Below are 280390 nucleotides of genomic sequence, written 5' to 3'. Positions count from 1 at the left end.
ACAATGACGTACCCTGGCTCCGTGGCGCCCTCGGATGGATCGGTGAGCTGGTCGTGATGTTGATCGAGTCGTCGTGGCCCTGAAGAGTAGATGAATGTGAGGCAGCTGAGAAGCCGAATCTGGAGACGACAACATGGAATCCGGTGCAGCATGGATCCAAAAGGCGACATGTAGGCCGAAATATGATGACGACACCTAAGTCGGAATACCACAGCGGCTCGCAGGCCGGGACTCGGCACACAGACCGGATAATACCAATAACGTAACTCACAATCATAATAGCGATACGAAGGGTGAAACAAAGCGGCTCGATCGCCGTAACACAGCACATAGGGCAGAACATAGATCACGGAGGTAGAGTGCAATAGTCGTAGCCTGAAGGTTGGATCAGCAATGGCTTGAGCGCCGAAACCATACGTTGACATGGATCGAATGCCGAATCAGCGTCCGAAGTGTATGACAGCGCAGATCGAGGGCTGAACAGGCGCCGTGAACATCGCAGCGACCTACAAAGGTCGTGGGTCGACCGGTGGCTGTCGCTGGAGGTGGCATTGAAGGGCGGTAACGACCAGTAGAGGTGGCGGCAGTGGTTGCTAGACTCGGCGGCAGCCGCTGGAAGCGGCGCTAAGGATGGTGGCGGCTGGCGAGGGCGACAACGCTCACAGAGGCAGCGATATCTGCTGGACCAACACTGGGAACATTAGTAATGGCGGTGAGGGCGAGAAGATGTGCTATCGATGACGGAGCTCGTAGACGGCGATCGCGAGGAGAAAAGAGCTATTGTGGCAGAGAGCCCTCGTGCATGAGGGCGAGGGGCTGTTGGCAGTGAGCGTGATCGGCGCCGGAGGCGGCGAAGGTAACATCCGCATGCGCCTCTACCGTGGTGGCCAGGTGCAAGGAAGCCAACGCCGGAGGAGGCTTCCAACGAGAGGAGAAGCGGTCTGTGTGCCGCCAATGAGAGGGGATGCGGCGAGGTGGCCCCAGCCTGCGTTGTTGCGTTGGCGGCGGTAGTAAACCCCACTTCCTCCTCCCAGTGGCGGCGCTAGTGTGAAGAGGCCGGAGGAAAGGAGGTAGAGGAGAAGAGGTGGGGAGCAGTTGGCGGCTAACGTCGGCGAGGAGCGTGAGAGGAAGAAAGCCCTCTTCTTGGCGGCAGGACAAAACACGAACCAAATCCCTCCCCTCAACCCGTGAACATTGCCTCTTCTCATAATCCCTAAACACTCTTCACGTGAAATGACTAAAAGGTCCCTCTTCTTCTCCCTAATTACCTTTGGGCTCAGGGACATATCCGCATCAAATAAATTAAAAGAGGTTAACAGATTTGCTTGGTTACAACTTAAGTGGTTGTTAATTCAAGGTAAGTAAACGCACTAAAAAGTCTCATTCTTAGAAGATGGAGAAGCCTCTTACACTCATTGAAAGATCAGACAATTGCTAGAAAATGATTACAAGAGTTGTTCTATATTTTTTTATGTCCAGGGGTATTTTTATAATCCCTGAAAAATCTTATCCGCAGGTTGAAGGCGCCTTCCATAGGACTGGAAGGCACCTCCTTTGGCAACGGCTAAAATAGTCTCAAAGATGGATTCATGTGATGAATCAATGGATTTAGTGTAATCCGAATTTGACTCATTGAGTTAGACTCAAAGAGATCCAATTGTTGAATTGAGTCGAGTTGCTTGAGAATCAATGGGTTGGACTCATTGGGTGAACTTGAGTTCACCAAGAAAGTTGAATGGTCAAAATTGAACCATTGGATTGAATGGTTAATTTTGAACCATTAGATTAGAAGATGAAAGGGTGAAGACTCTTGGTATACCATGGGATGGTTATAAATATCATTTTAGATGATATTTTTCTAGAGTTTTTTTTCATGCGTGGGACCCTTGGCATTCTTCTTCTTCCTCCTTCCCCTTCTTGGTCGAAATCACCATTGTGGTTGCTAGCACAACCTTGTGATTTCTTCTCCATCTTGCTTTGTCTGTGAGACAAGCAAAGACAAGGCTTGTTCGTGTGGATACCGTAGAGGCACGGACGCTTGAATGCGCTGAGATCTGCATCTAAAGAAAGGTTGCTGTCGGGATTGCGAAGGGCACGCAACAAAGGTATAATCCTATCATGTAGCTTAGTATAGATTATTTTTAGAAAATGTTTCTTCCCTTCGTATGGATCTGCTGGATAAGAGGATCTAATTAATTTCCGCTATGCTTTCGCATGTTTAGCACGCTAAATCCCAACATCGGTTGTGTTCAACATATCTGTTTCTTGTAATACAGAGAGTAAAATTTTCAACATATCAGAAGCTAAGGTGGTAAAGGCTATAAAAGTAAAGTGCTGCCAAGTTCTTGAATTTGGATCAGACTTCATCACAATGAGACTTGTTTCCGTACATTGTTATTATAAAATACCACATCACAACATACTTGTTCAAAATCAAATCAACTTCAAATTTTGTTGTTACCCCAATTACAATCTCTACATCACAAACCCACTAAAAGATTTATCAAGCTTTCAAACAGCAGACAACTCAATTTTCTTGCAATATTTTTTATCTCGCTCCTGGAGCAAAGAACGATGGTGGTTCGACTTCAAAAGCGACACTTATTGTATCAGTCTGGCTTCCTCCAGTTGTAAAGCCCTCAGAATAAGCACATTCTAATTCCAAACTCTCATTCAGTTCCTTCACAACACGAGCCATAGTTGGCCTCTGACGATGGTCTAGCTCTGTGCATCGCAATGCAAGATCAACAGCCTTCCAAATGGAATTTATGTCGTGGCCCATTCTCAGATTTCTATCGATAATGTTCTCAATGTCCTCTTTGGCAAGCCTTTGGCGTACCCATTGAACTAAACTGATAGCATTAGAATTCATAGCTCGCACCACAGGAGGTCGGCCTGTAACCAACTCAAGGATAATCACTCCAAAGCTATAGACATCACTCTTCTCGCTGATTTGGTTCGACGAAGAGTACCTGAGTATAATTAAGAGAGTTAGCATAGTCACCTTAGCTTCCATCTGGGGTTATGTATATAAATAGGTCAAAAGAACATGAAAAAGGCTAGAGCAGGAACCTTACTCTGGATCAATATAGCCAGGTGTACCAACCACTGCAGATGCATTAGGTATATGAGTATGATTGTCCATGTTGAAAGACTTTGACAGTCCAAAGTCTGCTACTTTGGCTACTAGACTTTCACTCAACAGGATATTTGAACTCTTCACATCTCTATGGATGAGTGGTGGGTTGCATGCAGTGTGTAAATACTCCAATCCTGCGTATTGTATTGTTAAACTCACTATTTTGGGATCCCGAGGATCACAAAAGGCCTAATGAGTTGATATATAGGGATGGATAGACTAACAAACCTTGTGCGGCTCCAATTGCAATGTTAAGACGTCGTGCCCAACTGTAAGTAGCTTCACTGTGAAATTTACCTATCAAAGGCAATTAGATCAAGCATTAAACTAACAATTGAAACATGGGCATATTTTAGTACTGTAACCCCCAAATAGTTGGGAACGACATGGCTTGATGATGGTGATAACATCAAGCCAACACTTGTTTTATTATATCCCCTAAATAGTTGGTACTAGCATGGCTTGATAAAGACACCGATGAAGATAAAAATTATTCATGTCCAAATGGTAAAATCAGACATTGGATATCAACATTTTACTTGACAAAGTGCAACATTGGAAAAATGAAATATGTCGACCACAAATCAGATGAAATGTGCGATTCAAACCTGTAAGATGATCTTGTAGGGTTCCTTGTGGCATGTACTCATAGACAAGTGCCAACTTATCCCCCTCCATGCAGTAACCAAGCAAAGAAACAAGATTCTTGTGATGAATCCTTGTCAAGTTTTGAATCTGTTACAGAACCACATGGTAATTGGAAATTAAGGGAAGGGATACTAACTCTCTGAGGGTCCAGAAATAGGCAATAGAATAGAAGAAGAAAAATCCATATTACATATGGAGAGGAAGTTAAACGTAAGATCCATATGCAAACATTACAACAAATTACAAACTTTATAAAGCACATTCTTGTCTGATATTAAGAACTCAACTACTAAATATAGAACTAATTAAGTAGAGTTGGACTAATACCTCAGCACGAAACTCTTTCATGCCTTGTGAAGATGATTGAGATAGCATCTTGACAGCAATTTGAACATCGTTTTTCAAGTACCCATGGAAGACGGGACCAAATCCGCCTTTGCCAAGCTGCTTTTTAAAGTAATTAGTTACTCTCTCCAACTCCTTGTACGTAAACACACGATTCTCAATTGGCAAAGGACTTTCTTGAGCATTATTTTCTATCATCGGTTGTGCAACATTCTGCTCTGAGTAGGTAGTCATACTTGTTCCTTTCAAGCACAAAATATTATGTTGCTAACAATCATCCATTACGTCAAAGCTAAAAACTAAATGTCATAAATCCAGAAACACTTACCTCGTTTTTTTATCACTGTCCATACTATGAATATGGCCACAATAAGTAGAACCACAGAAACAACACATACAACCGCAATAATAGCAACACTTGAATGCTTCTTCTTTTCTCCTCCACATGAAGTTCCCCCAGGACAAAGATTTGGATTGCTTCCATGACTAAGCATCATTTTTTATTAGTATAATTTTTTCCAGAATAGTTGAGAACAAATCATGGTAACAAAATACAGTATGGACAAGATACCTTCACAAGATAAGAACTATATATGGTAAAGGATGCTAACAATAGAAACCTCATATTCATTCTAGTCCTCTAAAAGAATTCAAAAGAAGAGCTAAACTTTAGACAAACATTTTAACTCTATTATTTCTAAACTCTTTCAATAAATATCAAGATTATGCTGCTATAGATTCATATGTTGATATGTACTTTGAAAATTATCAACAAACCTATTATGCTACACCAGGATAAGGCGGAGTGACTATGCAATGTATTAGTTAGTTGTTATGTGCTTCCACAATTCATTTCAGGTTGTGATAGTTACAACCTTTATCGGCTCATTCCTTAAACTAATTAATAATTAAAACAAATGATTCCTTTACAAATACTAGGAGAAAACATTACAAATGTCCCAGAATATATAGAAATAAACCTGAACACTAGATTTTGTTTTTGAAGAAGGGAACTCGGGATTGTTCCAGTAAGATTGTTACCCGTCAAATTTCTGCAAGATATGAAAATTCAAAAGTTATACATTGTTTACTAATCATAAAATTTTATTATCAACAACTCATACAGGATTTGGAGTGATGACAATGCTCCTAAAGCATCAGGTATTGATCCCGTTAGGTTGTTGTAAGATAAGTCCCTTCCATAAAAAGTCAAGAAGGAATTACAATATATCACAATGAAAGATAAAAACAACAAACATAACTTGTATGAAGGATGCATTGTTAGAGCAAACCAATCAAATACATAAGATTAAACCATAACTCAAAACTTTTGGTAAAATGGTTGATCTTAAATATTCCAGTAATGGGAAATATGTTCCTTAACTTATATATGAAAATTATTTATCACTATCCCAAAGTAAAATCTAAATGGCTGAGAGAGTTTAAGTATAAAAGATAAAACTCTGCTGCAGAACTTCCTGAACAGTGGCCTAATAGAGAGTTTTCTCAGTTTGGAAAGTTTTGTTATGTACATTTCAACCATGGTTTTATAAGATGAACATAAAACTGATTGGTATCGACCCTCTGAGATGCAATTACTTAGACCATCACAAGTCACTATTGATGTAATTAAGTTAAGGGTTACTAATTTGTGAATTTTATTAACCTACTAGTTGTCATTTGCCCAACTTAGTATTTGAAGAAATCTTCAACCGAACACTTATAATCAACAGAATATAAATCAAACTGTTAAATCAATAAAATCTAATGGATTCTTAATATTTTTAGATGGGTTATCATTCATCTTCAAAACTTGCAACAATGCCATAATACTTACAGGTACTTGATTGCTGCAAACATGGCAAACGAGGAGGATATAGAACCGGACAATGCACTCGAAGATAAATTTCTGCAGAAAATCCTCAAACACACACAGTTTTTATTTCACGATAATATTGCACTTAGTTAATTGTTTTTTAAATTAAAACTCACATTGATATGATCCTTGCTGGATTTGTTCCGTAGCTACAATTCACTCCATCCCATGGGTATTGTTGGGGAACACATGGGTCACCTATCCAACTTCTCTTGACCCGATATAGTTCCTTGATGGCATTGATGGCATCCGCTGAGGTCCAAAATGATCAAATACCAAAGCAACGTTACCCTTGTTTAACAGAATAATCAGACAAGAAGTTTCAAACAGCTAAAGTTGTTTTGAGCATATGTCATTCTCAAAGACGTCAAGAAATAAAGTTTAGATGTTTACTGGAAAAAGCTCGGATCTCATCTCTTTTTTTGGTGCTCGATGAGATTGTGAAATCTTATTTAACAAAGGATCGAAGTATACTTAATAAAAAACCTTAACTACCAGGGAGATTTTTTCTGTTGTTATTGTTTGTAAAGTAAGATGCAAATGGGAAAGTACCAAACCAATCATCTCTTCAAATGTATCTAACTCAAAATATAAGATAATTTTTCCTTAAAAAAGCAATACTTAGTAGCGGAAAGATCGATCGACCACCTTTCCAAAAATGCGCTACACACGCACAAAAAGAAAAAACAGAGCATCAAAGTGCAATATGAAACAGGAGCATGGACGCACAATGAATTATAAAGTGCATGTATAATTAATTAATTATAGGTACCATCGTCGGTGTTTGTCACGAGCGGATTGAATTGCATCGCTGTGAAAACCTCTTCCGCGTTGAGGATCGGAGGAAGGTTGGACAGGCCTGAGGAGTTGATAGCCCAGTGGTATTCCTCACTTGGGACATTGGGACCGGTGTTGTAAATGCAGTCTGGTGTAAGGTAGGATGGAGTGTAGTTGGAGTACCAGATGCCGGCGTTGAGATAAATGTTCAACGTCCTCGCGGTGTTGGGCGTGAACTCTGTGAAAAAGAAGTTGACGTACACGCTGTCGCCGGTAAGGCCGAAGAAGGAGTGGTCCCACCAGAACTCCATGACAGTACTGGAGTCGTCGGAAGGAGTGGCAGCGCTCTGCATGACGATGGACGGCGGCTGGAAATGATCATTGGTGCTGCTTTCGATGGATTCAGCGGTGGTGATCTCGGTAAAGGCATCGGAATCCGTCCATGGTTTCCAAAGCCGGTCGTAGGGATCATCCGGGTACCTGGTCCAACTCACAAGCCAGAGTGTTACATGCACCGTTGCCATAACAGAGTAACAGAATTATCACCTAAGACGTATTCATTAAGTTAGACAACACATTTTCGTGTTATTGACTAAAAATTATACCTAAGATATTGTCATTACTATTATTAAATTTTATATTTCCTTTTTCTTTCTGTGTTCGCTTTACATTTCTTTGGTTTTAATAACCATATGATTTATATTCCGATTTGATTGAGTATATATAGACGAGTTTTAAAATTAAAATTTTAATAATAACTTCCAAGGTCACGATCTAGACTAACTAGTTGACAAACCCAAACTAAAATATTAAATAAATAATAAAAGCTTGTTACTAAAATTCTCCAATTTATTTTTTATTTGTTGGAAGATGCTCGCAACTTTTCTTTTTTTTTTGTCAACTGGCTGTTTTAAAGCAGCCAGTTGACAAATGAAAAGCAAATGGTTGGCAAGTTTGATTAAAATTTTGGATATATAAAACAATAAAATTTCTGTTTTGGTGAAACAAGGAACCGCTTAACAATTAACTAAGTAGTCTCATATCTCACCTTACGGATGCAGAATTCAGTGGAGGTCCGATGTTAAGACGCATGTTAGTGATTAGAAATTGCGTGGCGCTGACAGCCGGATACATGACGTCAGGAAGCGGCCGGAACTCGAGCACCGAGATGAACGGCGTTCCCGATCCCGTGTTCACCAAACAAACCGAAACAGAGTCGGCCATCGCCACCGCGAGAACCTCGTACCGGAAATAGCTACTCGGATCCGTGATGCTCACCGTCTGCCAGAAATTAGCATCGAAGTAGAGATCGAACTGCAGGGGCTTCACGGTGCTGGCTCTGTTCAGGCCGTCGTAGTTCCCGTACTTGAAGGTGCCCCTAAGCAAGTACTTGCTGGACTTAATCACCGGCTTCAGGGCGTAGCAGCTCCGGGTAGCGTTGGGGAAGCTCCGAAGGGTTGTCAGTTGCGAGGACCAGCTGTACTCGAAGGCGACTTGGGAGTTCACGCCGTCGTCGGTGAATGGGTAGTCGGTAACATACGGTATGCCGGTGGTGTCGTCGGTGTAGTTCGTCGAGCTTCCGCAGTCAATGCTGATGAATCCTGTTGATGAATTGAAAACATTGATCAACAAAGTTTCACTAGATTCAATGATAATATTGGCGAGATCATGAAGATGGAGCATCACCTTGAGTTGAAGTCTGGCTACGAACTTTTGCGACGGCGATGATCTCGAGCAGAAGGAAGAGCCAGAAAAGCATTTTGGATGAGTAGAAGAGGAAGAAGATGCGTGCATTGCTGATACCCATAGCAAGCATCTGCTTTCGGCTTTCGGATTTTGACTTTCGGAAGAAGAAGAAGAAGACGACTAAATTTTAGGTCAATGGGTAGTTGCAAGCATGAAGCATGTACATGACGAATACTAATATTAAATTTAATTTCTAATATTAAATTTAAAAATACTCTTTCGTTCTCGTCTTGTAAAGGGAAATATTATTTGAATTACAAATTTACTGTGACCATATTTGTAAATTTTTAATCTCAATGGATATGAATTACCACTATTTGATTATTTTATTTTGAATAATTTACTATATAATTTATTTTGTCGAGTAATTGACTAACATGGCCGTGGTAGCTTCGTTCGGGAGCTATGAGTTAGGGTTGCAAATAATGTAGGGGTATTTACGCCTCAATACCTCTATAAGAGTAGGGTTATATAAATACATATGATGTAACCCTAATTAAACATGCTAATGTAAAAAACTTATGTCATTGCTTCCGTGGAATAGGTTCATCGTCGAACCACGTTAAATCTTTACTTTCTTTTTTCTCTTCCTCTCGTTTTTCTTTTTCGATCTCTTCACTATTGTTGCTACGATCACAACAACTGATATTAGAACACATGTCACCTTGTCTGGGATTTCATCTGCGAAATTTGACCTGCAAAGTTCTATGGAAATGGTAATTTTCTTAAAGGCGCTAGGTGAAAGGAAATTAAAAGGGATAGAGAAGACAATCTTTTCATAACTATGGGTGAAGGTTGTGCCAATGATCAGACTTTGTCTAACTGATAATGTGATGTATTATGTTATGGATAAGGAATCAACGGTGATAATTTGACAGAAACTGAAAAGTCGATATATGTTCAAATCATTGACAAACAATATCTATCTTAAGCAGAAGTTATTTGAGCTTAAGATGTTAAAGGGTACACATCTGAGTCAATATATCAATGTATTCAATTAAATCATAAGTGATTTGAAATGGATTGATATAAAAATCAAAAAAGAAAATAAGACATTCATATTGTTGAATTCTCTATTATCATCTCTTACGAATGAAAATTTATTTACAATTTTGATGTGGAGAAGGAAACTCTCAAATTAGAGGCTGCCACAAATATTCTGTTGAGGTTTTATTAGTGAAAGAAACCTAGTGATGAGATTTCTCAAGATGAAGGGCTCGTGGTGAGAGGTAACGAAGAACATGGCAGAAGCAAGTCTCAGTATGAGTTGGGTAATAATAGAACCAGATCTAAATTGAGAAAGAAGAACGAGATCACGTGTTATAAGTGCAAGATAAAGGGTCATATCAAATGAGATTGTTCAGAAAAAAAGACAGTGAATGCAGAGAATAAAGATGATTCATCAAAATCTACAAATACAGTGGAAGAGGAAAATACAGATAGTGGCGATGGTAATATGTTTCCTGTCTTGTTTAGTTCAGAGCATGTAATACCTCGGTTCTGAAATTCTGGTTAAGTATGGCTTAAAAGGTTAGATGGTATTATCCATATCACTAAGATGCACCTTCCTTTTCGAAAGCTCAAACTTAAGAACTCCAAAGTTAAATGTGCTTGGCTTAGAGAAATCTGAGGATGGTTGACCTCCTGAGAAGTTTTCCAGGACGCGTGGAGTGAGGACAAAGCACACTGAAAGGACCTCCGGTGGTCTGTGGAGCTAGTCGTCAACCCGATAGGCAATTCTGGTGGCGTTCCCGGTTCGGTCTGGGTAGAGCCCACCCGAGTCGGGGCGTTACAGAGCAATTGACAGATTCTTGGATTCTAGATTCAGTATGTTCCTATCACATTTATTATGTATAGTTAGATTGTAATGGCTGTAGTTATAAATTTATAAGTGGAGTAATGAAAGTGAGTAAAAGTTCACATGAGTGAGCGTGAGATGATAAAACTTCACAATAGAAATTTATTGAAACGTGTCAAGACATGAAAACTCAATTTCTAATTATTATGTTCTTTAAAAATAAAATTGAGTGTAGTTCAAGATAATTACATACAAGACAGAGAATTCTTAATTATGTTTATATAGATCTCTAGAGCATAGTATCACATGGACGATATATTTATGCAATGGTTCAAACTTTTTTATTAAATTTTTTTTAATTTTACAAACCTCTGAGATGCTCTTAGCCATGGTAGAATCTTCTTCCACTCATATAGGTTTCTTTATTGGCCCACTAGTTCCTTTCGCACTTAATTTATTTTTTATCATCAATATTGAAATTGACGTGCACCATTTCTTTTAGCTTTTAGCTTCTTCATCTATGTTCAACATATTAAGTACTTGTAATATATATATATATATATATATATAATAGTGCTCTGCTACGGACCATTCGTCACGCGTCCATGCATGATAGTGGTTTAGGTGCCTGGATTCAGTGTTTTTTTATTATTATTTTGTTTTGGGGTATATTATATATATTTAAGATTCAAGATTTTTGATTTTATAGGAGTTGGGTTATAATTCAATAAGATTTTCTCTCTATGGTTCAAGTTTCCCTCTTGAATTATAATATTCAAAATTAAAAATTTTAGATACCCACTGCGTATATTATATGTATTTAGGATTTAAAATTTTAGGATTTAGGAGTTGGACTATAATGAGTTTAAGCTAATAAGATTTTTCCTCTAGAGTTCAGACTTCGGTTATAGTATTCAAGATTAAAAATTTTAATACTCACGGGGTATAATGTTCTTTGAGGAGATGTAAATTTTTTTTTAAAAAAATAGGCACCTAGATTCAATAGAGACACTTACATTGTTGTGGATCCAGACGTCTGGACTAAATCCAAGTGCCTGGATCATTGCAGCGCGCACAGGTGTGTGACATCTCGTCCGTAGCATAGCATTACTATATAATATGTTGCGGACGAGATGTCACACACTTGTGCACGCTACAATGATCCAGGTACTTGGATTTAGTCCAAGCACCTGGATCCACAGCAACATATATATATAAAGATATAAATCCACAAAAATCTTTCAAAATAATTAAAAATCCAACATTAAATACACCCCCTTAGAGTCCATATAAAAGTCATGTTTAACTGTACAAAGGAGAATCCTTTGTTATTATATAAAATTTCCTTTCTTTAGAAAAACTTAGAAGACGATGTTTCTTTTTTTTTTTTTTTGCTTTTTTCTCAATTTCCACTTCTCATTAGCCCGCACGCTAATTGCTATCTTGCCTAGAACCAATTACATCGCACACCCCGTGAACACCTAAAATAATTTTTCATTTGATTTTTTTTACTTAACACTATAACTCAACTCATGAACCCTAAAAATAAAACCCTAAATAGCTTAACCTCAAGCTTAAGAAAACAAAAAAAAAAAAAATGCTATCTCAATCGTGCAGCATGAGTGTGCAACATGGGTACACAACATAAAATCACCATGTGTATGTGTATATATAATGCTGCTTATTGCGTGCTGCGCGACGCTGCATACTCCCCGACTCGGGACGCCTAAAAGCGACTTAGGCGCCCCCGAGTCATTCCGAGCACCTCGAGGTAGGGATGCACAATGAAAGATATGTGTGCACACAAGGATGTTACCCTGCACTTGAGAGGACACAACCCACGTGGACACCTATGGGGCCCTCACCACGTGGGTTGTGCCCTCTCAGGCGCTCATCGAGGGTGTGCACCCTGAGACAGTCAATGATTAAGGCTTCCACGTGGGCCCTTCTGTTGGTTGCTATGAGTTAGGGTTGCAAATAATGTAGGGGTATTTACGCCTCAATACCTCTATAAGACTAGGGTTATATAAATACATATGATGTAACCCTAATTAAACATGCTAGTGGAAAAAACTTATGTCATTGCTTCCGTGGAATAGGCTCATTGTTGAACCACGTTAAATCTTTACTTTCTTTTTTCTCTTCCTCTTGTTTTTCTTTTTCGATCTCTTCACCATTGTTGCTACGATCACAACAATTGATATTAGAACACATGCCATCTTGTCTGGGATTTCATCTGCGAATTTTGACTTGCAAAGTTCTATGGAAATGGTAATTTTCATAAAGGCGCTAGGTGAAAAGAAATTAAAAGGGATAGAGAAGACAATCTTTTCATAACTATGGGTGAAGGTTGTGTCAATGATCAGACTTTGTCTAACTGATAATGTGATGTATTATGTTATGGATAAGGAATCAACGGTGATAATTTGACAGAAACTGAAAAGCCGGTATATGTCCAAATCATTGACAAACAATATCTATCTTAATAAGCAGAAGTTATTTGAGCTTAATATGTCAAAGGATACACATCCGAGTCAATATATCAATGTATTCAATTAGATCGTAAGTGATTTGAAATGGATTGATATAAAGATCGAAAAAGAAAATAAGACATTGATATTGTTGAATTCTCTATCATCATCTCTTACGAATGAAAATTTATTTACAATTTTGATGTGAAGAAGGAAACTCTCAAATTAAAGGCTGCCACAAGTATTCTGTTGAGGTTTTATTAGTGAAAGAAACCTAGTGATGAGATTTCTCAAGATGAAGGGCTCGTGGTGAGAGGTAACGAAGAACATGGCAAAAGCAAGTCTTAGTATGAGTTGGGTAATAATAGAACCAGATCTAAATTGAGAAAGAAGAACGAGTTCACGTGTTATAAGTGCAGGATAAAGGGTCATATCAAGCGAGATTGTTCAGAAAAAAAGACAGTCAATGCAGAGAATAAAGATGATTCATCAAAATATACAAATACAGTGGAAGAGGAAAATTCAGATAGTGGTGATGGTAATATGTTTCCTGTCTTATTTAGTTCAGAGCATGTAATACCTCGGTTCTGAGATTCTGGTTAAGTATGGCTTAAAAGGTTAGATGGTACTATCCATATCACCAAGATGCACCTTCCTTTTCGGAAGCTCAAACTTGAGAACTCCAAAGTTAAACGTGCTTGACTTAGAGAAATCTGAGGATGAGTGACCTTCTGGGATATTTTCCAGGACGCGTGGAGTAAGGACAAAGCACGCTGAAAGGACCTCCGGTGGTCTGTGGAGCTAGTCGTCAACCCGATGGGCAATTCTGGTGGTGTTCCCGGTTCGATCAGGGTGGAGCCCACCCGAGTCGAGGCGTTACAGATCAATTAACAGATTCTTGGATTCTAGATTCAGTATGTTCCTATCACATTTATTATGTGTTGTTAGATTGTAATGGTTGTAGTTATAAATTTATAAGTGGAGTAATGAAAGTGAGTAAAAGTTCACATAAGTGAGCGTGAGATGATAAAACTTCACAATAGAAATTTATTGAAACATGTCAAGACATGCAAACTCAATTTCTAATTATTGTCTTCTTTAAAAATAAAATTGAGTGTAGTTCAAGATAATTACACACAAGACAGAGAATTCTTAATTATGTTTATATAGATCTCTGGAGCATAGTATCACATGGACGATATATTTATACAATGGTTCAAACTTTTTTATTAAATTTTTTTAATTTTACAAACCTCTGAGATGCTCTTAGCCATGGTAGAATCTTCTTCCACTCATATAGGTTTCTTTATTGGCCCACTAGTTCCTTTCACACTTAATTTATTTTTTTTCATCAATATTGAAATTGACGTGCACCATTTCTTTTAGCTTTTAGCTTCTTCGTCTATGTTCAACGTATCAAGTACTTGTAATATAGAGAATAAAGTTTTCTAATTATATATATATATATATATATATATATATATATATATATATATATATATATATATATATATATATATATATATATATATATATATATATATATATATATATATATATATATATATATATATATATAGTGCTCATGTTGACTGATGTCGACTGCATGATAATGGTTTAGGTGCCTGGATTTAGTATTTTTTATTATTATTTTATTTTGGGGTATATTATATATATTTAAGATTCAAGATTTATGATTTTATAGGAGTTGGGTTATAATTCAATAAGATTTTCTCTCTACGGTTCAAGTTTCCCTCTTGAATTATAATATTCAAAATTAAAAATTTTAGATACCCACTGTGTATATTATATGTATTTAGGGTTTAAAATTTTAGGATTTAGGAGTTGAACTATAATGAGTTTAAGCTACTAAGATTTTTCCTCTAGAGTTCAGGCTTCGGTTATAATGTTCAAGATTAAAAATTTTAATACTCACGGGGTATAATGTTCTTTGAGGAGATGTAATTTTTTTTAAAAAAAAATAGGCACCTAGATTCAATCGAGACACTTACATTACTGTGGATCCAGACATCTGGAATAAATCCAAGTGTCTGGATCATTGCAGCGCGCACGGGTGTGTGACATCTCGTCCGCAACATAGCATGACTATATAATATGTTGCGGACGAGATGTCACACACTTGTGCACGCTACAATGATCCAGGTACTTGGATTTAGTCCAAGCACCTGGATCCACAGCAACATATATATATATAAAGATATAAATCCACAAAAGTCTTTCAAAGTAATTAAAAGTCCAACATTAAATGCACCCCCTTAGAGTCCATATAAAAGTCATGTTTAACTGTACAAAGGAGAATCCTTTGTTATTATATAAAATTTCCTTTCTTTAGGAAAACTTAGAAGACGATGTTTCTTTCCAATTATATCGCACACCCCGTGAGCACCTAAAATAATTTTTCATTTGATTTTTTTTACTTAATACTATAACTCAACTCATGAACCCTAAAAATAAAACCCTAAATAGCTTAACCTCAAGCGTAAGAAAACAAAAAAAAAAATGCTCATCTCAATCGTGCAGCATGAGTGCGCAACATGAGTACACAACATAAAATCACCGTGTGTATGTGTATATATAATGCTGCTTATTGCGTGCTGCGCGACGCTGCACACTCCCCGACTCGGGATGCCTAAAAGTGACTCAGGCGCCCCCGAGTCATTCCGAGCAGCTCGAGTTAGGGATGCACAATGAAAGATACGTGTGCACACAAGGATGTTACCCTGCACTTGAGAGGACACAACCCATGTGGACACCTATGGGGCCCTCACCACATGGGTTGTGCCCTCTCAGGTGCTCATCGAGGGTGTGCACCCTGAGCCCCATGCGACAGTCAATGATTAAGGCTTCCACGTGGGCCCTTCTGTTGGTTGCTACTCGGAAAACCTAATGGTTCCACTGTACAAAAATTTTGTACAAAGGTCTAAACCTTTTCCTAGCTACCATGTGTTCTTATATATTAAACTTGGATCGTCTGCGGAACTTAACACGTTTGATCCAAAGTTTAATCTATTTGTTCTTTTAGGTTTTGACTTGGATCTCCTGCGGAACTTAACACGTTTGATCCAAATCACCTAGGTTATTAATTCCATTAAATATTAGTTTCCAAAATTGGTTCTCAGTACTGACGTGGCGAGGCACATGACCTTCTTGGATATGGGAGCAATCACCACCGACTAGACAAAACCTTTTAAGGAAAGCTAACATTTAATTTCCTAGGTTAACCGAAAGGAACAATCAAATCACAAGGAAAAGAAAAAAAAAATAAAGAACACAACATCGAAAACAAATTCGAAATACTAGAATCGCATGCCTCTTGTATTTGGTATTTATTTCCAAAAATAACTAGTATGATGCGGAAAGGAAAAATACTAGTTATACCTTTTAGAAAACCCTCTTGATCTTCTACCGTATTCCTCTTCTAATCCCGGACATTGTGTGGGCAACGATCTTTCGAGACGAGAACCACCAAACCATCTTATTCTTCTTTCCTTCAAGCTTCGGCCAAGCAACACTTTCAAAGGAAGAAGATCCTTTTCCACCAACCAAGCTCCAAGGGATGCAAGTTTTCTCTCCTTCTTCTCCAAGCTAAGATCCGGCCACCACTTGATCTCCAAGAGAAAAGAAGGTTTTGGCCACAAAGATGGAGAGAAGAGAAAGGGAAGGGCCGGCCACACCAAGGAAGAAAAGAGAGAGAAAAATAATAGAGTTGTTCACCATGAAGGCACCTCTACCCCTCTTTTTTAATCCTTGGTCTTGACAAATAAGGAAATTTTAATAAAAACTTCCTAAATTCTTTTGCCATGAAAAGGAAATTTTATTTTAATTAAAAAATAATTTTCTTCTCATTAAAATAATGGCCGGCCACTAATCTACAAAACAAGGAAAGTTTTAATTAACACAAGAATTAAAACTTCCTAATTTGTCTCCAGAAATTTATAAAAATTTCTCTAATAATTTTTCCCTTCATGGTGGATTATAAAAAGGAATTTTTATAAATTAAAATCTCTCTTTTAAACATGTGGATGATTTACTAAAAAAAAAATTTACCAAAATTTAAATCATCCTTTTAAAACATGTCTTCACAAAAAGAAATATTTTAATTAAAACTCTTTTCCTTTTAATTCCATGTGATCAGGTTGACACATCAACATTGGCAAAGCTTCTCACATTGACTTAATTGGCAAGCAAAAACGTGAATTGCTAAAGCTTCTCACGTTGATTTAATTGAACGTGAATTGCTAAATCTTCTCACATTGATTTAATTGGCAAGCAAAACGTTCATAAGCTTCCCGTGAGTTGTCGTTCTGTTCACGTTGATTTCAACAATGGGAAGCAACACCAACAACATGAACTAGAAGATAGGCTTGGATGGATATAATTCTCTATATACAACAGGTTATGATAGGGACTGAGAGGAGGAATTGGTTTTGGTCTCCCGATGAAATTAAGTTTTCCGTGTTCGCCCCGAACACACAACTTAATTCCATCAATAATAATTCATTCCACTAAAGAACTATTATTGAACTACCGCACCAATCCCAAATTACATTTTTGGGCTCCTTCTTATTATGAGTGTGTTAGTCTCCCTGTGTTTAAGATGTCGAATGTCCACTAATTAAGTGAGTTACTGACAACTCATTTAATTAATATCTTAGTCCAAGATTAGTACCACTCAACTTCATCGTCATGTCGGACTAAGTCCACCTGCAGGGTTTAACATGACAATCCTTATGAGCTCCTCTTGGAGACATTGTCAACCTAGATTACTAGGACACAGTTTCCTTCTATAATCAACAACACACACTATAAGTGATATCATTTCCCAACTTATCGGACTTATTGATTTATCGAACTAAATCTCACCCATTGATAAATTAAAGAAATAAATATCAAATATATGTGCTTATTATTATATTAAGATTAAGATCACACACTTCCATAATAACTGAGGTCTTTGTTCCTTTATAAAGTCAGTATAAAAGAAATGACCTCAAATGGTCCTACTCAATACACTCTAATATACTAGTGTAATTATATAGTTAAGATAAACTAATACCTAATTACACTACGACCTTCCTATGGTTTGTTCCTTTCCATCTTGACCGTGAGCTACTGTTTATAATTTATAAGGTACTGATAACATGATCCTATGTATGTGACACCACACACCATGTTATCTACAATATAAATTAATTAAACAACTATATTTATCATAAATGTAGACATTTGACCAATGTAATTCTTATTTCTAGATAAATATTTATACCAAAAGTTAGACTTTTAGTATACATCCTAACACCTTCGAGCGCACACCGATCAACCCTTATACATATACACACACAAGGTGATCTACTATTCGCCTCGTATATGCCCCAGCCTGCGCAACAGAGACACGCTTCTCTCATGACTGTGTTCGGTCACCGATTCCATGTGGACGAGTAGAATGGTGAGCATATTATATACATAATTCGTCATTTTATTTCCACTAGAATAAAATTAAACCACTCCCTAGTGCAAGGACATCAAAAACACTGATGTTTATGTACGTTTTTCAGATTACTGATTTCAGTACAATGCTTTTATAGCTTTTCTTAATTCTATAAAATACACTGAGGACAACGAATACTAGTCCCACAAAATAGCCTTCATATTTCTCACTCGTGTAACACGATTATGGCATGCATGCACCAATGCTTTCTTTACATATTTTTTGCTTTAGGAGGATGCAATGTACGAAACGGTGAAGCATAATCTTAGGAAAGTTATAGTTGCGATGCTCATCCATTTCAATTTCAGGTATTAACTAGAATCAAGAGAAAGATATATTGATTGTATAGAGTCCGATAGGGCAAATCGTAGCAAAGAGGAAGGCAAATCTAAAGCAGAGAGGGTGCCACAATGGAACATAGCATCGACAAAGAATGGTAAGATTTTAAAGAATATCAAATACAAAAATGATTTTACGGGAAGCCAAGATCTTTCATAAAGATTATGAAATTCTTATGAAGGATACCAGTGAGATGACACCAAGACAACTTTATTTACATGAAAAAATGGTGAAAAAAATTAAACAGAGACATGGTCTGGTGTGAATAAATTTATGTTTATTTTTATATATTATTATAATTTATATCTTTTTATTTGATGCACTGTAATATTTATGTATTTTTTTAATTATTAATGTTATTTCATGTTAGCAATTTATAAATTTAAATTTTATAAAAATTTAATGGTGTATAATGTAAAATATAAAGGAGAAATGAGAATTATATATAATGAAAAGTGTGGGACCATGAAGGAGTTATTGAGAGATTTTTTTGATAGTGGAAAGAGGAGTGAGGTTTTTAACTTTTGATGTGGCGCAGACGTGGCAATGAAGGAGCTCTCAATGAGTTCTATAACCACTGTGGATGCTCTAACTCCACCATTCTGCATGTACCGCTTGCTTCTCCCCAGCCCATGAGCATTAGGGGTGATCGCGGATCGGGTTGGTTCGGTTATTAGGATAAAAAATTATCTGGCCCTACTAGATCAGATAATACAATATCAGGACCTACATCCGGTCCTATATCCGGCGGTTATTATGTATCAGATATCCAACGGATTGTCAGTTATTTGGATATTTGATCCTATATCCAATGAAATATAAAATATAAATATAAAACAAAAAAAAATATCTTAAAATGACAATAGACATTATTCATTATACGTTGTAGCAGCTTATCGCCAATAGCTATTACAACGTGTAGCAGCTTATCGACAGTAACTACTACAACGTGTAACAACTTATCGACAGCAGTTGCTACAAGTAGGGGTGATCGCGGATCGGGTTGGTTCGGTTATTGGGATAAAAAACTATCCGGCCCTACTAGATCGGATAATGCAATATCAGGATCCTACATTCGACACTATATCCGGCGGATTTTTTTTTCGGTTCGGTTCGGGTCGGTATAAGCAGATTGGTCGATTTGACGGATTGACTGCTCACCCCTAATGAGCACCGTAGCACCACCAAACCGTTGCTCATTCCCACCCGTTCCTCGGGCCGCTAGGGTGCCGGTTCCACCTTTTGCCAATTCCCACCCGTTCCTCCATTCACCGAATGGGATAGCTTGTGGTTATAGCCAAAGAGATGATGTTTGTGATCCATGGTCGGAAAAACAGCTATTGACGAGCCTCAGCACAAAATCTGTGAGCTCCAAAAAAAATTGAGATGAAGAGAGTCTCCTCTCTATTAACCGTCTTTGGACTTGGCTGCCTCTTCTTGATTGCCTTCTCGCTACCAGAGTTAGACCCCTCTATCATCCTCCTCCCAATGGTCATGTTTGATCTTGCTTCACAATGAGATTACTAGGTTGGTTTGGCCGGCCTTGCTCCACCAAGACAGCCCAACCTCCATCTTGCTATCTCTGCCGTGGAGTGGAGTGTCGCCAGAGCAGGGTTCCTTTACCACCAGTAGCCCACCTCCACTTGCCCAGAGGTGGGGATGTTGCCCCAGAAGTGGGGATGTTGCCACGGGGGTGGTGGTCCTCCCCCACTGTAGCTGGATTTTGGGGAATAATCCACTGGTCAGAGATGTAAAGAAGAGAGAGGAAACCTACTTTTCTCTCGAGAGGTTCTAGAGAGAAGGTCTAGAATCGGAGGATACAAATATATATATAAACCTGCGTAAGTCATTGTGGACCTATCGTGCAAACCTTTATTAACAGGGGTTTCTCCTCCTTTTTTTTTTTTTTTTTTTTTTTTTTTACGAGTATGTCATTTAGAATTTAGGGGTTAGATTATAGTATTAAGTACAAAAAAAAATCAAATTAAAAAAAAATTAAGTGCACTCAAAAAAATTGATTTTAATTTTTTTACGCTTAATACTATAACACAAACCCTAAATCCTAAAGACAAAATTTTATTGACATAACCGAGAGCTTAAAAAATAATGTTTCGACAACTATGAGAGACGCTCACAGTTGCCGCTCACGCCTGTCACTCAGGTAAAAACCCTATGTATGTGTGTGTGTATTAGTGTATATGGGAATGATATAGTGTCCACCTCCCGTGCCTGACTCTCATATTCAACTGAGAGGTGGGGCATCCGGAAATGATCCGAGCCCCCGGATGTATGTGAGAGCTACGGATGGAGTTGTGCATGAGAGTGGTGCAGTATATTATTTCCTTATATATATAGAGGGATAGTTTTGATATGTCGCTCACATTACTTAGAGGTTTTATAATTTTTTTTATTATTTTTGATAATCTTGTAATTTTAGGATTTTTTTTTTTTAGTATTTAGGATATTTTTGGTCTTTAGGATATCTTTTGGTAATATTTATTTTTTATTTTTTATTTTAGTATTTTAAGTCTATTTAGAAATTTTAATATTTATTTTTTTCTATTAGGATCTATTTCCTTTCTTTACTATATGATTTGAGAGCTAAATATTATAAATTTTTTTCTTTTTTTATTTTAAGATTTAGAGTCATATAAAAGTCATATTTAACTGTACAAAGGAGAATCCTCTGTTATTATATAAAATTTCCTTTTCTTTAAAAAAAACTTAGAAGACAAATTTTATTTTTTTTTTGCTTTCTCCTCAATTTCCATTTCTCTTTAGTCCGTATGATAATCACTATCTTGTTTGGAGTCAATTACACCGCAGACCCCGTGAGCACCTAAAATATTTTTTTGTTTGATTTTTTTTATTTAATACTATAACTCAACTCCTAAACCCTAAAAATAAAACCCTAAATAGCTTAACCTCAAGCTTAAGAAAACAAAAAAAAAATGCTCATCTCAATTGCGCAGCTTGAGTGCACAACGTGGGTACGCAACATAAAATCACCGTGTGTATGTGTATATATAATGCTGCTTATTGCGTGCTACGTGACACTGCGCACTCCCCGATTCGGGACGCCTAAAAGCGACTCGGGCGCCCCGAGTCACTTCCGAGCACCTCAAGTTAGAGATGCACAATGAAAGATACACACACAAGGATATTACCCTGCACCTGAGAGGACACAACCCACGTGGACACCTGTGGGGCCCTCACCACGTGGGTTGTACCCTCTCAGGCGCACACCGAGATGCACACCAAGGGTGTGCACCCTGAGCCCCATCCGCCAGTTAATGATTAAGGCTTCCACGTGGACCCTTCGAGCGCACAACGATCAACTCCTATACATATACACACACAGGGTGATCTACTATTCGCCTCGTATATGCCCTAGCTTACGCGACAGAGACACACTTCTCTCATGGTTGCTGATGCAGTGATAAAGAGGGGCCCCATCCTGCGGAGGATAGCTGTCACAGTGGAGGTCAAAGTCAAGGCGGTCAACACTCAGATATCATCGATCGGTCGGATGATCAGGTCAACGCGGAGATATCATCTGCTGGTCAGGCGATTATGCCCCGACCGGGGGGAGAAGGGCCCCCCCCCCCCCCCCCACCACCACCTTTGACACTGGGAGGTGTCAAATGACCGACGTTTAATGGAGTATTGGACGTCGGACGGAGGAAGAAACAGTGTACAGAAGCCGGGCCGAGCAGCTACCCCGGTCGGCCAGGCAGCAGGACTCCACGGGCAGAGTGGAACTTCGGCCGAGCGGACATGACACAAGCATAGTGAAATTCTGGCCGAGCGGACATGACACAAGCATAGTGAAATTCAGGCCGAGCGGACGTGACACAAGCACAGTGGAGTTCCGGCTGAGCGGACGCGACACAGACACAATGGAGTTCTGGCCGAGCAGACTGGACATAGGAACAGCGAAGTTCCGATCGAGCGGCCAACCCACTCGGCCTAGTAGTATACTCTCTCTATTATCCATCGACATCCTTTTGGGAGGTAGTGTCGCTGACACCGGGCATGGACAACCAGAAGATCGTACGGCGGAAGCTTCCACTGTCACTTCAGAGATATACTCGGCATGTTAAAGTACTGTGTCAGAGACACTTTGCTGACAAGTCTTTTCAGGAAAAACTTCGAGAACCATGCTCGCCTTGGGGAGCGTGTACGTGCGCTATAGGAACTCTATATAAAAGGGATTCAAGTACACAATACGCGATAGACACTGTTTTCGCTATTGTTCATTCTTGTTGCTCCGCCTTCTATTTCATCGTCGATGACTGATTTGAGCGTCAGACGGCCAATACCGGAGACCCCTTCCCTGATTCAGCACTGATGTAATCGATGTTACAGGTCGGAGTGGAATATATATATATATAGACACACACAAGATGATCTACTATTCGCCTCGTATATGCCCGGCCCGGCGTGCACGATAGAGACACGCTTCTCTCGTGTCTGCGTCCGATCACCGATGCCATGTGGACGAAAAGAATGGTGAGCATATATATATATATATAATTCATCATTTTATTTCCACTAGAATAAAATTAAACCACTCCCTAGTGCAAGGAGATCATAAACACTGATGTTTATGTACGTTTTTCAGATTACTGATTTCAGTACAATGCTTTTATAGCTTTTCTTAATTCTATAAAATACAATGAGGACAACAAATAATACTAGTTCCACAAAATAGCCTTCATATTTCTCACTCGTGTGTCTACACGATTATGGCATGCACCAATCTTTTCTTTTACATAATTTTTGCTTTAGGAGGATCCAGTGTTCGAAACGGTGAAGCATAAGCTTAGGAAAGTTACAGTTGCGATGGTCATCAATTTCAATTTCAGGTATTAACTAGAATCAAGAGAAAGATATATTGATTGTATATAGTGATCTAGTTTTTGATTCTGATGGTTATGGAGCACAGACTAGCTAGCATTAAAGTCAAGGTCGTGGAAAAAGTAGTTCTCGATCAAAATTTATGTAAGATAGCATTTAAGCAATCACAAGGTGGTAAAAAGACTTTAAAAGTAAAGTGTTGGCCAAGATTTTGAGTTTGGAACTGGCTTCATCAAAACGGGACTTGTTTCCATGCATTATTCTCGTATCATTTTAAAATGCACAGCATGTATGGTCTGAATCACACCAACAACTTTAGTTGCTGCCCCAATTACAATCTGTACATCACAAACCCACTAGACGCTGTTCGACTTAAGGTTGAGCAAGCATTCAAACAACACACAGTTGGATAAACAGATAAAAGAAGATTGAGCAAGCATTCAAACAACACACAGTTGGATAAACGGATAAACTAATAGAGTAATTTTTTTGCTTTTTTTTGCCATACTTTTACCTTGCTACTGGAGGAATAAACTGTGGTGGCTCGACTCGCAAAGCACCACTCGTCGTGCCAGTCTGCTTTCTTCTAGCTGTAATGCCTTTAGAATAGGCACACTCTAATTCCAAGCTCTCATTCAGTTCCTTCACGACATGAGCCATAGTTGGCCTTTGATGGTGGTTTAGCTCTGTGCATCGCATTGCTAGATCAACAGCCTTCCAAATGGAATTTATGTCGTACCCCATTCTCAGATTTCTATCGACAATGTTCTCAATGTCTCCTCCGGCAAGCCTTTGGAATACCCATTCAACTAAATTAATAATATCTTTCATAGATCGCACCACAGGAAGTTGGCCTGTAACTAACTCAAGGATAATCACTCCGAAGCCATAGACATCACTCTTATCACTGAGTCGGTGGGAAGAATAGTACCTGAGTAAGAGTCGTTAGCATCGCCAATTTAATTCCAGCTGAGCTATGATAAATAAGTGTATAAAAAGAAACTGAAAAAGAGAAGAGCAAGAACCTTACTCTGGATCAAGATAGCCAGGTGTACCAACCACTGCAGATACATTGGATATATGAGTACGGTTATCCATGTCAAAAGATTTTGACAGTCCAAAGTCTGCTACTTTGGCCTCTAGACTCGCACTCAACAGGATATTTGAACTCTTCACATCTCTATGGATGAGGGGTGGGTCACATGCACTGTGTAAATACTCCAATCCTGCGTTTGGAATCAAGAGGATGACAAAAGGCCCAATGGGTGCGTAGAGATGGATAGACTAACAAACCTTGTGCAGCTCCAATTGTAATCTTAAGACGTTGTGCCCAACTGTCAGTAACATCACTATGAATTTTACCTATGAAAGACAATCAGATCAAACATTAAACTTGGCAATTGAAACAGGGGCACGTTTGTGTAATGTAACCCCAACTAGTTGGCACCAACATGGCTTGATGATGGTGATAACATTAGGCCATGTAAAAGTAAAGAAACAAAAAAAGTAAAGAAACCAAGAAGGAAAGAGGTTGACTACAAATCGTTTCAGATTCAAGATTCAAAGTAAGTCAGATGAAATGTGCGATTCGAACCTGTAAGATGATCTTGTAGGGTTCCTTGTGGCATGTATTCATAGACAAGTGCTAGATCATCCCCCTCCATGCAGTAGCCAATTAAAGGAACAAGATTCTTGTGATGAATCCTCGTCAAGTTTTCAACCTGTTACAGTACCACAGTGTAAGGAAATTAAAGGAAAGGATACTAACTCTTCAGGACCCAGACATAGACAATAAAATAGAAAAAAAGATCCATGTTACATATGGAGGGGAAGATAAGGATACTGACACACACAATTATTCTTCACAATAGAACAGCACTGATAATAAGAAGTCAACTATTGTAGAACTAACTAGAGTTGAAGTAATACCTCAGCATGAAACTCTTTCTTGCCTTGAGAAGATGACTGAGATAGCATCTTGACAGCAACTTGAACATTGTTTTGTAAGTTCCCATGGAAGACAGGACCAAATCCGCCTTTGCCAAGCTGCTTTCTAAAGTTATTAGTCATTATCTCCAACTCCTTGTATGTAAACACACGATTCTCAATTGGCAAACAATTTTCTTGAGCATTATTTTCTTTCATTGGTTGTACAACATTCTGCTCTGGGTAGGTAGTTCTACTCGATCCTTTCAAGCACAAAACATTATGTCGCTAACAATTATCCATTACATCGAAACTAAAAGAAAATGTCATCGATGAAGAAGCAAAATTCACCTAAGAAACACTTACCCCGTTTTTTTATCACTGACCATACTATGAATGTGACCACAATAAGTAGAACCATAGAAGCAGCACATATAATCACAATAATAGCAACACCTGAATGCTTCTTCTTCGTCTCTCCTCCACATGAAGTCCCCCCCGGACAAAGATTTGGATTGCCTCCGTAACTAAGCATCAGTTTTTTATTAGCATAATTTTTTACAGAATAGTAACAAGATGTAGTATGGATAAGATACAAATAGGAGTCGTTTATATAATCAATCTTGAGTATATTTAGTTCACCTTCACACGTTAAGAACTTCTAGTGTAAACGATGCTAAGAATGGAAACCTCATACTAATTCTAATCCTCCAAAAGAATTTAAAGGAAAGCTAAACTTTAGACGAGCATTTTTTAGTTCTCTTTTATTTCTAAACTCTTTCCATATGTATCTAGACTCTGCTGCTATAGATTCATATATTGATATGCATTTTGAAAATTGTCAACAATCCCATTATACTACTCAAGGCTAGGGCAGAACGACAAAGCAATGTATTAATTAGTTGCTCATGCAATTCCACAGTTCATTTCAGGTTGTGATAGTTTGAACCTTTATCAACTCATTCCTTAGACTTACAATACAAACAAATGATTCCTTTACAACTAAGATCAAAACAGTTTAAATACTAGAAGAAAGCATTGCAGATGTCACAGAAACCTGAACGTCAGATTTTGTTTTTGAAAAAGGGAACTCGGAATTGTTCCAGTAAGATTGTTGCCTGTCAAATTTCTGCAAGAAGTGAAAATTCAACAGTTAAACAAAGTTCACCGATCATAAAATTTTACTATCGACAACTCATACAATATTTGCAGAGATGGCAATGCTCCTAAAGCATCAGGTATTGGTCCTGTTAGATTGTTGTAAGACAAGTCTCTGAAATGGAAAGTCAACCAGCAATTAAAATCACAATGAAAGATAAATTAATAATAATAAAAATAAAAAAGCATATATTCTAAAAGGGTATATATTCGGTTTAATCTAAAAAGTTTCAGATAAACCACAATACTTACAGGCACTTGATTGCTGCAAACATGGCAAACGAGGTGGATAAAGAACCGGCCAATGCACTTGAAGATAAATTTCTGCAGAAAATCCTCAATCACTCACAGTTTTTATTTCACAATATTGTTCTTAATTAATTAAATATATTTTAAATTAGAACTCACATTGATGTGATCCTTGCTGGATTTGTTCCGTAGCTACAATTCAATCCATCCCATGGGTACTGTTGGGGAACGCATGGATCACCTATCCAACTTCTCTTTACCAGATATAGTTCCTTGATGGCATTGATGACATATGCTGAAGTCCAAAGTGATAAAATACCAAAACGCCCAATTATACTACAGGGAATTAATAACGTTACCTTTCTCTAACAAAATGTTCAGAAAAAAAGTTTCAAAAAGCTAAAGTAGTTTTGAGCATATGAATTATGAAATACAAAAAGGTGAAGTATCAGAGAAGATACACATACTGTTTGTTCTCTCCTACCTTAATATGTTTTGTCTGTTTTCAGTCTCCAACATGAACATTAAGGTTCACATGATACAATATAATGTTTTTTTTTTCTATCTCTCACGTAAAGAAATAAGAGGTTTAGAAGTTTATTGTTAAATGCTCGGATTTTTGTTATTCTCGTTATTTTTTGTAAAGTAAGAAGAGAATAGGAAAACTAACAAACCAATCATATATCTCTTTAAATGCATCAAACTCAGGAATCATATATATATTATACCATCGTCGGAGTCTGTCACGAGCGGATTGACTTGAATCGCTGTGTAAACCTCCTCGGCGTTGATGATCGGAGGAAGGTTGGACAGGCCCGAGGAGTTGAAAACCCAGTTGTATTCCTCACTTGGGGCATTGGGCCCGGTGTGGTGAGTATAGTACGGTGAAAGGTAGGGTGGAGTGCAGTTGGAGTACCATAAGCCGTCGTTGAGATAAATGTTAAACGACCTCGTAACGTTGGGCATGAGCTCGGAGAAAAAGAAGTTGACGTACTCGTTTCTGACGCCAAGGCCGAAGTAGTAAGAGTACCACGAGAACTCCATGACAGTGGAGTTGTAGGAAAGTATGCCGGCGCTCTGCATGACGATGGACGGCGGCTGGAAATAATCATCGGTGCTGCTGACGATGGAAACATCGGTGGTGATCTCGGTTAAGGCATCGTCGGGAGCCGTCCATGGTTTCCAAAGCCTGTCATAGGGATCCTGCGGGTACCTGCTCCATATGAAGAGTAGCTAGTGTGACATGCACCATTGTCTTAACAATTTTAATTGAATTATATTATCATTAATTTAGAAAACACATTTTCAGTGGTGTTGTCTTCAAATAATACCTAAGATATTACTATTATATATATTTATATTTCCCTTTTCATTTCTCAGTTCGCTTTACATTTCTTGAGTCTTAATAACCACTCCCAAATATGAATGGATTAACATAAAATTTGTTTTAAAAAAAAATTCAAAGACAGTGCATATGTGCAATTTATCTCAGAATTGGATTATTATGTACATTTTGACCAAAGTATATTATTATTTTTTTAACAAAAAAGATAATTGTAAGAGTGCTAAGCATCCAGATATTTTTGCCCGAGTTATGTTATTTTTCCCCCCCAAAAAAAATTATTATAGGTGGTCGAGCATTTAAAATTTTCAAGGTCATCTATACTAGTTGACCAACACAAATTAAAATTATTGAACAAATAAAGAAATAATAAAAGCTTGTTACTGAAATCTCTCCCCATTTATTTTTATTTGATTCGAAGATGCCCCCAATTTATTTTTTATTTATCAACAGGCTGTTTTCAGTGTCATCTGAAAGCTGACGGTTAACTAATGAAAGCAAAAGGTTGGCAAGTTTGATTCATTAAAAATAAGGACAAAGCCAAATAAACACCCCTATGTTTTTTTTAGAATTATTTAAGGAATGTCCGATTTGATGTTTTTTACAAAAGCATCCTACTCATTAGTAATTTATATATAATTATCCAACTACCTTCTAATATATTATTTTCATCTTGTTTATATTTTCCATTTCTAAATTCTGAATGGAGGTCGTTGTAGAATAAGTTATAGCAACTAAGAGTTCACAACTTCTATAACATATATTTTAAAAATATTTACATTGTATTACTTATAATTTCGTAGCTACTACAATACGAATTCAATTTTGTTCACCTATTAATCACTATAGCAATTACGATTTCATAGCTACTATAAATTACAATTATATTTTCCTCACTGCTACATATGACAGTTACGATTTCGTAAGTGTTACGGCGTAGATTTGATATGTTTATCTAACAATCATATTGTGCAAATTATAAAATCATATCGTAGTTGTTATCACATATAGAGTAGTTACAATTTCTTAACTATATACTTAACATATCCTCTGTTTCAATATTTAGATAGGAAATATAATTAAAAGATAATAATGAGAATAGTGTACTGGAAGGTAATTGATTAATTGTATACGAGATGGTGTGGGATGGGATACTTTATGAAAAATTAAAATATTTGATGATTTGGAAAAAAAAAAAAACATTCCCTTTATTTTTGCCTTTAAAATAAACTTTGACGACTAACAACCACGGATTTTTAACCTTTCGGATTATATATAACAATAATATTTATGTTTTGGTGCAGCAAGGATTTCATATATGTATCTCACCTTACGTACGCAGAATCTGATGAAGGTCCGATGTTAAGCCGCAGGCAAGTGATTAGATATTGAGTCGTGTTGACAGCCGGATACATGACGTCAGGAAGCGGCCGGAACTCGAGCATCGAGATGAACGGCGTTCCCGTTCCCGTGTTCACCAAACAAACCGAAACAGACTCGGCCGTCGCCACCGCAAGCACCTCGTACCAGACAGTATAACTCGGATCCGTGATGTACACCGTCTGCCAGAAATTTGCATCGAAGTAGAGATCGAACTGCAGGGGATTCTCGGTGTTGACTCTGTTCTGGCCGTCGTAGTTCCCATACATGAAGGTGCCCCTAAGCAAGTACTTCCCGGACTTAATCACCGGCTTCAGGGCGTAGCAGCTCCGGATGGCGTTGGGAAAGCTCCGAAGGGTTGTCATTTGTTCCCCCAGCGGGGACGAGCCGTAGCCGGCGGCGACGTGAAAGTTGACGCCGTCGTCGGTGAACAGGTCGTCGGTAACGTACGGTATGCCTGTGGTGGCGTCGGTGTAGTTCGTGGAGCTGCCGCAGTCGATACTGATGAAGCCTACCGATGGATTATTGAAAACATTAATCAACAAAGTTTCACGGGATTCATTGATAATATTGGCGAGATTGATCAGAAGATGGAGCATCACACACCTTGAGTTGAAGGCTGGCTATGAACTTTTGCGATGGCGATGATCTCGAGCAGAAGGAAGAGCCAGAAAAGCATTTTGGGTGAGTAGAAGAGGAAGAAGATGCGTGCATTGCTACCCATAGAATGCATCTGCGCTTTCTGCTTTCTGCTTTCGGTTGAAGAAGAAGAAGACTAAATTTATGTCAATTTGTAGCTGCGAGCATGTACATGATGACGTGATCTTTAAATTATAAATATTGTCAATAAATATTTATACTTTCTAATAATATTTCAAAATACTCTTTCGCTCTCTTATTGTTTGGGGAAAACTTATCATATTTGACTTTATAATATTATAATCATAAATTACGGAGACCATGTTTATAAATTTTTAATCTCTATGATATGAATTACCACTAATTGATTATTTTGTTTTGAATAGTTGGCTATATAATCTCTTTTGATGAGTAATTGACTAATCTCAAATCTCACCTTAGGAATGCGTGTGTTATTGATTGGATACAACATGGTGGAAGATGGATAATCGCCTTGAGTGAACTTTGACAACGACAAACTCTAGCAGAAGAAAGAGCCTAAGAAATATGGTCATCCATGAGTCCAAGCTACCCATTGCTTCCTCGAATTCAACCAGTCTTCTATTTGTGCTTTTGGTGTAGTGGAGGAAGAAAAAGATTGATAATCACAATAAGCTAATTGTATTAAATGAAGTCCTTAAAATGACATATCATGTCACTGAGTAATTCTCACTTGGACTAAAGTACTAGAATCATGTATAATGTCACTGAGTAATTCTCACTTGGACTAAAGAACTAGAATCATTGGACGTTTAAAAGCAGAGCAGTAAAAACAGAGGCGAGAATATCATCAAAGAGGAGCTTGAACAGAACTCCAATTAAGAAATCTCCCAATCCATTGTCGTCGGATTTAACTAAGAATGTTTGAAACTGGCGGCGATGGGAATGACAACCACCAGGACAAGTATCAGGAGGAAGATGATGGCGATGCAGAGCCACTTGCGACTGCTCCTCTGGTACTCCTTAGCGCACTTGAGCTCCTTGGTGCCGTCCTTCACGTAGTGGGCGGCATTGGCGACGTGGTGCTCGATGTCGTCCATCTGTTCCCCCTGCGCCTCCACCATCACTGCCATGTCCAGGAACACCTGATGCAGCTCCAGCAGGCTCCGCTCCACTTCCTTCGCTGCATCGTGACGGTCCTGAATCTCCTGCACTGCTGCGGCAACCGTCCCCCGCCCCTGCTCCAGAACCGCCTTCCTCATCATCCCCTCGCTCTCCCCGGCGGCGATGATCCGCTCGATCACCTCCTCAGACGCTGCTTCTCCCGTTAGCGTGAAGTACCGCCTCTCCACCGTCTCCCGATACTCCGCCATCATTCTCTGCCGCAGCGCCTGGAACTCCATCATCATCTCCTTGAGCTTCTTCCGCAGGCCGTTGGTGACGGCGGTGCGGGTCCGGTCCACCGGCGTGCCCTCCCGGCAGCCGGACAGCCGCCGGTTAACGGCGTTGGAGCGATCCATGGACTCTAGGCGACAGCGGATGGCGCGAGCCGTCTTGAGCACCTGGACGATGTCGCCGTTGATCCGGTCGCGGAGGCGGAGGAGGGCCTCCGGCTTGTGGGTCGACTTGCTCTCCTCGTTGGCGGCCTGGAGACGCTCAAGGAGCTGGCGGATGGACGCCATCTCTTCCTTCACAACCTCCGCCTCCTCGAAGAATTGGTAGAGGTGGCCATCGGCTCCGGCGGCCGCCATCTCGATGGAGGCTTCGCCCTCGCTGCCGCCGGATTCGAGATCCTTGAGGACCTCCTTCTTGAGATCGGCATAGCTGTAGAAGGATTTAGTGATGAGGTTGTTCATCTTTCTTTCCTCTTCGTTTGCTTCTGAATCTCCCGTTGTTTTCCGATGTAAAGAGAGGCGAGGACGCCAACGCCCAACGGTCATGAGATTAAGACACAGGAGGAGCCCCCTTCCCCAACGGCTACAAATTTCAAATTGTGATCATCTTCCGAACCGTTGATTATGACCATGTTAAAATTAAATTAAAAATAAATAAAAACTGAATATTTTGACAGTTTTTTATAAATTACTTTTGAACTTATAAATCGAATTTAATTTTAAAATTTTAAATATAAATTATTTTAAACTTATAAATTAACGTCAGCACTGTATTATAGGAATAATCTAATAATTATAGGAAAAAGATACTTTATGATGCGATGATGATGAAGGGCCTCATCCTGCTGCCACGATGGGGTTCAAGGAGATCAAAATCAAGGCGGTCAATGCGTAGATGACATTGGCCGGTCGGGTGAAGTATGTCTCGACCGGGAAGAAGGCTCCGACCCGCTGTCGCTTTCGACACGGGAAGCAATTAAACAATCGACGCTCAAGGGAGATAATGTGCAGAAGTCAAGCCAAGCAGCTATCCCGCTCGACTAGACAGCAGAGATCGATGGGTGCAAAGTTCAACTTTAGCCGAGTGGCTATCTCGCTCGACCTAGCGACAGGTTTCGGCCGAGTGGCTACTCCGCTCGGCCAAACAACAGGGATCGATGAGTGCAGAGTTCAACTTCAGCTGAGCGGCTATCCCGCTCGGCCTAGCGACAAGTTTCGCCCGAGCAGCTACCCTGCTCGGTCTGACAACAGGCCTAGACAATAACAGAGTGGGTCTTCGGCCGAGCAGACACATTGAGGAACAATGAGGTTCTGGTCGACCAGACGGGGCATCAGGGCAGTGGAAGGACGGCCGAGCGGCCAACCCACTCGGTCCAGCAGTACACTTCTGATGATATCCAGTGATATCCTTTTGGGAGTTGGTGCCGCCGACACCGGGTATGGCTACTAGAAGATTATACGGCGGAAGCTTCCACTGTCACTTCAGATATATGCTCGCCCTGTTAAGGTATTGTATCAAGGATACTTTACTAATAAGTCTTTTCAGAGAAAGCTTTGAGAAGCGTGCTTGTCTTGGGAAACGTGCATGCACGCTACTAGAGTTCTATATAAAGGGGATCCAAGCATCAGCGAAGGTACGCGATATTCACTGTTTTTGCTACAATCTTCTTGTTGCTCCGCTTTCCACTTCATCGTCAGTGATTGATTTGACCGTCCGAGGGCCAACGTCAGGGACCCCTTCCCTGACTCGACATAGACGTAGCCTGTGTTGCAGGTCCACGCAGAGTCCACAGGAGGTCAGCGTGAGCGCCACATCCCCAGCTGCTTGTTCGACTTTTGGACAGGATCATATTTGACGTTGTCTGTGGGAATTGAACCCACGACCACGTGATTATGTCCGAAAGTCGAAGAGACGGAAAGCTGGGGATGTGGTGCAGGTAAGCACTGTCATATAAAAAGGGAGGTCCTCTCCCTTGCGCAGGTACGCTCTCTCTCACATTCGCACCTATCTTCTACTTTTCTTTCTCCTTTGTACACTGTTCTTCTGGGGAAAAGTACCTGACTTGAGTGTCGGAGGGCCTACTCCGGGGATTTTTTCCCTAGTTTCTGACTTCTAACGTTCCGTGTGTTTGTCTGAGTGTGCGCAGAGTTCAAGTACCACTGGTTTAATCTGTTGGTGCGGTTAGCACTAACGGTCTAACTCATGTTTTGATGAATGACAAATGTGGTTAAGTTAGGTTTGTCGTGATCTAACACTCTGACCGAGTGTGCAGACGAAGTTCAGACAGGTCGACGGACTGACCGGATGTCTGGCACGAAGTCCAAGCGGGTCGACGGGCTGATCGGACGCTTGGCGAGAAGTCCGGCTAGGTCGATGGGCTGACTGGATAGCTGGCGAGAAGTCCAAGCGGGTCGACGGGCTAACCGGATGCTTGGCGAGAAGTCCAGCTAGGTCGACGGGCTGACCGGATAGCTGGCGAGAAGTCCAGATGGGTCGAAGGGCTGACCGAACGTTTGACAGGTAAGTGAGGTAAGTCACTGGAGGGGAGTGACTGCGAGGACACGTTCCCGGTAAGGGAACATTAGGCGTCGATCCGGCTTAGATCCATTTCGAATATCTAAGTCGAGATCGTGACTAGATTCCGGTCTCGAAAAGACGGAATCTAAGTCATACTCTGTTTTGCTAATTCATACTCAATTTGCTTATCTATAAAACTGTGCTTTGCAGGGTATATTTGCCTCGGACTAACCTTTTCTTGCAGGAGAAGGACTTTCTGGAGAAGAGGGGTCCGGGCGCCCGGAGGCGAATTTTATCCAAGCCGAGTCGTCGCCACGTGTATTTCGCTGATTAGACTTGCCACGTCGCACCAGGGCGCCCGGAAGGGATCCAGGCGCCCGGAGCAGCATATAAAAGAAGCCCCAGGGGTGGAGCTTTATAATCAAGTCATAACTCTTAGATTGCTTGCTCTGCTGCTCTGCGCTCCAATGACGCTAACGAAGCTCCGACAACGCGCTCTTGTCCTTGTAGTTTTTCGTCTGTCGGTATAGCTTTGATTTACTGTTTATTAGCATTTCTTGTACTGCCTTTGTAATTATCATTTCGAATTGCTAGTAAATTGCCCAACGAAAGTACTCACGGAGTACGGGCCTTCGAGTAGGAGTCGTCACAGGCTCCGAACGAAGTAAAAACACCGTGTTCATTTGTTTATTATTTTTTTATTCCGCTGCGCTTAACTTTTTTCAACGATGTTTTTTGAATCGATATTCACCCCCCTATCGACGTTTCACAATCCAACATAGTCATTGTCATCTGTCAACATCACGTGAGGGTCTATTCTTATAGGTATATGCTAGAACAATGTCTCAATCACCCCTCTATCAACACCAATAATAATTGGTCCGGTCTTTATCTGACTCGTATTCTAGACTGGATCAGATACTTTATGTTGTTTTTTTCTCTTGCTTCTGCCTTTATTTTTTTTTTTTCTCCTCTTAGCACAGAGCATCCCCGACATTATAGCAATATAGCAGTCTTTGTAACTCAATTGCAAGAAAGTCAGATCAGCACAATAACACAAATCTATATAGTCAAATGGTTTTCTTTATATATATCTATAGTTAACAACTGATCTTTGTGGATCCAACATTGCAACTCCACATCTATAGTTACCACCTGTTCTGCTCTTAGCACAGAACAGCCCCGCAGTTAATGACAGATATATCTATCTATCCAATGATGAATGACGCAAACATTAATCAACCATTTTTGGAAGTAATTGCACATCTATATCCACATCAAATACTGTCTCTCTGCATGCTAACACGGAAAGGAACCGAACCCAGCCAATTCCAGATGAGTTGGGTCCAATGACAGCATCACATGCACCAACCATCTTTCAAGCCAATCCTTTTTTATTACATGCAATCCTCTCTCTCGTTGTCTTCTTACCTTTGTTCTTGCCTTCAGGGCGTAGCACAGACGGTGGACACATAATATCTTTGACATAATGATCAGGGGCCGATTCTCAGGAACTGACGACTTGGAGTTTATCTCGCCATGCGCCTATGACCTGTGTACCTGCATGAACCTCCCTCCATATCCATGGAGCCGACACTAGAGGGACCGCTAAGGTAACGGATCTACCTCTTCTTATCTTTCTTCTTTCCATGCTAAAACAATCTAATTGATTAAATCAACACTAGTGAACTGCCTCCATCCATTCTGAGTGCCATCAATTACGTTAATCATGCATGCCCCTTTTGTGTTGGCCAGAGCTTGCTAATTGATTGGTGTTTCGATCATGAAATCTCATCTTCGCATGCAAGCCTTTGTTAATTCCAGTATGCGAGAGTTCAACTCAGACGTAGCTTTGCACATATCAAACTCTAGATTGGTGCCTGATGAAGACGATCGACTATTGAGTTCTCGAATTTGCAAATTAATGAATAATTCTTTTAGTGTGACGGGTATAATTAAGGTTAACAAGATGGAAGCATTGATAATTTTCTCGAGAATGTTACTAGTTAAATTATATATGCCATTATTGTAAATGAGAAATTAAGTTTAAGATAATAACCAAAAATTCTAAAATATAAATCTACAAGGATAAAAGTAAAATTAATCCAATTATTTATTATATATATAAAAAATTCCTCCGCTGACTAGGGAAACAAAATCCAATTTGAGATTCGATTCCTTTGGTAAAATATTTTGTTAGAACGACCAATTCAATATTTAAAGTTTCAGTCTTTTTTAGAAATATATTTTTGATTGTTTCAATAATTTTTTTTTAACTTTTTCAGTCTTTTATTTTTTCTCGTATTGCAAAATTTATGACCTATGTCAAATTATAAATGCTCATATGATATTCCTTGGTAAATATTGCACGGTAATAATTTGATGCTTAATTGGGCGACACTTTCCTTCAAATTGGACATTGTCTAGACAGAATGTGCTTTCCTTTTCAACCCTTCAAATTGGACGCTCCTAAAATGTATAATTGTTTATCCTTTATAATAATGGAATTGACTAAGCCAATTAAATCAAAACCATATAAATTATTATTTTTTAATAAATTGAACCGACCTTACTTTCTTATGATAATCAAACAGGTTGAATTGATAAAAAGATAATTAATTCTATCAAAAATCTAAATAATCAAATTTTTAGACCGCCGATCCATTCAATTATTAGTCGGGTGATCTATCGAGCAGTCAATCAACTCCTCTTCGAGTCGTGAATCAAAAATTAAGAATTTTAATACTCGACTAATATGTTCATTTAAATTGATTTAATCGAATTTGGACTTTTAAAATGAAACTAAATCAATTAAATGATTTTTTAATTATATATAGCACTCATTCATATATTTGAATATTATATTATTTTTAAAAATTATCTGAGTTATATTTAAATTTAAAATTTAATAAAATAATATCATATTATTAGATATGTACAATATTACTAGTTAAATTATGGCAGTGTCATTATTGTAAAGAGCTATGATAGGCTCAAGTAGAAATGATAGACACATATCTAATAATATTATATTATTTTTAAAAAATATCTATGAGTTATATTTAAATTTAAAATTTAAAAAAATAATATCATTTTATTAGATATGTACAATATTACTAGTTAAATTATGGCAATGTCATTATTGTAAATGAGAAATGGACATTAAGATAATTTTGGTGCCCAAAAATTCTAAAATATAAATATACAAGAAAAAAACTAAAATTAATCCAATTATTTGTTAATGCATAGAAAAAAAACACAAAATTCTTCCGTTGACTTGGAAAAAAAAAATCCAACTGGAGATTCTATTCCTCCGGTCCAATTGAACAAGCTGCCGTAAATATCTTGTTCATGAGGAGTTTTGTTTTGTTTTTTTTTTATTTTTTGAATGTTTCAATGGTTTATAGGAATAATTAAATAGATTTTTGACTTTTTCTGCGTACGCCACTTTAAAAAGTAAAGTTCTCTCAATCATTTTTTGATTTCATATTATAAAAGCTAAACCTAAGATTGCATTTTGTGAGTTCGGTGTTCAAATTCAAGAGGGAAAAAACTAGAATTTGATCCATTAAAAATCCTTCGGGGGAATGAGGAAGGTGTTGATAAGGACCGCGGTGATTTGCGCGACGGCGGCGGCGGCCGTCGCCGTGACGGCGTTCGTGGTGCGGCGCCGGAGGCGGATCAACGGGCGATGGGCTCGCGCCGGCGCGGTGTTGAAGGAGCTCGAGGAGCAGTGCGCCACGCCCAGCGAAAAGGTGAAGGAGGTGGCCGACGCGATGACGAAGGAGATGCACGCTGGCCTCGAGTCCGAGGACGGGAGCATGCTCAAGATGCTCATTAGCTTTGTCGACAGACTCCCCACGGGGTACGATCTATCCTTCCTCCGAAATGAAAATTTTCCCCTTTTTTTTCCCGCTGCGATTGATTCATCGTAGATCTAACATGATGGCATCATGGGCTCTTCGATTGCCACCTTGACAGGGATGAGAGAGGATTGTTCTACGCCTTGGACCTTGGAGGCACCAACTTCCGCGTACTGCGCGTACAATTAGGGGGGAAGGAAGGGCGTGTTGTGAATCAACAGTGTGAGGAGGTATCAATCCCTCAGGATCTGATGGTTGGTGGTTCAGATGTAAGTCGACTGATTGTTCTCTTCTTTCTTCCTCAAGGATATCATGTTTCTTGTTCCAATCTGATTCTGTTGGTTGTTCTTGGCTTTGTTATGTTTCTAGGAACTGTTTGATTTCATTGCTTCAGCTTTAGCGAATTTTGTTGCTTCTGAAGATGAGGATTTTCACCTTCCCAATGGCAAACAGAGAGAACTTGGTTTTACCTTCTCGTTTCCAGTTAAGCAAACCTCAATTGCTTCCGGCACTCTTATTAAGTGGACAAAGGGTTTCAATGTAAATGGAACGGTGGGTTCTGCTTCCCTTCTATTTAGCTAAATTATACTTCATTTTTTAGTTTTGTATTATTTGTTAGTTGGTCAAAGTATGAGGAATAGGTTGTGTTGATTTCAACTGTTGTTGAGATAAAATGATGTGATAACAAGAACAGTTTTTGGAAGATATATATAATTTTACAAAAAAAAAAAGAATAAATTCAATAGGAATTTTCATTCCATAGTTTGAGAAGATGAAAACTTTGGAAGGGGAATTGTAAGTCCCACCAAAAAGGGTTGATTTATTAACCATATACATGGGAAAGATTACTTGTAGTTCCTTCTGTTTGTATTTAGTCCTAATTGAAATATTACTTATCCTTAAAATATATGCAGTTCACAAATAGTTTGCTAGTCTGTACATTTAGGTCCTTAATAATTGCCCTTCAAATCGTTTTTCCTTCACTAAAAGTACAAGTTACAAGTTATGACGAATTCTACCATTTACATTCTGCTTTAATATGGAAATGCATTCATTTATTTTTGAAAAACAAAGTTCATTAAATATATATCTTGTGAATCAAACTTAATTAAAAGATAAATTGTCTAATAGGAAAAATGAATCTAATCAACATTATTGTAGCACCTCATCTACGACGTGCCTCAATTTATTTATTTATTATTATTATTTTTTTGCTTTATATAACAGTCACATGTTGTGATGTTTATCTATTGAATTCAAGTGCATGGATCATCGCATTAGACCAAAGCATAGGTTGTGAAAACGATTGATCTCCTTTAATCATCCTGTCCAGGCTATCCTTGTTCTGTCTAACCTGCTAGCCCTGCAAAAAAAGATGAGAAATAAATTAATGCTCATACTGTGTCACAAGTTATGTGGTTGAGATTGGTTGCCTAATACAAGTCGTATCCATCAGTCTTGAAGATCTAACAAGATATCCCAAGTCATATAGATGATTGAAATCTCATATAAATTTGAATTCACCTTTTGCATGGGCCGGCACTAGGGGGGCCGCTAAGGTAGCGGATCTACCTTTTTTTTGAATTCACCTTTTGCATACTCTATCAAAAGATTGAGGTGTCAGTTTGCATTTACATTAAGCATTTTGTATGGTAAAGAAATCATAGTCGAATATTGGCAAAGAGATTACTTTGTACAGTTTTTGATCAGGTAGTTTCATCATGAGCCTAAAACATCAGTATAGATGTTACAATTGCTATGATACTCCATTTTGAATATTTATTTGGTCATTATGCGTTTTAATTCAGTTCTGTTTGTGAAGGCAGGTTGGTAAGGATGTTGTGGGTGAACTGACTAGGGCCCTGCAAAGACAGGGTATTGATATGCAAGTTACAGCATTGGTTAGTTCCATTCTATTTTCAATCATATCTGTTTTGTCATGATTTATATATATATATGAAAATCAAGCACACATTTAACTTTTTGATATAGGTTAATGATACAGTTGGAACCCTTGCTGGTGGCATCTATGATGATAATGATGTTGTTGCTGCTATTATACTTGGCACTGGTACAAATGCAGCATATGTGGAGCGTGCTGATGCAATTAAGAAGTGGCAAGGTCCACTTCCTAACTCTGGAGAAATGGTAAGACTGTGAAATTGAGCATGACTTAAACAGGAGTGATTCTGAAATGAAAGTCATGTGAATCTAATGCCAATGCAGTTTTTCACTCGCATCAAGATTCTCATGGATTATATCATGTTACATAGGAAAAACTTTACAAGTTAGATAATTTCTTACGGCAATTTACTTGTACATTAGGTTATTAACATGGAGTGGGGAAACTTTCGCTCCTCATATCTGCCAACAACAGATTATGATCACGCACTCGATGCTGAAAGTTTGAACCCTGGTCAACAGGTCATTACTGCATTTATTTCCAACAGTCTATTTATCTTTTCCTGGTTTATGTGATTTGTTAATTTAGAGATTTTTCTAGTGATTAACAGATCTATGAGAAGCTAATTTCTGGAATGTATCTGGGTGAAATAGTCCGAAGAGTTCTATTGAGATTGGCTGTAGAAGCTGCCTTATTCGGAGACAATGTTCCTCCACAACTTGAAGTTCCCTTTGTGCTACAGTATGTTATTCATGGTCATTCTTAGGATGCTAGGATGCAGCAATTACTAGTTTCTTTTGATGCCAAATATTTTTTTCTATCAAATACGCATTTCATGTTTCATTTTTTCATTTACACTTCTTTTCTTAATGTGTATGGGTATTAACCCTTTCAAATGCTTTCCATTTTGACAATTTATTATGCTCTTGACTATCATATTATTGTTGTGCTTCCTCGAAAATACTTTTTGGCATGATGCCTAAGCACAAAGAATTTGTAATGTTAATGTTGCTGCAAAGGTATTTCTAATAGAATAGTCCGCTTAGCAAATCTATGAGATTGAAACACATAGTACATTAGGGTAACAAGCACTATTAGTGGAGACTACATTATCTCTTTGATATCGGCAACAACAACCAAGTCTTATCCCACTAGGTGGAGTTGACTTGGTCATGTGGGGCGCCCAGGTCAACGTATGACCTTTTGCCATCAACTAGGTGGGGTCGGCTTTCATTTAACAGTTGCCATAGTTTATCTCTTAGATATCAAATTACACTTAATAATTTGATGGGCAAAAATTAAAAGGGAGCCTCTTATTTTCATTACTGTTAAAAGGTACCTCATATTGAAATAAATAAATAAAAGAACACTCCACCCTAACTTTTTCTCCTTAATTATACTCTTTATCAGACCAGTCCTGCAGTTTATCCAAAACTGTGGGAAAATGAGTAATTTGGAAAGAAAACTTAGGATGAGGCGTGCTTTTGATATATTTTCTTTTAACGTTGGGCGCCCTTTAATGATAATGAAAATAAGGAGAGCTCTTCTGTTTTGTTTTGTTTTTCCTATTTTGTTGCTTAACTTGCTGCATGCGCTCTATTTCCTTCTTAATTCGATTGCATAAACTTACAAGGCAAAGGTACATTTTATCATAATTTTAGCCAACTAGAATGTTAGCTATAAATCTCATATAGTATACATGTTTAAATTTATACTTATGTAATTGACATGATTCATGTTGTAGAGAAGACAATTCTTAGTTCCAATAATTACACAGTTTCAACCTTTTCTTTCTCACGGTTGAAATTTTATGTTCCTGCCAATAAATTTCCACATTTATCATTAGATATTCCTTTTACAATATGATGCTTCCAGTTTCCTGTTGATTCATTGTGCTTGGCTACTGAATACATGGAATGTTTCAAAGAAGCTAATTTACGTGATAGTTCATTACTGAGTTGCCATTTGTTTGTTAGTTGCATTGATTTAATTCTACTATTATTTGCAGTAATCACACATTCTAAGATTTCAGTTGCATTTGCCTATCTTTTGTGTGTTTTTTTTTGTCAAAAGCATAATCACTGTATTTTTTTATAAAAATTTTACAGGACACCAGTCATGTCAGCAATGCATCATGATACTTCAGCTGATCTCAAAGTTGTTGGCGCCAAAATGCAGGATTTCTTGGGGGTCTGGATACATTCCTATCTACCAAACCATTTCAATTTCCAGTGATGCACCATTCGTGCGCACTACTTGTCTCTAACTACTACATTCCTCTTCTCCTTTTTCAGATCTCCAACTCCTCCTTCAAAGCAAGGAAAGTGGTCGTCCAAGTGTGCGATATTGTGGCTAAGCGTGGGGCTCGTCTCGCTGCTGCGGGAATCATTGGCATTCTGAAAAAGCTCGGACGCGACCGCGCCAACATGAAGAGGACTGTGATTGCCATGGACGGCGGGCTATATGAACACTACACTATATTTAGAGAAAGCTTGCTCGCCACACTGAAAGAAGTTCTTGGAGAAGAGGCCTCAGCTTCAGTGCTGGTTATTATGGCCAATGATGGATCAGGCATCGGAGCTTCTCTTCTTGCAGCTTCTCATTCTCAGTATCTTGAAGATTAAAGATACATCCCTAAGCTGCTCTTCTTGCAGCATCTGATTCTTAGTATCTTAAAACTTAAAAAATCGATCTCTAATCCAAAACCTATTTAGATTTTGCCATTTTGACAATTTTGATAGTTATTATGGGTGGTTTTAATTTAACACCACAGTGGGGCAATCGAAGAGTTTATCTTGATAATGTATTGATGGCTTAAAGCAGGATCAAGAAGACTACTGATCCACTTAGTTCTTTTGTTCTTTGTTTCAAGAATTGATGAATTAAATAAGATTGATGGTGGCAGCCATCAAGACTACTGATCCACTTATTGATGAACTATTTAAAAGCGGCTGTGCCAGATCTTGACAAATTTTTTTTTTTCAATTATGTGACTGAGAACGAAAAGGTAATCTGTTTCTTGTTTTGAAACTTAAAAATTAGCTGCTTTTTATTAAAAATGAACTACAAGTTTAACAAAATTGAAACCCCAGATTTCCTTTGAATCAAATATTAAAAAAAAAAACATGTCCGTGTAAAAAATTATCAGGAATAAGGAAAGGATAACCGTTCTTTATGATTTTAACTTTATTAAAGCTATAGAATATAAAAAAGACAAAATCAATGCGGAGAAAACGTTCACATTAGTCAATGTGCTTCCCCAAAACGCACGAAGGAACACGTTGGCGAGGGCAATTGCATGGCTTTCTCTTCTGTGGCAACTGACACCGCACGTCGTGTTATGGAATTGAATTATTGGAGTCGCCTGTTCCCACAATAATCTGTCTTCCTAACCAATTCAATTTACGACAACATAGGGATCGATACCATGTCACCATCGCCCTATGAATTGGCACAGTTAGTTCATACCAGAGTATTATTGTCAATAGATTTGGATCAATTATCAACGAATACGAAATGATTTGCTAAGGGACAGTTGAAATGATGATTTTATCTTTTTGTTACCGATACCATGTCACCATCCTCTCAGCTGCCGATGTCTAATAGCTTAACCAGGCAACTACGCTCCACAAGTCTCAACATCTTTATGGACAAAAAATAAAAATTGCGTTGTGTGGCTCGTCCTTCCCCATCGCTCCAAATCAATATTAAAATTCAACATGATTCTGCTCTATCGTTGATTTCTTTAATTATTCAAACGTTGGACCACTTCAAATGACAGACGGATGACAAAATTTCTGAGATTAATCGATCAATGTGGTTTTGTATTCTTTGGATTTGGAATTAGATTTCACTTGTGTAAATAACTTTGTGCTAGTGCAGATTGACGACGGCACCGCCGGTCTATAAGATTAGAGGAGGAGGAGGATGAAAAGGACTCTTCGTTCATTAAAAGGGTATGTTCGTGAACAAATGTGCCCAGTTATGGTCAGTCGACTTACGACCCTTACCAAACTCAGCCCAAAGGAGGAAAGAAAAAAAAACCCACTCGGTGCTGTTCACACGCTCCGCGATCCGACAGTGGCAGCCCCCTGTCTTGCACGTGCAATTTGGATGACTTGATTAGGCTCGTTTATAATTAACTATTGTTTAATTTTATGAGAAATGATTTTATAGTTAATTTGATGAGTCTTGCACGTGCAATTTGGATGACTTCATTAGGCTCGTTTAGAATTAACTATTGTTTAATTTTATGAGAAATGATGTGCTCAAGGAAAATGAACAACGGAATTTTTGTCCTAAAATTTTCATGACTTCTCCTTCTCCTCCACTTGCATGATTTCTCCCTTCTCTTCCACCCACATCCGTAACATATGCATTAATAGTTCTTGTTCCATAACAATTTTACAATCTAAATTCAAACAAAAAAGTTATTGACAAACATAAATAAATAATAGTACAAAGAAATGTTTAAGAACATCATTAGAAGAAAAAACTGAAATGAAAATATAAAAAGGAACATACGTAAATAAATAATTCAATATGTTTCTTTTGTTATTATGAATACACAACTTACAAAATAGCAAGGAACAAATAGGACGTATTATTGATGCTAGAATTGTGAAGAAACAACAAAACATCAATTAAGGTACCCCTCTAAGTAGGATAATGAATCATGAAATTTAATTAAAATACAGGAGAAGATAGAGTGAGTGAATCCACTTCCTATACATTGGAAACTCTTTGCATAGGAAGAAATCTTAAAGGTGCTTAATAGATTCTACTATGCATATCCATCTATGTTGGTTCATAAAAAATAGACAAGAAAGTTCATGAATTGTTCAATCATCACCCTGACATTTAACTAAAATATAAGAGAAGATACAATGAGTTACCAGAATGAAAAGGGCAGGAGGAAGACTGACACTGCTAGGAGTAGCTTCACTGGTGAATGTTGGGTGGTGGAGCTTCATTGGCGGAGGAGCTTTACTGCCAGGAGTAGCTTGGAGCTTCGCTGGTGGAGGAGCTTCGCTTCCAGGAGTATCTTCGCTGGTGGAGGAGCTTTAGGGCTTAGGCCGTGGAGGACGAGCTTCGTAGCTTTGCTAGGGTGGCGTCTTAGGGTTTGGTTGGCAATCGTCGTGGGTGGAGGGGGAGGGAGAAGCGGCGAGAGTGGAGGAGAAGGGAGAGGCAACGATTTTAAGTTAGTTTCGTGGGCGATTCTCACGACCGTGGGTGGAGGAGAAGGGAGAAGTCGAGCAGTGTCGCAGATGTGGGTGGAGGAGAAGGGAGAAGTTGTGTCGCAGGTGGAGGAGAAGGAGAAGACGCGGGGATTTTAGGGCAAAAGCTTCGCTGTTCATTTCATTTCTCTTTTTTTATTTTCTTTTTCCCATGTAGGAAATACTGAGTCATTCCTTGAGCATTTCGTGCTCTATATTCCTTAGCATATCATTTCTCCATTTCTCTTTTATATACTTGGTTAATTAAATGAATCATCGAGAATCTAGCCAGTCTTTTTGAGGGTTCTTTCCCGGAAGAGAAGGCATTGCCAACATTTTGAGGATGATAAAATAGTAATTTACGGAAACACTAGCTTTTAAAGAGAAAAGAAGGTCAAAAATAGTAATTCTAATAATTTAGGAAAAATACCTTTAACTAGATATATTTTTCTATCCAACGATATTTTATCTTTCTATATTTAAAAAATAACATTTAGCTCATCTTTCATCAAAGTTAAATTTAAAAAAAATAATTAAGTCATTATCTTTTTGATAATTTTTTAATAATCATATGAGGAGAAAAAACATATTCAATTTATTGATAATTTACATCGACTCTTTATTAATATCTAAATTAATTTCAGACAATTCAAGTTCAAATTGATATTTTCAACATATGTATATTTGTTGATTTACTATTTAAATTCAATAAATTATGTGTAACCTCCAATAATATATAAAGATTAATACTTAATTCTTCGACTGTGCCAGCTTTCGAATACAATGGATAATAATTATTTTCTTTACTTCCTCTTAATTTAAAAATTTTAGATACGTCCTGTTCACGATTATATAAGGTTCTGTGAAAATAGCTGAAGGTATAATTTTTTTTTACGTGAAAGTAATTTTTTTTTGTCTTCTTCAAGCTCTTTTGCTTTCTCATGTATGTATGCGAATCTTATATCTTAGTTCATCATTGACTTGACCGTCAAAGAAGGTAACACCGACAACGACAATCCTCAGTTGACAAGCTTTGCTTTCCATAACATCAAGAGATGACACATAACAAACTTTCAAGACCCTTGGCGGCTGGCTAGAGGGGGAGATGAATAGCCCCTGCACAAATTAAATAAAACAAATACCTTTTTCAAACTTATAACTTAGAATAAAACACTTGCATAGACAAAATAAGAAATAAATTGGAAAGACAGAGATACAGAGAATTTTATTTGATTACAACCGAGGAGATTATTAATCCAATGAATAAAGTCGCGCTAATTTCTCTTTCAGACGGAGATGTCTCTTTACAGCAATAAAGCACAAAAAGACGAAGCTAAAACAGACAAAGAAGCATGTACAAGTGTTGCTTGAATAATTCTTGTTGTTATTAGCTTCTGGGAGCAGGGCTGCTTATATAGCCCTGCTCAGGGCGCCTAGAGGGGGATAAAACCTTATCCTCGATGCACCGGTCAAAGGTCACATCGATCTTGATAAAACTTGGATTCCGGACGCCCCGAAAGGTGAAAGTCAACATTTTGTTGACTTTCACTCTGGGCCTCCAGCTTCAGCTCCGTTTGCTTCGGTCCGGGTCTTCCGCTCCGGTTTCGCTCGCTTGGGTGATTTCGACCATCTGAAATAGGACTCACCCGAACCCAACTTCCGGCCTTCTCAAGCAAGCTTCCACTCCGGCTTCTCGTCCCTCGGAAAGCTGCGCGCCTCCTTCTCGTCCGCCCGCGTACTCCTCCGCAGCACCTCATCCCTCAAACGCACTGAGCCCGTCGGCTCTCTCCCGTGTTGTCCTTCTCGCTAGCTGTGTCTTTTACTCGACGCTCGTGCTCATAAGTTCCTATACACTTAGACACAAGGTTAAACATAATAATACATAACTTAATTTATTTGATCACATCAAAATTACTTTGAGATACCAATATAAATCAACATCAACCACATATCTAAGCGAGTGATGGAGAATACAATCACCGAATGCTTTTATTTATTTTTTACTCTTTTTTGAATATTTTACTTTCTATGTACATCATCTAATTAATCAATATTTAAAGAGCCGATTCCTTATATATAATTATTTTCCATATTAATTTAATATGTTTTTTCTCTTAATATTATAAAAATATATCAAAAAGACAAGGATAAAATTGTATTTTACAAATTTTTTATTTTTGGTGAAAGAAGGCTAAGTGTTATTTTTTAAGTAAGAGGGGAAATGCTAATGGATAGAAAATACATGCGTTAACTGTATTTTTTCTAATAATTTATTTATTTTTGTTAAAATCAAAATTGATATTGTCGATCGAATAAAACAATACATCGGAATTCAGTAGTGGAATCGAACACAAACTGAAATTCAAATGTTACGAACTAAAATCACGAGTCAAAATTATAGTCGAACTAAATTTGAATTTCTTATTTTAAAAATCCATTCACGTTGTTGTTTTTTTATTAGATAATTAAAAAAGCGTTGGTTGTGTCATGCGCAACGACGGGCGGAGAGTCCAAAGTCACGTGCGCCCCAACCATCAGCCAGTGTACGGATTAATGCAAATAAATACTATTTTTTTTCTTTCCAAATTAACTCGTATTATAATTCATGTTTATATTTTTTTTTCTTTCCTGTTATTTTATTAATTAAAGAGTTTGTGAAAAATTAAATTTAATTTTTTGAAAAACAAAAGAAAATTAAAAAAAAATTTGGCAACTATGGACGGTCAAAAGTCAAGATTTGGTAGATTCTCAATATTGTAAGAGATCCAGGGCAAAAGCAATCGTGCAGGTCGCCGCACGCAATTACACCAAGCGGTCCTGCGATTGCAGTCCCACCTTCCCCGATTGCTTCCGTTGCGTTGTTTCCACGTAGGAGCTTAGGCTGATCCGCGGGCACATCTTACAGTTGTTAAAAGTTGCCGCATCGATGAATCCTCCTCTCACTCCCCTTCTCACAATCGGTTTCACAGGTCGCCCTTGCCCATCGAGGAAGAGAAGACGCGAAAGGCTTCGGCGTTCGATCTCCCACCTCTCCCTCCTCTCCTCGTCGCCATGCTTTCGTTGGATCGGGCTTGCTTTCTGGTAATCAATCTCTTCTCCTGCCGTTTTCTGGTTCCGTTCAATTTTTTTTTTTTTTAATGCCCCTCGACATTCTTCCTTGTTTCGTGATTGTGATGCTTTTGCATATGCCGAATAAAGATTGGTTTTTTTTTTTACCCTTTTCTTCCTGCGATATGCGAGAATGGTTTTGATTGGTTTTGTTTTCTCAGCGATGCGACGAGTTGCTAGGCCCACTTCGGGCGCGCAGACAGCGGGTGGCTCTACCGTTTCCGGCGACGGTGCGGTGTCAGGCGAGGAGCGGAGGGGAGCTGAACGGGAGGAGAATCGCAGTGGACAACACAATCAAGAAGGTCGAGCCGAACTCTGTCGAACCTGTCGAAGACATAGAGCACCATGATGGCTACAGGGACGAACAGTTCATGATGCCGTGGACAGTCTCCGTCGCCAGGTTTGTGCTCGGATCGGATAGTTGGGTTTCTCGAGATTGTTGTGTGTGTGTGTTTTTTTTTCTTGATCTTGTTGGAGTTTTACTTTTTGCTAGTTTGGGGCATTTAGATTATATCGAATACGAGGGTTAAAACCTTTCCATGCTGCTTTGTCAAAAGCAATCTTGAATGCTCCAGCTGGTTATTTTTCTGTGTTTGTATTTTACTTTCATTAATTTCTTTACTTGTTTTGTATATTTTTTGTTTTATCTGGTTACATATTGGCGGTTTCCTGGTGTTTTATTTTTAAGATACTATCGAATAACTTCATTACTGCCTTTTATGTTTCCATCTTTAAGACCATTTGGGCGATCCTTTCTCTTCTCGTCTGTATTTACTCATCCGAATTGCGTCCTGGAGATTGTTAGTATATTAATGTATTCTATTTGATTGCTTAATAATGTGTTTCATCGTTGCCAAGTTTGAAAATTTCCTTATAAAGTATTCGTGTGCCTTTGTTGGACTTGATCGAAAATTATTTCTAGCAAGTTGTCATCGAGGAGAAAGTATGGTTTTTACAAATATTAGATTCTCACCCGATAAATTGATAAATAGTCAAAGTTTATGTTTCCTTACGTGAAAGATACAACTATAATATAGATATTTAACATTAACTATTGAAGACCTAAAAAGTTTTAATATTTTCACTTGGGATTGGTTACATTTTAGACATGCATGAATAGTGGTCATGCTGACATATAAAATGGAAATCTTTAATTTTATTGTTTGGTGTATTAAACTAGATGTATAAGTGCAGGCCAAGACAAATCTGTATTTGTATTCCCTGGGTTTGATTATGTCAATTCCCATAAGGGGATAAGCAGGCCATTTAGGTGTCATGGTTCAGTCTCCATTATTAAGAAAGTTGACCTCCCACCATTTATTGTGTGGGCTGTCGTTTCTTCTGTTGCTGAGAGTATGCCCTCCTTTTATTGCTAGGACCAGGTATTGGGATGTCATCTTCACAGAGTTGCCATAGCCGATGTGCTTTTATTAATTGGTTTTATTATTTTATAATTATGAAATAATTTTTATTTTGGGGACTCCATGATCCACTGACTATTCATGTATTTACCCTTTCATTTTGACATAGATTTTTTTTTTAAAATCAATCTCAAGTCTGATGGAAGTTTTTCTGTGGAGTTTCCTCTTACTGATGCTTAATTGTGTATATATCTTTTAGAAAATTAAGGGCCATCATATCATACAATTTATCACTGCTGGTTCCACATGTGGTGCAAATTAGTTTTTGGGTATGCCATAAGGGAATAACAACCATTATCAAGAAGATAGCAAAATGCAATCATATTTTATCAATCAATGGAAATGTTTTATAATAGTTTGTTGATATGGCCTTGGTTTAAATCTCTAATTTAAACTAAACTAGGCTAATTGATTTACACAGAATAAATCAAAATTAATTTAGAGAACCAAAATTGAATTAAAAACTTCATGCAGTTTTGATTATTGGTTATTAATCAAATACTTTATTTTTTAAATTTAAACCAGAAACCATGTTAAATCAAAATTAATTAAATTGAAATAGAGATTTTAAAATTCGTAACCCTTTCTTTTTTTTCTTGCATAGTGGTTACACATTGTTGCGGAATCCACAATATAACAAAGGTCTTGCATTCAATGAGAAAGAAAGAGATGCCCACTATTTGCGAGGTCTCTTGCCTCCAACATGTGTTTCACAAGAGCTTCAGGTTTGTATGTATTTAGAATTACCTAAGAAGAAGTAAAACAATTCTGTTTCCTACTATCCCCTATTATGAGTTGGAAATTTGCATCCTTTTTCTTGCAGGAGAAAAAGATCATGCACAATCTTCGTCAATACCAGGTACCCTTGCAACGTTATATGGCCATGATGGATCTTCAGGTACCTAAGATAACTGGCATTTAATCTTTATTAGTAATTGGTTCGAATTATTTCCAACCTCATTTGGTGTACGTATGATTTAATCTTCAGGAGCTAAATGAGAAGCTCTTTTACAAACTCCTCATTGACCATGTGGAAGAATTGCTTCCAATTGTTTATACACCTACTGTTGGCGAGGCATGCCAGAAGTACGGTTCTATCTTTAGGCATCCTCAAGGCCTCTATATCAGTTTGAATGAGAAGTAAGTTATTATGTTGCTTCACTTGCTTCCTAATCCAATTACTGAAATTTATGGAATAAATTGAGTTTTTAGAGGAAGGATTCTTGAGGTGCTGAGAAACTGGCCTGAAAGGAATATTCAAGTTATTGTGGTCACAGATGGTGAGCGCATCTTGGGTCTTGGGGATCTTGGCTGCCAGGTAATATTATAGTCAGATTTATTGTCATTCCTGACATGCAAACCATTATGTTGGGATCTTTTTCTATGGATTTTCAACTTGTTAAATTGCAATTTTCTAGGGCATGGGAATTCCTGTGGGCAAACTTGCTTTATATACTGCGCTTGGTGGAGTCCATCCATCTGCTGTGAGTTGTATTTAGCTTTTTATTTTTGTATGATTCTTGTCATACAAATTTTTTTCACATGCTAGTTTCTGTGGAACGTTGTAGCTTTTTTGTTCTTAAAATAAATTGATAATTTGCAGTGTTTGCCTGTCACTATTGACGTGGGGACCAACAACGAACAGTTACTTAATGATGAATTTTATATTGGGTTGAGGCGAAGAAGAGCTACTGGCCAAGTATTGTCTGGAAGCATATGTTTGATTTATCCTAATTCATGTAAACTTCTGTCTGATTAGTTTTCTCCTTGTATTTAGGAATACACAGAGTTACTAGTGGAATTCATGAATGCTGTGAAACAGAGATATGGAGAAAAAGTACTAATTCAGGTCAGTGACTGACTGGATAAGTTTTTGTGGTTGCAGATCTCAAATTGTTGTGTTATTTTTCAGTTCGAAGACTTTGCCAACCATAATGCATTTGAACTCCTTGCCAAATATCGTAAAACACATCTTGTCTTCAATGATGATATACAGGTAATTGATTTTAGCTATACTATTTTAGACTTCAGGATCTTCCTTTATAGTTCTTTGAAATTGTTGAACTTGATTCACTCACATTAAACTATCTCCACTGTTTACAAACCATTCAATATGCTTATTCTCATTTCAGGGCACAGCTTCTGTTGTTCTTGCTGGACTTTTTGGCGCTTTAAAAATAGTTGGTGGAACATTGGCAGAGCACAGTTTCTTATTCCTTGGTGCTGGGGAGGTTTTACTCCTAATCTCAATTGGTTGATTTGGTCTATTGAATGTGTTTGACTTTCATTTTGTTGACTTGTGTATTTGCCTGTAAACATCTTAGTTTCCCATTCTAGGAGTATGAATTCCTATTCACTTATGCTTCGTCCTTGTATTTCATATTACAAAGCTCGTGACGCAAATAATTATATGAGAAATAGATATAGGAAGATCATGTCTATTAGGATTTTATTTATTAGGTGGGCTTCTGCTTTTTTAAAGAGAGGGTAGAAGATGATTTTTCCAATGTTGCGGTTTAGATTGAAATGTACTTCTGTTTGCCATAATTTCTGCTAGGCTACTTAGTGTTTGAGTGTTCATGTTGCATGTTTTGTGACTTTAATTATGCACTGTGCAGGTACATGTTTCTAGAGTATATTAACTGAACTTATCTCAGTTAAATATTTGTTCTGTTTATATTATCAATACTTGTTTGAATCGTTTCCTTATTCTGATTATCAATACAGGCTGGTACTGGTATTGCAGAACTCATAGCTCTTGAAATGTCAAAGCAGGTTTCGAACTTAGTCATTTTTTATGTGCATGAACAACGTTTTGGATGTTCTGATGATTTTATGTAGTGGTTCATTTGGTTGTGGATTTCTTATGGCTGTTGTAGACAAAAGCTCCATTGGAAGAGACTCGCAAGAAGATATGGATGGTCGATTCTAAGGTAAGGAAGAGAATCTTGGACCTTGGTTATACTTATTGCAAGCATACAACTTTAAATCGTTTTACTTTGTTCATTGTTTGCATTGTGATACCCTTTCCAGGGCTTAATTGTGAGTTCACGCAAGGATTCCCTTCAACACTTTAAGCAACCTTGGGCGCATGATCATGAGCCTGTCAATAATCTTTTAGATGCTATCAAGGTATTGCAGCCTCATGTGTCATTCTGGTTTCTTGCAGGTGGTTTCATGTGCTAAATGCCTATCATACACTCGTATATTTTTTTCTCACTATGTGTGACTCTTAAGCTATATCATTGTTGATGACTAGAATGCTTTCTTCAACTCAGGTTTACTCATTTAAAGTGGTTTCTCCAGTGGTCACGTTTCCATTTAGTTGTGAAATTATAACACTAATACTTTATCTTATTTTTGCTGTCTGAAGTTTGTACCAATTCAAGCGGACCTCCTCCTTGTAAATTTGCCTCCATTAGTTTCCGAGTATTCCTTCATTTGTTCCTGTTCAATTTCTTAGGCTATCAAGCCCACTGTTCTTATTGGGTCATCTGGAGTGGGAAAAACTTTCACAAAGGAAGTAGTTGAAGCGATGGCTACTTTTAATGAGGTTAGCTTCTACACCCAGACCTCTACTAAATCCTTACAGGAATGCATTCCGTTTCTGTTTACAATTTACATATGTTCAGAGAGTATTAGATTCAATCCACTAGTTCCCTTGTATCGATTACAGAAACCCATAATTTTGGCTCTATCCAACCCTACCTCTCAGTCAGAATGCAGTGCAGAAGAGGCATATACGTGGAGTAAGGTAAGCTTCCTCCAACTTTTTGCTGCAACAGTTGCATAATTCGTATTCATGATTTACTATGGTAGTTAACTTTTGTTACTGAAGACTTTGGCTTTCATTCACAGGGTCGAGCAATATTTGCTAGTGGGAGTCCATTTGATCCAATTGAATATGATGGAAAAGTTCTTGTGCCAGGACAGGTTTAAAATTTGTTCTCAACATAAACAACTTATTTCAATATGAAAATTTCTATTTGTTACAAACTAACCTTCGGTGCTTCCCACATTCTTCTAGTCAAATAATGCCTACATCTTCCCGGGATTTGGCCTTGGGTTGGTGATCTCCGGAGCAACCCGTGTGCATGACGACATGCTGCTTGCAGCCTGTAAGTTCACAAGTTGAATCAACCACTACTATATTCCTATTTTTGTCTATGAATATTTCAAAGTTGTTCCATACACCATAAACCCCACCCCACCGGGAACATGTTTAATCAACTTTGAGTTTCACTTTTCCATGTATTCCACAAAACTAAGGAAAGTAGTAAAATTGTGGTAACTTTTGTTGGACAGCGGAAGCTTTAGCTCAGCAGGTGACGCAGGAGAACTTGGACAAAGGAATGGTCTACCCACCATTCTCAAACATTAGGAAGATATCTGCACATATTGCTGCGAATGTTGCAGCAAAAGCATATGAACTTGGTGAGTTTCTTCTCCATCTCTTTATTCCGAATGCATAATGAATCTACCTTAAACTGGGCTAATTGTCCTTCAAGGATTGGCGAGTCGGTACCCACATCCCAAGGACCTGGTGAAGTACGCAGAGAGCCTCATGTACAACCCTGTTTACCACCAGTATAGATAATCAGACAACAGCCAGCGCTTCGTGCATATTAGCAGTCTAATAGTAGTCAGTTGCATAGTGCTCTGTGGGGGCGGTGTTTTATCAATACATTCGTTAACTTGGAGTTAAACTTGCGTTTTTTTTTTTTTGACAACAGAATTTATTTATGATGGTAAGGCCTTTTGAGTGTTTTACTTTGTTGTTTGATGACTCGATGTCGGTACTTTTGGGACAAATGAGATGCCCTACTTAAGTGGTTTTTTATAATATTTTTTATGCTCCTATTTTCTGACCCACAATTCACTTTTGGTGCTGTTTTCGTTCTTGAGCGTCAAACATGGTTCATCCTTTCAAATACACTCAAAATACAACATCAGAACACAAACAAATAAAATCACAATTCGAGGAGGATCAAGAGACCAAGAAGCAGTAGAGGATTGCCAGGATTGCTGCCACCATGACTTGTTCCATGAGCGTGACAGTCTTTCCCCCCTGTGATGCTCTACCGCCCCCGCCGTTCACGCAGTGAAATGCCATGGAAATGCATTCTCCATCGTCTCCTTGAGCCAAAACAGGCTTCCCAACGACATGTTTGTACATCCCACGACTACAAGCCTACACGGAAAATCAATCAGTTAATGGCAACGATATTGGCGATTCGCCTTCTCCGACGGTGGAATAATCACCTGAAGTTGATCGCCGACGGTGACGATGAGAGCGGCCGAGTGACCCGGACGAAATCGGTACCAACCCCTCTTGGAGTAGACATGGAACTCGGAAGCCCCTCCCGCGAGATGCAGACTCAAACAGCTCGAGCAGCTCCAGCTCCTAACCAGCATTCTCAGCAACTCATGCTTGATTATTCCGGCGTTATGCCTTCCGCTCGGAGCATGCTTCCGGAGGCAAATCAATGAGCCTTCTGCGCCCTCGTTTCTGAGTTTCAGCAGCTGGGCATTGTTCTTATTTGTATCGTCATCCAATAGAGCATCTTCGATTTTGCCCGCGATCTTCTCAATTTCTCTCAACAACTCTTGCAATTTATCTCTGGGAAAGAAATGAAGTGAATTGGTTGTTTAATTTTGATGTTTATGGATAAAGTAAGAAGATTGATGATTACTGCAGGTCATTAAAGCTGCGCGGCAAAGTTTCTGTCCCACACCACCAGAAGAACTCTTCGTCTTCCCCTACCTCCTCCGCTTCGAAACCCCAACTCCTCTCCGGCAACTTCGCCACCTTCGTCTTCTCCTTCTCCTCGAGCGGCATCCGGAACGTCGCCGCCGCGGCCCCTCCGACCGCCGCGATCAGCCCCGGCGGGATACCGTGGTTCGCAAGCCGGAAACAGCCGAAGGCCGCGGCGGCGGACTTGAGCAGATCCGCCTCGGATCGGCCGGCATCCGGCGATATCAGCGTCCGGAAGTCGATCTCCGCCGGGTCCCATAGCGTGGCTTCCTGGGGGAAGATGCGGTGCGGGAGGTTGAGTTTGGGGACGCGGAGGAACTGAGCGAGGAACCCGGCGAGCTCCTCGCCGTCGCCCGGCGCGTGAGCGTGCGCCCCGGCGACGGGTGACGGCGGCGGCGCACGGAACTCTGGCGGAGGAAGCATGGCGTCTGGGGCAGGGGGAGACGCATGGAGGGGACGAATGAGAGCTACAGAGGGATAAAGAAGCGGGAAAAGGAAAAGCGAAAGGGAGCGGGAGCGGGAGCGATGATGATGGCATGCCTTCCGGAATCGATCTGGCCTTTTGCTTTTCTCTTCCTCCACAATTCTTTTTGCATTTTAATTATACTCATGATTAGACAGACAACAATCAGCAAAATGCACATCAAATTCGATTAATTTTAATTAACGTCGAGAAAAGCGACTTATTAATCTATCTTCTACGGGGTCCTTCAGTTAGGAATTAGCGATTATTTCACAAATCTTAACTACTGCTTGATTCTAGCTAAGTTAAAAGATCGCTAGATGAGCTCGAAACATATGCGTACGCTTCATCACTGTATCTGCGCTTGCTTGTGATCGAGATCCAAACTCGGGCCACAGCCGATGACGCTCACAAGCTCGTTGGACACCATCGCTTCAGTGTTCGTCCTGCGTTCGGAGCTCTTCCTCGCGATGTCCCTCAGGGCCACTGCCAGGGAGAGCTTGGGGTTGAGTCTGACTGTCCTGTTGAACTTGATGCAGTGTGACATGTGCGACTCCAGCGCTTGTTCCTCGGTGTTATATTTGGCTCGCTTCATCTGCTCCTTGACGGCATCGGAGCAGAGGCCGCAGATCCACTTGCCGTGAAATTGCTCCTTGATCCGACGGATGTAGGTGGGCGTGCAATCCTCCGACATCCCGCAGCACTCGCATCTCACGCTCTCAGCAACTCCGTCAAGATCGCAGTTGCTCATCTTCTCGTTCGAGTGCTCATGGACCTCGTCAATGGTCGTCTTACTGGCGATGATCATCTTGTTCATTCCGACGCCGGGCGATGGTCGTTGAAGTGGTCGATTTGGCACCTGGCTTATTTATGTAAATGCTAGATAATAATAGAAAGAGTAAATATGATATAAAATAATAATAATAATTCTAAAACTTAAAAATATTATCTTTTCCTGTTGATTTGATTTTAATTATAATACTAAATATAACAAATCTTGATTGATTGAAATCAATTTAAGATTGTTATCCATATTACTTCCTTTGTTGTCCTTAAATTATCTATAGTCGATTTCATCATCTCTGTTAAGCTGAATTTAACTATGAACTAGCATCTAAATGGAGATGATATTCTTTTTCTTCTCTACCTTTTATGATGTGCACACAAACACTAACATTCGCATACATATACGAACTCAATGAGGAGATCATATATGAATGATAGTTACCTTGCAGAGCAAGAGGCTTGAATCTTGGTCTCCTGCAGAAGAAGAAAGTTTAGAGCACGAAGCCATGAAACCTCTTTTGTTCAGTAACTATCTCCAAGGTCCAAGGAGCTGGCTCGTATGGTGACATCGAATCGATCCCTCCTTAATTTATGGATGCCGAAAAGGCGGTGAAAAGTTCAGTAATTGATGCCACTACACAGGGGGGAAGAACCTTCCAATTTATTGGGATGTCATGCTGCACAAAAGCTGATTAAAGTAGCAATATAAAAGATGGATCGACGTACGTAACTGCAATTGGTGGCCAAGGTTGCCATAGAGCCCACATATCCCAGGATGTGAGGATTAAGAAACAGGGTGACAGTTGCAACCGACGGACGTGTAAGCCTGCAAGCCAAAACCTTGGAGATCTTTATACAGTGGAAAAATGATTTATCATGTAAAAAGCTGCTAGGAATGTTAAAGATCTGTCGAAATCAGCACTCGTGACCACCTCACGAGCTTCTACAACCCCAAATTAAGTCATTTGCGCTAGTATTTATTAAATATCAGTAGACGTACTATGAATTAAGGAGAAAAGGTGATAAAAAATGCAGACTCGGCTAGTTTATCCATATAGATACTCACACTCTTCCTACTTCATTGGAGATTTCAATCAAACAACTGATTCTAGCTCTTATTTACATATAACCAATTGTCTAATATTGAAAGGTATCGTCTCTGATATTAGCTATATGTAGCTATTATGATATATATCTGAACCTACATTACTTGATTTGCCCTTTTATATTATGATGGGTGAACTTGTTCTTCTAACGTGTCAGCTAGCTTCGATAGCATGAGGTTTAAAAGTCATTACTAAGTCTTGGATTCAAGGAGGATGTGTTTTTTTGTTCTTCTTCTTGTTGTTGTCGTCCAATCACAGCCTGAAATTGTAGCTATTTTATGAAGTCGGCAATTCTTGATAATAAGGTGTCGTCGGATTAAGAGCTTGAATCCAAATGTTGAACGTCTAGTCTTAGTGAAAATGGACAGCTAGCCTTCTAATTTTCAGGGTGATATTTGTTGGTTTGCTTATGGCATTGTATTTTGAATACGAGAATCATAGTGCGAATAAACCATTTATAATTGGATTGAAGTCTGTATATAAAAGTTCCGGATACTTATATTTGTTTGAAATGAAAAAATATTGATCCTCTCCAATAGTCTAGGTTACGAAAGTTGGGAATATGGCGCTCTGGTTGATCGTATTTTGACTCCTCGTGACCCTGCAATCACAACAGCATCAGTGTCGAGTCAGGGAAGGGGTCTCCGGCGATAACCTTCCGACTCTCAAGTCAGTCACCGGCGGTGTGTGGAAGCAAAATAGCGAACAGTAGCAGCAACAGTAGATTATGGCATACTTCCACTGAAGCTTGGACCCCCTTTACATAGGGCTCCTGTAGCACGAGTGCACACTTCCAAGGCGTGCACGCTTCCTGAAGTTTTCCCTGAAAAATGTATCAGTAAAGTGTCGATGATATAATATCTTAACGAGCTGATCGCATATCTCTGAAGTGATAGTGGAAGTTTCTGCCGTATGAACTTCTGTTTGAACCGATCGCCGACCATGCCGCTTGTCAACGGCGCATGCTCCTAAAAAGATAATATCCAACTAGCGGTGTTTTTTACTGGGCTGAGCGGGATAGCTGCTTGAAGGCCAACCGCTCGGCTTGGGTTCTTACTTTCTGCTCGAATGAGTATATTATCTGGCTGAGCGGGAAGACCGCTCGACCGACGCTCCCGCTGTCCTGGTCCATGAGTCATTATCTGGATGAGCGGAAAAGTCGCTCGGCCGCTCGTCTATTTCTGTATAGATCGGTCGTACATCCGCCCCGTTCTCATAGTTCTATATATATAAGACCGAGCGGGGAAGTCGCTCGGCGTGCCCTTGCAGATAGTCTTTCTTGAGTGTCGGAAGTTCGAAACCTCGCCGAGCTATTATGATGTCAGTTCGGGTCTTCATTATCCCGATTGAACGAGCATGCTCCCCGATCGACCAGTGGTATAGGGGCGTTTGATCGCCTTAACTCTGATCTCCATCATGACAGTGGGATGAAGCCTCCCCTTATCACCACATCAAATATATATAGGATAAATAAGTTTAGGCATTATTTATTTTCAGGAATAAAAATAATAGATAATTTATAAATTAATTTATTTTAAAAAATATCAAAATTTAAACTCTAATTGTGCTGAAACTCCGAACGGCATCTATCGTCTATCAGCCAGTCGCCAAATCCTGCACAATCCGTACACCAATCTAGACCTGTACAATGCTCCAACCTCTCAATCTCAACCGTATGTACAAACGGGACTTGGACTGAATTGAATCCGACGGGCATAACATCTGCGGAGGTATATAACGAGATTTCGGGCCGGTCGACGAATTGAATCCCAAACGCTGAAGAAGTCATCGTTGGGGTCTCCAGTCTCCTCCTGCCTCCCATCGTCTGCTCCCCTGCTTGATCCAGCCGTCAATGGCGGATCCCTCCGAAGCTAAAGGGGAAGGATCCCTGCGGAAGGCCTTCGGGGGTGTTCTCGGAGTATTCATTCTCCTCCTGATTGGAACCCTAGCCTTCTCGATCCGCCTCTTCTCGGTAAGTCTTCATTCTCATTGATCGATGACCTCCAATCTAGATCTGAAGCGAAGAACACAATACTGGACTGGAGACATGCAGTTGAATAGTTGATTTTGAGATAATAGCGGGTGATGATTCAGTGTTGCATTTGGTTGTTGTTTAAATTCATCTTCTAGGTCATCAAGTATGAGAGTGTGATTCACGAGTTCGATCCGTACTTCAATTACAGAGTCACTCAGGTTTGATTCTTTTCAAATTTTTTTTTTTTTAACTCTTACATCTCCTCTTGCTCCCAGTATTTTGTTTAAACGGGATGATGATAGAACTCCTCTTAAATAATCTTAACGGATTTGTCTTTTGTTTTTATGTTTCTTTTAACATTCTCTTTAGTGTCACAGTTCTAAATGAGACTACTTATAAGATTAAAATTATCCAGTAATAGTTCTACTATTGGCCTATTTGAAGGTTGAATTTTATGACTATTAGAATTGATCTATACTTCCCCCATACACTTTCTGAAATCTTACTCGTTACATTTTAAGAAAAAGGATACATTATCATGCCCAGGCACTGGACGACAAGATTTCATTGACCATTATATCTGCAAACTTGGGACGTGTTGGAGTTCATACACTCAGCACGCCACCTTTTCTAGTCAATTGTCTCACATTCTGTCTCTGAGAATATGCATCTTATACTGTCTTCATATGAACTATTTTCAGTTTCTCACAAAGAATGGAATTTACGACTTTTGGAATTGGTTTGATGATCGAACCTGGTACTATCTAGAGAACATGTCGACTTATTGCAAGAACTCCGATCTTGATATTGTCTTTGAACTCACGTTGTTAGTGATCCTTGGCAGGTATCCCCTTGGTCGTGTAATAGGTGGAACTGTTTACCCTGGTTTAACACTAACAGCTGGTTCCATATGGTGGTATGTTTGTTGGATATTGTTAATCATGAAAAAGCTATAATTCATTGGAATGCTATTTAAGTAATAGGTGCATTTCTTGTTTCACGACTTCAGGCTGTTGAATAACTTGAACATTCCTCTATCAGTGGAGACTGTCTGTGTATTCACAGCTCCTATTTTCTCAGCTAATGCAGCATGGGCTACATATCTTCTCACAAAGGCACCCCCCTCTCATCAATTTGTTTGTTCTTACTTTTCATATTGATATTTGTAAAGATTTTGATAGTTACTTGTTTTCCTATTCTTCTGATGAGAATTGCAGGAAGTCAAGGGAACTGGAGCTGGTTTAACTGCAGCAGCCCTATTGGCAATGGTAATCATGTTCTTACTGTGCTCTTGTTGGTTAGTTGTAACCAACCGTATTTTGTGAAAGAATGCACAACTTTAACCATGTCTTCTTATATTCTTTTTGAATTAAATATGATTATGTTTTATGTAATACTGCTAGAATTCTTCATCTCCTAGGTGGCATTTTAGTAAGATCATTTGCATATATGCAAGAAAATATTAAATTTTCTTCCTAGTTAGGTTTTAGAAGGGCAATTTCTTGCTTATGCTGCATTTTCACATTTAGTATAGTCTTTTAATCTCAGAAAAAGATTATATCTTTCTCCTCTCTGTGCAGGTCCCCTCATATATTTCACGATCTGTGGCTGGAAGCTATGACAATGAAGCTGTTGCAATATTTGCCCTAATTTTCACTTTTTATCTTTATATCAAGGTACAGATCTAGTTGTACTCTATACTGAGATTCATGCTCCTCTTGTAAAAAAAAAAAAAAAAGAGAGAGAGAGAGAGAGAGAGAGAGAACTGAATAGCTCAATTAGCCCATTCTATGCCAAATTTTCTTTATGGTTTTTAACATTTTCTCAACTATTCTGATATCAAGAAATTTATGCAGACACTGAATACTGGATCCCTCTTTTATGCCACCTTGAATGCTCTATCGTACTTCTACATGGTAAAACACACACTTACATTTATTCATTGACTCACCTTCTAAATAGAGTATATAATAGTTTGATGTGTTTTAAAGGTGTGCTCTTGGGGAGGCTATACGTTCATTATTAACCTTATTCCAATGCACGTCCTTCTCTGCATTGTAACTGGCCGTTACTCATCACGTTTGTACATTGCCTATGCTCCTCTTGTAAGTATTTGCAGTTAACATGAAATTGTTTGCTTAGCTGTCGTCTAATTCTAATACATCAATTGTTTTTTTTAAGAAGAGGTGATATTTTTGTAATACAAAACTACTATACTTTACAGGTTGTTCTAGGAACACTATTAGCTTCCTTGGTGCCTGTGGTTGGTTTCAATGCAGTGATGACGTCTGAGCACTTTGCTTCATTTTTGGTTTGTAGCTCAGTGCCATATCTACTTTACATAAACCTCTCATTTTATTCTATTTTTATATGCTTTATGGATGTACCAGCATGTGAGTAGCAAAACTTTGTTAGTTCATTGATTCATCGTACATGATACATGGCTGATGTTAACTTCATTAAAAATTGCACTATTAGTACTTATAGTTACAGTTAGACCTTCTACCACTTTAGTGTTTACATGACATTTCTGTAATCTTATTAGGTCAAATGCCAAGAGGTAAGGAGAAGTTGTATATTTCATTTTGAACCACGGATATTTTTATACATTTTAAATGTTAATACTTCCAAGATGAATTTTGTTAGAATCCAATATGATACATTTTTGTGGTACTATGATAGAAGAGCTTATAGTGCCTCTGTTTTTCTCAGCAACATTAAATATGTAGTTTCTAGAATCCAATATGTTTTTATGTTGATTTGGCCTCTAATCTGCAGGTTTTCATCATTCTTCATGTCGTTGCTTTAGTTTATTACATCAAGGGAATATTATCTCCTAAGATGTTTAAAGTGGCTATGACACTTGTTGTTACAATTGGCATGTAAGCTTACATTATTCTTATGGCAGTTTATAATTCTTGTATTATAAATTTGTTATCATGTAACTATTTCTTCTATGTTTCTTCCCCCTTCAGTGCTGTTTGCTCTGCAGTTTTAGCTATTCTCATAGCATTGGTTGCCTCTAGCCCAACAAAAGGTTGGAGTGGACGTAGCTTGAGTCTTCTTGATCCGTAAGCTTCTGAGTTAATGATAAACATTAGTGACATTTCAATTATTACCAACATTTGGCGAATATGTAAATAGTTGGCATTCATTGCTTGCTTATTGTTTTTAATGTAATTGTTAAGATCATTTTTACAAGGAAATTTACTGAGAATGCATTAGTAATCTTTCAGTTACATCATCATACATTTGTATAAAATATGTAAAAATATTTGCCATTTGTGATATAGTTCTAAAAGTATGAGTCATAATAAAAGTTAGCAATGGCCAGTGGCTTTCTTGGCCTAACTCATGAGAAATTTGATGGAGGAACAACCCTCAAGTAAGGTCCATTTAGCATCCTGTAAAGCTGGCGGTCAACACACTGTACCAATATTTTCTGATACTCAACAGAACTTACATCTTATATTACATGCCACATGTTATGTCAATCATGTGCGTTACTGAGCAATGAATAAGATGTACAATCTGTCTGTTGGTTCACTACATACTAATATTAAAGAATTCTGCATCAAGCAAAATAATCATTGGAATTTAAACAAAAAATTTATCTTGATCCTCCTTTCCTCGTGAACAGAACTTATGCGAGCAAGTACATACCGATCATTGCTAGTGTTAGCGAACATCAGCCACCAACATGGCCTTCTTATTTCATGGACATCAATGTGTTGGCTTTCTTGGTTCCAGCTGGCATTGTTGTAAGTTGTTTTTTTCTCTATAATTTGGTTTTTTTAGTTTCAACTTATGTATTATTGTCTTGTTTTGAAATGTGTGATCATTCATTTTAATTCATTTAAGTTTTTTCATTTTACATTTTGGTGGTCTGACTGGAAAAATATTTTGTACTGCATTTAATCCATGTTCTTCATTCTATTTCTTCCATTACATGAGTTGTATACTTGAAATTCTCTGTTTGAAACTTTTAAATTACAATAGTTATATACAGAAATTTCATTTGTTCAATTGATTCATGTGATGAGATCCTGCTATATCAGTCAGTTGTCATAAACTATATCTTAGAGCAATCAGACCAATCAAGTTAACGAACCATCCCGAATATACTGCCCTCATTTTTATGGGCTAGGTAGAGCCTACTAGTTTTATCTAGCTATCAATTGCAACTATAATTAATCTAATTATATATTTTTTACTCTCAGTAATTTCTACTTTGCTTTTCTTGTTTAATTTGTATTTATTTTTCTGGACACTTTATCTCTTAACATAAAGATCAGGATCTTTCTAAAAAAAATTATGCATTCTTGTAACAGTCTATTAATTTTGCTGAATGAAACTACCATTTTTTCAATGATTTCCAGGCATGCTTTTTACCTCTCTCTGATGCAAGCTCATTTGTGATTTTGTATATAGCAACCTCGGTATATTTTTCTGGAGTTATGGTAAGTGGCACAATTTCTCCTAGTTAATGTTGCTTGTTACTCGTAGAACTGTCACCTTTCTCATTGCCTTCAATGATTTCATCAGGTACGTCTTATGCTTGTTTTGGCTCCTGCTGCATGCATTATGTCTGGCATTGCTCTCTCAGAAGCCTTTGATGCCTTCACACGGTCTATCAAATTTCAACTTCCTAAATTATTTGAAGCTTCGCCTTCTGATGTATGTCAATGAATTTGTCACTTGTTCTTCTCAAAAATTGAAAGTGTGATTTTTTTTTTTGTCAATTGTCCTTTTTTGATATCTATAATTATGATATGAATTCAAGGCAGGGGATACTAACCGTGGCACTCAAGATGAACCAACAAAGGTTGATAACAACACTCCAACAGAAAAAACTGAAACTACTGCAAAGGAAAGACCATCAGAGAAGCATAGGAAGAAAGAAAAAAAAAAATTGGAGAAAGGTAAAGAAATTAAGGAGAAAGGAAAAGAAAACACTGATAAGGTGTCGAATAAACCTTTAAATGCTAAGAAACTTCTGGTACTGCCTTTGGAGGCTTCTGCAGTTGCCATTCTTCTACTGCTCATTCTTGGAGCCTTTTATGTGGTATGCAAATCTCTTGTTCTATTTCTTGTATAATGATTAACATTTAAGCTGATGATACACAAAGAATTCCTTATCTTTTAACCTTCCTGAACTCCTTGTTATATGAAAATGATGTGTTATCATTCAAGGATATAATTTTTAGATCTGAAGTTATGAATAACTGTTATTTCTCAACATGTTCAAAGTTTTACTGTTATGATATGGGATATGCCTCCATGTAGGAGGTGCCTCTCCTGGTGACAAGTTGCTAGAAGACCACAACCATATGCATGACAAAAAGGAATAACACAAGATAGCAATCAATGTATGACTAAATAGATAAATATACGTCTTATCCATTTGTCAAAGTAACATCACAAGGTTTGAGTATAGTCAAGAACGTCTCGTATAAAGAAAGAAAAGTACTATAAGAAAAACATCATTTCTACATATAAAATTAAATCAAGATGCTTGAAAGTAAAATGATAAGAAGAAATGTAAGAAATCAATTTTGAGCATGTTTGAGCATCTCTGAGCAACTCTAACTCTAGCTGAAACTGATTAGGATCCCAAATACCCGTCCTGCAAAATTAGAGGCCAAGGAAACATAAAACTGAGTATAAAGTTGGCTTATTAAAGATTTTGTGTCAAAAGGTGTTGTGATTTACATTTAAGCATTGGAGTTTCACTGAAGCAAATTATCTTTCAATCTTCATATTACTTATTCTAACTACATATATTTATATCTGCATTAACACATTTGAACATTTGCTTTAGCATAAAACAAAAGAGAATTAGGATTAAAAAATTCGGTTCACAAGGACATCCAAGAACAACGAATGTACCCATCAGTCTTGAACCAGCATTAACAATCAAAATAATCAAAACATATCTAAACGCAAACGGAACTCTTAACCCACAAGTCCCTAACCAAGGAAGCAATAAAAAGGAGGTTAGACAATGGGAGGCCTCAGATCAAAACCAATTTAGATAGACTATTGGAATTAGCTATGGAATAGAGAGCCATTCAGCAATACAAGCAAGGGAAGAGAACCAACTCATTCTTACCACAAAGATATTTGAACATGGATGGAGATGGAGATTGATACAATGAAACAATAGCTGCCATTGGGAATCAACCTAGGGAAGGACGACAATTCAAATCTAGCAGCAATAAGGAATTACAACACAAACAGGAAGGGCCTAAGGTTTCCTCGCCCAATACTCAGAACCGGTTGTCCTCCAATCCAAAAATAAAAAATCAGATCTGCTCACTAGATCTGGAATGGATTAAAAAATGGAGCCCTATCCGCAGGCATTGCTTCAAAATCTATGACTGCTTGCCAGTGCCCGCACGAAGGGTGGCCATTGGGAGAGGGAATGATACGAAAGAGAGAGACCAAAAAGAGAAGATCTTGGGAGAGGAGAGAGCTCCTAGGACTGCTGGAGGGGAAAAGTGGCGCCATCATTTGCTGTTGGTTGATGGGTGGTTGCTGTTCAGATCCAAAGCGCAAAAGGGGCAGCAAAAACATGAAACAAGGGATCAAGAGAGGGAGAGAGAGAGAGAACCTAGGATTACCAGAGGGTAGAAGGTTATCACCACATGCTAGCAGATTGAAGGATGCTCTGGGTCACAATCTAGGCACAACGCAAGATGTGTGTGTGTGTGTGTGTGTGTGTGTGAGAGAGAGAGAGAGAGAGAGAGAGAGAGGTGTTTGGGTGTGAGGGCTACTATGACGAGGATGAAACATAAATAAATCCTAAGGAACTCAAAACCCCTAACAAAACACGAGGATCCAACCCAATTATAGACATTGAAGAATGTGTAATATTTTATTTCTTCTATTATGTATTTATAAAACGTTCTCTGTTTCTGGTGTTATCTTTTTTGGATATTTTATCTTGACTGAAATTGTGTTGGCTATTAGGTTCATTGTGTCTGGGCAGCTGCAGAAGCTTATTCTGCCCCATCGATTGTTCTAACATCTCATTCCCATGACGGCCTGCATGTTTTCGATGATTTTCGTGAAGCATACGCGTGGTTAAAGCATAACACTGATGTAGATGATAAGGTTATTTCTCTCCTTTCCTTTCTATTTGTTTGCATGTATCATGAATGTTCATGCGCTTCTTGCCTGAGTTTGTCATCTTACAAAAAAAAATTGGTTATGCTTTTAGATTGAAACTGAATTATATTTTTTTTAATAATTGTAGATTAATCATTTTATACGAGAGCAGTAGTCAAATGTGCTAATTTAGCATTTGTGTCTGGTTATTTAAAGTTGTCTGTAAGAAAGCAACTTCCACTTTGTAGTGTATGCTTAATGTGTGTTCTTGAGGTTCCATATATGAACATGTAAATGCTAACAATTTGATGTGGATTGGATCTAGACAATTGATGTCAAAGAACTGTGACTGTCATTGTTGACAATATATCTGGAATAATACTCATTGTAACCTTTATATATTTGTCTTTAAGATCACACAATCTGCAAGTTCCGAAGGAAGTTTCTTAATTATTGTACAGGTTGCATCTTGGTGGGACTATGGTTATCAAACAACTGCAATGGCAAACCGCACTGTCATTGTCGACAATAATACCTGGAATAACACTCATATTGCTACTGTTGGTACTGCTATGTCCTCGCCAGAGAAACCAGCTTGGGATATCTTCAATTCCCTGGATGTCAAATATGTTCTTGTTGTTTTTGGAGGTTCGTGTTCTGAAATGAGATCTAAATAAATTCAAATTTGTGTCTTTGTATCTTTAATTTCTAGTTTCTTATTTCATTGAGCAGGTCTTGTGGGATACTCAAGTGACGACATTAACAAATTCTTGTGGATGGTTCGAATTGGAGGCGGTGTCTTTCCACATATCAGAGAGCCTGATTATCTTGTGAGTGTCCGAGTTCCATCTTGTACTGCTGCAAATAATACATTGTTTATTGTTATCTTCACATTGTTTTGAAAGATCGACTGATTGTCAACGCCTTAGCATAGTATTACATGAATAAAATACAGTACTGCATTGCAACCCAGTTATACCAGGTGAAACATATTGTTAAGTTTGCATAAAATTTATTAATATCATTCAATACTCTAATTCCTCACTTGTACTCAAACTGTGGTGCTTGTACATCATCTAAGATGTCAATCCATTGAACTCCAACAAGTCTCTATGAGCTTACATATTTGCTCCAATATGTACGCTCATAGACAGTTATATCTGGGTTTAGGAATACATCAATCAGTGCTTTCTTTAATCATGTTAAAGAGATTATTTAAATGCTTATTTTCCTGGCAATATAGAGGGATGGTCAGTATCGAATCGATGCACATGCTACGCCAACAATGCTCAATTGCCTAATGTACAAGTTGTCATACTACAGGTTTGCAATTTTTTTTTTTATTCTAGTGACCTGATACAATGTTCTAATTAGAGTACATTTTCATTCTACCTTTTTATTTTAGGTTTGTGGAAACAGATGGTAAAGGTTTTGATAGAGTCAGGGGGACAGAAATAGGGAAGAAACATTTCAGACTAACACATTTTGAAGAGGTAACTTGTTTTTCTCTAGTTCTCTATGCTAAACTTGTTTTTTTTCCAATTTTTTTTTTTTTTCATTCATTGTTCGAGTTTTGCTGAGTACAGGACTACTTTGTTGAGCTTAATAAAAAAAAAGGAGTTCAGAATTTCTAATGGCATATAACTTAATTAGTTTTTTTACCTTTTTGATCCAGGTGTTTACTACACATCATTGGATGGTTCGAATATATAAACTGAAATCACCAAAGAATAGGATACGTGGAAAATCGAAGAAAAAAACAGTATGTCAAATTGGACTCGTATACTTCTAATTTTGAGTGAATCACTTTCGCATTTATTTGTTATTTTATTTTTGCAGAATCCTAAAACGACTTCTAAGATCAATTCAAACAAGAATGTTAAGAAGAATCCTTGGCAGTGAACTACAATAACAGTTAGTCATATGCATGTCGGAACATTTTACGAGGTAGTTACAGATCAGTGACGTTCTTTTTGTATTTATATTACGAGAACCATGCAATTTTTGACAGGAGAGACAGTTTGGATCTAATCAATTTTCATGTATTGTGTTAATTTACCATGTACAATTTATTGGATCCACATTGAGTTGGAAATGCCTTTATAAATTTCTGCTCATATCAGCAATTTGCGTTCTTGATCCTTGGCTCATCAAGATTTGATTCTTGATTCCTCAAGATTTTCCATTGAAATCTTGCATTCTTCAGCCTCGCCTCCTCAAAAGGGGCGTCGATGAATCGTGTGACTAATATGGTAGAGGTCCCTCAAGGAACAATATCGCCGACAATGAATTATGATACATGTCCTCTAGAAGACGGATACTTTATTACGATTTCTAGAATTAAATATATTCTATCACCTAAGGAAAAAAACTGAGCTTGGAGCAAATAGTTATAAATAATCAATTTTCATAATGGCATTAATTCATAAATTTGTTATGTACAAGTATTATATTATCAATATTCCCTCACGAAATTAATAGATCTTTTGCAATTTGCACTCGAAAATAATTAGTGCTAACTAACTTTTAAGAACATTGCAAAAGAATAAGAAAGAATAAACTGAAACAAAATTTGTCATAATCTTCCAGTGATGACTCTTGGATGCCGGCGTCGGGAACCGGATCTCTTGTCCCTACCACGCCTCGAGGGCGTTTTCCCAGACAGTTTCTTCAACGGCGGTACTTTCGCGATTTTGTCCTGTGTTGTCACGGCGGCAGCAGGAGGTGGGTGGCGCATCGCCGCAAGCGCCTTCCGCTGCTCCAACAGGTCCCTGTGGTATGCCTGCACAATCATCATCGTCATCATCAAACAAATTAGCACTTTATTCCTGTAATAGACATTCTCCGTGACACATAATTAATGAGGCAAACGAAGTCGTACATTTTTCAAGTTAAAACATTACATCGCCTCACAGAGTTTTTCTATTTAAAAATACCTCCAAGAATTTTAAAACCATAAAATTATCTACCAACATTAACAACCATTTTACCCCCTAACTAAAATCATAAATTTATTTTTACCTCCTCCGTGTTGATATAAGAACAGATTAACGGGAACGCTGGGTGAGCGAATCGCCTGTTTTTGCCATATTATTTCATTATAGGGAATAATACATGACTAATATTCACATCACATCATTTTTTATTAAATAACAATGCAAATCATTAGCGCGTGAGATGAGAATAATTTGAAAACATTAAAGACAATTTTGATGGTTTTAAAATTCTGAAAGATTATTTTGAAAAGGGGGTTAAGTTTAAGAGAGAGGTGGAGTGAAAAAATTCCCTTCATTTTATACATATAAGGGTTAGAAAGGTCACGATAAACTTAGATTACCTGAACAACAAAGTTGCGCCTTTCGCAATCCATAAACATGTTAATTGTCCAATCAACTTGAGACATAATCCTATCCCTCACAGTGCTGAAACTGATTTGGTCCCTGGATGTAAAACGATCGACTTCATTGAACCACAGACAGGTGAATAAATTAGTGATTGGCATGTGCTCTCTGATGATCACACATCCCTCCGGTACATCTGTGGTACAGAAAATAATTGGAATCACAAGACATGTAGAGCACAAGCAATCTATTCACAAACGAATCTGTATATATAAACGACCAGGATTTACCACTTGTAATTGGAAGCTTAGATAAAGAATAAGGTGTCAATCCCTCTTTCTTGTAAAATTCAATTTGATGATCTATGGAGGCATTGTCATATTTTCCAGCAGCTTTATTAGCCTCTGCTTCCTCAAATACATCAAAGCGACTGTAGTGCCTAGATATTGCAAAAGTGTGGTTTCTCCTCCACAAGAATCTAATGTAGATTTAAACTAATTTTAGTATACAACATGTACATTCCAATTTAACAGATAATAGATTTTGAAGCATCAAATTTGAGAATAAAATGCAACTGTTTGGATCATTTGTTATTCATACATGAAATGCTAAGCATAAAAAAAATTCGTTTTTACTCCTAATTACTACCACGTCTTTTTGCAGCTCTAATAGATACATCAATGTTTCTCAAAAGCAAAATTTACAACTACTTACAATCATAATACTGGAGCAAAAGGTAATATCACTAATCACTCACCCCAAGCGGCCAATTTCGCCGACCCTACGGTAAGATACAAGTAGGTAAATCATGGAACACATTTTACCCTAGCGCAACAACCATTTGGATGGGGAGATCAGACACTCAGTAAGACATTTTGCACCCGCTGAGAATTGATATCAAGACATATTGGAGTAAACACTCATATTGGTACCAACTGCACCAATCCGTGGAGGCTTCATAATACTGCACTTAGTTGTGCAACTAAATACCCACTACAATCAATTCCATTGATTAAAAAAATGTCATTTAGACTTTTGAAGCCATGGGACATGAATTACAACAATTAAGTTGTATGTCCACAACTATGTGAATGGAGATGAAAATTTTACCCCATCATTGAATTATATGCAAGGTCATTTCATTAGTAATACCTATGTTTTATCACTTGGATCACATAAATAATCATGTAAAAAGATTTTCCTTATTTTACCTCCACTCCTTTAAAGTTAATTATTCAACTTTTACCATCTTAGCATTAGTTATAAATAATAGCTACATCTACCTATAGAAAAGGACAAGACTTTTCACTTTGCAAATAACAGATTCTAGCACATAATAGAAAAGGTCACTTAGTGCATTAGGTCAAGCTACTTTGAGTTTTGGATAGTCAAGATAATTTTGACAACTAGGTCAAAAGTAAACATAATCATGTTACAATAGATCAACCATCTAATACATTGATACAAACATATAAAATTTTTGATAATCTGCCTAGAGTAAAGTACAATATTTTAACAAAGGAATAGGTCAAAATTTCATGGCTGAAGAGAGGCAACAAGCAGATCAATGAACTAAAACTAGAAATATAGGTGATGCAAAATAAAATTCATGCATAAATGGCAAAGACCTTCACTCAAGTATACCTCTCAAGAATTTGATAGGGATCCACAACGAGCTGAAGTTTTCCATCAATCCAAATAGAAAACCGAGCATTTGGGAAAAGTCTATGGAGTAAAAGTTTAGGAATCTGTTAATGTTAATCAAAAAGAAAATCTTTAGTTTTCCTTAGATCATTTCTAACAAAAGAGATTGGTATTGATCAGGACATTTTAACTTAAGGAACATGCTAAGTATGTGTGTTACAAAAAGTATAAACAATTGTAATATAAATTGCAAATTAAAAATGGCATATGAAAGTTGAAAAAGATTATGAACAAACATGGCTGTAGCAAGAGTGAACTCGTAATAGTGTATCTCATCAAGCTTATTAAAAAAAAAAATCATGAGAAGGGACAACCATTTTGCACTTCATGTGAATGTATTTTAGATTTATACTAAAGTTCATTTAAAAAAAATGAGTGAAAAACTTGAATTAGGTGTTGTTGATCATTAAAGAAAATAGAAATCGAGGTAGGACCGCATATATATTGATTTCAAGTAATCGTACAACTTTTTTTTTAAAATTTTCTCCTGCTGATTACCAATTTGCTTAAGTTTTATCCCTTCAGAACCTCTTATTTTCAGCAATTTACATATGAAACTCATCCATCCCTTTTTACTAATTCATTTTTAATGTTCTTATGAGTTGTCTAAATTCTATTTTATATGAATTACAAAATTATTTCAACATTGAATTCATCAATGATCGCAGTGCTAAGCTTGTTGTTTGCCTAGCACTTTCACCATAAATGTATAGTAGGTATTAGGTATGCAACATATAACTAGCAACGAAAATCAAAATGTTTCACAAATCCATAAATGATGAAAGTCATGCACATCGATGCATCCATGATGAAATCAAGAATCTTCATGTCTTTGGTCCAACTACTTCGAGATGTTCATGTTCAAATGACTAAATACTAACATGGTTACACCAGAATCATTAGCAAAAAAAAAAAAAAAATACAATAAATTATGCAAATACAGAAACAAGCTTTATGAAGGTAAAGTATAGGATGTCACCATACAAAATCATCCACATACTAGACAAGATAAGCTATATGAAAAATAAAAACTGCAACCTAGAACTTCATAATGTTTTTATATATTTCACTTGGGGATTCCTCTAATAGTGTGCTTTTTATTTAAAGTTTGTCCAGCTTATAGGTCATAGTTGAGAGGAAAGTATAGCATTCATTTCAAAAAGAGAGCTATCACATCACATTATTCACATCCTGATACAGATTCAGATAAATGAAAGTTTACAAGCAAGTAGAATACAGATTGTAGTTTGGAACTTCAATGTGTTCTATATATTTCATTTGGGGCTTCACTGATAGTGGCAAATGGAGATGTCAGAGAGGAAACTCATTAATGTTGTCACATCTACATGAGGAGGATATACGAAGAGAGACATGCCCAGCCAGTCTTTTGAAAATGAAATTGAGGCCAAAAAACTGTCAAACATAAGTGAAATTAGGATTTCAATATATACTTTGAAAGGATTGAAGTTTTCAAAGGAGAAAAAAAATATATGATATCAGGAGACATCAATTCTACTTTGAGAAAGGGACATCAATTTTATGACAAGAAAGATGTTCGAAGAATAATATATTTAATTGCATCTTAAGTTGCAAATGTTAGAAGGGGAGCCTTGGTGCAACGGTAAAGTTGTTGCTATGTGATCAAAAGGTCATAATTGGAAGATGAAAATTTTGGGATGCCATTAAGTAGCAATCATCAACATATACTGGTTAAGATTATCCTTGAATCAAGAGAAGTGAGATGGAAAGACATTGTAATCTTGGGGCGAGTTGGAAGGAGTGACAATGCTTAAGGTCGCATGGTTGAAGCACTGCAAGCAACGTTGCATAGATGGTGACAAAATGTAGGTAATTGTCAACTAGTTGTATAAAAGAAGATGATGCAACATGGAAGGATTGGCGAAGGTGACATCACTTTTGTTTTACATTACCCAGATCTCTCCTCCAAGATTTATTGAGAATATCATAAGGATACTTCTCAATATTGAGTTGAGAAGAAATTCTTAGATTTCCAGTACAATAATGTTTATTGTACATACCATATCTAAAAAACTGAATTAACAAACAATTTAATTGTTGTTTAGCACATCGTGCACTCAGCATCACTAATACGAAGAAAAAGGCACTAATAAGAAGATAAAGGCAAGGAAGACCACCTGCCTTGTTTACTAGTTTTCCAAACTTGATCGGGGTTGGGTTGCCCCCCAGTCATCTCTTTGATGTTTTCCATATTGAAGAAGACCAATTTATCTTTGGAAGTTTTAAAACATTCTTTCACTATGTATAATTCAATTGATAATTTTAAGAGCTTGTTAGGCTATTATACAGTCTAGTAGTTAACATCAATCAGAAATAAGCTTAAGATACTAAATGAGCTCAGGTGGTACGGTATAGAGGGTGAAAAAACATGCATGTTTTTTTTTATGTTTACTTTATTTCCCCTTATAAAATGCTAATAAAATATGCTGAACAGTTGAACCAGAAAAGGACAATTGAGTTTAATCAGTAAAACAACCAAATCTAAATGGTATCTGGTGCATAATCCTAGATGATAGCTTGAGATGTCAAAAGATGCTAATTGCAGTTAAAGTGATCCAGTTGTAGTAAAGAGAGTAAAATATACCTTCCCATTGCGTCTTGAATCCTCATATGGAAGATTTTGAACCATCACCACTCTCCACAGACCTACTTTTCCAGAATCATCTAGTCCACTAGAATTTCTCATATAGGCTTCAGTTTTTTCATCAACAAACATGTAAAAGCACGCATTCTTCTTTGTATATTCACTAATGTTCTTGGGTTGTTGCATTAAATCATAATTTCCTGGTTAACATGACGAGCAACAAATCAATCTAAATGGGCAAATAGAACCTGGAGAAGAAATGAGGAATGAGAGAAAGAACATAAAAGGTGGAAAGGTCATGGAATTGTCGTTGTATTCATACCAAATATAGCAGAGGCTACAACAACATCATGACATTCTTCCATTTCCAGAAGGATATCATCATCGATATCAAATCCAGTTCCTTGACCAGGTTTCCTTCCATTTGCAAATCTAACAGAGTAGAAAACCTAGTTAAAACTGTGATGAGAATGATAACAGTAATAGGATCTTCACTCCACTTACATAAGCAAGTACATACTACAGAATGAGAAGAGGCAATCAAATACATTTTAGTCTGTAGGTTCATGTAGTTACAATTTGTTATATTCATGCATTTACAATTTATCCAACAAGATTAATGGATTTGTAGGAAGAGCTATGAAATATACCCACAGTGCACAGTCATTGATTCTCTTATAGTGAAAGATTCATTTCTATGCTGTAAAGATGGAAGTCCACCAAAGTTAGAACCCCCTTTTGGCTGATAAGAAATTAAATTATCTTCTGAAAAATAATGTAAATTCTTAAGAACTGGTGATGGAAATGCTGAATAAGGCATGCAAAGCAAAGCCTGCTCTACAGGGATGTAACATACAGGACACGCTGCAAAATAGAAATGACATAGTCAGTGTGACAAATAATCTAAAAGTTGCTATGCATATAGATCAGAGATCATCACATACGACGTGGGCCAGTGTGCCTCTTATCCATTGGTGGAGAAGAAACAGGGAATCTTTCACAAGGATGTGGTGTCGTGCGACGAGAGGGAAGAGAAATAAGACTTATATTCTGTCTAACTGAAGACTCTTCATGTGGAACAATAAATGGGGACTTGAAGCTTTTCATTGAAAGATTTTCTGAATACGCAAGTGTGGTAGTAGAACCTACCAATGAATCTTCATCTGAAATAGTAATGGAGGTCTATCATATGCCATGATGATGCATAATGGAATAACTCATATATCAAAACTGCAAGAAGGTCTAGAATGGGGCATGAAATTGAAAACAACAAAGGAAAAATATTGAAAAATGCAAGGATAATTCATGAAGGAATAGACATCCTTGTGCATCCAAATAGGCATTTATTTTGCATCCAGGATCGGGTTTTGTCTTGATACTTAACTGTAATTTGTATTACCACAATAGAAAATGTCATTTATGAAATAAAAAAACTCATAATCAAGACCATTGTTCGACAGTGACTGTTTAAAATGTTATCAGAATCAACAAACGTCAAGTTAGATGCTATATGACCAGCAATGCGCTATTACTCATGGCAAAGTAAATTTAGTCTTACAATTTACAACAATCAAGGGTATGCAACTCCATATGGAACGCTGCCTGATACAATATGCCTAAGGGCTAAAGAAAACTATTGAGCTCCCTGTCAAGTCCAGAGCTACAAATCAGTCAGGTTATGTCTCCACAATAGGGACAAGCAAATCTATATTGCCACAACTCATCTAATACTAAATTTTTGACCACAAATGATTCAGAAGACGGAGAGGAATTGGGATATAGCATGACAAAACATTGAAAAGATTATGTTACTCTACTCAGAAAATAAAAAATCATTAAAACTCAGGAGATATCACTCGTGAATGAATAACCAACCTCCACTTGACTAGAAAACTCATGATCTCATGGAAGTACAATTATTAGATATTACTCACGAATGAATAACCTACCCACGATTCAATATCGAATACATGGAAGTATGACGTACTAGATATTGCTTATGAATGTAATAACCAACCTACAATTCTGTATCAAGTTAATCACTAGAGATAATAAAACTTGTAACTGACCTCTACTAATAACCGAAACAAACGATAGTACTGTAACTGAAATCATGAGCATCAGTAGAATTCCGACCTTCCTCCTCCTCCCCACAAATTTGTAAATCCTTCCGGATACGGATCTTGAAGCCCTTCGAAGCGAGATCGGTTGAGTTGCCGAAAAAGCACCATTCTGTAGCTGTTGATGCAATGATCCGTTACTTCCCGACCGAAAGCCCAATGACGCTGCAGTCATCGTCCCTCCCTGCCAAAGGTAGACCCGCTCATCTCCCTGATCCTTTGCATAATCCTATCATCAAATGAATCAAAATCTCTAAATCTCCGCTTCCTGAAGCCAGCAGACCAAAATCCGAGACCAGATCTACTAATTCTAGCACGATAAAACTCCAAAATTATCCAAATAATATCCGTTATACGAAATTCTTATTTCCAGGAGGGGGGATTACAGTCAGTCCACTTCGTCACCGCTCCGGGCGAGCGATCAGAATGCCAGTATAAGGGAAACAATTACGAAAGTGAGGAATAGATTGGAAACGAAGTGAAGGATCTCTTCTCTTCGGTTTCCGCAATTTCTCCGATCAATCCGCAGATTAGGCTTTCAGCTGTGGGATTCATCGATCGAAACCCTGGCGATGGTATTCGAGCGTCGGGTTGGAAGCAATTGAAAGAGAAGACAAGAAAACAACCAGCGCTGGTGAATTAAACTAAACTAGGGTTAGTTAAAACATAAGAGATGTTATTTAAAAAAAAAAAGAGGAATATTCATTAAGACACACATAATGAGGAATATGCTTGTGGGCTTTCGATTCGTAGGCTCACCCGATGAATATATTATTGGGGTGAAAATTGAAAATCTAATGGGATGAAAATAAACTTAAAAAATGAATAATAAATGAGTATGAAAATAAAAAATATACCCGCTTCCATTACCGTTGTCACTCATCATCCGCATGCAATCCAAAGACCGCTCGTCGCTCGTTGTCCACAGTGCAATTTCTGAGACCGGTCCTTTGGTTTTTTTTTTAATTTTTTTTTTAAAAGGACTAAAGGGATATTTGTAATTGTGATTAGATCATGAATATAATTTAATCATAATTAATTATGATATTTCATCTTTTTATTTAAATTATAATTTAGATTAGAATAGACTGGTTGGCTGTCCAAAGGTCGTCTCTTGCTCAGATCCGGATTATTTTTATTGGTTGTCCTGATTCAAATTATAATCTAGATGAAAAAATAAATTAAAAAAATCATAACTAATAGTAATTAAATTAGATTACGATCAATCATAATTAGATCCAGAGACAGGTTTATGTAAGGGCTGGGCTGTGCTGTAGCCCAGTCCTTTGACAAAATCATTGAAAAATTTGAATTTCACACCTCTATCTTAAAGTTAACTTTGGTCATCTCACATAAGAAGAACATCTTTCTACCGTACATAACAATAACTAATAAATTTAATTACATAAATATTTTAGACACATATTAATTCACCGTATCAATAATTCTTTCCCTATAAGAAAAATAGAATATATATATAAAAAAATTTCCGTCTAGTAAAAGTCCGTAGTTAATTTTGAGATAAAAATATTACATTTCTAGTTGGATTAAAAAATTATTTATATATTTATTTTAAAATTAATCAGATAAAATTAATTTCAAATAGAATTTTTATCTCTAATCTTATTTTAAATATGTTATTAATCTACCTCAAATAATATATCAAATATAATTTTAATTTATTTATAAATTATTTACAGTTTTATTTATAAAGTAAACTCGGACCCCTTCTATAATATCCTTGGCAAACTCAATCAACTCAGAATCAGCCCAGTCCACTTTTAATTTCTGAATTCGTCCCTGATTAGATCATCCTGGTCGACAAAAAAAAAAAATAACAGAAAATCCTCCTGCATTTCCCTACCATTGGCGTCCACCGTCGCGGGGCAAGGATGGATCAAATAGGCCTAGGTTAGGCAGGGCAGCACCGAAGGGGCCCCACAGCATATGGGCCAAGATCCCTCCCACAATTGTTCGAATGCTGCCAAATGATATCTTTACCGTTAAAAGTTACTCATAAGTTCCAAAGTCACTAAAACATTCTTAAAATTTAAAATTTAGTCTAAATTATTTTCTATAAAATTTCTTCATTAATGGTGGCAAGGCGAGTACGTAGCTCCCTAGCCTTCTTAATTGATGTTTGCATTCGAGGTTGTTTAGTGTATTTATTTCTATTCTAAGTCCATTAAAAATATATATATATTTAATTTAGTAAAACAGGAGCACTTATTATTTGGAAAACTGATTTACTTATAATTTTTTAATTTTTTATCGAGACTGATGGGACGATAGAAGGAGACTCACCTGACACGGAGTCAATCGTCGAGGTGGAGGTCAAAGTCAAGATGGTCAATACTCAAGTATCAAAGAGCCGAACGGAAGATAAATGCAATGGTCAGTCGGGACATATAGGACTTCATCGGCTGAGGACAAGTTCGAACGGACAATTCTTCCGACTCGAGAGAATACCATAGGCAGACGCTCAAGTCATATTATCGAGATGATGAGGAAACCGGATCATTTTGTTCGAACGGAGAAATGTTAGTTACTACACAGATGCCGCATGGAATGACAACTAACCGTGGACAGAGCGCAGTCCTGATTGAACGGCTGATCTGCTCGGCTTAGCAGTAGGATGGTGGTCCTCGTGACATCCTTTCATAGGATATAGTGGAGGACGTGACCCTGAACATGTTGGAAAATGTGACCATGAACATATTGAAGAACGTGGCCACGAACATATTAGAGAATGTGTCCATATCTTGAGGAGCATGTATATTACTTACCATAACTCTATATAAAAGAAGGTCCATCATCGACAGAGGTACGCGTGATCTATTTTTGACATATATTTCTACTGTTGCTTTGCTTCTGCTCCATGTTTCAGTAATTGATTTGAGAGTCGGAGGACTAATATCAGGGACCCCTTCTCTAACTAGCACTGATATCATCTGTTTTATAGATTGAAGCAAAATCTATGTCCGATCAATGAAGTTGCTGCCTCTCAATTTCCCTCTCTCAATTTTCCACTCGCCTCCTTTTGGACAGCAGCATCTAAGTTTTAAATTTTGTTCTATAACAGATAGGGAGGGAAAAAAACATAAAAAGTTTAATCAAAATCTAATTAGAATTTTAAATGAATTTCAATTCTCGTATAAAAATTTAGTTCTAAGTAAAATATTTTATATGTAATTTAGGTACCAAAACATAAGGAAAAGTATTTAAGGGTGGAGTATTTTATAATTGAATTATAGTTAATATAAGTTGGATAAATACCCTTAAGCCAAAAGCCAAGGGATTTAGATTTTAGACGATCTGATAGTAATCATAATTAAAATAATTATTTAGTTGAGATGAAGGTAAATGAGTTGAAATTTGAAAGGGGTGGACTATTTTTATAATTGAATTATAGTTAATATAAGTGATCATATTCGGAAATTGATGGGATGAATATCGGGGATGTGACGTTCCTGATGATATCCTGTGGATTCCGCTCACACCTGCAACACAAGCAGACTTTCATACACAACCGGTGGCCGTTCGATCATGACATCTAATCGACCGAGATGATGATCCAAGAATTTTACTATTATCTCTATCATTCTGTTATATGCTTTCATAGACTGTCCGTTTGGACAGATTCATCCGTTCGATTTTATACTCATCCGCTCAGACTGACTTACCGTTCGTCCGACTTTGCTATCCTATTCGACCGACTCCACCTGACCCACGGATCCTATTTCTTTAATTTCAACCTCCACGTCAATCGTTCTTTCATACTTTAATCCATGTGTGAGACCCATTTTCGTCACCGTATCTTAAATCTCAATTAGTATCAATTATTAATGTGGTTCGATTCGACATGAATTGTCCTAACATGGCGTGTCCAACCACGCGTCAGCTCACAAAATATTCATCCGTCTTCTCGAACTGGTCCACTCGTCGCTACGACTTGGGAGAGGACCGATCAGCCTCCGAATCCAATCCACACGTCACACACTTCCCCACAACTTGAATTTCGATCGGATTAATTCCCGGAAGAATCCAAAAGTCAATGTCGTCTTGCAATCATGACCAGTCCCGTGGGGTTCCTCACCACAGGCAGAGTCGTCCCAATCCCCTACTCCGTCTCTCTGCCAGAGAAACACGGCTTCGGTTTCGTAATCAGTGGGCATTTTACAATGTCCAATACAATATACCGCGCCGAAACCTTATCCTTCTTGAAGACGCGACGTGGCTTCAGACGTGAAGGACCTCGCACCAACACCATTCTGGCAGTCCGTTGTCTCTGTGTGTGATGCGTATTATACACATATTAAACCTTTATTTCCTCTTTCGATAAAAACTCTCGTGGCGTGTGCCTTGTCGAGTTAGCAGTCTCTTTCCCAGTGGCATTGACGATAAGAACGTCACCAACCCGATAAGTTTTCCGTTTCTTTTCCTATAAAAACTGACAGATATCTTTAATTACGATATATCATTGAGCTATTTTAATTTATTTCTCAATTATTATGCTAGCCGTCGTCGTCATTCGTTGATGCGACGCCTGTTGTTTGTGAACGCGCATTGTCCGCTCGACGAAGTTTAAGGTGTGACTTGCGTGAATCATGTGTCGGAAGGAATGGTCCATATCAAAGCTACTGGACAAAAATTAAAATCAAAGGAATAATAATTTTTTTCCAAAATTATTAAAGCGGCGCCTCATTTTGTGGCTTTATAAATATAGATAATTTAAAAATTAAAAGTTTACGAGAGCAAGTTATTAGCTTTTAAAAATTTATATCGCCATTTAATAATTTTTTTTTTATATTGGAAAAATTATAAAGCGAACAATGGATTTTGTAAAACGTGTGGCATAAATTCGACAGTGAGTATTATGAAGAGGATTTTATAAATATGATTTCTATAAAACTGAAATATAAGATTTTTAATAGGTCTAAAAAACTAAAAAATTGAAATTGAAATTTTTAAACATATGTTTTTCTCTTGAACTTAGTAATGTGGGTGTGACCATTCAAAATAAAGATGTATGATTTTTGATAATGTAAGATCGATCAAAAAATTATAGGAAAGTTTTTTTTATAATGGAGAGAATGGTAGATTTTTATATTTTTGATATGATATTAATGTGGAGGCCATAAAAAATATCAGATTCCTAAACAAAGGATATCCAAACGGAGGTAACTGAATTTTAAAAATAATATTTTTTCGGTTAAGTTATAATTATTGTGCATGGAACATTAACGGAAAGAAATTAATTATTTTGACAATTTTTCCTTATATCAGCGCCGACGATTAAGATATATTATGTTGAAAGAATATATTATCAGGCCACATTATTGTTTTTGTTTATTGATATAATGTAAATGGATAAGATGTCGATCTAAATGATAAATTATCTGTTGAAAAGATAATTGGCGCACTTTGGGAAAAATAATATGAAATATTTGAGTGTTGTATTTTTGGTCCAAGATCATTGATCTAATTTATTTTTTTTATTTTAGAATTTTTATGGCATCAGTATTATGTCACCTTTTGAATTAAATGCATTATTTAATACATACTATATTGATATGATGATCGTGACGTGACATTTAAGGGAAAAAATAATTTTGATACTGATTTTTTTTTCCATTTTTTTGTCTCTGAAAAATGGCATTTGTGAATTGTGACACTGTTCCTTAACATAGACGAAGAAATACCTTCGCTGTATTTCGGTAAAAATATTGAAAATCTGAGGTGCATTTTGATAAATCGGACCGACGAAATTCGGTGGTAATGTCAAAAATTGGCTGGTGAGATGACAAAAGCGACAGCCGACAGCCACGAAGAGGATATTCCTTCCGGTGCGATGCGGTGATCGTTAACGCTGGATACCGCGAGCATATTCTATCCCAGAACACGGGCCCGAGCGGAATGATTTCGTCTGTCCCGACCAATTCACCAAACAGAAAAGGCAGTCTTCTCATTTGCTGACACGGGCGACACCACCAGGCGCTTCTTTGGCTGGGCCTGCGTTCAATGAGATGGTGTCCGGGTTGTCAAGGGAGACGGACGCGGAGAAGTGAGTGAGAAATAGAAATAGGGAGAAAGGATAAGGATGTCAATAATTGAGCCAGAAGATGCGGTCGCCTGACGTGGATCCACGCTGTGATTTCAACCCTGGTGTACCCGTTGAAGGCCCACTGACCGAATGCAGCCAATGAGAGCCCGCGGCGTGGAGAATCGAGCTGTTCACGGCGTCCCGTTCGTCCACGGTGTCGCGGTGGGCCCACCAGGCGTCGGCTCGTGTTTAAAAGGCAGCTCGCAGGGCCGTCAATGCATGCCATCGGCGAGCGGCGGAGTTGCCATCCGAATCCCAAAGAGCAACGGCAAAAGCGAGAGGAGACATGGGCGTGGAGGCGGTCGACGGCTGGATGAGCCTGTCGGATACGGTGTTCAGCTTCTTGGAGGAAGGCGCGGACGAGGGCTCTCACGGAGGCGGGGGCGGCGATGACGCCTTCGAATGCGAAAGCGGCGACGACGAGGGGGCTTGTGAGAAAACCGCCGCAGAGAATGAGGCCTTTTGGGAATCGCAGCAACAGCTTCTTTATGTGAGCTTTTTCTTCTATAGATCTCCCTCTCTTCTCTCCGTTCTCAAAGGGGAAATTTTAGGTGTATTTAACTATTTCCTCGATTTAAAAAAAACAAAAGGGGACGAAAATCACGTCTTTTCTAGTAAATTTGCAATTTTTAGCCACATGTTTCGGAAGTGGCGGTCCTAATCATTTCTGAAAATAATATGTTACAGGAAGCTTTATCTCAGATCAGCTCTGCAGAGGTTAAATTACTGCAGCGAACCAAGGATGCAGTAGGGAAGATGCAAGAGAACGGCATTGTGTGCTCTTGCTCCAGGGCCAGAATGGTAAAAGAATGTCGGAATTGCGCATTAGCATACATTGCTAAAGAGCTTCATGAGATCGGATACGACAGCGCTGTGTGCAAGTCCAAATGGAAGAGATCTCCTGATATTCCTCCAGGTTAATATACATAATCAGTCTCCGTTGTGCAGTTCTAAGTGGAAAACGTCGATTCTCTGAACTATTTATTTATTAATCAAAGAACAATCGACAATAGCTGATGTCTCTCTGTTTTGATACAAATTAACAGGGGAGCACACGTACATCGACGCGAAGATGGAAACCAGGAGCGGCAAAAAGGGGCCCGTGAGGCTTGTCATCGAGCTAAATTTCCGGGCGGAGTTCGAGATGGCACGAAGCAGCCAGGAATACAGCCGCCTGGTGATGTGCCTGCCGGAGATCTTCGTCGGCAAGGCGGAGAAGCTCCGCAGCGTCGTGAAGATCGTGTACGCCGCTGCGAAGAAGTGCATGAAGGACAACAAGATGCACATGGCGCCGTGGAGAAAGCACAAGTACATGCAGTCGAAATGGCTGGGGACGTCGGAGAGGGTCCTGGTGCCGGCGATGGATTTCCTCGCCACCGCCGTACCCGATCGGCAGCAGCCGGCCAAGCTCCGGACGTCCATGCTGACGTTCTACCTTCATGCATCACACGGTGGCAGTGGAAGCGCTGTGAATTGAGAGGGATGTTCGCGACCTTCTTGAGGTTTTCCCTTCTGCTTCAATTTTGCTTTGCCGACTTTGGGTTGATATTAGAGTCAGTGTAATCTCAGTTGATATTAGTGTAAATACAAGGTTTAGCGTTAAATAAATTTAAACACATGTATATATTCTTTAATATTCATCTCTTAATCAAAAAACTTTTATAAACTAATTAGAAATACATAAAGAAACTCTCAAATCAAACAGATGATCTTATATAATCAAAATTAGGTTTAGAAATCAATAAAATAAAATATAAAAACTTCATATAATTAATAAATAGAAATTAAGGAATTAATAATACCTAAACCATTAAAAAAACTTAAATAACTGTCCCAGTAAGGCTTGGTTAATCTTGGATTTAGCTTAGTAATCTTTTTAAACATTATTGATAGATTAAATGCATCAAAATTTTCTTTCACAATAAGTAAAAAAGATGAATAAATGTAAAACAGATGAATTTATATATTTTTAATCATTGAAAATAAATAGAAAGTGTTAAATTTCCATAGTTTATTTATGATATTTTGTTATGGATTATGCATGATGCTTAAATTTATATTTAGCAAATCAACTCACGATTAAAATTTCATAACTTTTAGTGTTTGTTATAATTTACAATTTTTAAGTTCATATTTATAACTCAAATACTTTCAGTTTTATGAATTGTTAATTATAAATTACAAATAAAATAAAATAAGATAAATGGAAAGGAGAATAAACACCACTTACAAATAAAATAAAATAAGATAAATTGTTAATTATGATTAAAGAAATCACGTCAATGAATTCATTCGAGTGTGAAAATGAAAGGAAAAAACAATGGATATTTTTCTCATAAATAATTCATGTCTTCCATTTATTTATTTTTTCCAAATATATATTTTAAATTTAGAGCAGTTTAAATTTCACTATCAGACTGTTGGCTTATCAGGAGCCTTTGATTTTAGAGGCCTGCAAAATCATTCTATTCGATTTCAATTAAACGAGTAAAATAATTCCGATTCTTATATAATTTATACTTTTCTGATCGGTGGTCCTTCCGATGATCAACAAAAATTAAAGGGTCAGGTCCAGTCCAATAAGAGACCAATTAAACACCACTTTCCACCAGAAGCGCGTCGGCGCACCCGGTGGAAGCCGCTTCGGAATTCATTTCAAGCCACGCTTCACGCCATCTTGCGCCGTGAAGCTCGGGCGGTGGGGAATGCACGTGATTCGCCTTCCATCGCCGTCTAGAATGGTGAATGAGCCGATTGGGACAGGCGCCTCGATTCCCGCGCCAATACGCCTTCCGCTAAGCGTTAATCCCTCGTTAATTAGCGTTACCGACCTTCATAAAACCGACAGCCACTCGCTTTATCCATCTCCGCGACAACTTCTCCGCGTTCGAAGATCCTCAATTTCGTCCTCTCCGCGGTTCTCGCCGAGGTCACCATTCATTCCTTGTTTCTTTCCTCTTCTTCCTGACCGACGCGGCTTCTTCACAATTGCTCTGCGCCTCGTATTTTGTAAGTTGTTGCTCCCGATCCATCCCTTGATTGCCTTTTTGAGGTTTTCCGAGTGGTGTTCATTGTGGTCATGGGCCTTTACCGCTGGAAAGGTGCGCTTTTTCGCGGTTGTAGATCCAAAAAGCATCGCTTTTTTCCTCGGATCTGGATTCGGTTTTCGTAGTTTGTTTCTTTTGAGTGTAGGGCAAGCGATCTAGATCGGATAGATTCCTGCTCGGATTTGTCGTCGATGGTTCATGTCCGACGAATTTTATGCCGGTTATAAGTAATGCAGTGATCGCCGTTAGTGGCGCGGAAACCCCTTTGATCATAATAGTGGTGGTTCTAACTTCTAAGGACATTTTTACCTATACCTATCAACTCTATAGATTCTTTTTTTGCACAATTTGATAATTCCTAAGATCATTCCTGGTTCCTAGTCGTGTTAATTGGCCTTTTCGTATTGGATCTATAATTGGTGCATGCTTCTGCCTTTCTTATTACATGATTGAGACGCATAATTCATCAAAAAGATTCGATTTTCATCCTCTCCCTAAAATATTTGGAACTCTATTGGCTGATCTGCAGCCGATCTGATCTCTACTTTTTCGCCCCTACATTTTATTATTTCTACCTTCCTAGATTTCCTTATCACTGCAAATTTGTTCTTTGAAATAAAGGATACGACTTGTTCAGACAAACTTTCGACTTTTGTGCAGAATTTTGATTACTAATGGCGTCATACAAACCCAAGAACATCCTCATTACTGGGGCTGCAGGCTTCATTGCATCCCATGTGGCAAACCGCCTAGTCCGTAACTATCCAGAGTACAAGATTGTGGTTCTTGACAAGCTTGATTACTGCTCCAACTTGAAGAACCTGAACCCATCGCGTTCATCTTCTAACTTCAAGTTTGTGAAGGGTGACATTGGGAGTGTTGACCTTGTCAATTACCTCCTGATCACGGAGTCCATTGATACCATCATGCATTTTGCAGCCCAGACCCATGTTGACAATTCTTTTGGTAACTCCTTCGAGTTCACTAAGAACAACATCTATGGCACTCACGTCCTCCTCGAGGCCTGCAAGGTCACTGGCCAGATCAGGAGGTTTATCCATGTTAGCACCGATGAGGTCTATGGCGAGACTGATGAAGACGCTGTAGTTGGAAACCATGAGGCGTCGCAATTGCTGCCAACAAACCCATACTCAGCCACAAAAGCTGGTGCCGAGATGCTTGTCATGGCTTATGGAAGATCATACGGTTTACCTGTGATTACTACCCGAGGAAACAATGTGTATGGGCCGAACCAATTTCCAGAGAAACTGATCCCTAAGTTTATCCTTTTGGCCATGAGGGGGCAGCCACTCCCTATCCATGGAGATGGCTGTAATGTCAGAAGCTATCTATACTGTGAGGATGTTGCAGAAGCTTTTGAGGTTGTTCTGCACAAAGGGGAGGTTGGGCATGTTTATAACATTGGGACAAAAAAAGAACGGAGAGTGATTGATGTGGCAAAGGACATCTGCAAACTCTTCTCGTTAGACTCTGACAAGGTCATTAAGTTCGTGGATAATAGACCCTTCAATGATCAGAGATACTTTTTGGACGATCAGAAGCTGAAGAACCTAGGATGGTCAGAGAGAACCATCTGGGAAGACGGACTCAAGAAGACTATGGAGTGGTACATGAACAATCCAGACTGGTGGGGAGATGTTTCAGGAGCATTATTGCCTCATCCACGAATGCTAATGATGCCTGGCATGTTTGATGGTTCTGAAGAAACCAAGTCCTTGATTTTTCAGTCCATGGACAGTAATAAGCAGAACAAGATGTTGGTTCCCACCCCAAGGAGCAGTACGTCCTCTCCTAAGAAACCACAATTGAAATTCTTGATATATGGTAAAACTGGATGGATTGGGGGTCTTCTGGGGAAGCTATGCGAGAAACAAGGCATTCAATATGAATATGGAAGGGGACGTTTGGAAGATCGTTCACAACTCATATTGGATATTCAGAATGTGAAGCCAACACATGTTTTTAATGCCGCTGGTGTGACTGGTAGGCCTAATGTTGACTGGTGCGAATCACATAAGCAGGAAACGATTCGCACAAATGTTGTGGGGACTTTGACACTTGCAAATGTCTGTAGGGAGCATGATTTACTATTAATGAACTATGCTACCGGTTGTATATTTGAGTACGATGCTGAACACCCTGAAGGTTCTGGCATTGGTTTTAGGGAGGAAGACAAACCGAATTTTACTGGTTCCTTCTATTCAAAGACTAAAGCAATGGTAATTTCCTCCTTTCATTTTATCTCTCATCAATTTCCGTTGCAGATCCAGCTAATAATTGAGTTCTGTTCTGTCTGTAATGCAGGTTGAAGAGCTTTTGAAAGAATATGAGAATGTATGCACCCTTCGAGTCAGAATGCCTATATCTTCTGACCTTAGCAACCCTCGGAATTTCATCACAAAAATCAGTCGTTATAACAAGGTTGTGAACATTCCAAATAGCATGACGATATTGGATGAACTTTTGCCCATTTCAATAGAGATGGCAAAAAGGAACTGCAGGGGCATATGGAACTTTACAAATCCTGGTGTGGTGAGCCACAATGAAATCCTAGAGATGTACAAGAGCTACATTGACCCTAGCTTCAAGTGGACCAACTTCACTTTGGAAGAACAGGCCAAAGTCATAGTTGCACCTCGAAGCAATAATGAACTGGATGCTACGAAATTGAAGAATGAGTTCCTTGAGTTGCTGTCCATCAAAGAATCTCTGATCAAGTATGTGTTTGAGCCAAATAAGGTCATTTCTAAGTGAAGCTCACCGAGATCATTACGTTCGTTTGCTTTAAGCAGTAGAGCCTTGGACTTGCTCAATTGCTGCTATTCACTAGATTCATTGCAGTATAAATATTATGATAATCTGTGTTAGTGTGGGAAGAGTTTTTTATCATCAGATAAGCTATGTAAGCTTTGTTTGTCAGGAAGAGATTACTAGATGTTTTGAAGTTACTAGTGCCTCTGGATCAGCAATTCCTTTTTTTTTCTTTGCTTTTATTAGTTCCAAGCTCTATTGATTGCCCAAATGCTGTACCCATTATTCAACTCATTTGATCAATGCACTAAAAATAATTATTTCACATACATTTTACTGATTGTCCTTGTATATTTTATATGGATTATGGATGCTTCTATAGCTATCAGTCACTTATTGCACTTGTTGGGGTGACGGATATTAGAATACTGAGGTGGTGATGGGCAGGAATATGAGTATGATAATGGATTTGATAGTAGATTAGAATAAGAATGAGTTTAGCTATTCTAATGTTGTTATTTGATTTATAAGTTAGGATTAGGTATGATTGTTAATACTTAGTTTGATTTGTCGGAGGTTTAGAATTACAAATATCATATTTATCCTTAAAACAAAACATAAAATTCTTATGAAGTTTCTATACATTTTATCTCGAAAATTGCTTCTACAGTATCTTTGTAATTATTTTTTTATTTACTATTTCTAATAACTTAAAACATATTTTATTATTAATATTTTGAAATAAAATCAGTTTTAATAATTTGCTCTACTAATTCCTATTCAAACTGAAAGAAAATCAAGTGGAATGATCCAGATTTTTCTAAAATAGAACTTGGGATTAGACAGTGACTCAAATTGTGAGTAATGAAATTTAGCATCCTACTAATTCAGTACAAATGAATTTTAGCATAATATTTTATCAATTCCAATTTAATGAAAGTGACTAAGAAAATTTATATTAATAAAGGTAAAAGAACTAGAAAGAAGAATTAGTATTGTCACAATAATTTAGAATAATACTCTTTTCTAAAGTCGTTTCCACAAAACGCAGTAATACAATAAAAAAAAAATCAACATTGCTATCACAAAATCTAGCATAATAGCTATACCCAAGGTAGTTTTCACAAAATTTAGCAAGATCATTACAAAAACTAGCATTGTTATCACAAAATTTAGCATAACAAACATATCCAAAGTTGTTTCCACAAAATTCAACACCATTATCTACATATTTTGGGAGGGGACGAGTAGGCTAACTACATAATTCCTTCGCAGCTTTGAAGGAAGATTGAATTGTTGGATCGTGTCGCACGTGAGAGGGAGGGTGAATCATGTGGTTTTCAAAAACAAATCTTTATCGTTTTTAAGAACAAAGTGCGCAACGGAAAACTAAGTAAGAAAGTGAAATAGAAAAGCAAGTAAAAGAACACGCGTTCAGTTTTACTTGGTTCAGAGCCTTCGGCGACTCCTACTCCAAGACCTAGGTCACACAAACCTATCGATGGATAATCCACTAAAATACATCTTCCGGTACCTTCGAAAGAGAGCATCTGGTCACCTTGACCTGAACAAGTGCAACAATTGCATTTGTACTGTAGTAATTAAGTACACAAATGAAAAAATTACCAAACACTCTTTCAATATGGTTGGCTTGAGCTTGATGTTTGGGCGGCTTCTTAGTAGTAGACAAGTGTAGCAGAGTTGTAGCAGGAAGCTGGAGCGTTCGAAAGTCCGATCAGAAGTGCAGATATCAATGTGTTCTTTGATGGCTTGGGCGAGCACCCCTTATATTGAGTATGGAAGGCGCCTTCAAAGGCCCTGAAGGCACCTTCAATGTGGCAATTCTGATCCCGAACAGCTCAGTCCTTATCTTTGACGAATTCTGAACTTTATCCTGTGGAAGACGTCTTCCATGCATTGAACGTGTCTTCTATGAACAATGCCAAGACGCCTTCCATCCCCTGGAAGGCGCCTCGGGTACTACTCATCCGAGGCTTTTTGTGCTCTTATTACCTTGCAAAGCGTGTTAGTCCAATAAATCAAATAATAACCTGTAAGATAAGTGTCAGCACAATAATACTGAGTAGTAATTAAACCCTGTCTCCCCGAGACTAGGATCTAATTAAGGTCTCAGTTTAGGGGGTCCAAAATGGACCTAAACTGTACTGACGTCTACTGTTCCTCAATCGGGACGCGTCCTCACTGAGTCACTCTCCTCAAGTGACTTACCTTTACTTATCAACTTGCAATCAGTTGACTAGCCTCTTGACCCATCAAGTTTTCATGCCAATTGTCAGGTCAGTAGACCCAACTGAACTTCTGTCGGTTGTCAAGTCTCACAAACCCAACTGAACTTTCTGCCAGATATCAAGTCAGCTCATTAACCTATCTAAACTTCACAACAGCTATCCGGTCCCGCGGAGCTAGCTGGATTTCAGCCTGGTGTCGGGTCCTCTAGACCCATCAATTCCTGCACACTTGGTAAAGTACTTTAGATCACAAATACACCTAACTTAACTCGTTTGTCATTCATCAAAATCTGAGTTACATTGTTAGTGCAAACTGCACCAACATGAACAACACATCATCTTGTCCTTATCTGCAGTGAATATATTAGCTGCTTTCAATACATCACCATTAGGAAGGCTAAGGTTCATTAACTTAGTAATTACATCTTTTATTCTTTCTGAAAGCCATTTTTTTCTACAAATTCTCTTCTGCCATGACATTTGTAATGGTTGCAAAATTTGCATTAAAACATCCACAAAAGTGTGAAATTCACTGTTCATGTCGTGTAGTTGTGTCCCAATATCCAAGTGTACTACTATTATTTTTTTTCTCTGCAACTTTATCTTCAATGTTAATGGTTGTTTTGTTTTGTAGCTGACTTTGTCACATTAGTGTTGTATGAAACAGCTGGGATTGATTCAGATTCAAAATACATATTATTATCTTCTTTGTACTCATTTGAAGAATGGTAGAATGCACCAAGATTTTCACCTCCACTTTCATTATTTTGATTAACTTTCAAATTGTGAATAACATCTACATACCCTTGAATAATGGCGTCAGTAGCTCTATCCCTTTCATTCAAGTTATTCAAATATGGAAATTTAAAATTCCACATTCATTTTACCTCTTTATGAGTTTGCAAAATAGAAAATATATATGATCAAAAAAACTTAAGGAAATATGAAATGAAATATTTGAGAAAGTAAAAAATTTCGGACACCATATATAAAATTATCTGACAATAATTATCAAACCATTACTTTTCACATGCTATTTTTTTTTCTCTACATCACTCCATTGATATCGACTTTGCCTATACATGTCATTAATAATATAAAATCTTGTGTTTAACCACTTGAAGTTTGACTCAAGATGAGATGTAACTTATTTTGTAAGAGTAGGAATCTTGCTTAGCATTCTCCTATGCACCTCAACTATGAAATTGCTTATAAAATTACCACTGTCTTCTATAGAGAATCACAAGTTTTATTTTGAAGAGTTGCAATTAATACTTGGATCTCATTCTATATCTAGAAACATTTATTTCTCTCATGTCCTCGAACTCTTTGATCTTGTTCCATCCTAACATATAATAATATCAAATCATTAAAAGTAATGAGTGAAAATGATCATGGTTATAAGAAACTGTAACATATGATACCAAATTTTTCAAGAAATAAATTTATTTAATCATAAATAATATATAAAACAAAATAAAATAATTATTGAAATAAATAAATAACAGAGAAGTTCACAGAATAGTCATCTTTTAAAACATGACAAATATATTAAAACATTCATAAAAATGCAATACAACATCATTAACATATCCCATTACCCCATAAATGGTCAAGGATATAATTTCTCTCTCCAATGATTAATCATTTCAAGTGCCAATGTATTGTACCGAAAGGATGTCCACATATCTCCATAATGACAAGATATTGTCCACTTTGGGCTTAGACCTTCATGGTATTGCTCTTGGGCTCTACCCAAAAGGTTGTTGGAGTAATCTGGGTACCCTAGGTTTTGATGTTTGAGCAAAGGTTTAAGTTAGATTTATTGTTGTATTTGATATGCATTGTGAGTGTGCAAGATACAAATACAACAAGAAAAGTCCAAGTATGATCTTGGCAAAGGAGGAAAGTCCAAGGATGAGTCTTGGTGGTGTAAGTCCAAGCATGTAGTCTTGGCAACGCAAGTTCAAGTGTGACTTGGCAATGGATGAAGTCCCGGAGGCGCGACCTCTTGGCAAAGGAAGACCCGACAACAATGACAAGGCTGATGAAAGCTCCAGAAGGCAAGACGTGAAGGATGGGGAGACATCCGAGGGGCGCAAGGCTGATGGAGGAGGCTAAAAGGCTAGGTCTAGGTTGGTCGGGCGAGAATGAGTGCTGAGTGAATGCACTCGGGGTAAAATTTCAGTGTGTACTGTAGCTGTACTGTAGCAGTCGACTGGTATTTTCATCAGTTGACTGGTAGACTACCATTGGCTCGTAACGATCGAATTTTACTTAGGACCAGTCGACTGATGGTTTTATCAGTCGACTGGTGGCGGGAAAATAGCTTGGTGTTATCCTCCCAAGCTTTATTTAATAGAGCTTGGCGTGCTTATGTATGATTGACGAAATAGAGGTGGTTAACCTCTATTAGTAGTCTTCTAAAGTTCCAAGCTCTTCTTGTGATCTAAGAGTGTTTGGATCAAGGTTGTGGTGAGGTTTCTTCACCGAGAAGGAGGTTTGAGCTAGTCGGAGGTTTCTAGAGAGTCATCCACCGACGGATCGGGACTGTCCACCTTACAGACAGTCGTGGAGTAGGAGCCCTAATCTCCGAACCACATAAACGCCTTGTGTTACGGTTTATTTTTTATTTATTGTCTTTCCTTATTGTTTATAGGGTTTTGTTTTCTTCTTGTTAGTTTGTATTTTATTTTCCGCTGCGTACTAACAAGTGTAGGAAGTGACAATTTGGGTGAGACGTTATTCACCCCCCTCTAGCGGACGTCAAAGTCTTAATAAGTGGTATCAGAGCTAGATGAGCTCTTGTTGGACTAATCGCCAAGAGAGCGGCTAGAGAAAGAAGATGGAGTCGGAAGGACCTCTCAGATGGGACATTCGAATCCCACCTCCATACGAGCGCGAGAACTTCAATTATTGGAGGAAGCATGGAGATGTGGTTCCAAATGAATTGGAACCAATGGATTGCGTTGGAGGAACCGTTTAAAGCTCTAACGGACAAGAAGGGAAAGCGTTTCCGATGTTAATATTGAACTAAGGAGCAAAGAGAGCAATCGGAGACGGACAATGAGGTAACTAGAATTTTAATTAATTTATTACCTCCTAATGCGATATTGAATGCAGGTGAATACGAGAACGCAAGTGACCTTTGGAAAAAGATAATTGCGCTTCATGAGAGTCCTACACAAATCCAAGAAGATGAGGAGCACAAGAAAAAGGGCTCATTGATCCAAGAGGAGAAGGACCAATCGGATATTGACACGTGTTCAACATCCGAGGAGGAGAAGGAAGATGAGGAGGTATCATCCACATCTTTAAGGGAGGAAGAAGTGGAACCGTCCACATCTTCAAGTGAAGAGGAAGAAGAGCAATCCAAGGAAGAGGAGATCTTGGAAGCTCAACCTCCACCTCCACTGCTAAGAAGAGCACAAAGGACCACATCAAATGCTTTGAGTGTGGTAAGATGGGGCACTACAATAGTAGGTGCCCAATGCTCCAAAAGGTAAGGGAGGTAAAGCCTAAACTCAACAAGGTTGATTTAACTAATGTGAGTTGTAGGAAAGAGAAGAAGCACATTAGGTGTTTCACGTGTGGTGAGTGGGGACACTACCACACAAAGTGACCAAGGAGAGGAGAGCTCAAGAAATTGGCGCACTTGAAAAAGTGGGAGAATAAGAGAGCTTCAAGGGTAAGGCATGTAAACTCTAATTTGAATTCAAGTTCAAATTTAAATTCTTCCATGCATTCTAGAAATAATTTTTATTTTTACCCAAGCATAATCATGGATTTAAATATAATGATAGGAATAGGGTTAATATAGGAGATAACCCTAGGAAACCTATTTATGCTAAATTAGTAAGAGTAGATTTAATAAGACCCAAACCACTTTGCCAAAGGGAACGATTGATCCCAAGAAAGGGAGACGTATGCCTAGGAAGGTGGGTAGGTCTAGGGATGTCCAAGGTGGACATGTTGACTCTAGGGTTAGGACCCTAGAATTAGAAAATCAAGCCTTGAAGGCAAACCTTGAGGAAATAGAGAAAGTCCTAGAGAGGTTCATTATTGGACCTAAAGGACTTGACATGTATTTGGGTGGTCAAATATCCAAAAATGTCAAATTAGATCCCTCCAAGACCAAAAGGAGATCAAGTGTTAAGGTAGCACATGACATTGGTAGGGAGGTGTGACAAAGGACAAGGGAGAGTCATCCAAGGTCAATAAGAAGGAATATGCTAGGGTGACATATAATTATGGCAAGGATGAGGTGTCCATGGTGAATGACAAGAAGAAACTAACCAAAGACAAGATGTCTAAGGTTAAGAAGGTGAGTTTTGTAGGTCAAGTGTCACCCGAGGTGCACCGAAGTGGCTTAGCCATAGTAAATGAGTCACGTAGGGAGGTGGCTAAGATTAAGAGCTCAAGGGGGAGCTCAAAGAGTCTTTGGGACGTATGGTAAATGATCTTAAGTGAACCAAGATGTGCCAAAGGGATTAGAGATGGATTTGAGTCTCTATTGTAGTTTCATGCATGAAAATATGACATTGGGTTCATATTACATGAAAATTAGTTTTTGATGTATAGATGTTATATAAACCAATGCCAGGGATGCATTATGGTTTAGTATGGGCAGATACATTAAGAGGAAGTCAAAACTAGAACTTTAAGTCAAGGTTCAATTGAACCATTTAACTAGTCTTGAATTTTATGTCAATCTTGGGATCTGTGATAAATATATTTGTATATATTGATCATGTCCGGAAGCTGAGTCAGATGGACCGCCGGGCAAGGTGGATGAAATGTTAACCGAATCGTGACGTCCTGGAGGAGGGTGTGGTGAGATGACTTCTATGTTGACTAAGTTTTCAGAAGTTCTTTGGTCAACGCTACCTGCAGCCAGTGACTGGGTCCCCCCCGGTCCCTGGTACCCATAGGCTCGAGGCGGGTCCAACAGACATATAAGTAACAGACTAATAATATAATAATGAAATAAATGAGAGACGAGTACGAAGACGTACCCTGGCCCAGGGGGCGCCCTCAGATGGGACGCTGCTCAAGTTGTCGCAACCGGGAAGAGCAGGCGACTTGGAGCCGGATGTGGAGCTGGGTCTAGCGGCACGGAGCTGAATGCGGCCTGGATCTGGAAGACGATATGCGGACGGGGAAGCGAGATTGACATGCAGGCCGGGACACGAGATCGGCACGCAGGCCGGGACACGAGGTCGACAATCGGCACGCAGGTCGGGACATGAAATCAACGTACAAACCGAGAAACGAAATCGGCACGTAGACGGGGGTATGATATTGGCACATAGGCCAAAATAATACATTATCAACGCACAAACCAGGACACGACACACAAATCAGATCAGTGCAAAGGTCGGGACATAACACACACAAATTAGCGTGAAGGCCGGGGCACAACAAAAAGGGGACGCCACCAGATCAGCCACCATAGGGCCTACGTCCATGGTAGCCGAACCTACGCTTGGGAACAACGACAGGAGAGGAGGTTCCGACGAAGCCAGTAGCGACGGTGTGGGTTCCGGCTGTCTATGCAAGGGGAGGTGGTGCCTCCTTGGCTGGCTCCGGTGATAGTAGTAGGAGGAAGAGAAGAGGCTGTGGCAAGCGCCGGCGAAGAGCGGAGCGTGAAGAAGAGGGGAGGAGCAATAACCAGTCCGATAGTGACGACATCGCGAGGAGAAGAGAGGCCGGCGACGAGGGAAGAAGAAGCGGCGGCGGCGGAAAAAACCCCAGCGACGAAGGCCAGAGAGCGTGAGAAAGGTGGGTGGCACGCGTACGTAAGGAGAAGCGAAGGAGGTGGTGACCAGCGTTGTTGACATGGGCAAGGAAGTAGGCGGTCGTCGCCGGAGGCCGTTGCTGGAGGGAGGCAGCGAGAGAGGAAGCTGCTCTACTCCTTCTTGTTGGCGTCAGAGCCCAGCACGCCGAAGCCTCCCGGCGGCGGAAGGGGCAAAGAAGTGAGAGAGAAAAGAAGAGAGGGTTGCTGGAGGGGAGCATCCGGCAGTGAGTGTCCTCCTCGGCGAGGACTGTTCGAAGGCTAGCAGAAGGTGGCGGCCCAACCAAGCGACGCCCCAAACCCCCCTGCTACTATGTTTCTTTTGACCTCTTAAAGCCCTAACCAACGAAAAGATCAAAATACCCTACCCTCTCTACTTAATTACCCATCTGTCATATATCCATATCATATATATTTTTCCCAAGTAGATATGGATAAAATAGACCTCTCCACAAAATTTGGGATTTTTTGGAGGTCCGTGGAATTTTTAGCGCATTTCTGAAAGTTGGCCAAAAATGTTGATTTTTGCCAACATAGAGTACCAGTCGACTGGTACAGTTACCAGTCGACTGGTAACAGTAATTTTGAGCACAAAAGACTTCTGTAAGCTCATTTTGACGATGACAGTCGACTGGGGTTTATACCAATCGACTGGTAACACTGTTCATGAGCACAGAATGTCTCTGTAAGCTCATTTTGACAATGTCAGTCGACTGGGACTTATAGCAGTCGACTGATACGGTCTGAAAATATTTTTTTGCATTAGAAAATGACCAAAAGAGTGGTGAACATGTATGTAATCTTATGGAAGACTAATACATGATGTTTATGGTCATTAGATGTCAAAGAGTCCAATAATTGGGATATTGTTGGAGCTCTTTTTGATATATGGGAAAGGGGAAAAAATTTAGGTTAAGTGGGAAACTTACACACCTTTGCAAGAAATCCTAGCTCAAGGGGAAGCTTAGGTGAAGGGGGAGCGATTGCTCATTTATTAGCAAAGGGGGAGAAGTTTACCTTTGCAAGAAATTCTAGCTCAAGGGGGAGCTTAGGTGAAGGGGGAGCCTAGGATTAGGTTCTATGATTTATGCATGTATAGATTGCATGTTTATTTATATTATTATTGCTATATTGTTTCCCTAACTTAAAGGATTGTCAAACATCAAAAAGGGAGAGATTGTTGGAGCAATCTGGGTACCCTAAGTTTTAATGTTTGGGCAAAAGTTTAAGTTAGGTTTATTGTTGTATTTGATATGCACATGTAGTCTTGGCAACGCAAGTCCAAGTGTGACTTGGCAATGGATGAAGTCCCGGAGGTGCGACCTCTTGGCAAAGGAAGACTCGACAATAATGACAAAGCTGATGGAAGCTCCAGAAGGCAAGACGTGAAGGATGGGGAGGCATCCGAGGGGCGCAAAGCTGATGGAGGAGGCTAAAAGGCTAGGTCTAGGTTGGTCGGGCGAGGATGAGTGATGAGTGAATGTACTCGGGGTAAAATTTCAGTGTGCACTGTAGCAATACTGTAGCGTTTCTGTAGCAGTCGACTGGTGTTTTCATCAGTCGACTGGTAGCCGACCGTTGGCTCGTAACGGTCGAATTTCACTTAAGACCAGTCGATTGGTGGTTTTATCAGTCGACTGGTGGTTTTATCAGTCGACTGGTGGTGGGAAAATATCTTGGTGTTATCCTCTCAAGCTCTATTTAATAGAGCTTGGGGTGCTTATGTATGGTTGACGAAATAGAGGTGGTTAACCCCTATTAGTAGTCTTCCAAAGCTCTAAGCTCTTCTTGTGATCTAAGAGTGTTTGGATCAAGATTGTGGTGAGGTTTCTCCATCGAGAAGGAGGATTGAGCTAGCCGGAGGTTTCCGGGGAGTCATCCACCCGGATCTGAATCGTTCACCTTACGGACAGCCGTGGAGTAGGAGCCCTAATCTCCGAACCACGTAAGCGCCTTGTGTTACGATTTATTTTTTATTATTGTCTTTCTTTATTGTTTATAGGGTTTCGTTTTCTTCTTGTTAGTTTGTATTTTGTTTTCCGCTGCGTACTAACAAGTGTAGGAAGTGACGATTTGGGTGAGACGCTATTCACCCCCTCTAGTAGACGTCAAAGTCCCAACAAAGGTCTTATGCTAATGGAGATATCTTGCATCCTTTTAACCCCATGATCTTTACCAAATCTTTTCAATGTGGGACTTTGATTGAACCCTAACAATCTTCCCCTCAAACGAAGGACCACAATTACTCTCATGATCTGGGTCTCCCCGTGAGTATCTGGTCACCCTGACCTGCTCTGGGCCTTCCCATAAGCATCCGCACCCGGTCACCATGACCTACTCTGGACCTCCCCGCGAGCATTTGGTCACCTTGACCTGCTTCAGGCCTCCCTGCGAGCATCTGGTCACCTTGACATACTCACCTTCCCCGCGAGCATCTGGTCACCCTGACCTGTTCCAGGCCTCCCCGCAAGCATCCAGTCATCCTGACCTGCTCCGAGCCTCCCCGCGAGTATCCGGTCATCTTGACCTTCTTCGGGGTCTTTCCCACAAGCATCCAGTCATCCTGACATATTCCGGGCCTCCCATAAGCAGCTGAATCTGGTTAATCTTGACTTGCTTCGGGCCTATCTACGAGCATCCGGTCATCCTGACCTACTTCGAGCCTCCCTGCAAGCATCCGATCATCCTGACCTACTTACCTCCCCGCAAGTATATCCGATCACCTTGACCTGCTCCAGGCCTCCCCACAAACATCTGGTCACCTTGACCTACTTCGGGCTCCCCACGAACATCCGATCACCCTGACCTACTTTGAGCCTCACCGTGAGCATTTAGTCACTCTGACCTGCTTCGGGCCTCCTCGCAAGCATCTGATTACTCTGACCTACTCCGGACCCACTCTCAATTTCGTTCAAGGCCGCCCCACATTGTATCTGGTCTGGACCATGACTCTGATACCATTTGTTGTGCCCAAAGGACGTCCACATATCTCCACAATAATATGATATTATCCACTTTGGGCCTAGACTCTCATGGCTTTGTTTTTGGGCTCTACCCAAACGGCCTCATGACAATGGAGATCGTGCATCCTTTTAACCCCATGATTTTTATCAAATTTTTCCAATGTAGGACTTTGATTGAACCCCAACACAACGTATTTCTAAAATTGATCCATTCTTCTATGGGGTGATACTTGTCACATATTCATCATTTTTAAAGTGTTCATCTTCTATGTCATCTTCTTCAAGTGTTTCCAACTCTTGTGGATCAAAACTTATGTACTTTCTAATCAGATTGTGTAAAAAACAGCATGCTAAAATGATGCGCACTTGAGTTTCAATTAGGAAAAATGAAGGGGGAGCTAGTATTTTCTATTTCCTTTTTAGCAAACCAAAGCATCTCTCAATCACATTTTTGGCCTTCGAAGCTATATTTGTTTTTCTAGTGCGATATTGACATTTTTTTATCAGAAGAATGTGTGACTTTCATTAATATATCATCTAAAGCACCTAAACAACTCTATCATATAAATTATTTTGAAAAAACAATAAATAAAGTGGCTTTTTTGTTTCCAATAAGTTATAATTTCAAGAAATACAAATGTAAAGTATTTTGAAACACCGCCAACAATCATCTTGACAATCTTCAGTAATAGAACTGATTTTTAAGCAAAATGGAATGTAATTTTAAGATTGCTAGAAGACAACTATTAAAATGACGACTGATAGTTTCTCCACTTCATAAAAATAGTAGACTCATTGTCCTTTTTTTTTTTTTTTGTGATAAGCCAAAACATACACAAAAACCTTGTAGAGATCTATTTTTGTGTCTTTTAAATCTCCAATATCTCTTACCATCTCACATAATATTTCAAAAGTGTGTCTATCCATTTGAAGCTCACTAATACAAGCAATATCAAATTCTTCAATGAGTCTAAACACTCAATTCATTCTTTCAAGCCTTTTCTCTTCTTTGATTTTAAGTTGAGGTCTCATAATATACAAATGTAGCAACAATAATCGGTACCACATAACATATACAATACTGAACACGTTCATCATTGATTCTATAATTTGAATATTTTGAATTATTTTGCATCTTCTACTAGCAGTAGAAATACGTGTCATTATTTTCTACATAACAATAAAGAGAAATTAACATAAGGTGTTACATACAGAATTATTAATTAAGCTCATACAAAAGTTTGAAAAATCAAATAAAATGTTACAGAACCTAAACAAGACAGGATTATTAAACTCATGTATTTTGGAAGAGATGATGTCACAAACATAATAAGTTTCTTAACAAAAATAAAATTCACGTGTATTGAAAAAAAACTACTAAAAAATAAATATTTATCCTTAAATGTCTAGAAAATTCAAGTAATTCAACCACAATCCTACTAATCTTAAATCCATCCATCATGTATAAGATAAATCGGGGAAAAAATTGCAATCTTTAATGACAGTAGCATAAATTACTCACACAACAAGATAAGAAAAAAGAAAAATCTGCTTGAGATTTTGCTTAAGATGGATCTTGATACAAGATACAAAGGAGATGGCCTGTAAATGAAAACAAAAATGAAAAGTTGAAAAAAAAATAGGTGTACCGAAAATAACAACCACTTAAAAAAAATTCTTGAAACCATACACATCCTTAAATACCATGAAAACCCACTTAATCCAATCACAATCCCACAAATGTTGAAACCATATACCTTGTAAAAGTAATTACATCGGGAATCACTCCCCAAAAACTTCCTAGGTTAAGTTCAAAGACTGAACTTTCCTAAATTCAGTAATGAACTTCTCCTTAACCAAATAAAAAAAAATAGAACCTAGGTCTGTCAAAAACATTCATGGCTATAGTAAAGTTTAATCTCCAAATTGGGAAAACAGTAAAATTCCAATAAGCAAAGCATATCAACATACATAAAGTAATTGATGCTATTAATCGAGATCCAAAATCTTCTCAAAAGAATATTACAAATAGAAAGGGAGGTTAATTCCTGATCTAACTAGAACTATATGAGAATAGATATGTCAGTTAAAACGAGACTCGGAACCTAGAAAGCAAGAGAGAAGATATAGGAAGATGTAAGAAGATAAAATAAAAAAATGTAGTCTTTTAAAGGAAAAATGAAAAATATTTTACAAAATAGGAAATATGAAAGAAAAAAATAAAATACATTTGAGATTTGAAGAGGGAACAGATGAAGAAATGAGATTGCTCCTTGGTAACTATGTGAGGAGAGAAACGAGCTTTCCTGTAACGAGGTGAGATGATAGAGAGCACTAGAATGAATTAGGGAAAAAAAAGAAGAAAAAACGTATAAAGAGATGAGAATAAATTCTAAATCTGATACTTTAATTGGTCCAAACTCATTAACCAAACACTTTATATTTCTATTATTTTATTCTCTCATTTCTAAACCCTTCAACTAAACACCACTTGGATAGACTATTTCAATACTCTACATGCACATGGATAAATATTTAGGGCAATTTGCATGGTCGTACTTTTACAATTTTTTAAAATGGGAATTTCACATATTTTTATTTTGAAAAGATATAGGATAAATTTTTTAGATTTCAACTTATTACACTATTTTTTAATACTCATAAAAAAACTTAAATCGACATTTATTGATAGTATCTTTTTTCGTTTGCTCAGGCTCCTCTCCAGAAAATTTGATTTACTTCCCAACTCACAATATTTAGTATTCTGACTTGTAACATAGATTAGAGGTTAGGCTAGCTTACCAACACGACCCCTCCGATACTCAAGTCATACTCAAGTTAGTAATCAAACCAAGAAAGAAGAAGAATAAGGAAGCTAAGAAGAAGAGTTTGGTGGAGAAGAGTCGCCTCCACTTGCAAGAATAAGAAGACCAACGTATCTCATACCTTATCTTTCATGATGCATAAATAAACCTCTAAAGGGAATCTCCATGTCATTCACCTTCATGTCCTTTTACCTCTTCTATGTTAGGATCTTTCGTACGGCTAGAGAGGGGGGTGTGAATAGCCGCCCCAAATCGCTCTCGTTTCTTCCTACAATTAGGTTAGTCGCAGCGGAAAATACAAAGAAACGAAAGAGAAGAAAACCAAACCTTAACACGAGGATGTAACGAGGTTCGGAGATTAGGGCTCCTACTCCTCGGCGTGTCCGTAAGGTGGACGAGTCCGGTCAATCCGTCGGTGGATGAGTCCCCGGAGAACCGGCTAATACAATATACTCCTTGTGGGTGGAGAAACCTCGCCACAAACGTTTGCAACAGCAAACAAAGAGTACAAGAGCAGTAAGAAAAGCAATACAATATGAATACAATCGCACTCTACCAATTGCTTGCTTTCTTGTCGACTGGAGGTGAAGCAGCAACTTCACGCGACGCCTACAACAGCAGGAACCCAGCCGGAAGCTCACGCGAAGCTTTGGGAGCTCAACAAGCTCAAGCACAGCAGCACTTAGAAGCAAGAAGGAAGAAGGAGATCTATTCGCACAGAAGATGCCTCGATCCTTTATACCTGAGAAGAAACAGTGAAGAAACTAACCGTTGTGTCGCAACGGCTAGAACCCGATCGGTCTACGACCGATCGCCCAAGCGCATGAGGCTTCGTTTGTCACCGATCGGTCCCGGACCGATCGGTGTCGCGATCAAGCCCCGATCGGTGGACCGATCAGAACCTCTGATCGGTCCATAGACCATCAAGCCGCCTCACGCCATCGATCTATTCCGATCGGTCCGCACCGATCAGTGCGGGTGGATCGGCCGCAGACCGATCCACGGTTTTCTTCGCGAGGTTCCGATCGGTCTCCGCATCGATCAGATTGCACCGCGAGCCATCGATCGATTCGATCGGTCACCGGACCGATCGGCAAACGCAGATCACCGGATCGGTCACTGCACCGATCCAACTCCGTTTAGAGTGCCCTCTCTAACCTAGTTCGGAGAACGAGCCACCGAGCCCTCTCCGACTCCATATGCCAAGCTTCACTCACTTGGACTTCTCAACACCGATGTCCGATCACCCTTGATCCATCTGGATTTTCCCTTGCCCGTCACTCACGGGACTTTCCACCGGCTTCACTCACAGGATTTCACACTGCCTAACATCCCGGTTAGGACTTTCTCATTCACCTAGCTTCACTCACTAGGATTTTCACCGCCTACCCAGGATTTCCAATGCCTGGCTTCACTCACGGGACTTTCCGTCTGCCTGTCATCCACTGGACTTTCCTTGCAGGCTTCACTCACGGGACTTCCCAACCGCCTAACATCCCAGTTAGGACTTTCCACCGCCTGGCTCACCAGGACTTTCCAACCGCCTAACATCCAGTTAGGACTTTCCATTGCCTGGCTTCACTCACCGGGACTTCTCCGTGCCAAGTCTTCATACTTGGACTTTTCCCTGCCAAGTCTCCATACTTGGACTTTTCCTGCCAAGCTCCTGCTTGGACTTTTCCATCAAGTCTCCATACTTGGACTTTTCCGTGCCAAGTCCCTGCTTGGACTTTTCGATGCCAAGTCTCCATACTTGGACTTTTCCAGTGCCAAGCTCCCTGCTTGGACTTTTCCGTTGCCAAGTCTCCATACTTGGACTTTTTCCCGAATCAGATCAACCAGGTCAACCTTGACCTACGGTTGCACCAATAATCTCCCAAACATCTATTCTTGTCCCATATCAAGAATAGAACTCTCTCACGAGTGTCAAACATCAACATGCAACACAACTAGGTCAACCTTGACCTAAGGTTGCACCGACAATCTTCCCAAGTCAAACATCAAAATACAACTCGAGTCAAGTCAACTCGAGTCGGGTCAACCAGGTCAACCTTGACCTAAGGTTGCACCAACATTCTAGGCCTGAGTGAGGACGAGATTTCTAATAATTTGTTATTGTCCCTCCACTCGTTGATTGCCATGCAAGCTAAGGAAGGAATGAAGGAAACCCCCTTTAACACTCACTAGTTGCATCTTCATTCATTGATCGCCACATAAACTAAGGAAGGAATCAGGAGAACCACCTCTAACATCCACTACTTGCTTCTCCATCCGACAATTGCCACATAAGCTAAGGAAAGAATCAAGGAAACCGTCTCTAACATCCACTATTTGCTTCTCCATCCAATCATTGCCACCTGTCGATAACCAGAAGCTTCACAACACTTGATACATGACGAGAGACTCGCTTTAACAAACGAAGATATCCTCAATACTCAATGAAAGATTCCTTCATGGGCCAATATGTAATACTTCAATATTGCTCAAAGGAGCTTAACGATATTGTTTGGCGAACCTTCAGTAACATTGCTTTGTGAAACTTAATGTTATTACTCGGTATAATTTAGTAATATTACCTTATGAAATTTTAATGTTATTGCTATGTAGAAATCTTCATAACATTATTCCACAAAGCTTAATAATATTGCCCTACGGAACTTTAATAATATCACTAGGTAGAACTTTATTGTTATTGTTATTATTATGTAGCAAACTCCATAACATTGCTCTGCAAAGCTTTAGTGATATTACTCCGCGGAACTTTAGAATATCACCTCGCCATACTTAACCAACTCACGGAGAGGAACCCAACTGTGAACCTCGCTAATATTGTTCTACAGAGCTCCATAATATTGCCCTGCAATACTTATTTAGCTCACGAGGAAGAATATAGCTTGGGAGAACCTTACTATATTACTCGGGATAAACCCGGCTACCATTAGATATCTATCATTCAAGTTAGATTGAAAAAGCGAAATTGAATGAAGTCTAATTAAGTATCTGTTCAAAAATAACATTCCCTGGAGAAAAAACCTAACTATCATCAAATGTTGCTCATTCAAGTTAGATTGAAGAGCAAAGTTGAATGAAGTCTGATTAAGTGTGTATTCAAAGATAACATACTTCAGAGAAAAAAACTCGACTATTATCAGATCTCCCTTTTTCAAATCACACTGAAGAGTGAAGTGAAATCGAATGCAGTCTGATTAAATGTGTTCAAAGATAACAATATTCGAAGAAAAAATCCGATCTATCATTAGATGTCCTTCTTTCGAGTCAAATTAAAGAGCGAAATCAAATAAAATCTGATTAAATGTGTGTTCAAAGATAGTTTTTAGAGAGTCAATCCAGCAACTATCATTTATACTTCTAGACAAATTGAATAAGTGTAGCTTTATGACCAAATCGTCCAAAAAAACTCAATTGGCTGACCAATTGGGACCAAATTTCCATTCGATTCAAATTTCAGTGTTTTTTCCCAGTGGTTTCATTGTTGTATTTCGATGAACTTCAAAAAAAAAAAAAAAAAAAAAAGAGTTTTTAACCAAAAAAATTTCAAAAAAGTCTGAGTGGAGTTAATTATCGTAAAATAACCCTTCTTGTAAACACTTTACATTGGACTACACAAACATTATTCGAGAGAAAGAAGAAAGAAAGCAAGGGGCAGACGAAGAGTTGGGTGGAGAAAAGAAGAGGAGATAAAATTGATTAGTTGCCATCACACGACCATAGCCCTTTTGACTCCCTTTATACACCAGACATAGCCTCCTCACTCGGAGCCCCATCCCTGTTCGACCTCCACGACAAAATTTCTCTACCTTGTCGTCGCGTCGTTGCTCAGTGGCAGAGAATGTGCATATGTGGAAGAAATAAACTTCTGCTCTAATAAGACAAAACAATAGCGATGAGCTAAAGGGTAATCACAGGAAGGCGCTCACAGAGCCATAAGGTGCAAAAAAAACCGCCACTCAAAGGCAAATTAAAAACCAATCAGTTACTTGTCAGATCGACCGTTTGTCTTTCCATGGTTATTCTGAAACCATAGCAACCAACTGTAGGGATACCAGATTTGGTACTTACAGGCAGTAAATTTTTCGAAAGGCGTACATCCTTTATTTAGATTATTCAATTGTTTAAATCCATGGCTACTATTCACAACAGAGGCGTTGAACAAGATAAAAAAAAAAAAAAGCACCATTCTTTGTCTTGCTATTTAACCAATAGATCATGCAATAAACCTGCCATTTAATTTCCTATAATGTAGTATTTTGTGTTGCTGAGCTATTATTTCCATTTATCCCATATTTGTAGATGAACGAGATGAACGGCTACTACGGTTTGAGTTATCTTTCTTCCACATGGCTTCTAGATTATGGAAAACTTTTAAGGGTCTCACCTGTTTAAAAAAGTTAAAATGATTATAAACAGGCATTTATGAGAAACCACAAGAGAAATTTAAAATGGAAGAGATTATAATGCCAATGAAACAAGTCATATAAATGAGCTCTCAAAAAACGAGTTTGAGGAAATATCAGACAAAAGAACTGAAGCAATCTATGCCTTAATTACTGAATATGGCAGTCTCATAAGTATCACGAAGGCAGTTGTTTTAGTTATATAGCTTGCAATTCTTGGTGAATGGTGAAACTAGTTTTTCTTCAACTGTTTGTCATCCTAGGTGAAAAATTACTGAGTTGGACAAAAGGAAAGTTGCACTGGTAGATTATGGAGATAGAGCATGAAACAAATTGGACAGGTCGAAATTTTCTAGCTAAAGATTGAAAATGTATCATCTGAGAAAATACTCCATGGGCAAAAAGGCAATACCTTCCATCGTTGTTTTTGACCAATTTGGTTTTGTATAATCAACAAAAGGTCAATTATACTTCTGAATGTAGGTCTTTTAGCAGGGTCTTCACTCCAACATTGCTCAATCAACCTATAGGAAAACAGATGCTCACAAAAATTAGGGGTTCCAATATGAGAGAGATACATAAGGAACATTGGAGCATAAATCAATTCAAACTAGTTCACTACTTCCTCCATTGGAAGTCCTAATTGCATAATGCTGGAGAATACATAGATGTTGCAGAAACATGATGCCACAAAGAAATCATGCTTCTTATAAATAATGACGAACAGAACAAAGGTCTTTAATTGTTGAAAGTTGAAACCAAATATGAGGAAATTAGAGTTACGTAGATAAAATTTAAAACAACTTCCTGCAATTCAATCAGTTTATGTATATGAAGAATTAAAACAACCTACAAATAATTAGGAGCAAATTAAGTATGCATCCTCCAAGAAATATGTTCATTAAATGAATGCCTAAACCATCATCAAATACTTAATTTTTCATCAGCTAAATGGGATTCCTTAATGAAAGTCCATCAAAATGCTGAATGTAAGCATATAAACAATAATATCCTAGCATCAAAGACAGCAGAAGACATACTCTTTCAGTCCATGAGGGTACTTTTTATGCGCACTAAATCGTGGCCTCTCTTTACGGGCATATGCTCTCAGCACTTCGCTATCTGGTTTGCCACTGAAGGGTGGGGACCCTTCAATCATCTGTTAAAAAAAAAACAAAGTAAATTGGGGAATACTCAGTTCAATAACTGACACAACTAGTAAGTTGCATGAGAAGGCAAGCCCTAATGGAAGAATCCAGAGAGAAAAGGATTCAAGTCCTATTAATGAAAGACCCACTGTTACAATTGTCAAAAATTGTCAAAGTCCGAAACTATTTATTTATCAAAGTGGTATTATTGCTGGAAGTTTTTTGTTTTCAAATAAATAAACAAATGAATGAAATGACAAATAATTTTACCTCTTGCAGAATTAAACAAAAAGAAAACACATCCACTTTGGTATCATACTCTTCATTGCGGAGGACCTCTGGGGCGATGTATCTGCCTATTCAAGGAAATAAAAAGCAAAGTAAGCCCCAAAAAAAAAACAGTGAATGAGATAATAGAGTATAGATGCATAATCTGCCTATTCAAGGAAATAAAAAGCAAAGTAAGCCCAAAAAAAAAATAGTGAATGAGATAATAGAGTATAGATGCATAATTGTACTCACATGCGGTGTCTAGAGAAGTTAAAGGCTTATCCTCCCTTACAGTTTTTGTCATTTTTAACATCTTGCTAATTCCAAAGTCTGCTACTTTTAGATGTCCAGAATCATCCCGCAAGATATTTCTGATAAATCAATAGATCAAATGAAATCTTATTTAAATTAAAAACCAACATGATAACATAAGCTGAACTCTGTGTATAATGAAAGAAAAGACAAAACTATGCAATCACTCACGATGGCTCAAGATCACGGTGAATGATGGCTTCTGGTTTATGCTCATGCAAGTAATTCATGCCTCTGAAATTTGCTTAGTCACATATTAGATAACAGAAAAGAGTCGAACTATTAACTTAACAAGAATGATAATTTAGACTTAATTCATTCTTTATTACTAATCCACCTAGCAATATCAAGTGCAAACTTGATCGCCATCCTCTGACTTGGGCGCTTCTTATTCAAATAAGCACGAAGATCACCCTGCATATTGCATTAGCAAAGAATTGAACTAAATTGATAAGGGCATAAGATAAAGTGCCATAGTAGATTGAAGTAAAAACTACTATTAGATAGTTTAATATGACATATACTCCCAATACCAAGAATAATATTTATGAAGGTCGAGAAAAAACCTTTGGTAAATACTCGGTGACAATCATCATTGGACTACTTTGAGTAACAGCTCCCAGGAACTGCACTACATTTGGATGCCTTATTTTTTGAAGTAAGGCAAGCTCATCAATAAACGCACTCCTGTAGAAAAAAAATCTAATTGAAAACTATATATGTATCTCAAGAAACCAAGATACTAATATCCGCACAAAATATTATAATTTTAGCAAACAGAAATTTCATCAAGTAATAAAGGACCAACCCACACTTTATCCTCATTGGTCATGACTTCTTCACCAAACATTTTAACAGCAACTTGAATTCCACGCCATGTTGCTAACAGAAATGTGCCCTGAAAATTAAATTCATAAAAGGAATGTTTAGAGAAGACAAATACCACTAAATCAATTTAGGCAAATACTATTGTTTAGTAAATTAAGCAATACAAACCAAGGACATTTGTTCAGCAAAATAGATACAATTTGTTCATTGAAGATGAACGAGAATGAATATATCAGTTAAAGAGCAGGTTGGAGTAACCCATGCCATGTGTTTCATTGCCTCCATATGAAAAGTATCAAGATGAGGGGTAAATAAGCGAGCACAAAACAGTAAGAAGTTGTAACTCTCTTATGTGATCTACTAGTTCCTCTAAAGTGAAGCTAAGGGCTGATCAGACAAATCTTAATCTCTTGATGTAGTTACATGTCCTTCGGGAAGCTTATTGGCAAGGAGAGATTTATTGTTTGTGGAAGAACTTTATTAAGTTGACAGATCAATAACAATCCATAAGAGCTCCAAGCCAGAATGAAGCAGTGCAGTGGCAGTTCAGTGTGTACTCTATTTGAATTGGCAGACTTTCAGAAAGAAAATTCTATTTCTACTACCTTGCTTTTTGATAGGTATAAATAATTCATGCAATTAGAGCTTGATAAGAGTTACAAATAACGAAGTAAAGTTGCTGCAAAGAGCAACATAACAGAGATTTGAGTATTCAAAATAGAAAGTACAACTGTAGTATCTTATTATTCTTAGTGAAAGAAGTTGTATTTGCTAATGAAAGAGCATACTTAATACCTTAGTTATGAAAACACTGTTGGTGAAATCGAGTTCACTAGGGTCAATCTCATATTCAGGTACTTCTTGAGCAATCTTAGTGTGCACACGGACAATCTTTATAACACACATAAAACAACAATTCTTAACATAATACTTCACCAAGTGGCAAACACACAGCCAGAAAGATTATTTTATATGCATGACATACCGGAAGCCTAGCACCATGCTTCTCTAAAATCTGGATCACTTCTTGGTTTTTGTAATGCATTGCATCTGCAAGGGGCTGCTAGTGAAACAAAAATGAGGAATGTATGAACTAAAACAATATTTAATGCTTGGACAGAGAAAGACCTGTGAAGGGAAAACAGAAACAACCGTGGAATGATCTGTCATGCTTTCCTCTGGTTCTATATATATATATTCATAAAGATGCCAATGGTCCTCTTAAGTTTTAGCTTAAGGTCTGGCATTATTTTAATCGAATGAAGATATCATCATTAGGAGAGTATTGATGGTTGGCTAAACATCGTTAGAAAATAAGCTAAAGATGCATTATAAAAAAAAGAACTTAAAGATGCCACATTCCCTTCAAACTCACTCAGAAGCTACCCAATCGCATACAAACTTTTGTTTAAATATGCCAGGAGGGAGCAAATATTCTACATTCGATGTTATTAGAGTCGAAAGCCGCTAACGATTTCCCTAATTCAACCCCGAGAGCAGAGCACCGAAGTAAAGGACTTACCGTGCTGCCCCACCGATCCCGAACGTCAACTTTGGCGCCCCTCTGGAGGAGCAGATCGACGACTTCGGCGAACCCCTGGCAGGCGGCGACGTGCAGCGCGGTGCGGCTGTCGATGTCGCCGAAGTTGACGTCTCCGCCAGCGTCGAGGAACTCGCGGATCCCTGCGAGGTCTCCCTCGCTGGCGAGGTACATGAGCCCGATGTGGGAGTCGAAATCCAACACGGAAGGATCCTGCGGATCGTCGATGAACTCCGACCGCAGCGACTCCTCGCGATCCGGAGGAGCGAGGGAGGACTGCCTGCCGAGGGTAAATCGCCGCGTGGACACGGACTCCATGGCCGAGAGATCGACTTCTCGAGGAGGATTGGATTGGAATTTGGAAGCCGGATTTGCTTTACTCGAACCCACTCCGATCCAAATTAGGGATGGCAGAACAAAGGAGCAGGTGGCTAGACTTTTGGAGCATTGTTATTTTTAATTTTCCGGTGGGCTGCAGAAAAGCGGACTGGTTTGGTGGGCGGAGTGGGAATCGTACAAATGTACAGAGAGAGAGAGAGAGACCCCGGAACTTTCTAGTTTCTTTCCCCGCGAAATGATGCGCGTCGCGATGGAAAATAATAGAAAAATATTATTTTTATCTGATAATTTGATTTGATTTTATTATGATGTCAAAATCTTACAATAAGCCACCTATAAATGTCTCTCTATTAAGGAGTAACTAATTTACTCTATAATTAATAACGAACGACAAAATAGCGTTGTTAATAAAATTAAGAATCTTTTTAGTTTTAGCGTGAGAAAATAGACAATTATTAATATATTTTAGAGATATTATTTATGCCCATTATAAATGAGTAACGTGGACCAAATGCATTGAGAGAGTCAGTTAGGCCAAGTTTGACGAGTAAATGACTCGAAAAGCCAAGGTAACACAACAGAGTAGTCACAATACAATGCAATTTCTACCTAGAAAGCACTATAGAAGTAAATTTATCACAAAAGTCAGACATTTTACTACACGACTTTAAAGAACCAGACAAGTCAATTCTAAAGGCATGAAGTCTCAATAATTTTTAAGGTAGTCCTAGGTATAAATTTTTTTTAAGACCTTAATATTAAAAAAATTTAATATTTTTAAAAGTAGATTTTTATATAAAATATTATTAAAAATATTTAATTTTATTAGTAAATTTTAAAATGACAATTTTATACCTCCTAAAAGATTATTTTCACATTGGGAAGCTCGATCCCACTAAAGTTGCATATTAACAATTTTATCTTATGTCACCACATAATTTTCTTTTTAATTAGTAAAATTAAAAACATAAAAATTCTTTTATATTAAAATTTTAAGCATAATTTATTTAAAAATAATATATTTGTCTAAATATTTTGAATTAAATAAAAAAGATAAATTTTAATAATAAAATATTAAATAATTTAGCAACGAGTAATAAATTATTATAATACTATTAGTATATATTTTAATTTTTTTAATAATTAATTTTAACTTCGGTAAAAGAAAATTTTGATGCAATAATAAAATTATTGTTATGTGACTTAAAAATAACAAGTTCGAGTGACATATATAGTCTTTTGTAAAAAAAAAAAGGAGATTGGTATAGTCTTTGTAAACAAAAAATAAGACTGATATAGTCTTTTGTAAAAAAAAAACTGTATAATAAACTATTTCCTAATATCTCATGATGCGATGATAAGGAGGGGCCTCGTCCCGCTATCACGGTGGAGGTCAACGAAGGTCAGAGTTAAGACGGTCGACGGACGGAGGGTCTTGGACGGTCGGGTGGGATATAGCCCAACCGGAGGTTAAACGCCGACCCACCATCTCTGACATGAAGTAATCAAATCGACGCTCAAAGAACGCGTAGAAGCCAAGCCGAGTGGCTCTTCCGCTCAGCGTGACGGCGGACGATATGGATCAAGGCCAATTAGCCGAGCGGCTCTCCCACTCGGTGCAATAGTGGGCTCCCGGTCGAGAGACCCAACAACAGATGACACTACAGGAGACTTTCAGCCGAGCGGTCATTCCGTTCGGTCAAGCAACATACACAGCAGGATATCATTCGACATCTTTTTGGGAGTTAGTGTCGCGCGACGGACGGCATGGTCAGAAGCTTCCACTGTCACTTCAGAGATATGCTCGGTCCGTTGAGGTACTGTGTCAAGGACACTTTACTGACATGTCCCTTCAGGGAAAGCTTGGAATAGTGTGTCCGCTTTGAGAAGCGTACGCACACGCTACATGAGCCCTATATAAAGGGGGTCCAGGCATCGGCGGAGGCATGCTTTTCTCGCAATCTCTACAGTTGCGCTACAATTCCTTTGCTTCTTGCTCCACCGGAGATTGACTTGAGCGTCGGAGGACCATCGTCGGGAGCTCCTTCCTTTCCCTGCCTCGGCATTGACGCTGCTTATGTTGCAGGCAGGAGCAAAGTCCCTCAGAGGTCAGCAAGAGCGCCACAGGCCCAGCATCCACCTCCTCGACTTTCGGACAGGGGTCATATTTGCTGGAGACCGACTTGAGCGTCGGAGGGTCATCGCCAGGGACCCTTTCCCTGCCTCGGCATTAACGCTGCTTATGTTGCAGGCAGGAGCGAAGTCCCTCGGAGGTCAGCAAGAGCGCCACAGGCCCAACATCCACCTCCTCGACTTTCGGACAGGGGTCATATTTGTCGCCGTCTGTGGGAACATCACCTGAATCCGAGCCAAGGAAATGGAAGACGCTGGACGGCTAACCATCGTAACACTCACGTAAGAGGAGTTGGAGATGCTTGTGCAAGCACGGGCAGCAAGAATGATGGAGCAACAATAACAATAAGCGATAGCCAATCGACCAGCACCACAACCGGCAACCTCGACGGTCGATAGGCAAGCGGAGCAAGAAGACCGAGCGGAGCAACTCTCTGTATGGGGATAGAACAATAGGCCGACCGCCACCCGAGGGGAAGTGTCGCCCGCACCAATCCCCTCCAGCGGGCTCTGTTCCAAACCCCCTTGGAGATAGCTTAAGCGCATCAGGAGCGGGGGGCATCTTCTGACGAAGCGCCCGCGCGGGGATACGAGGAGAGGAAAAGCTCCCTGGAGCGTCGCATCCCTCAAACGGATCAACAGACAGTTCTCAGAGAATATCCTACAAGACCCTTTCCCTCGTCACTACACCCCGTTGGCGATCGGGATGTACATCGGAGCGACCGACCCAGATGAACATCTGGATCGGGTCGACAACGAGGCTACACTGCACTAGTACACGGACGAAGTAAAGTGCAGAGTCTTTCTCAAGACTCTCTCTAGATCGACGCAACAATGATTCAAAAGGATGTCGGACGGCTCGATACGAAATTTCAAAGACTTCCGAGCCGCCTTCCAACACCACTTCGCCAACAACCGACGCTACTAGAAAACGAGCATCAGCCTCTTCGCCCTGAAACAAACGCCGAAGGAAGCGCTCTGAGCGTACATCCAGCGCTTCAACAAGATGGTCATGGATATCCCCTCGGTCTCGTCCGAGACCATGATGAATGTCTTTACCCAGGCGCTCGCCAAAAGAGACTTCTTTCAGTCGCTCATCTGGAAGCCGTCTCGGGACTTCGACCACATGTTGAAAAAGACCAACGAATACATCAACTTGGAAGAGGCCCAAGCAGCTAGAAGGAAGGAGGCGTTGACCGAGCATTCAGCGCCGACTGACTAGCAGTCATATGTCGCCAAAGAACCGAGGGCTGAAGGAGCACGGTTGCACCAGGAGACCATGGCACACGCCGTACAACACGTGGCGTCTGGTCGGCCTAAGGTGCCCAAGGGCAAGGTATGGATGTCTATGTTTTGTTCGTCCGCCCGGGAAGAGGAAAATAGAAACAACGCTTCCTGAGGAGAGATAGGTATGATTGTCAGAGGGTTGACCGACAAAGACTCCAACCGGGCCAGGAAATCATACGCTCGGTGGTTGGAGATCCACACCATCGGGTGCAGCAAGGAGAAGGTCGAAGGGTCTTAGATCAGTTTCGGCCCCAACGATCTGGAAGGGGTCGAAATCCCTCATGATAATGTTTTGATCATCTGAGCGGTATCGCTAACTACACCATTCACCGGACCTTCGTCGACATGGGAAGTTTGGTGAACATCATTTTTAAAAAAGCATTCGATCTGCTACAGATCAATCGCAGTGAGCTGCTGTCCATGGCGACTCCGCTTTACAAATTCACGAGCAATGAAGTCTTGCCAATCGGCTAGGCAAGATTGATCATCTTGTTGGGAGAGGAGCAGTTGAGGAGGACCCAGACTACCAACTTCATAGTTGTGGATGCGCCATCGACTTACAACGTCATCTTGGGCCGACCAATCTTCAACGAATTTCGGGTGGCAGTACCCACTTACTGTCAGAAAATAAAGTTCTCAGTAGACGATCAGGTGGGACGAAGTCAAGGGCCACCAACTGGCCGCTCGGCGATGCTATGTGGAAATGGTCAAAACTGAGGCCAAAGTAGCGCGGAAGACTCCACGACTAGAGGTAAATGCTATTACTGAGAAATCCCCTACCTTTATATATGAAAAAAATGAAGAGGTACAGATCCACCCCAACCGATCGAAAGTCATGACCTTCGTGGCTGCCGACCTAGAAGAGAAGAAGAAGGTAGAGCTGATCGCCTGCCTCAGGGAAAACCACGATGTGTTATCCTGGTCGACACATGAGTTACCCGACATCTCTCCAAGCGTGGCTCAACACGAGCTTCACGTCCGACCAGACGCTCGGCTGGTTAAACAAAGAAAGCGGGACTTCAGCGCCGAGCAGAACATGATCATCCGGGCAAAGATAAAAAACTATTGGAGGTCAGCCACATCATGGAGGTTCAATTTCCAAGTTTGCTAGCCAATGTGGTGCTAGTCTCCAAGCCGGGACAACAAATGGCAGGTCTACATTGACTTTCGCGACTTAAACAAGGCATGCCTAAACGACTTCCATCTGCTGCCCCAGATAGATCAATTGGTGGACTAGACGGTGGGCTACGAGTTGATCTGTATGCTCGATGCGTATCAATGATACCATCAAGTGCCGCTCGCCCGCGGGGATCAAGAAAATGTCAGCTTCATTACAACCGATGGCACATACTGTTACAATGAAATGTCGTTCGGACAGAAGAATGTCGGAGCCACCTACCAGCTGAGGCTAAAGAATAAACTGTTTCGACGGTAAATCGGTCGTAATATGGAGGTATACGCCGACGACATACTCATCAAATCCCTCCGAGCTGCTGACCTATGTGTAGACATCAATGAAACCTGCCAGACGTTAAGAGCATACGGAATAAAGCTAAACCCTAGCAAGTGTCTGTTCGACACAAAGAGCGGTTGCTTCCTAAGTTACATTGTCACAGAGCGGGGCATCAAAGCCAACCCCAACAAGATCCATGCTTTGCAGAACATGCCTCCGCATCAGAATTTGAAGGAAGCTCAGAGGTTGACTGGTCAGATTATGGCATTGTCTCGATTCATATCTAAGTTATCTGATCGAAGCTTGCCATTTTTCAAGATACTGCGCCGAGTCACAAAATTCCAATGGGACTCCGAGTGCGACCGAGCGCTAGAGGAGCTGAAGACGTATCTTAGGTCACTACCTGTGCTAGCCAAGCAAGTCGCGGGGTGAGCCGCTCTGGATATATTTGTCATCCAACGAACATGTTGTTGGATCGGCTTTAGTCAGGCAGAGAGGCCAAGAACAATAATCTGTATATTTTCTAAATCGTATATTGAAGGACGCTGAATCTCGCTATATCGGTCTCGAAAAATTGACCTATGCACTGGTACTCGTCGTGTGGAGGCTTCACCCATACTTCCTAGCGTACTCAATAATAAAGATGACTAACAACACTCTCGGAAGAGTCTTCCTCAATCCAGAAGCGTCCGAATGGTTAATCAAGTGGACAACCAAACTTAGTGAATTCGACATCCAATATCAACCCCGAGCTGCGATCAAGGCTTAAGCCCTGGCAGATTTTGTTATAAAAGTCCAGAGTAACGAGCCACTGGCGACATGGAAGATATATGTGGACGGCTCATCCACTCGACTGGGCAGCGGGATCAGTTTAATCCTCATCTCACCTCGAGAGGACCGGATGCAGCCGTCCGTCCAACTGGACTATCGAGCTACCAACAATGAAGCAAAGTATGAGGAATTGATAGCCAGCCTACAATCAACTCAGCACATGGGAGCGGATAAAGTCCTCATTCACTCAGATTCCCAGCTCGCCGCCCAGCAACTATCCGGGACCTTTGAAATAAGTAGCACACGATTAAAGCTATATGTAGAGGCTTTTGAAAGCTGATGGTCAACTTCTAAGAAGTATTTATATAGGAGATCCCCCAATCGGAGAACCAGGTAGCGGATGAGCTAGCAAAGCTGGCCAGTTTGTTAGCGCCGATCGTCATAGGTCAGTCGATCGAGCAAGTTTCACTGGTGGCCCGCCATCGACCGTATGGAGGGAATCACCTTCCCAAATGACTGGAGGACAACCCTAACAGAGTTCTTGCATTCAGGAGTTGTACTTGCCGATCCGGAGGATGCTTGCCTATAAAAAATGAGGGTCGGTCGGTTCACGCTGATCGGCGACCAACTCTATAAGAAAGCCTTCTTCCGATCCCTACTCAAATACGTCGGATCGGAAGATGTCGATTGTATCCTGATTGAGATACACCAAAGCTCCTGCGGAGGTCATCCGGGTGGCCATACCTTAGTTCGAAAAATACTTTATGGCTGGATATTTCTGGTCGACCCTCCAGGAGGATGCCGCTTGGATAGTGGCAACTTGTCTATCTTGCCAAAAGTACCACACATGTCGCATCAACTGACTGAGGAGATGAAATCATTCATGGTATCGTGCTCGTTCAACCAATGGGGCATGGACATCATGGGACCTTTCCCTATGGCAATCGATCAATGAAAGTTTCTGTTGGTGGCGGTAGACTACTGCTCAAAATGGGTAGAGGTCGAGCCACTTGCAAGAATCACAGAGAGGATGGTTGCCAAATTTATTTGGCAAAACATTGTATGTCGGTTCGGAATCCTGCGTCTACTCGTGTCCGACAATGGGAGACAATTCGTCGGACGGGAGCTCAAATACTGATGTGAAGGTTATGACATCCAACAGTCCTTCACCTCAGTGACCTACCCCCAAGGCAACGGGCAAGCGGAAGCCACCAATCAGGAAATCCTCAGAGTCTTGCACGCTCGACTTGACCACATGGGAGGCAGCTGGGTTGACGAGCTCCCCAGCCTGCTATGAGCGCTCTGCACGACTCCAAAAGAGGCAACCGACGTAACCCCATTTCAATTGGTATATGACAGCGAAGGAATCGTCCCAGTAGAGGTCGGGGTAGAATCCGATTGGGTGCAGCACTATGACAAAGGAAACTTCGAGCGGAGGTTGATGGAGCTCGACTTGGTGGATGAGATAAGGGCAAAAGTCGTCGTTCGGCTAACAGCCCACCGGTAACGCATGAAGCAGAATTATAATCGGTGGGTGATCCTGAGATCCTTCCAGGTTGGTGACCTCGTTTGGAAGAAAGTGAAGTCGGTTGGTAATGTCGCAAAGCTCGAGGCACCATGGGCAGGACCATTCAAGGTCGTGTGGAAGCTCCGTTCGGGCGCCTATTATTTGGAGGACGAGGAAGGGAGGCAACTCGATAGGCCCTTGAGCGTGAACCATCTTCGACTCTACAGGGCTGGATGAGAGGTGCGCAAGTGAATCCTGTATTTCGTAGCTGTTGTATGTTTGCCGAATGCAGGGCAAAGTTTGAATAAAAAAGCAAAGGCCTCTTTTAAGTGCGTCACCATCGACGGTCGAGTGGCGACCTTAAACCCAGGTACGAGTGCATACCAACGGTCGAGCGGCAACCTTAAACCCTCGTCTCCACCAACGGTCGAGAGAGAACCTTAAACCCTCGTCTCCACGAACGGTCGAGCGGCGACCTTAAACGCGGGTCTGTTTCAAATAATTGAGCGACGACGTTAAACGCGGACTTGTTTCAAATTGTCGAGTGACGACGTTAAACGCGGCTCTGTTTCAAATTATCGAGCGACGACGTTAAATGTGGGTCTATTTCAATTCGTCGAGCGGCGACAGTAAGTCCGGGGCTTCACCAAATAGCCACGCGGCAACGATGGACCTGAGTCTACATGGGATGTCGAACGGTTGGTTGCGGATAAGGGTTGCCTAAGTCCCGAATTTGCAGATGAACTACCCGTTCGGTAGAGTGTGCTAAAATACTTTAAGCTCCGCAACTTGGAAAGAAAGACGAATCGAGTAGGCATGCACATAAGCTACTGTCGATCGAAAAAATTATGAGATTACCATACTGGGGAGAGAAGACTAGACAACAAACAAAAAAAAAAAAGGAAAGCTTGGCGAAACAGCCTGCCATGCATTAATACTTAAAAAGGTTTACAAAAAAGGGGGGATTACAAAAGATCAAACCCTCAGTCTCACTTTAAGTAATTTAGCACGTCGCTTGGCAGAGCGGCGGTCAACCTCGTCAGCCTGTCTTGGCTTATGACCTTACTGGTCACAGCGGCTAGCAGGTGGCCCCCTTCATGAAGCTGACCGATCGTCCTTTCAATCGCCAAGTCAAACAGTTGAAGGGCTCGATCGGTGAACCTGTCATAGAATGTGTTCGAACGGAGGTAGGCTTGCTTCATGGTTTCAAACCTACTCCCTTCGGCATCCTGGTAAATCCGCAATGCCGCCCTAGATCCCTCCAGCTCATCCTTAGCGGTGGCTAGCGCGGCATCCCTGGAGGCCACCTGATCACGGAGGGACTTCTCCTCTACCGAGCGGCTGTTCCGCTTGATCACCAAAAAATCCTCGACCTCCTTAAGCTTCTGGGCCTCTTGGTTCTTCAACTCGAGATCGTCAATGACCCGTTGCTTCCAAGCAATGACCGACTCTATCTTCTTATCGAAGGTGGTGACCTATTTTTTGAACTGAGCCAGCATCACCTCTTGGTCTACAGACTTTTTCCGCTCGGCCTCCAGAAGCTTATTGCTCTTCTCCAGGTCGGGCCTCAATTTCTCGACCTCAGAAAGTGATGGCCCTTGGGAGGAGGAGGCGTCACTCGAGACCTTGAGTTTCTTGAACTCGAAAGCGATGGCCCTTGGGAGGAGGAGGTGTCACTCGAGACCTTGAGTTTCTTGAACTCGTCATCCAAGAATGCGAGACTGTAACACATGGCCAGACTCTCCACCCAGTACCGCGGGTAAACAAGAAAAAGTTATGGTCGAACGGAGGTAAGCCATGAGTTTATAATAAAGAACTTACCCCGGTGGCTATTTGGGTATTGTTGGCCAGGACGCCCGGAGGGAGCATCGCCGCACGGGCCTGGACATCCTCCCAGACTTCGACAAGCGACCCCCGGATGAGGATCTAGTGCTCGGGGATCCGGGACTGGGAGCTTGGCTCACTGTAGTCCTCCGTTGGCAGATGGAGGATTGTCATAATAGATCGTCGGTCGCTCGGGGCCGAATGGGATAAGGTCTCACGACCGGATGCCGGTAGGATCCCAGACCGTTGGACTGCTACAGGCTTTGGTGGTGGTGGTATGAAGGACAGGGGCGATGGGCCACGGACCCTTGCGACAACTCGGCCAAGGAGGGCGTCCGATCTGACGATGAAGCCTCCATGATTTCTGGGAGCGGAGACGGAGTCGAAGTCTCAACCCTCTCGACCAGTTGCGCACCCGAGGAAGCGGAGCGCGAAGACGGCTCCGCTCGGTACCTCTCGTGCCTTGTCAGTGGCACGTCAAAAGAGGCCAAGCCCGAGGGTTCCTCGGCGGGAATGATGGGGCGCCGCTCCATCAGAGGTTGTGAGCTCGGGGGTTGCCCCTCTGCTCGGCACATGGTTGGCCGCGCCTTCGCCCACTTCCGTGAGCGTCTCCTCGCTCACCCAAGTGAATCTTCGTGGGTGTCGATCGGCTGCAGACCGCGACTCGTTAGCTCCTCGGTAGCAGTCGCCTCGATCGCGCTATCCGTGAGCTTCGCCTTGTTGGCCATCCCACGCACGCATCATGATTCCGACTACAGGATAAAAGAAAAAATTAGTTAGCATCAAAGGAGAATGTACAGAAGTATCTTACCTAGGCTAGTCGGTAGACGGGTACGGATCAGACTCAGGCCGAAGATGTAGAGGACACTCTCAAGCAGCAGCTTATGGATGTCGTACTTTTGACCGGCTAGCATCGTTGCAGCATCCAAGTAGTTTGATCAGCTCTTATAGCTTTTCAGTGGGGGTTGAGGTGCCACTTCAAGTTGCCAGTAGGTCGAGAATTCTGGCCGTTTAGGAAGATGTAGGAAAAAGAAGTACTCCTTTCAATGTTTATTGGAGGTTGACATTTTATCAAATAACACTAAGCTGACCCTAGATTGGAAAAGGAAGGTCCCCGGCTCAGACAACTTTGGGTAATAAAAATAGTAGAAAATTCGAGAGACAAGTGGAATGCCGTGCAATCAAAATAAGATGACTACGCCGCACAGAAAACAGAAAGAATTTAGCACGAGTTAAGGGAGGGAGATACAGAAATATTTACAGACTGCGATAATGAAAGGATGGATAGGGAACCATAGACTGACGGTGAAATGGTCCCTAAACAGACAGATGCATCCGATCGGCGGGGTATTTGGCCGATCGGACAAGGAAGGCAGAATAATTTCGTGGTCAGACGGAATTTCGAAGGCATTCCTATGGCTCTCCGCGTCACCCTCGTCAAACCTGGACTCCATGGTGGTATACCAGGATCCGGGGATGGGTGTCGACGACTGTGAAGAGCCGACCATCACTAAGACAGACGCAAAATGGAGAAAAGGCGATCGAAATAGATCACCGGACTAGCGAAAAACAGAAGGACCTAAAGAAAAGGTGACGGGGGGGAGAGCTTACTGGGAAAAAGGGGGACGGAGGACCACTGGAGGACAAAACATAGGGAGTCGTCGGAGAGCACAGCGCGCAGGAACACGGATCATCGGAAACACGACAACGAGAGTGTGGAGAAGGCGGCGACACGCAGGCTCATATACCTCGGGCTCGACCGATCGAAGCCGTCCGATCTAGGTCGCGGAAACATAGGACAAGATCTCGTCGTTGAATTCAAACTGCCAAACATATCACAATCAATGCCTGTCACGTCAGGCGTGCGACGGTTGTGGGTGTGACACGTGGCGCGCTACCTGGGTCGGCAATTAAGGCAGGCATGGGAACCTGTTCTACCTTAATGAGAGGGGATTTGCATGCTTCCTAATAAATCGTGGTGACTTCAGCCTAGCCCGTGCTCACCCGAGACTGCCCGAGGAAAAAATTCTACAAGTGCAAACTTTTGCCCGCCCGATCGGATCGACGGAGCGTGCCTAGGACTGAGCGACAAGCTTCAAGAGGCCGATCGATGAGGATCGGGTCCACCCTGATCGAAGCCCATATAGTGATGAGGGTCGATCGAGAGGGAATCTGCGCACACAATGGTCTAGTCAGTCGGACTACAACCTCCTTCAACTAGACTTGAAGGGGAGGCTTGTGATGCAGTGATAAGGAGGGGCCCCTCCCCACTGCCACGGTGGAGGTCAACGAAGGTTAGAGTTAAGACGGTCGACGGACGGAGGGTCTTGGGCGGTCAGGTGGGGCATAGCCCGACCGGAGGTTAAACGCCGACCCACCATCTCCGACATGAAGTAATCAAATCGACGCTCAAAGGACGCATAGAAGCCAAGCCGAGCGGCTCTTCCACTCAACGCGACGGTGGACGATATGGATCAAGGCCAATTAGTCAAGTGGCTCTCCTGCTCGGTGCGATAGTGGGCTCCTGGTCGAGCGACCATCCCACTCGACCTAGCAACGGACGACACTACAGGAGACTTTCAACCGAGCGGCCATTCCGTTCGCCCAAGCAACAGGCACAACAGGATATCCTTCGACATCCTTTTGGGAGTTAGTGCCGCCGACGGGTGGCATGGTCAGTAACTTCCACCGTCATTTCAGAGATATGCTCGGCCCGTTGAGATACTGTGTTAGAGACACTTTACTGACATGTCCCTTCAGGGAAAGCTTGGAATAGTGTGTCCGCTTTGAGAGGTGTGCGCACACGCTACATGAGCCCTATATAAAGGGGGTCCAGGCATCGACGGAGGCATGCTTTTCTCGCGATATCTACAGTTGCACTACAATTCCCTTTGCTTCTTGTTTCGCCGGAAATTGACTTGAACGTTGAAGGACCATCGCCGGGGACCCCTTCCCTGACTCGACACTGCTACTGTTTGTGTTGCAAGCAGGAGCAAAATCGCTCGGAGGTCAGCAGGAGCGCCACGAACCCAATATCCATCTCCTCGACTTTCGAACATAATCATCTCCGTTGGTTTATTTTAAATTTTTTTAAAATTTTAATTTTGATTATAAAATAATTTATATTTTATCCGTTGGTTTATTTAATCTTTATTAATTTTTTTTATCGATTTAATTTCGGTTAATTTAATTAATTAATTATTTATTCTATTTCTATTAATTCAATTCCGTATTATTATAAATTAATTATGAGTTTAAAAAAACCCAAACCACCGTGCTCCTACCTCCCACTGCGGCCGCAGCCCTAGTACGCCTTTTCCTCTCCGCCCGCCCCTACCTTCCTGTTCGCAGGCCTCAGCCGTAGGACGCCGCTTCTCTTCGCCCGCCCCTTCCTTCTTCTTCTCTTAGCCTTGCGCAGAACGACTCCCGCGTGATCGCCTATCAGACATGAAGGTGAAGGTGATATCGCGCTCCACTGAGGAATTCACTCGTGAACGGAGTCAAGATCTGCAGGTTTTATTTTGTCCTATTTTGATTGAGACCCGTTTGTTTTCGTCTTCTTTGCTTGCATAATAATAATCATATAATGCACAATTTTTGGTTATATTGCTTGGCAATATCGCGCCTTCTGTGTCAATAAGCACTATATCTTGTAACATTGTTCAAAGATATCTTCTTTTTATCCTAAACCATACTCAGATTCTGCTCAAGATAAATTATCTGAATATTCAAAAGTTTAGCATTGCATCTCTTTTCTTTTCCACAGAAAGTGTTTAGAAACTACGACCCTAACCTTCGGACCCTAGAAAAAGCAGTTGAATATACAAGGGCTCTAAATGCTGCAAAGTTGGAGAAGGTAAATCGATTTCTTTTCGTCCTCACTGAAGAAAAAGAGTTCTTTCCATCTCCACACCTGCTACTTTTATCTGATACCATCTATTTGCATGTTTCTAGATATTTGCAAAGCCTTTTATAGGTGCTATGGACGGACATATTGATGCTGTATCTTGCATGACAAAGAACCCAAATCATCTGAAAGGAATATTTTCGGGTTCAATGGATGGAGGTATATAATGCCTACACATGCTTAGCATTTCACTGCCTCTGCTTCCTTCGGTTCATGAATTGGTATTTCAGTTGAATAAAGCATTATTTATGGATTTACTGTTTTTGTTCTACGACTTTGTTACCAACTTTTTAAGTCCAACGTGAGAAATCTGACTTCATTTAATTTGTTGTTAGAGGCATATGCTGTGCAATGATACATATATTTATATGGATGAATAATAATTTAGTTACATTTTCATTCTAAGTATCCTCTTTCTTCTAGTGATTCTATAAGTTCTTTAGATATATTAAGCTGCTCCTCTGGGTGTAACCATTTAAATGATTTTCTACATGACTTTTTATCTAGGTGGTTTTCAGTCAACCCATTGCATATCTTACACTCTATGCATGATATATATGATTCACTAGCTTAGCCATTAGTTATTATGTTCTGGTATTCTATATATTTATATATGATTCACTTCTCTAATTGAATATATTGTTTCATTTCTCTCAACTTTTCCTCATGCATCGTGGTTTTTTTGGTATTTGCACTTACTGTTTTACTAGATGTGTAATTTATGTGTTGTGGAATTAAACATTCTAATAATATGTTTCCTATTTGACAGATATTCGTCTTTGGGATTTAGCAACCAGGTGCTTCCCTAGAAGCTCAAATATAGTTTATTTTACTTATCATGAATTTATTTTTTCTTCTAAGCATATCAGAATTGAGAATAATGACAGTTTAACCTACCTTAAATTGTATTGATTTGATTTGTGCTTTCCTCTGATTTTTTATTAGGAAAACTGTTAATCAGTTCCCTGGCCATCAAGGTGCTGTACGAGGCTTGACAACATCTACAGATGGAGACAGACTCTTATCATGTGGCACTGATTGCACGTGAGTTGACGATGTTACTTTGCCCCTTTCCCACTTAGTCTTTGTGTAAATGATTTCATTCTCTTTATGAAGCATAGATGTCAGCTACTATAATTAAGTTTCAGTCCTATCATTTTAAATTCGATATTAGGGGTGAAATTGGTAACTATAAATTCTCTTATCCTGTGGGTCTGATCTGTCCTTTTTTTTATCCTATTTGCACTCTGACCAGTGTCAGGCTATGGAAAGTTCCTGTTTTGGAGATGACAGACCCTAATGAATCAAATGAAGATTGTTCAAAGGTGTTTGAAACATTTTTAAAAGATCAAAATTTTTTTTCTACCTACCTTTTATGCTAAATAGTATTATGTTATGTTTCAGCCTCTTGCGGTTTATGTTTGGAAGCATGCATTTTGGTGAGTATTTTTTGTCATGGACTTGTTGAAAATAATTACTAAATTTCATTCTTATTTATTGCCTGATATTTGCTTATTCTTACACTTTTCTTGTAGCTGATTGTGAGTTCTCTTTTAAATCTGACTAGTAGTTCAAAATATTCTTAGGGCCATCGATCACCAATGGGATGGTAACCTCTTTGCCACTGCTGGTACTCAAGTTGAAATATGGGATCAAAACAGGTAATTACGATTAACATTGGCTTCTAATGTTATGCCTACTTGATTATGAATGCTTTGGGATTATTTGAGCTATCATTCAAAAGGTCTGAGCCCATCAACACTTTTGAGTGGGGTAAAGATACAACTGTTTCTGTGAGATTTAATCCTGGAGAACCTGATCTACTAGCAACATCAGCAAGGTATAATTTTTTTTGTTTTCATTTAACCTATGCAACTACTTCTGATTTTTATGCTTTTATTTTACACAGTTATACATGTTATCTATGCACTAGAACCACGAAGTAACTTTGTGGTTATGTGAAGTTGAATTTTTTTACTCGCCTTTGTGTCTTTGTGTTTGGTCTAAGCATTTGGAACTTTAGAAAATATCTATTTAGGTACTTGGAATTCCCTGTAAACATAGGGCCACTAATGTGGGTAAAAACTCTCATTAACTTACACATTCTATATGTATTACCCTGAGAGTTGCAGTACTTGGTACTTCCCATAAACATAGGGTCACTAATGTGGTAAAAACTCAAATGAAGTTAAACGTTCTGTGTGCACAACTGTGTTTAGTTAACAACAGTTGAGCTCAGCCAACTAATAGATGACACATGCCAAAAGGGCATTGGAGGGTGTACCTCCTGTAGGCCTATTAAAGGGGTGATCTCTGATCATTTGAGTGTTTTTTTACTTAGAGTGTTGTTAGAGCTTTTGCAAATCGACCATAGAATTTTTACACCTTCCACCACCTTTTTAGAGCTTTTGATTGCATTCAACAATTCTTGACAAAGAGGAAGGAATAAAGGATGAGCATTGTGCAGATTAGGCAAAACCAAACACTCCACCTTGATTTGTACAAGACTATCTCAATCCAACTCCATATAGGGGACCAAACTACATTCAATTCAGATGACTTAAAGTTCACCTTGGACCAACACATTCTTCTCAAATTAGTTGCTTGCAATTCAAGGAAACTTAATGCTGTCTCAAGCAACTTCAGGCTGAATTGTATCCACTTCGAACTTCAGATTGAATTATACTCAATTTAGTTTTGCTCAATGAGCCCCCAGGCTTTGCCGACCACTTCATCATAAATCAACAAATTCATCTTGGTTGAGTTACTGTCAACTTGGGCAAACTCAACTAAGTCCTGTACCACTTCAAACTGAAGTGCTTCCTCTTTTGGAAGATTCCACCAGACTTTGAACTGCTTCAGGAATTGCACTCAATTCAGGCAAGCTCAATGAGCCCTCAGTATATTTTGACAGTGTTTGACCTTCTCTCTAAAATGGCTAGGATTCAGATTAAGGTCTTAGCCAAATCAATATTAATGACAGACTTCTATAATCTGTTGTTAAATTACCAACAGACATGTTGTGAAATCACCATAACAGTGTTATGATCACCATTTACCAACTAAGAATGAGTAGGCATATATTAGCTTATGAAGAAACTGCTTCCCATTGCCATTTTTTGAAGGTTAATTACATTTTAATCTTCTTGGTAGATCTTATTGTCAGTCAACCAGTTTGTCAGTCTTTTAAATATTTTTTTGTATATTAAAGACCTAGCTGCCAAACTGATCACTGGAAACAAGATCTATTGATTAAAAATTGGTAAGGATAAACCTGACCATCTAGCTCTCTTTTCATGAATTTGAAGCGCCTTGTTGAAATTGATGCCTCATGAAACTATTATCATTCATCATAGGGATTCTTCCAGCCAACTGATTTAACCATTTACTTTTTTTACTTTATGCACTGGAAGTCATATTGTCTAGTTATGGAAGCCCCTTAATGTCCTTAAGAAAAGTACTTTAAGATTACTTGGTGACTTGTTTTGTAAAGTTTGAGAGATTCTTGAATGTTTTATGGCATACAAAATAAGTAATTACAAACCTTTGGGTTTTTCCCTACTTTCTTTAATGCTGGTATATTCAAGTGATTTTTTGTGCTTTTGCCTTGCTTACCTAATTCATTGTTTGGATGTCTGATCATTTAAATGATATGAGTTAATTTGTGTTGAACATCTGTTGAAGTTATTTGCTTATGATGCCTTTTCACTTTGGCAGTGACCGCAGCATAGCTATATATGATTTGCGCATGTCATCCCCTGCTAGAAAACTAATTATGCAGGTTTTTCATCTTCTTACCATTATTATTGTTGAGTCTTTCTTCACCATTTTCCCATCTAGAAAGCTATATTTACAATGTATCAAAACCCTTAATTAAGATTCAGACCATCTGCTTCAATTTGTCAATTGATGATATATTTGTTGATTTGTTCACCTGTTGTATATGCATATTTATTAAAGGTCCGTGCACCTTGTGAGAGGCGGAAGAAATCGGTTCGAGGAAACCGATGAACATTTAGTTATACAAATCTGAAATATCTGGTGATGATAATAATGATATGATTGAGAAAGAGGATGAAATTTTTGATATTTGAAGTTTTTTAAAATTTGAATTTCGTGCATAACGTATTTATTTGTTAGTGAATTTTATATTTATATTACTATTTAATATTTTATAAACTATAGTTTTGTTAGTGAAATATTTTAGTAGAAATTTTCTAAATATGTTTGAATTGTAAACATTTATACCCAGAGCATCTTATTTCGTTTAGGCATGTGCCTCACCTTGCTCCGTGCGTCTCAGGTCTCATAGCATCTATGCCCTTTTGGGTGCCTTGTGCGTTAAATAACTATGTGTATATGTGATGTCTGATTTTGAAAATTCTAGCACTAATAATTAATCAAGAATTTGAGGTCATCACGCCAGCTCCATGTTTCTATAGGGAGGGTGTTGTAAATATTATCATAAATATTTAAGCACACTCGAATTTATCATACAATAGAGAAAGCTTGACAAGTTAAATGACAGGATTAATGAAGCTAACTTAATTTTTTTTTTTTTTTTAAAGTCTTTAACATCTACTTTCTGTTACAGACCAAGACTAATGCTATATGTTGGAATCCCATGGAGCCAATGAATTTTACAGCTGTAAGCATTTTAAACTAAAGCTATGCTTTTTTTCTTGCCTTAGTTCTGATTTGTTTTCCGGTTCATTCAATTCTTTTTAATTTGTTACTTCATTTCTGGGTGTATTTTCTTTCTTTGTCATTGATTTTCATAGATACAAGTCTTACACATGAGAGTGCTTTTGTCATTAAATAAGAATGTTTCACGACCATTTTATATCAAAATGGAGAATTAGATGACCTACTCAACTGTAGCATCTAAGATATTGCTTGAGATTAGTACAGCCCAATTGGCTAGTCTAAGTAGATATTGGTGTGAAAGATCTCAAAATCTCTAATACTTGTATTCTCCATTGTCACCTTTACAATCCAAATTTAGCTAATTTTCTTAAATGCCAAATGATAATTTGTTGTTGTAGGCAAATGAAGACTGCAACTGTTATACTTATGATGGTAGGAAATTAAATGAAGCAAAGCTTGTGCACAAAGATCACGTTTCTGCTGTGTGAGTGAGATTATCACATTCTCTTTCCCCTGCACATATTCTATAATTTTCATGGAATTGAATAAGTTGATATTTGCTTTCTCTAATGCTGATGACTACAGGATGGACATTGACTACTCTCCCACAGGGCGTGAGTTTGTTACTGGTTCTTATGATAGAACAGTGAGTTAGATCGTTGTGCTTTTTTGTCTTCTCTTGCAATATTTGGCCTACAAAGAGCCATGCTGAAATAATATAGTTAGTTGCTAATGGAACTGTGATTGCAGGTCAGGATCTTCCCATTCAATGGTGGCCATAGTAGGGAGATCTATCATACTAAGCGAATGCAAAGGTTTTTCTTTCTTTTAACTCATTTTACTGTGTCCGTGTGAAACATTAATTCATAGTCTGCACTAACACATCAATATTTTGGTCTTGGTATTGTCATAAGATTATTTATTTTTTCGTTGTTGACTGATTGGTTTTGTTTTTTCATAGATGTCTCTTGTTTCCTATACCATGTCTCTCTTCATTTCCCTTTCAAGATATTTGACATATTGCTGTGTAATATAGGGTCTTCTGTGTGAGGTTCAGTTGTGATGCCTCTTATGTTATCTCTGGAAGTGATGATACTAATCTCCGACTCTGGAAAGCAAAAGCTTCAGAACAGATGGGAGTAGTAAGGCCCTGAACTTTCAACTGAATCTTTATTGGTTTTTTTTTTCAAAAGTATGGATAACCTTCTAGATTTCTCATACCTTTGATATAAAATATCGACGGGCAATATCTCTCATGACCATTGGTTTGTCCTAGTAATAAGCAACAATTGGATTTAGCAATGCTAATAAGTATTTCTGGTCTATATTCATATTTGTCAAATCTACATGTGGATTTATTCCTGACTACTAATTGAAAAGAATAATTTTTGGTCTAGTTGGTTGCCATTTCTAAGATGTTTCGTTTGTATTTTGCCACAACCGCCTTGGCTTTTCTTTTCGTTCTTAATCCCATTTGGTACCTCCTCGTCCAATGCAGCTCCTACCTAGGGAAAAGAGAAAGCTAGAATATCTAGATGCTGTCAAAGAACGTTACCAACATCTAACGGACGTGAAACGTATTGTCAGGTTGGTCTTTTTCACGTTTATTTGGGAAAACAAATACTCTGAAGCGTTCACCCTCTGATCTACTTGTGTTTGATGGACCTCAATGTTGTGCTTTTTTTTTTTTTGTTGATAACAATCTTTATTTTGTATTCAGACATAGACACTTGCCCAAACCGGTATACAAGGCGGCAGCTTTGAGGCGGACAATGATTGAAGCTGAAAATAAGAAGGATGAAAGGAGGAGAGCTCATAGTGCCCCTGGAAGTATTCCCGTGCAGCCCTTCAGAAAAAGAAGAATCATCAAAGAGTTGGAATGATTTAGCACAGAAACAAGGGGTTGTTTTTTCTCTAAAGCAGCATGCAGCTAAATGCAAGATTGCTCCTGGTAAGAATCGCAATCTCAGTACCAACAACAGTTCCATCTGATGATCACACTAAATATTCAAGTTTTATCCGCCCCTTAATTGTGCTGTGCAAAATGCTAGAGATTTGTATTTTGGAAGCCTAAATATGACAACTTTTAATTTAGTCTATGAAAATATTGGTCTCTGAGCTAAAAACATATCAGGCTCTTTGATTTTGTAGAATGTTTTCTGTTTTTATGTTTGTGTAAAAAAATGCCTCTTAGACAAGTCTGCATTAACCTTTATCATATTATTTAGGGAGATTAATTACATGGTGTCTACTCTACTAGGGAGGTACCTGATTTTTCATGTAAAGGGTTGTTATGTTAGGATAAATGTACTCCGTGATTTATCTGTTTGTATCTCACCCGATAATATTAGACAGAAAGATACAATCTCCTGCTCGGAGAAATTTTTACTCCCATGTAATAACGCTAGTATTATAACATCAAACGTCGAATAACTTCTTCCTAACACTATAGCACATCAATCAGAGAGAGCAAAAAACATGTTTGAACATTAGAGTCAGTAGCTTAATGTTTGTAGAGTGATAGCTGCCCGCGGTCAAGCTCCACGGCTACAACTCTCTTAGTGATTACTTGTCGGCGAGATTGCCAGAATTGAAATACAGTTTAAAATTAAAATCGTGTTTAGATTTTGCTTATAAGATTATGCAAAATATTAATAATGATAGTTTGTAATTGTAATGGGCTTTATATCATCAAATTCTAATCATAATTTTCGTACTTACTATAATTAAACAAACTATTGTTAATTTTACCTGTAAAATAAATCACACAATTTATCCACCTCGATCCGTAGACCCGGATCGTTTCAGTCCGCCTATCATACGTGGCGACGTCCCAAGTCCTCACGCTCCATTTTCTGTGGAACCCCTCGTTCTTTCCAATATCCTTCCGTTTCTCCATATTTTTGTTTTCATCTTCGGAAGCGTCAGTTTCCTCCTCTTCACGGACAGTTAGTTCATTAGGCAGGAATTCCTTCTCTTCCAATAAATTTTCCGTAGAAAGCAGAGCAGTTACCAAGATGATGTCCAGGTCGTACACCAACCTCCTCGACCTCGCGTCGGGGAACTTCTCGGCGCTTACCCTCGGCGGCGGCGGCGACGGTTCCTGCCGTCTTCGCCGCCGGATGCCGCGCAACATGACGGTTCCGGGATCGCTCTGCAGTCTCGAAGAGGATGACCGCGACTTCAGCGTCTCCTCCGACGTGCCCTCCTCCTTCTCACAGGACCGCATCATCATCGTCGCCAACCAACTCCCCCTCAGCGTGTTCCGCGGCCCTGAAGACCGACGATGGTCCTTCGCCTGGGACGAGGATGCGCTCCCGCTCCAGCTTAAGTGCGGCCTCCCCGATGATATGGAGGTCCTTTACGTAGGCTCCCTCCGCGTGCCTGTGGACGCCGGGGAACAGGACGAGGTCGCTCAGACTCTTCTAGAGCGCTTCCGGTGCGTCCCGGCCTTTCTCCCCGCCGACGTGAACGATAAGTTCTACCACTGTTTCTGCAAGCAAGTGCTGTGGCCCCTTTTTCATTACATGCTGCCTTTCTCCGACAATGTTGGCGGGCGGCACTTCGACCGCGGCCTCTGGGAATCCTACGTCCTCGCCAACAAGATCTTCTCGCAGCGGGTGATTGAGGTTCTCAATCCGGAGGACGACTATGTGTGGATCCACGACTACCACTTGATGGCCCTCCCCTCCTTCCTCCGTCGCCGCTTCAATCGCCTCCGCATGGGGTTCTTCCTGCATTGCCCCTTCCCCTCATCGGAGATCTACCGCACGCTCCCCGTCCGCGAGGAGATCCTCAAGGCCCTCCTCAACTGCGACCTCATCGGCTTCCACACCTTCGATTACGCCCGCCATTTCCTCTCCTGTTGCAGCCGCATGCTCGGTCTCGAGTACCAATCCAAGCGAGGCTACATCGGCGTCGACTACTTCGGCCGCACCGTTGGGATCAAGATCATGCCCATCGGAGTCCACATGGGCCAGCTCCAATCCGTTCTGCGCCTGCCCGACAAGGACCAAGACCTCGACGATCTCCGCCGCCAGTTTGATGGCAAGACCGTGCTCCTCGGCGTCGACGACATGGACATCTTCAAGGGCATCCATCTCAAAATTCTCGCTTTCGAGCAGATGCTGCAGCTTCACCTGGAGTGGAGGGGACGGGCTGTCTTGGTTCAGATTGCCAACCCCGCAAGGGGGCGCGGGAAGGAGCTCGCGAGCATTCAAGGGGAGATCGTGGAGAGCTGTGAGAGGATCAATAAAGCCTTCGGCAATGCTGGATACACTCCGGTCGTCTACATAGACCGCCCTGTTCCTCTCGCCGAGAGGATCGCGTTCTACACAATCGCCGAATGCGTGGTAGTGACGGCAGTCAGAGACGGCATGAACCTCACGCCGTACGAGTACATCGTGTGCAGGCAAGGGATCACTGGCGGCTTCTTTATCTCTGAGCCGGAAATCCCAAGGAAGAGCATGCTAGTGGTGTCGGAATTCATTGGGTGCTCGCCTTCCTTGAGCGGCGCCATCAGAGTGAATCCTTGGAACGTGGAGTCGACGGGCGAGGCCATGAACGAGGCGATCTCCCTATCCGACACCGAGAAACAACTGCGGCACGACAAGCATTACAAGTACGTGAGCACTCATGATGTTGGATTCTGGTCTAAGAGCTTCCTGCAGGACTTGGAGCGGTGCTGCCGCGATCACTTCCGAAAGAGGTGCTGGGGAATTGGGCTGGGATTTGGATTCAGGGTGGTGGCCTTGGATCCCAACTTCAGGAAACTGACTGTGGATGGAATTGTGTCGGCCTACGAGAATGCAAAGAGCAGGGCAATCTTTTTAGATTACGATGGAACTCTGGTTCCTCCCACCGCCATTGACAAGAAACCCAGCGCAGAGATTATCAGGATCGTTAATTTGCTATGCTTTGATAATAAGAATGTAGTGTTTCTCGTCAGTGGAAGGAGAAGAGATAGTTTGGCCAAGTGGTTTACTCCGTGCCAAAAGCTTGGGATTGCAGCAGAGCATGGCTACTTCATGAGGTCTCTTGTTTCTTGTTTCTTCTTCTTCCCTACCAATTCAGTTTATCATATTCCAAACGGCTCAACCGGCCATTGCTACTCTGGATTACTTGGAGCATAGTAATCACCAACTACATTTTCAGGTGGACCAGCGATGAAGAATGGGAGGTTTGTTGCCAAAACACCGACTTTGGCTGGATGCTGATGGCTGAGCCAGTGATGAAATTGTATACTGAATCTACGGACGGATCGTATATGGAAACAAAAGAAAGTGCGTTGGTTTGGCACCATCAAGATGCTGACCCGGGCTTTGGTTCTGCACAGGCTAAAGAAATGCTCGACCACCTTGAAAGTGTTTTAGCCAACGAACCTGTCTCAGTGAAAAGCGGTCAGTTCATCGTGGAAGTCAAACCTCAGGTATATCAAATTTCTAATTTTTGCACATCTTGATGTTCTAGATCGACAGTCGACAACCTGCCAGATTTTATGTCTTTGTAGGGAGTAAGTAAAGGTTCGGTTGCAGAGAAAATCCTGTCTTCCATGGTGAAGGGCGGGAGACAGGCAGACTTTGTGCTGTGCATCGGCGACGACAGATCCGACGAGGACATGTTCGAAGGCATCACTGACATGGTGACGAGGAACTTAGTCTCCCCTTACACTTCGTTGTTCGGTTGCACAGTCGGGCAGAAACCAAGCAAAGCCAAGTATTATCTCGACGACACTAGCGACGTCGTAAACATGCTCAGGGCCCTCGCGGAGTCCTCTGAGAAATCCTCGTTGCCTACGGACATTCCTAAACCTGAAATCTGACCAGTCATAAACTAGATTTTTTTTATTTTTGTCAGAGAATTTCTTTCTGATGCAGCCAAATTTACAAATAAACCAGGAAAGTGTTCTTGTTTATATACTTATTTTATTGGTCTGCCGTTTGTTGGCTTAAGAACTTGTCTCTTTACTGGCCCTTTTTTTAATAGGAGAAACAAATAAGAAAATCAATTAAAGATATATTCTATTGCTGTCTCGATGGTATGCCACAGGCCAAGAAGGCACGCGATAATTGACCTCGGCTCGAATCCGGATCTTCTCGGACTCCCCCTTCGGCCTTCCAGTGCCGCGATCCCCTTTCCTCTTTCCTTTCCTTCTCGAGATCCTCGGCGGAGAACGAGGCGCCGACCATCCCATCCCATGATCCCATCTCCCCTCCCCTTACCCTTCTCCAATTCTAGATAAAGCTCCCGCCCTCAATACTGATCCATTAGGTCGCGCTGCGTGGAACCATGGGCTGCGCTGGATCCACTGCTGCCAAAGTAGAAGGTGAATTCGGATCCGTTCACTCGGCTTCTTCCGATTATCTGTGTAATAATCTTGTCCATATTGTTTTTCCCCCTTTGTGCGACAGAGTGACGATAGTTTCGCGGGTTTCTAGTCTCGGCTGTTAGATTCTTTCTTTTAGGCTTCGAAAAGGTTGAGTCTTGAAATGGGCTTGTTTCGCGTTGATTTGTGAAATAGAAGCTTACTAAATCAGTGTTTCTTCTTCTGGTCCTTTGCTGAGCAATTTTTTCAATAGTTTCTGGCTGTCTGTTGCATCTAATTGTTTTTTTTCCCCTTATCTCGAGTACTATCAATGGTCAAGTTGCATGGTCTGATCAATTAAACATCGTTAGTAATAATGGGCATAAAATAAGATAAGCTCGAAGTAAAAGGTTAATACTGATTAGCAAATTCTTGGCATCGAACAATGTCCTTCCTTTCCGCCATGGATTTACCTCGCTCAAAGTTGGATGTGGACATGTAACGTGATTGAATTATCAAACAATTTCCCTTTTCTCTTTTCCCTGGTAGTCCGTGCTTCGCTCTTCCAGATGGTTGGTTGAGTTGCCCCTTTTCTTTGTTTTTTTTTTACGTTCATGAATTTTCTTTTCATTAAGAATTCAAGTTAGGCCGCCTCTTTCTAGTTGGGGGTCTTACTTACATTTATTTAGGTGGAGACCAGTGGCGGAGCCAGGATGGTTCTTTGGATAAGGCATCAAGCATATGTATGGTTAGATTTATCATTTTTATTAGAAAAATTATAAACTAAATAGAACTTACATTTATGAAAATTGTCAAGCTGAAGTTAAACTAAAACTGATCAATTCGTCAAGTACCGCTAGGTATTCTTGAGGACGTATAAGTAAAGGTTGGGAAATTCGTCGTGCCAAATTATTTCATGATCCTAGATATGGATGAAGATCCTCGGATCCCAATCGTTTTAGGGAGGCCTTTCTTAGCCACCGCTGGAGCCATGATTGATGCCAAAAATCACAAGCTCTCCTTGACGGTTGGCAAAGAAAAGATTGAATTTGAATTATCTAAGGCCACTAACGACACTTCTGTTAGAAACATTTGTTGCAGGGTAGATTGCTTCAAAATTAATTAATACATTGTCTATGATGTTCCAATTTGCTCAGTTGCCTCTACAACTTTCATCAAATATTCCGTAGGCAATACTGCCTTTGCAAAATGTTCAAGCTATTATTTATGTTAATATCTTGGTGACTTGTTCCGATACTTATTACTTTTATAGAATCCTCCTGAAACTTATTTGAACATCCATTTAATTACATTTATGTTTGAGCTGATTGATTTTTGTTGCAGAAAATACTAAGAAAATACAGAAACCAAAACCCTGGAAACATCCTCAGACAATTACTCCCACACAGCTTAAGCAAATGCGCGATGAATTTTGGGACACAGCCCCTCATTATGGTGGCCAAAAAGGTGAGAGCGTCCTCTAAAATGCTGCAACTGTTCCTTTTGTTAATTCAACAATGAATTCTCTGGCATATGTCCATCTATTCAATTAGCAAACACTTAACTAGGTGAGAGTAATTTAACGAAGTTAATTTGGAATTAATCTCTGCAGGTTTGCACCTCCTTTCCCTTCTAAAATGAATTCAATTATCAAACGGATTCATTTTTTCATTTCATAGCATGCCTTATTTGATGGAACAGACTCATAGTACAATCAAAGACCAGGTCTAGTAGTTAGCAAGAAAGTTTTCGTTCATCTATGCAGAGCCTTTGTTGACTAAATACGAGGTCAAAGTATGACTTTAGATCACAAACATTTTGGTATAATAGCTTATGGTCATGAGGAAAGATCTTGAAATCTGAAATTTTGATGGTAAGGAGTCAAACTGTGATCATGTTTTAGATGTTTTGTCTTTCTGTGTGTTGAAGTGCATAGTCTTTGAAGATTATTTAATAACTCATTAAGTTTTTCTGTGCATCTCCACAGCCACTGGAGACCAATCATTGGCTGTGTGTTTTAATAACTCAGTTTTGTTTCATCCATGTGCGAGTATTATGTTTTTGTTTCACTAAGGTACGTCTTAATCTATATTTTTTAGTTCATGTAAGAAGCTAATAGGTTATTAGATATAATGAGTTTAGCCTCATTAGTACTAGGTTTATAGTTTTACCATGAAAAGCAATACAATATTTTCTTCTTCAAACTTCACAGGTAAATAGTAAAACAAAACCAAATCAGTTTGTTATTTATGTAACAGAGATATGGGATGCGCTCAGAGCTGCAGCAGAAGCTGATTTAAATCTTGCTCAAGTTATAGTGGACAGTGCAGGAATCATCAATTCAAATGCTGACTTGACTGTTTGTTATGATGAAAGAGGTTAAGGCAATCTTACGTCATCTTATTCTTTTACACACTATTAATTGTATATGTGATATCACATATCAGAATTTTTTTATTAATGTTATACAGGTGCTAAGTATGAATTACCAAAATATGTTCTGAGTGATCCTACTAATTTAATTCGGGAGAACTAACAGGAGATTGAAGCACTAAAACTCGAAGTGCAACATCGCTGTAAATCTTGTAAATGACTCATCTTTCTGAATTTGCCAAAGTCCAATTTTATCTTGTGTAACTGGATTCAAGAGTTAACTCGTCAAGTTCATCAAAGCTGCTAAGGTCGCTCTTGTTTGTTTTCAACAGTTAAAAGTTCACGTGCTCTGATTACCAAAGTTTAATCTAGTTGTTTCATTGTCTTAAGAACTTGTATTTACATTTGGAGTGAAATGTTAAATGCTCTCTAATCTGGCAAGCACGCACGCCCCTTGCTATTTTGGATATTTGAATATTGCATTTGAACATAAAGAATATCGGAGATTCTGGACTTTTGCTATCATGTTGATACTAGCAGTTAAATGGTGTCATCATCTTCTCTTGAATTCCTGGTAACTTCTTGGAACAGAAGATAACTCACATGAGCAATCATTGCTTCAAGTAAGTTTGTTTAATCTCTAACTATCATTAGAGATTATCGTGACTTGTATATAAAGAGTTTCCTTTATTATATGCCCCTTTTTCTTGAAGCTTATCGATCATTATTTTTTTCAGTTTAGAGTTTATTTGAGTTTTAAATATTATACTTTTACATGTGAAGATAGCTTACATCACTTCAAAATTTTCATGTGCGGTGAGTACCAAACGTTTTTGCTACCTCAGGTTAAGAGAGTGAATAGAATTAGATCTCTCTTGCAAAAGTGTGCCTAGTTTCTACTTGTCACTGTTAAATAAGTACTAATTTTCTTGCTGATTCATTTTGGTTTGACTCCGTTAGTGGATGCTTGTAACGCATTGTTTTGTGTTTATAGTAATTTCAAGGAAATTATTAAATACCAATCTTATTTTTAAAAGTTGTTCATGGATTTCTGTGTTTTTTTATAAGATCTATCGTATATTTCGGGAGATGGTTGTATCAAATTAATTTTCTAATAAACAGGATATGGAAAAAAAAAAAAAAAGAGAGCGCCTCAACTGAGGGCGAACAAAGGAAGAGAGGCCCAAAGTCACAATTAACGTTGTCAATGAACAGGAGGTTTGTGGATAAATTTAGTTTTCGGTTTGATAAAAAATTATTTATATTTGTTTAATATATATATAATTAACTAAATAATTAAATTTAATCATTTATTTAATTAAATAAATAAATTTGAGCATATATGAATTTAGTACGTTTATGAATATATTTGTGAATAATATTCATTAATAAAATACTCACCAACTTATTAAATAAATAAATAAATTTATATTATTAAGAACAATAATTAATCAAATAAATTTAAAAGATAAAATTTTAAAGAATCAAATAAACATGAAACCAAACTTAAACTGATCAAAAGATTCTTGAGGGGGCGTTTGGTTTAAGGGAATAGAGGTAAGGAATGAGAATAGCAATCAATGTTAATGTTTGGATTACAAACAATGGGAATGAAAATAAGGGAATGATTCCTTATTAGTGGGTAATGGCTTATTCCGGTGCCCCACCCCTTCAATCACCCATTCCTGTATTTGCAGCAATCACAATTTCTCATTAATACCAAAAATACCCTTAACCTAATTTCCCGTCTCATTTCTCTCCTTCTCTCCTCTTTGCTTCGAACGACGCCAACGCCGCCTCCTCTGGATGCTCAACGAGTTCGCCTCCCCCTACGGCGACTGCGAGCAGCACCTCCCCTATGCCTTCCTGCAGGCCCTCTTCTGCCGAGCCACAGCCTCCGATGACCACTACTACAGCACCTCCCTCGCCGTCGCCGAACGCACCGTCTCCTTCGCCTCCACCCGCCGCCTCGCCCTCAAGTTCCAGGAGGCTGCCCCGTGGTCCACTTTCGGCCACGTCGCCGCCAACGGCGCCCTCCTCCAGGCCCTCGACGGCGAGCCTGCTCTCCACATCGTCGACATCAGCAACACCTTCTGCACCCAGTGGCCCACGCTCCCTCGAGGCCCTCGCCTCACGCGCCGGCGCAGACGCCCCGCGCGTCCGGCTCACCGTCGTCTCCTCCACTGCCGCTGGCGTCGTGGCCGAGATTGGAGCGCGCATCGAGAAGTTCGCGCGGCTAATGGGCGTGCCGCTTGAGTTCCGGGCTATCGCTGCCCCCACGCTGCCACGCCTCATCGACGCGCTGCGCCCCAAGAAGCTCGAGCTCCGCGAAGGGGAGGTCGTCGCGGTGAACTGCGTCGGCGCTCTTCAGAGAGCCGGGTGCGAGGATTCGCGGGACTCGTTCCTACGGGCTGCGGCGGTGCTGCGGCCGAGGGTATTGACCGTAGTGGAGGACGAGGCGGACTTCGGCGCCGCAAGCGAGTTCATGGAGTCCTTCGAGGAGTGCCTGTGGTTCTACGGCTCCTATTTCGAGATGCTGGAGAAAGCTTCCCGGCGATGTGCAACGAGCGGCTTGCTCTGGAGAGGGAGTGCTTCCGGAGCCTCGTCGGACTGCTGGCGTGGTCGCTGCTGCCGACGGAGGGGGAGACGTCGGACATGTACCTAACATGGAAGGATAAAATTGGAAATTTATTTGATTCTCATTACTAATGTTGATTCGAAACAAACATCATCAATTATAATCATATTCATTCCAGATTTTGAACCAAACGCTAATAATGCAATCCTAATTCCCATTCCCATTGACTCCATAATCAAACCCATTATCATTCCGATTGATAAATTTAAACCAAACGCCCATTGTTTCTGCCGATATTTCATCGATTACCTTGAGGCACAGAGATGTGGTCTCACATTCAATTTTAAAATAATCAAATTGAAATTTTAAATTTGATATTTATTCGATCTAATCACATTTACCGTCCTCCGCTTACCCTATGTAGGGATGACAATGAGTCGGGTTCGGATCGGATTCTATATCTTCCGTCTCCATATCATCGGTATAGGATCTTCGATGAATATACTCATACTCATTAAATGATCGGATATCTTCTATAGTTATAATTTTTCTTCTTTCTATCTAACTATTATCATTCAACAAAAATATACTAAAATTAACCACCTATTAAAATATATATATATATATATATATATATAATTAAAAAAAATATATTAAACAGTCTCCTTCTAATATCAAAAAAAATAGTAAATTGGTTTTGGAAAAAGAAATTTTTTTTTTAATATATGTATATATATTATTTAATCGGGTATTCGAGTCGGGTATTGATAATCCTTCCATACCCTTCTCCATTCGGATCGGATGTCGGATCTTCCATCGAGTTCGGTGAAATTGTCATCCCTAATCCTATGACAAAAAGATTAATACATTCACTCTTAGTCAGTTCATATGAGGATAAACATAAAGAAATTAAATTACGGTGATCGGAAAAATAAGTGAGAGGTGCATCCCGTCAATCTAAATAATTTGATCCTAAAATTTCATGTAACAATTAATATGTTATTTATCAATTCAGTTAAGATCGTGGAGTAATATTCTTTATAAGCTCTGAAAATTGAATTTCAATAAAGTCAAGATAAATATTTTTATTATATATTAATCATTATTCTAAATATTAATAATTGCATGTGATTTATCTTCGTATTAATCCTGATCCCTTTTTGCCAGCGTAGAGTAACCTCCTTCACTTACCACGCGCACCAAGCCACGTTGCTTATTTAATTCATTCCTGCGACGGCCACTTTACCAACCTGCGAAGGGCCTCGCCCCAACTCTGCCCTCCTAATTTTAATCTCTCATTCCATTCGGCGCCGCCCAGAGGGGTGCGGTACCTCTGCAAGCCGCTGTGATCGACGTCAACACGCCTCTTCCTCGATCTATGCACAATCCAAAGATCCAACCGCCGTCGAAAAAGACAGGATTCTGTTGTTTCCGAGTCTGCTTCTCGAAGCGTTTTTAGATTGATTTGGAGCAGAGATCTGAGTGGGCATTAACTCCTGAGTGGGAATCGCAAGTCTTGTTGATGATGCAGCAGAGCAATCGACAAGGAGATGACGAGATGGTTGAAGCATCATCAGCTGCTGCTCACTCGGAAGACAAAGTCGATAAGGTTGGTAAAGAAGAGGAGGACCTCAAGCCATCGCTACGAAGGGAACCCTCTTTCTCGCGGTGGTGCGACGAGAACGGGATCTTGCGGCCAAGCGCCGCGGAAGGTGATGGATCCCCTAGGGCCAGCTCAGCGGGTAAAGAGTCCGAAGAATTCGAACTGACGTTGCTTCATCAGGGCAGGCCTGATAAAGTGGGATCGCAGGACGAGAGACAATGGAGAACTCACGAATTCCGGCAGAGGAGCATGCTTTCGGGATTTGTGAATAGGGACGGGGATAAATACGTGCCTTTGGATATAGAGAACGGTGTGCACGTCAGCGATTCTACGGCAAAGCTCGAGTCTTTGGAGCAATCCAGGAAGAGCCCAATTTCTGTTGCAGTCTTGCTGAAGACTCTGTTTTATATACTGGTTTGGTACACATTCAGTACTTGCTTGACGGTGTAAGTGGCTAGCTTTTTTTTTATGTCAACTCTGATTCCTGTTGATACTAGATTTTTTTTTCCCCTGAAATCGCGTTGTTTGCTGCTTTAGGTACAATAAGACATTGCTAGGTGATGATCTGGGGAAATTTCCAGCTCCACTGTTGATGAATACGATTCATTTTTCTATGCAAGCCATTTTATCAAATGCCATTGTGTATATCCAGTCTCGAATATCAAAAGGCAGCAGGAATATCATGTCATGGAAGGATTACTTTTTCAGAGGTAAAATTGCAAATTAGGATTGAAGTGTTTATGGATTTTCTGAAGAGAATATTGGTGAATTGATCAAATTCTCGATTAAGCATGCTATTTTTTCACGGCTTTTATAATTCCGGTATAAAAGATAGTGACTGTGATATACTTGATTAACTTATAGGACATTAGAGTTTATTTGATGAACTTATAGGTTCCAAAGGCATTAACACTTCATGTTCTGAACCAAATAAAGAAAGTTATTGCATTACTCTTCTATATAAGCAAAGATTTTTTTCCCATTTACTAATGCCATTTTCTTATATCATTATCATCAAGATGCCATGTTTGTCCTAACCCTTTAGGGTCATCTATATGAATTTTATCTAACCATTGAGCCCTATGCCAGACAATATCCTAGTTATATTCAAATTGATTAAATTATTCTTTATTTGGCTAATATTTTTTTCTCCTTGTCTCCCTTTTACCTTTTTCTTTAATAGATTCAAATTTTTTGTGATAGATATTTACATTTAACTATTTTGACTATTAATTCTATTGGTCATCTTTGGATGTGTCTATACCTTCTCATCTTATTTTCTCTCACTCTATCATCTATTGAAATTACACTTACTTGATCTCATATATTAGTTTTTCGTATTTTATCCTTTTTCAAAACTCCACTTGTCCATCTTAGAGCATTCTCTTCTCTGCTACCTTGATTTTTTTATATTAATGGTATGTTCTTAGATTTATTCTGGAATAAGTTTTCTTCATATTTTCTAGTATTTGTGTTTCAAGTTATCTTTGTTGTATGGAACCCCATGCAGGGGAGACGATGCTGAGTCAAACTTTGCTTAAATTTGTTTCCTGGTTTGGAATGAGGCTGAATTAATAGTATTTCTTTTGTTTATTTTTTCAAGTGACATTTTGTAACTGAATATTCTAGACCTTTAAGTAAAATTGTGAATACTTCTGTATCTGAGTAGCTTTTTTCCTTATTCATCTATTGCTTCTTTGTCACCCAAGTTCATTTTTTACTTCTCTAGCTTCTGGATTCTTTATAGTTCTTTGATCTTTTATTTCTTCTCTTATGTATGTCACTTACAAGAAGCCATGCTTACTCATACGTCATCTCTTATTGGAGATCTAGCCCTTATTTTGTTTTTGTACATTCTTCCCTTTGCTGTACCTGATAAATGCTAATGCTTTGTGGGGATTTTTTTGCAGTTGTTCCAACTGCTATTGGAACTGCGTTAGATGTGAATTTAAGCAATGAGTCTCTTGTATTTATAACTGTGACATTTGCAACAATGGTATGCCCTGACTACTGGCTCGCAATTTTTTTCTCCGACTATTTTGCATTTTATTGGTTACAGTGCTCTTAGAGTTGCAGTCTACTTCAATTACAAATTCTGTACCCTCTTTGCAGTGCAAATCAGCCACTCCTATATTTCTCCTTATGTTTGCTTTTGCCTTCAGGTAAATGTTTAAATCTGTTTTTTTTTTCAATAGCGTTGCTGTTGGTTATGTACCTGATATTATTTGAGTTATACTATAATCCTTTTCTATGCTTTTGAAGGTTGGAGAAACCTAATTTGAAGCTTGTAGGCATTATGCTTATTATTTCTGTTGGCGTTTTATTAACAGGTAATAATTTTATTTTTGAACATTTATAGCATGATAAATCTTCATTAACAGTGTTCAGCCTCACACTGTCTAAACTTAATTTTATTTTTCAACATTTATAGCATGATAAATCATTTTTTTCAGTACCAATAATGCAAGGGTAGTAGGGTGCAAATGTTCTATTCACCTCTCAGTGAAAATATTTTAATCGTTAAGAGTTTGAAATTTCTGCATCATATGTCCTGTTGCTGAATATTCAGTCCCCCGTTTGTCTGAAATACCTTTTGGGATACAAATGCTATCCTATTCTACCTTTTGCATGTCATTTGTTTAATTTTTTGATCTTGATGGTTCTTTCGAATATTTGTTCTATGACATGCGTAGTGGAATCATGCAAGAAGCTTGTTTTACCTTAACACATAAGGATTGTTACATTAGCTCTGTTTTGTTTGAATTTGTTTCAGTTATTAATCAAATAAACAGGTGTGAAGCTAAATCCTTGTTCCACTAGGATATTAGAATTTAATAGATGTCACTTTCCAAAATAGTTGAGAACTCAGAAATCACGTGTTTAACTCTTTTAGCTTCTACCTCGTGGCAGTTATTTGTCTCTGATAGTCATCTAAGATATCTTCTTTTGGAGATTGTGTTTGTTTCTGTGCCTCTTGGAAGCATTCTAGTTCTTCTGCAACTTTTAATCTAAATTCTGAAACATATCAGCTGAAATTTGATGTTGCTTTGGTGCATCTTTCAAGTTAAAATAGTTGGCTATATTGTTAAATCTAAAATTTTTTGCACTTTCATATTTTCAAATTCACTTTGCCTGCTGTTTCAGTTACAAAAGAGACAAAGTTTGAGTTCTGGGGCTTCATTTTTGTTATGTTATCCGCTGTTATGGCTGGTTTTCGCTGGTGCATGACTCAGATTCTCTTGCAGGTTGGTCACTACAGATGCATTTTATACTTGGTATTTTCATTTTATCTTCTTGATCTTAATCATCATTAGCTAACTTTTACTTTGTATGTGAATTGGCATCAAATCCATCAATGAAGAAAGAGGCATACGGTAAGCAAGGGATTTCTTTATTGATTTCTGCATTACCCATGCCACATTTAGCCACAGTCGGAAGAAAAAGCAATCTTTCCTCCATCATCTAAGCCTCCTAGCATACGACAGGAGATATGTAATTCATTTAGTTCATATTATGCAGGTTTGAAGAATCCAATCACTTTGATGAGTTATGTGACACCGGTAATGGCAATCATAACTGCTGTCCTTTCTCTAGTTTTGGATCCTTGGGATAAGTTTAAGGAAAGCAATTACTTTGATAGCACAAAACACATAATGCGAAGCTGCCTACTTATGCTTTTTGGAGGAGCATTGGCATTTTGTATGGTAAGACTTCCTATTATGTATGTTGCAACTTTAAGGGCTAAATCTACAGTTGCCAAAATTAGACATGGCCTGACCCAATCAGAAATGCAATTAACAGAGGCAAAACATGATAGTGATATGACAAGATCCAATTATATAAATGGCTTGAGACTAATTGACTCGTTTAGAATTATGATTCATATTAAAAAAGTATTTGTTACTAATTCATATGACTTAATTCTTTAGAAATTAGTTATTCTTATATTTATAAAGTAACTTTTAAAATATAATATTATTTTTATGTTATTTCATATAATTTTTTGTTGACCCAAATAACAGGATTAATAGAACACAATTGCCACCCATAGCTAAATGATGCACTTTGATGAGTATTGACCAATTAGTAGTTTCTGCTCTCAACAACTTGCTTTTTAAATAGCCATCCATCAATCTATACACTCTAAAGCAAACCTGTCTTACGCAGGTTTTGACAGAATATATTCTTGTTTCAGCAACTAGTGCAGTGACAGTCACTGTAGCTGGCATTGTGAAGGAAGCTGTTACAATTTTGGTACGAAATATTTTTGTCTAGATGACTTTTAACATGCATGCAAATCTAGTGTATCTGATAAATGTGGCAGTCATCCTAATTCTCATTGATATATGGACATGCAAAGCATTCTAGCTTCAATTAGAACGTCACATGCACACAGTTTCATTATCCACGTGAAATTAACCGTATATCTAATTAATAAATTTCTTGTTTAGAAATGGCAAAGCATCTGACTATTTTCATATTTTAGAGCAACCTTCTATTCCTATATTGAGTCTGCTGATTCTTCAGGCGGCTTGTTTTGTTACAACTTACAAGGTTTATCATTATTATTATTGTTTCTCAAAGCATTCTGCAAGATTTTTGGAAATCCCTTAATCTTGAAATGTTCAATTTTAGTCATTTAGCATGTGTATCTTATTTTTTGTATGATATGCAACCATCCATTGATTATTTCATATATAGTTATATATGACAGTGAGATAAACAAAAGCTAAATGCAGTATTTGGGAGAAAATATCTTTCATAAATTTCCTCTTACTCAGCACCACTGTGTGAAGATTTATTCTTTTCCATAGCATGCTGATGTAAATATTGTTGAAATCTTAAGTGTTTTGACTATTAATGAGTTATATTATATATTTTTAATCCATGCACTTCGTCAAATGTGTCAGGTTGCAGTATTTTACTTTCAAGATCAGTTTACCTGGTTAAAGGGAATTGGACTTCTAACTATTATGGTTGGAGTCAGTTTGTTTAATTGCTTCAAGTAAGTTCCTCTGTTCTTTTGTGCATCATTTGCTGTACAATTTTGTCATCAGGTGGTTAGCACCTTCATAATCGATACTGGATTGTTTTACTGTCAAAGCCATAAAAGATTTGGACATTCTCTTCTAAAACCCTAGGTTTGTGATGATGTCCAAGGATCGAGTAAATTGAGATTTGTTTGTGATATCACAAAATGCCTTAACGACATCCTGAACTTTTTATGTTTGAATATATTTGTCATTTGATTATGTAATGTCAAAGCCAGTGGCCTTGACATCCTTTATTTTCATTTTCTTCTATGCGTCAATTGAAGACGAGAGATACAGACAATGTGCTAACTTTTAGTGAACACCTTAAGTTATTGCAATTGATTGTAGTCTCTTAATCGCTACTTTGTCTTTTTGTTGCCATCTTATGCTCAGATACTAAACAATAACAACAACAAGTAAGCATTATCCCACTAGATGGGGTCGGCTATATGGATCCTTCTATACTATTGTGCTCTATCTCCTATCATATCATCATCTATATTTAAATAAATTTTATCTTATTTTATTATTGCTAACCAAGTCTTTTTTGATCTTCCTTTCTCTTGTTTGATGTGCATAACTCGTATTGATGTTCAGATACTACAAACTGAAAAAAGAGGGAACAAATACATCAATGGACAGAGATGCAAAGTACGTCATTCTTGATGACAGTGAGGTTCAAGATGAACTTGAGTTTCCATCTGTGCAGGCAACATGTTGAATTGAGTCGGTGAGTGTTTAATTTGATAAATTTGACATTTTCGTGCTCCCAATATACCAATTTCATTATAGAATATCTATGCTCAACCACTTCTATCTATTTATATGTTCCTAATTAATTTTACTCTGGCACACAATGCGAATGTCAAATAACCCAAGGAGAAAATCCTGGTTTTCAAACACTGACATCCCATTTCATGCAGACAAACCCATATTTGGCCTTTCTAGCTATAATTTGGCTGTTGCCAGGCATTGCAGCATCAACTAACAAGACTTTATTAGGCTAATTCTTTGGTATCCATCTTTTCCTCGGTTCAGGATCTTTAAGTGTTCTTGGGTACTCTGACTGCATAGATCTTTTCCTGATGAGATACGATTGTGTTTACATCATAAACAGAACAATCTTGACCAACTGTTCTGCATGGCATTGATTTCTCCCAACTCCCAAAGCACTCGTAGGTTGAAGGATAATGTAGAACATGCATAAATTATCATATAAGCTGTGTAAGTTATCTCGAAGTTCAGTGGTTCTGAGTGATTTACTAGGAAACATGTAATGCTCGTTTTGCACTTAGTTCACAAGGTGCATAGAACTGATAACTTGGAGTTGATATTTTTGGAGGTTGCCAATCAAAGAAACTTATCCCAGACTAATCTTCTGTAAAAGAATATAATCATCATCCTTTTTTTGTGATGAAATGATGTCTAGAATTGATCGAGCAAAAATTCATCTGCACACAGCATTTCTTTGAGCAGTACCATCCATCACAAACCTTTCGACTTCTTCCACCAACTTTTGACAATTGAAACCTTTGATATGGTGTTCAAAATAGACTAGCTTTTTCAAACCTCTCCATCCCCCAATCAAAATTATTTATATAAAATATTCTTTTTTTGAAGTGGGATAACTTGTAGGTTTTTTTTTTTGCTCAATACAATAATTGTAGAAAAAATTAATTAGATGGATGAAACCTTAAGTTGTTATATAAGCTTTTCTGTTCCTGCGTGGAACACCATTTGAAGTTTTTTTTTTCAGGTGCACGGTGCATCCACAAACGTCATGTGAGTGTGTGGCACAACTCGGCATGCTTCCTTGATTGACTAAATTCGCAAATGCAAGATTGTGCCCCGCGTATCTGAAGTGTAAGTACCATCCTCTTCAGAAACACGCTACTGCTCTGCCATGTCAAGCTAAAGGATTAGGTAATTGAGTAGCAACTGTTCTTTCATGGATTGCTGCCCTAATTTAAAAGAAAGGAATTGCTCAACGATATACATACTTTAAGCCACGTACTCTCTATAGCATCCTTAGCCTCTTCCATTTTAATTTTCATTGGCTTCCGTTTTTCTCCTGTAATTTGTATATTTTTTTATTTATCACTTTAAGCCAATGATCATTGATCTTTGCTAACCATCAATTCCATCAAAACATGTAAAGGACCAACATTTTTAACAGGAGCATTATCAAGCAGCAGATTTCTTTGGATGCAAAATTCATATTATTCTCATTTATAACCGGAAATAATATGGAACTGTTCTTCTAGGAATTGATAGGCATAGCAACAAAGCTGAACCTTGTTTATTTTGGTGATTGTACTGATGATAATACAATTGTGGACTAACGGCCATCTGTGCGTTTGTGTTTGGATTTGACAACTGTTTGTGTTCTAATGCTACATTATTTCTTGTTTATGTTTCTCTTGTTACACACGTGGTTGACAAAACTATCAGAGTTCCAATCATGATTGTGTACTACCATGAATTACTAATCAAGGTGCGCATGATTTTTTTAAAAAATAATGATTCTTTTTAAATAATCATAATTTTAGGTGCACTTCATGAAAAATTGTGGAGTCCTAAAGTACCAACCACCATGATACATATCCAGTTTTTTTTTTTTAAAGTCTTTTGGTATCCAAAATTTAATTTTAAGCAGTTAAAATGTCTGCACCCGGAATTGACAAGCAAATAGAGTGATAGATTAGGTACATTATGAAAATTAATTAACTTTAAAAAAAAAACAATTAAGAAGCATAAGTAGCGCCACGTCACACGCTATGATATTATAAAGGGGCCCACACGACTTAACTCCAGATGGTGACGTGGAGCATCAACTTGGCTCGGGCCCCGTGCTGATGTGTAAGGTTGGGCCCCAGTCTGCCTCTCGAATTATCCCTTTCAATGTGGATGCAGCTAGGAAGGGTTGAGTTAGACAAGGATGTTTACCTAATCTCACTCACGCCATTTTATTTCTTTTTATTAAATCTTCTTCCAGCTGAATAATTCCTCTCTTCTATCTTCTTGCCCTTTAAGCAACCTCATATTTAAAAATAAAATAAAAATAAATAAAATTGTTATCAATACGAATATTTCAAGCTGTATCACATCTGACGTCATGCTTACGCGCCTTCTGACGTGGACGTGTAATTTTCCGCAACTGGATTCCGACCCCCAAAATCCAAATTGGCTAGTATTTAAGCATGGATTCCACGTGCATCTCATCCACGACAATCATTGATGCAAAGTGGAAGCTGATCTGACACTCACGAGCGCAGGAAAAGGAGGGCAAATTATGAAGGAACGGGGAAGATGGATTGGAAATGCATCGATCGATGGCTTTGATTGAAATGGTCCCATTGGATTCGAGCATCGAAAGCGACGACGATGGTGTAAAGAATCGCCACCAATGAACCGCGACGGCGGAGTCCGGACGACGAAGGCCGGCGGCGGCGGCTTTGTCGATGCTCGCACACAGAAGAATCTCCGAAACCAATAATTCAAATTTTTTATAAGCAGAGAAAGGAACAATTTTCTTTCGAGATTTTAAATTTTAAAAAGGGGGAAATATTTGTCTGATGGATAAATATCAGTTATTCGAGCCATATTTTTCTCTTTTTTTTTCTAAAAAAAAAAAAGGGGAAGAAATATCGGTGCCGGTTTTTGTACGTCAACTACTGATCGGACCGATCGACGGACGGACGGACGGACGGAGCGGATGCGGGGAGGGGTCATCCCGTGGTCCCCACCCAGGATGCGGACGCCAGCTCCCGGCGGAGCACCACCGAGTACTCCGGCAGCTCCCCCAGCCCCGCGAACAGCGAGTCCTCCTCGTCGTCGCCGAAGGATTCCTCGCGCTCCTCCGGCAGCGTCGCCGCGACGGCGCTGCCGATGGCGGCCTCGGCCTCGGCGAAGAAAACCGAGCCGTAGAGGAGCTCGCTGGATCCGGCGGCGGAGGGGGAGGTGGAGGCCGTCGAGCAAACGTCGACGGGGAACCACTGCTGGTGGGAGAGCAGCGATGATTCCTCGGAGATCAAATCGGAGAACTTGGCATCCTCCTCCCCCTCGATCGACTCCGGAAGGCTGGGCTCGCTCTGTGGCAGGAGTGGGGCCGGCGGCGCCTGCTCCTCCAGGGGCGACGGCGGCGGCGGCGGTGCGACGTACTTGTGGTGATTCTTGGGGAGCGGCCACGAGTGGTTGTGGTCGAAGGAGTAAGTCACCATGATCACAGCCGGGTCTAGCCGGCTCCGCTCCACCTGCTTCCTCGCCGGACACCCCTTAGAACTGCTGCACCGGTAGTAACCCCTGCGCCGCCGCCGATCAAACAAATTTTTTTTAAAAAAAAAATCCCAAATTTTGAGCTCGTTTAATTTCCCGAATTAATCGTCGCCTAATCTAACTCACCTGGGATACGGCGATCCCTTGATGGGCTTCTGCCCGTACTTCCTCCAAGCCCACGAATCCGGCGGCGGAGCCCCCTCGCCGCCTCCCTTCGTCTCGCTTATCGGCACCGTCATCACCCGCTTCTCCACCGCCCGCCGGCTGCATGCTCAGTCCTCACTCAGTCCGATTATTGAAACCAACACAGAATTGACGACACTGGCAGAGTCCTACAAGTCCACTCACCTTCTCTTAGGAGACGGAGCCAGAGACTGCGTCGGCGGCAGCGACTCGTCGCCGGATCCAGCGCCCGACGTCGGTCTGGCGTCGCTCCCGACCTCCTCGCGCTCGCACTTGTCCAGCTCCTCGTCCTTGCTACCTCTGCCGTTCATTAATACCCAAAAGGCTAAAGCCGATCGATCGACTTCCCCACAACTAATTACAATTTACAAACCTGATCTCTCACACTCGCATCGCCTAGCTAGTTTAATTTTTAGCCAGACATTAAAGACCAGGAAAAATCATGGAAAACCAACTGAGATCAAATCGAAGAAATGAAAAGCAGAGTGGTTGGAAATGGGGACGGAAGGGGAGCAGTTCTAATACTGATCGACGCTGGCATTTTAAAAAGCATAAAACTGGGTGTCGTTTGTGGGAGACGTTGTCTAGGACTTGCTCGCCATCACTGCACTCCGAGGGACGAATAACTCCACCTAAACAATTGAAAGATGAGACAGCGACCGCCCCTGCACCACCAACGCCAATAACCTTCCGATCCTTACTGCTCTGCACATCATTCTAATACTATATTATTATTCCTCTTCCCCAAAACGAGTTGAGATCCGGCACAGCAATCCAGCTACTAGTAGATTTACAAAGAGATCCTATGAGATTTGCCAAATTTTTTGCACGAATTGGTGACGGCCCCACTGAATCTAAGATTTGCATCCAACTGTAATCGAAGATAAACCGAGTTAAGACTTTTAGCTGCGCTTACTTTTCAAACTCATCTAGAAAAAAACAGAGATCTCTACTTTTCTGCAGCGTGCGCGATGGCTTTGCCGCTTCGGTTTTACCCATTCAATCTTTCAGACGAGTGAAACCGCCCTACGAACCTGCACAGAATTTGCATTGGCCAGCTAATCAAATATTTGTTTTTCTTAGTTATCCTTTTATTTTAAAAATTAGTGGTCCTTGATGGTTTTGGTTGACTTTAGGCGACTTGGATTTGTATATTATATTTCCTTTGTTTGGTCAAACATACATTTTCACAAGCCAACGCAACTGGATTAGATTCCTCGTGCATGCCTTTGAGGAACCGAAACCTACGGTCACTTTACGCAAACTTGTCTCGCAAGTATCTGATTAATATATAAATTTGATTAATCATTTTGCAAGGCTGGAAGAACGTGAGTGTAGATACAAGAAAAACAAGAGGCAGGAAAAGGGCTTTAAAATATCGGCTCTGAGTTGTCTTCCGTCACTAGTTTTATTTTACATGGTGAATGGAATAATTAATGACTATATCCGTTTGGCTTTCGTGATTATTTGTATTACTTGTTAAAAGTAATTCAGATTTATTTGCAATAATAAATATTATTTTGACCAGTTCAGTTCAGTATATAATAATTATAGGAAGTTCACTGGTTGTAGCTCAGATCTAAATATAGAGCTCGTGTGATATGGTTACGAATATTTTTAATTTTTGCCAATTGATGATGTTAAACTTGGTTTAGGCCGGACCACATAGGCCCAACCTTCCGTCAAAGTTGCAATTTTAATGAGATTTAGCTCGAAGTCTTGGTGAAATTTGTAGAGTTCGAGCTCCTTCGGATGGACTGCTTTTTACACAATTATTCTGATCAATTGACACTGAAAACCTGTGAAAAAGCTTTAGAAGATCTCACAGCAGGTATTAATTATTAGGCGTAGGGGGTGTATTAGCACAGCTGAGATTCTCTAGTTCGCATTTATAAATTAAAGGATAATCTCTTTATATGTATGGATGGAGATTAATAGTCTATATCTGTAAAATAGATAGGACCATCAACTTCTACCAATGTATGTAAGTGGATCATCCTCTGATCCGTAAAATGTGGACTAAAGGATCCGACCTTGTATTAGTAGGCTTTCTTGTGGGACGTCAAATGATTTCTTCTTTTTTTTTACTTATATGGCCCATTTACTATCCCACGTTATGAGATTTTGTTAGTCTCCCACGAAAAAATTTCTCCATATCTGAGCACCAACACTACCCCTCCTATTGCCTCTCATTGTTTGCCTCTCTCGTGATTATAAGTAGGGTTGTAAATGAACCAAGCGTTCGTGAACAAACTTAGTGTTCGGCTTGGTAAGAGCTTGTTTATATTCGTTCAATATACACAAGATTAATTAAACAAACAAGCTTGAAGAGTTTGTTAAGCTAAACAAACAAGCTTGAACACATATGTGTTCAGCTCGTTAACGTTCGTGAACAACGTTCGTGAACAATGCTCGTGAACAATGTTCACGAACCATATTAATTAATAAAACTCTTTTTAATATGCTAAATAAATAATAAAATAAAATAAATAAATAAATTTAAATTATCAAACTCAATAACCAATCAAACAAGCTTGAATTGAGAGCTTGATAACATCTAAATGAACCAAGTTCGAGCCAAGCTCGAACCAAACTCAAACCAAGCCTGAATTGAGAGCTTGATAACATCTAAACGAACCAAGCTCAAGCCAAGTTTCAAACAAGCTCAAGCTCGTAAAAAATAAACCAAGCCAAACTTGAACACTCATTTCAAAAGTTTGGTTCATTTTAAGCTCGGCTCGGCTCGGTTCGGTTACCTTATTAAACAAGCTTGAACACCCCAAAGTTCAGCTTGGCTCGGTTTGTTTACAACCCTAATTATAAGAGTTAGTAGTTATCTGTGATTTATCTCTTTTATATTAGTTCTGAGACGGATTGACAGGGACATTGATGATAAATATAGTTATCTTTTATCAACTTCTTATGATTTACCTTTGTTGGCATGTTAGTACTAATTTATTATCTCTCCATTATTCGAAATTTGAGTCAGACAGAGGGCGACGGAGATGATGCTGATGTTGACGGAGAGGCGACTTTGACGCACTCGGTGTATGCGCATCCGAAAAGCAAACCTTCACGTGGAACTCTCTGATCTATAGTATGAAGACTAATAGTGCCTAAACTTTGCACACACTCAAGCAAGTATCCTGGAGTGCTAGAAACCAGAAATTAAGGAAAAAGTTATCGGTGCAGACCCTCCGAGGCTCAAGTCAGGTCTTTTTTCTCAGAAGAACAATGTACAATGAAAAAAGAACTTTTGAAAACAAGCGAGTATGTGTGCGTACATGGCTAAGGAAGGGGACCTCTCTTTTTATATGACGCTGCATACTTTCAGAGCCTACTTGTTGTTAGAGAATGTCGGGTGTCAGGGTCTGTCGACTGAGAGAAGATGGAAGGTTCCATTCACGGGTGATAGCAGACCACTGGAATATTCCCTAACGTATGACAGTTATTCTCTAACAGAGGGTTACGATTCCCTTGCATTGTTGTCGCTTAGTGCTTACCATCCTGCTAAATCAGGTTTAGCTATAAACAGCTCAGGATGACCGTTTAGATGTATCACTCGGCTTGAGTTTTGATGAGGAGGATGAAATGTGACGAGGGACCCATCTTTCACGCCTTGATCGTTAAAGAGCCAGTTAGGAGTTGTTTTAGTGAAAGTACCAAGCCTAGCTACACGACCTGAGTTGGGGAAGTTCGATGAGTTGGGGGCAGGTCAGGAGCTAGTACTGTAGGACCGTTGGGCCGGCTAGAATGGGGGGTTGAATAGCCCTGAATAAAACACAAGCCTTTCTCGGACAATTAAGCTAACACTTGAAAAAATAGATTAAGCAGAAAATAAAGCATAAAAACGAGGCACCGGATTTGACTTGGTAACAACCGGGGAGGTTGTTAATCCAAGGAAGATGGTTGCACTAAGAACTCCTTCAGGCGGAGAAACCTCGTTTACAGCAGTGTAGGCACAAAAAGAATGAACCTAATCAAAGCAGTGGAAGCACACAAGTGTTGTTACAATTTTTTTAACTGATTAAAAGCTTCTAGACCAAGGCTATATTTATAGCCTTGGTCGGGGCGCCTGGAAGGGCTCCGAGCGCCCTGGGGGGATAAAGTTTTATCCCCCAACGTTCAGATCGCGTAAATCGCGATCTTGGTCAAAATCAGGGTCCGGGCGCCCGGAAGCATTCCGGGCGCCCCGGACAGCTCCGGGCGCCCGGAAGCATTCCGGGCGCCCCGGACAGCTCCGGGCGCCCGGATTGGTTCCGGGCGCCCCGGAGCAAAAAGTCAACTGCGGTTGACTTTTTGTCCGGGACCACTTCTCCGTTAAGTCCCCGTCTCGGTCCGGGTCTTCTGCTCCGGATCCGCTTGATTGGGTGATCTCTGACATCCGGAATAGGGCTCACCCGAACCCATCTTCCGGTCTTCTCGAGCATGCTTCCCTCCGGCTTCTCGTCCCTCGGAATTGCCGCGTGTCCCTTCTCGTCCACCAGCGTACTCATCCGCAGACTTCGTCCCTTGATCGCACCCCATGCCGACCTTCGCGCTAGCTGCGTCTCTTGCTCCCCGAGCAAGCTTCCTCTCCGGCTTTCGTACCTCGGAACCATCGCGCGCACTTCCTTCTCGTCTGCCGGTGTACTCTTCCGCAGCGCCTCGTCCCTCGGACGCACCGCGTGCCGTCCTTCTCGCTAGCTGCGTCTTCCGCTCGAGTACCTGTGCCCCTAAGCTCCTGCACACTTAGACACAAGGTTAAATACAATGCAGGACCTAACTTAACTTGTTGATCACACCAAAACAACCTTGGGGTTCCAACAATCTCCCCCTTTTTGGTGTGATCAACCCAAGTTAAGCTAGGGCCAACAATAGATATGAAATTAATTGCAATAATATGCAACATGATAGAAAAAATTAAAATTTCAAATTTTAATTTACAATTTTTTCTACCTCCCCCTAGACTTATACTTTCCCTTCTCCCCCTTTGATCACAATAAAAATGGGGTTCCAAAAAAAACAATCTAAGGGTAAAAGATTTAAAAAATATTTCAATAAATTTCTAAGTTTTTAAGAAATTTAGAAAGTTTTTCTAAGTAATTTAAGCTGAGATTTCTTGTTTAAAAAGATTCTTAACAAAAAATTGATTTTTGAGAATAAAGAGATTCTAAGCAAGTAAATTTCTAATTTGAAATAAAATGTTTTGAATAACCTTTTTCAAGCACTAATTAATTCTTGTATTAATGCTTCATTAGTAAGTTAATTAAACATTTATTTCACTATTTTGGCTTCCAGGTCGTGGCGAGGCACTAGGCCTTCTTGGTTATTGGAACAACAACCACTTCCTTAGACAAAGCCTCATAAAGAAATTCTTTGTTTAATTTTCTCACTTAAAGCGCCAATTTTAATTTTAAAATTAATTTAAGCATGATTTAGGAACCCAATATAGGTTCCAACTTACTGGATTAACTAAAAAGTTTTTAGGAACATATTTTCTTGAAATGTTCCTAATTTGTCCAGGGTGATATTTAAAGTACCAATTTAAATTATTAAATCTTCTAACATTGGTTTTAGATGAACATGCATGGTTTTTCAAGTTGTCTACTTCAATTTTCAAATCATCATTTTCAAGTTTCAATTTTTCATTTGCTAGTATTAATTTATCTAATTCTTCTAAGGGACAAGACTTAGCTAGAATTACTTTTAAATTTTTATTTTCACCTTCTAATTTGCCGCAATCTTTTGTTAAAAGTTTAACAAACTTAAACATTTTATCGGGAGGAAGAGATCGTACCTGACTTACCTTGTCGATCTCGTTATGCATTTCTCTCAACTGCTGCTTTCTTCCGACGTGTCTCCCCCTTCATCGATGCTCTCGATGCTCATTTCGGAAGAGCTTGAATCGCAGTCGTTGTCTTGATGACTCGCCATCAGTGCGAGTCCGGAGAATGCTTCGACTTCCGATTCGGACGACGTATCGTCCCACGTCGCCTTCAGGGCCTTTCGTTTTTGGATAGACTTCTTACCCTTTTCCTTGTCTTTGTTCTTCAGCTTGGGGCAGTTGTCCTTGACATGCCCTTCTTCGTCGCAATGGTAGCAGCGGATCGTTCTTTTTTTTCTACCCTGTGGATGGTTAGTTTTTTAGAATTATATAACTTCTTAAATCGTCTTACCATCATTACCATTTCCTCGTCGTCGAGAGAAGATTCTGATTCAGGTTCGTCTCTCGAAGCTTTGAGGGCGACGTTGTTCTTTGGCTCTCTCATTCCTGCACATCTTGACTCGTGCACTTCAAATGTTGAAAAAAATTCTTCTAATGAAATTTTTTCTAAGTCCTTCGAAATGTAAAAGGCATCTACTAATGATGCCCATTTTGAATTTCTAGGGAAAGAATTTAAAGCATACCTGAGCGAATCTCGGTTACTTACCTCTTCTCCGAGATTCGAAAGTCCGGTGATGAGCTCCTGTATCCTCGAGTGTAGATGTGCATTTTGTTTCACCTTCTTCAAGACGGAGGTTGGTGAGCTGGTTGCAAAGTAAGTCCCGTCTCGCAAGCTTGGCTTCGGATGTTCCTTCGTGTAATTCAAGGAACTTCTCCCAAAGCTCCTTTGCCGAATTGTAGGTGCCGACACGGTTGACTTCTTGTGGAGGAAGTACGGTTAGCATATGGAATTCTGCTTTCTTGTTTGCCACGTACTCGGCCTGCTCTTTCTTTGTCCATTGACTTTTTGTTTTGCCCTCGGGAGCTTCAAAACCGAGTTCTATTATTAATAACAAATCAAAATCGGTACCGAAAAATACCTCCATGTGCTTCTTCCAGCTTGCAAAGTCCCCCTCGAATTTTGGCGGGTGGATGTTAGATCCGGCCATCTCGTTGCTTCGTTCGGCGGTTAGTCCTCCTAAAACGTCTCGGCTCTGATACCACTTGTAGGACCGTTGGGCCGGCTAGAATGGGGGGTTGAATAGCCCTGAATAAAACACAAGCCTTTCTCGGACAATTAAGCTAACACTTGAAAAAATAGATTAAGCAGAAAATAAAGCATAAAAACGAGGCACCGGATTTGACTTGGTTACAACCGGGGAGGTTGTTAATCCAAGGAAGATGGTTGCACTAAGAACTCCTTCAAGCGGAGAAGCCTCGTTTACAGCAGTGTAGGCACAAAAAGAATGAAGCTAATCAAAGCAGTGGAAGCACACAAGTGTTGTTACAATTTTTTTAACTGATTAAAAGCTTCTGGACCAAGGCTATATTTATAGCCTTGGTCGGGGCGCCTGGAAGGGCTCCGGGCGCCCTGGGGGGATAAAGTTTTATCCCCCAACGTTCAGATCGCGTAAATCGCGATCTTGGTCAAAATCAGGGTCCGGGCGCCCGGAAGCATTCCGGGCGCCCCGGAGCAAAAAGTCAACTACGGTTGACTTTTTGTCCGGGACCACTTCTCCGTTAAGTCCCCGTCTCGGTCCGGGTCTTCTGCTCCGGATCCGCTTGATTGGGTGATCTCTGACATCCGGAATAGGACTCACCCGAACCCATCTTCCGGTCTTCTCGAGCATGCTTCCCTCCCGCTTCTCGTCCCTCGGAATTGCCGCGTGTCCCTTCTCGTCCACCAGCGTACTCATCAGCAGACTTCGTCCCTCGATCGCACCCCGTGCCGACCTTCGCGCTAGCTGCATTTCTTTCTCCCCGAGCAAGCTTCCACTCCGGCTTTCGTACCTCGGAACCATCGCGCGCACTTCCTTGTCGTCTGCCGGTGTACTCTTCCGCAGGGCCTCGTCCCTCGGATGCACCGCGTGCCGTCCTTCTCGCTAGCTGCGTCTTCCGCTCGAGTACTTGTGCCCCTAAGCTCCTGCACACTTAGACACAAGGTTAAATACAACGCAGGACCTAACTTAACTTGTTGATCACACCAAAATAACCTTGGGGTTCCAACAAGTACGAGCTCCATCTTATATTTCAAATCTGGGGGACCTATCTTAGCTGTGACCGTCTGATACGGTGTATGAATATGGGGTCTGCAGGATGATCTGGCAAGGAGTCAAAGTCACAAAAGGGTCAAAAGTCATGTCAGCCTGGCGGTCAAAAGTTTAGCCCTCGTGGCTAGTCAAAAGTTATACCAGCCTGGAGGTCAAAGGTTTAGCCTCCGTGGTAATACCATCGTGGAGGTCAAGAATCAGAATTACAAGGGGGTCACAGTCAAAGCTTCAGTTTAGGGACTGTGGTCAAAGGACCGTATTTACGAGGTGGGCCGGATCTGACCTGGAAGGGAATCGAAAGTAGACCCGACCCACAGGATTAAAGTCGATTATCGGATCCATGGTCAGATATAATCAGAGATTGAGTGCGACCAGGAACCAGCTTATGGATTGGAGGGGTGTACCGAATGCCAATGAAAAGATGCAGGTCAGGAATCAGACCCAGCGTGCAGGTCGGAACGCATATACCGTTGATAACAATAAGCAGATGCGGGTCGAGAATCGGACCCAGCGTGCAGGTCGGGACGTACATGCCTTGGATAAGTAATTAGCATATGCGAGTCGGGAATCAGACCCAACGTGCAGGTCGGGACGTACATGCCTTGGATAGTAATTAGTAGATGCGGGTCAGGAATCAGACCCAGCGTGCAGGTCGGGATGTACATGCCTTGCATAGTAATTAGCAGATGCGGGTCGGAAATCAGACCCAGCGTGCAGGTCGAGACGTACATGCCTTGGATAGTAATTAGCAGATGCGAGTTGGGAATCAGACCCAGCGTGCAGGTTGGGACGTTCATACCAGGGATAACAACAGACGGACACAGGTCAGGGATCTGACCCAGCGTGCAGGTCAGGACGTTCATACCATGGATAACAACAGATGGACACAGGTCAAGGATCTGACCCAGCGTGCAGGTCGGGATGATCATACCATGGATAACAGACGGACACAGGTCAGGGATCTGACCGAGCGTGCAGGTCAGGACGATCATACCATGGATAACAGACGGACACATGTCAGGGATCCGACTCAACGTGCAGGTCGGGATGTTCATACCATGGATAATAACAGACGAATGCAAGGCGGAAAGTTCATGCCATGGATAATAGCCAACTCAGCGTACAGGTCGGGAAACAGTAGATTGGCGATAGATACATGTTTCAAATGACGTAGGCGAAGGTGGATTAGGAGGCCAGACACTACATGACAAATAGTCCTGCAAGGAATCGTAACCACCTGTTAGAGAACAATCATCACATGTTAGGAAATATTCTAACGGTGGGAGGCTCATACTCCTCTTGGTTCCTTCGCCGGCCTATGAGAGAAAGCCACGTGTTGACCACCGCCAGACAGAGCCTGACACCCGACATTCCCTGACATTCGCCAGGTTCCAGAAACCTCAGTTGTCGTATAAAAAGGGATGCTTTGTCCCTTACGCAGGTACGCTCTCTTGTCATTTCTTACCAGTCTTTTACTTTTTCTTGCTTTCTCTGTGATTTTTGAGGAAAAAGTACCTGACTTGAGCGTCGGAGGGCCTGACCCGGGGACTTTTTACCTGGTTTCTGATCTCTAATGACCGTGTGACTCGTCTGAGTGTGTGCAGAGCAATAGCGCCGCCATCCTGAGCTTTTCTTTTCGTACAACCGCCCTTGTGCACCTGTCCACGGGGTACCTCGCTGATTCAGCATCTCAACGACTTTCCGTCAACATTTAGCACAGCAAGGCCCGCCCTCATCCGACTCAGCTTCTGGACGGGATCACCGTCCAAGAAATATGTGGCTGATAATATGAGGCGGTCCAACTCCTTTTTTTCCTGACTGTTAACTATCATATTCCTTTAATTAGTGACCGTCACATCTCCTTATCTTTTAACTACCCGATGTACTGTATCAATACATATAACATAATATGTAGTTACCTATGTATCAATTCAATCTAGAAAGAAATGTAAGGAATCTTTTTAGATGTAAAAAAAAATTCTTTCGTAAATGTGTAAATGTATTATCAGTTTTCTATAATGAATTTAGATAGAATCAAATAAAAAAACTATTTAGAAATGAATAATTTTTATTTGTGTGCGTCGCTTCTTAATTTCGTGGTCAAGCGGAAACGCCTCGCCCTCAAATCGAAGAAACTCGGTATGCTGCGGGTAGGCTAAAACATTAATGGGCTGAGTTGTTAACGGGCTATAGGCTTCGTGACGGATGGTCCTGTAAAATGAGTTTCGATATAAAAAAAAAGGAGGAAATCAAAATCTATTTAGGCACGCTGTGATTTGTTGACTTTTCTTCCTTAGACTCTCCCTCGTTGAGAGAAGAACTTTGGTTGTTGGCCACTACTGCAGAAACCTCTGCTGCGGCGTTGTGATTGAACATTTTCCTGTTTCTTTATTGCCATCATTCAAGAATCTATCAACACTATGTTAATCTTATCCTTGACCGAACACTACAAAAGGCCACATCACTTGAATAGTTGAATAGTAATATCCAGATTTGATAAATCAACGAGTAGCATTATAGAGTTTATTTGGTCTAATCCCTCTATGCACGCCTCCACTTTTAACTAAAGAGAATATAATCTCGTTGCGTTATGCGTTTTCGTATAAATTAAGTGATTCTGTTGCTGATCACAAGCCTCGTAGAAATACAATACTTGTGCCCTTTGATTCTCGGCTAGACATGCAGCTGCTAATGTGGAGAGGAATCTCACTTCCTTCCTACTCTTTTAATTTGTTTCTGCTGATTCAGTGCCTTCTTTTAGACGGGCTCGACCAAACTTCTGTTGCGAGACAATTTCAAATGGCTTTTGGTTTGGAGTTGTGCCCCAGCATACAGGACGATTGTGATATTTCTCTTAATTTCCATTTATTTGTAGAAGCAATATGTTGCGTCTCTTCATGGACTTGTAATTGCAGCCTGACCTGTCGTTGTTTCTAGACACCTAGATATACAGAAGGTTATGCTTGGTTATATCCATGTAACAAGTTCACATCAAGAGATTCTGAGTTGTTGGGAAATTACTTCAAGTAGATAGTATCGTTTCCCATCACCTTTTTGCTTACTGACTTTATCAGACATATACCGATGACAAATATATTTACAAAGTGTGACGAGCAGAAAAAAGAAGAAGAATGCATGGTGACCTGAAGACTTTCAAAAGTTAATACTCGAGTATTTTCAAGAAGCACCACTTTGGATAATGACTAGTAGGCTCAATTGAGGAACTATATATATTGCCTTAATAATTGAACTAGCTAGCTAGGATAAGGTCCGGGGCAGCACTACAGAATGTAGTTCAGGACCACAGCTATATATAGAATGAAAAGAAAATTTCAAAGATACGCACTGAGATATTTATCTATTCTGCACACTTATCCTGTGTCCTCCCAGATCTATCTATCTATTTATCCATCTATTGGTTGACCCTCAGAAATTGCTTGTTATTCGACGGGAAAGAATCACTTTTTTTTTTTTTTTCTGAATAAACAAACTCTCAAACATTAAATTTATTTATAAATCATTCAGTCCCTAAAAATGCCCTGTTCAGGTCAATAATTAAATGTAACCATCACATTTATTATCGCGTAGGCTGTGCCTGCTTTTCGCAGGCCATGCTGATTCGATCTCGTGGACCCTGCACGCTGCTGTTCACCCTGTGCTTTACCTCATGGCCCCTGCTTTCTTGTCCTTCTCAACGAAAGGCCAGTCACGAGATTCCCTGCATCCTTATCGCATACTCTAGCGGAGGAACGGACTTCGGCGGTGGCGCTCCCTCGACGCCAAGATGAGCCATCGCCACCACATCCTGCTTCCTCCGATTGATATATAGCTTCTGGTAACACTTAATCTATCTGCGATTGAAAACGACGATATGTCGATATCTAATTTATATATCGTTTCTGACCTTTTTGCGTTGAAAGATTCTCATATCTAGATTTATTTTTTAAATTTAGTTCTAGTGCCAAATGAGCTGGGTAACTTTATGAAAAGAACACCACATATGATTTGAAAACTAGAAGAATACGTGGCCCAGTAAAGAGAATGGGAAATCGGCTGCTGCTGTTGCTGCTGTAGTCTCTGAACTCGTCATGGCGACTCCAAACTCGTGTGGATCGACGAGACTCGCCGCCGGAACAGGATTCCAGCTATTATGGGCGAGCAATGGCTCACCAGGTGTTCGTTGAAAGGCTTCTGATGAAAGAACAGGGAGCTCCTGCGTCGGATGAGGAGGAGGCAGCGACGGCTTGATGCCGGCCATACGCCTCTTCTTGGCGGCGGCCGAGTACTGCTGCTGCTGCTTCTTGGAGCGGATGAACCTGGACAAGAGCTGAGGCTCCTCGGCTATCTTCAGGAGGAAGGAGAGCATCTGGCGCGGCTTCCTCTCGGTCGCCTGCAACCGTTCGCTCATCCGTTGGAGCTCCGCGTCGAGCGCCATCTGCTCCTGCCGTAGCCGGTGGAGCTCTTGCAGCAGCTCCGCCTCCTCCGCTGCCCCTTCCATGTCCTTACAGTCATCGCCGCTGCTGCCGCTGCTGCTAGTGACATCGGAAAATTGACTCTTCTTAGCGCGTCGCGTGATGCGAGGGAGGAGGTGAATCTGCCCTCTGAGGAACGACAGATGAGCAAATTCCCATTTATCCTGATCCACCTTCCTGAATCCCTGATAGAAGATGAGCTCATAATCCATTAAAAATGGGGACTAATTGAACAGAAATCAACTGAAAGAGTACAATTCTGAGTACGTACATAAGTGTTGAGCTGGCGGACGAAACTGGAGAAGTTGCTGTGCTTGAAGTACAGGGGCAGAAGAACGCGAGAGAAGTCGCTGGGATTGGGCACCAGGAAGCTGTTGTTCCCCTCCCCCCACCGGATCAGAGAGTCCATCCTCGGGTCGCTCACCATCTGATACGTCTTCGCCACGAACGGAGCCACTTGCAAATTGTGATGATCCATTTTCTCCATTTCTAACTACTTATTCAAATATGTATACACAAAAGCGCGCAGAGAAGAGAAGAAGAGCAAGTAACACCTGAGACGGAGACAATTAATGAATGGACTAATTAATTGGAAGCCAAGCCAAGCCAAAGCCAAGCCATTTACTCCTCTTCTTCTCTGCTCCCTTGCAATGCATCTATCTATGTATCAATAATTATGTGTCAATTTATAGCCTCTCGACGAGTCACATACCGTTTATTTAATTGCAGAATCTAGACGCGTGTCCACTCTCAGAATCGACTGTACATGAGGTAGCTGAAACGATTGTAACTTGCGACGCATCACGTGGTCTGATAGTGTTTGTGCTGTTTTGTTTCGCCGATATATGTATTGGTGTCCGCCAAACGTCATAGTCATGGCATGGGCGGCTCGCGGATCTGACCTGAACAGTGAGCTGGATTTGGTATGTGAAACAGTGGATCTTTTGTTATTATTGTCGTGTTCCGATGACTGATAGCCGTTTAATTGATCCTTAATTCAGATCGGATTCATCTAAATCATTTAATCCCATATAAGGAATCATCCTTTCATTCACAATTCCCGCATGTTAAATTGAGAGTGGATCCTTTGATCTATAAATTATAGATTAGAGGATAATCTCTTATATGAGATTTGATAATTTAGATGAATTCTATTTATTTATGGGTGAAATTTATTCAAATCATTCAATTCCATACAAGGAATCATCCTCTGATCTATAATTTATAGACCAGAAAATCTCACCGGTTAGATTGAGAGTGGATCCTCTGATCCATAAGTTGTGGATCGAGGATGATCCCTTGTATGAGATTGGATAATTTAGATGGACCCTATCTATTTACGGGTAGGATCCATCCAAATCATCTAATTCCATACAAGAGACCATCCTCTGGTCCATAAATTATAGACCAAAGGATTTCACCTGTTAGATTGAGAGTGGATCCTCTAGTCCATAAATTATGAATTAAAAGATAATTCCTTGTATGATATTAGATAATTTAGATAGACTCTATCTATTTACGGATAAAATCCATTCAAATCATTCAATTTCATACCACAAACTAACATCTGGAACTATCCTATGGCGAAAGAGAGGACATTTAAAATGAATGCCTCAACTAAGGAGAGGCACCTCAAATTACGAGGTAAGATACCATTAATCTCCGATGTTTTTATGTAATAATATTTTATCCTATATTGAAAAAATAGCATTTAATTATCTTTTAGTCAAAAGTTTTATAAAGACAATCATATTTTTATCTTTATTTTTTGTCATTTTTTAATAATAATAAAATAAAAATATATATATTAAATTTACTATTATATTCTTCAATAAAATCCATAGATGAACATAAATAACAAAATAATAATAATAATAAATCAAAAACTTATTTCACCACTTTTATCAAACTAAAAAAACAAAATTCTAAATTGATGAATTAAAATCAAATAAAAATGAAAAAAAATCATTATTAAAAATCTCCTCTTCATTATCAAATATGACATATAATGAAGTAGAGCCAATTTTGATTTATCAATTTAGAGTTTTGGCTCTTTTTGCATTCAGTGAGAGTAGTGGAATGTGTTTTTGGTTGATTATTTCTTTTAGAGTTATTATTTTTCTATTATTTATATAGGTGCATGTATTAATTTTGTAAGAGTTTTTACTGGAGGATATAATGGTCAATTTAATATGAGATTATTATCGAAAAATGATAAAAAAAAGATAAAGACACAATTATCTTTTATTCATTGTCTGCCCCATTTGATGATAAGGATTAGAGTCGTCAATTTAGGTTGGGTCCGTCGGGTTGACCCGCCCCACTAAACAAGTTAAGCGGATTGGGTTGAAATTTTATCAACCTAAGCCCGTCGCGGGTCGATCTGCCTAGGCTCGCAACCCGCGCGGGTTAGCCCATGACGGGCTTGGGTTGACTCGTGGATTGAGAAACATATATAAGTTAAATTTTATGTCAATTTATTATTATTTTTGTTATAATTTTGAAATAAAAATAATACTTTTCATTCCACAAAAGTACATGTTTGTATCCATTTATATTTAAAATATATATTTATGGATACATTTGATGGATGAAATCTTTCCGAAGCAAAACGTTGAAAATATGAAATATTTTTTATTTTTTTTTAAAAAAAATTGATAGACCCGTGGGTTGACCTGTTAAATCCACAACCCGTCTTGGATTGGACTGGAAATTTGTTTACTTGCCAAGTTGAAGGGTCGGTCCACCTCGCCCTGCCAAATGGTTGGCCCGCCACAGGTTGACCCATCTAATAGCTCTAATGAGGATGATGAGAAGGAGATTTTTAATGATAAATTTTGTTTCATCTTTATTTGATTTTGATTCTTAATTTAGAATTTTTGTTTTTTTTAATTTGGTAAGGGTGATGAAATGAGTTTTTTTTATTAATTATTTTTTTTGAGAATTATTATTTTTTATTATTTATATTGATGTATATATAAATTTTATAAGGATTTTTATTGAAAAATATAATAGTTAATTTAATATACTTGCCCCCTTTAGGAATAAAAAAAATATAAGGATACAATTATCTTTTACAAGATTTCATATTCACTACAAAAATAATCAGGTTTACCGACGGAATATACCGACGGAATCTAATTCCGTCGGTATATTTTAATATTACCGACGGAATTCAACTTCCGTCGGTAATATTTTGATATTACCGACGGAATTTAAATTCCGTCGGTATTTTTCGAAATTACCGAGAATTACCGACGGAATTTAATTTCCGTCGGTAATCTCCGACGGAAATTAAATTCCGTCGGAGATTACCGACGGAAATTAGATTCCGTCGGTAATTCTGAAAAATAATCTCGGGAAACAATAAGATTACCGACGGGATCTAATTTCCGTCGGTAATCTCTGACGGAATTTAATTTCCGTCGGGGATTACCGACGGAATTTAAATTCCGTCGGTAATCCCGAAAAATATTATCGGAGAAATAACAGGATTACCGACGGAATCTAAATTCCGTCGGTAATTCTGAAAATAAAATTAGGGCACTGACCCTTCTCCTCTCGCGTGCTCGTCTTTCTCCTCTTCCGCGATTCCGGCGCAATCTCTCCACTCCGGTGATCTTCAGGTAAGTTCACTCCTTCTCGAGCCATTTTCTCCCTTTCCCAACCCCCGTCGGCCGCCAGCACGTTGCTGGTAGCTTTGTCAACTGCGAGCACAAGGCTTGCGGCTTTTTCGACTGCCAGCACGTGGCTGGTAGCTTTGCTGGCCGCCAGCACGAAGCTGGCGGCTTTGCCGGCCGCCAGCACGAAGCTAGGGGCTCCTGCAATTGTAATAACACTTGCTGCTCAAGGTCGTGGCTTTAAGGATACAACAACACCATTATATGCTATGCTGTCTCTAAGTATATGTTGTCTCTAAGTATTGTATCTTCAACATTTGTTTTTATGAAACCTTTTCTTGCTTGGATGTTTTTTTTATTGTATATACAAAGATTGCATTATTTTTCCTCTATCTCATCTTACACCACTAAACCATATAGACTAACACTGTTTATAACTGTCATTCAATTAAGTCATACCATTCGTCACTAATTTTCCATTCATGTTACCAACTCTTTGCGATCCTTCCCAATCCCTTTTTAAGAATGTGATGGATGCCAAATTGAAGATAATTGGACAAGTTCAATTGCTCAAAGGTTTTTCATTTCTTCAATTAAATGAAGCTTAGTTCAGATAGAAAATATCTTCTGTGGTTAAGCAAGCTTTAGACAGCTATATAAGATGGACTTACATAGTCAAGTGCCCATTATATATACACCCATTGTAATTTGATGTTGTTCCATGTATCTCTCACTTTTATTTCCAAGTTAGATAAGTTGTAAATTGTTTAGGTAGTATTTCAGTTATATATTATGCACAAAGAAGTCTGCTCATGAAGGTTGCTTGGATATCGATACAGGATAGTCTGAAAAATGGCAACTCCATCAAAAAGAGTGTATACTCTTTGATACTAGTTCATTTGTAAAATCTTTTCTTTTCATGAAAAATTATTTCTTTTCATAGAGGTTTGACTAACTTCTAGTTGCATAAATTCAAACCTAAAATAATTGGGAGTAAATTCAAACAGAATAAAAATATATTTATTCTGTTTTGATATTTTAATTTACACATTTCTAAATATTATATTATTATATATTTCAGGAGTTCCTATTAACATATTGATTATTACTGTCATCATCATCTGCTCATTTTTATTCATGTATCAAAATTAGTTATACATAAATTACTATAAAAATTTTATCGTATTCATAAATCTGATCATATTCTATTGTATTTTACTTTCTGCAGAATTTTCTATTATATGTGGATGTATTATATGAAGTATTTTCTATCATGGTATGTATTTAAATATCTAATTCTGTAAATTTGGATTTAGATATAAATATTTAGATAGTTTGGTTTGTTTCTATTATTGTGATTTATTTAGATTTTATTTGGTGTAGATGATGTGAGTGTTTCTATTTATATTAGCTTGTTTGTATGGATGTTATAGTTTATTTATGTTTGTATGGATTGTATAAAATAAATGTATGAATTATTAGGATGTATGAAATGTATTTGTAAGTGTGGATATGATTATTTGTATTTGATTGCATGGATATGATTGTTTGTATGTATATAATGTCATTATCTGTGATGGTTTACTGTATATATGGATTGTAAATATGGTAAAAAGGGAATATAATTTTTTTCTTTATATTTTTTTATTTTTCCGACGGAATACCGACGGAATTGGTATTCCGTCGGTAATTATTGTAAATTATTTACCGACGGAAACAGTTTTCCCATCGGTAAAATACCGACGGAAACAATATTTCCGTCGGTAAACACTACCATCGGAAGCACTGTTTCCGGCATGATTTACCGACGGAACATTATTTCCGTCGGTATATTTTGCTACGGAACTATAAATTCCGTCGGTAAATACCGACGGAATTGAAATTTCGTCGGTATACCCGTTTCCGACCTATTTCCTCCCGACAACTAAATTTCCGTCTTAATTCCGTCACTAAACTATTATACCGACGGAATTACGACGGAAAATTCCGTTGGTAATCCTGTTTTTTTTGTAGTGATTGACTGGGATAAAATATTACAAAATAGAAAATATATGGAGTTGAAGGTATTTTACCTCTAATTAATGAGGCAATATGCCCCTAATTAAGTCCAACAACACAACATTTAATACTGACTGGGCATTTATTTAGTTGGATACGCCTACTGTGCTGTAGTAATTAATAACAGCTAATTTACACTGATAGAAGAATTTTCAATGGAAATGTTCAAAATTTGATGATAAGCCACTAGGATTAATGTTCACAATATTAAACACAATTTGTATTATGTGGATCTTTTATATTTATTAAATTAATTAAATAAAAAATTCTTATAAATATATTGTAGTTAAGATTCTACCAATAAATATTATAATTGGAGTTTAAATTAAGGATAATGCTAAATGGTCAGAATCTGACCATTCAGAATGTATACATGCATGTATATACATGAGCATTTTAATAAAGGGTAGTATTATTAAATGGTCAGAATATGACCAGCTAGAATCTATACATGCATACATATAAGACATTTTAGTAATATCAGAAGTGTATACACATGCATGTATTATAATTAGAGGATACAAATTTTTAACTGGTCCGATTCTGGTCAACAAGATTTACTATTTAATAAAATTATATGTATATATTAATTATATATTGTAGTTAAGATTCTAACAATAAATATTATAATTGGAGTTTAAATTAATATCTGTGACATCTACAATCATAATATAATATAATATAAAGTTGGATAATGATTTAATTTCAGTATTTAACTGAACCGAACCAACTTTCGCGAATCTCCCAGAATGAACGATGCGAACTATGCGACCTCGTCTTGTGTCAGGCGTCGGTTCCTCCGACGAACAAGGAGGCCGTCAAATGTTTACTACATCCTCGTCATCTTAGATCGTTACCATGAGTAAGTACAAAGGGGGAGTCAAAGAGCTGCAATAGCTTTTCCACCCTTCACATTTGCTTCACCGCCTTCACTGGTGAGTTACGCTGCAGCTTCCTTCAATTCGTACGTAGAGAGATCTTAGAATCCTATGTGCGTTTGTGATTTTTGTGTTGTTTAGGCGCGTGATGGCACGACATTTTCTCTCTTTCGCCTAGATTTTATTTCTTTTTTGGTCGCTCGCGTGTCATGATTCTCGGTGTAGCTGTCAGTCCAATCTAATGTGGCAGGAAGATCAAGTGTTCGATGAAGTACTATCATTAAAACACTTTCATAACTTCAAGATGTCAGCCTCGTGTATGAAATCAAATTCAGTCAATACAAAAAAACATATCTTTAGCAAAGTTTGTGTTTATTGCGTGATCTTGTGTCGTGCTATCCATTCAATATCTTATTGTTCATTTGCTTTCCTTGTTTAGGATCAACACAACCTGACTTTCCGTACGTGTGTGTGATTGTAAGTGCTAATGGAGTTTTGCTCTTCTCCACTACATCATTGTCCTATGGCAAAAAGGTGGTTTTTCCTCTTGCTATTGGTTACTGTCCTCGACATCAAAGGGATCGTATCAGACTCTACATACTCAATCGGAGTTGGGAGCTATGACATAACAGGACCTGCAGCAGATGTTAACATGATGGGATATGCTAATGCTGAGCAAATTGCTTCTGGCATCCATTTTAGGCTCAAGGCACGGGCATTTATCGTTGCAAAGCCAAAAGGGAACCGGGTGGTTTTTGTAAATCTTGATGCATGCATGGCATCACAACTTGTGACGATTAAGCTTCTTGAGAGATTGAAATCGAGGTACGTTGAGCTGAACCTTTTGGAAAATAGCTATGTGTAGTTCTGGTCTCATCCACCATAAAATTTATCTAGATTATACAAAGTATTGTAAACTTTTTTCACTAATTTGCACCGATCATACACTTATTGGACATCCTCAGGAAAGAGTGATAGCTTATCTTGAAGGTGAGAATCCAAGTGATATAGTGTTTGGTAGTTCATACTTCCTAGTTCTAAAACACATGATCACATTTCTTTACATGATTGCAGCGTAAATCACCAAGAAGTGTAGCTACTGGCTATTTGGTTAATGTCTATACCAGAATTTAATCAGATTTAGAGTGTTTAAAACTCACATTTGCTTCTTCCTTTATGGAGATCTGGAAGCTGCTCTTTCAAAATCTAATGTTTTGAGATTCTAAATTGGAGATGACTGAATTGGGGTGAGCCCATTCAATCCCAAAATCACTAGTTTCTCGAGAAGAAGGGGGCACCCTTCTCATCTATATGCAAAATGGACTATCACACTTTGCCATGTGGGACTCATGAGAATGGAGCATTGTAGCTTTAAAATGCTCACTCATGGTCATCATAACTCACAAACCGAACTTTAATACCATATTGAATCAGGACAGAGCTCATTCCATCCAAAAGAGATTCACATTTTGCACTGGTATTATATATTATATATAATTGTGCAATGATGCCTATGCTGCATCTTTTCATTGCACTCAAGTTTTTTACTTCCATAGTTCTCCATCTTAGAAGCATCAGCGATTCCTTTCTGTCAGGTATGGAGATCTGTATAATGAGAAAAATGTAGCCATCAGTGGTATTCACACGCATGGTGGACCTGGGGGTTACCTCCAATATGTTGTGTATATTATAACATCTCTTGGATTTGTAAAGCAATCATTCGATGTAATCGTTGATGGCATTGAGAGAAGCATCATAGAAGCCCATGAAAATCTCCAACCTGGTGACATCTTTGTCAACAAAGGTATTGTCTCTAATATCATAAGGTTTGGGTGTTTGTGATCAATAGCAGTTTTAGAAACTGGCCATTGGGCTGTCGATTTATTAGAGAAATCATAGTTTACAGGAAATTTTAAAATAACATTGAAAATCATCTTAAAACTTTGTTGTTTCAGGAGAATTATTGAATGCCAATATAAATCGCAGTCCTAGTGCCTACCTGAATAATCCGAGTGAGGAACGAAGCCTATATAAATATGACGTTGACAAAGAAATGACCTCTCTGAAGTTTGTACAAGATAAATGGGGGGCTGTTGGGAGTTTTAACTGGTTTGCAACTCATGGTACTTCGATGAGTAGAACAAACTCATTGATAAGCGGAGATAACAAAGGTGCTGCTGCACGTTTCATGGAGGACTGGGCACAACTGAAGGGCTATCCAAAAGGGAACAATGGGATAAGTCCTGGTAGAGCCAGAACTAGACCGAATGGACTCCAAAGAAGAGTTTCACTCATAATTCCTCAACCACACAAAAATGGTATGCTTCACAATAATATATAGTCTAGTCCAAATATAGACTGAAACATAAATACATCCTTCATCTTTTTTATTTGTATTTATCCTCTGTAGTTCATGAACTAAGGCTACTGGCTTCATCCTTCCTACCCTCGGGTGGAAGGAATCTAGAAAGCTCTGAAGATATTTCACAACAAGTTCGAAATAACCTGGGTGGCAAACCAAAATTTGTATCTGCCTTTTGTCAGTCAAATTGTGGAGATGTAAGCCCAAATGTTCTAGGGGCATTCTGCATTGACACTGGTCTCCCTTGTGATTTCAATCATAGTACCTGCAACGGGAAGAATGAACTTTGCTATTCGCGAGGCCCAGGGTATTCACAATGTCTCTTACAGTTTCGAAAGCTTAAAAGTATTTGACAGATATTATCAATTCTGAATACTTTGGATCTGGTTCACCTGTCAGTTACCCAGATGAATTTGAAAGCACAAGGATCATTGGTGAAAGACAATTCACAAAGGCTGTTGAGCTCTTCAATACAGCCTCTGAGCTGGTAAAAGAAAAAATTGACTATCGTCAAACCTACTTAGACTTCTCAAAACTTGAGATCACCCTTCATTCAAGTGACGGTGGTCGAGAAGTCGTTCGAACATGTCCAGCAGCTTTGGGATTTGCTTTTGGTGCTGGAACAACTGATGGTCCTGGAATGTTTGATTTCAAGCAAGGAGATGTTAAGGTTGGTTAATAGGAATTGGTCAATATTATCATTTTAAAAATGGCTTGCTGACATTGATCATCATTAATTCCACTTATCTTCAGGGTAATCCTTTTTGGAATTTTGTGAGGAATGTGTTGAAAGAACCCAGTAAAGAACAAGTTGCTTGTCATCAGCCAAAGCCAATACTGCTTGACAATGGTGAAATGGATATACCGTACAAATGGGCAGTGAGTTTATTCTATATCTTTGAGGTTTTTTATATACTGTATGCTTGTCATCTAGCAAAATCTATCTTGTATGAATGCTTCATTTATGTTGACCAGAATTACATCCATATATACGGACTAAATCTATGGGTTGCTATAGTAACTTGCATCTGTCTTGAAAGACGTTTATGATAAATTTAAGAACTCAAGAGTAGTCATAAGGATCATGGACAATGCAAACAATGCCACACTTTCTTTACCATATCCTTATCATCTGAGAACTGACCATTGTGTTCAGTGTGCCCTTGCAGTGACCTTTATACTTTCTGTTATTGTTTATTTCTTGAACAATGATTGTTTCTTTTCAATATTGATTGCTACTGATACGTTTTTCTCTTCCAGCCTGCCATACTCCCTATCCAGATACTACGAATAGGTCAGGTGGTCATCCTCTGTGTCCCTGGAGGTAAATGAACTATTTTGTTGTCACATTAAAAATAATATAATCTGGTATCCTATCAGCATCTGGTTTGATTTCATGTCGACTGATGCTTTCATACTTCTTCTTATTGGATGAATGAAATTTTCTTGTCCTGTAATTGTCCTTTAGCATATTTGCTTTTGTTAATTTCATAATCTACTCTCTCAGAGTTCACTACAATGGCTGGAAGACGACTCCGAGATGCTGTGCGCGAAGTACTTACCAGTAATGGCGATGGTGAATTCGACAGTGGTGTTCATATTGTTATTGCCGGGCTGTCGAACACATACTCACAGTACGTGACCACTTTTGAGGAGTACCAGATCCAAAGATATGAGGTGAATTTTGTTGAGTTCCTAGGATGCTTACTGAAATTACCCTCCTTGTCATCTTACTCGGCTGTTTTTATGTTTTAAATTGTTATTGCATTTAACGTTTCTTAGGGAGCATCGACTTTGTACGGCCCTCACACACTCAGCGCTTACATTCAAGAGTTCAAAAAACTAGCTTCTGCCCTTCTGACTGGCAAGTCCGTCGAATCAAAATTGGAGCCTCCGGACCTGTCAGACAAGCAAATCAGCCTTCTCCCTCCTGTCATTCTCGACACTACTCCATTGGGAGTTAACTTCGGCGATATAAGCACAGACATTCCTGAAAACTCTACGTTCCAGCCGGGAGATACAGTGACAGCCACCTTCTGGTCTGCTTGTCCCAGGAACGACCTCTTAACGAAGTCCACATTTTCCCTCGTAGAGCTTTTAGTCTCCTCCGGAAGCAGTGCTTGGTCTCCAGTGTATGACGATGATGATTTCAGCTTGCGCTTCAAGTGGTCAAGGCCTTCTATATTCAGCTCTGAAAGCTACGCTACGCTCGAGTGGAGAATCCCTGAACAAGTTGTTGCTGGAGTCTATAGATTTAGACATTTGGGCGCGTCAAAAAGTTTGTTGGGGAAGATCAGCCATTTCACTGGCACTTCTCGAGCGTTTGTTGTGGTTAGTAAGTGAGCTTTTAGTCGATTTCCATGCTTGATCATAGCTACCTTGTCAGTAATTATCAATATGAATAAGTTGAACGATACCTCTGTAGTCAATGCAATGCTATTATAATCAGACTAAATATTAAGCTGTTATTCCTCTTTATTCGTCACTCGATATTGATTTACAAAAGCTCATCTATATCTCTTCATTGTTCATAACCTCCTTCTAAATACTTTTCACAACCCTAATTATCAGTACCCTATAAAATTCGGCTGAAAAAACATATGAAAGATTCTCAAGTATGGTTTTTGAGACACTATAACTATAGTCGAGCCTCTTGTGGATCCAATACGTGACATCCAACTTAAGTCAATAACAAGCTTAGGTCAACCACCTTGGCTTTGGAAAGATAGCAAAAAGACTCCTGATCAACCACTATATACACGGGAAGGAGCTTCCAATGCCGGCGTTACTTCTTACAACAAGATCTTGTTGGGTCATTATCATTTGCTTGTTGCAAGCACATAGAACAACACTATTCCTCGTTTAAGAGCCATATAATAATCAACCTCAAATAATTTAAAGAGACGTCGAAGAGAGCTACTCTCACTCTATATTTAATTATACTGACTTAATAATGCGTAGCTGTTGATGGAGTGGGTCATCGATCATATACAAATATAAGAAACAGAGCAAGATCAAGAGCAAGAAAAGAGCATAAGGGATTGATTAATCTCATATATGAAACAGAGCGAGAGCAGAACCAAGTGTATAAAAAATCATGGAGATAAAGGATGCAGATCAGACGAATCCCGGCCTCGCCGCCGCGTCAGCGCCCTCCACCTCCATCCTCGAAGAGGACACCGACGACACCGAGTCCCTCCAGGGGCGCTCGGCTCAATGTCTCCGCTGGCGGCGTAGCGCCTTCTTGTGTTGCGGTTGCTGCGGAGCGGCGTTGGTCGTCCTTGGAATCGCCGCGCTAGTCCTCGCCTTCACCCTCCTCCGGATCAAGGACCCCAAGCTCGCCATGAACTCCCTCGCCTACGGCGGCATCGAGGACTACTTGGGCAGTGGCCAAGTGCCCAACATCAACTTGATCTTCTACGCCGACGTCTCCCTCAAGAACCCCAACCTCGCGTCGTTCCGGTTCAGGAACAGCACGACAGCGTTCATCTACAACGAGACGGCGGTGGGCTTGTTGTACGCGCCGGCGGGGAAGGTGGGCGCCGATCGGACGGTGAGGATGAACGCGACGTTGGTTCTTTTGCTGGTTCCGATAGCTAGGACGATGATCGGTAAGCATAGCGTGGTCCCCAGCATAGAGGTGGAGCTGAGGAGCCGGACGGAGGTGGCAGGGAGGATGAACGTGTTGGGGGTGTACAAGCGAGATGTGGCGGTGACGATAATGTGCGACTCCATACGGGTGTTCTTGGATTTGCACAAATTTAAGATGTATATTAATTGGCCGGAGGAGAGGAAGAAGCCCCGCTGTTCTGCCGACGTCCGATGAGTTGGAATCGAGGCGTTGTAATTTGTAATTGTAACGATCCGCCTTCTATTAATTAAGCTGTAAGGCCGATCGTTACGTTATGATGTGCTAATTATTCCAAGACCATCATCAAATCTAGGTGCGGAAGCTGTACTAATTAAAATTTTGCTAAACTATTATCATTTCTTGGTTCTACATGTGCTAAGGGGTGTAATCTAAACTATTCATGACATATATTACATCCCCCAATGGTCAAGGAACATAACTAAGAGTTTCTTGCTGATATCAGACCTCCCAATCGATCCACGGATCGATTGGAATGGCCGAATCGATCCATTGATCGATCCAGGTGGCTACTGTATGTGGGGCTTTGGTTGGATCGATCCAGTGATCGATCCAGCACGCTACTGTGCTGGGGCAATATTCTGGATCGATCGGCTGATCGATCCAGACTGGCCAATCGATCCAGTGATCGATCCCAGAGCCTTCTGTTCGCGACAGAATTTGCTGGATCGATCGGCTGATCGATCCAGAGACCTACTATTCGCGGTACAAACTTCTCAATCGATCGGCTGATCGATTGAGAAGCCTCCAATCGACCAGCCGATCGATTGGGGTTTCTGATTTCGTACCAGGAGTCTGATTTCAGCACTGTTTCGTGCCTCAATCACACATACAAGTTCTAAAATGACTGGGAAACGTTCTAACATCACATAACTAAGGTTCTAAGCATGGTAGAGTGCATAATTTACTAGTTCATGGCATTTAGACATACTAAAGTACGGAACAACCAAAATGCTAAAGTGTTATAATGGTTTAAACAAAACTTGCTAGATCCCTAAGATCTTTATTCCAAGTTCCTGCCCACACATATCTTTATCGCATTGTCCTCCAGCCTCCGCTAGTCCATCTTTCCTTTACCTTTATCTGTAGTATAAGGAAAAATATCTGTAAGCTTTCGCTTAGTAAGAAACCATCTACCTCACAAAAATATGCATACGATGCAATTCATGTTTTTAAAGAATGTTATTTAAAACATATGCTGAACTTTGCTAAACATGGCATGGCATGACATACAACACGTAGAATTAAGAAGCTGAACATAGCAATAAAAGCTACTCATAAGCTAACCTGTGTATCCATAAGAAAGAGCTAAACTGATGTAAAAGTCGAGCTAAACTATTACTGATCTGATGCTAAGCTGTACTGAATTCACATAGCTATTTATGAAGTTTTGAAAACTAATTACATAATATGTGAAAATACATAATCATGATACTGTTGGGCCCGGCAACTGTACGTGTTATGCGCGCATCCCTAACTAGACCCGGGTTTGCAAGTCCCGAATTTAGTAGGTTTACTAGACTATCTGAACTTAGGGACGACTGTGGGAGCCCAACCCAATGGATATCTAATCCAGTACAGTGCCACTGAGAAAGTAAAATACTGAATATAGCTAGTTACTGCTTATCCTGCTATTTCTAGGTTATCTGAACCTAGAGCTAGGTTGTCTGAACCTAAAGGCGACTGTGGGAGCCCACCCATTGGACCGTAGTCCCCTATAAGCTGTAATAAACTAACTGTACTAAATAAATGCTTCTATTGCATTTAGCTGGGCTGTTAAAATGCCTAAGTTGCATTTTGCTGTTCTAAGCACTTTTTATCGAACACTTGGTGTGCTTTAACCCTCCCCTCTATTAGGGAGATCATCTCTAGGCACCCGACAGCGTCTACATCCTCCAACTGTAGGGGAAGGACGTGTCCGGCCCATCTAGAGGTGCTCACTAAGTCCCTAAAACCGTGAAGTGGGTTAAATACACCATAGGTGTCGGAAAGACTGCATATAGCTAATCTAAAGACATACAATCAAACGAAAAACTACTTATACTGCAGGTGAGGGATTTCTTACCTCCTGTGCTAAATTTCTTACAAATCTAATCGCTAGATCTCCCGAGGAGACGATCCTTTAGACGATCTTCTCGCGTCTACACGTTCCTCTCGCGGAGGGGAGCGTCCTCGTGTCGAAGTCGTCGCCGGAAGGTGCACTTGGAACCCTTGGGACGGAACCCTAGCCTTGCTTGTGGTTGGCGCCGAGAGAGGGAGAAGTGGCGTCGATGAGGGTTTGAGGAGAAGGAATCCCAATCAAAATAAAATCCCACTTAATAATTTCCTATTTATATTAAGTGGGTAATTCGGCTCAACTCTAATATAAATTTAATTGCCTCCCTTTTCTTTCAGCACGGCCTTGCTGGATTCAACTGGTTACTAGAATTATCCGTAAATCATATGTCTCGGGTTCAATTCCCGTTTAGGCCGTTTTCGTTTTCTATTTGTTTTTGCTACTTCCGCTACTCTAAAAATTCTGTAAAAATATCCTAAAATTCCAGAAAAAACATAGAATATTTTTAAAATAGTTTTGAGAATTTTCGGGCATTACAGTAATGCAGCTAATGAACATGTTCAATTAGTTCGACGACGGACGTGTATTAGATCATGAATTAATTGATCATTATCTTAGGGGTTGAACCAATCTGCAAGGTAGAGAATCTGTGCATTTTCAGGAACGATACCAGACGTAGTTTCCAAAGCTTTAGGCGACCTCTTTTCAAGCGGAAGATGATGTGTTTTTTTTTATTAGTTGGAGTATCATATGTATGTATGATGTGTATAATTTACCCAGATTAATCCAGAACATAATCGATTCAATCCAATAAAATTTTCCGTCAATTATAAGTATAAATCAGAAAATTATCAGAATGACTCATCAATCAATTTAATGTTATTAAGTTAATTTCTTATTAAAAATTCATCTATTAATTCATATACTAATCTCTAAAAGTTTTATAAGGGTCTATTCTCAGAACTGAAGATTAAAATTTACCTTATCATGTGTGTATTTGTATATTTATATTTATCCCCTTTCATATAATAGAATTGATACTAATAGAGATGATTTAACTTTCTCTTTAAAAAGAACTCTTAAGAGGCCGTTCTATCACTACTGTACCATTGTCCTAGGCCGCAACTAATCCGTGTGTCTGTATTTTAGTTTGTCTAATTATCAATTTAATTTTGATTTATAATCTAAATAAAATATGGATTTTAATATGTAAATTCCAGCGAATTATTAAGGCTCTACCCAGACATACTTAAAATTTTAATTGATAGTTGAATTAGTATATTAATTAGTATTTATTATTTACCATCGATGTGCCCTAGGTATAACTGAGTAGGTTATCACATAATAAATTTATAGAATTAAGTAAAGATTAAATTTTAGTAAAGTCCAATAACTATCTTCCCATGTGATGGAGGACTTGTAATTACGGTTGGATCAAGACCGTGATCCAGCCGTAATTAATTGCAATCTCTTCCTAGGTTTACTGTCCCCCTAGGTTATAATTTTGGTCGGGACGAGTGGTCGAAGGCGGCCCCCCTGCTTGGCGCCAGGCTAACTAGCTACTTGCCCATCGTAGATGGCCTTTAACCACCCGCTCTGACCTAAACTATAATTTGGGGGAATGGTGAACCCAGGGAGGAATTGCGGCTGGATCATAGTCACGATCCGAACATAATTACAAGTGGTCCATCCCCTGGTCCACTTTTTTTGGACCAAAGGATCTACTCTCGTGATGGCACCTTCGATTTCCTAATTTACTTGTGACATATTTCATCTTTTGTAAAATTATTTATCTTTGATGCGACAGAATTATGTCATCTCCACGTGTCTTGTGTAGTAAAAAATTCAAGCTGAACTATCAATAAAAAATAAGATGAGTCAAACATGATCCAAAGGGAATTAAACATACCCAAGATAAAACTCGAGTATGATCGACCCAACTCAATACATTTATCCAAAGAGATTCAAGTTTGATCAGGGGATAAGTCAACTATTATATCTCTGTTAGTAAGAGAGCACCATAATCGAATCTATGTTTTGACCTTGTCAAAAGTTCAAAGTTAAGTCTTATTGTTATCTAAGTTAATCCAGTGTGTAGGATGCTCAATTCAAAAAATCCTAGTAGGCCAGTTAGATCCGATACTAGGCAAGAGAAATCTTAGCATATCGTGGAACCACACAGTATGTCCATATAGGTCAAGCGGACCTAACATTTGGCAGGTAGACTTGATAAGTCTGGAGAACCTGATATTGAGTCAAGTGGAAATCTTGGTAGCCGATCCGATACAGAGTAATTAAGTCGAAACATGTCTGGAGTATCCGATATTTAGCAGGTGAGTTGAGGTAAGCAACTAGAGTGGAGTGAAAGAGAGGTCATGTCTAAGGAAGAGACAAATTCTAAGTCGTTGATTCAATTGAAAAAATAAAGAGATTTCCAAGTTGATATTAAGATAGGTCTTATACTGTCTTACTCATACATTATTTCATATTGTGCTAACTCTATTTTGTAGGAATTATTGTTATATTGAATTTACTCTGTTTTGCATAAACTGAAGGGATCGGTCGATTGTACAAAAGATTCAGTCGACCAAACTAAGCTAACATGACACAGAATTCAAATTACGCAGAACACATTTGGTATTGAAGCTTATCGACGATAGATCAAGGTGATTAGTCGACTGAACATTAAATGACATTAACAACACAAAATATCTTATCTCAACGAAGAAGGATCTTTCAGTTGACCGAACAATAAATGCATTAATGATACAAAGATTGGATCTTGGCAAAGAAAGAAGGCTGCATGATCAGTCGACCAATAGGAAGATCTGTTGACTAAAAGGATCAGTTGACCTAACGCTTTTTCGATTGACTGAACATTGCTTATAAAAATACATCTCTAGCTCCGAGGTTGAATAACTTTTTCACTCCGATTGATTCTCTCTGTTGTGCTGCTACTATTCATGCAAGTGACGATACATCTGCCTCAAAAGGCTCTCTAACAATTTTGCTAAATCTTCGTACTTGTGTTGTTGATAAATTCTTTTGATACTTGCATATTCATTGTATTCATACTTGTACAAATCTGGTTCCTCTAAAAGAACTATTATTAGTGGATTGCCTACAAGTGCAGTCAAGGATCGCAAACCTTGGAATAATAGTCACAGGACTGTGAACTAAGTAAAAATAAAGGTGTTCTTTATTTTCCACTACTATTTACTTTGATATGTTTTTACAAAAAAATAAATCAAACTAACTAGATTCACCCCCTCTCGTCTATCATGATCCAACAATCTCAGCCTCAGATCTTGACACTCAGTCTTGATATCAATCATCGATATCACTCTCCTCTCAACCTCAAATCCCGACGCCCTGTCTTGGTCTCAGTCGTTGACATTACTCCAATCACAACCTCAAACCATGATCCTAAGTCATAGTCTTAATCATCAACATCACTAGCTCACGTCTCAACCACAGATCCCGACACTCAGTCTCGTTCTCAGTCACTAACATCGCTGCCATCTTAGCCTTAGATCTCGAAACTCGATCTCAGTCATCGTCATCGCTCTCGTCTTAGCCTCAGACCTTGACCCTCAAACTCGATCTCAACATTGACATCGCTTTGCCTTAGCCTCAGACCCAAGTATCCGCTGTCTTAGTCTACCTAATCTCAGTCTCGGTCATCGACATCGCTTCTATCTCAACTTCAGATCCCGACACTCAGTCTTAGTCTCAGTCGTCGACATTGCTCCAGTCCCAATCTCAAACCTAGATCCTCAGTCTTAGTCTCAATCACTGCCATCACTAGCTCACGTCTCAACCTCAAATTTGAGACTCAATTTCGGTCTCAATCACCAACATCGCTCGCATCTCAGCCTTAGATCTCAACACCTGATCTTAGTCATCATCATCGCTCTCGTCTCAGCCTCAGACCTTGATCCTCAATCTCGATCTCAGTTATTGACATCACTCTACCTTAGTCTCAGACCCAAGTATTCGCTGACCGCTGTCTTAGCCTCAGATCTTAACACCTAATCTCAATCTCGGTCACTGACATCGTTCCTGTCTCATCTTCAGATCCTGACACTCAGTCTTGGTCTTAGTCATCGTCTCAGCCTCAAACTCTGACCTTCAGTCTCGATCTCAAAGATCGACATTGTTCTGCCTTAATCTCAAACCTCCAACATCTTCTATGTCTCTGCCTCAATTTCTTACACCCTATTTCAATTTGAGTCATCGACATCGTTCACGTCTCAACCTTAGATCCCGACACTTAGTTTTGGTCTCAAACATCACTCTACCTCAGTCTCATATCGTGGCATCCTGTCTCGCCTTTAGTTGTTGACTTCGTCTACTCTCAATGTCACTCAACATCAACTTCATTTCCTCATTTTTCTCATTCTCGAATTAGGCTTTTGCCTCGAATATTCCATAACACGTGTCACAAGATAAATGGAGAAGCGGTTATACGATTGTCAAATTGGTTTTCTAGATACCCCTTCAAACACATGACGTTTAGCGAATGAGACGACAACTAATGATTGTCAGATCTTATTTCTTCACCGACTCATACGGAGATAATGGGGGAGTACACTATACAGTAACAGACGTGGAGATACTTTCGTGATAACTATATAAATACTCACGAAGATACTGAAAAGAGATTGAGAGCTCTCTACAACTCCACCCGGTTCCCTTCTTCATTTTTTTTTTAGCATACCATCTCAAATCAACCCTAATATGAGAATTGAAGTGGTCTATTGATTAACCAGACCGGTGATTTGACCATTCAATATTAACAGCCATAAACTTTAAATTACAATAACTTTTATTACGATTGTCACTAAAAATAATTTTCAAATGTGCCTTACAATAGGTGTATATTTATTTTGTCAATTATTAATTTCAGAATGTCCCAAATCCAAATGAAGTTAACTAATTTCGATTTCGTCTGAGAGGACGAAATGGATTTAGTGCGATTTCTATTTATCATTCACTTAAAACTTTTGAGTATGAAAAGCAAAAGACATGTGCTTTAAGTCCTCCATGTTCAACATTAAAAAAAAAAAAAAACTTTGGATTCCTCCTATCCTACATTTCTAAAAAAAAAAAATCTAAAATTCATATTTACCATCTAAGTGGACATTTCCACTGCTTTATAGTCCGGCAAGCCTGGGTAGCATCAGTCAAAGGTCCGCTGTGACCGAGTGGCACCCGTCATTATTCAACAACAGCAGAGACTGTTCCAAGTGAAGTACCTTGCAGACTTGCAGCTAGCCCTCTCTCGGCGGAAGTGTTGCTTCCATGATGACCATCTCATGCGGCAGTATTGGAGAAGAACCCTATGCTGCTCATCAACGAAAAGCTGGTAAATTTCCAATGTCAGTCTTTGACAGAGCCAAATAGATAATTGAGTGACCATAAGAGAGAGAGACAGAGAGGAAGAATGCATAATGGCAACAAAGGAGCGAAAGGAACAGGGTGGTGGCTCATCTTTTTTCAGTGGTCAAACTTTTATTGTTCGGGTCATTGTCTCCATTTTCCTTTTCTTTTATTTGCTTTCCAGAAATCAAAGAAAGGAAGTGACGATTTCGTGCTGCCGATGACCTAACCTGCGCTCTCGCCCGCACAAAGAAAGCCATGGGGTGGAGAAAAAGAGACGACCACAGCGTCAACAAAGAAAAGTAAAAGGAAAAGAGGAAGAACAAAGACTGCGCCAGCCACTTAAATATGAGAAAGGATGACACTGTTTCCAACAACTGGAATCACTCAGACCTTTGTCTTCTCCCCTTGTTGTCCTCTTCCTCTTTGCCATCATTCATTCCCAGTCCATTCCCAGACGTGACCTCGATGTAGTGCTTTGCTTCGAGTTTTTCTTTTTGTATCGATTGAAACAACGGATCGTTAGATCGCACACAAGACAAAAACGAGTTTGTGTAATCGAACAGACACCTGAATCTTACTGGTTATGAACATCACATGGAAATTTATCGAGGGAAAGAACAGGGTTTCTCTCGTGAACCACTGACAAACACGTCAAGCATTTTAAATTTCTGCATCTGTTCTAATAAAAAATGTCGAACAGACGATGGTCATACGACGTTGCTGCAGCAGCTGCTTCTGCTGCTAGATTCTACTGATCTGCCGTCGCCGGGATCACTTCTTGACCGAGTCAACGGCGACTCGGAACCTGCACAACGGGATGGCACCGGTTTGAATATTTAACAGGAAGCCGAGTGATGATTCGAGCTCGAGGATGATGATTTCCGTACCTCTGTTGAAGGAGCGCTTGCAGTGGGCAATGGCGCTTTGGATACCGTCTTGCTGCTCCAGGAGCGAGTCGTCGCGCCGCCCGGACGCCAGCGACGGCAAGGGCAACGAGACGGCGGCTGACGCTGACCGGCTCTTCCTCAGCCGTCGGCAAACCACCCTCAGTCCTGCCGGGATGCTCGCATCTTGAGCCTTCGACGATCCCTTGGAATCACTCGATGCCGTAGGTTGATCCTTCGGGTGTTCTCCGCCGCTAGCCTCGCCGGCCTCCCCGGCCGGCCGCACCTTACCGGCGCCACTGGGCCCCAGCGGCCCGGAGAAACGTAGCTTCTCGCCGTACCGTTTCGACATCCGAAGGTAGAGCGGCTTGATCTTGCTGATGTAGCGCTGGAGCACGTCCTTGGAGAGCCCCCTTGCGTCGGAGCTGCTGCTGCAGGAGCTTCGGGAGCTGCTGTCCCTGGTGAAGTGAGGCGCCTCCTCTTTTTCCTGCTTCACGAACTGCTTGTCGGCGGTGATCGCCAGCGGCGCGCTCGAATTCGATTTCCGGCGAAATCCCAGCTTGAAGGGGCGAAATTTGATGGCAGATTTAAGAAAGGCGTGAATTTGAGGCCTCGACGACCTCGGCTCCGACGCGGCAAAGTCGCTGAGAGAAGCCGGCTCGAGCGGGAGGCGGCCTTTAAAGAAGAGGTCGTCGGAGAAGGAAGCCACGCTGCGAAGGCTTCCTCCGCCTTCAAGACCGCGCCTTGCGGCCTCAGGCGACATGGCCAGCTCGAACTCGTCGGCCTCCTCATCCGACTCCGCGTCAGAGCACTGTTGCCGTTGCTTCTTCTCTGGAACATGTTGCTCTTCCTCCAGCAACGGCAAGGTGAACTCGAGGTCGAAGAAAGGGCCGTCGTCCTCGCTGTCTCCGTCGCCGTCGAAGTCAGCGGTGGTGGAGACGCTGGAGCTGAAGATGGAGGCGGGCTTGGAAGAAAGGGGAAAGGCACCACCCCCATGTTTAGCTTGTGCGAGGAGTCTGAGGAGCTCCATGGCCGTCAATGGCTGGCTACTCGCTTTGAAGGCTTTAGGAGAGTTGTGGAGGGAACAAGACGAAGAAAGAGCAAAAGGCTCAACTTAATGGAGGCCACGCAACAGGAGCGTGGTCATGGTGCCGTGAGCGCGCTCGGGCGCGGCTCTGCAACAGCAGAGCAGAGCAGTCGTAGTAGGTGACAGATATGAGAGTGGTAGTAGACAGTAGTAGTAGTAGTCTCGTCATGAACTGGATTCGGATTCGAATTCGGATTCGCTCAAAGAGGGAGAGGGAGAACCTGATTGGCTCCTGGCTCGCGCCTGACTTCCTTTCCTTTGACTTTTGCAGTGTCCTACGACCGGAAAAAATCTACATAATCTAAGCTGGCACGCATCACGCGGCCACCGTATCTGCCGTTCATTTGCCTTCCTGGAAAAATCAACACTTTTTAAGGAAAGCATTTCCATAAAAATTATTTTTTTTCCTTCTCGTATTACTAAAAATATAAATATTTAAGAAAAAAACTTCCTTTAAAAATATATATTTTAAAATAAATGGAGCATTTATCCGAGAGTACTTAAAAAAAAAAAAAGTCTCCATAAAGATGTGCAAAAATCTCTTGGTCTCGATCAGAAGCAAAATCAACACAGGAAAAAGCGTTGGATAGTGCTCGTATTTCTGAAGCACATCGTCCATATAAGGCAATGGATTGCAGGACAGTTGGATAAATAAATAAATAAATAAATAAAATTGTAACACGAGAAATGAAATCATCTTTTTAACAGGTTCGAAGTAAATTTGAGCAAAAGACGACGTAAAGAAGAGGAGAAAGGGGTTCTTTTTGGAGATGACTGGCGACTTGGGTGCGAGGCATGTGCTGCACGAAGCTTCCCCAAAGTGGAGATTAGCCTGAAGCCTCTGCAAAGCCATGGAGTGGGGTGGGCTAACTTTGCAGCTTTATTTTCTTTCTTGCTTTCCCCTTTGTTCTTTTTTTTTTCTTTTTTATGCAGATTTGATATGATGGGAGAAGCAACTGTGGCAGGGAAACAGCAGGTGCTATCATCACACTATCCTCCAATTCCAGGATTATGAACTCGATGCTATCTGATGGCAGTCCAAGTGAATCTAGTGAGAATAATTAGAGAGCAAGCAAATGATCCTTTTCTTACTCCAACTAATTGCTGGGGACGCTTCCAACTGTTTTAGGAGTTCATATGACTCGTCCAAGTTGGTAGGAAGCAGCGCCGTTGATGATTGACCCGTCTTGCCTGCTCTTATCTGCATTTCTGGATGGCCCAATGTAACCGTCGCCGCACTGTCAAGTTAAATTCTCACGGCGACCAGATTTGTTTAGTTAATTGCAGCTATCGTGAGGCACGATGTTAGGCTTCACCCCACTTTCTGGAAGAGTATTAGGTGTAGATTTGGCTGCATTGAGCCAACAAGGGAGTTGTGACATTTGTTTTCCAAATTCAGAGACCCTTTCTTTTCAAAATCTCATAACTTGTAAATTATCCAACACATGTTTTGTCCCTTGTGGACCAGAGGTATTTCCTTCATAATAGACATCTCTGCTCCTCATAAGACAGCCTCCGTTCCATCAAATGATACGTGTAACATTGAGGCATAACTTAACCAAACATGGTGGAATGCATAGTGAATTGCTCGAACAACTTGACAAATCAAGGTCAAAGGCACATGATATGCCCCTAAATAAGAAGCAACATTAAAGTCCAAAAACATAATACCATCTATCTGTTGCCATCCAAGAAAGTGATAGTCGAACGAGTCCCCAACGCTCTTGTGATAACTTTGCCCATGACTGAGTCTCTGCATATCATGGTGCTGAAGTAGAAGTAGATTCCTAAATTTAAGGTGAACCACACATGTTAAACTTGCACGGTACATTTGTTATTCTCGACCTTTTTTCCAGTCAAAAACCTTGGCCTTCACATAGCATACAATATTCTGATGGGTCTACAGATTAGTTCTGTCCTGTTATTGGAATTTAACAGGGGATACAATTCAAAAGTTGGCATGATTGGAAATTGAAAATTACTGCTGCATAATTCTCAGCAACCATTCCTGACTTCAAAATCTAATCAAAAGCTGCTGCTTCGTAGGAAAAAAGAGAGGAAAAATTCCCCACTGCAAACCTGCAAATGAAGGTCCCACAATGTGGTGCTTGTCACTGGGAAGCCAGGCAAAGGTCAGGATCGCCAGTCCGATTCAAGCTTGAGCATTTGGACCATTTCAATGCACAAACCAATGTGGGTTAGGTAGGCCAAGATCTGTTTTCAAATATTGGACCCACAAGTGTAGCAATCCATATTAATCAGGCATGGTTCAAAGAGGACTTGTTGCACAAAATTTTTGGCTGAACTTCAGCCTACAATTCCTGGAAAGGGATTGCACAGAAGCAGAAAGCAGCAATTCTCATGATTGAATATCCACGCAGGAAGCAAAGGTTGAACTAGCAGTGTAGCTTTGTAGGTGCTGCCCGGTATCTGCCAAATTAACAAAATTAGCCGAAGTATCTTGCCAATATAAACAGACAAAGATCTCATGATTGAATAAGGAAGAAATAAAAGCGAGAAGTGATTTTTGCAAGAGTTATGAGTAGACCTAATAAACCTTACGTTGATTGGCCACCTTTCTGTATTTCTTTCTATGAATTACAAATTAACACAAACTGGCTCCATTATTTTTTATTTTTAAAGAATCAGGTAGTAACTGGAATTCATATCCCTAAGAAAAGTTTGATCCAATAAAATATTTTAAACTGTATTTGTCAAAGCCAATGCAGATGCTTCCCCACTAAAATGAGAGGTAGTTGCACTAAATGGTCAACGACCATCCATCACTGATGATCCTGTTAAAACATAAACGTGCTATAGCCAAGCAGTTGCGTTTCATCTGTCTTTCAATTAGAACAACCGATGCAAGCAAGTTTGACACAAAACCAAGCATGATTGCGAGGGCGTGATGACTGATGGCAGAAGAATAACAGCAACAAGCAGGGCAGCTTCATTAGGGAGAGTTCCGTGGCTATGAATCATGGATTTCAACAAATTTATGGCCTCGTTGAACAAACAATCCCATGAGCAATTAAGTCATGGCATTCAAAGCAAACACGTATAGGACAAACATTTCATCGAACACCTTGTGTCTTACTGCAATAAGGAGGTTTCCGCTTCAGAACGCCTTGTGTAGTAACGAAAGTGAACCGAGAATCCTTCGGGCTGGTACTGCACCAGAGGCAGCGACACCGTCTGTAGGTTTACGTCCATGACCGCAGTAGGATTCCGGTGCTTGAGGTATCCCTTGATAAGGGCGTCGACCAAGTGGAGCAATCGGCGAGGAGGAGGCTTCCTAGGTAGGAGTTGTGGCGGGAGCATGGGGAGGCGGCGGCGGAGGAGGAAGAGAGCGAACGATAGGCACAGGAAGCTGGGCACATGCGTCAAGGAGCTTTAATGGGCCGGGCTCAGCCATTGCAGTAGAGCCCATTATGTATGGATTTGGTCTGGACTGGGTCTCATTTCACTTTTCAGAATTGAGAGTGTCTGATGGTTGTACTCACAGACGGCTGCTATCTTCTTCATATCGCTATTTGTTTTTCCCATAAGAATCTGCTGCCTCGCTCACTGAAGACACCGCTGAGCGCAGAGAATTATTATTATTTCCATTTTTTTCTTCTTTTAGGTTTTTTTTTCATTATCTGTAAATTTAATTTATTGAGATGAGTGTTTGTTCCGACTAAATACCATGGAGAATCAAGTCACCCATCAATAAACATCCAACTCACTCACGTATTCCCAAAGATTGCCAATAAAAATGATGAAGAAATTTTGAAGCACACTTCAACAAAGGATTAGACTGACGTTGAGGAGTCTCAGTAGACCACTCCGATACTCAAGTTAGGATTTATTTAAAATAATATGTGAGAAGTAAATGGAGAAGAAGGAGAAAACCTAGCGTAGGATTTAAAAAATGGGGATCCTTTATATTGACATTCTTTAGAATTTTTAGAAGAACGATAGGCTGGGCGTTGCATATTCTTTCACCATCGTCCTCTTGTTAACCAGTGAGGAGACTGGATCTAGCAGCCATTAATTGTTGCTTTTCCATTCACAAAACACCACATCCTTAAAAGAGTTAGGAGAACAACCTAGTAATTATCTCTGTATTCTTATAGCGCTACGTGCCTTTAAATTTTTACAGAGGAATGATTTTAATGGTGAGGAGGTTGCATAGCCTTTCACGTGCTTTAAGCAAGGCTCGTGCGGTGTAGATTGGATCTGAGGACGACGAATGAAAAATTAAAATTAGTTTGGAGTGACCTTGATGGTAAATGAAGTTGAAACCCGAGACTAAGCAATGGATAGTATCAGCGCCTACCTTTCACGTGCTTTAAGCAAGCCTCGTGAGGTGTAGACTATATTTGAGGATGAGGAGATGAGGAAATAAAATTATTTTGAAGAAATGTTGAGAGTAGATGAAGTTGAAATCTGAGATTCATCCGCTTGTGGTCTAGCCAATTAGAAGTTGTCAAAACTTGAGACTGAGTCGGGGAGATGTCAGTGACTGAGGTCGAGCCATATAAATGGTGCTGAGATATGGAATTGAGTCAGAGATAATGTCGACAACTAAAGTCAAGTAAAAAAAATAGTGTTGGGAATTGGAGATGAGCCATATTAAATGTTGGCAATATAGGACGAGCTAGATAGATGGGGTCAAGAGCTGAGGTCCGAAGGACGTTAATGGCTAAGACTGTGATAGAAACAGAGTCGAAGTTGATCCTCTAAAATCAAAGTTAGTCGTTGAAATTGAACCAGAAGATACGTCGAGACCGAACTTGCACTTGAACAATTTTAAATATTTCGATAAGTATACTGAATTCGGTTCAACTAAACCTGAGTCATATTCAAAGACAGTCTCATTCCTTTTGGATTATATTTGATCCATCTCAATTTTAACTGACAGATCGATTTTTGACCACTCACATGGGTACGGAAAAAAACCGTCACATCAGTGTTCATCCCACTTTTAGTCAATTTGTATTTATTCAACCATACGATAACACCGCCGTTTGAACTTGATTAATTAGCAAAACAAAAGGAGCATCGAAAGCAAACCTGTAAGCCCAAGCAAATCCAAACGAAAGAGATCAATCTTCGCTGGCGACGCCGACAGAAGAAGGAACGGCCACTATCGAGTCATCCCCACTTCAATTATTAATTATTTTACTTTATTACTTATTTATTTATTGCATTTGGATAGAACAATTTATTTTTTTTTTTAAAAAAAATATATTTGTATATCAATAAGATCCACCAATTTCGCAGCTGCAAATTAATATCTTAAAACGGTCCGTCACATTATTTAACGTATCACTTTTTTTTTTTTACGTCCAGACACATGCATTTGGGTCCACTGTCGATAGGGCTGTAAACAAGTCGAGTCGAGCCAAACTTTGGGGTGTTCAAGCTTGTTTGATAAGATAACCGAGCCGAGCCGAGCCGAGCTTAAAATGAACCAAGCTTTTGAAATGAGTGTTCAAGCTTGGCTTGGTTTATTTTTTATGAGCTTGAGCTTGGTTCGTTTAGATGTTATCAAGCTCTCAATTCGAGCTTGGCTTGAGCTTGGTTCGAGCTTGGCTTGAGCTTGGTTTTAGCTTGGTTCGTTTATATGTTATCAAGCTCTCAATTCAAGCTTGTTTGATTGTTTGAAACTTTTAATTGTTTGATTGGTTATTAAGATTGATAATTTAAATTTATTTATTTTATTTTATTATTTATTTAGCATATTGAAAAGAATTTTATTAATAATATTGTTCATGAACATTGTTCACGAACGTTAACGAGCTGAACACATATGTGTTCAAGCTTGTTTGTTTAGCTTAATGAGTTGTTCAAGCTTGTTTGTTTAATTAATCTAATGTATATTGAACGAACATAAATAAGTTCTTACCAAGCCGAACACCAAACTTGTTCACGAACGCTTGATTCATTTACAGCCCTAACTGTCGATGTGTACTGGTATAATCTATGCAATCAATCGAATACTACAAACACCATTTGTGTCATGTGACATACCTGCTTAATTGCAATAAGTAATTTTAAAGTTCTTTCTAATTTGGATTCATCCAGCTCAATTTGGAGCTCAATCATGGGATCAGACCTGACCGCATTCGTATCGGGTCCACTCACCGTCTAATCAATGCCGATCGCCCAACTCATCGTCATCAACGCATTAATTAAATAGAAAAATAAAATAAAATAAAAGCCGAAACAAAAACTACGCTTCCCGGTACTGCGCCTGCCTCGTAACTTCTCTCTTCCTTCTCAATTTATCGAGGGGAAGTGGAAATAAAAAAGCGCATTTTTACTACGAAACCATTGCTGTGTCTGTTTGGGCGCCGGATCGCAGCGGCGACGGGGATTTAGCGGTAAAGAGAGTGGAGGAAGGAAAGGATGCAGCAGTTTGGGCCGGAGAATACGGCCATGACCTTCGACGAAGTCTCCTTGGAGCGGAGCAAGGGCTTCGTCCAGGCGTTGCAGGTGAACTCCGCTGCTTCTCGCATTGCTAATCAATACCGCTGTCTATATGTTCTTCTATTGTTTATAGGACGCTTTATCTATATGTAGCTTTTCTGTATGATTTCTTCGCCTCTGGTTTCTCTTCTTCGTGTTGTTTCATTCGATATCTTTTAGGGTTTACGATACCGTCTACCAAAAGTTATACATTCCCTTCCTTTTTTCTTGAATTAATTGCTCGTTATTTGCTTCTCTGATCCGGTTTCTATTTCCTGCTTGTCGTAAGCGGGCTTCTTGGTGATTCTGAGTTTTCGCTGCTTTATTCCATTAGATTATTTTAATCTTTGAGTTGCTCGATTTTGATTGGTTCCACGATAATTTGTTTACTATGCAATAGAGAGGGGAACAACCATCACAAGCCATTTTTTGGTTATACCAACATTTTTTTTTTCTGTTGTTGATAATTCTTTGGTAGGTGTTTTTTTTCCTGATATGATTCCGATCATGCTTAGGAACTCAAGAGTTTGAGGCCTCAGCTTTATTCTGCTGCAGACTACTGCGAAAAAACCTACCTTCACAGTGAACAGAAACAGATGTAATTTTATCTCCTTGCAATTGTTACTAATTGTTTTTCTTTCAGTTTGCTACAACTATTGCCTTGAATATATTTATATGAAATGTACTTTTTTTCTCTTTGACATTTTTGAACATCTAGGAAGTTCATACGGTCTTGTCCAGTTCTACTAATTTAATATTTTGGATGGCTAAATATAGCTATTCTGAAGTTCTTTTGTATGAAATATATGGTGGATATTTCTAATTTCTTTACGCCAATTCTGTCATTCCGGAAACTTGAGAATTCCCAACCTAGATTTCACTATCAGCTATCTTGTTTGGTATGTGTTCTTTACATTTTCAGGGTATTGGATAATCTGAAAGAGTACGCCATCCGAGCCCTTGTCAATGCTATTGATCATCTTGGTTCTGTTGCTTACAAATTAGCAGAGGTTTCTGAGCAACAATCATCTGACATCTCAACTGTAGAACTGAAGATTTCATGCCTATCTCAGGTTAATGTTTGACAAAATGGAGCAGCATTTGGTTTATTTTATTCACTAATGCGTTTTTAATAATTTTCAGCAAATACTTACGTGCCAAACATTCACCGATAAAGAAGGATTTAGGCAGCAGCAATTTTCTTCAACAACAACAAGGAGGCATAAAAAACATTACATACTTCCGAGTATGATTTAAAATGAAATTTTGTTCTTTTTTGAAGCAGTGAAAAAATTATACGTTATACTTTCACATTAATTGCTAAGTTAGGTCCCATCCATAAACGGCTGGAGAGCATTTCAAACTTACAAAAAGATAACAGTTCGAGTCAGGTTCAATCAATGCCTCTTCCTCAATCTTCTGGTATGTAGTTTTTGCAAATGTTGGTCTTGTTCTTGTAACATCTTGATGCTGGATCTCAAACTTCTTTTTTTTGTGGTTGGCCAATAAGGAATTCCTACTCCTAAAACTTTATCTTGGCACCTTGGCTCGGATGACAACCCCGCACCGAGCAGAGAGTCCCGGACATCATTTTTGTAGTCCATTGATCTCTTCTCCAAATTCTACTTTGCAGAATTTTAATTTGATCGAATTCTATGAACAAATCCTTTTCTCTTGCTTCTGACAGGGTTGACAATTCTAGAGCTCAAAATGTGACCATGAATTCCTTCCATCCTTTAGGTATCTTGCATTGGAATGTCTTCATATTCATGTGCTCTCTTTTGATATTTTTCACTTAAGTGTATTCAACTATCTGTTTCTGTAAATCTCAGAAGAGCATGCTGCACCACTGCCCTTATCAAGTCATCTTCAGGCAGCCAGGGGAAACGATGCTGCAGCTGTTCCTACTCACCCAACTAGTGTGAAGGTTAGGTTCTAAAAAATTAAATCAAAGATTCTAGACGATGCATAAGTCTGCACTTCTTTAACTTGAATTTTTTATTCTAGCTCAAAAGTTTGACTGTTTTAAATGTAAATAATAGTAAATGATTAATCCTCCATTCATTGAAATTAAGGCGATATTCATACTCCACTGAACAAAAAACTATATAATGTCATTTAATTTCATTATTTGTTCAATTTGCAAACATTTTTGTCATGCTTTTTTCTATTAATTCTTGAATTACTTCCATAAAACATAGCTCGTGAGAGTATATGAATGGCAAACTTTTGTAATATGCATCACCTTTTTGAATATTATGGCTGAAGACAAAAGTGTGTGTGTGCAACCAATTATCTGACTTGGCAGCATCTGTTATTACCAAAATGCTCTTTCATTCCTTGAGGCTGTCCCAACATACACAAAAGTCATTTTCATCTCCACACTTTGACAAATTTATTCAAAAGTAAACGAGTTTTTTCTCTGGAATTTTACTCTCTTTTTCTTTTTCTTTTATAGTCTAGGTATCCAATTCTTAGTTAAATTTTTTTTCTCTTTTTTTTCTTGCTTCATCTTTCTTGTCCTTGACCATGTATCTCAGAAGATTGATTACTTGCACCATTCATGTACCTAAGTCACAAAAATATGATGCTTCTAATCTCGGTGCTAATGTAAATATAGGCATGTAATGTTTTAACATGTGCGTTAAGGATATACTTGTGATAGAGATCCTTAATTTCTGAGTCCCCAATATTTCCTAGCTATACACGAAGATATAATTCCTATGATCATGATAGCCAAAGCTGTGTAGTGGTTTGTCAAAAAATAAAAGGCAAAAGAAAATGAGAGCTTTTCAACTTTGATTCTCATTTATTCTAACCTGTCTTTCATTTGGTGCAAACTAAATCTAATCCTATATTCAATGTGTTCTTAGTGGAAGCAGGATGAAATGGTGGCCACAACAACTTTATCAGGATTCAAGCTGTTCGACAAGTCTGTACGACAAGATATCAACCATGCACCTCGTAGCAAGAGCATATTTTCAGCATTCTTTCCTAGAAACAAGAACGTCAAGCCCAAAAGAGTTCCAGTCTCTTAATGGCGTCTGCTAACAAGTTGCCCCACTTCCATGGTTGGCGCAGTTGTGTCCTGAAAGCCAGTGAGCATCTAGTTTGTTGGGTTACTGATAAGTGTATCTGTCTGTCAATGGGAATCTCTGCGATTGCTTCCTCATTTGTAAGTCTGCATCGTTTCAGAGGATCTGTTTTGTTCAACAGTCTTTGTTCCTTAGTCATTTATGATAAACAAAAAACTGGTCAGACCTCGTGGTGATTTATTTAGGATTACGCTGAAATTAGCCTTTCATGATAAACTCAGCTAGTCTGACTATTCTGTATGAACAAAGGGACCGCGCACGATTTACGTCAGAATGCGGTTGGATCACCGTCCTTGTTCGGGCCCGCCGGTGCCGTATGAGACAGATTGCCAACGGCGTAGGCGAAACGCTCTCTAACTCCGTTCCACTGATCCCGCGCAACAGCCATTTAGCTGTGCAGGGCCCACCTTCCTGATGGCATTCACGAGGCAAGTACAAAACTCGGTAAGTAAACCGTGTTAACGAGCACCTACGACTACGGGTATCAAGCAACGGCATCTCTTTCTCGGTTTCTCCGCCGGTCCATCGGACACTCCGCCGGCCAGCGTCGTTTCGGTAATTACGTGTCAACGCGAGCGATTCTTACTCAATTTTAACGCAGGCTTCTGCGAGCGCATGGACAGCAAAGTTTTTTGATGTCGCACGTGGCGTGGTTCGATTAGTTGCAGGTGGTTGCGCGACTGAATGCGACGAGAGAGCGCTTCGGGCTTGAAGAGTCCGAGAAAAAGGGAAAGAGGGGCAGCTCGGCAAACCGATACAACCTAAGTTTGATGCTGGTTTTTAAATCCCATCTCACCTTTGGCGGCGACCCACAGCAACGAAGAGGATCTCGCTGTCCGGTGCCGCGAAAGCTCCTTTTGCAGTGATCCTGGACGTAGGAGCCATGGCGCAGGTGGTGGCGACGAGATCCATCCAGAGCTCGCGCGTTTCGCTCCCGGAAGTCCGATCCGGGATCCGTCGAGCCCGCGAGCTCAAGCCGTCGAGCATCCCCGCTCGGTTCTGCCGTCACGAGGAGGAACGGAGTGGGCGGATGAGCGGTTGTCGCCGCTCGGTCGTGGTTGCCGTGGCCAGGCCGCTGTCTCGTCCTGATTCCGGTGTCCTTCCTGTGTCCCCGGATGACGTATCAAAGGTATTTTTTTTCCTTTACACTCTAAATTGCGGACGCCAAATTTTCCCCCTTCTTTCTTTTGTAGGTTTGTTGGAATGTGCTTATTTTGGGCGGTATTTATTGCTCTACTTTTCTTAATGAGTGTATTATTTGCTTATCTTGTGGTATAAAAAGCTATTTTGCTATCTTATTCTGTGCATCATCCACCTTTGAAATGTTAAAAATGTGTATATTAGTTTCGGTTTTCGAATTGAGTAGATTTGAGAGAGGAAAGATTGATGAAACGGTTTGATTCATTAAAACATTGTTTTTTTCACCTTTGGAATTTAGAGTTGCTGTTAAAAATGTAATGAAATTAGAGATTTTTATTTCAGGAAGATGAACAGTATCAGCATCTGAAGAGCATTCAGCAAGTAGGTGATGTTTCAGGTGGTTTCTTGTCTAAACCGAGTAAGATGCGCAAAACGAAGATAGTCTGTACCATTGGCCCTTCGACCAACACAAGGGAGATGATATGGAAGCTGGCTGAGGCTGGCATGAATGTTGCACGGCTGAACATGTCTCACGGAGACCATGCATCTCATCAGAAAGTCATTGATCTTGTGAAAGAGTACAACGAACAAAATAAGGACAATGTAATTGCAATTATGCTAGATACAAAGGTGGGTATCTTCTCACACCTGTTACCTGCTTCTATCAGTTTGTATTGTTGAGGGCACTTTAAAGGTTAGAGACTTAAGTAAAAAGGCGTTTCTTTATTCTGTGTTTGTCAATTTCCTGTTCTTATAGGCAAGCGAGAATATATTAGTAAGGATTTGCTATTTGACAGTTGACTACAGATGTAGTAGAGTGCTCTTAATATTTAACTGGAATGTTTATTTCATTATCAAATCTCTTTGGCAACATAATGTCTGATGTTGTATCTTTTTCATGCATATTCTTTCTCAGGGCCCAGAGGTTAGGAGTGGTGACTTACCTCAGCCAATTAATTTGGTTGCTGGACAAGAATTCACTTTCACAATAAAAAGAGGAGTTGGCTCAGAGACCTGTGTTAGTGTGAACTATGATGATTTCGTCAACGATGTAGAAGATGGTGACATGCTTCTTGTAGATGGTAAGCAAATAAGCCCCTTTTTTTTGTCAAATAGTCTTTTGAGATATTGATGGTAAGCAAATATGTTTTTTTTTTGCCAAATACTATTTTGAGATACAAATACAATGCATCAGTTTGAGCATAGGGTACTGCCAATGAGTTGTCATAATCAATGACATACACACTCTCCAGTATAATACAATTTTAAGCTAAATACAAGAAACTAAAGAAAAAGAAACTGTGTGTTACATAATGAAAGTGGTAGTCTTGCATATTAATTTTCATTTTCAGTTTTTGGTATGCCTGTCATTGGGCAATCACTCAGTCAACCCGGGTTTATTCAGGTGGAATGATGTCCCTAAAGGTGAAGTCAAAAACTGAGGATTCCGTTAAGTGTGAAGTAATTGATGGAGGTGAACTCAAGTCCAGGAGGCATCTAAATGTTAGAGGAAAGAGTGCAACCTTGCCATCCATCACAGGTAAGTTAGTGCAGTTATGCTTGTTTTCTATTCAGATTAAGCAAGAGATCATTGTCTAGGTACATTAATATTGTGTTCGGAATAATAACTTTCTCTTCATATCTTATAGAAAAGGATTGGGATGATATCAAATTTGGAGTCGAGAACAAAGTGGATTTCTATGCAGTTTCTTTTGTTAAAGATGCCAAAGTTGTCCACGAACTAAAGGATTATCTGAAAAGTAGGTGTTCAGGAGTAAAATCTACATTTTATTAAAATATTTTAAATTACCTTAAAGTAACTCCCAGTTGGTGCATTGATTTATCTGTTGAAAGCTAACGCCCCGATTTATTTTGTTAGGTTGTAATGCAGATATACATGTTACAGTCAAAATTGAAAGTGCCGATTCAATTCCAAATTTGCACTCCATAATTTCTGCATCTGATGGGGTAAGTACCTGAAATATCATAAAGAAAAGATGGCTTGTTAACTCAGTACTTATCTATATTCTTGGAGATTAAGATATGATTAATGCTGGCAAGGAATTATATGTTGGATATTTGTTCCATGCTTTAAAGTTTGTCATGCTTTGCTGGGATATTCTGTACTGAGCAATCTTATGTTGTCTTGTATGGTTAAAACCTAAACTTTATATCCATCTTCAGCTGGTGCAAGCAATTCTGAGCAAATTAGAATGTATAACAGATACATGTAGCTCTTGACTTTTTCTGTCAATCTGAAGTTTCATGAGAAACTAAATTTTCTGGTTTGTCTTCCTTTATTAGAGCTGATCGTATATAGCTTCTACAGAGTTTATCAGTTAACATGGATCTTAACTCACGTACATATATGGGATACCATGCACTTTAGTGAAGTCTTTTCATTCGAAGGAATGTCTAAAATCATAGAATAGCTTAAAGAATCAATGGAGTTCAGTATATTTTAGTAATGTTAAAAGGTTTCAGGGACAAAAGAGGATGTCATATACAATGTCTCTCTAATTTCTTGAATGCTATTTATAAAGTCATAACATGTATAGTGCATCATTCTGCAGTGTGCTTTGGAATTTTCTTTTATTTTCACTACCTAATTGATGGCAAGTCACTTTTTTGTCAAGATTGTTCCAATTGCTTCTAATTATAGATGGTGCTTTACTAGTTTTTTTTTTCCAAAGCATTTGACGTTTTTCTTAGTAGACAAATTTGATTTTATTGTACATTTTGTAGGCTATGGTAGCTAGGGGAGACCTTGGAGCTGAACTACCTATAGAAGAAGTTCCTCTGTTGCAGGTACTGGTTGTCCGTTAAAGAATAAAATCCATAACAAAAAATGTCCATTTGATGTTTACTTTGTATTATTCTACAACGCACTGCTGCATCTGTTTGCACCTACTGTGCTTTATATGATTTGATCATTCTATTGAATGAATGGAGACAAATATTGTTCTTTTTCTTTTTGAATCCAAGAGATATCTATGTGTTTGTGTTGAATTCTTATTTGTGCAGGAAGAGATTATAAGAATTTGCCGGAGCATGGGAAAAGCTGTTATTGTAGCAACAAACATGCTTGAAAGCATGATTGTTCATCCAACACCAACACGTGCTGAGGTCTCAGACATTGCCATTGCAGTCCGTGAGGGTTCTGATGCAATAATGCTTTCCGGAGAAACTGCTCATGGGAAGTAAGAAATTCTCCTTCTGCATGCTTACAGTTATGCCGTTCTTTCCTCTTTTTTAAGTGCATCCTTTCTATCTTTCTGTTGTCTTTGTTCTTCTACAACTTTATGTTGTTCCACCTATGCGAAAATAATTTCTTTGAAAAGTAAGATCTTAGTAAGATTGTTCTCTCAAATAGACTAGGGGTGTATCACTCGTATATGTGTAAATTCACATATTTTATGAAATTTTTAGATACATAATAATCAGAATATTGCATGTCTTTGCTATGATTATTATTATTATTTTTACTTGATTGAGAATAACCGTTTTGCTCATCAGATACCCACTTAAAGCTGTTAAGGTCATGCACACTGTGGCTCTGAGGACTGAAGCAACTCTGAACGGTGGAGAAGCACCAGCTAATCTTGGTCAGGCATTCAAGGTAACAATCATATGTTTTCATCATATGGCTTATACCTATTGCTTCTATTTTCTGTCCAAGTAACACCAAGTTTAATATTTTTCTGATTAAATTTGTAGAGTCACACGAGTGAAATGTTTGCTTTCCATGCAACCATGATGTCAAACACTCTTGGCACATCAATTGTTGTCTTCACCAGATCCGGTTTCATGGCAATCCTACTCAGCCATTATCGTCCCTCTGGCACTATATTTGCTTTCACTGATGAGTATGTTCCTCTTCCTCTACGTTTTAGTTCTCTGCCAGCAATACCTCACTACTTCATATTGTATTAAAGTACTTTATCCTTAATGCTGTTTATGTGCAGCGAACGAGTGAGGCAAAGATTGGCTTTGTACCAAGGAGTGTGTCCCTTGTATATGCAATTTTCAGATGATGCTGACACAACATTTGCCGAGGCGTTGTCAATGTTGCAGGTAACCACGCCCATCCTTTTTTCCCCCCTCTTTTGCTTCTTTAAGATAAATCAACTCCTTAAAGAGCTCATGCAGTAGTCTCAATAAATTATCTTTTTGAAAATGATCCAGAAACTTGGCATGGTTAAGGAAGGCGAGCAAGTAGCTCTTGTTCAGAGTGGCCGGAAACCCATTTGGAGGTCGCAAACCACACACAACATCCAGGTCCGAAAGGTTTAGTTGTATGCGCTAAAACCTTATCAAGCATTGTCAGCAGTTAAGAAGCTTGCATACACGAAACCCGAACTCCATTTGCTAGAGGTTATTATGTCTTAAATAGTAGTACAAGCATCATTGAACTTCTGCTGTTTGTTCCAGTTTTTCCCATTTATTTTGATTGTGTTGAATTATTGTCTCAATCTGTGCATCACTTCTGTTATGCGCCAAAAGGAATGCGAAATGTTTGATATAATTTTATTTTACTAAAAGATGTTTCAGATTTATTTTGCTCTTGGCTAAGATTTTTCTCGCCTTTTTTTTTCCCGGATATAAGTTTTCTCATTGTAGGGTCTAATCGGCTGATATCTTTGGCTATGATTTTTCTCCACTAAAGCGCAGTAAGATAAGAGGTTTTTTTGGTTACCTTGTGATTTGAAATGATTTAGTTAAGGTGTTGTAAACCTAATAAATTTGTGGTTTGCAAAGTATAAGATGGTTTACAAAGCGATTTATGCTTTGGAAATGGAAATGTCACAGAATGGAACGTGATAGTTTATAAATTGTAAATTATTAGCGTCAAAAAAATGTTTTTAATCATCTTAAATAGTATGTTTAATTTTGTACTTAGAGTTATAGTGTGTATATTAATTTCCATTAAAAAAATTGAAGTTAAATGTGAAATAAAATTAAAATTGATTAATTGTGAAAGCTAGTTGGTTGCTCATGTATATAGTTTGTAAGAGTAAAGGGATAGCTAAGAAGAGGCAGGATCTTTTGAACTATTTTTTTGATCTAGGAGATGTGTCATGTGTATTTATGATCGGATCATGGTCGTGATCCAACCGTAAATGATTATGATTCCTTCTTAGGTTCATCGTCCTCATCAGGTTATAGTTTTTGTTCGGAGCGGACGGTCGAAGGTCGTTCGGAGGACACCCTCGCTTGACGCCCAATAACCTGGTCATTTATCCACCACCGGAGGTCTTCGGGCGGCCGAACAAAAACTATAACCTAGTGGGGACAGTGAACCCAGGAAGGAATCACAATCATTTGCGGTCGGGTCACGACCGTGATCCGACTACAAATACGAGTGACACACCTCCCGAATAAAAAAAAAAGATCCAAGAAATATGTGCTCAGCTAAGAATGCCAATGACAAATGCTAACCTTTCAAAAATGATTGCACCACATAAATATAAAAATAATCAACAAATAGATGAAAATACTTATCAAGATCATATCAATACAAAAGTAATGAATAACGTAATAGTTCTAAAATCAATAGTCTCCATGACTATAAAAATTTGTGTAAATATGTCGTATATGAAAATCGAATTATGGATATCTAGACCATAACTTAAATAATCTATCACTATACTATAACCCCGGAGGTAATACATTTTATTACTAGAATCTTGATACAGTAAAACGCTCTCATTAATTAGGGACAAGGATGACTAATATTGGATAATGACTAGTTAAATATTGAGTAAATAATATATTTGCATAATGTAAAATTTGGAATTAAAATTCATATATTATTTTTTTTTTCTGTCCCATTAGTTAATCTCAAACAAAAATGACCTAAATTTTCTAAACAAATTGGATAATTCGAATGAAGTATATATAAATTGAAACTAAGTATTGAAAAATTGGAGCACAAAATGTAGCTATATATAAGAATAGTTCGGATTTTCTGTCCCCATTTCTCTTTGTCCCCGTGTTTCACTGTCGATCGGACGGACCAGATTATATTTCAATGCATCATGGCATCTTTAAGATGTGTATAATATCCTGGTGATGTGTAAGGCATCCTTGAGATGTAATCTGGTCCATCCGATTGACAGTAGGACACGAGGACAGAGAGAAATGGAGACAGAGGATCCGAACTAATATAAGAAATAACTTGTGCCAAACAAATTCTTACAGTCATGAATTGGAATGGGATGGAGAACTTGCACCCGCCATTATCAAGAAGATTACAATGAAGAATCTTCTCACAAGATCCCCAAACCAAATCTCTTCTCTTGCAACTAGACGAACCAACCTTTTGATTTGTCTGCCTCTTTTTTTTTATTTCCTTGGACAAATATATAGGAGAAGAAGTGGTAACCTATGCTCTAATTGTAGATAATAGAGGAAGAGGAATGAGTAAACTCTCATTAATGTCCAACACAAAAAAGATGAAATTCGCCGTCCCAATGATCTCATACGATCATTATAAGGAGGTAAATCGAGAAGCTACAGTTAACTACTGGGAAGGTATTTTTCCTCAACTTTATCGAAATTAAATCCAATCATTTATCTCCACTGTAATAACCAACTAAACCATGTGTATAAGTAATGAAAAATGATCAAAGATTAAATGGTCTAAATGAATGTTGAGGTGGATGCATATTCTCCTCGGACATATCGGCACCTAACTAAATCATGGTCATTAATAGCAGATACACAAAAGCCAAACACTTGTCCAGTCTGCTAACCTATTTAATGAAAGTGAACGTAATTAAAGTCGCATATATCAACAATTAATTCATTGACTTAATTTATATCTGATGAGTTTGTTCATATCAAATTTCTGTAAAATGTCAAAATTATCAATTAGACCTCGATATTATACATGTAAGTAAATAGCTCGACTAAGAAGTCCGTCTATATCGAGAGTTGGCTCAGGTTGATTTTGCCAATTTAATTTTACTGTGAATTATTTGGCTAAATAAGTGTCACATGCTGGCAATGGCAGATCATGTGCGATTTATATATAATGCGGTAATGTTGAAGGGCCCATTCTGGTACCACGGTAGAGGTCGACATCGGTTGATCGAGTGAAGTATGTTCCAATCGGGAAGAAGGCTTCGACCTGCCGTCGTCTTCGACACGGGAAGCAATCAAATGACGTTTAAGGGAGACAATGCAGAAGTCAAGTCAAGCGGCTACCCCACTCGGTCAGACAATAGAGTTTGAGGTATGCCGAGTTCAGCAAGCTTCGGCCGAGCAGCTATTCCACTCGACCTGGCAGATGCTTCGGTAATGACAAAGTGGAGCTTCGGTCGAACAAACACTGAAGAACAGCGCAGTTTTGGCTGACCAGACGAGGTACCAGGGCGACAGAATTCCGGCCAGTGTTGCCGACACCGGACATATGCTGCCAAAAGATTATACGGCGAAAGGTTTCACTGTTACTTCAGATATATGCTTGGTCTATTAAGGTACTATGTCAGAAACATTTTACTGATAAATTTTTTCAGGAAAAGCTTTTAAAAGTTTACTCGCCTTGGGATGTGTGTACACGTGCTACCGAAACTCTATAGAAAGGGGAGGTCTAAGCATCGACGAAGGTATACGATATTCACTGTTTGTGTTACAGTAATCTTTTTGTTGCTCTGCTTTCCACTTCATCGTCGGTGACTGATTTAATCGTCAGAAGACCAACACCGAGGATCCCTTTCTGACTCGATACTAATGTAATTTGTATTATATGTCTACACGAAATCCACATTAGATCAATATGAACGTCACATCCCAACTTTCCGTGTATATAAATATAAATATTTTTCTTGTTTTAAAATTTTTGTCAGGGAGCGGATCGAGCATAGATAAAACGTCAGGAATTAATTGCAGCAGCAACGGAAGCATGCCATGCCATGTTACTTCACCGTGGAAATTTAAATAGTCCACAGACGCTACAAATTTCAGCGACGTGTCATGCCCGTTCATAACTATATTTCGAAAGGTCCAAAACTAATTAATGCACCACAACACAAGAGAAGACGAGTTGGTTACGTTTTGGTCTCTCGACTCCTCCTCGTTAATTCTGATCACTGCAACTGACGCGTAGCAAGTTGCATTTGCTGATTTGCAGTACTCTCTTACCTTTCGCACATCCGTGAATGTTAATTAACGACGACAGTTTGGTTATTTATAGTAATTAATTTGCTTTGCCTTAATTTCGGCTAATAACTAATGTGAATATTATATGTGATTCTGTAGGCCACTTTGAAATTTCGTCATGTAATTAATTAAGTATTTCGCATTAGATGCATAGATTAGCTAGTTAATTAGTTTTCTTAATCCGACCTATCAATTAATTAATTAATTATATATCAGAAGGCTAGGGACAAGTATAATTTGCCTCGATCGTCAAAGCCTGCACGTGAATCAGAGAATGCAATCGTACTCCTATAAAATGACTCGCCGTGCCTTGTAAATTCCACCGATCGATATATTCATGTATAGTTCAACACACTACTCTTAATTAATTTGTGTGATTTATCGATCCATCTCGAATGGGGAACTGCTTGGCCAAGAGCGCTAGCATCGCATGCACGAGCGAGGAGGAGGAGAAGTCTTTCAAGCCTAGTCGTCGTGATGAAGGAGAAGATCAGGAGAGGAATAGGAAGATGGACAGCGAGACGGTAAGATCAGTGAAATTGGTGGTGACGAAGGCGGAGGCAGCCCGGTTACTGTCGTTGATATCCAACGGCGGCGGCAGCGCAGACGAGATCAGGGTGCTGGAGACCGTGCTCCGCCGCGGATTTCAATCGGCGGGCGGCGGAAGAGGCGGCCGGCGGGAAGGATGCTGGATACCGGCGCTCGAAAGCATCCCGGAAGTTTAACAAAAAATTAAACACAGGCAGGTGTACGTACGTACGTATACGTCTTCTCGATCCGCCGGTGATTAACTTTATGTTATAAAAATTTAGATTCTGTTCGTGCATGACATGTAATTAGCTAGCTAGATGAGTTCATATATATCAGTATTGGTCCTTTAATAATTAAGTTTATCATGAATTATCATGGATCTTGGTTCTGGTGCGCGCGGTGGGAGAAAATTAAGACCGTATTTGTGGGTGCAATAAGATTCCACCATGGCTGGGGCATACGCAAACTGAGTTTGATTAACAGACAGCTAGCAATAGCAATATAGCACCGAGCACATGCTTAAGTCAGATTGCAATTGATCCAGCAATTTTTTCTATTAAGGATAAATTTGGCATGTAGATTCATACATAGGTTTTAATATAATCAAAAGGGCTATGTTTGATGAGAGATAATCAACTAACTCATGTAATGTAATAAGATTATTTTATTTGGTGCAATTTTAAAATTGTAATGTAATATATTCTGGGTAATAAAGACTCCTTTACCCGTGACATTTTACAGACAAGTAAACTCATAAAGATTCACCCATTATTAGCTTAGCAATTATAGGCAAGGCGGACAAATAATTCTTCAACTTCTCGAATGTCTTGTCGTAATTTGCATCCCATTAAAATTTAATTGCTCGGTGGAGAATCTTGAAGAAAGGTAAACTCCTGTCGACCGATCTTGATATGAAACGAGATAACGCTATAATCCGCTCATTAACCTTTGTGTTTCCTTCATGTTGCACGGGGGAGCCTTATCTTGGATAGCACACACCTTGTCGGGATTCAGCTCTATTTCTCACTCGGTGGCTATATAGCCTAGAAAACGCCCGTTTTTTACTCCGAACAGACATTTGCTATGATTAAGCTTCAACCCATATTGCCTTAATGTTTAGCTAGGTCTCTTCGATGTTAATTAGCACTAAGATTTGTTGCTTGAAGAGATTTGATAAGGATATCATCTACAAAAAAACACCATATTCCGCCTGATCTACTTCTGGAACATTTTGTTCATGAACCATTGGTAAGTTGTGTCTGCATTCTTCAGTTTGAACGACATAACATTATAATAGTAAGTATCTTCAGTAGTTAGAAAGCTAACCTTCTTTTGTCCTCCTTAGCGAGTGGGACTTGATGATATCCCTGATATGCGTCAAACATGCATATCAGTTCACATCCAGAGGTGAATCCACCACTTGGTCGATGCGAGATAGGGGGTAGAAGTCCTTGGGGGTATATCTTATTGAGGTCTCTAAAGTCGATGCAAACACTCCATTTATTTCCTAGCTCGGAAACTAAAACTATGTTCGCTAACCAGCTCAGAAATTATACCTCCCGAATATAACCGTCCTCTAGTAGTTTGTCCACCTCCGCTTGGATTATTTTATTCTGCTCAGCTTCGAAATCCAACTTTCTTTGCTTGACTGGTTGGACATCTGGATAGACATAGAGTATATGCTCCATGGTCGTATATGATGTTGGGACTTTGACGCCGCTAGGGGGTGAATAGCGTCTCACCCAAATCGTCGCTTCCTACAATGGTTAGTACCCACGACAGAATACAAAAACAAATACTAATAATAGAAAGCAAACCTAACACGTTGATTTAACGTGGTTCGGAGATAAAGCTCCTACTCCACGGCTGTCCGTAAGGTGGACGATCCCGATCTGTCGATGGATGAATCCCCGAAGAACTTCCGACTAACTCACGTTGCTCCTTGTGGGTGGAGAAACCTCGCCACAACCTCGTACAAGCATGCTAGATCACTTGGGCACTTAGAGACTCTAATTAGGGTTAACCACCACTAATTTCGTCAACCATGCCCAAGCACCCCGATCTCTATTAAATAGAGCTCGAGAGAAAACACTAAGATGCTTTCTCACTACCAGTTGACTGGTGTATCCACCAATCAACTAGTCCTTTAAGTGAAGCCGACCGTTACCCAACGGTCGGCTACCAGTCGACTACTACAGTGTACCAGTCGACTGCCAGTGTCGCTACAGTACTGTCACGGTAAATCCTAAATACATAGAATTTCGCATGAGTACAATCACTCAGCACTCGTCTTTGCCCGACTAACCTAGACCTAGCCTTCTAACCTCCTCCATCAGCCTCACGTCTCTCGGATGTCTCCCCATCCTTCACGTCTTGCCTTCTGGAGCTTCATTCAGTCTTGTCCATATTATCGGGTCTTCCTTTGCCAAGAAACTCCTCACCTCTGGGACTTCATCCATTGCCAAGTCACACTTGGACTTACGTTGCCAAGACTACATGCTTGGACTTACACTGTCAAGACTCATCCTTGGACTTTTCTCCTTTGTCAAAATCACAGTTGGACTTCCTTGTTGTACCTGTATCCTGTACGCTCACAATGCATATCAAATACAACAATAAACATAACTTAAACCTTTGTCAAAATATCAAAACCTAGGGTACTCAGATTGCTCCAACATATGAGACGCCCGTGATTTCCTTAGGCTCCCAAACAAAGACATCATTATTACGTGTTAGGCACGCAATGAGCTCTTCTTTGAGTTCTGGAACCAGGTCAGTAGCTATCTGGGTGGTAGCCTCCGGGTGGCCTAACTAAATTTGCACCTCCTCTTTTTCTTCATAAATGAGTGTCGGGGGTGCTTTCCGAATGGTGTTGACCTCCATCCGAAGAATCTTCCGAGTAGCACTAGTCGCTGTCTTGATAATGTCGACGTAGCACATGCATACTACCAGTTGATCTCCTTTAGCTTCCCTAATCTAGTTGTCTATGGGGAACTTTATTTTCTAGTAGAAGGTTGATACGACTGCTCAGAATTCATTTAGGGTCGGTCTACCACTATAAAGGTTAATTCACGTATTCTTATTAGGGACTCCTCCTTCAAAGATATAGCCAATTTTATTTGGCCGAGCAGTTGGACCGCTGGAGCTTGCCTTCGTCGATTTGCAGCTGCTCAGACGCCTGTTTAAAGATGATATTTACCGAGCTACCTATATCAATAAAGGGGTGATAAATGTTATAATTGACTATAACTATCTTAATTATTAAAGCATCGTTATGGGGTACTTCGACCTTCTCCTAATCTTTATGTATTGACAAAGGTGTGATAAATGTTATAATTGACTATAACTGTCTTAATTATTAAAGCATCGTTATGGGGTACTTTGACCCTCTCATAATCTTTAGGCCCAAAACTTATTTCAGGTCCTTGAGCTTGCTCCTAACTGCAGCTAACCATGTGGATCTCCAGTCGATGGTCATGTGACTTTCTCACTCGGGTAGAATCTCCGCTGGTTGAGCCTCCAGCGATCATGCCAATATCTATCCGAGCGGTATTATTGCGGTTCTCCTCTTGCCTCGTCAAGGGGATGCTCCTGTTGGACCCAACCGGGAGCCTGTGCTCGATCTCCTTGTAGTTGGGGCATTCTTTGATCCGTTCAATGCTTTGGAAATCTCTTTGTGGCGGTCCATTCTGTTGGTTAGTCCTAGGAAAACGTACCGGTTCCACTGTACAAAAATTTTGTACAAGTGTCGAATCTTTCCTTAAATAACCTATTGTGTTCTTTAGAAGTTAAATTAGGAATCACAGACAAAACTTAACATCATTAATTCCAAATTTAACTTATCTGTTCTTAATGGTTTAGATTTGAATCGCAAACGGAACTTAACACTATTGATTCAAATCCACCTAAGTTATTGATTCCATAAATATTAATTTCCAAAATTAGCTTCCAGGACTGCATGGCGAGGCACATGATCTTCTTGGATATGGGAGCAACCACCACCGTCTAGGCAAAGCCTTTTAAGGAAAGCTAATATTTATTTCCTTAAATAACTCTAGGTTAACCAAAAAGAACAATCAAATCACAAATTCGAAAAAGAAGAAAACACAAACTCGAAAAACTATTTCGAAAAACTAAATCTAATTGCCTCTTGTATTTAGAATTCTTATAAAGAAAATAACTAGTATGATGCGGAAGAAAATTACTAGTTATACCTTCTCTTTTTAAGCTAATGACCTCGAGATCTTCTGCCGTATTCCTCGCCTCGCCTTAGACATCGTGTGGGTGACGATCCTCCAAGATGAACACCACCCAAAAGCTTCCTCCTCGTCTTCTAAAATCCGGCCACCACCACCACCAAGGAGAAGAGAGTAAAAGGGAAAAGAGAAGGGAGAGAGGGGGCCGACCACTTGATGATCTCCAAGCAAGAGAATAAGAATTGTGTCTCATGAAGCCCCCCTCACCCCTTCTTTTATATTACTTGCCCAAGGTAAATAAGGAAAAACTTTTTACAAAAAATAAAATCATCCAAGAGTTTTTTTTTTCCCTTTTAATTTTTCCTTTTCTTTCCTCTTGATTGAATCAATCACCAAATCAATGGTTGTGATCAATCCTATTTGGTTTAGGATTGAGTTTGGTCGGCCCCTTGTTTGGGCACCAAGTAAGGTGGTCGACCACCATATTTAGGAAAGGAAAAATAATTTTTTATAAAATTTTATAAGAAGAAAAATCTCTTATAAAATTTTACAAGCTCTCTTTCCTAGAGTTAAAAAAGGAAAGTTTTAAAAAATTAAAACCATGTTTTAAAATTTAAAATTTCTCTTATAAAATTTCCTTTTTTAACATGATGATAGAAAATTTTAATTTTAAAACTTATCTTCCTTTTTTTTTTCTTAAACCATGAGGATGGGATGGTTAAAAAAGGAAAGTTTTAAAACTTTTAAAATTCTCTATTAAAACATGTGGCCAAATTCAAATAAGGAAAGTTTTTAAAATTAAAATCTCTTTTAAAACTTATAGTTTTCTACAAAGAGAAGATTTTAAACATTCAAAAACAACCCTCCTTGTTTGAATATTGTGGTCGGCCCCTTCATGCTTGGTCACCAAGCAAAGGGTCGGCCCCTATAGAAGAGGATGTGGTCGGCTCTTGCTTGGTCACCAAGCATTGGACCGACCCACTTCTTGGGCACCAAGAAGAGCCTTACATTTGGATGGACTTAAGACTATAATGAGGCTACGATAGGGACCTAGAGGAGAAATTGGTTTTGGCCTTCCGATGAGCTTGAGTATCCCGTGTTCGTCCCGAACACACAACTCAAATTCATCGATAATAAATCATTCCACTAGAGAGTTATTATCGCACTACCGCATCAATCCCAAATTACATTATGGGCTCCTTCTCATCATGAGTGTGTTAGTCTCCCTGTGTTTATGATTACAAATGTCCACTAATTAAGTAAGTTACTGACAACTAACTTAATTAATATCTCGCTCCAAGAGTAGTACCACTCAACTTCATTGTCATGTCGGACTAAATCCACCTGCAGGGTTTAACATGACAATCCTTATGAGCTCCTCTTGGGGACATTCTCAACCTAGATAACTAGGACACAAATTCCTTCTATAATCAACAACACACACTATAAGTAATATCATTTCCCAACTTATTGGGTATATTGATTTATCGAGCTAAATCTCATCCTCTGATAAGTCAAAGAAATAAATATTAAATATATGTGCTTGTTATTATATTAGGATTAAGAGCACACACTTCCATAATAACTAAGGTATAGTTCTTTACTAAGTCAGTAAAAAAAGAACTGACCTAAATGGTCCTACTCAATACACTTAAAGTGTATCAGTGTAATTTATTAGTCAAGATAAAGTCAAGATAAACTAATATTTAATTACACTACGACTATTCCGATGGTTTGTTCCTTTCCATCTTAGTCGTGAGCAACTATTTATAATTTATAAAGAACCGACAACATGATCTTCTGAGTGTGACACCACACTCCATGTTATCTACTATATAAATTAATTGAACAATTACATTTAATAAATAAATGTAGATATTGACCAATGTGATTCTTTTATTTTAAAAATAAATGTTTACAAAAGTTAGACTTTTAATATACACTCCAACACATTCGACTATTGGTAATAACGATGGTGAGCACCGGCGAAATCCTTGGTTGTTTACCTGGCGATTCCCCAGATTGTAACAGTCTCGGGTATCGTGGATATCCGACTAGTGGGCTCGGTATACCTTGCCCGCTATGCCTCCACGTATTGTACGACGTGGGGCCGCGATTCTTAATGAGGAAGCTGAGGACCCGTCCAAGATCCGATATGTGGAAGAGATGGTGGCGCTCGGCGCTCAGGAGCTGAGGGCGATGCAAGCATGGTAACTTCCTTCTTCCGGGTGGACTATGCCTCTTCGACATTGATATACTCGATCGCTCGATGATAACCATGATTTTGGCTATAGTATTTTGAATCATAATGCATGTTTTTATTGGTTTATTCATAGTTTAATCTCACATTAGCATCATATCTCAATATTGCATTTGATTTTGGACCTAATTGCAAATTAGCTAATTTTCATGGTATTTGGTGCTAATATTTGGTTCTTATTTTGTAAGCATTAAAAGGGTCATGGACCCGATCAGATCAGGCTGCATTTGGGCTCAAATCAAGGGCTTAATGAGGCGATTACACCTTGGAGCTATTTGGACCGTTCATATATAATCAAGCAGATCTGAGCCATCCGTCAAGCATCTGGTCCATCCGACCTAAGGAGGAGCAGATCCAGTCCATTGATGAAGATCCGGAAGTTTTGATTCAAATCCGAGATGATCCAACCGTTGATCGAGCCCAAGTCAATCTGGACCGTCCGATCAGATGAGGAGAGGTTTAAAACGTTTGAGAAGCTACAGTGCTTCCCTGAGCTCGGTTCGCGATATTTTGCTACAGTGCCATCATCTTCGTCGCGCGACGCCGAGACTCCCATTCTCCGATTCCAGATCCGTGAGCTTAGCTTCTTCTCCGACGACGATTATCATGCTTCGGCGTTCAACTTCCGGCGATCAAAGAGCAGCCGAGGGAGGTTTCTCAGCCGCGCCTTGATTCTGTCCACCGCCACATTACCGATCGGGGAGGTTTCCGATCAGTGATCTCCGCATCCACCAGAGCTTCGAGGGAGGTTTCTTGGAGTTTTTTTGTACCTTTTCCGCATCCCATTCCGCAGCTACATTGGATAGATTTGGCCGATCGATCTGATTTGCGCATTCACAGAGTCAAGCTCTGTTTTCTTCGGTTGATGGTGATACCAGTCAGATGCGAGCTTGAGGGGAGGTTTCCAATAGCTATGAACGTTATCTGGTGATAGTAGAGCGCTTGGAGATTGCTTGTTGGGTGTTTGAGGGGAGGTTTCCGAGAGCACCTTTGTTTCGGCAAAGTGGAGAAGATTTGTTCCGATTTGGTTTGTGGAATGTTTAGGTTTTGTTTTTCTTTATCTTGTCTTTGAATTGTGTTCAAACTTTGCTCAGAACTTCAGATCTGATACTTACCTTTGCAATTTCAATTTCTGTTGAGATTTTATGTTTTTGATTCCGAATTCTTGCTTTCAAACCCAGATTATTGACCTGATACTGATATTGATATTGACCTTAGTGCTGTTAGGTTTATTCTGCTACTAATGCTGATAGTTGTAGGCTCTTGTAATGTAGTTAGTAATTCTTAGCTCTGATTTTGGTTCTTGAACTTGTGATCTTGCTTAAATGAAGATGGATCAACTTTAGTTTTGATTGTTACCTCTGTTTAAGGAGTTTATGAGTTTATCTATTTCTGTGAATGAGCTTAATTGTAGAAAACTTAACTTGAGATTTGATTGTGTACCTTGTTATGAGATTGTGGATTGTGAAGATAGGAATTGAACCATTTGATTCAATGATGCATAAAAATCCTCACTTAAGTGATGTTCATTTGGTTGGAAGAAAGGTGATCAAGTAAAGAAGAGAGTGATATGTAGAGAAGAGTAAACCTTATTTGATTTTAGTTTCAATTGAAGAAGAATTCAATTTGCTATGTGAATCAATTCTAGAGTACTCACACATTTATTAGTTACCCTTGGAAAGAAAAATACGACTTGGGACTCATTGCTACAACGCTTGTATTAATTTTAATGAGTTTCAATTTTAATTAATTTGATGTGCCACGTGACATGAAAATGGCTAACACCACTCGACCAAGTAGATGGCCAAAATCTCTGGAGGGCCTCCTGATGAGGAGCAAAATAAATTATTATCTGTGAGTCTTGAGAAAAGGCACTCATCAAGATTTCCGGGGTGGCCGAGGGGATATCCATGGTCACATGATTAAACTTTTTGATGTAGACTCTGAGCTTCTCTTTAGACCCCTATTTGAGTGAAAAAAGGCTCATGGGGTTTTTATGGTGATGACAGTTGCTGGCAAAATAATGAAAAAAAAAACCTTGTAGAAATCTTTAAAACAACAGATGAATTCGACTTGTAGTCGCTTGATCCATTTCTGTGCCAAGCCGAAGAGTGTAGTGAGGAACATTTGACACTTTACACTGTCCGTGTATTGGTGAAAGAGGTCGGCGTTCTCAAACTTGAGAATGTGATCTTCTGGGTCAATTAACCCTCTATATCCCCTATTGTTAAGGATTGATAGTGTTTTGATAACCTGTCTCCCAATATCTTCTAGGAGAACGACATACTTGTCCATTTGGGAGAGTCATTGACTCTTGGGGCTTTCCCCTTATGTGCATCCCCAATAGACGATACTTGGGGTCTTTCCTCTGGACCCATTTCCCGAGCGGAGTGCGCAAGAGTGTTGGGTGGTGTGCTATCGAGGATGGTGGGACAGGTGGTAAGTCGATTGGTGGGATGGATAGTTGCACAAACCTCGTTGCTAGTGGAGGAAGCCTGACCTTCTACTCGAGTCCTTTTAGTATGAGGACTCGTCTTGGAGGCAGCCAAATCGTGGGGCAACGTGCTAACGGTGGCTGTTTATTGCCGTTGCATCATCTTTTGAGCCCAGGTTGTGATCAACACATCAAATCTTCTTGAGATAAAGTGATGGTAGTAAATTGTCCAGCTTCTTCCATCTCTACGCTTTAGATTCAGGCGACGATTCCTACAAACGTTGCCAAATTTGATCTTGTCTGAAAACTGGAGAGATGACGTGCTGGGTAGGTGGCGATGTGGTTGACTGGAAGAAGACTTTGTCGGGCAGAGAAAATGACAAACTAGAACAGGAAAAGAACTTTGAGTACCTTTATCTTCTTTGTACACACTTAAGAGAGCAGAGAAGACGTTGGGTGCCAAAAAAATCAGGGAAGGGGTCCCTGGCAAAGACCCTTCGACGTTCAAGTCAGTATGATGTCCAAGTGGGCAAAAGGAGAGAAGAATCATAAAATGTGTGCAAGTAAGTAAAATTGTCGTAAGACGTGCTTATGCGTATCTTGCTAACAGAGGGGACACCCTTTATATACCACCTCTCATAACTTCCGTAATCATGAGAAAGCAGAGCTGTAATTATATTGTAAATTATTATAAATACAATCTCAATAGAAGAGATTATTATTCTCTCAAGTCATCTCTTTAAGTATGTGCATCTTTTTTGTCTTTTGTGGTGAATGCTCACATTATAATAGAGGAGTATTCTCTGACAAACGGTTGTCATTCTGATAGGTTGTTGTGATTCTTTGATCATGTTGTCTATTGAGTGTATCTCGATAGGGTCTTTAAACCAGCTGATTGTATATCCGTTCTTCCCTTAAGCTGCTCGGTTATGTATTGGGTGGTGCTGGAGATCCGTTCTGGAAGTAATATGAAGCTAAGTTCCCTAAGTCCGGTCGATTCTTTGGCCGACTGACCATATACTGAGATATTTGCCTTTAAGAAATGCGAAACTGAGTCCCTAGAGATTCGATTAGTACTTTAAGCCGATCGTCTATATGAGAGTAGATTGACATTTAAAGCAAGAACTTGAGATCTGGAAGTCCGACCAAGTTTATAGGGAGAATCACTTTCCTATATGTATGAGAGACGAGTCCGTTGAGCTGTGTAAATCTGATCGAAGTTATTACGAACTGGCTATATGAAGGAGGATTGACATGTGAGAAGATCCATAGGGTCGACCGATCATATGTTGAAAGGCTCGTACTGGGTGGCAAACTAGGTCCTCTTATTCCAGCCAGACTTATTACTGGCTGATCTGTGATAAGTCAGATGTCCCTTAAACTCAGTTAGTTATAGAATGTTTGGATATATATGATAGATGCCTTAATATAAAAATGAGGTGTTAGGTTCCCTAAGTCCGACCGACTTCTAGGTCGGTCGTCCTCATTATGAAGGCTTTAATACTGGGCAAAGAGCAAAGTCCTATTGAGAGTGACATGCTAACTGCCACCTCTCATTGACCTTGACTATCATGTCACATTGACTTTGACTGCCACATCATATCTGGATCCGCTCTTAATCTCCTATATCATATACCAATATCTCTTTATTCATTTCTTCGTGGTGGAGATCTTGAAGGGCGTTGAGATCTCATAACTTACACAACAATTAGAGTACTAACATAGTCAATTAGTCATAGTGGTGGGATTTACTGAAAGTCCGTCAATTTATTGATGAGGAAATTAAACAAACTGTTTGATAGAGTTTTTACTAAGCGCTTTTTCGATTCTAGTTACATGGAAGCATTTTTAAGTGTTTGTAAATAGCAACTTCTGCTTCAGCTTCTACAACTTTTACTTAAAAACCGGAAGCAAGAATTTGATGCTTTTTTTTTATTTTGCTTTTTTTTTGTTTATGATTTAAAATTAAAAATGGATATTTATGTCCTTAATAAATTTATCATTTTACATAATTGTCACTGCACTTTAGACCTTAATAAATTTATCATTTTACATAATTGTCATCACACTTATATGATATTTAGTTTTTAAATAATATTTTATATTTTTAGAATTTTTTATACATATTTTTGTGTATTTATATAAATTTTATCATTTTTAATTTTTTTTTTATTAATTATATATATTCTTATTATAAAAAAATAATTTTGATATCATATTTAAAATTAATAGTATGTCAAAATTATATTTAGATAATTAAAAAAAGATTAACTTATATAATTTAAGGATATTATTATCATTTAATTAAAAATTAAATTTGGAAGTAATTATTCATCAAATACTCCCACTTTATCTTATATTAATTTTTAACTTCTATTTCTAAATACTTTTACTTTAGCTTCTCATTTATTTTAAAATAATAAAATTCTCCCCCACATTTCTATAGAAGAGAACTATGCTGGGTCAACAACTCACAGGCCGTAACAGGCCCACCCCTCCACCATAAAACATAGCCTCGATCGTTGATAACAAAGAAATTAAAGACAGGTATGCGTTTAAAGACTAATTAAGACGACGATTGTTTCAGAAAAGAAAAGCAAAAGAAAAGAAAGGAATAATTATGCATCTATATAGGTTTTCCAGTTATAATCGGATTTAATGTCGTGTTGCATACTTGCATAGCTTTAACCAATGCACTTGACCTCCTCTGCCATGTAAAACGTCAATTAGAGAAAGTGCAAGATAAATATTACTTTTTTATTATTTGTTTTAATTAAACGACAATGAATATTTGACTTCTATCCTTTAGGTTTTTCTTAAAATTTTTCTCTATATATATCATTTTTTTTAAATAATGAACATTTACTTTATTTTTTTTGTCCGAATAAAGGTGGAAGAAGGCGCATTTGACTTTATAGATAGGCATTTAAATAATTGCTAGTTATGTCTTACCACATTTTATTTATTTATTATTATATTTCCTTTCATTGTGAAAATAATTTGGAGCAGAGGGACCCACTTAGGATCGTATCTCTAACCTATGGATTTTGCATATTTGTCAAACACCCTTAAGTTTTATAAAATGTCAGGATGCCTCAACTTTGGGAAAACTGGTCCAATCAGCCCTTCGTTTTTATCCCTATCAATGAAGGAAAGATCAGTATTCATATCAAATTTTCTACCAATATATCTAAAATTTAAGATAAATAATTTATTTTATTAAATTTAGATAATAATTTTATATATTACATCAACTATATTAAATTTTTCATTATTCTTAATTTTTTTATTGTTTTCTTCTCTTTTTTATTTTTTTTATTATTATATTTATGGAATGAGTGAAAGGAGAAAAATTAAAAAGGATGAGTAAAAGGAAAGAGATTAAAAATAAATATTATTTTATTTTTAATTTAGAAAATTATTATTTATCAAATCTAAATTTAAAGAATGAATAAAATAACTGATATAAAATTTTTTAATTATCTTATCTAAAATTAAACTTAAAATTTATTGATAGAGAGTAATTGACCCATTGGATACTCTAAGGCTACGTTTGGTTGTGTGTAATGTAATCTAGCTTGTAATGTAATCAAATTTGTAATGTAATGTAATGTAATCTTGATTACATTACTACGTTTGGAAATATAATGTATGTAATATTTGATTACAAGGATGATTACATTCTTTTGTTTGTTATCTATTATTTTTTATCACGAATGTAATTTGTATTATTACAAAATGACAACAATGTCCTACGACCTTCACTGACGGTCGCCTCACTTCTGCCGGAGCTTGCGGCAGCTACCGGCCGCCGCCGTCGCCGGCCGCCGGCCGACGGTGGACTAAGGGTATATTCGGTATTTAAATTTTGGTGGGACGGTGACCTCGTAATGTAATCGGATTACATAACATTTACTTTGTAATCTGGATTACAAAACTTCACTACATTTTGTAATTTAGATTACATTACATTATAAGTTTAAAAGTGAAACAAACAAAATAATCAGGATTACATTACAAGGCAGATTACGCCCTACCAAACGCAGCCTAAGTCTCCATGCAACTTCCTCAACTCTGTTGAGATCCAGACGTTTGCCCACTAGACCATGAGGTTTGCCCACTAGACCATGAGGAAGTTAGATCCTCTGGATTGTAAAATACAGTCCAAAAGATGAATCATTTCATTCATAAATGGAATTTCATGAATCCATTTATTATATAGATAGGATCCATAAATAATCCTTGATTCAGAAATAGATGGTCCAAAGATCTGGCTGTTTATCATGCGCAACTGCCTTGACATTGTCAACTGTCACCGTCCCTGCCTCGAGATTGTCAACCGTCACCATCTAATTATGTCAAAAAATTTCTTCAAGATTATCATATAAACACCTTTTGAAATGACTAATTCGAAAAATAAATGATAAATCTTGTTCTTAATGGGAGGACAGAGATGAACAATAAATATAATAGGTGCATATATATGTTGAATGATTGATTACAGATCCAAACAATTTTCTAATTTTATAAATTATCTAAGATGCAGGTTTCACAGTCGGTGAATACTTCATCACTAAGAAAAATTATTAATTTAACATTGCTATTTGTATTAGTAATTAAATTATTTAGGCTCATGCTGCTCGAGCCTTGCCAAATTCATTTAATACGTTGATTTAAACACGGCTAAACACATTCGATACGTACAAAGTAGGACATTATGATGGTTCTCATCCAATAAATTTAGAATACGGACTAATCTAATGGCTTGACTCCCTTCTAGATTAATTTAATCTCCATGTGACTATGTTTTTTTTATTGTATAAATATTTTTTCTGGTAATTGAGTCATGACTTATCTCCTATTTCAGAATACTTTTATTTATTAATTTTCTTTTCCAGATGCATTCCCTTAAATAAATAAATAAATCTTCACATCCGTCAGCATCTTGACCGAGGATCACAGCCTTTTGGGGTCATCTTCAGCCGTCCGATGTACAAGTTTCTTCCGCGAGGGCATATTATAGCCGTCCGATATGAAGATCATCTTCCCTCAATCAACAGCTTGGCGTTTCCGTGGGGGCACTGCTACAGTCAACAGCATTCGTTTCGTAAAAGTGTGGCTTCGACTGGTTCAAAGAACACGACTGGCCTACTCTACGCCATTAAAAGGAAAGAAAAAAAAGGAAATTTTTTTTTCAAGATTTTAAGGTGGCTACGAATCCCTTCTCTCTCTCTCCCTTCGCATCGCCTACAAACGCAACCCCCCTGCAATCCTAAGCAGATCCCTGCCATTGGTACTGGTCGGTCCGCCTATAAATACTCTTTCCGCCTCCAAATTTCCTTATTTATCTGAGCAAAGATCGGAAAAGGCGAAAAAGTGAGGTGATCCATAGGCGGCGGCAGCGAGATGAAGCACCTGTTGGAGTTGGAGAAGGGGCGAGAGGCCGTCGACGGCCGCCCTTCTGTCGGACCAGTTTACCGCAGTGCCTTCGCTAAAGACGGGTTCCCTCCGCCCGTCCCTGGCGTAGACTCCTGCTGGGACATCTTCCGGTGCGATATCCTTGATATCTGATTCCCTTACTGTTTTATTTCCCCAAAGGATTTTTTTTACCTCTATTTACAGTAATGAAAAAGAAGATTTTTTTTTTTTGTATTTTCATTCGTTAAATCGTTAAATAGCTTGTCTGCTGAGAAATTTCCTGGGAGGAACATGCTTGGGCATCGAACGGTCGTGGATGGGAAGGTTAGGCGCTTGTTATTTCCAGTATTTTACCTTTTTTTGATCTATTTTAACATTTTCCCTCTGATTCATTTGCAGGCAGGTAAATATGTTTGGAAGACTTATAAGGAGGTGTATGACACTGTGATTAAAGTCGGGGCTTCCATCAGGAGTTGCGGGATCGAGCAGGTAAGAGTTAGGAGAGTATTGTTAATCTTTGTTCCCGTAGAGTGAATAGTGAATGGTGTTTGGAAATGTAGGAATCAGTGGCAACTGCTGCATATCGATCCTCTCAAATCACACTCGGATTCCAAACATTTGTTGTTTCCGTGATACATCACGCTGTTAGACCATTTTAGGTTCTTGATTGGCCGTCTCACAGTTTCATGTTACCGTTACTTTTCTGGCAATGTACACTAGTTGTAAACGTGTCTTATACAATGCCATTTCATTGTAGATTTGAAAGTAGTATCCTTTGCATTCTAGGTCAGTTTCAAAAGATGAATTAAAAGGCTGAGATACACAATAGAGGAATCGGCTTTCCATTATTTCCTTGGATGAATAAAGAGGAAAGGTTAATGTGTAAGGATAAATTTAACCACCCATTCTCGGTAATACATCTGCTCCAAATTCAGGCAGCAAATTAATTGAAACTTGCTTAGTGTAAAAAATTATGTATCCTCCAATATACATCCAATCAAGCAAACTACACAAAGAACAATTTCTTTCTTATCCCTCCGCTGGGTTTTCCTTGCCTTTGCAATATGTCCATCATTTTTATCTTAGATGAAAAGGCATGTTAATTGAAGGAAATCTAGCAAATGGCTGCTTAAAAAAATTACCAACCACTCTGAGCTGAGATCTTGTTTGTAATCTGCCAATTTACTGCTCATGGAAAACGCTGTTCATTTAACTTTCAACAGTAGCTTTCTAAACTATTTTCAAGGTGAAGAATGCATATCTAATGGTACCATTTTGTCTCGATTCTATTCCACTTGAGACCCTCAAAGTACTAACTTTCCTCTTTATCAGATTTCCATATACAATTTTTGATTACCACAAACCAATTCATATGCTCTGACTAATTCACTTATAACTTCTTGAATTTTTAACCAGAATATCGAACACATTGTTACAAGCTGTGCTTTTCAACCTTTCTATTATGTTTTTGTGCTCTGGAATATGATGGACACATGATGTGTGATGGTTTCTTCATGACAGTACAAAGTTTATGGGCTGTTCTAGATTTCGTCTTGTTTGCACAAGACAAATTTGCATTTCCTGAGAAGTTATTAATGGTTTTTGTTTTATACTTATAATCCTTTGTGTGATCATATTGATATATCACTGAAGATGCCTTCACTTTGTAGCTTTTCATTGCTTTCTTAACAGGGTGGCCGTTGTGGTATCTATGGTGCTAACTGCTCTGAGTGGGTTATTAGTATGGAGGTAAATTTGCTACCCAATTTAAGCAAGTCTGTTGTTATGAGTTTAGTTATCTTCCAAAATGCAACTGAATGAACCTTTTTGTTTGCATCTTGATCTAGAAAAAAATCTAAATTTTAAAATCAATCATAATTTTATTTGTGTAAAAGAAAATTTTGTAAGTGCCACTGTGCTTGTTTTTTGTTGAAAATTCTTTTTAACATCGCAGGCTTGTAATGCTCATGGGATTTACTGTGTTCCTTTGTATGATACACTTGGTAAGTAGACTCAACAGATCTTGCTAAAGATTCTTAAACCATCAGCGTTTTGGATCTGATGAATCGACAAAATCATATTTTATTAGCTGCTTGTAGAATTTGTGCTTGTAATAATGCTTGTATCTTTTATTCGTCAAAGGTGCTGGTGCTGTAGAGTTCATTTTATGCCATGCCGAGGTTCAGATTGCTTTCATAGAAGAGAAAAAGATTCCAGAGGTATTCTAATTTCATGTTAACATATGAAGTCCTTTTTCTTCTCATGACCAGAGGTATTCTAATTTCATGTTAACATATGAAGTCCTTTTTCTTCTCATGATAATCAATGAAGTTCTTTTTCTTGACGTGATAGCATTTATGAGTTTTCTCACTTATGAATCTGAGAATCATTATCTCAAGTAGAAATTGACGTTCCCATACCTTGCTAATGCTTTCTCCAAGGGCTATCTTTCATCATATTTAAACTGTATTGTTGCATTGTAGCTGGTTTACATTTCATGCCAAATTATCTTAAAAAGGACAGTCCGGTGCACAAAGCTTCCGCCAATGCGGGATCCCTTCCGAGATTCGAACCCGTGACCTTAGGTCACACGGCAACAATTTTACCATTGTGCCAAGGCTCCCCTACATGCCAAACTATCTCAATGTCGTAAAATTAATATTTGAAGGAGTTGTCATATGCAACTCTTTGTGTTTCTATATTCACTTCTCTCCATGAAATGTGATTCTCATAGTCACTCATTTAATTTCTTCAACAACTTGCAGTTATTTTTTTGGCCAGGACAATAGCCTACAGCTCGAAAACTGAATGTTGTATTAACATGAAAACTACTATGCGGTGTGCACTTGAACTTACTAACATAAGTCCTGGACATGAAAATTGTATGCTGTATTAACATGAAAACTGCTATGTCGTATGCACTTGAACTTACTAACAAAAGTCCTGGTGATCAATTTTGCAGGTGTTGAAAACTCTACATGTTTCATCTAAATTTTTGAAGAGTAAGTTAATTTATTTAACTACTTCCATGATTAAGCTTTGCGCTATGGTAATTGGTTATTGTTTATTTACAGCACTTGTCAGCTTTGGTAAGGTCACCTCTGATCAAAGAGAAGTGGTTGAAAAGTTTGGTTTGGCAATATTTGAGTGGGACGAGTTCTTACTCTTGGTAGGTTAATTTTGATTCATTATTCAGGTTCATAACTACCCTGTGGACTGTATTTGGCTCATAAATTCTACATTATCGATGCATTATAACATATGTTGCCTGATTATCTGCCTTTGAATTATAATATTTGAATGGTTTGGCATCACCATGTTATAGCTATCTTATCAAGATCCAAAGGGATTTGAATTAGGGCTGTAAATGAGCCGAGCCGAGCCGAGCCGAGTTCGAACCAGCATAGGCTCGAGCTCGGCTCAACTCAATTTATATTGGCTCGACTTGAGCTCGAGCTCGCTCGAGCATGTAGAGTTGAGCCCAAACTCATTTTTTTATTTTTTAATTATTTTTTAATAAATAAATTAATATATTATATATTATAAAAATATATATTATTGCTGGTTCGTTTGGCTCGACAAGCCATCGAGCCAGTAATAATTGGGCTCCAGTTCGGCTTGATTTCTAATCAAGCCGGCTCGAGCTCGGTCAACTGCTCGAGTCAAGTTTTGACCGAGCCGCTTGTGAGCGGCTAACGAGCGGCTCGGCTCATTTACACCCCTAATTTAAATAATGAGATATTCTTTTTCTCGTGCTTCTAGATATATAATTCTGTTCTTTACATGTGTATAGACATATATTTCTTCATTTTCTTCTTTATTAGCATTTAATATATTCAATGAAACATCATTGGCTGTTCTTAGTCATAAAACAAGCGATTATGCACCAATGTAAATGTTTTCTATGTTTTCATTCAATTTGAAAAATATTCTTTATTTCTACATTATGTGATTGTGACATAGTCTCTTTTAGTTTAAGCAGAATCACTTTTTTGAGAAAATCTAGTCTATATATGTAGGTTATATTCCCATCATATCTATGATTTTTTACTAGTATCTTCATCCTGCATAGTAGTAACTTGCTTTTTTTCTATTTGTGTTCTACATATAGGGACATGATAAACAATTTGATCTTCCTACTAAGAAGAAAGATGATGTGTGTACAATTATGTACACCAGTGGTACGACTGGTGATCCCAAGGGTGTGCTTATCTCCAACAAGAGCATCATTAGTCTTATATCTGGCGTAGATCTATTTCTTCTTTGTGTTAATGAGCAGGTGCAGAGCTTTATATTTCTCCTTTGAACTCTATGATGTATAGCTATGGTTGTTCCCTTGGTTGTGTCAATCAGTTTTTTTTTGTTGTGTTTTCTTACTTGTTATTGCGATTATTAATCCAATACTCTTGTTTTTCAAACCTTAAGTTAACTGAAGATGATATTTATATATCATATCTTCCACTTGCACATATCTTTGATCGGGTGATTGAAGAGATGTTCATTTACCGAGGGGCTTCAATAGGATTTTGGCGTGGGGTAAGTGTTCCAGTTCAAGCTTCTATACCTTGGATAATTAGATTTTAATTATAATAAATTTTCATATTTAGGATGTCAAATTGTTGGTTGAAGACCTTGGGGAATTAAAGCCAACAATCTTCTGCGCTGTTCCTCGTGTGCTTGAACGCATTTTTACAGGTATTTTTTGTTGAGTGTGTCAATAGTCTACTGTATTCTATGAATTATGAACATATTTTGAAATTTAGTCATTTTCTTAATGGTTGTTTATTTCTAGTCATTTATATCTTCTATAGATGTTATTCATGCACTCTAATTATTCTATCGCATTAAAACATTTGGTTTGGAATACATGCACTTGACCCTTGGAAATGTACAATTTTTGTTGATTACATTGACATTCTGTCTATGCTAGCTAGCCCCTCGAACTGTTTATGCCTTACTGTGATAGTGCGTTTCACATGCAGTGCTGCAACTTGCAGTAACTTGGTGTGTGGAATGTAGTTCCAACTGTTTTTCAGCCAACTTCCTAGTCTTGCCATCTCAGTATGTTTCAGTTGATGATGTGGGTTCACACTTGAGAGCTTGGTGGGGATTGTATTAATTTTTATTTGTTAGAATCTCACTATTTGTGATGACATAATGCCTACTGTTTTAAATGTTTATATGCTTTAATTGCACAATAGGACTTAAGTGATTTGACCATCTTGTAAGTATTTTTTTGGAGCAATGACCATATTCTGAACCTTAAAAGTGTAAATGTTTCTAATGTGTCCTTAACTTCTTAACAGGGCTGCAGACCAAGATTTCTACGGGAGGAATGCTGAAGCAAACATTATTTAACCTCTCTTATAAATAGTAAGTTATGTTTCTATCATATCCATTACTGTGCATTTTTCTATTGAGGTGCGTTAGAAGTTATTTTATTGTATCCATCCTTTTTTCTTGTTGGAGAGCACAATTGCCCATTGAGGTGTCTGTTTTTGTGGTTTACTGGTTTACTTATGTAAATATCTTATTTAGTATATCCAATTGTGATGATACTCTCTTTGTCCTGTTGTTTTTTTTTTTAACATTTACATGGAGTAAAAATTTGCAGCAAACTTCATAATATGGAAAGAGGAAGTAAGCATGAAGAGGCAGCTAAAATTTGTGATAGATTTGTGTTTAACAAGGTAATTTGAAAGAGAAGGATCTTTTGCTGCCCAAATTGTATTTTTTTCTATATATAATGAGCAGTCCTATTCCTAATACTTCTTCTATGGCTGTTATGGACTTTTCAACTTTTTCAGGTAAAAGATGGGCTTGGTGGAAAGGTACGACTCATCTTATCTGGAGCAGCTCCTCTAGCCACCCATGTCGAACAATTTCTAAGAGTGGTGACATGTGCTCATGTTTTACAAGGATACGGTATAAGACTGGCTACAGTTTGAAGTTTGAATTTTTTTTTCCATAAAAATCAAATTCGTGATTGATGCACAAATTTACATCTTCAAGTTCAGTGTTGAAGCGAAGGCCATTACTGTTATAGCAGTAGATGGTCCTCCCTTGTTGAGCTTTTCTTATCTTTACTGAAAAATGTATACTAGATGAATTTTGAAATTGAAGCTGCAAGGAGTGTTGTAACTGTGCAAGTTTACCATTCTTAGAAATAGGGAGCAATTGTAGAACGTTGGTGCCATTTTTTGTATCACTCGGGAAAATGTTCAGTACTGAGCTCACAAGTTTTTGGTGGTAATGTTAGCTATTTTACCTTATTTTTCACTGAGTTTCTGAATCATTTTTTTTAAATGCTAGGTCTTACTGAGACGTGCGCTGGGACATTTGCATCATTGCCTAATGACCTTTCAATGCTTGGGACAGTGGGTCCACCTGTCCCAAATGTTGATGTGCGTTTGGAGTCTGTTCCTGAGATGAATTATGACGCTCTTTCAGAAGTTCCGCGTGGAGAAATATGCATCAGAGGAGATACATTATTTGCTGGCTACCACAAAAGAGAAGACCTCACAGAAGAGGTTATGGTAGATGGATGGTTTCACACAGGTTTTTCTCAGCCTCATAATTTATAATTGATCTAGAAGCTTACTTTAAACAAGAGGTATTTTTTGTCATGGAATACATTTTAATTCATAATTGACATGGAATACGTTTTAGTTAAAAAAATTTATCTTGTTCTGCCTGAGTTTCTACTACAAGACCAACAGAAAACATGATTGCGTTGCTGAACTTTGACGTCTCTGGAAATGCATTCTTGATGCATTAATGTTGGTTAAGTATAATTCTTGGAGATGTCTTTTGTCTTTCAGGTGACATTGGTGAGTGGCAGCCAAATGGAAGTATGAAAATTATTGACCGAAAGAAGAACATTTTTAAACTTTCACAGGGAGAATATGTTGCAGTTGAAAATTTGGAGAACATTTATGGCCTTGTTCCTGATATTGATTCGGTATGTCTTCTACATGTATCACTGATTAAGAACTATGTCTATTGATTTGGTATGTCTTCTACATGTACCATTGCTTGAAGCTTACATTCTTTGGGCTTTAAATTTGCTTATTAACACCACCAATTACTTCACGCATAAAGGTTATAGATACTGTAAATTTGATGAATAAAACTAGTAGCTATATCTGCATTTCAATGCATAAAACTGTCATTTATATGATTAAAGCTCAATGGGGAGATGACAATCATGTAGCTGACTCCAAGTAGTGTGTACAAATACGGTTAACACTGAATTTTTGTTTGGTGATTTATTATGCTATTCTAACCTGGATAAATTCTTTCAGATATGGATATACGGAAATAGTTTTGAGTCTACCCTTGTTGCTATAGTTAACCCCAATATGCAAGCTCTTGAACATTGGGCTCAAACAAATGGTATCAGTGGGGATTTTGCCTCACTCTGTCAAAATCAAAAGGCAAAAGAGTACATTTTGGGTGAACTAGCAAAGATTGGAAAAGAAAAGAAGGTGATTTTTTTTTTAATTCGGGTAATTTACCTGTTAATTGTCAAATGCTAGATGTGATAACTCAACTGACGTTCTGGCAGTTGAAAGGCTTTGAGTTTATCAAAGCTGTTCACCTCGATCCAGTTCCGTTTGATATCGAACGTGATCTGCTTACCCCAACATACAAGAAGAAGAGGCCACAACTACAAAAGTATTATAAGGTACAAACCTCATTCTTTGCCCTTGAACAAAGTAAATATGTTTCATTTTGAGCGCTAATGAACTTTGTTTGTTCCCTTTCAGAGTGTCATTGATGATTTATACAAAAGCCTGAAATGAAGCAGTTGACGTTCAAGATACCACTTTATTCATAAGCGTGTGCTTCAGGAAGATTATTAAAATCCTGTTCGTTCAATAGAAATTGATAATTTTATAACAGTGATGCAGTTGTTGTTAGATTTATGTACTCATGGATTATAATGTATATCCACTCATATTTACCTTTACTTTCGTTACCTTTACTCATGGATTATAATGCAAATCGTGTTCTGGGGCCTTTACGCAGATTCTGGTTTTTTGGCCCTTCTCAGCAGAGTTCATTACATTTCTGTTCTTAATACTTCTCTGACATATGAAACAATAAAATAACTAATTCTCTTGCTCTCCTTGAGGGACGATATAGATAATCGGCTAAATGCATATCCGATTAAATAGTTACTATCCTTTTTATTTACGATGCTCTTGAGAAGACAGGCAAGTACCTTAATACATTTTTAATTGACATTTGATGGGACAGTTCAATAATTTAAGAGCCTTTTTGCTGACGCTGAACTGTCTGATGGCGTCTTACTCCAAACTTATTAAAGTCAATATTCTTCTACCTTAACAAATTTCTAATGGATACTCCATCGGACAGATTAACTACCTTCTACCGCCACGCCCATGACAATTGTTGTTTAAAGAAAGTTCCACGGGAATTTATTCGACTTTTTTCGTGGGACAGGAACTGCTCGAACTTCTCTTGATTTGGTACACGTCCCATTCGTAAGAGCCAAGTTAGTCAAAACAGGCATTTTCTAATGTAAAACCAAACTGTTTTTCATATATATATATATATATATATATAAATCAAAATGTGCATGTATTATTAAGAAAAAGTGATTTTTTTTAAAAAAAAGAATAGTTATGGTGGGAGTTCAACAAATCAAAAATAATTTATCAAAATTTATTAAAATGGTTTACAAGAAGAGATTGTATTGCAAGGGTAACATGCTAGTTAACTATTTTATGGAGGGTGAGTCCTTTAGATTCCAATTATTAAGCTAGCATACAAGGCGCCACTTTCTCAAAATGTTGGGTGCGCTGTTGCTCTGTGCTCGCTTGCTTTGCTTGCCGTCTTTGAACTCATCCACCACTTTGAATAAACAACGACAGAAGAGGACACTCCAATTGGCCCATGCTTAAAGGCAAGTGATTATTTATGTAGATTTATTACAACCAAATCATGCATACATCAAAAAAGTGCAGGGACACGTAGCGCAGACAAGCACGCACGCGATGTGCGGACAGAGACTCCATCGGGCAACAAAAAAAAAATGTTGGGTGTCACCATTTCTCCTACTCCCTGATTCTTCGACGTGTCCGTTAGGTGAATCGAGGAAGAAGATGAGATACAATTGTAGTAGTCTGGTTGAGGAAAACACTTTTCTAAGTAGACGGAACTTGGCAGTATTAACATGCATGCTAATTATTTACATCATGCGCCAGATTAATTATATGAAAAATTCTGTAAGTGGCCTTGGAAAGATGAAACGTATAGAGAAGCTGACAGATGAAAATTCTCCAGCTCTTGCTAATGGCTTCGCCAATATGGTTTGAAGTAAAGACTTAATTGGCTGGCAAGTTCTGCTTGAGTTCCTGCTGCTGCTATCTGCATGATGCGCAGAATGATTGATCGCGTAGCATATTATTTGATATTTTGATTCGATCGTCACGATGTCCTGCTGCGGAGTGGTTTCAGCTGAACGACCACCACGCTGATGTTGTCTTCGCTCCCTTTAGAGACGGCGAGTTGAGCTAGTAGAGCAGCCGCCTCAGTGGCGTTGGAGCCGCTGACGGCATCAGGGAACATCCTTGCCATTCGGCCATTGAGAGATTGCCTTGCGATCTTGCACGCCGCTTCGTTGGACACCACGTCCCATAGGCCGTCGCTGGCTAATATGAGGAACTCATCTTTATCAGTCCTCTCCGTCACAGTCACATCAGGTTCTGATATCACAAATGGCTTCAGGTAGAAGTCGCCTGCAAATTGTGACGCAATGGCAAAGCCATTCATAAACTAGCTAGTAATGAATTGCTTGAATTTTAATTCGACAAAAGCTTGTGACGCACGAAACAGACCAATAGATCTTGAAGTGGCTAGAACTCCGAGGACACGATAGCCTTCCCAGTTGATAACTCTCCCTCCGGCAGCCTCCACTCTTTCCATCTCATCGGGTCTATCAGCCTGGAAGAATTATGCTTCGATATCAAGAAGGGAAATTCAACAATTGGGCGGTAGGAAAATTGTACATATATAAAATATTCACCACCATGACCCAAGATGTTTTGTTTTCAGTCTAAACAAATCGAGGAAAATGCACATTGAATGAAAAAAGTATATCAGTAATTTGAACTTTGCAAAAAGAACACATTAACTGGTCGAGAGGAATCTACATCGAACGAAAAAAAAAGTATATCAGCAATTTGAACTCGGAAAAAAGAACACATTAAATGGTCGAGTGGAGCAGCTGCCAAGAATAAATTATACATGTATCAGCATGCATGTATTAATTCAAGGAGAAAGGAACCATCAAATTTATACTTGCATCAGCATGTATTAATAGGCTACTCTGGTATATAATTAGATTTGACCTTCCTTGGAGTTTAGAATTTAGATTGATAGACAATAAACTGATGGACTGGTGCTGTCCATCTACTTAATTTACAGCCAGTACGGCACAAAGATTCACTTTGCTTCAATCTTTATAGAAAGGACTTCAACATTTGCAGAATAGAAACAGATAGCACATGTTTTCATAACATATCAAAAATTAATGTCATACACGCAAAATAAATCAGCATTTCTCCGAGGAAAAGTAAATTGTGGGAATTAGTTGGGATTTTACTTTTTCAAAGAAAGCTAGTTGGCCAAGAATACGCAACTACTTTGCTGCTCAGGTCAGGGCACCGTAACAAATTAAAATTGTGAGCTTAGATTCAAATAAAATAATGTGATCCTTTCTTTGGTACATTTCATAGTGAGATTTGGGAGCTAATTCATTAAAATTCACAGCCAAATCCTTAGAATTCTGAAACACGACAAAAATCATAATTAAGAAAGCATTTTTTTTTTCCAACTCATCTCCAATCTCCCACGATGAACACACGCCATCTCGTAAACAATAGTTAACAATTAATATACAGAAAAAATATATTAAAATACCGAGGATCCGGTGAAAAAAGTGGCAGCGCATAATAATTTTTACTGTTTTACCTTGTGGTCGAAGGAGAGGGGGAAAGCGGCACCGCCGCGGCAGAGCACGGCCCTGGAGTCACCGCAGTTGGCCACCACGATCCGCTTGGTCCCCACCATGGCCACCACAGCCGTCGAACCCATCGTCCTCTCCGACTCTCCACGCGCCGTTGCCTCCACCTCGCCGTCCAGCCTCGAGAAGCTTGCCGTCATAATCTCCCTCCACCGCCCCTCCGCACAGGGCCACCCCTCGGCCGACACTTCTTCAGCCAACAAAACGTGCATCCGCTCCTGGCACAGTTGCGCCACCCTCGCCCCGCCGTGCCCATCGTACACACCGAAGAAGTCGTACCCCGACAACCCACCTCTCCCGGCGAATCCCGGCACCACCGCAACCGCATCCTCCATCTCCCGCCTCCGACCGATCATCGAAACGGCCCCATGGGACAGACAAGGAAGCCGAGTCCCCTGCCCCTCCCGTCCATGGATCTCCCCGCCGGCGGCCAAGATTCCGATGAGGCCGTCGTCAGCGTCATGATCGCACGTTCGCGAAGAATTGGATCCCTCGTCGAGGGGATCCTTGGAGCACTTGACCTCGAGGCCTCCGGGCTTGGCGCGATGGAGTTCGACACGACGCCGGCGAACAGATGGCGGCTTCTTGAGGAGGAGGGCCATGGTTTCATCTTCTTGAGAGAATTCCAATTCTTCTGCGGGCTTCGAAGGGGGCTCATCGCCGCCCGCCATGGGTTAGGGCTCGGAAGCAACAAAACAAGTAAAGAAGACGAGAAGAAAGATCAGTTAGAGGGAGAAGGAAGGAGATGAAGGGCAGGCTGGAAGCGCTGTTTAAAGTACCAGCTCCGAGGGCAACGGGAGTCGTGGATAAATAAGAGCCGCCGGATGCATTCATCGGTAGCCGATGTCCGCCACCTTCGTGACGCTGGACGCGAGGACCATCGCCGAGTGGGGTCCTCCGGAAAACGACGTGGACGATCGAGATGAGGCTTCGGTTCGAACGTGGCGCTGGCGATCGGGATTTTGAAATTTTTCCGAGGCAATTTGTAATTTGCACCCGGTTTTTTTTAATCAAAAGCGATAAAAAAAAACAACAAATCTGAATAATCCGACCCGAACTTCAAACATGATTTAAAAATCTTAAACTCGAATGTAAATCTGAATAATCCGATCCATCTAACTAATCTAATTAAAAATAACTTATTATTAATATTTTTATAATTCATCATTTTTGTTTCAATACTTTATCAAACTAATATTATATATAAAAATACCTAAAATTTTAAAATAAAATTTAATTTACTTAAAAACCCATTAAATTTTATTCTAACATAATTCACATAATCCGAAACCCTCCATCCGAATCGGAAAATTTTCAATCTGAAATTAATATTTTTCGTATAGATTCGGATGGACGGATGGGATTCATTTATGAGATGGGAGGAGAGGAGCACGCTGTGTGAGGGAGGACAGAAGGAAGCTTGAAGCGAGGTTAGGGAGGTGACGTGTCGGGCGGATGGGAACTTTCGAAGGAACGTAAAGCCGGCGGGGGATATTTGTGGAAGGAGGGACGCGTGGCGAGCCATGGCTTGAGGCGGATAAAGGCTCCTCGATGCGGCGTGTTTCGGCTACCGCTTGACTGACCCAATTGGAATCTGTCAGGTAAGAAATATATAATATATTTTAGATTGGATTTTGTCGGAGCTAATATTGGGCTTCTCACTCGTCTAGGGCAATAATAAAAACAAGAGTTCTTTTGCTTTTGTAACAATTATTTGATTAATTTGCCTAATCATGATTACTATGGCAAAGAGCAGAATGGTATCACCAAATTAAGAAACATAAACATGCTATGAATCACCGATTTACGGATTTACATAAACATAAATAAGCAGGCTACTGTCAGGATGGACTTCTTTAAGTGCTTCTCATTTATCTTAGTGAAAACTAGCGAGTGAAACTAAACCAAATAAGAAACATAAACATGTTATCAAATAGCTGCAACTTGCAATTCTCCTAGACACCTAACTTTGCATTTGAAACTTTAATTTGGTTGAGCCACACCAGCACCAACTTAATTACACCAATAGCGTACCAGTTCAGCATCACTCCTTGGATGACCTTATCGAAGGCACCTTTTTTCTTTCATTCCAAGTTACCCATAATCAAAAATGTTAGAAGAATTTGCAGGCTTAGCTTACTGTGAATTAAGACTGCCATTTGAGGAGAAGAACCATAACCATTGTTGCCAATCTGTGCAAGTTTCGAGCTCCAGCATAAAAATGCTGAAAGCTCAATCAAGGAATACTAATTCTTTGGCTACCGATTGAATCATGAGTTTTCACAACATAAAAGAGCTTGTTAGATGTTTTAAAGGTGGAGAATTGATATGCTTATTAAGTAACAAATCACGATATTTGAGGTCGGGTAAATTTATTATTACAATATACAAATCGCAACCTATTATCAATATCCCAACTCCAAAGTCGGAATTGACTTGTGAGAGAACAATTCTTAGAGCTACTTGACGTTCTTATGCTCGACTTGAGAAATATGATTTACATAGAAGCAAAGTTGAAGGTAAAGCTACAAGGAATGCATGCGAAAGTAGTACTTAATGCCCAATTTCACATGCCATACGCAGTGCTGAAGTAACACGCCGTGACATTCATGTTGAGAATCTGCAACACCTTGATGTTCGATTGGCTGACATATCGAGGGGTCTTTAACTGGTTCATTGCGCCCCCGAGCTCAAGGTAATGATCCAAGATATCGTGGAACGTTCCCTTGTGCACAATGCGGAGCTCGAGCGGTCCGATCGCGCCTACTTTACGTGAAGAAACATAGCCAGCATCTACGAAGGACGTGTCTAAACAATTGCAGCAGCAGCGAAGGACGTCGTCAGCCGCATCGGAGCATAACTCCCAAAAGATCACGTAGTGACCAGGCTCATTGGACGTATCGACGTAGCTTGTGAAGTCCACGATCTCAAGCTTTTCCTCGGCCAACAGCTTGGCTGCTTCTTCAACTGCCAATTGCAGATCTTTCTCGGTGTTCTTGTCGATGTTGATGCTCAGCACAAGGCTTCTTCTGCACACGAATTGGAGCTCTGGTGTGGTGTTGTGAAAGCCAGCTACCCTTACAACATCTCCTAACCTGTACCGGTAGAGACCTATGTCATAGGATTCGGAATGTTAGTCCCAAGTCCAACCTAATTAAACTTGGGTGGATCAAGAAAATTGCGAAGCACATGCAACGAGTAATGATAATGATAATAAAACGATGAAAATACCTGCAAAATTAGTAAAGATAATTTCATACTCTTTGCCAACTTCAACTTCAGTCAGACCAATTGGTTCACCTTCTATGTAGTGAATGGTGGAGGGACTGTTGTCCATCTCCTGCCCTACATGTTTCTCCAAAGGGATGAATTCAAAGTAGGCAATATTAGGGAGCACGGCGAACGTCGTCAGCTCAGGAGGTAAACTAGGATTCACATTAGCTCCAATCCAACTTTCCGAGGAGCCATAGTCAGCGCTCATGAGGGGAAGGCTTCCGGCATAGTGCTTTAACTTCTTCAAGTAGGGCTCCATGGATCCCGTCATGATGCCATAGACATACTTGGCGTTAGGCCAAAGCTCCGGGATGACACCGTACCAATTGCTCAGTCGCATACATTTGTTGGAGATAGAATCTGCCAGGTCGGGATTTGGACTCAAGAGCTTAGAAACAGCAGCACGCATTGAAGGAACACTGATTCTGCTCGATAGAACTCCGCTTCGAATATCTTCACAAAGTTCCTCCCACACCTGCTCAAGTTTCCGGAACGCATGGACTATGCTATGTGCAAAGGTGGAGAAGACAAACTGCACTTCCTCGGAGTAGATCAACCCGCATAGGAGGTGGCAGTACAAGGACTGCTGGAAGTCGGAACCAAAGATGACTTCGTCGGGACTGCAACATTGAGATTGGATATCCTTCATCGTTCGCTTGAACTGCTCAGTTCGGTACACATTGGTGGTGGCTGTGGTGGCAATGAGGCCACCTTTAGTTTTCACCTCTTTGCTGCTATAGATGAACTGCAGAGCTTTCCCATTGCCGATGGGATATTCTCTGCAAATCGCGTCAATTCATGAGGGTTCATCGAGAGTGAAATCTATTTTAACATCCAAAGTGATTGAAAATACACGTCTTGTTCTTTTTCAAACCATATCGACATATATCACTTAAAAATGTCTTATGGAAATGGAAATATTTTTGAAGACATGAGTTGATCAAGTAACAGAATGAGAGAGTGATTGGCCCTTTCGAGCTTCATACCTGTTCCGGAATGCAAACGAAGTTCGATATATCTGCATTGTGGACTGAACTAACTCATCATTGAATGGCAAAAACTTGGGCTTCCCTTGTGTTGTACCAGAACTAGGAGACAGAGAACAAGTTTCCAAAAGTTAGAATCACCAGCTAGACCTTGTGATCGAATAGGCAAAAGGAGAAGGATAAGAAGAGAGCTTGCACCTGAGTGAAATGGAACTTATAGGCTTCCCGGTGAGAATGGGAGAAGTCTCCCCATTGGCTATCCTCTGAATATAAGGGTCTAGATCGCTGTGGGTGACCAGAGGGACACGAGCCTTGAAGCTCTCAGGGTCAGTTCTTCCTCCAAGGCCAAGTTTCTGCAAGTACTCAGCTTCACCATTCTGTTCGAGTATTTTTCGTAGAGTCTCGCGCTGGTGCCCGCCAGCATCCTTCGTCAGCTCTTCAAATTCGTCTATCACACTCTCAAGGCTGAAAAGTCTCATCTTATCTTCCAATATCAGCAAAGTCTCCTAAAAGCCGAAGAGACAAACTCCCAAGTTATTGTATTGAAACAAATTCGAGGAAAAGGGCACCAAAGGTAATTGACAAACGTAGAAAACATCAAGAGATTCGTATGGAGGAACCATATTTCAAAAAAGAATCATGAATCTCGATTAATCAGATATGGAGACAGAGACTGCCGAACGAAAGATTCAATCTTTCAGACGTCAGAAATGCAATTTGGTTCGTTCCAACTGACAAATAATTCATACAAAAGAAAATCCAAAGCTAAACAATGAAGAAGAATGAGAAACTACGATCGAACACTTCGTTAATATCTACTAGAAAGGAAATAAACTGAAAAAAAAAGAGAGAGATTAAATGGGGGAAAAAGATAGATTAGGAAAAGAAGACCAAACATCCCCAATCTTTTCGTCGGCGACCGAAAGGCGAAAGGCAGGAACGAAAAACACCACGAAGAACAAGCGTCAAATAAACACCAGCACACCAAATACGACCACGGTCTATCGATCGCGAGCAAAACAAGCAGAGCAGTATGCTGCAGTAACCTAGCACACGCTAGATTTACGCAACAAATTTGTACCAAAAACTCCTAAAAAAAGGCGCCTTTTGACTCCTTTCGTCTTCCCCACTAGACAGAACATGCCACCCAGCAAGACTCCCGCTGCCAGAACCGCTACCAACCCTCTACAGTCTACCCCCACCCCGTCTGTGCTCCGATCTACAGACAGAAAGAATCACGCTAGTTCTCAGTCCCCAAACTCCATTGAACCAAACGAGAGAAAAGGTCCCCTTTCGACGACGAGAAGAAACAAAGCCCGAGGCGTATCATTCAATCAGGCATATCAAGATCTAACCTTTGGGTCCCCTTTTGCCCTCGCTCCTCTCCAGCAATAACCACGCAGAGGAACGCCGAAGCAACGCGAACTAAGAGGATCGATCAGGCGGCAGATCCCAGTATCCCACAGCCCAAAAGGCCACTAGTTTTTTTTTCCCCCACGCCGTGGCAATCTAGTGGTGAAATGATGGGGGTGGTCGACAGTGGCTAAGGTGGACGACCATGGCAGAGGTGCACACGTCGACATTAATGAGGTCAGGGGAAAACAGGAGATCAGGTCTCTTGGACCAAAAATAAAAACAAAATGAATGAGAAGATGAATGATTTATAATTATGATAGTTATAATTAATTTTGAGTTTTTTAAAAAAGATTTACTGTCACTTTTAAATTATAATTTAGATTGAAATGGATAATCTTCGGCTGTAGAAAATGGACAAGTATTAACAGGCGCTGAGTGAGGACAGTAAATTATAATTTGAAAAGAATAATTATTTTAAAAAGAAATTATAATTAAATTACGATGACAATTTAATTATAATTATGAATGATTTATCTTAATCCCATAGAGAAGAGTAGGGAACTAGGATGGACCACATGGAGACATTAGTCCAGGTTCTCTGTGTATATTGTAAACCTATGCGGCTCTGCCTCCTTGGGGACCACCCCATTTAGTGCGTAGTGGACCGCTGACTCAATGTTTGGACAACACCACTCCGGTCTCCACCAATCATTAACGCTACAATAGATTTTTTTATTTGTTTTCTTTCCTAATAAATTATAAATATAATATTTAATAACAAACCGAAATAAATATCGTAACCTTTATATTCCTCCTGTTATGATAATATTCTTTATCCCTTCCTTTATATCCCTATCTTCAATAAATCTGCCATCAACTGAGGGGTGGAAGTAAGTAATATCGGTATAAGTGTTTATTTTAATAGTTCTTATTGTCAATTTGGTAAAGTATAAAAGATTTCATTGAGTCTAATCTTTCAAATATAAAGGATCAAAAATGATTCTATTCTAAATTGAGATGCACTCGGAAAACTTATTTAAACGGTCAGTTCTTATAGTTGTCATCTTACTAAAATAAAATCTTTATAGTACACTACTGTTAAAATTCAATCCTTAAACGTCTTATGAATTCCTTAAAAAACCTAACCGTTACGTCATTAACTCGGACAACAAAAGTTCTTGTTATCACAATAGGATGGAATCCTTTAATTATAATTTTTTTTAATGAAAAGTAAATATATTATCTAATAAAGGTATACAACAAAATATGTGTCTGTTGTTTCTGATCAAGTATCAAAATTAAATTTAAATTTAAGTTAAGTTAAATTAAAATTAACAATAAAACTTAAGTTCAATTTACTTAACATTAACATTAGTCAACGGTATAATTCTGATTATAAGGTTAACTTTTATTTTTTAAATATTTGATTAAGCATATAAACAACTCTAACATAAGATTTAAAGAGTTTAGAAAGGATAATATTTATGTAATTAATCTAATCAGCTCCTCAGTTAAGTATCACTTGACACAAAAGAGAAAAATTGACTATGACATAGAAGACTATCTCACATTTACTTTAAAAACTTCACTAAACTAAATGACCTAGTTAGAGTATTATCAAAATTACTAAACTTAGATTCAACAATTTGTAATACTTGTTAATAAGAAAAACAGACCAAATCAACCCACAAACTAACTAATCAAACTCAAATTAATTCAATACTTGAATTACACTTAGGGGGTGTATTCAATCAAGAGTTTTAACCACTTTTATTGATTTTTTTTAGTGATAGATTTTTATGGAGTTGATAGATTTTATTGACTTTTATAGAATTGCATAGTTATAAAAAGAATTTCATAGAGTTCTATAAACTTTTTGTCCAAGACTTTTAATGATATTTGTAAACTTTTTTTTTATAGAAACTTATGGATTTCATAATTCAATAATATCTTATAAGTCATTATCTAATACTCCCGTCAAATATGCCTACCAAGAAGAAAAAGATTATTCTCATATTTTTTTAATTTTAAAATTATAAGAAAAATATCTGAAAAAAAATAAAAGTAGAATTTCTCCATGATTATTTTTGTCCTTTTTTTTTATTTCACACATTTTAATACTCTTTTGGCGGTATAAACAAATATGAATGAGTCATATACATTTTATCGAAATCAAAATTTCAATTAAACATAAATAATTAATTAATCATACTTTTTAATGATACACAATATCAATATCAAATATCCAAATAATAAAAAAATACTGAGCATTTGTGATATATTTTCAATAGTCTTTTACAGAAGAAAAAAAAAAATCTAAAGTTCATTATTGCCAATATGATGAACATAGCTCCACATTCAATTTGCTATTGTATCTCTCCATGCATTGACATTTATTCATTGTTGTTCTTGAGTATCAAATAATTGATCAAACCATTTACCATCATGAACCTGTTCTGGCAAGGATGATGAAACTTCATTATCTGGTTCAACTGGAAATTCATCAGAATGACACTCTTTGCGAAGAAAATTATACAATCTGACACAAGCTAAAACAAGTTCGACTTGTGTTGTGTATGAAAATGGAGGAACTATTTTGAATATTTTAAACCATGATTTAAATATTCCAAATACCCTCTCAATGATGTTCCTCAAGGAGGCATGACGAAGATTGAACAACTCCTTTTCATTTCTGGGTAATTCCCTTATCTAGTGAATTCTTGGAGATGTTACACACACCTCGAAATGGAGCCAAAAATTGACGGTGATTCACATATCCACCATCCACTAAAAAAATATTTATGTATCAAATTGTTGTTTCTTTGAGAGCGTGAAATAAAAACGAAATCAAACTATAATCACTCACAGTGATCTCTCGAAGAAATCGCTGGTCGACGAAGACGTTGTCGCTGTCAGAAGCACGATCACGAGTAACCGGAAAGCGCTTCAAGGTTCACGAACCAAATCCCATAGCCTAGAACGTTCTCTTTCGCTCACACACAATCATCTCACACTTTTTTTTGTTCTGTCTGATCACCTCTAATCCTTTTTCTCGTTCCCCTTGCTGATCTTATCTTGGACGCCTTTTATAAGAAGAAAGAGGAAGACGAAGGGGAAAGGACACCCCTTCGTCTCCTTGACGTTTGCAGAAAGGGGAGATGAAGGGGAAGCAATGCCCCTTCGTCTCCTCTTAACGTCCAACACAAATCATGTTCATGGAATCAAATGACCAAATATAAATAACATATGCAATTTTAAAGAATCCGGTATCTCATATCACATATAAAAATTCATCCAATTGACAAAAAGAATCTATAAAATATCATAAAAGTTTGGATATTAAAAGATTTTCATAGAGTTTTAAAAGTCAAGTTTCAATACCATATTCATTTTTAAAATTTTATAAAAATCTAATTTGGATACCACTAAATTTTTATGGAGTTTGTAAAAGTTTAGATTGAATATACCTAGACTTTTAAATCTACAAAAGTAATTGAAAGTAATTAAAAATCCTCACATGGGGTTAAATCAATTAATGGAAACTTATAGTGTCTAGTAATAATCGATAATTATTCAAGATTCACCTAGGTAAAATTTATAAGAAATAAAGATAAAACATTTAAAATTTTTGTAAACAAACAAAAAATAAAAAAGACCAAAAAATCAAAAGAATTAGGAGTGATAATGATGGTGAATTTAAAAATTATAGATTTACCAAATTTTGCTTAGAAATAGTTATCACAACGAATTTTCATGTCCTAAAACACCTCAACAAAATATAATAGTTGAAAGAAAAAAATAGAGCCTTACAAGAAACCACTAGGATAATACTTAATGAATACCAACTGTTGGAGCAATCGGCGTGACCCTAGGTTTTGATGTTTGGGCAAATGTTTAAGTTAGGTTTATTGTTGTATTTGATATACATTGTGAGTATGCAGGATGCAGGTATAACAAAGAAAGTCTAAGTGTAATCTCGGCAAAGGTGAAAATCCAAGTAAAGTCTTGGCAGTGCAAGTCCAAGCTTGAGTCTTAGAGGTGTAAGTCAAAGCTTAAGTCTTGGTGGTGTAAGTCCAAGTATGACTTAGCAAGGATAAAGACTGAGGTCGAAGAAAGCTTTTGAATGCAAGGTGTGAAGGACGGGGAAGCATCTGACGGACGCTTGGTGGTGTAAGTCCAAGCTTGAGTCTTGACGGTGTAAGTTCAAACTTGAGTCTTGACGGTGTAAATTCAAACTTGAGTCTTGGCAGTGTAAGTCCAAGTATGGCTTGGCAAGGATAAAGACTGAGGCCGAAGGAAGCTCTTGAAGGCAAGGCGTGAAGGATGAGGAAACATCCGAAAGACGCAAGGCTAATGGAGGAGACTAAAAAACAAGGTTATGAAAAGACCCGACAATAAGGATAATGCCAATGAAAGCTCCTAAAGGCAAGACATGAAGGATGAGGCGACATCTGAGGAACACAAGATTAATGGAAGAGGTTGGAAGGTAAGGTCAAGAGTTGTGCGGGCAAGGATGAGTACATGAGTGATTGTTCTCAAGGGTAGTGGATTACTCATCGATGTGATCAAGGACCGCGGATCTTAGAGTAGGAGTCAACATAAGCTTGGAACCAAGTAACTGAACGAGTCTTATTATTTTTTGCCGCACTCTTATTATTTTTATGATACAAAAGAAAAAGTTTTAATGAGCGATATTCACCCCCTTTATTGCTTCTTTTCCATCCATCAAACCTCTATCTTTTCAGCTATAGAAGTTGATGTTACCCAGGACACATTTACTGCCCCAAGTGAGTATGACATGTTTGGTTAGCGTCAGTTAACATTAGTCCATATAGAGGTTACTGTTCAAGGGGGTCTGACTTGGAGAGGAGGTATCTTGCTAGTCGTACCTGTTGAGGTCGACGAGGCAGTTGAGGCCGTGAAGGAGAAGATGCTGAAGTTCACATTTCTTGATATCTTTGCATCTCTTCCATTTCAAACTTCTCCTTTGACTTCCCAAACTTTAGAGGATTGCATTATGGGACTCGAGGAGACTTTCACTCACTTAGGCATATAGTTTCTAGTCTTTGTGAGGATTGGCTAGTCTCCGTAATGAGTTGTTGATTGGATTTTGGCAGATAGATCAGAGGATGAATGACATTGTTCGTATCTTACATATAATTCACCCTCCTCCACCCTCATCCAATGATGATCCTTAGACATTCATAGTACTTTGATTTATATTTCTTTGTTTGATATGTTTGTACATTCTATATGTCTAACTTATTTACTAGTTTCCTTTTAGTAGGTATGTTTACTCTTTTGGATATATGTTGATTGCTTTCCCTTATTATTATTTGTTTCTTTTTTTGCTAAGCTTATATTTTGATAAATGTCAAAAGGGGAGGATAAGAGTTTAAGATAAGAAAAATCATAACCCAACATAAAAATAATATTAAGAGAACGAATATAATTCCAATTATTTTCTTATATGAACAGAATTCCAATTATTTTCTTAAACATATTGTTATTATTTTTGTAAACTTTTCTAACTTTAACACAGGTTGTCATTGCATCAAAAGGAGGAAGATTGTTGATACACTTAGCACCAATAAGTCAAACTCAGGCTTTGATGAATGACAAATGGATTAAAGTTACATGTTATGTATTCTAATCCTTTTACCAAGTGTGTAGGACTGAAACACTTAATAGAGATCAGACACTAGACTGAAGTCCAGTTAGGTTAGAAAGGATCAAATAATTGACAGGAACTCCAGCTGAGTCAGAGAGGACTAGGTAGTTGGCAAGAAGTCTAGTTAGGCCAGGGAGAACCAGACGATTAGCTAAAGTCCAGATGAGACATCTGTAAAAACACCTGGTGGGTCAAGGGATCAAGGTCAAGTAAGTTTGCAATGGTAAATGAGGTAAGTACTAGAGGAGAGTGAACCAATGAGAACAAGTCTCGGTGGAAGTATAGGCGCTGATCCAACTTAGATCTATTTTGAAAGTCTAAGTTGAGACCATGACTAGATTCTGGTCTTTGTAAAACATGATCTAATTAATAATTTATTGTGCTAACTCTATTTTATATAGTACATTTGTTATTTGGATTAATAGGTTTTACAAGAGCTAAAGTACATAATTCAACCTCGAATAAATGTAGGATCAAATGAGCTAGAGGGGGTGAATAACTTTTGTGGCTTTTTTACTTTTTTGGAAGATGTTTTGAGTAAAGAATGCAACAAAATGAAATATACAAAAAACAAACAATCACTAACAAGTTTGTTTTACTTGGTTTAAAGTCTGTGACAATTCCTACTCCAAGGTCTACGATCGTCGATCACTTTTATTAGGCAATTCACTATTAATTATAAATAGTGGAGTTTAGAGTTCCTAAACTCTAAACTTGAGTTTAGGGTTCCTTTGCCTAACCCTAAAGTCAACCATGACTCATTGAGACTTTCTGTTACCTAGCATCCAGTTAACCTTGACCCGCTAGGACTTTCTAATTATCTAGCCCTGCTAGGACTTCTGATTACCAAGTATGGTTCTCCTTAATCTACTTGAATTTTTCTCTTACCTAATCTCAATTAGGACTAGTCACTCGATAAACTTCCACCCTACCAACCTCAGTTACAGCTTTCCCTTGCCTAATCGTAGTTAGAGTTTTCCCTTGCCAACGTGTGATTTTCCTTGACCCATTTGGATTTTCCTTTTCCTAACCCAAGTAAGGACTAATCATTCAGTAGACTTCCACCCCACATAACCTCATTTAGGACTTTTCTTTTGTCAACATGTGATCTTTCTTAACCCACTTGACCTTTCCTTTGTCTAACCCTTGTTAGGACTTTCATTGTCTAGTTTTCAACTAGGTCTTCATTACCTAGTCTCGCTAGGACTTTCGATGTCTAGTTCCCAACTATGTCTTCACTGTCTATCCTTGCTAGGATTTTCACTACCTAGTTCCCAACTAGGGCTTTACTGTCGCCTAACATTCAGTTAGGACTTTCCGTTACCTAACCTTCAGTTATGACTTTTTCAGATACGTATATAGTCACCCCTTGACCTACTTGACTTTCTTCTCACATATTATCAAATATCGAAATTCAAAATCGAGCCAACTTTAGCTTAGCAAACTTGTCAATCTTGACCTCAGGACAATCACATTAACACTTCGGGCCTCCCCTTAAGCATTTGATCACTCTTGACTTACTGTGGGTTTCCCCTCAACTTTGTTCATGGTCACCCTACATGGCATCTGGTATGGACCATGACTCTCCGATTTGTATATCCACAATGGCATGATATTGCCAACTTTTGGCATAATCCCTCATGAATTTATTTTTGGACTATACTCAAAAGCTTTCATACCAATGGAGATAAACTCATGATCTTTTTTATGTATTCCAATATATGACTTTGATTATATTCTCAACAAAAAATTCTCCTTGAAGAAGCGTTAACCTTTCTTGAGCAACAAGCTAAGGCATATGTTAAAACACTAGTTGTGCAATAGCGTTCACACCAAAGGTTACAAGAGTGGATTTGTGTCATTCGGACCATGAATTTGCGCATTCACAATTATATATGTTAGAGTCTTTATGTCACTCAACTCCTAATTGTTGGTCCTAATAGGTCGACTAGAGGGGGTGAATAGCCTAGAATTAGAGTTTTAAAAAAATCTCTTGCTTTTGCTTTAGCAAGAATGCACAATTAATTAAGCATAAATAAACAATAACATAAAAAGAAAAAGACTACAGAATTCACTTAGTTACAACTTGGGTGATTATTATCTAAGGCAGATGAAAAGTTTCAAAAGATCTCCTTTTTAAAAGGTGGAAAAGCCTCTTACACTTTTTGAAAGCTCAGAAAAAGACTAGAAATAAATTATAGAAGTTGGTGTTCGAGTTACTGTGAATTCCTAGCTCCAGAGGGCCTTTTATAGCCTTTGAAAAAATGTTAGTTGTTTGGAGACACCTCCAAGAGGGTCCAAGGTGCCTCCAAGTGGATAAAAATTCATCCCTTCATAATGGTCACAACAATAGTCATTCTTTCCGTTGGAGGCACGAGGGCGCCTTCGATCATTGCAGTCTCCTCTAGGTTCATTGGAGGCACCTCCAATGGAGGCACGAGAGCACCTCGAACAACATTGGAGTCGCCTTCAGTTAGGCGTGAGGGCGCCTTCTTCTTGAGGCATGAGGGCGCCTCCAGGCCTTTTGGAGACACCTTCTAGAAGGTAGATCAACCTCGAAGCCAATCTTCTTCACATGGGGTGATACTCTGGTCGTCCAGAGTTGAGCTCACCTAACCCAACTCTGACCTGTAAGAGGATCGGTGGCCGACTTGAATGGGGGTTGGATAGCTAGGTCACCCCCAAATCAATTTCTTCTCTACAAGAGGGTTAGTGCACAGCGGAATATGCTAAAGCTAAAGCAATGAAAAACAAACAAGAATACAAACGTTAACACGCTCGATGTAACGTGGTTCGGAGATAATGCTCCTACTCCACGATGTGTCCTTGAGGCGGACGAGCCCTTGATCCTTCGGTGGATCAGTCCCCGACAATCTCCGGTTAAAGCTTCTCCTTCTCGGTGGAGCAAACTTCTCACAAAGTTCTCTTCCTATTTACAAGATGAAACTTAGGGTTGGAGAGGAAGAGAGTAGACTTGGAAGCTTTGGGCAAGACTAAGAAGGTTTACAATTAGCACTAGTAACCTTCTTCAAGCTCTCAAAGCATCCCTTAAATAAGAGGAAAGAATTGATCAACAATCAACTCAAACCCCAACACCAGTCGACTGGTCCAAGCACCAGTTGACTGGTGTGCCGTTGGACCCAGCCAACGGCTCTCTGCAGAAAGCCAAATTCTGCCAACGACTATGTATCAGTCGACTGGTCTCAGGACCAGTCGACTGGTCCCTGTAGCCGACAAGAACAGAATGCTTCTGTGCATTCTGTGAAGCTGGATCAGTCGACTGGTCCTATGACCAGTCGACTGGTCCCAGTACATTCTCACACACTCATCCTTTCCGGAGTCGCCTTTGAAGTCCTCTTCCTCGGCCTTCGTCCCTCAGATGCACCCGAGCCCGCAGCTCCTCTCCGTGCCATCTTTCACGTTGCCTTAAAGTCCACTTCCCTCGGCTCCACTCCATTGCTCCTCGTCCTGTGGTCCCTCGGATGTCTTCCACACCACCCTTCACCGACTCAACGATCCGAGCCCTTGGATGAGCTTCCCACACTTAGCCGCACCAAGTTTCACATGTATTTCTCCAAGTCCTGCAAGACTCAAACACATATCAAATACATATGAAAGCCTAACTTAAACTCTTTGACACGCACATCAAAACCTAGGTCGATTGCACCAACAATCTCCCCCTTTTTGATGTGTGGCAATATGTTTAAGTTAGACATAAATCACAACTTTGAAAATTTGAAGCAATATGTAAATATGAAGCATAAAACCCAAGCTCCCCCTTAACACATGCTCTCAACCTTAATTTTCAAAGATTTGCACACAAGTAAACCAAGTAGGTTACTAACTTAACCTTCCCTTTTCTCCCCCTTTGACACCATCAAAAATATTGTACCAGACACGTACACATACTATGGTATCAATTCCAACCAATTTTGGACCAAAAACTTGATTTCAGAAACCCTCAGAGTGCTGGAAGGCTGGTACCTGTCACAGTCGACTAGTACATGCTGAACTTAAATTACATACTTCTGAGGCCAACTTCAGAAATGCATAAAAAATTCCAAAAAATTCAAAAAATCATGAAAATTTGAACACATATTTCTTGAAATGTCCTTTAACTAGGAAAAATATGTTTTCATGAAAAGTAAACCTATTTTTGAAATTTTGACCAAGTCTCAAGAATTCCAAAAGCATGTAAGTTTGTATCAATTTAAAACCCAGTTTTGCACTCATATGTTTCAATATAGCTATACCATAGTAAATAAACAAAGAATTATTTTCAAAACATTTAAAATATCCAACTATGATCTATGAGCAATATGTCCATTAATTAAACATTTGCTTTCTCCATAGTTGGTCTATGATCACTAAAAATTGATACATCACATAACTCATCAAAATGTCATAAGCATATGTGAATTATTTGTATCATCCTAATATCTCACATTTATGGTTAGAAAAGAAGACAAGTCATTGTGAGATAAAGGTAACTTCTACTTAGCCCTCTTAATCATGAATTTCTAGCAATGCTAAGTGCTCCCCCTTAAGGTCTCAAGTCAATCATTTTTCAAGGATTTGAATTATGATTTCCATGGTTGACTTAACCCAAAATCCTCTAACCCTTGAGGATTGATTTTGGCACCCAATAGAAATTATTTCTAATTGGATTAACCAAATATTCCTTGGGGATCTATTTTCTATCTATGGTCTTGGTTTTTGATTGCCCCCTAACAAGTAAACAATGGTAGGTCTTTTTATTATTTGGTTCATTCTAAAACCCATTATTTCTAATGATCATATTTAGGGTTTTAGAACCAATTTCAAATTTCCTAAGGGCATTGGTAAGGTATTCTACCTTTTCCCTTAATTTCCTATTTTCTTCTTCTAAACATGAATCATTTGAAGAATTAGAAGAAGCATGCATATCATTATCCTTAATAGTCATGGATTCTAATTTTTCCTTAAGCATGTAAATATCATTTTTCAAGGATTTTTTCTTTCTTTTTGCCTTAAACAAATCATCATTTGTGCTTGAAATAATTTTAATTAAAACATGGGGAGGAAGATTATGTATCTCACTTACCGAGACGTCCGAATATGAAATTTGTCCTCCCCCTTCACTTGAGCTCCCTTCTTCATCTTCACTTGAGCTCCTTCCTTCTTCTTGTTCGGATGAGGTGGAGGCTACATCATCAATTCCCATTAGAGTAAAATTGACTACATGATGCTCTTCTTCCTCCGATGATGATGATGGATCATCCCATGTTGCTTTTAGGTTTTGAGCCTTTTTCCCTTTTTTCTTTTGTCTTCTTCTCCTCCTTTTTCTTCCCTTCCTTCTTCTTCAAGAGAGGATAATCATCTCTTATGTGTCCTTCTCCTTGACAATTATAGCAAATGATCTTCCTTGTCCTACTTTTGCTTCTAGAACTTTTCCTAGCACGAGATTTGTTAGAAGAAAAAGATTTAAATGTCTTTCTCATCTTCCTTACTATATATGCCTCTTGATCGCTATCCATTGAGGCACTTGATTCTTCAGAGTCGGAAGATGGTGGTGATGAATATTTCTTTTTCTTTCCTTTTCCCTTGTTTGCCACAAGGGCTACTCCTCTTGATCTATGAGCTTCTTCATCTAATCCTTCAACTCTTGTTTTGTGAAGCTCCATTGTTGAGAAGAGTTCATCTAGAGAGGATTTCTCTAGGTCCTTTGATATGTAGTATGAATCTACAATGGAGCTCCAAGTTGTGGTTCTTGGGAAAGCATTTAGGGCTTTCATCATCATGTCTCGATTTGAAAGTGTCTCACCTACACTTGTTAGCCCATTAATAATTTCCTTAATTCTAGAATGTAAAATTGATACTTTTTCTCCTTTCTCAAGCTTGATATTGTTGAGTTGAGTTCGAAGGAGGTATCTTTTTGCCAATTTTACTTCCGATGTCCCTTCATGAAGCTCCACTAGCTTTTCCCACAAGTCTTTGGCACTCGTATAGTTTCCAATTCTTGTTACTTCTTGTTGTGGAAGAACATGTAGTAAGTGATGCATTGCCTTGGAATTTACTAGATGCTCTTCTTTTTAGCTTTTGGTCAATCTTGTTATGTCGATTGTCTCATTGCGTCCATCCTTGGGTTCTTCAAAACCACTTCTCATGATTAGCATAATGTCAAAATCGGTATTGAAAAATACCTCCATTTTCTTCTTCCACCAAGAGAAGTCTCATTCGAATTTGGGTGGATGAATATTTGAGCCGGCCATTTTGATGAAATGCTCTTTTCAGCGATTAGTCCGTTGAAGGACGTCCTCGCTCTGATACCACTTGTAAGGGGATCGGTGGCCGGCTTGAAGGGGGGTTGGATAGCTAGGTCACCCCCAAATCAATTTCTTCTCTACAAGGGGGTTAGTGCATAGCGGAATATGCTAAAGCTAAAGCAATGAAAAACAAACAAGAATACAAACACTAACACGCTCGATGTAACGTGGTTCGGAGATGATGCTCCTACTCCACGACGTGTCCTTGAGGTGGACGAGCCCTTGATCCTTCGGTGGATCAGTCCCCGACAATCTCCGACTAAAGCTTCTCCTTCTCGGTGGAGCAAACCTCTCACAAAGTTCTCTTCCTCTTTACAAGATGAAACTTAGGGTTGGAGAGGAAGAGAGTAGACTTGGAAGCTTTGGGCAAGACTAAGAAGGTTTACAATTAGCACTAGTAACCTTCTTCAAGCCCTCAAAGCATCCCTTAAATAAGAGGAGAGAGTTGATCAACAATCAACTTAAAACCTGACACCAGTCGACTGGTCCAAGCACCAGTCGACTGGTGTGTCGTTGGACCCAGCCAACGTCTCTATGTAGAAAGCCAAATTCTGCCAATGGCTATGTATCAGTCGACTGGTCTCAGGACCAGTCGACTGGTCCCCGTAGTCGACAAGCACAGAATGCTTCTGTGCATTCTGTGAAGCTGGATCAGTCGACTGGTCCCAGTACATTCTCACACAATCATCCTTTCTGGAGTCGCCTTTGAAGTCCTCTTCCTCGGCCTTCATCCCTCAGATGCACCCGAGCCCGCGGCTCCTCTCCGTGCCATCTTTCACATTGCCTTGAAGTCCACTTCCCTCAGCTCCACTCTATTGCTCCTCGTCCTACGGTCCCTCGGATGTCTTCCACACCACCCTTCACCGACTCAACGATCCGAGCCCTTGGATGAGCTTCCCACACTTGGCCGCACCAAGTTCCACATGTATTTCTCCAAGTCCTGCAAGACTCAAACACATATTAAATACATATGAAAGCCTAACTTAAACTCTTTGACATACACATCAAAACCTAGGTCGATTGCACCAACATGACCTTCTTCTCGAGCACGCTTCCTCCCTGCCTTCTTGTTCCTCAGATACGCCGCACGTGTCCTTTTGATCTACAGGTGTACTTTTCCACAGCTTCTTGTCCCTCGGATGCACCGAGCTCGTCGACTCCCTTCCCATGACATCTTTCTCGTTCGCTGCGTCTTTTGCTCGACTTCTTATGCTTTTAAGTTATTGTACACTTAAACACAAGGATCAAACCATAACAGGACCTAACTTGACTTGGTTGACTACGCCAAAACCTGGTTGACCACCTCAAAATCAACCCGGGGTACTCACAATCCTAATGTATGACTAATGTCTCATTCACATCGAAGTTTATTTTCATCAACCACTTGTTCCATTCACATTTTTTTCGAACACTATCCACCATTTATTAGAGACTTGTCAATTATAGCTCTATCAACTAATGCTAGAAAAACACAAAAATAAAATATGTTAGGACCAAAAGAATTTGCATATTTCTATAATTATATGATTTTTTTCACTTTAGGCCTAAGTTTTCATGTTAAAATATATTTTTGAGCTCTATCCAAAAGGTCTTATACTAGTGGAATTATTTTTTATCTTTTAAACTCATGATCCTTTCTATATATGTCAAATGTGGGACTTTGATTATATTCTCAACAATCCTTCGTGCCTCTTACAAGCATCCACTCACTTTTGACCTGCTCTTGACATCCCTCAAGTATCCGATTACTCTTAACCTACTCTAGGTCTCCACTCAACTTTATTTAACGTTATCTCACATGACATCCGGTATAGACTATGATTTCGATATCACTTATTAGGAGCAAAATAATTCACATATCTCTATAATGATTGATGCGGATATGTTAAGGGGCCCAAAAGGAATTAAGGGAAAGTAGAGGGACGTTTTGGTCTTTTGGTGTGATTAGGTTCTGTGTTATAAATCAGCACTGGTCATCTTCGTGGAGGGGGTTTTTTTTGGTGCTTCTTTCGCCGCCAGGAGGAGAGAGCATGAACTGTGCCGTCTGCCATGCCCCGACGCCAACCAAATCCGGCGCCGACAGCTTCTTGCCCTTTCGACACTGTCTCATGCATGTCGGAGCCACCTCACGCTTCGCCGTCGCTTTTCATCAGCACACATGTAGCTGCCATCCTCCTCCTCCTCCTCGCAACGCCGCCGGACGGGCTCGGCATCTTCTTCCTCGCAGCGCACCCTCCAGCGCCTCCCACGCTCTCCCTTTTCTCTCGACGGTAGCAACCGCCCACCGCCACCTCACTTCTTCTTCCTCCGCTCGTTGCAGAGGGCTTCTTCCCGTCACCTCCTCGAGCCAGAGCTCGTCGACCCTCGCCGCTGCTCCAACTGCGACCACCTGCACCAAACCCAAGCACGGGTCCCCTAGGCGGACCTCCACCGCGGCCTCCTCATCGCCCCTAAGCACATCTTTGTCTACTCTCGTTGCTACCGCTACTGAGTCCAGCGGCTGGTGCTGTCATCCAGTGTTACCTCTAGCGACAACCATCGGCCAGCCCATGGTCTTTGCCGGGCGATGAGCCATCGCTGAGCCGACCTTCGAGCTACTACTGTGGCACTATCTTGGTGGTTTAGGTCTTGCATTATGTGTTGTGTTCCGGTCATCGAGTCGTTATATTTCGTTGCGTATTGTTATTATGATTGTGGTTATTGGTCTCAGTCGGCCTGCGTGTCGTATTATTCGGCCTGTGTGTTGTGTACCGGCCTGCGAGCCGTTGTCATATCCGGCTTACATGCCGTCTTTTTGGATCTTTGTCGCATTGGGCTCCAGGACATCACTCTTAGATCTGGCTCCCTAGTCGGCTCACGCCCATCTACTCACCCGGGTCACGATGGCTCAACCAGCACCGTGATCAGCTCACCGACCCATCCGAGGGTGCCCCCCGGGCCAGGGTACATTCTCGTACTCCTTATTCGTGTATTTATTTCTCTATTATTATCTGGCTACTCATATGTTTGCGGGACCCACCTCGAGCATTAAGGTATCAGGGATCGGGGCAACCCGGTCGCTGGCTGTAAGTATTGTTGATCAGAGGACTTCGGACGACTTGGTCAACATAGAGGACAGCTCATCATCCAGGTCATGGAGATACGGTCAACCTTCCAAATACGTCACACCGACAAATACGTCTTCTCAGATTTTCGACAGAATCAATGATATAATATTATTTAATTTGTGTCTAACTCCTTATTAATTTATTTTTAAACTCTATATATCAAATATCTCATACAATAAAGATATCTTTCTAAATATATATATATATATTTTGTATTTTCAATATGAAAATATTCCCAACAAAAATCAGCACACATTTATAACTTTTTTTAAATGTATTTTCAATGTGAAAGTATTCCCACCAAAAATAAACACACCAAAATGACCATACAATTCAAGTTCTCTTTAGTTTAGAATACTTCTGTAATTTAGTCTGTATGTTTTCATGATTTATGCTCTATTTATTTGACAGAGCGAAAAATAAAATTAAAAAAAAAATTTACAGTAAAAAAGTTTTCACCATTTTACTTCATTGAAATTTATAGATGAAATAAAAACATAATCCATCCACGAATAATTTTGGAGCCAAAATTGATCACTTTAAAATCGGACGGCAACGGTTAGAAAAAAATGACGAATGTATTACCTTTCATTCACAAAATTACACCATATAGCAAAAAATAATGACTCATGTATTCTTTTTAACTTATAAAATTACATCATATATTAAAAAATGATACATGTATCTTTTTTTTTTATAAAATTATGTCATATTTATCCATCTTCCTCTATCAAGATAAACAAAAATATAAAAGAATTTTTTTTTTAAACTTTTTTTTCCTCTGAAAATAATTTTCTATTATAAATTTCTTTCTATTCCTTATGGCTCTTGAGAGTAAATAGTCATTACTCTAGTGTAACTTACATTGTGTGTTTCTCCACTGTTCTATCTCTCAGGTCAAATCAATATATTGATTGCCTGTTTCTTTCTTAGCATGTAAGTTGATGTCATTTTTTTATTTGCATAAATTAATTTTTGCATTCTGCATATTATTTGTGTATTCTTAATTAATCTCTTAAGCAATTTTTTAAGCTGCAATATCACAATCTTTTGCCTAAATTGTTTTTATCGAACCTAAAAGAACTCACTAATTCAAAAAATGTTTTTCCCCCTCTAGATTGTGGGGAATGTCATATCCTTCACTACGTGACCGACTTTGACGTCATCCCATTGATGATGAAGGCACTTCGAATTATCAGATAATGGTATTGGTTTTACTTATTGGATGCTGACCTTTATTCCACGACATTATACAACATAATTTACACGACTCAATTTGGAAGTTAATCATGAATATAAGTATATAATAGCTATAAAATAACCAAACGCCTAAATAAATGTATTTAATAAAGAAGTAACTACATTAATAATCAAAATAACAGACAAATTGGCTAATGTTGAAGGGAAATATAAAGAAAATGAAAATATCAAAACATTATCCTGTCTCGATTTGGCACTGTTGATAACTCAAGTGAGAACAAATAGCAATGATTGGTAATTTCATGACTTTATTTGTAATAATTTATAATTTAAGGACCGATGTAATCATTTTTACTATAATAATTTTATTTGTAATTTATCACGGTGATTAAAGATTAATGTTCAATCTATCAACAATGTTTTCAACAGGTACTTTTGCATACATCGGACATCGCCGAACAGGGGACCCGCTGTTTACTCATCCTTTGCACTGCGTGGTAACCGAGTGGGTATAGATAAAAAGACGACGCTAAGTCTCTCTGTCTCCCTCACTCCTTAAATCCGAACCCTATCGCCGCCACTCGGAGTGAAGGAAGCTTCGTGCCTTTCCAAGTGCTCGCTTCGTGTAGATTTTCAGGCCGGTCCGATCTTTGCTGTTGAGTTTGATGGTATCAGGATGTGGTGGGAAAGAGCGCGGGGTTCGGCGGTGAGGACGATCGTGAATCTCGCCGAGGATTCGAAGCTCGCGCGAGAGGGAGTCAAGGCTCCTAGTCACTCGATCCTGAGCGTCTGCAAGTCCCTTGTGGCCCGAGGTGTGGCGGGAGGAGTGTGGGTTCACCAATACGCTTCTCCACTGATCGGCTCTTTCCTTTAATGTTCATAGGTTAGCTTTACTGATTTCTTTGTTTTATCCGAAATATCTAATGTTGGTCACCCTCCCTACTTTTTTTTTGCTTTTCTGTAATTCTTGATGCTTCCCAAGTATGTCTTTGCCTAAGTTGATATTTCGGCGGAATAGTTATTGCAACGCCAAAGCTCAACGATTATAGTTTCTGAGACCTAACAAGATGGGGTGTGCTAATATAACTGTGAATTTGATGCAGATTGGTAGCCTTTCGGAATATTCACAATGATTCATCATGCCATGGGAATGTTAGGATTGATTGGTGACACCGTCCTAATTAATTAACCGATAGGCCTTAATAAATGGTACCAGCCTATCTAACCAAACCAATAAGAAGCTGACACATTGATTCTTTTCGACGAACTGGAATGCTATTGAATTTGTAATGTCAGAGGTGTCTTGATAGACCTTGAGAGCTACAGCACGACAGAAGTCCACGTTGTGCACATTGTATTGCAGTCGCAGTTCAGTGCCACAGACAAACTGAGTCATCTAAATTCAGTTTGGTTAGAACCTTCCTAGTAACCCATTATTGCTAGCGGTGTTAGGGAAACCCTTTCAGTGATCAGTCATTAGGGATAGTATAAACCCTGTGAGTGTGCTGGCAATCCATAGTCATTTACAAATTAACATTTTGGGTTATCGCATAGCTCAGTGGTTAGCTGATTATTGTCAAAAACTCTGGAGACATTTTGGATAGTCAGATGAGCCTTAATTGTATGTGTGATGGAAATCCATAGTCACCTAGAAATAAACGTTTTGAGTTATTGTATAATTCAGGTTTTAGAGTGATCTTGGTAGATGATTACTGCCAAAAATTCTGCAGGCATAGAAGTTGTTAGTATAAATACTAGAGTATTATATAGGAATGTGTATCATTTTACCATTGTGAATTTGTATCACAATTGGTTAAAATAATGATTAATAGGTTCATTTCTCAGGCCTTTTCTTAGCCAAAAGCCTAAAAGATGGATCGTATTGCTACTAATTCTGGTTTTGACAGAATAATAGTTAAAGCTTACCATTTTTGGATTTGTTTGTTCATATTTTGTTGGATCAGCACTCATTTATCCTGAACTTCATACTATGACAGATGGACATCAATGGTGTAATACAATTGAACTTCCTGAATATTCTAACTCTAGCATTTAGATGGGCAACTCAATATCTGTAACTGACATGCAATACTATGAAGACGTGTTGCTGAAGTATGTACAACAACAACTAAGCCTTATCTCAGTAGATGGAGTGGCTATATGGATCATTTTATGCCATTGAACTCTATCTCTAACTATGTCATCATCTATACTTAAATAAATTTTATCTTATTTTATTGTTACTAACCAAGTCTTTTTTAGTCTTTCTCTTCCTCGTTTGATATGCGTGTTTGTCATAGTTTCACATCGCCTACTTGGAGCATTTATTGGTTGCCTAAGTATATGCTCGTACTATCTTAAACGTGTCTCACGGAGTTTTTCCTCAATAGATGCAACTCCGACTTTCTCTCTAATGCTTTCATTTTTTATTCTATCCATCTTCGTATGTCCACACATCTACCTTAACATCCTTATCTCTACAATTCTCATCTTCTGCTCATGTACTTGAGTCATACCTCAACATTCAGCTCCATATATCATAGCAGGTCTAACTGCGCTTTTGTAGAACTTTCTTTTAAGTTTTACAGGTATGGTCAAATAAAACACCGGACGCTCTCCTTCATTTCAACCATCCTGCTTGTATTCTATGTAAGACATCTCTCTCAATTCCTCTATCATTTTGTAAAAATGATCATAAATATTTAAACTTCTTGGTTCCGGGCAATTCGTCATCTTCTATCTTAACAATTGTCTCATTACACATAATATTACTAAACTTAAATTTCATATATTTTATCTTTATTCTACTAAGTCTAAAACCTTTGTCTTATGGAACTACAAGTATATATTGGATGTTAAACATTATTCGTTTATACTTTATATAAATTTTTAGTAGCCTGGAACTACAAGTAATCTTCTTGAAATTAGGTGATCAGATATTTTGAAAACAAGATTGAAGACGAGAATTTTTTTAATTGGTTTGTTGTAAGATTAGGCATACATGGATACTCTTTTTTTTAGGCTCTCAAGATGGGAGCATATCCTTTGGTCCGCAATCCCTGGTCCCCTCCGCATCCTTTCGCTATTTGCACGCCTAGCCAAAATTGGCTACGATCTCCCTTGGGTTCACCTTCCCACCTAAGTTATAGTTTGGGTTGAGCCAGGCCATCGGTCGTTGGGTGGACTATATGACGTCGACAAGTGGGTGGCCTGTCCATCGCCGACGGCCTCCAGCCGCCTGGCTCGACCCAAACTATAACCTAGGTGGAAAGGTGAACCCAGGGGAGATCATAGCCAATTTTGGTTAGATTCCGGCTACGATTCGATGTGCAAATGGTGGAAAGGATCAGGAGGGGATCAGAGATTACGGACCAAAGGATCTGAACTTTCTCAAGATGATGTTAAAGGTTTTGGTAAAGTTATGTAATGGTTAGCCACTCAAAAATGTTAGGTGGCCTCACATACTCATGCACTTGATTTTAAGGCTTAATATATGACATTGTTGCTCATATGATCATATCAAACTTTGGGAAAGTGGCTGTTTTTTTTAAAATTGTTTTTCGTCCTTTTATCTCCCTTCTGATAAAAAATGATTGCTAATATTTCTACAAAATTATGGATGAATGAGATCAAAGAGGATTCTTTGTCTATGAGAAATTAGGTTTTTTTATGTTGTACTATTGTTTTCAATCTGCGTGAACTTTTACTGAGTTCTAGTTTTTCATCAAATGTGTATACATTAATTTGGTATTGAAAGTGAAATGATAAAGAATCTAACATAATTACTAATTCTCAATACTTTTTCAGATCAAGAACAGTTGTTGCTCCACTTGAGCAGCTAAAAATCCTATTGCAGGTGTAGTTTTGTATGGAATATCTATTATTTTTCATTCCTTCGCTTTAGTGATTTTGTGTCTTCTTTTGTCAACTAGATATTTTTTTAATAAAAGCAAGTTATTTTGTGTTTCTTCCATAGATTTAGGTATAGTTTCTGTCATGGGTATGAATCATTATCATATTCCAAACAGATATCTTCTATAATTGAATAAAAAATTTGTACTATATTCTTTCATTATCACCAAGTTTTCTTTGGCTAAAATTTCCATTCACGACCCTTCAAAACCATCAAGTAATGTTTAGAAAGCATTCTAATGACAACCAATAGTTTCCATACAAATATTGGCACATTTTCCTATGGATGGCAGTGAAAGTGGCTGGGGATACTAAAAAATTTATTAGCAACCTATAGGTGCACCAAAAGTTGGGTAATTCCACAAGGTGCACTTGGTCTGTTATTTTTCCAATTCATGCTCTTCTTCTCACCTTTCTATTTTCCACACCCAAAGTGCTCTTGATGTCTTGAAAAAAAATCTTTTTCTTTCTATTTTTTTTTTAGGTTCAAAACTATATCATTTAGACAAACAAGGTACCATTGGATTCATAAAAATAAGATAAAAAAAAGTTGAAATGTGTAGTTTTGGTGGTGGTTTGTCTTCCAGAAAGATCAAATGGGAGTTGTAACTTGTAAGACTATCGATGTGCTCTCCCACAAAGCCATTTGTACTCTCACTTCAGCTAACTAATCATACCATGTCCATCATCTCTCAAGATGGTGTGGGTATTATGTATTTATTTTTGTGAGGCGACCTAAGTTCAAATGCACATGTATGCATTTTGCAAATAATGTTGTTGTATATGGATCTCATGTTGCATTATGTCCAGTATCATTCATAAATTATTTGATATATGACTTTCACAATGTGATAATTTTGGACTTTATTTTGTTAGCGATTTTTTTATTTTCAATTTGTAATCTTTAAAAAGTAAAATAAAATCAGAGACATTTGAAAAGGAAAAAAATAAACATTTACCACATCATCATACATTTCTATTAAATTTAAATGTGCCAAAGAAAATAAAATTAGAAAAATTTACCACCCAAACAAGGCCTACCTTCTCATGTTGTATAGATGGTGGTAAATATAGGTTCAAAATCCCCATACTATTCAGTATAATGGACCTATCCAAGGGCTCAAGTATATATGGAAAACCGAGGGTTTTCAAGAACTTTTCAGAGGCAATGGTACTAAGTGCGCACGTATAGTCCCAAACTCAGCTGTGAAGTTCTTCGGCTATGAACAAGCATCAAGGTAAGTTCTTGCATCATGGAATGGAATCACATTTCAACATTTTCCTTGATTTTGGAAAGAATCAGTTATTTGAAACCTGCTCTGATATAGTCAATTAACTACTATTTCATTCTTAAAATTATTATTGAAAGAGTTCTTTCCTGGAAGTAATTGCCCTCTTTCTTCTCAATGGAAACCATATTATTCATCATAAACTGTAACTGATATCTGCTTGGAAAGTGAGTTTTTCAATTTAATTAAGAGAACAATTCTGTTTGAGGCAAAAAACTTTTTTTTGCCTCAAACCGTGTTAAGGGCTGGTCTGTGCTAATAGCATTTGTCAAAGATTATACATAACAGAAAGTCTGACGTAAAAATATGATAAAACATTAAATATTTTATTACTCGTTGCAAATTGTTTAATCCCAAATTAATGATACTCACCAACTTTCTAATAAAAAACCAAGATCATCCTCTTAAAGGAATCTAGTTGAGGTGTTCTAATAAATCAAAATGAACCAACAATAGGTCTGACTTTTGTGAGTTAGTAGCTTAGATTAGGTTCATTTTTTATATTATGTATTTTTCTTTTGGAGGAATTTACTAATAACTGCATATGTAATTTATCAGTGGAATTCTGTGGCTTTACTAGCATCAATCTGGCAACGGTATGACTTACACTCATAAAATGTGTTATTTTTGTTTTAGCATTATATCTGATATTATTTGTTGATGCTATAGTTTCTTTTACTTTTTTAAAATATATATTGTTGAAAAAGAAATCATCACAGCATTCCACATCCATCTAATGTATCACATTGATTTGCGTTTTTCAAATTAGCAAGTTTCTGAGTTAATCCAAATGTATGTTCAACTAACATAGAGAAGGTATCAATCCCATCATTTTTCCATTAGTAGTCATTATTACAACAGACCCAAGGCAAAAGCTAAGATATAAAGGATTTTCTATGGGGAGGTTTTGCGGGAAAGGAATGAATGGACGATGGTTCAAGGCAATAAATACTGGACCAACATGAATATGTTGTACAAGTATTAGATACAAGGACGGAGTGTGCATGATGCAACATGCTTTTTTGGTAAGGTCAAATCCACTAATTTGACTGAACTGTTTTCCAAACGATCCAATTTGGATGTTTTTTTCAGACATGCTAAATATTAGGTGTCCATCAAAGTCTAAACTATCTAATTATCACTCCATATCTCTGAGTTCTATTGGTAGATCTATCTTTGTTTTAGATGATAATAGACAAGATGCTCAACTCAGTCCTGCATTGCGTCTTGGTGCTGGAGCATGTGCTGATATAATTGCTATGTCTGCTACTTATCCAATGGATATGGTCCGCGGAAGGATTACGATTCAGATGCTCCTACCTCTTTCTATTTTCATGTCTTCTATGACATTGTAAATCATTGGCAGACATTCATTGCTAATATCTTGTTTTCTAAAATAGGTCCCCGGGGTCATGGTACCGTGATAGGGCATTTAGGTTATCTCCCATGTATCCGCAGTTCGAACCTCAGCTACGGTATATTTGTAGGAATTTTTCCTCTAAATGGGGGGCGTAATCAAAAGATGCTGAGCTTCTGGGCTGGCCGTCACATGCGCTTCCCGATTTATCTTAGTGATCGATGGAAAACTTTCGTGGGGCCGGGCCGGTCATCCCAGATTTGACGTTACCTAGTCCGGTTAATTATTTTTTTTTATTTTCTAAAACAAACCAAAAAATCCCCTTACCAGTATAGAGAAATGTTTCGCGCATTGGGCACTGTTTATCATGAAGAGGGCTCCCGTGTTTTGTACAAATGGTGGCTTCCATCTGTCATAGGAGTAGTAAGTCTTGTTCACGTCGTAGAAACTAATATTTTTATTTTTCATCTTGCATGCGATGCAAACTTTAGGTTTTAGATTGTCAGATGTCTAAGTTAGGCACTGGAGAAACTGTTTTTGCTAACTCCATTTACACATTTTGTTTTTTTATCACCATTGGAATAGGTTTTACAGAAACACCAACAGAAATCCAACCTTTTCTCCTTGTTTTAATGAGTTTTGACATGATAAGATCAAGCTACTGTAAGCTTTAGTGCCCTTAAGAATTGTGATCAGAAAGCAGTCTTTTATTCCCAATCTTAATCATGACAGATTATCATGCTACATGGATGTTTGATAATGTTGGTGGATGTGATGACAAAAGTTTATATTTGTAAGATCAAATTCAAAGTCTTTTATCTTTTTCATTATCTTTGATCCTGTCCGAAAGTTGAATAAACGGATACTGGGCACGTGGCGCTCTCCAAGCGGCTGACGCAGATCTCTTGACTGTCCGCACGGACCTCCGGCGAACTTGCACAGAAGTCGGGCCGGGAAGGGGTTCCCGGCGATGACCCTCCGACGCTCAAGTCAGGTAAGCGAACAACGAAGAAGTGGCTCCAAGTATCAGAGATTGCGTACCTCCGGTGAAATGCGAGGCTCCTTATATAGAGCTGGGAAGGAGCTCATGCACACATACCGAGGCGAATACGTGTCCCCAGCCCATACCTCAGTAAGGGCTTGTCAACAAGCTTACCTGACACCATACTGCTACAGTCCAAGCACGTCTTCGATGGGACAGCGAAACCCCTTGTCGTAAGATTTGGAGTATGGCCGGATTATAGAGCATAGCCGCTGTCAGAAGATGTCCCTTGTCCTTTTCTCCTCATTCCCTGCCGAGCGTCCGGCCGGCCAGCACGTGCCTTACGTCCGGCCGGTCATATATAGTGGTCTACTTGGGAGATTCTCGGTAAGGTGCTCTGTGGAGACTGTTAGCAGTATGCTACCTTATGTCTTCGGCCGAACGTGCCATCCGATCAGCCCTACGATCCTGTTCAATGAGCGCCGGAACCCCGACTCTTGCCGGGGCGCCTTTTGCCATCAGTTAGACCCTGGTCGGCCAGTCGGCCTATCGATCCCACTTGTTCTCGGGCGTCCGGTCGGTCCGTCATTCTCCGATCGGACACCTGACCCTTTGACTTCCACGTGACGTTGACTCTCCAGAACGGGGATCCCCTGCTTTTACCGCCGGATCAATCTTCTTTGTGGATTCCTTATGTAGGACTGAACTTTGCAATCTATGAGTCATTAAAGGACTGGTTAATTAAATGTAAACCCATATGGCCTTGTTCAAGACTCAGAATTGAGCGTAGTAACAAAGCTTGCTTGTGGCTCTGTTGCTGGAACTATTGGCCAAACTGTCGCCTATCCTCTAGACGTGGTTCGCAGAAGAATGCAGATGGTTGGTTGGAAGGATGCTGCTTCAGTTGTGACAGGAAAAGGCAAGAGTAAAGCTCCTCTGGAGTACACCGGAATGATTGACGCATTCCAGAAAATTGTGCGTCATGAAGGCTTTGGGGCGCTATACAAGGGTCTTGTACCCAATTCGGTAAAGGTTAATGCCTTGCAATGTTATCTGATTATTTTGTGGTAGAATTGTAAGTCAAAAAGCTCTGCAACCAGAACATGTCGCATGCTAACAACTTTGTTGGTTTTCAGGTGGTCCCATCCATTGCAATTGCATTTGTGACATATGAAGTTGTAAAGGATGTTCCTGGACTGGAAATGAGAATATATGCTTGAATCTTGGTAGCAAAAGGTGATATGCTCGTCTCTAATCTGTCTCAGTGTGGCTATTGATTTTTGGAATAGTGATTAGCAGTACTTGATATCTGATTGAATATCAAATTTAGAGTGGGAGGAGTGTCCTCTGGACATTTCGACTGTTGTTTTTGTAGGTCCATTCAATGGGAGGTGAAAGTTATTCACAGGACGATCCATGCTCAGCTTGTGTTTCTAGTTATTGCTTGGCAATCTGACTTTGCACTTCATACGAAAATAAATTATATAATGGGGGAGAGCCCGCAATAAGTGTGGGTTTTATATGCTCAACCATTAACTCCCATTAGTCTTGTAAATAAGTCAAATTTTGTATTGTTTAAGTTTATTTGATAAGATAACTGAGTCGAGCTGAATATAAAATGAGTTGAGTCGTTAAAATGATTGTTTAAGTTTGATTTGGTTTATTTTTTAAGAGCTTGAGTTTGATTTGATATTGATTTGTTTAGATGTTATCGAATTTTTATTTGATTGTTTGAAATTTTTACATTTTAAATTTATTTGATTAGTTAATGAATTTGAAAATATAAATTTATTTATTCATTTTAGAAGTTTCTTTATTTATTTAGTAAATTGATAAGAATTTTATTGATGAAATCAGTTTATGAATATTGTTTATAAATATTATTAACAAATATTATTTATAAATATTAATAAGTTGAATATATACATCTTCAAATATATTCATTTAATTTATTTAATTAATATTATATATATTAAATGAACATAAATAAATTTTTATTAAATTTATTGATTTATGAACATTTAATTTATTTATAATCATACAACTTTCAAACTCATCGAACTCTATTACCTAGTACGATTGTTCAAGCTATAGATTGACTATATGGGTGTGTTTGGTTCAAGTTATCATGTATAACCTTGGTTATGTGATTACCAGGTAATTACATAACCAAGGTTATAGGGAATAAAACATAACCAAATGTTGTTTGGTTCAACTTAGGTAATGCAACAAAAACTTGTTTGTTTGAAAGTTTTAATGAATACCCTACTTTAATATTTTACCGTATTATCCTCAGTTACAAAACTAACTATACATAATAATAATAATAATAATAATAATAATAATATTCTTATTTATTTATTGTTTAATGTTTTTTTACTTTTCTTTTTCTTGTATATTTTTTTTTACTTTTTTATGTGTTTTTTTATTTTTTATTGTTTTTATATTTTTATATTAATTATATTTATATTTTTTATTTTTTTACATTTTTTTAATTTTAATTTTTATTTATTTATTTTATTTTTAAAATTTTTATATTTTTTTTAATTTTTTAAAAAAGTTTAAATTTTTAAATTTTTAAAAAAATTTTAAATTTTTATAATTTTTTTTTAAAATTTTTTAAAAATTTTAAATTTTTTTAACATTTTTTAAATTTTTATTTTTTTTTAAAATTATTTTTTTAAAAAAAAAAAAATTAAAAATTTTAAAACATTTTTTCTCTTTTTTTCATGTTTTTTCTTATCGGAGAATATTTTTGGTAAAAAAAATTCGTTAACCCCGGAATCAAGAAAAACCTTAGTTTTCTGAGGTTTTCCGATTTCGGACTGCATGACCCTTTTGCTGACGTGTCGGGCATGGAGCATTACTTGGGAATCATCGAATACCTAAACCAAACAAGATTTTTGTTAATAACCTTGGATGGATAACCAAGATTATCAAGAATAACCCCAAACCAAACGCACCCTATGGGTCATCAGCAACTCCATTTCCTCATCTTAATAAGGACTAAAAAGAACCCCGTATGGAAACATACTCACTGGCTTCTCCTCACCAGGCAGTTCCAACTTCCAAATTAAGCACTAGACAACATTGAATCAAAATTTAATTTTTAAAATGAAATGAACTGGATTGGATTGGATTGGAGACGACACATTTCTGATTCCTCGCGCGGCGCCGTGCACCGTTGGATTTCTGGGCCGCTCGTCCCGTGGTCCAATTCGACCGGCCAAAGCCGATCGCCAGGCTGGCGTTTGACCCTGCCGGCTCGTCTAATCCCGCGGCGGTCTTCCGTCTTAGCTTCACGTACACGTGGGCGAAGAGTGGACCGCTAAAACCAGCGGCGTGCCGGATTAGTCGCCCTCCCAAACCGATATAAATTCAGAAACGCCCCTTTCCAGCAGAATATCACTGGAACGGAGAACAGACAAGAAAAAGCAGCTGCCGAGGGCGGAGGCGATTCGAGTCGCTTTGCCGCCCCCAATCTCTCTCCTCCTCTTCGATCTTCTCTCAGAGAAGAAAGGGCAGCAAGAGAGATCGCAGGGCATTTTGCTCGCTTTCCGGCTCGCAGCAGCAGATCTCGGAGGCAAATGGCAGGGGTTCCTAGGGCTTCGTTCGGTCTTGCGGCCATCATGGTCCTCGCATTGGCGATTTTCATCCCGGCCGTACGGGGCCAGGCCCCCGCTCCCACCCCCACCAGTGACGGTAATTCGATCTTTCCATTCTCTTCTATTATCCTTATCTGCTAATTTAGAAGTCAAATTCCCGATTTCTTTTCTCTACCTAACGAGCCACATTTTTTTTTGGAGGCGGATTTTTCTTGTCATTCCATTCAGTTTTTGGCGTCGTTTTGAACCTATCATATTTTTAACAGTGGATCTTGTTTGGTCAGGATAAACAGATTTTCCTTACTGCACTCTATGATCTTTCAAATTACAAATGTTGTTTCATTAGAATTTCAAATTATGAGATGACTTTCAGTCTGTGAGCCAATGTACCTTTCAGCATCATTTGCTTGTTTCCTTGTCCTCGTTGTCTCCTTACATTGCAACAACTCCTCCACCTTTAGTTGTATCACTGACATTGCAACAATTCCTTACTGTACGTTTCTCAATTTTGTTCAACTTTAAAAATTTGTTTTTTGTGAGCCAAAGCTTTCTAATCGACTTCAAACCATGAGCCCAGTGGTGCTGTGTGATTGATTGAACTCCGAAATGTAACATTGTTCCATCTTTTCTTTTTTGGCAGGGACATCAATTGACCAGGGCATTGCTTATCTCCTAATGTTGGTGGCCTTGGTCCTGACCTACCTCATCCACCCCTTGGATGCCTCCTCCCCCTACAAGCTCTTCTAAGCCTCTTGGGAGTAGTAAATTTTCTGCTCGTGAGGGAGGAAATGCTTCTTGTTTTTTTCTCGTACTGAATGTAATCTGGATCCATGTGGTTGTGTAGTGTTGAATTTGAACTTTTAATAGAATCATCATCTTGATTTGTCCCTAATTTTTTTGTTATCGATGTCACTTATTATCGTTTGTTCACCCATGAAATGTTGCTACCTGGTGGTTTGGAGAAGTGATTTGCAGCATCATGTTGATTTGCGCAGTCTGGAGATTCAGAGCTTCGATACTGAAGCAACATGTTGATTTGTCCTTAATGTTATTGTCATTCATGTCTCTTATCATTTCTTCACTGATAAAATGTGCAATCCTGTAGTTCAGAGATGTGAGACCGCACTATTAGTGTCTTGAGGCAGCAAGAACCGCAGTTATTGAACTCACCTTGGACTATTGTCTATAGGCTCTAACAGACAGATATCTGAGATTTAGGAGCTGGAAAACGTGTTAGTTTCTTCTTATTATTTTTGTGCGTTTTTGTTTAAGGATAAATATGAAGCATCCTACATTTAATGATAGATGAATTGCATGTATACCCTTATAAATTTTTTGCATGTTTAATCCATTGCCAACAAAATAATTTTAATGGATGATAGTGCTCTTAACGTTTAAACTATATACAATATCTTGTGTTTCTCAGGTTTAGAATTTGCAACTATACTGAATAATACGAGTGTATATATTGTGATAAGGGAGTCCCTTCGATCTGAAAGAAGGTAAATCACCAACACAGTGTATATATCGATCATAAGGTGGGGGCTCTCACATGTCAAACACGGCTTTCTGCCAGCTTCACAGGCTGCTGCTGTGACCCACCGCAGCATGTGCTCCCACTAAGTTTATGGCAAATGGCAGTCTCCAACGCAAGCTCTTGCATTACTTGGGTTGATGTGAAGCAGATGCTACAAAATGTACAATATCGCCCATGCTGTCTCTCACATGGAGGGGGAGGGAAAGCACATGGCTGATGTCTGATCATGATAGTTTGCAGTGTTGGTTATGAAGGATGCACAACATGACACTGCCCTCTCCATCAATGAGACTAGTGGTCTGGTTTGTGCACATGCAACGCAGATCAAAAGAATTCATGAGTTTGAATGAATTATGATATGATGAGTTGTGAATGACACAAGGATAACGTGGGGTTACCTGGATGCGGCAATTAAAGTTAAGATGAGTGGATAGTTATAGGTAGGATATATGTATCCGAATATCATCTTTTAAAATTAAGACTTTCAGTATATAGTCAGTTGGATCCTATGACCGTTCATACATATGGGCTTAATTCTCTATTTTTCTTATGTAAATCTCTAGTCGCTAGGTCCTATAGCGAGTCGGACATATAGGACTCAACTCCCCACCTCTGTTGTACAAGTCTCTTAGCATACAACCGCCCGACCCTAGAGTCAGCCAGACATACGGAGCTCAGCTTCCCACTTCTTCTGTGTAAGTCTCTCAGCATATAACTGGTCGGACCATAAAGTCAGTCGAACATACGGGGCTTAGCTCTCCACTTTTCCTATGCAAATCTCTCAGCATACATTTGGTCGGGCCCTATAATCAGCCGGACATATGGGACTCAGCTCCCAACTTCTCCTATGCAAGTTTTTCAGCATACATTCACTCCACACTAGAGCCGGTCGAACCTCCAAATTTAATTCCTCATTTCTCATGGGCGCAGCTTTCAGTTACATCCTCTCGGTCCTAGAGCCGGTCGGATCTCTTCTAGTGGACAACATTGTTAGGAAATTGTAACAACTTGTCAGAGAATAGCATGTTGGAGCATGCCCGGCTAGAGGGGGTGAATAGTCGATCACCCACGATGTTCGCTTCTGACAACTTGTTAGCGCACAACGGAATACAAAAACAAAACTAACAAGTAAAAAGCTAAACCCTAGAAGACAATAAACAAGAAAACAAACTGACACGTTGCGTTTAACGTGGTTCGAAGATTAGAGTTCCTACTGTACGACTGTCTATAAGGTGAACGATCTCGATCCGTCGGTAGATGACTCCTCGAAAAACCCCGGCTAGATCAAGTAGCTCTTTGTGAGTGGAGAAACTTCACCACAACGTCACACAAGCACGCTTGATCACATGAGAGTTTGGAAGACTCTAATAGACTTTAATCAAGTCTATTTCGTTTACCATGGCCGCCCACCCTGAGCTTTATTAAATAGAGCTCGGGAGGAAAACACCAAGTTATTTTTTCGCTCCTAGTCGATTGGTAAAAATATCAGTCGATTGGTCTGGTGTGAAATTCGATTGTTACATGTCAATGACTCGATACCAGCCGACTGATATCAAGACCAGTTGACTACTCCACATGGGTTGAGCGAACAAAAGCATTATGTTTGCTCCCAGTCGACTAAACCCTATCAGTCGACTGATAACTTCACCAACCAACTGGTAAATCCTAACACTAGGGTTTTACCAAAGTACAATCACTCATACACCCATCCTCACCCACACAACTCTTGACCTTGCCTTTTAACCTCCACCATCGACCTTGCGCCCCTTAGATGTCTCCTCATCCTTCACATTTTGCCTTCCAGAGTTTCTATCGACCTTGTCCTTGTTGTTGAGTCTTCTATTGCCAAGAGCTCATCGCTCCAGGACTTCAACCTTGTCAAGTCACACTTGGGCTTGCATTGCCAAGACTACATAATTGGACTTACACCACCAAGACTCCACTTGGACTTTCCTTGTTGTACTTGCATCCTGTACACTCACAAGCGCATATCAAATGCAACAATAAACGTAACTTAAACTTTTATCCAACCATCAAAACTTAGGGTCATATAGATTGTTCCAACATAACAGTTAGTTACCAGACAAAATTTCTTTATTCTGGCATATATATACACACAATGGAACTCGACATATTCTGACATTAGACATTCTCTGCTGTCTCATTATTATGGAGGTTATAAGAGACGGTATAAAAAAGAGTCCTCTTGGTTAGCTAGATATGCTTACATACATAGACTTATCCATATGCATGCCTAAGAATTAATAACTAGCATTTGGACATGTTATTTTATTGTTATTTATCGATATTTTCCTCTTATGCATCCAAATATATATTTTTAGCGTATTTCATGAGTTTAAATATTTTGTAGTCTTCATTTCAATTCTTATTCATTTAAGGGATATTATAACTATTAGTTGATTACATTTTATTTTACAGAAATTGAGGGAGACAACAATTGAGGAGAAGAGCACCGGTTTGGTCCAATCTGGCTTGATTTAATTGTCAAAGGTTTAGAGGAGATTAAGTGAAGAAGAAGCCCAATTTCAAAGTCTCATTTCAAAAGCACAAAAAGGAATTGCAATTGAACTGGTTCATTTAGGTTTAGTGGTCTGGTTTGGATTCAGGCCAGTTTAGGTTGGATTAAGCAACTGGTTCACTAGGAGTTTCAAAAAGGAATTCAGTTCAAGGTAGAATTCGGCTAGCCTTCGTTTCTCTTCTCCTCATTGAGTAATTCTTGAATGATCCCTTTCCGATTTCTCTCGAGCAATGTGATGAAAAAGACAATCGTGTCTTCTGGGGGATTTGCAATGAAGACAATCATCGAGTAGCGTCGGAGTGGTATCTCCAGCGAGGTTCTTCATCCACCTCGCATTCCAAGCTTTAGAGCCCTCTGCTAGACACGGTGAAGAAGGCAGTGGTGACTTCCGGTGGAGTTGCGAGCTTTGGTTCTTCTCCGACATCCTTCCACTTCCCTACACCAGCATTAGAGCTCAAGCTCTTTACAGGACACGATGAAGAAGGTAGAAGCTCAGAGATTCCAGTAGCCACTTCTCCTTTGCCGGAGGAGTTCCGGTGGAGTTCATCCATGCACTCCCCTGCATTAGCATCACAGCTTCTCTACCAGACACGGTGAAGAAGGCAGCAACAACTATGATTTCTGGCAGCTCCTTTCCACTTCACTAGAGGAGTTCAATCGACATTCTTCCAAGCTCCGACACCGCACAAACTATTCTGCCAGACATGGTGAAGAGGGCAGAGCCAAGGTTGATGGGGTATTGGATAGAACTCCTTTGCTTCCAGTAGATTTCCTTCGAAGTGGTTTGCCTCGAGGATATTGCACTTCCACTGTCATTGATTGTATCGCCAACCAGTGACGTCGTCATCCACCGAAGTTAGGAGGATTCCGAGTGACAACAGTTTTCTTCCTCAGTGGTTTCGTATGTGATAGGTGAAACACTTCTCATGTTTGATCGGGGAATTAGATTGGTTAATTATGATTTAATTGCTTTTCATGTTTGTTTATTTCCATTATAGTTGCTTAATTATTGTCTTTGCAATTTCACATGTTTTAGTAGCTTATCTATTGATGGTGATTCTTGTGTCATAGTGTAATAATGCGGTGTAAGATAATCTTTGATAGTTAGTTAGGATTGTTTGTTAATTTCATTTGTGAATGTTGATGGTGTTATCCGTAGTGTAGAGGACACTGCGCTATGAGTTTATCGTTGCTAGTTAGTTAGGATTTCATTTATTGCATTAGGTTTAGAGAATAATCCAAAAACAAAACTCATTTGTTCGATTTTGTCTGAAGGTAAACGTCCTATCACTGGTTCCGTGAGAGAGACAACCTAGACCCTCTACTATACTACCTTAATATAGGTTAAAGGGTTTCGGTTGATTATAAATTGTTAATTTGATTTATGCATGTGACAGTTGTGACCTTATCACACATCCACATTTACTGTTATACTGTTCATCTTCTTCTCTATTTTCGTTCGGCTACCATTCTGACTTGAACGTTGGAGTGCATGTACCAAGGACCCTCTTCTTGGTTCTCACTTTAACATTCACATGGGTATGTTTGTGGTGTGCGTAGGTCTGCAGCTCCTAGCTCTAGGTTCGTCCACATCATAAGGGTCTTCGTCCCCTCGCCATCAACATCAGAGCCACCTAACCAACTCATCATCTCCCCCACTTTTAGATTGGATTAAATTTAATATCATATGTGGAAACTTCGCTTGAATCTGAAGCGTGTAGATGGAATGTAAGGAACTAGGGCGCTAAATACATGAAAGTGCAACAAAAAATATCTAGTTCCTCCAGAAGATCTATGCAAAAGGAAATCATATACTAAGTCTTACATGAGAGGATTATACCTTTGATGCGTGCCCTTCTCAATCCCGGCAACAACCTTTCTTTGGATGCATATCTCAATGCGATCAAATGTCCGCGCCTCTATGATATCCACACGAACATGTTCCATTCGTCTCACAAACTCTCGATCTGGAGAAGAACCAACTTTGTGGTGCTAGACACACAAGGTGATTCGGCCATGAGGAAGGATTGGCCAAGAGCGAGAAGAGGAGGAAAGAAAAGAAGACAAAAAATTAACTTTCTTACAATCAATGACCAAAATTCCTCCTTTTGCACTCCCATGGAATACCAAAAGTCCATTTGTCTCTTGATATCCCTTTTGCCTCTTGATCTTCTTCATGAATTAACTCTTAGTCATTTTTCATGAAGAGTCTTTTAGTCAAGTCAAAATTGACCTTTCTTCTTCCTTGGTGAATTCAAGTTCACCTAATGAGTCTAATTCATTGAACCTTATCAATCTTAATTGACTCCATGGACATCAATCCAAATTGACTCCAAGAATCTAATTCAAATTAGACTCAATCCAATAATTGGATCCAATTGAGTCTAACTCAATGAGTCTAATTCGGATTAAACTTCTCTTTGTTTTCCTCTTAATAGGTTGGATTATTATATTAGATTAATCATTAACCCAATAAGCTTAATCATCTCATAATTGGCTCTTAGGGCTATTACTAACATGGAAGAGACCAGACGACTCACCATTGTTACTTTGTCACTAGAAGACATGGAGTTGCTAATAGCTGCCTGACTGCAGAGGTTGGTACAACAACAAGCAGCAATCAGGTGTCATTTATAGAACAGCCCAACTGCGTCAATGACAGGCCATCACACCGAGCGAGAGGCTCGAGTGGAAGGCCCAACTGGGATCCAACTGATTCCCCCTTCCCCGGCTGGATTCATGCAAGCACCTGCACAGCCGATCATCCTTTTGCCCGTGCCCCTATCCCCAGTTGTGTATCATCGGGCATTGTTCTACACACCATTTGACGATACAAGTCAAGTGTAAAGGCCCCAAGGATCATCTCTTGGGTATGCACCCACTCGGGAGCTATAAAAGGGAAAGGCTTAGGTCCCTAGTAGTTTTACCGAGTGGATAAAATGTTAGGACCATTGGCGGCCCGCTAGAGGGGGGGTGAATAGTCTCTTCCAAAATCAAGCAAAAAGAACCTTTCTTATACTTATAACTTAAAATAACACTTGCATAAATATAGAATGAATAATAAACTAAAAGGCAGAGGCACAACAGCTTTACTTGGTTATAACCGGAGATGTTGTCAATCTAAGGCAGACGAAGTCGCACTAATTTCTCCTTCAAACGGAGAAACCTCTTTAGAGCAATGAAAGCTCAAAATGACAAAGCTAAATAGAAAAGAAAGTGTATACAAGTGTTGCTTAGATCTTTCTTGTTGTTATTAGCTTCTGGGAGCAGGATTACTTATATTGCCATGTTCGAGACGCTTAGAAGGGTTCTAGGCGTCTGGAATGAGATAAAACTTTATCCATGACGCAACAGTACACGCCACGTCGAGTTTGGATAAAACTTGGGTTCCGAGCGCTCGAAGTTCGGGCGCCCCCACTTGGTCCGGGCGCCCCGAGCACCAAAAGTCAATATTTTGTTGACTTTCGGTCCTGGTCTCCTGCTCCGTTTTTGCTTGCATCAGTCCGAATCTTCTGCTCCGGTTCCGCTCGCTTAGGTGATTTCGGCCATCTGGAATAGGGCTCACCCAAACCCAACTTTTGACCTTCTCTTCAAGCAAGCTTCCGCTCCGGTTTCTCGTCCCTCGGAATTGACGCGTGCTTCCTTCTCGTCCGCTAGCGTATTCTTCCAAAGTTTTTCGTCCCTCGGATAGCTGCGTCTTTTTCTTCTTGAGAAATCTTCCGCTTCGGCTTCTTGTCCCTTGGAAACACTGCATGCTCCCTTCTCATACGCCGGTGTACTCTTCCGCAGCACCTCATCCCTCAGACGTACCGAGCCTGTCGGCTCTCTCCCATGTCGTCATTCTCACTAGCTGCGTCTTTTGCTCGACTTCTTGTGCTTCTAAGTTCCTGCACACTTAGACACAGGGTTAAACACAACAGGATTTAACCTAACTTGTTTGATCATATCAAAACTACCTTGGGGATACCAACAATCTCCCCCTTTTTAATGTAAACAACCCAAGTTAAGTTAGGGTAAACCAATATAAAGTAAAAGCAATAAATTTGTAATTAAAGTGAATTTTTTTAAAAAAGTTAAAACTACCTCCCCTGGACTTAATCTTCCCTTTTCTCCCTTTGATCACATAAAAAAATGGGGTACCTCAAAAATTCTAAAGGTAACTTTTTCAAAAATAGGATTTTTTTGGTTATATAGAAAACTCTGATTTTCCAATAAAAAACTTATCATGTTTTTGAAAATTTATAAATAATTTGCAACGTAAATAATTTTAGAAACTTTAAGTTTTGCAAATACAATTTGTTAAGTTAAACAAATTTGTAAAAAAAAAAAGTATTTGAGTAATTTTGGTAAAGTAAAGCTGATACTTTAAAAGAAAACTTTGATAGACAAATAATTTTAAAAAATTTTAAGCTTTTTTTTAAAAAATCTAAGTTAAAAACATCGAAAAAAATTATTTGAGTAATTATTTAAAGTATTATTTAATTACAAATAATGTTTTATCAATTAGTCAATTAAATATTTTATTTCATTAATTGGCTTCCAGGCTGTGGCGAAATACTAGGCCTTCTTGGTTATTGGAGCAACAATCACTTTCTAGACAAAACCTCTTAAGAAAATCAAACATTTAATTTTCTCACTGAAAGCCCTAAGTTTAATTAAAGTTCAATTTATACAAGATTTGAGAATCCAATACAGGTTCCTTCCAACTGGATTAATTAGAAATATCTTAGGAATATATTTCTGAGAAATTTTCCTAATTTGTCCCTTGTGGTAATTAAAATACCAATTCAAATTATTATATTTCCTAATATTTTGATTTTTTTTTATATTTAAGCATGCACTATTTTTTAAGTCTTCTACTTGTATTTTTAATTTATCATTTTTCATTTTAATTTTTCAAAATCTTCTAATAGACAAGATTTGGCTAGAATTAACTTTAATTCTTTATTTTTTTTTCTAGTTTACAACAGTATGTAGATAATAATTTAACAAATTTAAATAACTTATCAGGAGAAAGAGATTATACCTGACTTATCTTATAGATCTCATTATCCGTAGCTCCCCCTGAACCGTTGCTTTCTTCTTATGTCGCTCCCCCTTCATCGATGCTCATTTCGGATGAGTTTGCTTCGTTTTCATCTTCTTGGTGACTCGGCATTAACGCAAGTCCGGAAAAGCCTCAATCTCTGATTCGGACGATGTTTCGTCCCACGTCACCTTTAGCATCTTGTACTTGTTAATTGGATAGACTTCTTGTTCTTTCCTTTGTCCTTGTCCTTGATCTTTAACTTAGGGCAGTTGCCTTTAACGTTCCCTTCTTCGTTGCAATGGTAGCATCTAATTGTTCTTTTCTTTCTACCCTGCGGATGGTTAATTTTTCTAGATTTAACTAATTTTTTAAATCGCCTTACCATCATTGCCGTTTCTTCGTCGTCGAGAGAGGATTCTGAATCTTGTTTGTCCATCCTTGCCTTAAAGGCAACGTTGTGTTTCGGCTCCTTCTTCAGATCTACACATCTCGTTTCATGGACTTTAAATGTTGAAAACATTTCCTTTAAGGTAACAGATTCTAAATCTTTAGATATATACTAAGCATCTACTAATGATGTCCACTCTGTAGTTCTAGGAAATCCATTAAGCGCGTATCTTAACGAATCTCAATTGCTTACCTTTTCCCCGAGATTCGTGAGTCCGGTGATGAGTTCCTTCATTCTCAAGTGAAGATGTGCAACAGTTTCTTCTGCTTCCAATTTGATATTACTTAACTGGTTCCTTAGCAGATCCCGTCTTACGAGCTTGGCTTCGGACGTCCCTTCGTGTAGCTCAAGGAACTTCTTCCAAACCTCCTTTCCTGAGTTGTAGACACTGATCCAATTGACTTCTTATGGAGGTAAGACACTCAGTAGATGGAACTCTACTTTGCCGTTTGCCACGAAATCGGTCTGCTCCTTCTTTATCCATTGATATTCTTCCTTACCTTCGAGTGCTACAAAACCGAACTTCATTATTAAAAGCAATTCAAAATCAGTTTTAAAGAATACCTCCATTCTCTTTTTCCAGCTCGTGAACTCCCCCTTGAACTTTGGTGGATAGATACTTGGTCCGACCATCTCATGTGCTTCGTTCGACGGTTAGTCCTCCTGAAGGAACCTTGCTCTGATACCACTTGTTAAGACCTTTGGCAGCCGACTAGGGGGGGTGAATAACCCCTGCACAAATCAAACAAAAAGAACCTTTTTCAAACTTATAACTTAAAATAACACTTACATAAATATAGAATGAATAATAAACTAAAAGACAGAGGCACAGCAAGTTTACTTGGTTACAATCGGAGAGGTTGTTAATTCAAGGCATATGAAGTCGCACTAATTTCTCTTTCAAAAGGAGAAGCCTCTTTACAACAATAAAAGCTCAAAATGACAAAGCTAGATCTTTCTTGTTGTTATTAGCTTTTGGGAGTAGTGTTGCTTATATAGCCCTGCTCGGGAAGCTTGGAAGGGTTCCAGGTGTCTGGAATGGGATAAAACTTTATCCCTGACGTAACGGTACACGCCACGTTGAGTTTGGCTAAAATTTGGGTTCCAGGCGCCCAAAGTCCAGACGCCCGGACTGGTCCGAGTGCCCCAAGGACCAAAAGTCAACATTTTGTTGACTTTCGGTCCCGATCTCTTGCTCTAGTTCTGCTTGCATAGGTCCGGGTTTTTCACTCTGACTCTGCTAGCTTAGGTGATTTCGGTCATTCGGAATAGGGATCACCTGAACCCAACTTTCGATCTTCTCCTCGAGTAAGCTTCCACTCCGGCTTCTCGTCGCTCGAAATCGCCGCGTACTTCTTTCTCGTCCGTCAGCGTACTCTTCCATAGCTTTTCGTTTCTCAGACAACTGTGTCTTTTGCTCCTTGAGCAATCTTCCACTCTGACTTTTCGTCCCTTAGAAACACCGCACACTCCCTTCTCGTCCACCGGTGTATTCTTTTGCAACACCTCGTCCCTTAGACGTACTGAGCCCGTCGACTCTCTCCCGTGCCATCCTTCTTGCTAGTTGCGTCTTTTGCTCGATTTCATGTACTCCTAAGTTCCTGAACACTTAGACACAAGGTTAAACACAACAGGACCTAACTTAACTTATTTGATCACATCAAAACTACCTTAAGGTACCAACATAAGCATGTCATTCTCCGAAGAAATTTTTGAGAACAGACTATCGAGTCCGACCTTTAACAATCAGAGAATACAGAGGAGCGACTAACCCAAAGGATCATCTTCTTAAATTTGAGAATGTCGTCATCCTTCATCAATACACGAAGGACGTTAAGTGTTGAATATTCATTACTACCCTCTCTGGCTCAGCATAAAAGTGATTCAACTGGCTTCCTACCGAGTCCATTTGCTACTTCAAAGATTTTTGCAAAGCCTTCCTACATCACTTTGCCAGTAGTAGGAGGTATTAAAGGACCAACCTGAGTCTGTTGACGCTCAAGCAAGAGGCCAAGGAATCCTTGCAAGCATACATTAAGTGATTCAACCAAGTGACACCAGATGTTCCTTCCGCCACTTCTGAAATATTAACAAGCGCCTTCTCCCAAGGCCTTTTAGGAGGAGAGTTCTTTCGAGTCCTCATCAAAAAGCCTGCAAAGGACTTCAACGACCTATTAAGGAAAGTGGTCAAATACATTAATGTGAAAGAAGCACAAGTTGCCCAAAAGAATGAGGTGATTGTCTCAGCTCCGAACAACCAAGCCAATAGAAAACCACCACCACCTCCAGAGCGCCCCAAAGACCCTCACCCGAATTTTCCTCCGGTTTGGAAAGAAAGAGCAGTGTGGGAAGTCGAAGACACCCCAGGATTGATTGTCGCGCCAGATCAATCACTGCTTGAAAGGCGTAGACTTTTTTGTGACTATCATCAATCTTCTCATCATGATACTGGTGAATGTCATTAGTATGTCAAGAGGTTCCGTTGAATGGCATAGTTAGAAGAAGCGAATAAAGGATCATCCTCGCTCCCTTCTTAAGGATCTCCTTCAAGAACATAGTGAGAATAGCCTAGCTGACACTCAAACAAAACATCCGAGCGACATCTTCACATAAAGTCCAATGGGCATCTCCAAGTTGAAGTGAGTCAAAAAAAATCAAAATGGACAATGTCCAATGGGCAAGTTAAGTCCAATCACAAAAGTCAAAATGGGCATCCGATCGAGAATTCCAAAGGACCAAAATTTCAATCCGATCGATAGCTCCAAAACAACTCCAATTGCAAGAATTTTAAATTGCGGCAAATTATTTCGGCATCCCCATTTGGGATAAATTTCAAATCTATCGTCCACTTGGTTGCCCCGACCAGTTGCCTAGCCATACCAAGCGGCTCATCTATCCCTACTTAATAGTTTGAGATTATCCGCTCAAGTTAACTTGACAGATAAGTCTAAAATTTGAATTTTATACTTTAAAATTTAAAATGTACCCCTATTTTTAGCAAAGCGAAGAGTCCACTTTCCAAGACATTCGTGTCATACACTATACCTCCTCTCTCTAAGGTATTTGGGTTATACACTGTGCCTCCGCTCTCTAAGGCATCCAGATCATACACTGTGCCTCCGCCCTCCGCTCTCCAAAGTATTCAGGTCATACACCGTGCCTCCGATCTCCAAGATATTCGGGTCATATACTGTGTCTCCACTCCCTAAGGCATTTGAGTCATACACCGTGCCTTCGCCCTCCACCCTCCAAGGCATTCGGATCATACACCATGCCTCCATTCTCCAAAGTATTTGGGTCATACACCGTGTCTTCGCTCTCCAAGGCATTCAAGTCATACACCGTGTCTCGGCTCTCTAAGGCATTCGGGTCATATACCTTGCCCCTGCTCATCAAGATATTCTGGTCATACACCGTGCCTCCGCATTCTAAGGCATCCAGGTCATATACCGTGCCTCTGCTCCCCAAGGCATTTGGGCCATACATCGTGCTCCCGCTCTCCAAGGCATTCGGGTCATACACCATATCTTCGCTCGCAAGGCATCAAGGTCATACACCATACCTTCGTTCCCAAGGCATCAAGGTCATACACCATACCTTCGCCCTTCACTATCCGTTATCCAAGGCATCTGGGTCATACACCCTGTCTCCGTTCTCCAAGACATTCAGGTTATACACCATGTCTCCGCTCTCCAAGCAATTCAGGCCATACATCGTGCCTCAACCCTCCGCTCTCCAAGGCATCCTGATCATACACCGTGCCTCTACTCTCCAAGATATTCGGGTCATACACTGTACCTCTGTTCTCTAAGGCTTCTGGGTCATACATCGTGCCTCAACTCTTCAAGGCATCCGGATTATACACTGTGTCCTTACTCTCCAATGCATTCGGGTCATACATCGTCACTCCCCAAGGCATCTGAGTCATACACCGTGCCCCCTCTCTCCAAGGCATTCGGGTTATATACCGTGCCTCCTCTCTCCAAGACATTCGGGTCATACACCGTGCCTATAAATCTCCGAGGTTGTATCCCAAACTCTCGCACCTCTCGACCGAGTTATAAGTAAGCATGCCCTCATGCCTGTCCCAGACTCTCATATTGCCCGACCGAGTTATAAGTAAGTCTGTCCTCGCGCCAATGTCCTAGACTCTCATGTTGCTCGGTTGTTTTATAAGTGAGTCTTCCCTCACGCCTATATCCCAGACTCTCGCGTCGTCCGACCAAGTTATAAGCGAGTATGCCCTCATGTCTATGTCCCAGACTCTCACGTTGTTTGACCGAGTTATAAGCGAGTATACCCTTGCACCTGTCCCAGACTGGCATGCCTCCTAGCTGAGTTATAAGCAAACATGCCCTCACGCCACCGTCTCAGAGTCTCGTGCCACTTGATCGAGTTATAAGCGAGTCTACTCTCATGCTTATGTCCCAAATTCTAGCACTGCTCGACCGAGCTATAAGCGAGGATGTCCTCGTGCCCACATCCCAAACTCTTACACAATCCAACCGAGTTATAAGTAAGCATACCCCCGTACCCATGTCCCAGACTCTCGCATTGCCCGACCGAGTTATAAGCGAGCCTTCCCTTGCGCCTATATCCCAAACTCTCGTGTCACCCGATTGAGTTATAAGTGAGCTTGCCCTCGTGCATATTCCAGACTCTCATGCTGCCCGGTCGAATTATAAGCGTGCATGACCTTGCACCACCTTTCTAGACTCTTACTCCACTCAGCTGAGTTATAAGTGAGTCTGCCCTCGTGCCTATGTAATAGACTTTCGAGTTATCAGTGAGTATGCCCTCACACCCACGCCCCAGACTCTCGTTCGTCCGGCTGAGTTATAAGCGAGCCTACCCTCATTCCTACGTCCCAGACTCTCGCCCAACTAGCAATTATTCACTTGGGCATCACCCTAGCATCAACTCACTTAGGTATAGCTCCCAACATTTGCACTTGGGCATGGCTCTCTGCACAAATTTACATGGGTAGAGCTCCCTGCCAATCGACACTCATCATCAAATGTCGCCCGCTCGGCAAACTCGTATCCCCAGCCGATCGACACTCATCAACAAATCCCTACCTGCTCAGCACTCATAAATCACCGCCCGCTCAACATTCGTTATTTTTATTGCTCTTTTGATATTGCCATAGCTAATCCCTCAATGTTATGTGACAGGTCCAACGGTCTAACTTTATGGCCGGGAGCAATTCATCCTTTGCGATGGGATGTCTAGTCAATCAAACTCGTGTCTTCTTTAACTAGATTTGAAGGGAAGACTTTGCTGGTGCAATTGGCACCAATGGTCAAACCTAAGTTTTGATAAATGATAAGTGGATTAAAGTTAGATGTGTTGTGTGATCTAACCAGTTTACCAAGTGTGTAGGACTTGACTACTCTAACACCAAGCTAAAATCCAGTTAGGTCTAGAGGACCTGATAGCTAGTGTAGAAGTCCAGATAGGTCAAAGAGTGACACAATATCTGGCGAGAAGTCTGGCTGGGTCCGTGAGACCTAACAGCTGATCAAAGTCCAATTGAATTTGCGGACCTGACAACTGACAGGAAGACTTGGTGGACCAAGATAGAGTCAAGCAATTCTGCATGGTAAGGCAAGTCACTGAGGAGAGTGTTCCAGTGAGGACGAGTTCCAATTAGGAACTTTAGGTGCATGTCCAATTTAGGTTTATTTTGGAAACTTAAATTGAGACTGTGACTAGATTATGATTTTGAGAAGACAGAGTCTAATTAATACTATTGTTTTATAATTGTACTAACTATGTTTTATAAGTTAGATATTTTTTTATTAGCCTAACATATTTTGCAAGAGCACAAATGAACAAAAACCTTGGGTGAATTCGAGGTGACTCCTGTGCTGCTGGAGGCGCCTCAGAAGCATTGATCTAAGGCACCGCGCAGATGGGTGTGGAGGCACCTTCTATGTGAAGGAAGGCACCTTGAAGTTTGGCATTGAAGGCATCTCAGAGGGCTTTAAAGGCACCTTCGGTTGGATAACGCAGAAGACCTCGGCAACGATAAGGAGCTACTTTCTCGAGATAAAATTTTAAGGCTAAAGGTGCCTCCAATAACTTTGAAGGTGCCTCCAATGTTTTATAAAAGGGTTGTTCGACCAGTGCTCTTAAACAATTCATTCACGACGTCTACACGCGATCTTTCAAGCTTTCGGCTGCTCCAACTTCATTCTCTTGCTGTGTTGCGACGCTGCTATGCCCTACTATTACTGAGAAGTCTACCGACACTGAGTTCGATCCAAGAATCGTCACACGTTGGGTAACAAAAGTGTTTTTAATTGTTTAATTACTGTATTAAGAAAAGTGTAGACTATTACAATTATTCTATTGTTATTATTGTACTCGATTCCCTCTTCTAGCGATTCCGGAATAGGTTATTAGTGGATTATCCATCGATAAGTTCACAGGGCCTAGATCTTGGAGTAGGAGTCACCGAAGATAACGAACCAAGTAACTCCTTGAGTTATTGTATTCGTTCTTTTTCGTTTTTGTTTTTATCTTTTTCCGTTGGGTACTATTTTCAAAAAAGAAAGTCTTTAAAAAATCATGTGATTCATCTCCTCCTTTCACGTGCACTTCAATCCTACAGGCTTGTGATACGACATGTTGTGAATGACCCCAAGGGTAATAGTCAAGAGGATGTGACAGTCAAAGTCAAGGTGAGATGGTAGTCAAAGTTAACACCTCTCAGAAGCAGGGCTCCTAGCATATTGTCGGTTGGGCCTTATAGCCGGCCGTACATACGGGGTTTAGCTCCCCACCTCTCTTGTGCAAGTCTCTCAGCATACAGTCATCCAGCGCTATAATCGGTTGGATATACAGAGCTTAGCTCCCCACCTCTCCTGTGCAAGTCTCTCAGCATACCACCGTCCGACCCTAGAGCTAGCCGGACATATGAGGCTCAGCTTCCCACTTCTCCTATGTAAGTCTCTCAGCATACAGCCGGTCGGCCCTAGAGCCAGCCGGACATACGGGGCTCTGCTCCCCACTTCTCATATACAAGTCTTTTAGTATACAACTGGTCGATCCCTATAGTCGGACGGACATACGGGGCTCATCTTCCTACTTCTCCTGTACAAGTCTCTTATCATACATCCGCTTAACACTAGAGTCAGCCAGACATCCAAATTTAGTTCCTCATCTCTCCTAGACGTGGCTCCCAGTTACATTCGTCCGGTCCCAGAGCCTGTCAGATCTCCTCTAAAAGATAACATTGTCAGGTAATTGTAACAATTTGTCAGAGAATAACAACTACTCATTATAGAATATTCCCTTATTCTGACGTATACACGCAATGAAACTCGACATATTCTGACACTAAACATTCTCTGTCACCTCATTATTACGGACATTATGAGAAACCGTATAAAAGGGATCCTTTCTATTGTCCAGGTGCACTTACATATGTAGACTCACGCATACGCATTCACATTTATTATTCTACTGTTCATTTTCTTCTCCAGTTTTGCTCGACTACTATTCTGACTTGTGTGTCGGAGTGTCTGCGCCGGAAATCCCTCCCTGATTCTCACTCTAATGTTCCC

At 39.3% G+C, this 280390-nt stretch overlaps 29 protein-coding genes, 2 long non-coding RNA genes and 1 pseudogene across 39 annotated transcripts; 19 read left to right on the top strand and 13 right to left on the bottom strand.

Moving 5' to 3' along the window:
- Positions 1 to 2467: 2467 nt before the first annotated feature.
- Positions 2468 to 6890, bottom strand: LOC122027974 (probable leucine-rich repeat receptor-like protein kinase At2g28990). Its single transcript, XM_042586985.1, has 11 exons — positions 6781 to 6890; positions 6125 to 6260; positions 5970 to 6041; positions 5257 to 5328; positions 5113 to 5184; positions 4461 to 4618; positions 4115 to 4374; positions 3748 to 3874; positions 3368 to 3436; positions 3078 to 3273; positions 2468 to 2972 (listed from the first exon to the last, which is right to left on the bottom strand). The coding sequence occupies exons 1-11, from the start codon at positions 6815 to 6817 to the stop codon at positions 2549 to 2551; spliced, it is 1623 nt and encodes a 540-aa protein (XP_042442919.1). The 5' UTR covers positions 6818 to 6890; the 3' UTR covers positions 2468 to 2548.
- Positions 6891 to 6896: 6 nt separating this feature from the next.
- On the bottom strand, positions 6897 to 8592 carry LOC122027973 (senescence-induced receptor-like serine/threonine-protein kinase). Its single transcript, XM_042586984.1, has 4 exons — positions 8472 to 8592; positions 7834 to 8386; positions 6999 to 7265; positions 6897 to 6933 (listed from the first exon to the last, which is right to left on the bottom strand). The coding sequence occupies exons 1-4, from the start codon at positions 8590 to 8592 to the stop codon at positions 6897 to 6899; spliced, it is 978 nt and encodes a 325-aa protein (XP_042442918.1).
- A 15287-nt stretch (positions 8593 to 23879) lies between these two features.
- Positions 23880 to 30296, bottom strand: LOC122027971 (probable LRR receptor-like serine/threonine-protein kinase At1g05700). Its single transcript, XM_042586983.1, has 13 exons — positions 30170 to 30296; positions 29513 to 30074; positions 27570 to 28054; positions 27001 to 27136; positions 26845 to 26916; positions 26636 to 26707; positions 26492 to 26563; positions 25801 to 25961; positions 25438 to 25697; positions 25103 to 25229; positions 24802 to 24870; positions 24539 to 24734; positions 23880 to 24439 (listed from the first exon to the last, which is right to left on the bottom strand). The coding sequence occupies exons 1-13, from the start codon at positions 30294 to 30296 to the stop codon at positions 24019 to 24021; spliced, it is 2760 nt and encodes a 919-aa protein (XP_042442917.1). The 3' UTR covers positions 23880 to 24018.
- A 543-nt stretch (positions 30297 to 30839) lies between these two features.
- On the bottom strand, positions 30840 to 32099 carry LOC122027149 (syntaxin-related protein KNOLLE-like). Its single transcript, XM_042586037.1, has one exon. It carries the CDS (start codon positions 32035 to 32037, stop codon positions 31096 to 31098), a length of 942 nt encoding a protein of 313 aa, XP_042441971.1. The 5' UTR covers positions 32038 to 32099; the 3' UTR covers positions 30840 to 31095.
- Positions 32100 to 37561: 5462 nt separating this feature from the next.
- Positions 37562 to 42715, top strand: LOC122027148 (hexokinase-2-like). Its single transcript, XM_042586035.1, has 9 exons — positions 37562 to 37958; positions 38075 to 38225; positions 38326 to 38508; positions 39783 to 39857; positions 39949 to 40104; positions 40282 to 40380; positions 40470 to 40600; positions 41968 to 42049; positions 42154 to 42715. The coding sequence occupies exons 1-9, from the start codon at positions 37681 to 37683 to the stop codon at positions 42481 to 42483; spliced, it is 1485 nt and encodes a 494-aa protein (XP_042441969.1). The 5' UTR covers positions 37562 to 37680; the 3' UTR covers positions 42484 to 42715.
- Positions 42716 to 47995: 5280 nt separating this feature from the next.
- LOC122026397 (NADP-dependent malic enzyme-like) lies at positions 47996 to 54449 on the top strand. The gene is made up of 20 exons (XM_042585120.1): positions 47996 to 48156; positions 48345 to 48583; positions 50209 to 50329; positions 50428 to 50502; positions 50593 to 50744; positions 50817 to 50922; positions 51023 to 51088; positions 51208 to 51303; positions 51382 to 51453; positions 51517 to 51600; positions 51737 to 51835; positions 52332 to 52379; positions 52484 to 52537; positions 52638 to 52736; positions 53068 to 53157; positions 53281 to 53358; positions 53463 to 53537; positions 53632 to 53722; positions 53910 to 54038; positions 54113 to 54449. Exons 1-20 carry the CDS (start codon positions 48127 to 48129, stop codon positions 54199 to 54201), a joined length of 1893 nt encoding a protein of 630 aa, XP_042441054.1. The 5' UTR covers positions 47996 to 48126; the 3' UTR covers positions 54202 to 54449.
- A 55-nt stretch (positions 54450 to 54504) lies between these two features.
- Positions 54505 to 55861, bottom strand: LOC122026398 (gibberellin 2-beta-dioxygenase 5-like). The gene is made up of 3 exons (XM_042585121.1): positions 55298 to 55861; positions 54867 to 55224; positions 54505 to 54795 (listed from the first exon to the last, which is right to left on the bottom strand). Exons 1-3 carry the CDS (start codon positions 55780 to 55782, stop codon positions 54592 to 54594), a joined length of 1047 nt encoding a protein of 348 aa, XP_042441055.1. The 5' UTR covers positions 55783 to 55861; the 3' UTR covers positions 54505 to 54591.
- A 310-nt stretch (positions 55862 to 56171) lies between these two features.
- LOC122027970 lies at positions 56172 to 56639 on the bottom strand. Its single transcript, XM_042586982.1, has one exon. It carries the CDS (start codon positions 56637 to 56639, stop codon positions 56172 to 56174), a length of 468 nt encoding a protein of 155 aa, XP_042442916.1.
- A 2837-nt stretch (positions 56640 to 59476) lies between these two features.
- On the top strand, positions 59477 to 68935 carry LOC122027046 (dolichyl-diphosphooligosaccharide--protein glycosyltransferase subunit STT3A-like). The gene is made up of 23 exons (XM_042585847.1): positions 59477 to 59686; positions 59845 to 59907; positions 60391 to 60446; positions 60534 to 60605; positions 60699 to 60804; positions 60907 to 60957; positions 61270 to 61365; positions 61546 to 61605; positions 61681 to 61794; positions 61914 to 62000; positions 62468 to 62571; positions 62665 to 62760; positions 63330 to 63450; positions 64069 to 64149; positions 64235 to 64366; positions 64473 to 64754; positions 66662 to 66805; positions 67261 to 67447; positions 67532 to 67629; positions 68043 to 68122; positions 68205 to 68292; positions 68475 to 68561; positions 68639 to 68935. Exons 1-23 carry the CDS (start codon positions 59567 to 59569, stop codon positions 68699 to 68701), a joined length of 2388 nt encoding a protein of 795 aa, XP_042441781.1. The 5' UTR covers positions 59477 to 59566; the 3' UTR covers positions 68702 to 68935.
- A 260-nt stretch (positions 68936 to 69195) lies between these two features.
- Positions 69196 to 77248, bottom strand: LOC122027081 (probable hexosyltransferase MUCI70). Of its 3 annotated transcripts, none has more exons than XM_042585913.1 (9): positions 76537 to 77247; positions 75412 to 75630; positions 75118 to 75331; positions 74790 to 74899; positions 74468 to 74667; positions 71785 to 71888; positions 70431 to 70618; positions 70137 to 70336; positions 69196 to 69581 (listed from the first exon to the last, which is right to left on the bottom strand). In XM_042585913.1, the coding sequence occupies exons 1-9, from the start codon at positions 76760 to 76762 to the stop codon at positions 69375 to 69377; spliced, it is 1668 nt and encodes a 555-aa protein (XP_042441847.1). In that variant the 5' UTR covers positions 76763 to 77247; the 3' UTR covers positions 69196 to 69374. The 3 variants fall into 3 exon arrangements, with proteins under 3 accessions (XP_042441847.1, XP_042441848.1, XP_042441849.1); XM_042585914.1 differs by having other exon boundaries at positions 76604 to 76742; XM_042585915.1 differs by lacking the exons at positions 75118 to 75331; positions 75412 to 75630 and having other exon boundaries at positions 76604 to 77248.
- Positions 77249 to 82882: 5634 nt separating this feature from the next.
- On the top strand, positions 82883 to 84298 carry LOC122028114. The gene is made up of 3 exons (XM_042587129.1): positions 82883 to 83180; positions 83378 to 83606; positions 83737 to 84298. Exons 1-3 carry the CDS (start codon positions 82977 to 82979, stop codon positions 84165 to 84167), a joined length of 864 nt encoding a protein of 287 aa, XP_042443063.1. The 5' UTR covers positions 82883 to 82976; the 3' UTR covers positions 84168 to 84298.
- A 1236-nt stretch (positions 84299 to 85534) lies between these two features.
- Positions 85535 to 88838, top strand: LOC122026926 (trifunctional UDP-glucose 4,6-dehydratase/UDP-4-keto-6-deoxy-D-glucose 3,5-epimerase/UDP-4-keto-L-rhamnose-reductase RHM1). 2 transcript variants are annotated; one of them, XM_042585677.1, is made up of 3 exons: positions 85535 to 85699; positions 86398 to 87977; positions 88063 to 88838. In XM_042585677.1, exons 2-3 carry the CDS (start codon positions 86412 to 86414, stop codon positions 88510 to 88512), a joined length of 2016 nt encoding a protein of 671 aa, XP_042441611.1. In that variant the 5' UTR covers positions 85535 to 85699; positions 86398 to 86411; the 3' UTR covers positions 88513 to 88838. The 2 variants fall into 2 exon arrangements, with proteins under 2 accessions (XP_042441611.1, XP_042441613.1); XM_042585679.1 differs by having other exon boundaries at positions 85535 to 85791.
- Positions 88839 to 106108: 17270 nt separating this feature from the next.
- On the bottom strand, positions 106109 to 111336 carry LOC122027069 (integrin-linked protein kinase 1-like). 3 transcript variants are annotated; one of them, XM_042585892.1, is made up of 12 exons: positions 110836 to 111336; positions 110299 to 110373; positions 110109 to 110204; positions 109298 to 109383; positions 109052 to 109172; positions 108823 to 108899; positions 108657 to 108719; positions 108426 to 108544; positions 108174 to 108259; positions 107796 to 107914; positions 107168 to 107279; positions 106109 to 106217 (listed from the first exon to the last, which is right to left on the bottom strand). In XM_042585892.1, exons 1-12 carry the CDS (start codon positions 111169 to 111171, stop codon positions 106155 to 106157), a joined length of 1353 nt encoding a protein of 450 aa, XP_042441826.1. In that variant the 5' UTR covers positions 111172 to 111336; the 3' UTR covers positions 106109 to 106154. The 3 variants fall into 3 exon arrangements, with proteins under 3 accessions (XP_042441826.1, XP_042441827.1, XP_042441825.1); XM_042585893.1 differs by having other exon boundaries at positions 106114 to 106222; positions 110836 to 111335; XM_042585891.1 differs by lacking the exon at positions 106109 to 106217 and adding an exon at positions 106309 to 106736 and having other exon boundaries at positions 110836 to 111334.
- Positions 111337 to 123432: 12096 nt separating this feature from the next.
- LOC122027104 (DDB1- and CUL4-associated factor 13) lies at positions 123433 to 130849 on the top strand. The gene is made up of 17 exons (XM_042585949.1): positions 123433 to 123680; positions 123934 to 124023; positions 124122 to 124233; positions 124844 to 124871; positions 125020 to 125118; positions 125330 to 125399; positions 125479 to 125513; positions 125661 to 125735; positions 125819 to 125914; positions 127792 to 127855; positions 128669 to 128722; positions 129120 to 129205; positions 129307 to 129367; positions 129472 to 129536; positions 129758 to 129863; positions 130220 to 130308; positions 130442 to 130849. The coding sequence occupies exons 1-17, from the start codon at positions 123615 to 123617 to the stop codon at positions 130602 to 130604; spliced, it is 1359 nt and encodes a 452-aa protein (XP_042441883.1). The 5' UTR covers positions 123433 to 123614; the 3' UTR covers positions 130605 to 130849.
- Positions 130850 to 131668: 819 nt separating this feature from the next.
- Positions 131669 to 135046, top strand: LOC122028190 (probable alpha,alpha-trehalose-phosphate synthase [UDP-forming] 7). The gene is made up of 3 exons (XM_042587221.1): positions 131669 to 133753; positions 133876 to 134149; positions 134231 to 135046. The coding sequence occupies exons 1-3, from the start codon at positions 131739 to 131741 to the stop codon at positions 134540 to 134542; spliced, it is 2601 nt and encodes an 866-aa protein (XP_042443155.1). The 5' UTR covers positions 131669 to 131738; the 3' UTR covers positions 134543 to 135046.
- LOC122028192 (ubiquitin domain-containing protein 2-like) lies at positions 134766 to 137923 on the top strand. The gene is made up of 4 exons (XM_042587223.1): positions 134766 to 135046; positions 136370 to 136492; positions 137284 to 137403; positions 137497 to 137923. The coding sequence occupies exons 1-4, from the start codon at positions 135010 to 135012 to the stop codon at positions 137559 to 137561; spliced, it is 345 nt and encodes a 114-aa protein (XP_042443157.1). The 5' UTR covers positions 134766 to 135009; the 3' UTR covers positions 137562 to 137923.
- A 1281-nt stretch (positions 137924 to 139204) lies between these two features.
- LOC122027967 (protein SHORT-ROOT-like) lies at positions 139205 to 140063 on the top strand. Its single transcript, XM_042586980.1, has 2 exons — positions 139205 to 139455; positions 139502 to 140063. Exons 1-2 carry the CDS (start codon positions 139205 to 139207, stop codon positions 140061 to 140063), a joined length of 813 nt encoding a protein of 270 aa, XP_042442914.1.
- Positions 140064 to 141217: 1154 nt separating this feature from the next.
- On the top strand, positions 141218 to 149003 carry LOC122028191 (probable sugar phosphate/phosphate translocator At1g06470). Its single transcript, XM_042587222.1, has 12 exons — positions 141218 to 142025; positions 142117 to 142289; positions 143490 to 143575; positions 143692 to 143741; positions 143842 to 143909; positions 144724 to 144824; positions 144941 to 144953; positions 145099 to 145283; positions 145747 to 145833; positions 146490 to 146584; positions 147210 to 147342; positions 148369 to 149003. Exons 1-11 carry the CDS (start codon positions 141499 to 141501, stop codon positions 147331 to 147333), a joined length of 1509 nt encoding a protein of 502 aa, XP_042443156.1. The 5' UTR covers positions 141218 to 141498; the 3' UTR covers positions 147334 to 147342; positions 148369 to 149003.
- A 1157-nt stretch (positions 149004 to 150160) lies between these two features.
- LOC122027734 (probable WRKY transcription factor 65) lies at positions 150161 to 151848 on the bottom strand. Its single transcript, XM_042586744.1, has 3 exons — positions 151236 to 151848; positions 151014 to 151151; positions 150161 to 150914 (listed from the first exon to the last, which is right to left on the bottom strand). The coding sequence occupies exons 1-3, from the start codon at positions 151379 to 151381 to the stop codon at positions 150341 to 150343; spliced, it is 858 nt and encodes a 285-aa protein (XP_042442678.1). The 5' UTR covers positions 151382 to 151848; the 3' UTR covers positions 150161 to 150340.
- An 11083-nt stretch (positions 151849 to 162931) lies between these two features.
- Positions 162932 to 164184, bottom strand: LOC122027916 (heat stress transcription factor C-1a-like). The gene is made up of 2 exons (XM_042586929.1): positions 163770 to 164184; positions 162932 to 163683 (listed from the first exon to the last, which is right to left on the bottom strand). The coding sequence occupies exons 1-2, from the start codon at positions 163983 to 163985 to the stop codon at positions 163039 to 163041; spliced, it is 861 nt and encodes a 286-aa protein (XP_042442863.1). The 5' UTR covers positions 163986 to 164184; the 3' UTR covers positions 162932 to 163038.
- Positions 164185 to 169940: 5756 nt separating this feature from the next.
- LOC122026218 (neutral ceramidase-like) lies at positions 169941 to 174878 on the top strand. Its single transcript, XM_042584873.1, has 10 exons — positions 169941 to 170111; positions 170494 to 170879; positions 171650 to 171858; positions 172010 to 172372; positions 172465 to 172723; positions 172816 to 173086; positions 173170 to 173295; positions 173677 to 173740; positions 173924 to 174093; positions 174199 to 174878. Exons 2-10 carry the CDS (start codon positions 170542 to 170544, stop codon positions 174757 to 174759), a joined length of 2361 nt encoding a protein of 786 aa, XP_042440807.1. The 5' UTR covers positions 169941 to 170111; positions 170494 to 170541; the 3' UTR covers positions 174760 to 174878.
- A 635-nt stretch (positions 174879 to 175513) lies between these two features.
- Positions 175514 to 176242, top strand: LOC122027964. Its single transcript, XM_042586977.1, has one exon. It carries the CDS (start codon positions 175514 to 175516, stop codon positions 176240 to 176242), a length of 729 nt encoding a protein of 242 aa, XP_042442911.1.
- A 7838-nt stretch (positions 176243 to 184080) lies between these two features.
- LOC122027658 (probable membrane-associated kinase regulator 2) lies at positions 184081 to 185786 on the bottom strand. Its single transcript, XM_042586652.1, has 2 exons — positions 184394 to 185786; positions 184081 to 184311 (listed from the first exon to the last, which is right to left on the bottom strand). The coding sequence occupies exons 1-2, from the start codon at positions 185418 to 185420 to the stop codon at positions 184214 to 184216; spliced, it is 1125 nt and encodes a 374-aa protein (XP_042442586.1). The 5' UTR covers positions 185421 to 185786; the 3' UTR covers positions 184081 to 184213.
- A 420-nt stretch (positions 185787 to 186206) lies between these two features.
- Positions 186207 to 187043, top strand: LOC122027659. Its single transcript, XR_006124488.1, has 2 exons — positions 186207 to 186528; positions 186607 to 187043. It is a non-coding gene; the product is annotated as an uncharacterized LOC122027659 (long non-coding RNA).
- A 4656-nt stretch (positions 187044 to 191699) lies between these two features.
- Positions 191700 to 195212, top strand: LOC122026215 (probable protein ABIL1). The gene is made up of 9 exons (XM_042584872.1): positions 191700 to 191960; positions 192449 to 192531; positions 192856 to 193006; positions 193077 to 193179; positions 193263 to 193355; positions 193444 to 193528; positions 193621 to 193673; positions 193766 to 193860; positions 194807 to 195212. Exons 1-9 carry the CDS (start codon positions 191874 to 191876, stop codon positions 194969 to 194971), a joined length of 915 nt encoding a protein of 304 aa, XP_042440806.1. The 5' UTR covers positions 191700 to 191873; the 3' UTR covers positions 194972 to 195212.
- Positions 195213 to 195688: 476 nt separating this feature from the next.
- LOC122026214 (plastidial pyruvate kinase 2-like) lies at positions 195689 to 200724 on the top strand. Its single transcript, XM_042584871.1, has 12 exons — positions 195689 to 196157; positions 196511 to 196798; positions 197085 to 197250; positions 197574 to 197708; positions 197818 to 197928; positions 198048 to 198136; positions 198914 to 198976; positions 199193 to 199368; positions 199685 to 199787; positions 199886 to 200034; positions 200134 to 200242; positions 200354 to 200724. The coding sequence occupies exons 1-12, from the start codon at positions 195912 to 195914 to the stop codon at positions 200459 to 200461; spliced, it is 1743 nt and encodes a 580-aa protein (XP_042440805.1). The 5' UTR covers positions 195689 to 195911; the 3' UTR covers positions 200462 to 200724.
- An 18217-nt stretch (positions 200725 to 218941) lies between these two features.
- Positions 218942 to 227142, top strand: LOC122027516 (long chain acyl-CoA synthetase 4-like). Its single transcript, XM_042586510.1, has 19 exons — positions 218942 to 219301; positions 219431 to 219494; positions 219570 to 219659; positions 220863 to 220919; positions 221125 to 221173; positions 221313 to 221389; positions 222133 to 222172; positions 222245 to 222339; positions 223282 to 223449; positions 223596 to 223706; positions 223778 to 223865; positions 224477 to 224543; positions 224785 to 224860; positions 224978 to 225095; positions 225483 to 225728; positions 225992 to 226131; positions 226475 to 226657; positions 226738 to 226857; positions 226940 to 227142. The coding sequence occupies exons 1-19, from the start codon at positions 219159 to 219161 to the stop codon at positions 226973 to 226975; spliced, it is 1968 nt and encodes a 655-aa protein (XP_042442444.1). The 5' UTR covers positions 218942 to 219158; the 3' UTR covers positions 226976 to 227142.
- A 1179-nt stretch (positions 227143 to 228321) lies between these two features.
- On the bottom strand, positions 228322 to 230960 carry LOC122027517 (protein phosphatase 2C 51-like). The gene is made up of 3 exons (XM_042586511.1): positions 230172 to 230960; positions 229037 to 229142; positions 228322 to 228937 (listed from the first exon to the last, which is right to left on the bottom strand). Exons 1-3 carry the CDS (start codon positions 230892 to 230894, stop codon positions 228627 to 228629), a joined length of 1140 nt encoding a protein of 379 aa, XP_042442445.1. The 5' UTR covers positions 230895 to 230960; the 3' UTR covers positions 228322 to 228626.
- Positions 230961 to 232523: 1563 nt separating this feature from the next.
- On the bottom strand, positions 232524 to 236119 carry LOC122026917 (jasmonoyl--L-amino acid synthetase GH3.5-like). 4 transcript variants are annotated; one of them, XM_042585657.1, is made up of 5 exons: positions 235838 to 236119; positions 234681 to 234988; positions 234483 to 234584; positions 233455 to 234275; positions 232524 to 233334 (listed from the first exon to the last, which is right to left on the bottom strand). In XM_042585657.1, the coding sequence occupies exons 2-5, from the start codon at positions 234959 to 234961 to the stop codon at positions 232790 to 232792; spliced, it is 1749 nt and encodes a 582-aa protein (XP_042441591.1). In that variant the 5' UTR covers positions 234962 to 234988; positions 235838 to 236119; the 3' UTR covers positions 232524 to 232789. The 4 variants fall into 4 exon arrangements, with proteins under 4 accessions (XP_042441591.1, XP_042441592.1, XP_042441593.1 ...); XM_042585658.1 differs by lacking the exon at positions 235838 to 236119 and adding an exon at positions 235564 to 235774; XM_042585659.1 differs by lacking the exon at positions 235838 to 236119 and adding an exon at positions 235374 to 235534.
- A 16503-nt stretch (positions 236120 to 252622) lies between these two features.
- LOC122027546 lies at positions 252623 to 259092 on the top strand. The gene is made up of 2 exons (XR_006124448.1): positions 252623 to 253004; positions 255929 to 259092. It is a non-coding gene; the product is annotated as an uncharacterized LOC122027546 (long non-coding RNA).
- A 1180-nt stretch (positions 259093 to 260272) lies between these two features.
- Positions 260273 to 261076, top strand: LOC122027963 (annotated as a pseudogene).
- Positions 261077 to 263045: 1969 nt separating this feature from the next.
- On the top strand, positions 263046 to 264158 carry LOC122028181 (arabinogalactan protein 41-like). The gene is made up of 2 exons (XM_042587211.1): positions 263046 to 263363; positions 263907 to 264158. Exons 1-2 carry the CDS (start codon positions 263249 to 263251, stop codon positions 264011 to 264013), a joined length of 222 nt encoding a protein of 73 aa, XP_042443145.1. The 5' UTR covers positions 263046 to 263248; the 3' UTR covers positions 264014 to 264158.
- The last annotated feature ends 16232 nt before the right edge of the window (positions 264159 to 280390 follow it).

This window comes from Zingiber officinale, chromosome 10A, assembly GCF_018446385.1.
Source record: "Zingiber officinale cultivar Zhangliang chromosome 10A, Zo_v1.1, whole genome shotgun sequence".
Taxonomy (NCBI): domain Eukaryota; kingdom Viridiplantae; phylum Streptophyta; class Magnoliopsida; order Zingiberales; family Zingiberaceae; genus Zingiber; species Zingiber officinale.
The sequence above is the reverse complement of the archived record's forward strand: the minus strand, read 5'-3'. Positions and strand labels throughout refer to the sequence as shown.

What these genes read in the sequence shown, in the direction of transcription:
- LOC122027974 (XM_042586985.1), bottom strand. Translation starts at nt 6,817, where the DNA reads ATGCAATTCAATCCGCTCGTGACAAACACCGACGATG. An exon ending in GACAGTGATAAAAAAACGAG is followed by an intron (nt 4,375 to 4,460) that starts GTAAGTGTTTCT and finishes TGTGCTTGAAAG; the next exon opens with GAACAAGTATGACTACCTAC. An exon ending in CCTACAAGATCATCTTACAG is followed by an intron (nt 3,437 to 3,747) that starts GTTTGAATCGCA and finishes TGCCTTTGATAG; the next exon opens with GTAAATTTCACAGTGAAGCT.
- LOC122026397 (XM_042585120.1), top strand. Translation starts at nt 48,127, where the DNA reads ATGCTTTCGTTGGATCGGGCTTGCTTTCTG. An exon ending in TCTTCAATGATGATATACAG is followed by an intron (nt 51,601 to 51,736) that starts GTAATTGATTTT and finishes TTCTCATTTCAG; the next exon opens with GGCACAGCTTCTGTTGTTCT. An exon ending in ATCTTTTAGATGCTATCAAG is followed by an intron (nt 52,737 to 53,067) that starts GTATTGCAGCCT and finishes TCAATTTCTTAG; the next exon opens with GCTATCAAGCCCACTGTTCT.
- LOC122027916 (XM_042586929.1), bottom strand. Translation starts at nt 163,985, where the DNA reads ATGGAGAAAATGGATCATCACAATTTGCAAGTGGCTCCGTTCGTGGCG. An exon ending in TCCGCCAGCTCAACACTTAT is followed by an intron (nt 163,684 to 163,769) that starts GTACGTACTCAG and finishes ATCTTCTATCAG; the next exon opens with GGATTCAGGAAGGTGGATCA.
- LOC122027104 (XM_042585949.1), top strand. Translation starts at nt 123,615, where the DNA reads ATGAAGGTGAAGGTGATATCGCGCTCCACTGAGGAATTCACTCGTGAA. An exon ending in AGCCAATGAATTTTACAGCT is followed by an intron (nt 128,723 to 129,119) that starts GTAAGCATTTTA and finishes TTGTTGTTGTAG; the next exon opens with GCAAATGAAGACTGCAACTG. An exon ending in CATACTAAGCGAATGCAAAG is followed by an intron (nt 129,537 to 129,757) that starts GTTTTTCTTTCT and finishes TGTGTAATATAG; the next exon opens with GGTCTTCTGTGTGAGGTTCA.
- LOC122028114 (XM_042587129.1), top strand. Translation starts at nt 82,977, where the DNA reads ATGGGCGTGGAGGCGGTCGACGGCTGGATGAGCCTGTCGGATACGGTG. An exon ending in CGCAGCAACAGCTTCTTTAT is followed by an intron (nt 83,181 to 83,377) that starts GTGAGCTTTTTC and finishes AATATGTTACAG; the next exon opens with GAAGCTTTATCTCAGATCAG. An exon ending in ATCTCCTGATATTCCTCCAG is followed by an intron (nt 83,607 to 83,736) that starts GTTAATATACAT and finishes ACAAATTAACAG; the next exon opens with GGGAGCACACGTACATCGAC.
- LOC122027658 (XM_042586652.1), bottom strand. Translation starts at nt 185,420, where the DNA reads ATGGAGCTCCTCAGACTCCTCGCACAAGCTAAACATGGGGGTGGTGCC. An exon ending in CAAGCGCTCCTTCAACAGAG is followed by an intron (nt 184,312 to 184,393) that starts GTACGGAAATCA and finishes CCCGTTGTGCAG; the next exon opens with GTTCCGAGTCGCCGTTGACT.
- LOC122028181 (XM_042587211.1), top strand. Translation starts at nt 263,249, where the DNA reads ATGGCAGGGGTTCCTAGGGCTTCGTTCGGTCTTGCGGCCATCATGGTC. An exon ending in TCCCACCCCCACCAGTGACG is followed by an intron (nt 263,364 to 263,906) that starts GTAATTCGATCT and finishes CTTTTTTGGCAG; the next exon opens with GGACATCAATTGACCAGGGC.
- LOC122028190 (XM_042587221.1), top strand. Translation starts at nt 131,739, where the DNA reads ATGATGTCCAGGTCGTACACCAACCTCCTCGACCTCGCGTCGGGGAAC. An exon ending in GAGCATGGCTACTTCATGAG is followed by an intron (nt 133,754 to 133,875) that starts GTCTCTTGTTTC and finishes CTACATTTTCAG; the next exon opens with GTGGACCAGCGATGAAGAAT. An exon ending in TCGTGGAAGTCAAACCTCAG is followed by an intron (nt 134,150 to 134,230) that starts GTATATCAAATT and finishes ATGTCTTTGTAG; the next exon opens with GGAGTAAGTAAAGGTTCGGT.
- LOC122027516 (XM_042586510.1), top strand. Translation starts at nt 219,159, where the DNA reads ATGAAGCACCTGTTGGAGTTGGAGAAGGGGCGAGAGGCCGTCGACGGC. An exon ending in CAATAGGATTTTGGCGTGGG is followed by an intron (nt 223,707 to 223,777) that starts GTAAGTGTTCCA and finishes TTTCATATTTAG; the next exon opens with GATGTCAAATTGTTGGTTGA. An exon ending in TCATGTTTTACAAGGATACG is followed by an intron (nt 225,096 to 225,482) that starts GTATAAGACTGG and finishes TTTAAATGCTAG; the next exon opens with GTCTTACTGAGACGTGCGCT.
- LOC122027517 (XM_042586511.1), bottom strand. Translation starts at nt 230,894, where the DNA reads ATGGCGGGCGGCGATGAGCCCCCTTCGAAGCCCGCAGAAGAATTGGAA. An exon ending in CCCTCTCCTTCGACCACAAG is followed by an intron (nt 229,143 to 230,171) that starts GTAAAACAGTAA and finishes TAATTCTTCCAG; the next exon opens with GCTGATAGACCCGATGAGAT. An exon ending in AGCCACTTCAAGATCTATTG is followed by an intron (nt 228,938 to 229,036) that starts GTCTGTTTCGTG and finishes CACAATTTGCAG; the next exon opens with GCGACTTCTACCTGAAGCCA.
- LOC122027148 (XM_042586035.1), top strand. Translation starts at nt 37,681, where the DNA reads ATGAGGAAGGTGTTGATAAGGACCGCGGTGATTTGCGCGACGGCGGCG. An exon ending in TGATGGTTGGTGGTTCAGAT is followed by an intron (nt 38,226 to 38,325) that starts GTAAGTCGACTG and finishes TTATGTTTCTAG; the next exon opens with GAACTGTTTGATTTCATTGC. An exon ending in AAATGCAGGATTTCTTGGGG is followed by an intron (nt 42,050 to 42,153) that starts GTCTGGATACAT and finishes CTCCTTTTTCAG; the next exon opens with ATCTCCAACTCCTCCTTCAA.
- LOC122026214 (XM_042584871.1), top strand. Translation starts at nt 195,912, where the DNA reads ATGGCGCAGGTGGTGGCGACGAGATCCATCCAGAGCTCGCGCGTTTCG. An exon ending in CAATTATGCTAGATACAAAG is followed by an intron (nt 196,799 to 197,084) that starts GTGGGTATCTTC and finishes ATTCTTTCTCAG; the next exon opens with GGCCCAGAGGTTAGGAGTGG. An exon ending in ATCTTGGTCAGGCATTCAAG is followed by an intron (nt 199,788 to 199,885) that starts GTAACAATCATA and finishes TTAAATTTGTAG; the next exon opens with AGTCACACGAGTGAAATGTT.
- LOC122028192 (XM_042587223.1), top strand. Translation starts at nt 135,010, where the DNA reads ATGGGCTGCGCTGGATCCACTGCTGCCAAAGTAGAAG. An exon ending in CACTGCTGCCAAAGTAGAAG is followed by an intron (nt 135,047 to 136,369) that starts GTGAATTCGGAT and finishes TTTTTGTTGCAG; the next exon opens with AAAATACTAAGAAAATACAG. An exon ending in TCATTATGGTGGCCAAAAAG is followed by an intron (nt 136,493 to 137,283) that starts GTGAGAGCGTCC and finishes TTTATGTAACAG; the next exon opens with AGATATGGGATGCGCTCAGA.
- LOC122027964 (XM_042586977.1), top strand. Translation starts at nt 175,514, where the DNA reads ATGGAGATAAAGGATGCAGATCAGACGAATCCCGGCCTCGCCGCCGCG.
- LOC122026218 (XM_042584873.1), top strand. Translation starts at nt 170,542, where the DNA reads ATGGAGTTTTGCTCTTCTCCACTACATCATTGTCCTATGGCAAAAAGG. An exon ending in TGCTATTCGCGAGGCCCAGG is followed by an intron (nt 172,724 to 172,815) that starts GTATTCACAATG and finishes TTCACCTGTCAG; the next exon opens with TTACCCAGATGAATTTGAAA. An exon ending in CATCCTCTGTGTCCCTGGAG is followed by an intron (nt 173,741 to 173,923) that starts GTAAATGAACTA and finishes CTACTCTCTCAG; the next exon opens with AGTTCACTACAATGGCTGGA.
- LOC122027973 (XM_042586984.1), bottom strand. Translation starts at nt 8,592, where the DNA reads ATGGGTATCAGCAATGCACGCATCTTCTTCCTCTTCTACTCATCCAAA. An exon ending in TAGCCAGACTTCAACTCAAG is followed by an intron (nt 8,387 to 8,471) that starts GTGATGCTCCAT and finishes ATTCATCAACAG; the next exon opens with GATTCATCAGCATTGACTGC. An exon ending in ACGCCCAACACCGCGAGGAC is followed by an intron (nt 6,934 to 6,998) that starts GTTGAACATTTA and finishes ACCTTACACCAG; the next exon opens with ACTGCATTTACAACACCGGT.
- LOC122026926 (XM_042585677.1), top strand. Translation starts at nt 86,412, where the DNA reads ATGGCGTCATACAAACCCAAGAACATCCTCATTACTGGGGCTGCAGGC. An exon ending in ATTCAAAGACTAAAGCAATG is followed by an intron (nt 87,978 to 88,062) that starts GTAATTTCCTCC and finishes TCTGTAATGCAG; the next exon opens with GTTGAAGAGCTTTTGAAAGA.
- LOC122027149 (XM_042586037.1), bottom strand. Translation starts at nt 32,037, where the DNA reads ATGAACAACCTCATCACTAAATCCTTCTACAGCTATGCCGATCTCAAG.
- LOC122028191 (XM_042587222.1), top strand. Translation starts at nt 141,499, where the DNA reads ATGATGCAGCAGAGCAATCGACAAGGAGATGACGAGATGGTTGAAGCA. An exon ending in ATGTTTGCTTTTGCCTTCAG is followed by an intron (nt 143,742 to 143,841) that starts GTAAATGTTTAA and finishes ATGCTTTTGAAG; the next exon opens with GTTGGAGAAACCTAATTTGA. An exon ending in AGGAAGCTGTTACAATTTTG is followed by an intron (nt 145,834 to 146,489) that starts GTACGAAATATT and finishes CAAATGTGTCAG; the next exon opens with GTTGCAGTATTTTACTTTCA.
- LOC122026917 (XM_042585657.1), bottom strand. Translation starts at nt 234,961, where the DNA reads ATGAGACTTTTCAGCCTTGAGAGTGTGATAGACGAATTTGAAGAGCTG. An exon ending in ATAAGTTCCATTTCACTCAG is followed by an intron (nt 234,585 to 234,680) that starts GTGCAAGCTCTC and finishes TCTGTCTCCTAG; the next exon opens with TTCTGGTACAACACAAGGGA. An exon ending in TATCTTTACTAATTTTGCAG is followed by an intron (nt 233,335 to 233,454) that starts GTATTTTCATCG and finishes CCTATGACATAG; the next exon opens with GTCTCTACCGGTACAGGTTA.
- LOC122026215 (XM_042584872.1), top strand. Translation starts at nt 191,874, where the DNA reads ATGCAGCAGTTTGGGCCGGAGAATACGGCCATGACCTTCGACGAAGTC. An exon ending in AGATTTCATGCCTATCTCAG is followed by an intron (nt 193,007 to 193,076) that starts GTTAATGTTTGA and finishes AATAATTTTCAG; the next exon opens with CAAATACTTACGTGCCAAAC. An exon ending in CTCACCCAACTAGTGTGAAG is followed by an intron (nt 193,861 to 194,806) that starts GTTAGGTTCTAA and finishes ATGTGTTCTTAG; the next exon opens with TGGAAGCAGGATGAAATGGT.
- LOC122027971 (XM_042586983.1), bottom strand. Translation starts at nt 30,296, where the DNA reads ATGCATTCTATGGGTAGCAATGCACGCATCTTCTTCCTCTTCTACTCA. An exon ending in CGTGACAGACTCCGACGATG is followed by an intron (nt 27,137 to 27,569) that starts GTATAATATATA and finishes TTTGGACTTCAG; the next exon opens with CATATGTCATCAATGCCATC. An exon ending in GTCAGTGATAAAAAAACGGG is followed by an intron (nt 25,698 to 25,800) that starts GTAAGTGTTTCT and finishes TGTGCTTGAAAG; the next exon opens with GATCGAGTAGAACTACCTAC.
- LOC122027967 (XM_042586980.1), top strand. Translation starts at nt 139,205, where the DNA reads ATGCTCAACGAGTTCGCCTCCCCCTACGGCGACTGCGAGCAGCACCTC. An exon ending in CTCCAGGCCCTCGACGGCGA is followed by an intron (nt 139,456 to 139,501) that starts GCCTGCTCTCCA and finishes TTCTGCACCCAG; the next exon opens with TGGCCCACGCTCCCTCGAGG.
- LOC122027081 (XM_042585913.1), bottom strand. Translation starts at nt 76,762, where the DNA reads ATGACTGCAGCGTCATTGGGCTTTCGGTCGGGAAGTAACGGATCATTG. An exon ending in TCAATGACTGTGCACTGTGG is followed by an intron (nt 74,900 to 75,117) that starts GTATATTTCATA and finishes CTACTCTGTTAG; the next exon opens with ATTTGCAAATGGAAGGAAAC. An exon ending in CCCTATCAAATTCTTGAGAG is followed by an intron (nt 70,619 to 71,784) that starts GTATACTTGAGT and finishes AATCTACATTAG; the next exon opens with ATTCTTGTGGAGGAGAAACC.
- LOC122027046 (XM_042585847.1), top strand. Translation starts at nt 59,567, where the DNA reads ATGGCGGATCCCTCCGAAGCTAAAGGGGAAGGATCCCTGCGGAAGGCC. An exon ending in TGGTTTGATGATCGAACCTG is followed by an intron (nt 60,447 to 60,533) that starts GTACTATCTAGA and finishes GATCCTTGGCAG; the next exon opens with GTATCCCCTTGGTCGTGTAA. An exon ending in TGGTTCCAGCTGGCATTGTT is followed by an intron (nt 63,451 to 64,068) that starts GTAAGTTGTTTT and finishes AATGATTTCCAG; the next exon opens with GCATGCTTTTTACCTCTCTC.
- LOC122026398 (XM_042585121.1), bottom strand. Translation starts at nt 55,782, where the DNA reads ATGCTTCCTCCGCCAGAGTTCCGTGCGCCGCCGCCGTCACCCGTCGCC. An exon ending in CGCAGCTTTAATGACCTGCA is followed by an intron (nt 55,225 to 55,297) that starts GTAATCATCAAT and finishes TTTCTTTCCCAG; the next exon opens with AGATAAATTGCAAGAGTTGT. An exon ending in CCGTCGGCGATCAACTTCAG is followed by an intron (nt 54,796 to 54,866) that starts GTGATTATTCCA and finishes TTTTCCGTGTAG; the next exon opens with GCTTGTAGTCGTGGGATGTA.
- LOC122027734 (XM_042586744.1), bottom strand. Translation starts at nt 151,381, where the DNA reads ATGAACGGCAGAGGTAGCAAGGACGAGGAGCTGGACAAGTGCGAGCGC. An exon ending in GCTCCGTCTCCTAAGAGAAG is followed by an intron (nt 151,152 to 151,235) that starts GTGAGTGGACTT and finishes CTGAGCATGCAG; the next exon opens with CCGGCGGGCGGTGGAGAAGC. An exon ending in AAGGGATCGCCGTATCCCAG is followed by an intron (nt 150,915 to 151,013) that starts GTGAGTTAGATT and finishes GCGGCGGCGCAG; the next exon opens with GGGTTACTACCGGTGCAGCA.
- LOC122027970 (XM_042586982.1), bottom strand. Translation starts at nt 56,639, where the DNA reads ATGAACAAGATGATCATCGCCAGTAAGACGACCATTGACGAGGTCCAT.
- LOC122027069 (XM_042585891.1), bottom strand. Translation starts at nt 111,171, where the DNA reads ATGGAGTCCGTGTCCACGCGGCGATTTACCCTCGGCAGGCAGTCCTCC. An exon ending in GGGATCGGTGGGGCAGCACG is followed by an intron (nt 110,374 to 110,835) that starts GTAAGTCCTTTA and finishes TTTCACTAGCAG; the next exon opens with CCCCTTGCAGATGCAATGCA. An exon ending in AGCATGGTGCTAGGCTTCCG is followed by an intron (nt 110,205 to 110,298) that starts GTATGTCATGCA and finishes TGTGTTATAAAG; the next exon opens with ATTGTCCGTGTGCACACTAA.